A 288358-nucleotide genomic window follows, 5' to 3' on the forward strand; every position below is an offset into this window, starting at 1 on the left:
AGGTAGGGAGGGTTTTCCAGGCCAAGAACATACGTTAGGTGCCAAAAAATGTGACTTTCTTTTCAGTCCTTTGTAAACCCTGCAAATGAATGGCTCAAATCAACGTTTATTTGTCACGTGCGCTGAATACAACAGGTGTAGACCTTACAGTGAAATGCTTATTTACAGGCCCTAACCAACAGTGCAATTGTTAAGTACAAAATAGGTATTAGGTAAACAATAGATAAGTAAAGAAATAAAAAAAATGGTAAAATGACAGTGAAAAGAACAGTAGCGAGGCTATATCCAGGTGGTACTGGTACAGAGTTTATCTGCGGGGGCACCGGTTAGTCGGGCTAATTGAGGTAATATGTACATGTAGGTAGAGTTAAAGTGACTATGCATAGATGGCAAACAGAGAGTAGCAGCAGCGTAAAAGAGGGATTGGTTGGTTGGGGGTGGCGGGACACAATGCAAATAGTCCGGGTAGCCATTTCATTAACTGTTCATGAGTCTTATGGCTTGGGGGTAAAAGCTGTTGAGAAGCCTTTTGGTCCTTATGAGAATTTCGTTATCAATGTTCAAAAACCTCAATTAATCTACTCAGCCTGCAACCCAGAGTTTGTAAGATTCTAGTTGAATGAAACAGACATGTTCCAGTTTACAATAGTCCAAATGTTTCTTCACGAGAGTACTCTGAAGTCCATTATACAAACCCAGTCTTTATAACACACACAAACAAGTTCAAATCTTAAACTACGCCTTGTTTAGACAGTCGGTGTTTTTTCACTACACAGATACATTGTTTAATCTGCAACATGTTTCATAAATTTCTGCCTAACGGTTTCTCCCCTCCACGGGTAGAGACAGAATGTCCTGTAAGGACCACAGTATTACAACTTGTCTGTCGATAGCTCCTCTTATCTTTTGTTTCCCACTTGCACCCTGCTTCTGTAACAGTTGTAACATGTGAATTCCACCAGGTTCATATATTAATATGTCGTGTTGATTTGTTATTATGCATGCCTGCATCCTGGGAGTAGGGGAGTGTATACTTACGTTTTGCCCTGCGTGCTCGTGCTCAAATCATTTTGATGCACTACGAGAGGTAGGCAGCCTTTTTCTGTTGTCTTCAGAAAAGTTTGATTCTTTTAACCACTTGTTGAATTCAGAATGTTGATATCATCCTAAAAAGTACAATTACAAGTGCATCTTAAGAATACCATCCACTTATGACTTTGTAGCTAGCTAAGGTATTAGCATGTGTATGTGTGAACGATGGCTAGCTCCTAAAATGATCCCAGTCCCTCCTATTGTGCATCTGTAGAAAGAGGCGACGATTCGCGGAACATATGTGCTCTACAAATGTTTTATTTCCTTTTGGATGCAGTCCACATCTATAGTCTCAATCAACCACACACAACGCAGAGTTACAGCGGTGCAGCACAACACCGGTTGCACTTCCATATTAAAAAGGAACTAAAGGTCCTTGTTCTAAATCTGACTAAAACTACACACATCATCAGATTATAGTTTTATGACTAATACATTTCATACAATTATATGGTTTCAGAGTGGAATTATTTAATCATTATCTTTAAACATATCAATTATTTTATCAGTCCTAGACTTGGCGATCCGGTACCGCTTGCCATGCGGTAGCAGAGAAAACAGTCTATGACTGGGGTGTCTTGGGTTGTTGACAATTTTTGGGGCCTTCCTCTGACACCGCCTGGTGTAGAGGTCCTGGATGGCAGGCAGCTTAGCCCCAGTGATGTACTGGGCCGTAAGCACTACCCTCTGTAGTGCCTGTACCAGGCAGTGATGCAACCAGTCAGGATGCTCTCGATGGTGCAGCTGTAAAACCTTTCGATGATCTGAGGACCCATGCCAAATCTTTTCAGTCTCCTGAGGGGAAATACGTTTTGTCGTGCCCTTTTCACGACTGTCTTAGTGTGTTTGGACCGTTCTAGTTTGTTGATGTGGACACCAAGGAACTTGAAGCTCTCAACCTGCTCCACTACAGCCCCCTCGATGAGAATGGGGGAGTGCTCGGTCCAGAAAAAGTTGATTAATTTAGCCCTCATACTACCAACATGTTTTACATTCATGGATTTCCAACTGGGGTCATTTTGAAACTAATGAAAAAAGCAAAAATCATAAATATCAATGTAATAATTTTCAACATCATTAGACATGTAAATAATGTTAGCGGAAATACAAATAGCAAAAACAGACTGTTATATTAGCAAACTGACAGTTAAATTGCATTTTCTGAAAAACAAAAATATGAATTGTTCTCTTAAATAATGTACAGCTACTTTCTAAAGTACAATCCACATTAGTACTTAAAAGCTGATTTACCATTATTTGATTGTAGTATAATTAAATTTTTTGAATTTCGAAGTCAATTTGAATGTTTTCTTATTTATGTGGTACAACTGCCTTTTAAATGGCCAGTACACCAACATTTGAAATTTACTTTGTTTTATTGACGAAAAAGGAATTCACCTATTGATTCTGAGAGACAATGACCAATAATATGGTTTAGTTTTCTTTAGTTACTTACCCCACAGCCAGCATTAGCATCACTGCTAGGGGAACAATGGGAGGTAGGAATTCTGGTATTTATATAACATTTCCCGTAGAATAGCTTTTTTTTCTGAGAATACAGCACTATGTGTACATTTAGAGGTTATCTGGTTTCTGTAACTGTCACGTTCTGACCTTAGTTCCTTTGTTATGTCTTTGTTTTAGTATGGTCAGGGCGTGAGTTGGGTGGGTTGTCTATGTTCGTTTTTCTATAATTTGGGATTTCTGTGTTCGGCCTAGTATGGTTCTCAATCAGAGGCAGCTGTCAATCGTTGTCCCTGATTGAGAATCATACTTAGGTAGCCTGGTTTCACTTTTGAGTTGTGGGTGTTTGTCTTCTGTGTCAGTGTTTGTTACTACAAGGGACTGTTTCGTTTATTGGTTTGTTCCAGTGTTCTGTTTTGTTTGATTAAACATTATGAACACTTACCACGCTGCGCATTGATCCTCCGGTCCTTCTCGCTACTCCTCCTCAGAAGAGGAGGACGAGATCCCTTACAGCACATATGTCAGAGTCAAGGCCCGCGGGCCACATCCGGCCCGCAAGAAGGTTTTTTACGGCCCCTGGGATGATCTTGATTTATTATTAGAACCGGCCCGCAGCAAGCCGGCAGCCCGCAGATCTTTTACACGCACCAATACTACATTTCCCACAATGCAAAGGTGACGCACCGAGCAGTAGGCTGCTTCATTTCAATATTTATTGGCACAGCAGTCGTCAGCATCACAGTAAAATTAACTTTCAGATACCCATCAAAAATGGCAAAACGGAAGGTGGATACTGAGAACCGGGGGTTTCAAACAAGGTGGGAGTCGGAGTATATGTTCACGAAGGTAGCTGGAAAACCTGTGTGTCTTCTGTGTGGAGAAAGTGTGGCGGTACTGAAAGAGTATAATCTGAGACGACATTATGAAACGAAACACGCGGACAAAAACAAGAATATGGACATGGAACAAAGGCTACAAAAGGCAGAGGAATTAAAACGAGGCCTCAAATCTCGACAGGCTCTGTTCAAAAAAGCCAAATCACAAGGCCAGGCTGCTGTCAAGGCCAGTTTTATTTTGGCAGAAGAGATCGCTAAATCAGCCCGGCCATTTACGGAGGGGGATTTCATCAAAAACTGCATGATTAAAGTTTGTGACGAAGTTTGCCCAGAAAAAGGCAACTCTTTTTAAATGTGAGTCTGAGCAGAAACACCATTGCCGAGAGAGTAGACCAGTTGTCCATCAATCTAAAAGAGCAGCTTGTGAAAAAGGGAAAAGATTTTATTGCATATTCCTTGGCTGTGGATGAGAGCACCGACATTTCTGACATTGCCCAGTTGTCAATTTTCATCCGCGGAGTGGACTCCAACCTAAGCGTGACAGAGGAGTTTTTGGCTTTACGTCCTATGCATGGCACAACTACGGGGCATGATTTGTATGAAGAGGTGTCAAGATGTGTAAATGAGATGGAGCTGCCTTGGGAAAAACTCGTGGGTTTGACAACCGACGGAGCACCTGCGATGTGTGGACACAGGAGCGGACTGGTGGCGAAGATACGGGAAAAGATGCAAGAGGAAAACGCGACAGGTGAGCTGACAGCTTATCATTGTATCATACACCAGGAAGCGTTGTGCGGTAAAGCCTTGAAAATGGAGCATGTAATGAGCATCATCACGCACAGTTAACTTTATCAGAGCCAAAGGTTTGAATCACCGCCAGTTCAAGGCATTTCTGACGGAGTTAGAAACGGAGCATGGTGATTTGCCTTATCACACAGAGGTGCGATGGCTAAGCCAGGGAAAGGTGCTTCAAAGATGTTTCGAGCTTCGTGAGGAGATTTGTCTGTTCTTGGACAGCAAAGGGAAAGACACAACACAACTCCGAGACGAAATGTTTCTGTGTGAAATGGCTTTTCTGTGTGACATTACGAGTCATCTGAATGCAATAAACTTGCAGCTGCAGGGTCGGGATCGTGTCATCTCTGATATGTACAGTACAGTGAAGGCATTTAAAACCAAACTGACTCTGTGGGAGACGCAGATGCGGAAAGAAAATTTGAGCCACTTTCCCAGCTGCCAGACCATGAAAGAGAAGCTCTCTACCAGTGCGTTCCCGAGCACACAGTTGGCTGATAAAATAGGTATGCTTGCCGCTGACTTTCGACGCCGATTTGCTGACTTTGAAGCACAAAAAGCAGGTTGGAACTGCTCGGTAACCCATTTGCTGTTGACGTGGAAAGCTCACCACCAAACCTCCAAATGGAGTTGATTGACCTCCAATGCAATGATGCACTGAGGGCAAAATATGCGGCAGTGGGTGCTGCGGAGTTCGCCCGTTTCCTCCCGCCACAATGCCCCAGCTGCGCATCCAGGCTGCTCAAACGTTGTCTATGTTTGGCAGCACATACCTGTGTGAACAACTGTTTTCTTTGATGAACCTGAACAAAACATCACACAGAAGTCGACTTACTGCTGAACACCTCCACTCAATTCTGAGGATTTCTTCAGCTCAGAGCCTTACCCCGAACATTGATGAACTTGTGGAAAAGATGGGACACCACCAAGTATCACCCTCAACCTCAAACAAGTGAACATTACTGTGCAATCACATATTTAGAGTTTTTACTCAGTTCAAGTTTAAAAGTTAAAATTTAATATTTGTTTTCACTGCATGTTACTTCTCCTTAAACAAAGTGTTGTTTTTGATTAATAGATTTTAGCACTTTATTTTTTTGTATTTCAATCCAATTATATTTTAAAAATATTTCAGTTGAGTGGATGATAGAAAATTGCTATTATTGTTTTTTTCTTTGAAGTAAATTTAGCCCACTTTTGCTAAAATAGAAAATATAGTCTACTGATGGTGCCTTGAATACCGGTTTCTTTCATTTAATGTTCATGTTATGGGGATATTTATATAAAGGAAATTTGTCTTTTGTGTCTGTTGAAAATTAAAGATTACTGACAGAGCCATAAGAAAATATTGCTTTATTTATCTGATCATATTGTAATATATTTGTTAGGTTTTCAGTAGGTTCAATTAGGTTCACTAGACTATATGCGTCATTTAAAAATTTTTCAATGAACATTCGAACAGTCCGGCCCTCGTCTTGTAGCTGATTTTTTTATTTGGCCCTCCGTCCATTTGACTTTGACACCCCTGCCTTACAGTAACACAGTTCTACCAAGTATTCATACGACTGACAGACTTTTATGAGCTGTTGTTTTTATTTAATTTTTATTTCACCTTTATTTAACCAGGTAAGCTAGTTGAGAACAAGTTCTCATTTACAACTGCGACCTGGCCAAGATAAAGCATAGCAGTGTGAACAGACAACAACACAGAGTTACACATGGAGTAAACAATAAACAAGTCAATAACACAGTAGAACGAAAAAAAGAGTCTATATACATTGTGTGCAAAAGGCATGAGGAGGTAGGCGGATAATTACAATTTTTCAGATTAACACTGGAGTGATAAATGATCAGATGGTCATGTGCAGGTAGAGATACTGGTGTGCAAAAGAGCAGAAAAGTAAACCAATATAAACAGTATGGGGATGAGGTAGGTAAATTGGGTGGGCTATTTACCGATGGACTATGTACAGCTGCAGCGATCGGTTAGCTGCTCAGATAGCAGATGTTTAAAGTTGGTGAGGGAGATAAAAGTCTCCAACTTCAACGATTTTTGCAATTCGTTCCAGTCACAGGCAGCAGAGAACTGGAAGGAAAGGCGGCCAAATGAGGTGTTGGCTTTAGGGATGATCAGTGAGATACACCTGCTGGAGCGCGTGCTACGGGTGGGTGTTGCCATCGTGACCAGTGAACTGAGATAAGGCAGAGCTTTACCTAGCATGGACTTGTAGTTGCAGTTTTAACTACAACTAAGCATATATGTAAGGTAATTTACATTTTGTACACCTTCAATCCAAGTTCTAACCAGTTCTAACCATAGGTGAGTTCATAAGGTGCTCCATCTCTGCAAGTGATCTGTCTATCTGGTCAAAATCACTGGTACATGTCCCCCTACTCCCTCTGAGGATATGTGTAACTTAATATGATATCTTCAGAGAAACCTGGATTTAAATCAATATTTCTTGAGATTTGTGCTAGAATAACTACTTTTCAGAGAATACATACCAGTACAGTTCTCTGTGTAGATTCAGAGTGTATCTGAATTCTGTTTTGCAGTTAGTATGTCTACCAGTGGAAGACTTTGTGTACCACTGGCTGATTTTTATGGGCACAAAATAAGGTAATTTTTGTTTTGTACACAGTTATACGATGCATGGTATAGAAAAGGACAATCTTAGGCATGTACATAGACAGCTATTTCGTGTACTATCTGGTCAAAATCATTGATACAGGTTCCCCTCCACCCCTGGTGGTATGAATAACTTGTTATTATGTCTCCAGTTATTATGTCTCTAGATTAAAATGAAGGTCCTTTCTATCAAATTACTACAGATGGAAATGAGGTGTTTTGGAATTTGCATCAGTCCATCATGATACAGAATCACTAAACAATTATTTATATTTGTTAAGAACAAGTTGATTGACAAAGTCATGAAAAATGTGAAGAATTGAATAAACCATCTCGGGCTATGATCCAAAATATGCCTCCGGCGTCAAAATGACCCCAGTTGGTAGAATGAGGGTAGAGGAGAGTTATTTAGTAGGATAGGCTATATCAGGGTACTTGGCAATTTTCCTTGCTTGAGACCCCTGGCCCTGCAGTGGTCCCTGTTTTATTTGAACAAGGGCTTTTCACTAAGCTTACCCCCTCTCTCCTTACACTCTATCAGGGCCACTAGGCCACGTGTGCCTCCCTGTCTGTCTAGCTGCTACCTGCTGCCCAATCCCAGGCCCACACAGCTGGCCTCGGCAGATATCGGAAGAGTGGACCAGGGGGGTGTAACAGGGCCAGGGCAGGCAGAGAGACAGAGGGAGAGAAAAATAGTGACAGAAGGAGAGATCGAAACAGAGAGAAAGAGACAAAGACAGAAAAAAATATGAAAAAGAGATAAAAACAAGAGGGGAAAATGGGAAAGAGTGTGAGATTGTGTGTGTGCATGCTTAGTCTCACACAGGAAGATGCATCTAAATTCATCCTAGCATCTGTATGGACAAGTATCCTATGTAGATTGGATATTTACCCGTGGAGGCTGGTGGGAGGAGCTATAGGAAGATGGGCTTATTGTAATGGCTGGAATGTAATTAATGGAACAGAGTCAAACATAGTTTCCATATGTTTGATGTGTTTGATACCGTTCCATTTATTCCATTCCAGCATTTAGCCGTCCTCTTATAGCTCCTCCCACCAGCCTCCACTGATTCCACTATCTTACTTATTGACGTGGATGGAGCTGAGCCTGGAGTGGATAGCTGTGCCTTTGTTCATGTTATACCCTTCTTCTCATTCCAGATAATGGGGAATTCATATGCAGGGCAGCCGAAGTCTGCTCGCTTCGAAGAGGCCCTCCACAACTCTATCAAGGCCTCCCTATGCTCCAGCAGTGGAGACCCACAGCCCGTCTTCACTCAGCTGTACCTGGAGCCTGTCCATTATCATGGCAATATGGAGGGTATGTCTCCCTGTCTGCCTGTCTGTCTGTCTGTCTGTCCTCATCTAGATCGTTATATATAGAAACAGAACAAAACACTAGCTATAGCTAGCTGCCTCTTTCATTTAGTGGATCATAGTTAACAGAAACACATTGAAACTGATACTGCCATCTCTGATCATGTTTAATTATGCTGATGTTGATCAGCTGAATGGCACTTGAGAATGAGTCACTCAATTATACCCATACAGCAAGTCCATGTCATCTCAGTAATTTATACTTAACAAAAATATAAACGCAATATGTGGTGTTGGTCCAATGTTTCATGAGCTGAAATTAAAGATCCCAGAAATGTTCCATATGCACAAAAATCTTATTTCTCTCAAATGTTTTGGACAAATTTGTTTACATCGCTGTTAAAGAGCATTTATTCCTTGCCAAGATAATCCATCCACCTGATCATTTCACAAGTGCACATTGTGCTGGGAACAATAAAATGTCAATCTAAAATGTGCAGTTTTGACTGCAGGGATATCCAACAGAGCTGTTGCCTGAGAAATTCATGTTTATTTCTCTACCACCTCTAACATTGTTTTAGAAAATTTGGCAGTATGTCCAACCAACCTCACAACTGCAGACCACGTGTAACCATGCCAGCCCAGGACCTCCACATCCAGCTTCTTCACCTGCAGCATCGTCTGAGACCAGCCACCCGGACAGCTGATGAAACTGTGGGTTTGCACAACCGAAGAATTTCCACACAAACTGTCAGAAACCGGCTTAGGGAAGCTCATCTGCGTGCTTGTTATCCTCACCAGGGTCTTGACCTGGCTGCAGTTCGGCATCGTAACCGACTTCAGTGGGCAAATGCTCACTGGCACCCCGGAGAAGTGTGCGCTTTACGGATGAATCCTGTTTTCAACTGTACCGAGCAGATGACAGACAGCGTGTATGTCAGTGTTGTGTACATGGTGACGGAGGAGTTATGGTATGGGCAGGCATAAGCTATGGACAATGAACACAATTGCATTTTATCGATGGCAATTTCCATGAAGAGATCCTGAGGCATATTGTCATGCCATTCATCCGCCATCACCACGTTTCAGCATGATAATGCATGGCCCCATGTCGCAAGGATCTGTACACGATTCCTGGAACCTGAAAATGTCCCAGGTCTTCCATTGCCTGCATACTCACCAAACATGTCACCCATTGAGCATGTTTGGAATGCTCTGCATCGAGGTGTATGACAGCGTATTCCAGTTCCTGCCAATATCCAGCAACTTCGCACAGCCATTGAAGAGGAGGGAGACAACATTCCACAGGCCAAAACCAACAGCTTGATCAACTCTATGTGAAGATGTGTCACGCTGCATGAGGCAAATGGTGGTTATACCAGAGACTGACTGGTTTTCTGGCCACACCTCTACTTTGTTTTTAAGGTATCTGAAACCAAAAGATGCATATCTGTATTCCCAGTCATGTGAAATCCATAGATTAGGGCTAATGAATTTATTTCAACTGATTGATTTCCTTATATGAACTGTAACTCGGTAAAATCTTTGAAATTGTTGCATGTTTCGTTTATATTTTTGTTCAGTGTAGTTCTCTTGAAGAAAGGTAGACTTGAATGTGGCCATGTAATGTGTTATGGGTTCATCCTTCTCTTGAAAAATACCTTGCAGAGTGTCCAATCTCCAGCTCCTTGCTTTTGTATGGCATCTTCACTCCAAGATAATGTGTTGTGTGATGTGGTGTATTATGGCGACATTGTCATAGGTGGAAATGATGTCTTACAGAGTCCTGGTTTCTTACAGGGTCATTATGTCTTATGGGGTCATTGTGTTATGGGGACATTATGTCTTACGGGGTCATTGTGTGTTATGGGGACATTATGTCTTAAGGGTTCATTGTGTGTTATGGGGACATTATGTCTTACGGGGTCATTGTGTTATGGGGACATTATGTCTTAAGGGGTCATTGTGTTATAGGGACATTATGTCTTACAGGGTCATTGTGTTATGGGGACATTATGTCTTAAGGGTCATTGTGTTATGGGGACATTATGTCTTAAGGGGTCATTGTGTTATAGGGACATTATGTCTTACAGGGTCATTGTGTTATGGGGACATTATGTCTTAAGGGTCATTGTGTTATGGGGACATTATGTCTTAAGGGGTCATTGTGTTATAGGGACATTATGTCTTACAGGGTCATTGTGTTATGGGGACATTATGTCTTAAGGGTTCATTGTGTTATGGGTACAGATATAAAGCCCAAGGTGGACCTGTACCTGCCGTGCGGGAAGCCTCCGCGTCAGGATCAGCTGAACGGCCAGGCCTCTAATGGTCTGGAGGAGATGAAGGTGGACGGCAACTCTGACACCAGCAGCCCCCCACCGCCCAACTTACAAGGCCCCTCGCCCAACAGCTGCTGCACCATGGACGGTAAGCGTCAAACCATCTCAAACTCCTTTCGCCCTGGGACTTTCTCAGAAGTTGCGAAGCCCTCGGATTCAAATCCCTGCTGAAAAGCATATCTGAAGAACACATCTTGTTCATTCTCTCCCTAGGAACACCACGTTTGCAGCAATATTCACCTTAGTATGTTCCACTGTAATGTAGACATGTAGATTACATGCAGGGAGCCCTTGTCATGCAGGGCTTCTGGTAAAATAGTCTTTGGTCTCAACGGGACTCCACCCTGGCCTGCCTAAATAATGGGGGGGTATTATTGTTGTGGATGTTTACTCCTGAGTTGACTGGTGTTCCCTCTCTTCTCAGGTTTCTGTCAGGCCGGTAGGGACCTCCGTCTGGTCTCCATGTTGACAGAGCCAATCCAAGTCCCAGCTGGCTTTGAATTAGTCGGTGCCAAGTCCCCCAGCATCCCAGAGCACATCCTGGTGTGTGCTGTGGATCGACGCTTTCTGCCTGATGAGAACGGGAGAAATGCACTTTTAGGTCAGTCTGCCACGCCTCTTTGACTTGATACAATACGAAGGTCGTCCACAGCCTAGGTCAGAGTTACAGGAAATGCAGTGTACTTTAGGCCTCTGAAATGAATGTACTATTTTACCCACTCAGCATGGATGAGTCATCTGAAGTGATATTTTTTTCCCACCATCCATAATGAGGCTTGCTACAACTTTTGATTTCTGTTGCATTCAGCAGTTGATTAACCTGTGCTTTGCTGTCATTTAATGCAATAAAGTAAGTTAATTGAATGGCTTATTTTGGGCTGTTTTGAAAATGTTTTGGTTAGCAATATTAACATAAGACAATAATGTATCCATATAACCTGAAATAATGCATACTTATTCTGTAAATAACTACAGTTCCCAACTCATGTTCTCTCTCTCTGTGTTTGGTGTGTGCAGGGTTTTCAGGGAACTGTGTTGGCTGTGGAGAGAAGGGGTTCCGGTACTTTACTGAGTTCTCCAACCACATCAACCTGAAGCTGGCCACGCAGCCCAAGAAGCAGAAGCACTTAAAATACTACCTGGTGAAGAACTGTCTGGATGCTCTGTGCAAAGGACCCCTCATCTGCTGGAAAGGTGAGATTTGTATTTGTATTTATTAGGGATCCCCATTAGCTGTTGCCAAGGCAGCAGGTTCTCTTCCTGGGGTCGAAACATGCACTGGTATTACACATAAAACAAAAGATTAAACAGTACATTGTGTATCATTATTACACCACTACATATCTACATTACAAAATGTATAATACCACCATACAACCTGAGATGTCTCTCCGACTCTATCTGCATATTTCAGACACTTTCTGGAACACTTTACTTTGAATTGCTGTTATACCTGTGTAGTAACACTGTGGTTATACAACATTACATCATGTTTCATGCTACATGTCATTTAGTAAATGCATTATAAATGCATAGTAGTCTAATGTTTGTAGTTGAGCGGTTTTTAAATTGAATTTGTAATAACTAAAATGTGGTATTGGTCTGGGGCTGTAATATTTTTATGACCCATCAATATATGCACTACTGTTCAAAAGTTTGGGTTCACTTAGACATTTCCACATTTTCTTGTCAATTAAAATAACATCAAATTGATCAGAAATACAGTGTAGACATTGTTAATGTTGTAAATGACTATTGTAGCTGGAAACGGCTGATTTTTAATGGAATATCTACATAGGCGTACACAGGCCCATCCTCAGCAAACCTCACTCCTGTGTTCCAATGGCATGTTGTGTTAGCTAATCCAAGTTTATCATTTTAAAAGGCTATTTGATCATTAGAAAACCCTTTTGCAATTATGTTAGCACAGCTGAAAACTGTTGTTCTGATTAAAGAAGCAATAAAACTGGCCTTCTTTAGACTAGTTGTGTATCTGGAACATCAGCATTTGTGGGTTCGATTACAGGCTCGAAATGGCCAGAAACAAATAACTTTCTTCCGAAACTCGTCAGTCTATTTTTGTTCTGAGAAATGAAGGCTTTCCATGCGAAAAATTGCCAAGAAACTGAAGATCTCGTACAGCGCTGTATACTACTCCCTTCACAGAACAGCACAAACTAGCTCTAACCAGAATAGAAAGAGGAATGGGAGGCCCCGGTGCACAACAGAGAAAGAGGACAAGTACATTAGATTGTCTAGTTTGAGAAACCGATGCCTCACAAGTCCTCAACTGGCAGCTTCATTAAATAGTACCCGCAAACACCAGTCTCAATGTCAACAGTGAAGAGTCAACTCCAGGATGCTGGCCTTCTAGGCAGAGTTCCTCTGCCCAGTGTCTGTTCTTTTGGCCATCTTAATCTGTTCTTTTTTTGGCTAGTCTGAGATGTCTTTTTCTTTGCAACTCTGCCTAGAAGGCCAGTATCCCGGAGTCGCCTCTTCTGACGTTGAGACTGGTGTTTTGCAGGTACTATTTAATGAAGCTGCCAGTTGAGGACTTGTGAGGCATTATTGTATTATTTATTGATTCACTGATTGAATGGTTCCAGGTCTATTTTAAAAAGTGTATTTATTTCTCCCCTCCTTTTCCCCAGACTGTAAGACACGTCAGTTCTCCATTAGCAGTGCATCCACCTCCAAACCCAACTCCTCATCCTCCCTGAGCATCAAGGAGAATGGAGGCACCAACAGACACAGCTGTTCCCCCTTCTCCCTGTCAGGTAGGACACATACCCTCCTCTTACCCTTCTCCCTATCAGGTAGGACACACCCTCCTCTTACCCTTCTCCCTATCAGGTAGGACACATACCCTCCTCTTACCATTCTGCATGTCAGGTAGGACACACACCCTCCTCTTACCCTTCTCCCTGTCAGGTAGGACACAAACACCCTCCTCTTACCCTTCTCCCCTATCAGGTAGGACACATACCCTTCTCCCTATCCGGTAGGACACATACCCTACTCTTACCATTCTACATGTCAGGTAGGACACACACCCTCCTCTTACCCTTCTCCCTATCAGGTAGGACACACACCCTACTCTTACCATTCTACATGTCAGGTAGGACACACACCCTCCTCTTACCCTTCTCCCTGTCAGGTAGGACACATACCCTACTCTTACCATTCTACATGTCAGGTAGGACACATACCCTCCTCTTACCCTTCTCCCTATCAGGTAGGACACACACCCTACTCTTACCATTCTACATGTCAGGTAGGACACAAACACCCTCCTCTTACCCTTCTCCCTATCAGGTAGGACACACCCTACTCTTACCCTTCTCCCTGTCAGGTAGGACACAAACACCCTCATCTTACCCTTCTCCCTATCAGGTAGGACACATACCCTCCTCTTACCCTTCTCCCTATCAGGTAGGACACATACCCTACTCTTACCATTCTACATGTCAGGTAGGACACACCCTACTCTTACCCTTCTACATGTCAGGTAGGACACCCTACTCTTACCCTTCTACATGTCAGGTAGGACACATACCCTACTCTTACCATTCTACATGTCAGGTAGGACACATACCCTACTCTTACCATTCTACATGTCAGGTAGGACACACACCCTCCTCTTACCCTTCTCCCTATCAGGTAGGACACACACCCTACTCTTACCATTCTACATGTCAGGTAGGACACACACCCTCCTCTTACCCTTCTCCCTGTCAGGTAGGACACATACCCTACTCTTACCATTCTACATGTCAGGTAGGACACATACCCTACTCTTACCATTCTACATGTCAGGTAGGACACAAACACCCTCCTCTTACCCTTCTCCCTATCAGGTAGGACACACCCTACTCTTACCCTTCTCCCTGTCAGGTAGGACACAAACATCCTCCTCTTACCCTTCTCCCTATCAGGTAGGACACATACCCTACTCTTACCATTCTACATATCAGGTAGGACACACACCCTCCTCTTACCCTTCTCCCTATCAGGTAGGACACATACCCTACTCTTACCATTCTACATGTCAGGTAGGACACATACCCTACTCTTACCATTCTACATGTCAGGTAGGACACATACCCTACTCTTACCATTCTACATGTCAGGTAGGACACACCCTACTCTTACCCTTCTACATGTCAGGTAGGACACCCTACTCTTAACCTTCTACATGTCAGGTAGGACACATACCCTACTCTTACCATTCTACATGTCAGGTAGGACACATACCCTACTCTTACCCTTCTCCCTATCAGGTAGGACACATACCCTACTCTTACCATTCTACATGTCAGGTAGGACACATACCCTACTCTTACCATTCTACATGTCAGGTAGGACACATACCCTCCTCTTACCCTTCTCTCTATCAGGTAGGACACATACCCTACTCTTACCCTTCTCCCTATCAGGTAGGACACATACCCTACTCTTACCATTCTACATGTCAGGTAGGACACACACCCTCCTCTTACCCTTCTCCCTGTCAGGTAGGACACATACCCTACTCTTACCATTCTACATGTCAGGTAGGACACATACCCTACTCTTACCATTCTACATGTCAGGTAGGACACATACCCTACTCTTACCATTCTACATGTCAGGTAGGACACACACCCTCCTCTTACCCTTCACTCATGGCAGTGGAGCCTGGTCAGTTTGTAGGGTAGTTAGTGTTCAGTCAGTGTAAGATCTAACCTGATGTTAGACAGCTGTGCTCATATGCTCTATTGACTTTAGCCTCCTACTGAGCTACATCCTGCTCCTCTGTCAGGGAAGGGTAGAGGTGTGACACAACACCCCCTCTCCCCTCCCTACCCTCTTCTCCCATCCCTCCCTCCCTCTGACCAAGATCTGGCTGGAGTGAATAGTGTCTGTGTTTGTTTACAAAGCATTGTTTGGTTAAAGGGGACAGTTATGGTCTACTTGTTGTAATGGAAAAACTGGATTTAGTCATTATTGTTGATTTGTTAGTGTTGTTTGGAGACATTTTGGTTAACGTCACTTGACAGGACCCATTCTAACACCCACACGGTGTTCTTATTGCCCTCCAGACTCCCCATCTACCAGAATTCCCTCTGCATCCTCTGTGTTCCTCTCAGCCCAGGACCTGGCCCGAGAGTGCAGCTTCCTCAAGCCTTTGGCCTCTACCCCTGGGACAGAGACTCTACCAATAGGTTCAACTCTTCTTCTACTCTAGTTCTACCACCACTGTTTCTGGATGACATTGTGTTAATCTATGTGATCACATCTCCATCGCATAGTCATCTTTCTCCCACAACGTCAGCTTCAAAGTGTTTTACACCATGGTACATCATACAGCAATAATATCCAGTGATATTATGCAGACTGCCTCATGTGTAATAGGCTTTAGTCTGGGTATTTCAGAACATTCCTTGTGTGTGTGTGTGTGTGTGTGTGTCTCCAGTCAGTAGAAGAATCTACACTCCACAGCTCCATCTGGCCTATGCTTGGCCATGTAAACCAACATGTTTGTAGGCAACAGCTCATTCTCCTACTCAGACAAGGGCACATAGCAGAAATGATGCCGTACACACACAGGCCTCATCAATAATGAGCAGAAAATCCCTGTAATGACTTTTTAAGGGCGAGATTGACAGGCCTGGGCTACACATACTGTACTGATCAATGTGTTTGCGTATATGCACACACCGTGAATCTGAGATTAGTAAGTGCCCCATCAGTTCATTGGCAATAAGAAACTAATAGCTCAGTGTTAGGCGGGCATAAATCCTTCTTATAAAGTATATTGCTCAGTCTCTGTATTAGGAAGATATGTCAGGATGATTGGTTTTCTTTTGTGATTATCAAACACATGTATTTCTTGTATTTTTTACTATTTGTTTCCTATAACAGAGGAAGATAAATGTGCATTTCACGTATGGCATCTCTCAAAAAATTGTCTTACGAAAGTAAATGATTTAGCATCGAATCATCTGAAAATGAACTGTGGTGGAATGCATCATAACAATGTATGGTGTGTCTGTCTGTCTGTCTGCCCACAGTTCTGATAGTGAACAGTCCGGCTAGCGGACTGGGTGCAGAGGGCCGCCCCCCCTTACTGAGCCTCTCCCAGGTGTCTCTGGGAACCCAAGGACAGGGGTACAGAACCTCGGACCCAGGAGACAGCCCTGGTGAGCACCATGTTCTCCTCCCAAACCTTTGTGACGCTTGTCTGTGTTGCTGTTTTAAACCCAAATAAGGGTAACTCAACCGCCCTAGCTCCTCGTTTTAGATTCTATGGTCTGAAATAGTACATTTACTCATAGATTGCTATTGTAGAAGCCCAGTGAATGTTCTGGGGACCAGGATTGTAGGTATTCTGCAGTTTATTCATATGTTCCTCTTGTGTTGTTTTCTGTCCAGTTTCGTCTGCCATGACCCTTGGCCCGCCCAAGAAGCGCCACCGCGGTTGGCACCCCAACCCCCTGGTCCCAGTCCCCCCTACAGCCGTCCCTGTGCCCACCATCCAACCAATCATCTACTCCCCAGGTCTGGCATAGAGTTTTTGATCATTTTTATTGTTTATTTACATAGGGACAGATTAATTTAGCCTCTGTCTCTGTGTGCATGCGTGCGTGATGTTGACTAGTACATTGACCTCCCTTTTCGGGAGAAGGAAGGACACAAGGTCTGAGACATGCTCTGTTGTCAGTGTGATTCATTCAGCATCTCCATGGAGATCGTGTCAGACGGGTTAGTGCAGATACAGTATGAACAGAGAATCGCTAAAACTGAGAGGTCTGCGAAGCTAGGAGAGCCAGGACACTATGACTTAAAGGAGACATACAGTATATTCCCTGGTTTTATTCTGTATATATCCAGACGATAAAGGGCTGTATAGAGCCATGTGTATGACCACCCCACCTACAAACATTGGACATGGTTATCTTCAAATAATGGAAACAATCTGAAAAGTCTACAGTAGACGAGGCCAACTCTCCTCCTGGAGTGGGTTGGCCTCGTCATGGTCCTGGTGAGTAGTTCAGTAGAATTAGCTATGCTAGAAAAGGTTTTCAGTGAAAGTCTGCTGGAGGGTATCTCTGAAGGAGGAGAGTTGGTGCTGAGCTGATGTCTAGCTGTATTCTAATCCCAGTATTGACATGTAGCTCTCTGTCTTCTCCATCAGGCTCTGTACTGGCTATGCCTACTCCTCAGCCGCCTGTAGCAGGGGTCCTTCAGCCCAAACCTGTCACTGCCGGAGAGACTGTCATCGTCCCCAACAACCTGCTCAACACCTCAGGAGTCCGTCCCGTCATCCTCATCGGTACAAACCACCATTCTTTGACTGACTGCAATTGAATTGAATTTAAGTGAATTGAATTAACTCTGATGTTTGGTTTGGCAGGGCATGGTACGTTACCATACTTCTACGGGAACGTGGGGGACATTGTGGTGAGCCCCCTGCTAGTGAGCTGCTATAAAGGCAACCAGCTGACTGAGAAGACCCTGTCCAGTCTTGGACTGAACAGTAGCCAACTGCTCAGTGTGGAAACCATAATACTTCTCACCCTGCAGTACCTTGCAAGGCTAGGTAAAGGTCTCAAAACACTCATACACTTGCACTTAGATGCATGCATACACCCTGTTCGATATGGAAGACTTATATAACATTTTGAATCACACAGGCTAAGCTCAGCCAAGGCCTGGTTGTTTTAAGTTTGGTAACACAATAGAGAATGACAGAGGACTCTAGTGCCCAAAAGACAGGCTTAGCATGGGCAGCACCATTGAAGATTTTCAACGTTTTGAAGATATCAACTGGGTGGGTCTTCCTATTTGTTAAGGAAGGATCACATAATTCCATTCAGGTCATCAGGAGAGATCAGCTAATTAATTATACTCATGAGCAAATATTCCATAACTGCAGGTGGCAGTAAATGGCCAACCTTGGCTTCATACCTGTTCTAACAACACACTACAGGGGGCGGTGTGCACCCTTTCCGTTTGTTTACCAACTCATAGAAGTAGTAGAAGAAGAAAATGTACTACTTCAAAATGGTAATGGTCTCAAAAGCACCGCCCGTGCACTCACAAACGCAAAAATGGGACGATACAATGTTCCGTCTTCTAACTTTATATACAAAGGTATATGGACACCCCTTCAAATGAGTGGATTTGGCTATTTCAGCCACACCCGTTACAGACAGATTGATAAAGCCAGTGATTGATGTGGTGTATTCCTCAATGTCATCGGAAGAATCCCGGAGCATGTTCCAGTCTGTGATAACAAAACAGTCCTGTAGTTTAGTATCTGCTTCATCTGACCACTGGTGCTTCCAGCTTTAATTTTTGTTTGTAAGCAGGAATCAGAAGGATAGAGTTGTGGTCCGATTTACCAAATGGAGGGCGAGGGAGAGCTTTGTATGTGTCTCTGTGTGTGGAGTACAGGTAATCTAGTATTTTTTCCCTCTGGTTGCACATTTAACATGTTGATGAAAATTTGGTAGAGCTGTTTTTAAGTTTCTCTGCATTAAAGTCTCCGGCCACTAGGAGCGCCGCCTCTGGGTGAGTGGTTTCCTGTTTGCTTATTTCCTTACACAGCTGACCTAGTGTGGTCTAAGTATAATGCAATTCTGCATAATTTTACATAACTGGAACCTTTAATATTGCACAAGTTGACAAATTGACAGACTACTTTGACACTGACAAACTGAGAATGTGATAAAAATGACCTTGTCTTGAATCCATCAATATCCTAGGTGTATGGAGACACTTGTGGCTACAATATGAGGAAATTATAGTCCAGTTTCACTTGAAAGCATGTCTCTGTTATTTTACTTTGTAAAATGAAATATTTTGTTAGCCTACTGCAGACAGATTAGAGTCTTCTCTTTTCATCAGGAACCATTTGCATTCCAACCTGTGTTTTCCTGCGATTATATTGGAAAAAGGTTTATTTTTTATTTTTCATGCTGTTCATTCACAGATTTGCCGCGTGTTCCCATCTGTAGGCTATGCCTTGTTGTTGGAATATATACAATCCACAACTAGGCCATTTTTTAAAATAAGTTATTGATTCTCTGTGTCAAAATTATAGGCCTTTTCTTGGTGTAGTAGGCTACTCTGAATTATTTCATTTATTTCTGAACAGATAGCAGTAATTCTATAACTTTGGCTCATTTATTTCAATTCACCAGGGGTGCTGCAGCTCCAGAACCCTTTGTGCTGGAGAGACGAGAGTTGCAGGCTCTCAGCCTCCAGTATTTATGCTGCATTAGTTTATGTGTCGGGGGGCTAGGGTCAGTTTGTTATATCTGGAGTACTTCTCCTGTCCTATTCGGTGTCCTGTGTGAATCTAAGTGTGCGTTCTCTAATTCTCTCCTTCTCTCTTTCTTTCTCTCTCTCGGAGGACCTGAGCCCTAGGACCATGCCCCAGGACTACCTGACATGATGACTCCTTGCTGTCCCCAGTCCACCTGGCCATGCTGCTGCTCCAGTTTCAACTGGCCTGGGCCCTAGGACCATGTCCCAGGACTACCTGACATGATGACTCCTTGCTGTCCCCAGTCCACCTGGCCATGCTGCTGCTCCAGTTTCAACTGTTCTGCCTTACTATTATTCAACCATGCTGGTCATTTATGAACATTTGAACATCTTGGCCACGTTCTGTTATAATCTCCACCCGGCACAGCCAGAAGAGGACTGGCCACCCCACATATGCTCTCTCTAATTCTCTCTTTCTTTCTCTCTCTCTCTCGGAGGACCTGAGCCCTAGGACCGTGCCCCAGGACTACCTGACATGATGACTCCTTGCTGTCCCCAGTCCACCTGACTGTGCTGCTGCTCCAGTTTCAACTGTTCTGCCTTATTATTATTCGACCATGCTGGTCATTTATGAACATTTGAACATCTTGGTCATGTTCTGTTATAATCTCTACCCGGCACAGCCAGAAGAGGACTGGCCACCCCACATAGCCTGGTTCCTCTCTAGGTTTCTTCCTAGGTTTTGGCCTTTCTAGGGAGTTTTTCCTAGCCACCGTGCTTTTACACCTGCATTGTTTGCTGTTTGGGGTTTTAGGCTGGGTTTCTGTACAGCACTTTGAGATATCAGCTGATGTACGAAGGGCTATATAAATAAATTTGATTTGATTTGATGTCTATCAGAGCAGAGCGAGGGATCATGGAAAGTGAATGTAATTTTAGTTCTGTGAGAGATGCAGGCGTTCTTCTCACACAGCCATGGCCACGCGTTTGTCTCAAGCATAGGTTGGAATGTTGCCCAAACCATAAGCCGGCCCAACCCGAATCAACTCTTCGAATATCTACTTTTTCACATTACATTGGGGCAGAGGATTTAACAAAGAGGCAACTTTTTTCAAATTTTGACATTGCTAAAAGTGCAAATGATTTTTCAGGCCATGAGAGGTATAGGTTCCAGAAACAAAACAGTCCAAAACAGAGAGGTACCGGAGGATCCAGCTCAAATTAAGCACTGCATAAGAACACCGTCCCCTGCAAAACAAATAGCAAGTAGACATGGGAAACTGATATATTCATTTTTTATCTTCTGTTCTCTTTACTTCTCTTCTCTGCACTTGTCCTCTCCTCATCTCTCCTCCTCCCACCCCAGGTTCGGAGCAGATCCCTCTGAGGGAGTTGTTTGAGCAGATTGTGCTGAAGGCCATGTTGATTTGTCCTGGAGGTCTCTCCATCTCCCCGGCCCAGCTGCCCTGGCTAGCCCGCCTGGGGGCCAGCGTCTCTGGGGGCAGGGTTCAGGTCCTAGTCACCCAAAACTCCCTGGGGGAGGGCATCTCTGAGTCCCTGCGCTCACTCTGCAATGGGCCGCCTCACCAACAGTGCCTTCCCACCTACGTGGTTATTGTTTTTGCCTCCAAGATGAGCGGCAATGAGTTCTGTGTGCTCGTTCTGGGTGAGTGTTCTCATACTGTCTTTACACTACAATACCTAGATGTGTTGTGTCTGTATAGTTATAGCAGTGTTCCCCAACTGGTGGTCCACGGTCCGAATTTGGCCAACGGGTAATTTGACACCCCCCCCCCCCCAAGTTTCCTGAGATAACATTTTTTTTTTTTTTTGGACATAAAAGACACCAGCAAATCAGCTCCAAGTGATTTTAATTTTGCAAATCTGTTTCCATAATAAAGAGATATATGTGATCGTATATAAATGTAACAAGGTTTGAAATAGTTATGTTTTAGTTAAATATTACATCTGATCAAATTATTTGTAATTATGTTCCGGCCCCTTGACTATCCACTCTAGAAAGAATTGGCCCGCAACTGAATCTAGTTTATGATCCCTGATTAATAGCGTACCAAAGGAAGTAATTATAGTAGGTGAAACTTGCCTGAGACCCTAAGTCTTGCGTCAGCTCCCAGAGCTGCCTAGGCATTAGCTCTGTGGGCTGAAACAGTCTTACGGCGCAAAGGACACTCAGGCTCATTCACACTTGTCTACATGTGTCTTACAGGGAAGTACCAGGCGAGAGCACTAGCTGAGGGAATGCTCACCACCAATGAGTTCCTGAAGGAGATCAGCTACGAGCTCATAACAGGAAAAGTCAGTGTCCTGGAGTCTAACTTCAAAACCACATCACTAGGTGAGTGCCATGGGTGGGACAGGACATCAATGGAAAAAACTCAACGATCATTTCTACTCTATTTTCTCATTTTTTTGTTGGAGGAAAAGTAATTACAGTGGGGCGAAAAAGTATTTAGTCAGCCACCAATTGTGCAAGTTCTCCCACTTAAAAAGATGAGAGAGGCCTATAATTTTCATCATAGGTACACTTCAACTATCACAGACAATATTAGAAGAAAAAAAATCAGAAAATCATTGTAGGATTTTTAATGAATTTATTTGCAAATTATGGTGGAAAATAAGTATTTGGTCACCTACAAACAAGCAAGATTTCTGGCTCTCACAGACCTGTAACTTCTTCTTTAAGAGGCTCCTCTGTCCTCCACTCGTTACCTGTATTAATGGCACCTGTTTGAACTTGTTATCAGTATAAAGGACACCTGTCCACAACCTCAAACAGTCACACTCCAAACTCCACTATGGCCAAGACCAAAGAGCTGTCAAAGGACACCAGAAACAAAATTGTAGACCTGCACCAGGCTGGGAAGACTGAATCTGCAATAGGTAAGCAGCTTGGTTTGAAGAAATCAACTGTGGGAGCCATTATTAGGAAATGGAAGACATACAAGACTACTGATAATCTGCCTCGATCTGGGGCTCCACGCAAGATCTCACCCCGTGGGGTCAAAATGATCACAAGAACGGTGAGCAAAAATCCCAGAACCACACGGGGGGACCTAGTGAATGACCTGCAGAGAGCTGGGACCAAAGTAACATAGCCTACCATCAGTAACACACTATGCCGCCAGGGACTCAAATCCTGCAGTGCCAGACGTGTTCCCCTGCTTAAGCCAGTACATGTCCAGGCCCGTCTGAAGTTTGCTAGAGAGCATTTGGATGATCCAGAAGAAGATTGGGAGAATGTCATATGGTCAGATGAAACCAAAATATAACTTTTTGGTAAAAACTCAACTCGTCGTGTTTGGAGGACAAAGAATGCTGAGTTGCATCCAAAGAACACCATACCTACTGTGAAGCATGGGGGTGGAAACATCATGCTTTGGGGCTGTTTTTCTGCAAAGGGACCAGGACGAAAGATCCGTGTAAAGGAAAGAATGAATGGGGCCATGTATCGTGAGATTTTGAGTGAAATCCTCCTTCCACCATCAAGGGCATTGAAGATAAAACTTGGCTGGGTCTTTCAGCATGACAATGATCCCAAACACACCGCCCGTGCAATGAAGGAGTGGCTTTGTAAGAAGCATTTCAAGGTCCTGGAGTGGCCTAGCCAGTCTCCAGATCTCAACCCCATAGAAAATCATTGGAGGGAGTTGAAAGTCCGTGTTGCCCAGCAACAGCCCCAAAACATCACTGCTCTAGAGGAGATCTGCATGGAGGAATGGGACAAAATACCAGCAACAGTGTGTGAAAACCTTGTGAAGACTTACAGAAAACGTTTGACCTCTGTCTTTGCCACCAAAGGGTATATAACAAAGTATTGAGATTAACTTTTGTTATTGACCAAATACTTATTTTCCACCATAATTTGCAAATAAATTCATTAAAAATCCTACAATGTGATTTTCTGGATTTTCTTTCTCATTTTGTCTGTCATAGTTGAAGTGTACCTATGATGTAAATTACAGGCCTCTCTCATCTTTTTAAGTGGGAGAACTTGCACAATTGGTGGCTGACGAAGTACTTTTTCGCCCCACTGTATGTAGGTAGTCCATTTAATGAATCAATCAATTAATCAAACAAACATGAACTGTGTTTCAAGGACAATGTTTATTTTAGTGTCAATATGAAAACAGAACAACACCACAATCTAGGTCCCATATTGTTATGTTTATGTATATTTTCCCAATTATGCATATTCACCTTCCTTAATGCCCACTGGCCCATCCCTACTGCTTTGTTCAGCAATACCTTGAACTGGCAGTTTGGCAGTCACAGGATGGGAACGGGACACTGTGCCACAGACAGACACATCAATATTTGATGAGGTTTTGCTTATGTAGCTGCTGTGTGTGTGAGTGTCTTTGTCTCTGACGGGTGGTGGCCTGTTGTGTTGTTGTTTCCAGGGGACAACCTGGACAAGCAGCTGCTACACATCCAGCGGCAACGGAAGGGCCAGGTCATCCAGCCCTTCCAGGGCGATGTCACCGACCACATCCCGTCCCAGGAGGCAGCCACCATGGTACCTCCCTCCGAGTCAGGTGAGGCATGGCTACGGTCTGGTCCGTCTTCTCCTCCTCTTCCTGCTGGAGACTCACTATGAAGCTTCTGGATCAGAATATGGATGGATAGATATTAAAGTAATCTACTGTATATATTCAGCTCTAAGTTTCCAGTATTGTGACCTGCAGGTTCTTCCCCCCCCTCCTCCAACAGAGCTGCTGAGTGAGTTGTTTCAGATCCACTCTCCCCAGCTGAGTGAGTTGTTTCAGATCCACTCTCCCCAGCTGAGTGAGTTGTTTCAGATCCACTCTCCCCAGCTGAGTGTAGCCAGGAGCCTGCTCTCCCTGGTGTGTTCCATAGCAAACTCAGGCAGCCAGAGTCTGGACCTGGGCCGCTTCTGCAAGGTGGACTTCCTGGTTCTGGTTCCTCCGTCTCACGTCCTGGTGAACCAGACCGCTCATCGCATCCAACAATCAGGTATTCATGAGGGGCGAAGAGGGTCAAATTAGAATTTGAAGGCTGCACTGGCAATACAATGGATTGAAAAATCACATCTTTAGGTAGTCGTCTACAAGAGACTCATCTCAAGATTACAGTATATCTGCCTTTTATGACGTTTCTTAGTAATGATTGTGGAACTTTTAGTAATCTCTTTCTGCCGGTCTCTAACAGGAGTGCTAGTGGACCTGGGTATAGAGGATGCTTCCTCAGCTCACCAGAGGTCAGACCAGTATGTGGTTCGTCTAGATGGAGACTTCCACGCCAAGATGGAGGCCTTTATGCGGAAAGTCAAACAGAATCCCTACACCCTGTTCGTGCTCATCCACGACAACTCCCACGTGGACCTGACCAGGTAACACATACACATACACACACACACATGCACACACAGATTTGAGTAAACTGGAAGTTGTGCTGCTGATCCTGTTGGTTCTGACAGATGTTGTAATGAAAACTTTGCTATGGCTAGAGGGTCAGTCCTCGGCTACACAGCATACTGAATAAGAACAGAACAGCCCAAGCCAAGTCAGAACAAGACAGAAAAGAGCAGAGGTGTATTTTTCGTCATAAATATAGAACAGGACAGAACAACATACCTCAAGGTAACTTCATTTTTGTTTCCCCTCGCTGTGTAGTGCCCGGTCCGGCTCGGTGTGCCACGGGGAGCTTCAGGGTATAGCTGACAGGGTGGTAAACTGCCAGGAGGTCCTGGAGGCCTTGAACCTGCTGGTGCTGCAGGTCAGCTGCTTCCCCTTCGCCCTGCAGACAAGACAGTCCCGCATCAGCGTTCACAACGAGGTGCACTGGCCAGACAACACAGACAGCCTGGTGAGTGGCCCTGTGCAGTGGTTCATCTACATCTTCTGGTGGTACCTATTTGGAATTACATTCACATTTGGGTCATTTAGCAGACACTTCTATCAAAAGCGACTTAGTTAGTGCATTCAACTAAGGTAGGAAAACAAACCCATATCACAGTCAATGCAAGTAAAAACATCTAAATAGCCGCACAAATAATGGGGTCGAAAATTGTTCCACCACTGAGACAACAAGATTGGAAAGCTGCCACAGTCACCCCTCTCTTCAAATTGTATTAATTTATTTTTATTTCACCTTTATTTAACCAGGTAGGCCAGTTGAGAACAAGTTCTCATTTACAACTGCGACATGGCCAAGATAAAGCAAAGCAGTGTGACAAAAACAAAGGGGGAGACACTCTAGACCTAAACTGCTACAGATCTATATCCATCCTGCCCTGCCTTTCTAAAGTCTTCGAAAGCCAAGTTAACAAACAGATCACCGGACATTTAGAATCCCACCGTACCTTCTCCACTATGCAATCTGTTTTTCGAGCTGGTCACGGGTGCACCTCAGCCACGCTCAAGGTCCTAAACGATATCATAACCGCCATCGATAAAATAGAGTACAGTGCAGCCGTTTTCATCGACCTGGCCAAGGCTTTCGACTCTGGCAATCACCGCATTCTTATCTGACTCTCAGATAGAGTTCAATGTGTCAAATCGGAGGGCCTGTTGTCCGGATTTCTAGTGGTCTCTATGGTGGTGCCACAGGGTTCAATTCTCGAGCCGACTCTTTTCTCTGTATACATCAACAATGTGGCTCTTGCTGCTGGTGATTCTCTGATCCACCTCTACGCAGACAACACCATTCTGAATCATCTGGCTCTTCTTTTGACACTGTGTTAACAAACCTCCAAACAAGCTTCAATGCCATACAACACTCCTTCCGTGGCCTCCAACTTCTCTTAAATGCTAGTAAAACTAAATGCATGCTCTTCAATTGATCGCTGCCTGCACCTGTCTGCCTGACTAGCATCACTACTCTAGACAGTTCTGACTTAGAATATGTGGACAACTACAAATACTTAGGTGTCTGGTTAGACTGTAAACTCTCCTTCGAGACTCACATTAATTAAGTATCTCCAATACAAAATTAAATCTAGAATAGTCTTCCGATTTCGCAACAAAGCCTCCTTCATTCATGCTGCCAAACATACCCTCGTAAAGCTGACCATCCTACCGATCCTCGACTTCAGCGATGTCATTTACAAAATAGCCTCCGACACTCTACTCAGCAAATTGGATGTAGTCTATCACAGTGCCATCCGTTTTGTCACTAAAGCCCCATATACTACCCACCACTGTGACCTGTATACTCTCGTTGGCTGGCCCTCACTACATATCCATCGCCAAACCCACTGGCTCCAGGTCATCTATAAGTCTTTGCTAGGTAAAGCCCCGCTTTATCTCAGCTCGCTGGTCACCATAGCAACAGCAGCACGCGTTCCAGCAGGTACAGTGCCTTGTGAAAGTATTCGGCCCCCTTGAACTTTGCAACCTTTTGCCACATTTCAGGCTTCAAACATAAAGATATAAAACTGTATTTTTTTGTGAAGAATCAACAACAAGTGGGACATAATCATGAAGTGGAACGACATTTATTGTATATTTCAAACTCTTTTAACAAATCAAAAACTGAAAAATTGGGTGTGCAAAATTATTCAGCCCCCTTAAGTTAATACTTTGTAGCGCCACCTTTTGCTGCGATTACAGCTGTAAGTCGCTTGGGGTATGTCTCTATCAGTTTTGCACATCGAGAGACTGAAATTTTTTCCCATTCCTCCTTGCAAAACACCTCGAGCTCAGTGAGGTTGGATGGAGAGCATTTGTGAACAGCAGTTTTCAGTTCTTTCCACAGATTCTCGATTGGATTCAGGTCTGGACTTTGACTTGGCCATTCTAACACCTGGATATGTTTATTTTTGAACCATTCCATTGTAGATTTTGCTTTATGTTTTGGATCATTGTCTTGTTGGAAGACAAATCTCCGTCCAAGTCTCAGGTCTTTTGCAGACTCCATCAGGTTTTCTTCCAGAATGGTCCTGTATTTGGCTCCATCCATCTTCCCATCAATTTTAACCATTGTCCCTGCTGAAGAAAAGCAGGCCCAAACCATGATGCTGCCACCACCATGTTTGACAGTGGGGATGGTGTTTCGGGTGTTGCTTTTACGCCAAACATAACGTTTTGCATTGTTGCCAAAAAGTTCCATTTTGGTTTCATCTGACCAGAGCACCTTCTTCCACATGTTTGGTGTGTCTCCCAGGTGGCTTGTGGCAAACTTTAAACAACACTTTTTATGGATATCTTTAAGAAATGGCTTTCTTCTTGCCACTCTTCCATAAAGGCCAGATTTGTGCAATATACGACTGATTGTTGTCCTATGGACAGAGTCTCCCACCTCAGCTGTAGATCTCTCTCTCTGTGATCATGGGCCTCTTGGCTGCATCTCTGATCAGTCTTCTCCTTGTATGAGCTGAAAGTTTAGAAGGACGGCCAGTTCTTGGTAGATTTGCAGTGGTCTGATACTCCTTCCATTTCAATATTATCGCTTGCACAGTGCTCCTTGGGATGTTTAAAGCTTGGGAAATCTTTTTGTATCCAAATCCGGCTTTAAACTTCTTCACAACAGTATCTCGGACCTGCCTGGTGTGTTCCTTGTTCTTCATGATGCTCTCTGCGCTTTTAACGGACCTCTGAGACTATCACAGTGCAGGTGCATTTATATGGAGACTTGATTACACACAGGTGGATTGTATTTATCATCATTAGTCATTTAGGTCAACATTGGATCATTCAGAGATCCTCACTGAACTTCTGGAGAGAGTTTGCTGCACTGAAAGTAAAGGGGCTGAATAATTTTGCACGCCCAATTTTTCAGTTTTTGATTTGTTAAAAAAGTTTGAAATATCCAATAAATGTCGTTCCACTTCATGATTGTGTCCCACTTGTTGTTGATTCTTCACAAAAATATACAGTTTTATATCTTTATGTTTGAAGCCTGAAATGTGGCAAAAGGTCGCAAAGTTCAAGGGGGCCGAATACTTTCGCAAGGCACTGTATATTTCTCTGGTCATCCCCAAAGCCAACATCTCTTTTGGCCACCTTTCCTTCCAGTTCTCTGCTGCCAATGACTGGAACGGACTGCAACAGTCACTTAAGCTGGAGACTTAAATCTCCCTCATTAGCTATAAGCATCAGCAGTCAAAGCAGCTTACCGATCACTGCACCTGTACACAGCCCACCTGTAAATAGCCCACCCAACTACCTCATCCCCACATTTTTATATTTTTGCTCTTTTGCACCCCAGTATCTCTACTTGCACATCTATCACTCCAGTGTTAATTCTAAATTGTTTTTTTTCTCCTCTATGGCCTATTTATTGCCTTTCTACATTTGCACACACCGTATATAGATTTTTCTATTGTGTTATTGACTGTACGTCTGTTTATCCCATGTGTAACTCTGTATTGTTTGTGTCGCTTTGCTTTATCTTGGCCAGGTCACAGTTGTAAATGAGAACTTGTTCTCAACTGTCCTACCTGGTTAAATAAATACATTTAAAAACAAATGTAACTGACAGACACAGAGAACAGTCAGTTTGCATAGACAGCAGCTGATGTTCTTGTGTTTGACCCATAGGGGGAGGTCTCTCCTAAGGAGCTGGTGTACTTTGGCCTGAGGGACCACAGCAGCTCTCTGCGGTGGGGGGTGGCCAGCCCCATCCTGCGCTGTGATGACGCCTTCGAGAAGATGGTCAACATGCTGCTGGAGAGGTCAGTCAGTCACTCTGCGTCAGGGGTCAGGTCCCCAAAAAGCTGCTAAACCAGTTCACCTGGACACCAAACCTGCCTTAAAACGACTAACACCACCACCTCTACTTTCTCTTTTGCAGACATCCCCACCTACACAGCATGGTGATCAGGAGCTACCTGTTGATCCAGCAGTACACGGAAGCCATGATGGCTCTGATCTCCTCTCCTTCCCTACGGGACAACATCACCCCTGAGACCCTGGCCATGGTGGAGGATCTGATCAGTGCTCCGGGCCGGGAGGGGACCAGGGGCCGGGGCCACATGCTGCTGATCCGGGTGCCCTCTCTGCAGCTAGCCATGCTGGCCCAGGAGCGCCTGGAGGACGTCAGGGACAAGCTGGGTCTCCAGTTCTGCTTTGCCATACTGCTGGGGAACCCTGCCGCCGAGCTCAGCCTTCCACGACACTTCGCTAACCGACTCAGGGTGAGATTTGGGGTCACACTTTATTTGGATAGTTTGGATAGTCCATCTGTAGGTGCTCTACATATGGTAATACCATCAACAAAATATCTGTTGATAAGCAACTACTTGTTAACGTCACAGTTAGGGTTAGGTTTAGAATCAAATCAAATCTTATTAGTCACATGCGCCGAATACAACAGGTGTTGTGAAACAATGCAGTTAAAAACAAAAGAAATACAGATAAGAATAAGAAATAAAAATAACAAGTAATTAAAGATTAACAATAGCGAGACTATATACAGGGGGGTACTGGTACAGAGTCAATGTGCGGGGGCACCGGTTAGTTGAGGTAATATGTACATGTGGGTAGATTTGTTAAAGTGACTATGATGACTATGATGATAACAGAGAGTAGCAGCGGTGTAAAAGAGGGGGCGGCAATGCAAATAGTCTGAGTAGCCATTTGATTAGGTGTTCAGGAGTCTTATGGCTTCTCACATAGGTGTTCCCTTTTGTCCAGGTGAGAAAGGGCAGTGTGGAGTGCAATAGAGATTGCATCATCTGTGAATCTGTTGGTGTGGTATGCAAATTGGAGTGGGTCTGGGGTTTCTGGTATAATGGTGTTGTGAGCCATGACCAACCTTTTAAAGCACTTCATGGCTACAGATGTGAGTGCTATGGGTTGGTAGTCATTTAGGCAGGTTACCTTAGTGTTCTTGGGCACAGGCACTATGGTGGTCTGCGTAAAACATGTTGGTAGAGGCTGAAAATGTCAGTGAAGACACTTGTCAGTTGGTCAGCGCATGCTCACAGTACACGTCCTGGTAATCCGTCTGGCCCTGCTGCCTTGTGAATGTTGACCTGTTTAAAGGTCTTACTCACATTGTTTGTGGAGAGCGTGATCACATTGTCTTTCGGAACAGCTGGTGCTCTCATGCATGTTTCAGTGCCATTTGCCTCGAAGTGAGCATAGAAGTTATTTAGCACGTCTGTTAGGCTTGTGTCACTGGGTAGTTCTCGGCTGTGCTACCCTTTGTAGTCTGTAATGGTTTGCAAGCCCTGCCACATCCAACGAGCATCAGATCCGGTGTAGTACGATTTGATCTTAGTCCTGTATTGACGATTTGCCTGTTTGATGGTTCGTAGGAAGGCATGGCGGGATTTCTTATAAGCTTCTGGATTAACCTCATAGTCCGACCAAACCCGTATGCGGTAGCGTAACTACAGCCTCAAGCTCATTAGCATAACGCAACGTTAGCGATTTCTAAAAATCGCAAATGAAATGAAATAAATATGCCTGTTCTCAAGATTATCCTTTTCTTAACAATCCTGTCGTCTCAGATTTTCAAAATATGCTTTAGAACCAGAGAAAATCACTAATTTGTGTAAGAGTGGTGTTAGCTAGCTTAGCATTAGCGTTAGCATTTAGCACGCAACATATTCACAAAAACCAGCCAAGGAATCAAATAAAATAATTTACCTTTGAAGAACTTCAGATGTTTCAATGAGGAGACTCTCAGTTACATAGCAGATGTCCAGTTTTTCCTGAAAGATTCTTGTGTAGGACACATCGTTCCCTTTTGTTACTATGCATATGGCTACCGAAACTAACCGAAAATTTAGTCACCTACATGTCGAACTTTTTTCCGAATTAACTCCATAATATCGACTGAAACATGGAAAACGTTGTTTGAATCAATCCTGAAGGTGGTTTGTCATATTTCTCTCCATTGAAAGCACCGTCCTTGTAGCCTGGTTTGTTCTGAGATTTGAATGGAAAAATACCGGGACCTGACTTTTGCGCACCGATTGCCACGCAGACACCAAGCGGGACACCTGGTAAATGTAGTCCCTTATGGTCAATCTTCCAATGATATGCCTACAAATACGTCACAATGCTGCAAAGACCTTGGGGAAACAAGAGAAAGAGTCCGTTCATTCCTGTCGCATTCACAGCCATATAAGGCGATCATGGAAAACGTAGCCTCAGAAATCCTGTGCATTTCCTGGTCGGTCATACATCTTGGTTTTGCCCGAAGCATTTGTTCTAAGGGACTCACAGTGAAAATCTTTGCATTTCTGGAAACGTAAGACTGTCTTCTTTCCAAAACTATCAATTCCAAGCATATTCTAGCATCTTTTCGTGACAAAATATTGCGCTTAAAACGGGCACGTCTTTTTATCCAAAAATGAAATACTGCCCCTAGAGTCTTAACAGGTTAAAGTCCCGCTCCATGAAAGCGGCAGCTCTAGCCTTTAGCTCAGTGGCTTCTGTTTGGGGCTTCTGGTTGGTACGGTCACTGTGGGGACGTCGTCATCGATACACTTATTGATGAGTCCAATGACTGAAGTGGTGTACTCCTCAATGCCATCGGAGGAATCCCGGAACATATTCCAGTCTGTGATAGCACAAAACTCCTGGATCTTAGCATCTGCTTCATCTGACCACTATTTTATTGATCTAGTCACTGGTGCTTCCTGTTTTAATTGTTGCTTGTTAGCAGGAATCAGGAGGATAGAATTATGGTCAGATTTGCCAAATGGAGGGCGAGGGAGAGCTTTGTATGCGTCTCTGTGTGTGGAATAAAGGTGGTCCAGAGTTTTTTTTTTCTCCTCTGCTTGCACATTTAACATGCTTTAACAACGGATTTAAGTTTCCCTGCATTAAAGTCCCAGGCTACTTGGAGCGCCGGCTCTGGGTGACCGTTTTTTTGTTTGCTGGGCCAAAATTCACCCAACTTACTGTGGGAAGTTTGTGGATGGCTACCCGAAACGTTTGACCCAAGTTAAACAATTTAAAGGCAATGCTACCAAATACTAATTGAGAGTATGTAAACTTCTGACCCACTGGGAATGTGATGAAAGAAGTAAGAGCTGAATAAATCATCTCTCTACTATTATTCTGACATTTCACATTCTTAAATTAAAGTGGTGAACCAAACTAACCTAAGACAGCGAATTTTTACTAGGATTAAATGTCAGGAATTGTGAAAAACTGAGTTTAAATGTATTTGGCTAAGGTGTATGTAAACTTCCGACTTCAACTGTATGTCATCTATTTTATTCTCCAACGATTGCACGTTTGCTAGCAGAATGGAAGGAAGTGGGCGTTTATTCCGATCACCTATGAATTCTCAGAAGGCAGCCCAGCCCGCGCTTTGGTCCCTTTTTCTCCGCCTCCTCTTCCCGCAAATCATGGGTATCTGGGCCTGTTCCCGAGAAAGCAGTATATCGTTCGCGTCGGGCTCGTCAGACTCGTTAAAGGAAAAACAGGATTCTGCCAGTCTGTGGTGAGTAATCGCAGTCCTGATGTTGAGAAGTTATTTTCGGTCATACGAGACAGTAGCAACAACATTATGTACAAAATAAGTAAAAAATAAGCTGCAAATAAGGGTTAGTGTAAGAGATAGAGTTAGGGTAAGAGTTAACCTTTATAGCGTAGCGGAACCCCTCGACAACATTCCGCTGAAAAGGCAGCTCGCAAAAATCAAAAATATTTTTTTGAAATATTAACAAGTCCAATATAGCAAATGAAAGATCAACATCTTGTTAATCTACCCATCGTGTCTGATCTCAAAAATGCTTTACAGCTAAAGCACAACATATGATTATGTTAGGTCATAGCCAAGTCGAAAAAACACACAGCCATTTTTCCAGCCAAAGATAGGAGTCACAAAAAGCAGAAATATAGATAAAATTCATCACTAACATTTGATGATCTTCATTAGATGACACTCATAATAGGACATCATGTTACACAATACATGTATGTTTTGTTCGATAATGTGCATATTTATATCCAAAAATCTCAGTTTACATTGGCGCCTTACGTGCAGTAATGTTTTGATTCCAAAACATCCGGTGATTTTGCAGAAATACTCATAATAAACATTGATAAAAGATACAAAAGATACGACTTCTCCTTAATGCAACCGCTGTGTCAGATTTTTTTTAAACTTTACCAAAAAAAGCATAATCTGAAAACGGCGCTCAGAACCCAAAACAGCCAGAGGAATATCTGCCATTTTGGAATCAACAAAGTTAGAAACAACACCATAAATATTCACTTACCTTTGATGATCTTCATCAGAAGGCACTCCCAGGAATCCCAGTTCGACAATAAATTACTGATTTGTTCCATAATTTATGTCCAAATGTCCACTTGTTGTTATCGTGTTCAGCCCAGTAATCCATCTTCATGATGCGCAGGCACTTCATCCAGACAAAAACTCGAAAAGTTCCGTTACAGTCCTTTAAAACATGTCAAACGATGTATGGAATCAATCTTTAGGATGTTTTTAACATAAAACATCTATAATGTTCCAACCGGAGAATTCCTTTGTCTTCAGAAAAGCACTGGAACGAGAGGTAACTCTGTCGGGAGCGTGCATCATGAGACCAAGACTCTCTGCCAGACCACTGACTCAAAGAGGTCTCATGAGCCCCTCCTTTATAGTAGAATCCTCATTCAAATTTCTAAAGACGGTTGACATCTAGTGGAAGCCGTAAGACGTGCAACTTTATCCATATCTCAATGTGTATACGGTAGGCCAAGCTTTGGAAAACTACAAACCTCAGATGTCCCACTTCCTGGTTGGATTTTTCTCTAGTTTTTCCTGCCATATAAGTTCTGTTATACTCACAGACATCATTCAAACTGTTTTAGAAACTTCAGAGTGATTTTTATCCCATACTAATAATAATATGCATATATTAGCATCTGGGACAGAGTATGAGGCAGTTCACTCTGGGCACGCTATTCATCCAAAAGTGAAAATGCTGCCCCCTATCCCAAAAAGGTTAAGGTAAGGGTTAGGGTAAGAGTTACGTTTAGGGTTAGGATAAGGGTAACGGTTGGGGCTAGAGTTAGGATTAGTAGACAATTGAAATATTAGTGATAGTTTGTAGAGCGTCTACAGATGGACTTTCTAAATAAAGTGTTACCTAACTTGGTTTTAATTTGGTCCGTAAACATTTCTAATTGTGTGTTGTGTTGTTGCTGTAGGCCTGGCAGGGATGTGAAAATGAGGACTGGATCCCTCAAACCTATGAGGATCTGGAGGGTCTTCCCTGTGTCGTCATCCTCACTGGAAAAGACCCTCTGGGAGAGACCTTCCCAAGGTGATCAACTCAAACACATCACATTTGCCACAGTAGTATTAGCAAGTAGTATTGCAAATTTGTGTAGCACTTGAGGTTGCTCATAAACCTCTATAGTAATGTTGTAATACTGCTAGTAATGCAAAGTGTTTCCCAATTCGGATACCTAGTCCCAATGGTCATCACCATCCTGTAAAACAGGTTTACCGTCTATTGGATTGACTTGGTAAAACTGCAGAATCCCCTACCTCACCTTTCCTATTTTTTCCCCTTAAAGGTCTCTGAAGTACTGTGATCTGCGTCTGATCGACTCCAGCTACCTGACACGTACGGCCCTGGAGCAGGAGGTAGGTCTAGGCTGCTCCTATGTGTCCCTGGGGATGGTGCAGGAGCCGCGCAAGGCAATGGCCCACAGGGACCAAGAGACAGACAAAACCAGCGGCCCCCAGGACCCAGACCAAGAGCTTCATGTGGACCTGGAGAAGTCCCAGAGCAATGTCAGCACTGCTACTAAAGCCTCCGGTAGGTCCCTGGACAACAGACTCAACATGTTTAGGAAATGGGAATGAGCCGCTTGTTTTCAGGTTCCAGGATACTGTGTAGTGAGGGTGTTACAGTTGGAAAGGGTTTATGAAACAGTTGAAAGACTATTCTATGAGTCTGGACTTTCTCTCTACCCATCCTATTCCTCTCCCTTTCTCAGGCTCTCTGGCAGAGAACGGGGTCAGATATTCTGATGTCCCTGACTCCTCCCAGAAGCCCTCCACCTCCTCCTGCCCCCCCGGAGGCAAGGCAGGCAGCATCATGATGGACTACAGGACAGTTCCGGGCACGGCCTCATCCTCCCCCTGCTGGGTCAAACAGGAGTGTGACTCCCTGGGTAATGCCGCCCCCTGCCCCTCCAACACCCCTCCCTCCTGCTCTTCCTCCTCCTCTACCCAATGCCCCAGCCAGTCCACGGGGTGTGGCGGGGGCAGCAAGTCACCTCTAGTCTCTCCACGGACTGTCATCCTGTCCCACGCAGCCTACAACCTCCTGACTCCAGAATCAGGGAGCCAGCTGAGCTCCTTCTCCCTGCTGCCTCACGCTGATGTGGGCTGGAGCAGCCTGCTGAGGCCCCTCTTCAAACCTAACCTCCAGGGGGCAGAGCAGAGCATCTTCTACAGACAGTGGACCGTAGCCGGGCAGCACCATGCCGACCACGAGGCTCCCCCGGTGCCACACCCACGACGCCTGCTGCTCAGTGGACCCCCACAGGTTAGAGACCATACAGATATTAATATATCACCTCATATCTATATCAATGACAGCACCTCTCCTGTGCATGCCATCCGGCATAGTCTAGAGCTGCATGCTGATATGGATTGTCCTATCATATCCCTCCCATTCGGATACAGAGATAAGTATCAGTCTTCTACCACCATGTGCAAGAGAATATCGACCTAGTTGTATGGAGTCCTAAGAGGCAATTGTGTTTAATTATGGTATTTGAATGGATTGCTAAGATTAAGTGTTGATGGCTGCATGCAATGTCAGCATGTCAGTTGTAACAACCGGATAGGTAAGTCCTTTTAAATACTCTGTTCTCTGTAATAGGTGGGGAAGACCGGTGCCTACCTGCAGTTTCTACGCATCCTGTTCCGCATGTTGATTAGACTGCTGGAAGTAGATGTGTACGATGAAGAGGAGCTGGAGGAAAGTAAGGAGAGCTGGATCTTATGTTTTATCTATCTCTGTCTTTATTTCTCTCTCTCTCTCTCTCTCATGCTGTGTGACTCGAGGAACTGAAGCTGATGTAAATGTTTATTGATGTGTCATTCTCCTCCTCTTCTAGCGACCACGGACATGTCTGAGGCCACACCCCCAGCCAGGACCCAGTGGCCAGACATCGAGGAGATCCGCAAACTACCCTTTGACCTCTTCCCCAGAGACCCTAAGTTCAGAAGGGCCAGTTCCGTTTACACTGACAAGATGCCAAAGGGCTTGAAAGGTCAGCAGAAATAAACTCTTATTCACGGCCCATGTCATTGTAGAAGGAACCTGCCCTGATTCAGGGTCAGATATGAGTGGACCCCATTAATAGGTTGAGTTAATATTTGGTGTTAACATCTGATCTTACATCATCTGATCTTAGTTTAAGGGCAACTTCTACCTCAAGTGTATGTATATTGATTTGTTGTCTGTGTGTGTGTATCTTAAACTGCTTTGTCCCATAGCATGTGGATGTAACTGTAATATTTGTCCATGCAGATCCCAAACTGGAAGGAGAGAGCCAAATGCCTGTAAAGAGGGAGACTGTGTCGATTCGGCTGAGTATGTTCGCGGCCCACAATGCATTTCACCATTGTAAGCAGTGTCACCATTATTGTGAAGGAAGCCCTGCCACACAGGTCAGTGCATAGGGAGGGAACAGAGCCATCTATATATTTAGATCTAAAGATGGTTCTGGGAGGGAAAAAGTAGTTTGACATTGTGAAGAGATTGTTTGTCTCATGGGAGAACTTGATTTATTGGCTTAACTAACAGAACACCTGTGTCAACTATTGCTGTGTTGTGTGTTCTCAACAGCCCCACCCTTCTTCCACTTTTATAAACCTATAGAAAAACACCACCCAGCTTGTAGAAGGACTGTTGTGCTGGTGTGCTGGATGGTGTGGCGGGTGATGTGCCGAGTGGTGTGATGTGTGGTGTGATGGGTGGTGTGGTGTACTGAGTGGTGTGGTGTACTGAGTGGTGTACTGAGTGGTGTGGTGTACTGAGTGGTGTGGTGTACTGAGTGGTGTGGTGTACTGGGTGGTGTACTGGGTGGTGTACTGGGTGGTGTACTGAGTGGTGGAGCTCTGAGTGTACAGGATGTGTAACGATGTGTGTTGATGTGTTTTTGTTCAGCTGTCGGAGTGCACCTTCCACGCCTTCACATTCTGCTCGTCCATGCTGGGAGAGGAGGTGCAGCTCCACTTCATCATCCCCAAGGCCAAGGAGCAGCACTTTGTCTTCAGCCAGCAAGGCAGTCACCTGGAGAGCATGAGGCTGCCCCTCGTCTCTGCGCAGGTAAAGGGTGATATGGACAATCTTGAGTCTGCCCTCCAGTTCTAAGAATGTTGTTCCCAAGATGAGTATGAATAGTGGCAAGGAATGTTCTCCCTTCAGCTTCTGTAATCAGTAGTGCATTTTTAAAAATATTTTTATTTATTTCACCTTTATTTAACCAGGTAGGCTAGTTGAGAACAAGTTCTCATTTACAACTGCAACCTAGTCAAGATAAAGCAAAGCAGTTCGACACATACAACAACACAGAGTTACACATGGAATAAACAAACATATAGTCAATAATACAGTAGAAAAGGTCTATACAGTGTGTGCAAATTAGGTAAGATACGGGAGGTAAGGCAATAAATAGGGGTTCACCTAAGGGTCATGAAAAGGGTTGTACCAAAGTGTTTGATGTATTATAAAAATTGATTATGCTTATGTTTTATTAATAGAAGGAGAGGGGTTAAAAGACCCCTCCCTACTTACATTTATAGGGTTTTAGACTACTGATTAACAATATTGTAGAAGTTTAGTATTGTTCTACATTTGTATTTTAGTTTTCTCTCTCTTTTTCTGCCTCATTATAAAGAGGCCCTTCTTGGAAATGTGTGACTTAGACAGAACTCTGCAGGGGAGTGAAGGAGATAAGACTAGGTAAACATTCCACAATAAATCAACTTTGGGGGGAGGGGACATTTACAGCTAAGTGTTTAGCTAACAATAAAGGCCCTGTTTATACAGCTTTGTAGGCATGGTTTAGGTCCCAGGAGTAGAGGATGATGACATTGACATCATCAGGGTGCGACTTAGGGTTTAATAAAAATCTGGAGACCTTTTGTTGGATGCAGAACTTACTCAGAAACATTCATGATATGTTCCTGTTTGTCAACTTCTGTCTGCAATTGCATTAATAAAGGTTTTTAAATTATTTAATTAAAGTTATTGTCATAATGCTAATTTCACCAATGAGTAACTAATTGATAAGGAAACGAGGAAACGAACACTAACAATATACCAATTAAACACTGGAGTGATAGATGTGCAGAAGATGAATGTGCAAGTACAGATACTGGGGTGCTAAGGAGCAAGATAAATAAATAAATACAGTATGGGGATGAGTTAGTTGGATGGGCTATTTACAGATGGGCTATGTACAGGTGCAATGATCTGTGAGCTGCTCTGACAGCTGGTGCTTAAAGTTAGTGAGGGAGATGTGAGTCTCCAGCTTCAGTGATTTTTGCAGTTCGTTCCAGTCATTGGCAGCAGAGAACTGGAAGGAAAGGCAGCCAAAGGAGCAATTGGCTTTGGGGGTAACCAGTGAGATATACCTGCTGGAGCGCATGTTACGGGTGGGTGCTGCTATGGTGACCAGTGAGCTGAGATATTGCGGGGCTTTACCTAGCAAAGACTTGTAGATTACCTGGAGAAAGTGGGTTTGGCGACAAGTATGAAGCGAGGGCCAGCCAACGATAACGTACAGGTCGCAGTGGTGAGTAGTATATGGGGCTTTGGTGACAAAACGGATGGCACTGTGTTAGATTGCATCCAATTTGTTGAGTAGCGTGTTGGAGGCTATTTTGTATGACATCGCCGAAGTCGAGGATGGGTAGGAGCCAATTTTACGAGGGTATGTTTGGCAGCATGAGTGAAGGATGCTTTTTTGCGAAATAGGAAGCTGATTCTAGATTTAATTTTGAATTGAAGAGGCTTAATGTGAGTCTGGAAGGAGAGTTTACAGTCTAACCAGACACCTAGGTATTTGTAGTTGTCTACATATTCTAAGTCAGCACCGTCCAGAGTAGTGATGCTGGACGGGCGGGCAGGTGTGGGCAGCGATCAGTTTAAGAGCTTGCATTTAGTTTTACTTGCATTTAAGAGCAGTTGGAGGCCACGGAAGGAGAGTTGTATTGCATTGAAGCTCGTTTGGAGGTTAGTTAACTTCTTGCGTCGAGCCAACCCAGATCCGGGATCGTGACTACAGCCTCAAGCCCATTACCATAACGCAACGTTAACTATTCATGAAAATCGCAAATGAAATGAAATAAATATGCTTGCTCTCAGGCTTAGCCTTTTGTTAACAACACTGTCATCTCAGATTCTCAACCATAGCAAAACAAGCATTTGTGTAGCAGCATTTAGCGTTAGCATAGCATTTAGCGTTAGCATTCAGCAGGCAACATTTTCACAAAAACCAGAAAACCATTCAAATAAAATCATTTACCTTTGAAGAACTTCGGATGTTTTCAATGAGGAGACTCTCAGTTAGATAGCAAATGTTCCGTTTTTCCTGAAAGATTATTTGTTTAGGAGAAATCGCTCCATTTTGTGCGTCACGTTTAGCTACTAAAAAAACCTGGATCCAGGATTGTGTAAATCTATCCGCAAGTTCATTAGCATAACACAACGTTAACTATTCATGAAAATCGCAAATGAAATCAATATGCTAGCTCTCAAGCTTAGTCTTTTGTTAACACTGTCATCTCAGATTTTCAAAAATATGCTTCTCAACCATTACATTACATTTTTACATTTAAGTCATTTAGCAGACGCTCTTATCCAGAGCGACTTACAAATTACCATAGCAAAACTAGCATTTGTGTAACAGTATTGATAGCTATTGATAGCTAGCATTAGCATTTAGCGTTAGCATCAGCAGGCAACATTTTCACAAAAACCAGAAAAACATTCAAATAAATAATTTACCTTTGAAGAACTTCGGATGTTTTCAATGAGGAGACTCAGTTAGATAGCAAATGTTCCGTTTTTCCTGAAAGATTATTTGTGCAGGAGAAATCGGTCCGTTTTCTGCGTCATGTTTGGCTACCAAAAACAAACGAAAATTCAGTTATAAAAACGCCAAACTTTTTCCAAAATAACTCCATAATATCGACTGAAACACGGCAAACGTTGTTTAGAATCAATCCTCAAGGTGTTTTTCTACATATCTCTTCGATGATATATGGTTCGTAGAAGTGTGCTTTGCCCTCTGAATCGCATGGGAAAATGGGTGCAGCTGAAAATTACGCACCAATTTAGGCAAAGGACACCGGGCGGACCCCTGGCAAATGTAGTCTCTTATGGCCAATCTTCCAATGATATGCCTACAAATACGTCACAATGCTGCAGACATCTTGGACGAACGGCAGAGAGCATAAGCTCGTTCATGGCACATTCACAGCCATATAAGGAGACGATGGAAAAACAGAGCCTCAAAAATTCTGCTCATTTCCTGTTTGAGGTTTCATCTTGGTTTCGCCTGTAGCATGAGCTTTGTGGCACTCACAGATAATATCTTTGCAGTTTTGAAAACGTCAGAGTGTTTTCTTTCCAAAGCTGCCAATTATATGCATAGTCGAGCATCTTTTTGTGACAAAATATTGAGCTTAAAACGGGAACGTTTTTTTATCCAATAATGAAATAGCGCCCCCATAGCTTCAACAGGTTAACACAGTGTCCAAAGAAGGGCCAGAAGTATACAGAATGGTGTCGTCTGCGTAGAAGTGAATCAGAGAATCACCAGCAGCAAGAGCCACATCGTTGATGTATACAGAGAAGAGAGTCGGCCTGAGATATGAACCCTGTGGCACCCCCGTAAAGACTGCCAGAGGTCCGGACAACAGGCCCTCCGATTTGACACATTGAACTCTGTCTGAGAAGTAGTTAGTGAACCAGGCGAGGCAGTTCTTTGAGAAACCAAGATTACTGAGTCTGCCGATAAGAATGTGGTAATTGACAGAGTCGAAAGCCTTGGAAAGGTCGATGAATATGGCTGCACAGGAATGTCTCTTATCGATGGCGGTTATGATAGTGTTTAGGACCTTGAGCGTGGCTAAGGTGCACCCATGACCAGCTCTGAAACCAGATTGCATAGCGGAGAAGGTACAGTGGAATTCGAAATGGTCGGTGATCTGTTTGTTAACTTGGCTTTCGAAGACTTTAGAAAGGCAGGGTAGGATGGATATAGATCTGTAGCAGTTCGGGCCTAGAGTGTCTTCCCCTTTGAAGAGGGGGATGATCGCGGCAGCTTTCCAATCTTTGGGAATCCTAGACAATATGAAAGAGAGGTTGAACAGGCTAGTAATAGGGGTTGAAACAATTTTGGCAGATAATTTTAGAAAGAGAGGGTCCAGATTGTCTAGCCAGGCTGATTTGTAGGGGTCCAGATTTTGCAGCTCTTTCGGAACATCAGCTATCTGGATTTGGGTGAAGGAGAAATGGGGAGGCTTGGGTGAGTTGCTGTGGGGGGCTGTTGACCGGAGTAGGGGTAGCCAGGTGGAAAGCATGGCCAGCCGTAGAAAAATGCTTATTAAAATTCTCAATTATAGTGGATTTTTGCCTCAGTGCAGTGGGCAGCTGGGAGGAGGTGCTCTTATTCTCTATGGACTTCAGTGTCCCAGAACCTTTCTGAGTTTGTGCTACAGGATGCCAATATCTTTTTGAAAAAGCTTGCCTTATCTTTCCTAACTGCATGTTATATGTTTCAATGAAACAGTGCCATAAGCAACACCTACAGTAAACAACACCTACAGTAAGCAACACATTATCAACACAGACACACACATCATTATGTTACAAGAAGTTGCCACATGTCTCACACAGAGCGATCTATACACTGATGTACCTCTCCTTCTCTCACTTTAGTGGTTTGATGCTAATGAGCCCTGGTCCTAGTCTAATGGAAGCAGCCTGATCTCGTGATAGCTCAGCTCAACAGTCAGTCTGCTTGACCAGGCTACCTGGGCCCTAGCCGGCTGCACTATGCAACTTTAACTATATCTCTACTTTCTCTCCCCAGGACCCCAGTCTGTTGAAGAGCCCCATCTTCACCCCGACCACGGGGCGTCAGGAGCACGGCCTTTTCAACATTTTCCATGCCATGGAGGGCACCACCCACCTCCACATCCTGGTGGTCAAGGAATACGAGATGCAACACTACAGGAGAAAATGGCCCAACCACATCCTGCTGGTGCTGCCAGCCATGTTGAACAGCGCTGGAGTCGGTGAGTGTCTGGGCTCTGCGCTGAAGTTTCCCTGAGGTACAGTTCTAGGATCAGCTTTCCCTCCCACAATCCTAACCTTACCATTAGTGGGGAAAATACACAACTGACCCAAGATCAGCTTCTAGGGGCAACCTCAACCCTCATTTAGATAGTTCCTCTCATTTCATTGGTCTAGTTCTGTGATCCTTGATTGGAGAGTTGCAGTACTACAGGTTTTTCGTCCCATCATAGTGCTCAATAAGGTGTTTCACTGCTGAGTGGTAGCAATGTGTGATAGAACACTCAGCAAAGAGATCATAGAGCTGCCTTGTGTTTTATTAACTATATTTATGTATTTTACACTTTTAGTTTGTCTAGCAGCTTATCTCTCTCTGCTGATGAATTTATGGCAGTCAGTGTGAACTTCAAGAGACATACTGTATTTTGCCGTCTGTAGGTAAGAGTTAAATATTACATTAACCAATAGGGTAGGGCCTGGCCAGTAGTCTGATATATGGATCCACCAATCAGGTGTGTAGTCTTTATGGATGGACCAATAGTGTTGCAGCACTACAGGCACGTGGGGCATTAGGTAAAGGGCGATAAAAACAGGACAGTTCAGCAGGTGGACGGACCAATAAAGTAATAATTAGAATTCAGGTCAAAGCTACTGTGTTCAGACTGTCGTTTGAGTTGGAGCTCTGTGGTAGAGCTCTTTAGTTAGTGGTTGGCAAATATTTTTCTGCTGTGTTCATTGAATTTGACCCATGTTACGCACGCCTCTATGAAGGAGATTGACTTCCTCCCTGACAAGCTTCTCAGCACCCCTTCACTACAGTTACACAACACCCTGCTACAACTAAACTCTCCGTGAAGAGAAAAAGGTATGGACTGTAGGTGCAAGTAAGAATGACAACAGGCAGAATGTGGTACCGTTTACAAGGACTTTATTCCTTTACACGGTAATATGGGGAAAAGGGGCTGGACGGAACCAAAGCAAAGAAAGTAAATCTCAAAGCCCCCTCTCCTATCTTACCTGCCTAACCAATACTTACCTAATTTAGCACCACCTGGTGCCCTAACCAAAATACAGGGGGTGGTCCGCCCAGGTCTTACCTAGTGTGCCTAGACAGCGAATATGCTACGGGTATATGTATGCCCGCGGGCCTCTTGCCTAAGCACTCCCTAGGTGCCTTCCCCCCTGGGAATAAATGAAACAGAATATTAAACAATTTCACAAACAAACTAAGAAACAAAGGACATCAAAATAAGCTCTATCTGAGCAACAAACTCACAAAACATACCAACTCTCAGCAATGAACTCCCAGCAAAATGAACCTCTATCAAAATATCTCTGCAATGACCTCCCAGAAAAATCTCTTTCTCCTGAACAGAACACTGGCTTTTATATAGCTTCAGATTGAATGGGTAATTGGAGACAGCTGCGTCTTGACGAGGGGGCGGGGTCAGCTCTCCAATTAGCCATGGAGTCGACCAATAAGCTGCTTGAGGGATTTCAGGAAGCCATTTCCTGAAATAAACACATGCAAATACACAAACTACAACACATAAACTGGGGAACGTAACAACCCACAATAAATCTGTTGGATTTGACCTTGGGGATAACCACAGTCCAGACCTTTTTCTAGTCAGGTCATGTGACTAGACCAAAATAAATAAGGGATCAGTGGATCACCACCATCATCATATATGTCATTATGGTCAGAGCCCTGGTCAAAAGTAATGCACCATATTGGGAATAGAGTGCCATTTGGAACATACCCACTGTCAGTAACATAGCTGTAACATTACTGTTATCTCTGTCCCAGGGGCAGCTCGGTTCATGATCAAGGAGCTGTCATACCACAACCTGGAGCTGGAGAGGAACCGTCTGGGAGAGCAGGGGGTCAAGAGGCATGACATCTGGCCCTTCATAGTCATGATGAACGACTCCTGTGTGCTCTGGAACGCACACCAACCCCAGTACAGCAGCAGGTACAGTTTGAAACTCAAACTGGCATGCACACGCACGCATGCAAGCATATCCTCATGTGGGGCTCAGTTGGTAGAGCATGGTGCTTGCAATGCCAGGGTTGTGGGTTTGATTCCCACTGGGGACCAGTATGAAAAAGTACCAACATGTATGCATGTAAGTCACTCTGGATAAGAGTGTCTGCTAAATTACTAAAATGTAAAAAATATATATACAGTATATACTCAAACTCCCTGATTGTTGGTCCATGAATATTGATCTACAATGAATTCTCAGAAAGAACCATCATTTATCTGGACTACTCTATCAACACCCTTACTAATATCTGTCTCTTCCCTCTCTCCCTCAGTGATATGGCAGACACAGGGCCCAGTCTGACCAACGTGTCTTTGAAGACGGTGCTGCAACACATTGAGGCTACTCCTAAGATCTTTCTGTATACCATGTGTGGCACCCGCAAGTGGAGCAGTGCCCTGGCCCGCCGCCTGCCTGCCATGCCCTTCTCCCGATGCCACCTCCATGACTTTGTCATGCTCAATGTGGACCTGACACAGAACGTCCAGTACGACCTCAACAGGTACAGCTGTGAGGAGGTGGACTTCAACCTGAGAGCCAACAGCAGTGGTCTGCTGCTCTGTCGTTTCAACCACTTCAGCCTGATGAAGAAACACATTCCCTTTGGAGGACACAAGGACTTTCTGGTCAAACCCAAACTCACAGTGAGTTTTCTGCTCCTACTTTTTCTACCACATCCTTCTTTTTAACTTTTCCTTTTATATATATAGTACCAGTCAAAAGTAAGGACACACCTACTTATTCAAGGGTTTTTCTTTATTTTTATTATTTTCTACATTGTATAATAATAGTGAAGACATCACTACTATGAAATAACTTTGTGCTTTTGTCTGTGCCCAATAATGTTTGTACCATGTTTTGTGCTACTGCCATGTTGTGTTGCTACCGTGTTGCTACCATGTTGTTGTCATGTTGTGTTGCTACCTTGCTGTGTTACTGCCATGCTATGTTGTTGTCTTAGGTCTCTCTTTATGTAGTGTTGTATTGTCTCTCTTGTTGTGTTGTGTTTTTTTTTCCTATATTTTAATTTTATTTTCGGATTTTTAATCCCAGCCCCCTCGCCCCCGAGGATTCCTTTTGGCAGGCCGTCATTGTAAATAAGAATTTGTTCTAAACTGACTTGCCTAGCTAAATAAAGGTCAAATACAAAAATTAAATAACACAAGGAATCATGTAGTAACCAACAAAGTGTTAAACAAATCAAATATATTTTAGATTCTTCAAAGTAGCCACCCTTTGCCTTGAAGACAGCTTTTCACACTTTTGGCATTCTCTCAAGCAACTTCATGAGGAATGCTTTTCCAACAGTCTTGAATGAGTTCCCACATATGCTGAGCACTTATTGGCTGCTTCCACTAAGAGCAAACCAGATGGGATGGCGTATCGCTGCACAATGCTGGTTAAGTATGCCTTGAATTCTAAATAAATCACTGAAAATGTCACCAGCAAAGCACCCCCACACCATCACACCTCCTCCTCCATGCTTTACGATGGGAACCACACATGCAAAGTAGGTGAACAGATGATCTCCGCATCTCACAAAGACATGGTGGTTGGAACCAAAAATCTCTAACTTGGACTCATCAGACCAAAGGACAGATTTAATCCGGTCTAATGTCCATTGCTCGTGTTTCTTGGCCAAGCAAGTCTCTTCTTCTTATCAAGTTTAGTATTGTTTTCTTTTTCCAGCAATTTGATAATGATTATCTGATTGAACTCTGAAGCATTTATTTTGGCTGCAATCTGAGGTGCAGTCAACACTAATGAACTTATCCTCTGCAGCAGAAGTAACTGGGTCTTCCTTTCCTGTGGCGGTCCTCGTGAGAGCCAGTTTCATCGCTTGATGGTTTTTACGACTTCACTTTCAAAGTTCCTGACATTTTCCGTGTTTAAATTATTATTTTTTTAAAATTTGACCCCGTTTTCTCCCCAATTTCATGGTATCCAATTGTTTTTAGTAGCTACTATCTTGTCTCATCGCTACAACTCCCGTACGGGCTCGGGAGAGACGAAGGTTGAAAGTAATGCGTCCTCCGATACACAACCCAACCAAGCCGCACTGCTTCTTAACACAGCGCGCATCCAACCCGGAAGCCAGCCGCACCAATGTGTCGGAGGAAACACCGTGCACCTGGCAACCTTGGTTCGCGCGCACTGCGCCCGGCCTGCCACAGGAGTCGCTGGTGCGGTCGGTTACGACAGAGCCTGGGCGCGAACCCAGAGTCTCTGATGGCACAGCTGGCGCTGCAGTACAGCGCCCTTAACCACTGCGCCACCCGGGAGGCCCGACCTTCATGTCTTAAAGTAATGATGGACTGTCGTTTCTCTTTGCTTATTTGAGCTGTTCTTGTCATAATATGGACTTGGTCTTTTACCATATTGGGCTATCTTCTGTATACCAACTCTACCTTTTCACAACACAACTGATTGGCAGAAGGAAAGAAATTTCACAAATTAACTTTTAACAAGGCACACCTGTTAATTGAAATGCATTCCAGGTGACTACCTCATGAAGCTGGTTGAGAGAATGCCAAGTGTGTTCAAAGCTGTCATCAAGGTAAAGGGTTGCTACTTTGAAGAATCTCAAGTATAAAATATTTTGTTAATTTCTTTAACACTTTTTTGGTTACTACGTGATTCCATATGTTTTATTTCATAGCTTTGATGTATTCATTATTATTCTACAATGTAGAAAATAGTAAAAAATTAAGAAAAACCTTGGAAAGAGTAGGTGTGTCTAAACGTTTGACTGGTATTGTACATAATATAGTGTGTTTGTATGTGCCTAAAAATGTCTGAAACACAGTCAGTCACCCTAACCCCCAACCTGCTCCCCCTCTAGGTGATGGAGAATCCAGCCCCCATCAGCCCGTACCAGTATGTCTGTGCCCCAGACAGTGATCACACCCTCCTGGCTGCCCCGGCTCAGTTCCTCCTAGAGAAGTTCCTCCAAAGCTGCAGCCACAGACTGTTCCCCAAGGCAGTACAGAACAACAGCAACCCTGTGCTGTCCATAGACAGTTTCCTCAACATAGGCCCTGAGGTAAGATCCATAGACAGTTTCCTCAACATAGGCCCTGAGGTAAGATCCATAGACAGTTTCCTCAACATAGGCCCTGAGGTAAGATCCATAGACAGTTTCCTCAACATAGGCCCTGAGGTAAGATCCATAGACAGTTTCCTCAACATAGGCCCTGAGGTAAGATCCATAGACAGTTTCCTCAACATAGGCCCTGAGGTAAGATCCATAGACAGTTGCCTGATTTGTCTAAAATCCTTATTCATGTCCTCATTACATGTAGCGCTAAAAGACCACTCATAATCTGTTAAGTTCTCTAATTTTGATAGATTTAAACAGACAATATTGGAATCACCTTGGTCACAACCATGAACTGTCAACTCCGTCTGCTTGATAGATTAAGATAGAATATGCATTTTGGTTAAAATAGGTTGAATGTCATTAGATTTTGGAGTCATAAAGCTACTGAGGAAAAACAAAATTGCTGCTTTGAATACCACTTGAATGAAGAACATTTTTGTTTTTGTCAACTATGTAAAACATCAACTCCGTCAGATTTCTGTCTAATGTCAACTCCGTCAGAGTGATGCAAGATCTGATCGGATGGTTGTTTTTATTGGGGATTTTGAAATGAATCATTCTCCATATTTTACAATTGTTTGTATTGAACTTTTCTTTTTAGAGGGAATAATATGTCTGTTTTCAAGATCTATTGTCATCTCCGTCAGTGGCTTGTCAATTCCATCACTGATGGTGAGGTATCGTTTTTTTGTAAATATTCAGAACAAATATTAGAATCACTGTTCTGCAACATTTGCTGTTGAAGTATTTGCTGTTCTAGGTATAAGGGATCATATTTGCTTTATGTTTATGTTATGTTTTATGTTCTCAACCTAGAAAAACATGCCAAAATCCTAACAAAATCAGCCCTGGAGTCTTCAATAGAGCTATAAAACAAAACAAAAAGACGTTTGGAGATTTGTATTCCATATTTGAATAATCTACAATTAGAATTAAACAATCAAGGCCTTTAAACACTTGTTGGATAATAACTGTAAAAATGAAATGACTTTTATGGTGTCTGATGGAGTTGACATGAATCCAGTTAGTTAATTAAAAATAATAATAATAATAATTAGGTTGTTCCTTTACATGGTGTGATGGCTAATACTCTGATCAATCACAATATAGTTGATATTGTCCCATCTTTTAAGAAACCCTGAGTTCTAAAGCAGTTAAAAAAATTGGAGCCTCGTGTCAAAATGTGTAAAATAGCACGAGATTATCTGTAAAACTTCACGTTTTTTCTTTCTGGCCTATGGGGGGAGGGTGTTTAACATAGGCCCTGAGGTAAGATTTAGTCAGTTACCTCAACATAGGCCCTGAGTATTAGCTGAGCAATCTTTTGAAAAAGGGGTGGAGAGAATGTGAAAATTCTTAAGATTTCCACATTTTGTTGTTACAGCTTGAATTTAAAATGGATAAATATAAATGTTTGGTCACTGGCATATACACAATACCCTTACAATGTCAAAGTGGTGTGTGTGTGTCTTGGCCACCGTACTCCGGTGCTAACCTTGTCAAGATATTCTCCACTGCTGTGCTCGTTATCGAGGCCACTGGGCACTCGTTGTCCTTCGACTATTTAAAACTCGAACGGGTCACTTCCCTTGATAACCGCGTCTAGGAAGGTTGTTAGCCTACTCAGCTATAAGACGTGAGATTTGGATTGCCTCCCCTAGCCATCCCTCTCCCCTGGTATTACTGGCATGCTACAAGCTAGCGCCACTGTGTGTCATCAGCTAGTTTACTAACTCCACCTAGCTGCCACTGTGTGTTGTCAGCTTGGCTTACCAAACAACGGCCATTCGTGCGTGTTTCACATTAATAAGCCTATGTGATATCTCTCCTAAACATGATATCTCTCCTGCTCCAGCCCTGTGGTCATAGCTAGGCTCACCCTAAATTGTTTGGCAGGTGCTGTAGAATTCCTGCCAGATTATTGTAGCTCTCTACCTTTACTCTGTATTGTGATAGTTGTTGTAATACAGTCTCCAGTTACTATTATATTAGTTAACTTGATTAATCAGATTATTGCATAAGAAATATTTTATTTGTTTATTTTATATATTTTTTCTTCACATTCTGAGAGAACACTGGGCATGCATAGCTGCTCCTCTTGTGAAGCTAAACTACAAGTAGAAGATGGTCATGACCTGTGCCCTGCCTGCCTAAGCGTTGGCCACCTGTATGAGGCCCTTGCTGAACCCTGCATTAACTGCACCATTATGCCTGTGAAAGTAAGGGAAGCGAGGTTAGTCAGAATTGACAGCCTGGTTTTCACAGGTAATTTACCAGCGTTGATCACCTGGATCCACCCAGGGCGACCAAAATAGCTAAGGCCCACGAAACTGATGGCCTTCACGTTCCTGTTTTACCAGAACTGTCACGGTTGTCGTAAGAACGGGACTAAGGGATTTTGAGTTCCACATATTTATTTCAAAAGTGGAACTTAAAGCAAAAACAATAAATCAATAAACGAACAACAAAACGTGCCTACGTGGTGCACAAACACAAAAAAAAGAGGTAATTAAATATGATCCCGAATTAGAGACAACGATTACCAGCTGCCTGTAATTGGGAATCATACAAAAACACCAACATAGAAATTATAAACTAGAATGCCCCCTAGTCACGCCCTGACCTACTACACCATAGAGAAACAAGCGCTCTCTATGGTCAGGGCGTTACAAGAACACAGGCATTTTCTGCAGTTTCGCCATCCAAAGCCAGGCATATCAATTTGCGATATTACCCTTCGTCCTCTCCCTGGCTCCTTGCATCTCCACAAGATGTGTGAGTGCAGCCATGATCTCCCTCCACCTACAGGGGATCAGGATCCTTCCTTACTTTGACGACTGGCTCATCTTCTCCCCCTCTCGCGAGTTTGTGGCTGAGAACCAAGCGTTGACACTGACCCACCTTACCATGAACAACAAAAACAAAAAACTTCACACCAGGCCAAAAGGTCACCTTTATTGGTATGGCTCTGAACTCCTGTACTATGATGGCATGTAAAACTCTCAGTGTGTGGACAGCATTCTTCTTCTGCAATTTTCCAGTTTAATGAGTGGTGAAGGTACCAACGTTCCAACAACTGATGGGCACGCTCACGGCGGCCTCCAGTGTGACACCTTTAGGCCTCCTGTCTTTAAGACTACTACAAGTGTGGTTTAATGACCTCCGTCTGGACCCCAAGTGGGACAGAAACACTCAAATGCAGGTGACATGGGCATGCTACTCTACTCTGCGGCCATGGAGGAAGAGAACCTACCTGACTACAGATGTCCCTCTTGGATCAATTCCGGTAAGGCGGGAACTGACAACCGACGCTTCACTAACAGGCTGGGGAGCACTGTGGCAACACAGGTCTGTATGGGGAGAGTGGGTCCCCCGCTGGAGAAAAATGCACATCAACGTGCTAGAACTTCAGACAGTTTACCTAGCCCTGAATCACTTTCTGCCGGTTCCTGATACAATCAGACAATACATTGACAGTGTTCCACATCAACCATCAAGGGGGAATGAGGTGGCCCAACAACTTCTGACATGGGCCCTACGAGCCATTCATCTCCCAGGCAAGGTGAACGAGGTGGCGGACTTCTTGTCGTGACAGAAAACGGCCCCGGGAGAATGGAGACTTCACCCGCAAGTAGTGAAGATGATAAGGCAGCGGTTTGGAACTGAACATGTGGACCTGTCCGGGCGAGAACTTGGGATCTGCGAAAACCTCCCTTCGAACATACGGAGGAGTCAGACATAAAATGGTTACGTTCTGAAAATGGTTTTCCTCTTAGCTATTTCATCAGCGAAACGTGGGAGTGAGCTCCACGAACTCTCTATGAGTCCTGTCTGCATACCATGGAAGGCCTTATGGTCCTATCCAGCCTTTTGCCTAAATGTATCACCCCTTCACATCAAGCCATCGAGCTGGCGGCCTTCTTCCCTCACTCCTTTCCAGAATGCGGAGGAGGAGCGAGCAAATCTCCAGTGTCCAGCCTGTTCCCTCAAATGCTATGTGCATGTCTTGGAGCACTACAGGAAATCAGCCTAGCAGTTCCTGTGCTTCGTTGGGAAGTCAAAAGGTCTTGCATTGTCCAAGCAGAGGATTTCTCACTGGGTTGTGGATGTCATTACTCAGGCCTACAAGGGTATAGGGCTCCCTGTCCCAGAAAGTGTGATATATTACTGGACCAGAAGTGTTGTCACATATTGGGCTGCACTGAGAGGCGGCCCCCTGAATGAGATATGCACAGCTGCTGTCTGGTCGTCGCTCTGCACGTTCTCAAGATTTTACAAGGTCAACGTTGCATCTTGCCACAACATGGGGTCTGCCATTCTTCCAGTAGCACCGGCACATTAATCAAAGGTTAGTAGTGCTTGTTGGCATATCTGACAGTCTTCCAAGTATTTGTAGAACCATATTTACATTCTTAACTTCCGTTCTACTTCATACATATAAAACAGAAGTTACCAATGAAACTATGGTTCTACAAATACCTGGAAGATCGTCAGTACTTTCCTGTCACTCTGAATGTTTGGGTGAGAAGATTCTCTAAAACAGTGTGTGATCTGACGCACAGTTTAAATGAACAGTGGGGGCACGTCACCGTATTATTATCTTTATTAATATTATTACCGACCTACGCGGAGATTGAGAGATATAATCCATCTTCCAGGTGTTCGTTGAACCATAGATACTTCCGTTTTTCCGGATTAAAAGGAAATGGAGCTAAGCACAGGCAAAGTTCTAGAGGGAAACCTGGTTCAGTCTGCTTTCCAACAGACACTGGGAGAGGAATTCATGTTTCAGCAGGATAATAACCTAAACTACACAGGAGCTGCTTACCAAGGAGACAGTGAATGTTCCTGAGTGGCTGTGTTACAGTTTTGACTTAAATCTACTTCAAAATCTATGGCAAGACTTAAAAATGGTTGTCTAGCAATGATCAACAACCAATTATTTGCCAGAGCTTGAAGAATTTTGAAAAGAATAGTGGGCAAATGTTGCACAATCCAGGTGTGGAAAGCTCTTAGAGACTTACCCAGAATGACTCAAAGCTGTAATCGCTGCCAACGGTGCTTCTACAACGTATTGACTCAAGGGTGTGAATACTATGTAAAGTAGATATTTCTGTATTGTATTTTAAATATATTTGCAAAAATGTCAAACATGTTTTGAATTACTGTCATTATGGAGTATTGTGTGTAGATGGGTGAGACAAAAACTATATAATCCATTTTGAATTCTGTCTGTAACACAACAACATATGGAATAAGTCAAGGGGTATGAATATTTTCTGCAAATGTTCTGCAAATATTGCACAATCCAGGTGTGTAAGTCTTAGAGACTTACCTAGAAAGAGTCACAGCTGTAATTGCTGCCGAAGGTGATTCTAACATGTAAGGGGAATGAATACTTTCTGAAGGCCAACCTTGTGTCCAACTCATGTATTGATTTCTGCAAAATAAATGTATTGTAAAAATGTTAAGTCGAGCACAGGTTTTAAGAATTTTTCGTATAGGATTTGGACAATTGGAACGATTCCATGTTCCCATGATAAAACATCATGACTGAGATGGAGGAGATGTGACTGTGCTTTCTGCATCCCCAGGTGTCAGTATGTTACGTCAGCTCCAGGCCACACTCCTCAAACCTGGACCACCAGGGTCTGGTCTTCAGCGGCCTGCTGCTCTACCTGTGTGACTCCTTCGTTGTCTCTGGCCTCCTCAAGAAGTTTCACTTCCTCAAAGGTAACTAATGCTATTTTCTATGTTGTGTTTTGTTAGCCCTTATGTAAAGTTAAGTGTAACCTCATCCATAGTTTTGGAACCATTTAAGTCTGTGAGGCCTAGGGCTATTCATCTTCAATTCAATTCACTCGATCAATACCACCTTTCTGACTGGTTCTCTGACCTCTGATTATAATGTTTTCCAATATATACATCCAAAATGACATATACTGTATAATGAACCATACAACAATACACGTATATACCGTAGGAAAACAATGGCACCTTTCTGATTGGTTCCTTGACCTATGACCTCTGACCCTGTTCCAAGGTGCCACGTTGTGTGTGATCTGCAGGGATCGTAACTCTCTGCGTCAGACCATCATGCGGCTGGAGTTGGAGGACAAGTGGCAGTTCCGCCTGAGGGATGAGTTCCAGACGGCCAACTGCAGCGAGGACCGGCCCCTCTACTTTCTCACCGGACGCCATGTTTAACCCTAAGACTGATGCCAGACCTGCTCAGCTGCCCTCCTGTTCCATAGACCCTAACCAGGCAGAAGGATAACCACCAACCACTGATCTCAGACCAGTTAACAATCACAATTATTCTTGTCTGTCAGAGGATACAATCACTCTTAGAACTGTTCAGTCGACCTCCTGTCACACAGACCCTAATCAAACAGGAGGATAGCATCTGTTCTCAGACCACTTAACAAGCACAACAATTCTCTGTATGTCAGGAGATCAGAGAGATGTATTGGGGCACACCCAGGCCCCAAGTGCCCTGTATGGACACGTGGCCATCATTAATGTGGATGTAACTTCTCCTATTCGCTCCTCTCCCACGCTGCACTATGTTCGGAACAGAATTGTTTAGCCAGAGACTCTTAACTGAGGGTTGTGTTGGAGTCTGTCCCCGATCTGAGCCTGGCGAAAGCACACCATGCGATTATCTGAGGACAGCGCCCCACATACAAAACCATGAAAAACATATTTCAACCAGGCAGGTGCGACACGAAAGTCAGAAATAGCGATATAATAAATGCCTTACCTTTGATGATCTTCTTCTATTGGCACTCCAAAATGTCCCAGTTACATCACAAATGGTCCTTTTGTTTGATAATGTCCTTCTTTATATCCATAAAAACTCAGTTTAGCTGGCGCGCATCAGTCAATAATCCTCCCAGTTTCCCTCCATCAAAATGCATTCAAAATGAATCCCAAACATTACTAATAAACTTTTCCAAACAAGTCAAACAATGTTTATAATCAAACCTTAGGTTCCCTAATACGTAAATAAACAATAACGATTCTCCGTCTTAAATTGTATGGTTTTTACCGGAGAAAAATACCAAAGACCGTGCTCTCATTCACGTGCTTGGAAACACTACAGCCAACTTCAATTTCTGGGTCATTTAAAAAAAAAAAAACAGCCTGAAACTCTTTCTAAAGACTGTTGACATCTAGTGGAAGCCCTAGGAACTGCAGTCTGGGAGGATTTCACCTTATAATAAAAGTGACAGCCATTGAAAAGTGGTAGGCTGAAAAAATATGTTTTTGGTATGGTTTGTCCTCTGGGTTTCGCCTGCCATATCAGTTCTGTTATACTCACAGACATTATTTTAACAGTTTTAGAAACTTTAGAGTGTTTTCTATCCAAATCCAAATGCATATCTTAGCTTCTGGGCCTGAGTAACAGGCAGTTTACTTTGGGCACGCTTTTCATCCGGATCCCAAACAAGTTTCAACTCTTTCTTGAACTGCATTGTTGGTTAAGAAAATATTGACTAAATAAACTAAAGTGAAAAATTATAAAAAGTAACACGAACAATAACAAGGCTATATACAGGGGGTACTGGTACTGAGTCAATGTGCAGGTTAGTCGGGGTAATTTGTACATGTAGGTATGGGTAAAGTGACTATGCATAGATAATAGACAGTGACGTAGCAGCAATGAAAAAAACTAATGGGGGGGGTTGGCAATGTAAATAGTCCAGGTGGCCATTTGATTAATTGTTCAGCAGTCTTATGGCCTGGGGGTAGAAGCTGTTAAGGAACCTTTTGGTCCAAGACTCGGTGCTCCGGTTCCTTTCTCTGACACCGCCTAGTATATAGGTTTTGCATGGCAGGATGCTTGGCCCCAGTGATGCACTGGGCCGTACGCAATACCCTCTGTAGCGCCATACTGTCAGATGCCGAGCAGTTGCCATACCAGGCGGTGATGCAACCGGTCAGGATGCTCTCGATGGTGCAGGACCCATGCCAAATCTGTTCAGTCTCCTGAGGGGTACAATGTGTTGTCGTGCCCTCTTCATGACTGTGTTGGTGTGCTTGGAACATGATAGGTGGTTGGTGATAACACAGAGGAACTTGAATCTCTCGACCCGATCCGCTACAGCCCCGTCCATGTCAATGGGGGCCTGTTCGTCCCGCCTTTTTCTGTAGTCCATGATCAGCTCCTTTGTCTTGCTCACATTGAACGAGAGGTTGTTGTCCTGGCACCACACTGCCAGGTCTCTGACCTCCTCCCTTTAGGCTGTCTCATTGTTGTCGGTGATCAGGCCTACCACTGTTGTGTCATCAGCAAACTTAATGATGTTGTTGGAGTCGTGTTTGGCCACGCAGTTGTGGGTAAACATGGAGTACAGGAGATGACTAAGCACGCACCCCTGAGGGGCCCCAGTGTTGAGGATCAGCATGGCAGATGTGTTGTTGCCTACACTTACAATTTGGGGAAGGCACGTCAGGAAGCCCAGGATCCAGTTGCAGAGGGAGGTGTTTTGTCCCAGGGTCCTTAGCTTAGTGATGAGCTTTATCCAGGTGGGAAAGGGCAGTGTGGAGTGTGATTGAGATTGCGTAGTCTGTGGATCTGTTGGTATGCGAACTGGAAGTGGGTCTAGGGTTTCTGGGATGATGGTGTTGTGAGCCATGACTAGCCTTTCAAAGCAATTCATGGCTACCGACGTGAGTGTTACAGGGAGGCAATATTTGAGGCAAATGATCTTCTCTTCCTTGTGTACAGGGACCATGGGGGTTTGCTTGAAACATGTAGGTATTACAGATCAGTCCGGGAGAGGTTGAACATGTCAATGAAGACACTTGCCAGTTTGTTCTTATAAGCATCCGGATTAGTGTCCTGCTCCTTGAAAGCGGTAGCTCTAGCCTTTAGCTCGATGCGGATGTTGCCTGTAATCCATGGCTTCTGGTTGGGATATGTACGGTTGCTGTGGGGATGACGTCGTCGATGCAGTTATTGATGAAGCCGGTGACAGAGGTGGTATACTCCTCAATGCCATTGGATGAATCCCGGAATATATGCCAGTCTATGCTAGTAAAACAGTCCTGTAGCGTAGCATCTGCGTCATCTGACCACTTCCGTATTGAGCAAGTCACTGGTATTTCCTGCTTTAGTTTTCGCTTGTAAGCAGGAATCAGGAGGATATAAAGTCCCCAGCCACTAGGAGCGCCGCTTCTGCATGAGCATTTTCTTGTTTACTTATGGCCTTATACAGCTCGTTGAGTGCGGTCTTAGTGCCAGCATCAGTTTGTGGTGGTAAATAGATGGCTACGAATAATATAGATGAGAACTCTCTTGGTAGATAGTGTGGTCTACAGTTTATCATGAGGTACTCTACCTTAAGAGAGCAATACCTTGAGACTTCTTTAATATTAGACATCGTGCACCAGCTGTTATTGACAAATAGACACACATACACCGGCCTCTCGTCTTACCACACGTAGCTCCTCTGTCCTGCTGATGCACAGTTATCCCAGCCAGTTCTATATGATCTGTGTCGTCGTTCAGCCACGACTCGGTGAAATATAATATATTACAGTTTTTAATGTCCCGTTGGTAGGATAGTCTTAATCGTAGATCATCAATTATATTTTCCAATGATTGCACGTTGGCCAATAGAACGGATGGTAGTGGACGTTTACTCACTCGCCTATGAATTCTCAGAAGGCAACCCGACCTCGGCCCCCTTTTTCTCTGTCTTTTCTTCACGCAAATGACGGGGATTTGGGCCTGTTCTCGAGAAAGCAGTATATCCTTTGTTGTCTAGTTCGAGGTGAGTAATTGCTGTTCTGATTAAAGACAGAAGCAGCAACATTATGTACAGAATAAGTTGTAAAAAATGCATAAAAACTAACAAAATAGCACAGTTGGTTAGGGGCCCGTAAAACGGCAGCCATCCCCTCCGGTGCCACTATCCCCTTCTACTGTCTGCCTAATTCACAAGAACACTCAAGAATAAATCCCACTCCATTATTAGATTACTAGTGTAAAGATGATAGAGTCTGGAGTGTATTTGATTTCTATACATTTCGATGCTGGTTTGTCGGGGGAAACGCTTCTAGTTGATATCCGAGCCACTGTATATTGACTGGCAAGCCACTGCAAGGGATCCTGTTGCTTTTGTTCCTTCATAATGTAACATGTTGTCCCTCACAAAACTGTTCCCATGATACTATCTTTTTTAGTTTAACTGAGCCACTCAAAAGGTGTGAGGGAGAGCAGGATGAGACCTGTTGAACAATCAGCTAGCTCTAAAGGGCTGATACTTAGATAAATAGTATAATTATATTTCATGTTATGCAGTTGATTTTTATTTTATTTTATTTCACCTTTATTTAACCAGGTAAGCTAGTTGAGAACAAGTTATCATTTACAACTGCGACCTGAACAAGATAAAGCAAAGCAGTGCGACACAATCAACAACACAGAGTTACACATAGAATAAACAAGCGTACAGTCAATATCACAATAGAAAAAAAGAGAAAGTCTATATACAGTGTGTGCAAATGGTATGAGGAGGTAAGGAAATAAATAGGCCATAGTAGAAAAGTAATACAATTTTTGCAAATTAACACTGGAGTGATAGATGAGCAGATGGTGATGTGCAAGTAGAAATACTGGTGTTCAAAAGAGCAGAAAAGTAAATAAAAACAATATTGGGATGAGGTAGTTAGATTGGGTGGGCTATTTACAGATGGGCTGTAATGGTTTTCTTCATCTGAACGAGAGGCGGACCAAACATTGACAGAGTCGAAAGCCTTGGCAAGGTCGATGAAGACGGCTGCACAGTACTGTCTTTTATTGATGGTGGTTATGATATCGTTTAGTACCTTGAGCGTGGCTGAGGTGCACCCGTAACCAGCTCGAAAACCGGATTGCACAGAGGAGAAGGTACGGTGGGATTCGAAATGGTCAGTGATCTGATTATTAACTTGGCTTTCGAAGACTTTAAAAAGGCAGGGCAGGATGGATATAGGTCTATAACAGTTTGGGTCTAGAGTGTCACCTCCTTTGAACAGACTGGTAATAGGGGTTGCAACAATGGCGGCGGATAATTTTAGAAAGAGAGGGTCCAGATTGTCCAGCCCAGCTGATGCATATATCCCAGTAGCTCTCACTACTAGATGTTAGAGAAAGAACAAACTTTCCCTGCCACCTCTATCTTGCTATTGAATGTTCATGTGGTCTTGTTTCTGATTGTAATATTACTCAGTGTTATATTTCTGTGCTTCATTGTATAGATGGCTTAGGCCTCCACCCATATACCTAAATTAATTCAGTCAAATCACTTACAGTTGCAGGTTTTCTCATGAAACTATGGATAATCAGTGAATGGGTGTGTAGAGTCACTATCAGATGACTAGGTCAGTTGGACATAGGTAGGAATGTTTTTATATGTTACTGCACGGGGTCATCCAAAGAATATGCCTTATTAAATGATGTTGTTACATAGATCAATCACTCAATCCTCACTAATTTACAGTTAATATTATAGTAAGTCTTACAATGGCTATAGACCAAAGCTAGGGAGAGAATTTGTCTGGTTGGGGTTGAGTTTAGGAAATGGTTGAATTTTAGGACTACTGTGTTAAAAGCTTTGTTTACATTAATATATAAAATAAACCCTATTACAACTCACAGAGGGTTTTTGACCATTTTAGTATGTTCACTTTTATCAGTTATGTTTTGGTGTCATGATAATGTATTTGTCTGCATTCTGTGTTTGCCAGGCAAGGCACAACAAATCTATTTCAGATTTATTCTTACCATGTGTTTGTTCCCTCTCATTTCTCATGTTGGATATTCTTTATTTAAAATGAAAATCATGTCCTTTACATGAGAGGTTCTTATTTATTTTCTCAAGCATTTTGGACTGATAATCATATTGAAGTGTAGTAATTTTGATTGTATCCTCTTCTGAAAACCATCGATAAAGGCTTTGCACAAGACCAAGAGATCTTGAGTGTTATCTATTGAAATTCTATTGAAATTCGAGGGAGAAGGAAATGTGAACTTGCACTATACAACTTGCCAGCAGCAAAATAAAAAGTATTGACCATTGTCATCAAAACTGTAAAGGGTAAATGATGAACAAAGACACCAAAAAATATAGATTACATTGTCAGTAATGACAGTGTTGATTGATTAATCAGATGTATTGATTTATTATCAAGCCCCTTTGACCCATAAAATGTGTCTTGTTTGTAGATAATTAGATGAGCATGTAAGTTATGCAATTTGCTTCTCACAATCTTCATTGAAGCATCACCTGTTGTGTGCATGTATGTTTCTTTCTAGAGATTATGCGACCCACCCGATGGTAGCCTTGACCTCATATTGACTGTTGTGATTGTATAGTATGTGGACTGTGAACATTGGAATTTGGAAAACATGCTTTTGTCGTTGCAATTTATGAATGTAATAAAGTAACATTACAATAAACTAGGGAGTTGAGAATTTGTTTTGTTTATGTCATGCCCTGATCTGTTCACTTGTCCTTGTGCTTGTCTCCACCCCTCTCCAGGTGTCGCCCATCTTCCACACTTATCCCCTGGGTATTTATACCTGTGTTTTCTGTCTGGGCCAGTTCGTCTTGTTTGTTCAAGTCAACCAGCATTTTGTTTCAGCTCCTGCTTTTCCCCAGTATCTCTTTTTCTCGTCCTCCTGGTTTTGACCCTTGCCTGTCCTGACTCTGAGCCCGCCTGCCTGACCACTCTGCCTGCCTGCCGTCCTGTGCCTTTACCAATCCTAATACTCTGGATTATCGACCCCTATCTGCTTTGACCTGTCGTTAGCCTGTCCCTGTTGTTGCAATAAACATTGTTACTTCAACACAGTCTGCACCTGTGTCTTACCTGAAACCTGATCATTTATGTTGTACTGTGCTCACGTTGAACTCGTTCAATTAAACTATAATTGGTGGATAAAAAAATCTTTATAATGATGGACACAAACTGCTAACTTATTCCTTTCTTACATAATATTTTGATTGATAAATAATCCCCTGAGGCCATGTTTTAGAATAATCTGTTCCTTACTAAAGATTTTGGCTTGTAGTACGTAACATCTTTTTTTGTGTCAACCATTTTGACAGTGACCCGCTGCTCTTTCATCAACAGCATTAAAGGTGTTTTAATGGGGATGTTGGTGGGGGGAGTTAGCCCATGGTTGACTCATGTGCAGTACTTTTGGGACATGGGAGTTGTCACATGGGCTGGAGGTGGATGTGTAACATAAGGTTATTTTAAGACTCTAGCAGTGATAAGGAAGAGAAGAGTGGAAGGCTGGCACACTGATTCCTTTATAAACTCTGTCATAATTGCCCCGTTGGGAGGAACAGACACTTGCATTCTCTCTCTATCTCATCTCTCACGCTCTCTTTTTCTTTCTCTCTCCATCTCTCCTATCTCTATCTCTGTCTCTCTCTCAGAGGACTGCTGATGCCCTAGGTCAGGGATGATCACCTAGATTCAGCCTTGGAAAGTTTTTTTCTTGAGCGGATGGTCGGTGGGCCAGAACATGATTACAAATCATTTGTAGACTACAAATTGACAGGAAGAAGAACACCATTCAAGGGTTTTTCTTTATTTTTACTATTTTCTACATTGGTGAACAATAGTGAAGACATCAAAACTATGAAATAACACATGGAATCATGTAGTAACCAAAAAGTGTTAAATTAATCTAATTATATTTGAGATTCTTCAAAGTAGCCACCCTTTGCCTTGATGACAGCTTTGCACACTCTTCGCATTCTTTCATCCAGTTTCACCTGGAATGCTTTTCCAACAGTCTTGAAGGAGTTCACACATATGCTGTGCACTTATTGGCTGCTTTTCCTTCACTCTGCGGTCCAACTCATCCCAGACCATCTCAATTGGGTTGAGGTTGGGTGATTGTGGAGGCCAGGTCATCTGATGCAGCACTCTACCACTCTCCTTGGTCAAATAGCCCTTACACAGCCTGGATGTTTGTTGGGTCATTGTCCTGTTGAAAAACAAATTGGAGTATAACTAAGGGCAAACCAGATTGTAATTTTGCTGCAAACCAGATTGTCACATTGCTGTCATATTGCTGCAGAATGCTGTGGTAGCCATGCTGGTCAAGAGTGCCTTGAATTCTAAATAAATCACTGTGAAAGCACCCACCACACCATCACACCTCCTCCATGCTTCACGGTGGGAACCACACATGCGAAGATCATCCATTCACTTACTCTGCGTCTCACAAAGCCACTGCGGTTGGAACCAAAAATCCACCGGTCTAATGTCCATTGCTAGTGTTTCTTGACCCAAGCAAGTCTCTTCTTATTGGTGTCCTTTAGTAGTGGTTTCTTTGCAGCAATTTGACAATGAAGGCCTGATTCACGCAGTCTCCTCTGAACAGTTGATGTTGCGATGTGTCTGTTACTTGAACTCTATGAAGCATTTATTTCGGCTATAATTTCGGAGGCTGGTAACTCTAATGAAGTTATCTTCTGCAGCAGAGGTAACTCTTGCTCTTCCTTTCCTGTGGCGGTCCTCATCATAGCGCTTGATGGTTTTTGTGACTGCACTTGAAGAAACTTTCAAAGTTCTTGACATTTTCCAGATTGACTGACCTTCACGTCTTAAAGTAATGATGGACTGTCATTTCTCTTTGATTATTTGAGCTGTTCTTGCCATAGTATAGACTTTGTAATTTACCAAATAGGGATATCTTCTGAATACCACCCCTACCTTGTTAAAACACAACTGATTGGCTCAAACGCATTAAGAAGGAAAGAAATTCCACACATTTTTAACAAGGCACACCTGTTAATTGAAATGTATTCCAGGTGACTACCTCATGGAGCTGGTTGAGAGAATGCCAAGATTGTGCAAAGCTGTCATCAAGGCAAAGGGTGGCTACTTTGAAGAATCTCAAATATAAAATATATATATATATATATATTTTTTGGTTACTACATGATTCCATATGTGTTATTTCATAGTTTTGATGTCTTCACTATAATTCTACAAAAAAATTAAGAAAAACTCTTGAATGGGTAGGTGTGTCCAAACGTTTGACTGGTACTGTATATCATATTCGACTAAAACAGAATAATTTCAAATCTTGCTTACATTTGTATACGATCACGTGTCACTATTATGTGTGGGAATACTTGGGAACAGATTTCTTAAATGAAAATAACTTGGATTTCCTGGTGTTTTTACAGTCTTTTATGTCCAACAATGAAATATGTTTTTCTCTTTTTTTCCCCAGAAAATTTAGGGGCCAAATAAAACCACCTCCGACAGTTGGGAAACCCTGCCCCAGGTGTTTCATCTGTGGTAAACATGGGAGTTTATCAGCGCTGAGAGAATGGTTGAGACACAAAGTCTTTCATGGGCTACATATGCACCCCCCCCCTTCACCCTCCCTCCTCAACTGCATTGTTTCTACAGAGCTTTTTAAAATGCCATTGTTACAAAGCCTTTGACAAAGAAACCTAATGTCTCTCTCCTGAGGATTCCATCTCAAAAGTATGTTCAGCCCACAGGGCAGTCTCTCTGTAGCTGGCAATACTGTACTTAATCTAACCACTCACAATTTGCATGATTAAAATATTAAATATCTGACATAATGAATTATGAAACAGAAGTAATTGAACGTCATTGCTTAGTTAGATCAGTAAGGGTGTGCGTGTGTCTGTGTGTCTAGTCAATACATCATAGGTCACATAGATTCCTGATATTATGAGTTTTGCCCTTTGGGGTGGTGTTTCACAGTAACACAACAATAATAACCACTATGATGGCGACAAAAAGGAAATCACGTGACTTGTCAACACTGTCTACTCAAAAGTCTTCTAGAGCTTATTGCGTGTGTGTGTTTTGTGTGTGCATGCTTGCGTGCGTTCAAGTGGTGTAGTGGAGGCTATACACAGTGGGCATTGCGTATACTCACTTCTCAATCCCCACAGATTCATATCAAAGTAAAAATGTATGTAACATGTCAATCTCTCCTGGCTCAAAGTGGAGGAGACATTGAATTCATTGTTACTTATATTTGTGAGAAGTACTGACGTTAAATGCACCAAGCTGTCTGTTTGAACTGCTGGCACACAGATCGGACACCAATGCATACCCAACAAGCAGAGGTGGAAAAGTACCTAATTGTGAAAGTCACCCAGGAAAATACTACTTCAGTAAAAGTCTAAAAGTACTTGGTGTTAAATATACTTACAGTGACATTTTTTGGGGGGAATTTTACTCTTTTGTTGCCTTACAATCTGGATTTTAATTTATTTTGGGGGGGGTTTGTATTATTTGATTTACACAACATGCCTACCACTTTGAAGATGCAAAATATATTTGATTGTGAAACAAACAAGAAATAAGACAACAAAAAACAGAAAACTTGAGCATGCATAACTATTCACCCCCCAAAGTCAATACTTTGTAGAGCCACCTTTTGCAGTAATTACAGCTGCAAGCCTCTTGGGGTATGTCTCTATAAGCTTGGCACTAGCTACTGGGATTTTTGCCCATTCAAGGCAAAACTGCTTCAGCTCCTTCAAGTGGGATGGGTTCCATTGGTGTACAGCAGGCTTTAAGTCATACCACAGATTCTCAATTGGATTGAGGTCTGTGCTTTGACTAGGCCATTCCAAGACATTTACATGTTTCCCCTTAAACCACTCAAGTGTTGCTTTAGCAGTATGCTTAGGGTCCTTGTCCTGCTTGAAGGTGAACCTCCGTCCCAGTCTCAAATCTCTGGAAGACTGAAACAGGTTTCCCTCAAGATTTTCCCTGTATTTAGCACCGTCCATCATTCGTTCAATTCTGACCAGTTTCCCAGTCCCTACCAATGAAAAACATCCCCACAAGCATGATTCTGCCACCACCATGGTGTTCTCGGGGTGATGATAGGTGTTGAGTTTGGCCAGACAGAATTTTCCTTGATGGCCAAAAAGCTCAATTTAGTCTCCTCTGACCAGAGTACATTTTTCCTTATGTTTGGGGAGTCTCCCACATGTCTTTTGGCGAACACCAAATGTGTTGGCTTATTTTCTAATTTAAGCAATGGCTTTTTTCTGGCCATTCTCCGTAAAGCCTTGCTCTGTGGAGTGTTTGCTTGCTCTTAAAGTGGTTGTAATGAGGTCTGTGTGTAGCTAGTGTAGAGGAGTCAGGCGCAGGACAACAGATATCAGTAAATAAACGTACTTTACTCAACATATACAAATGCAATACAAAAAGAGAGCCCACATTAACAAACCGTGTTACATACAAATAATTACTCACAAACAGACATGGGGGAACAGAGGGTTAAATAATGAAGAAGTAATTGGGGAATTGAAACCAGGTGTGTAAGACAAAGACAAAACAAATGGAAAATTAAAAGTGAATCGGCGATGGCTAGAAGGCTGGTGACGTCGACCTCCGAATGCCGCCCGAATAAGGAGAAGGACCGACTTCGGCGGAAATCGTGACAGTGGTCCTATGGACAGATACTCCAATCTCCGCTGTGGAGCTTTGCTGCTCCTTCAGGGTTATCTTTGGTCTCTTTGTTGCCTCTCTGATTATAATGCCCTCCTTGCCTGGTCTATGAGTTTTGGTGGGTGGCCCTCTCTTGGCAGGTTTGTTGTGGTACCAAATTCTTTAGAAAAAAATCGAATGGATTTAATGGTGCTCCGTGGGATGTTTAAAGTTTCTGATATTTTTTTATAACCCAACCCTGATCTGTATTTCTCCACAAATTTGTCCTTGACCTGTTTGGAGAGAGAGCTCCTTGGTCTTCAGGGTTGCTGGCTTGGTGGTGACCCTTGCTTAGTGGTGTTGCAGACATTGGTGCCTTTCAGAACAGGTGTATATATACTGAGATCATGTGACAGATGATGTGACACTTTTATTGCACACGTGGACTTTATTTAACTAATTATGTGACTTCTGAAGGTAATTGGTTGCACCAGATCTTATTGAAGGGCGTCATAGCAAAGGGGGTGAATACATATGTACGCACCACTTCTCCGTTGTTTTTTTTATAACATTTTTTGAAACAAGTACATTTTTTCATTTCACTTCATCAATTTGGACTATTGTGTATGTCCATTACATGAAATCCAAATAAAATCAATTTAAATTACAGGTTGTAATGCAACAAAATAGGAAAAACACCAAGGGGCTGAATACTTTTGCAAGGCACTGTAAGTATCAAAATTCAATGGAATTGCTAAAAGGTATGAAAAGTAAAATATACAAATAATTTAAAATTCCTTATATTACGCAAACCAGATGGAACAATTGGCTTTCTTTTTTTAGTGACGGATGGTCAGGGGCACACTAACACTCAGACATAATTTACAAACAAAGCATTCGTGTTTAGTGAGTCTTCCAGATCAGATGCCGTAGGGATGACCTCTTGATAAGTGCGTGAATTGGACCATTTTCCTGTCAAAATGTAACGAGTACTTTTGGGTGTCATGGAAAATGTATGGAGTAAAAAGTATATTATTTTCTTTCGGACTGTAATTTAGTAAAAGTAAAAAGTTGGCAAAAATAAAAATAGTAAAGTAAAGTACAGACACCCCAAAAAACAACCTAAGTATTTTACTTAAGTACTTTACACCACTGCCCACAAGACATGCCACCAGAGGTGTCTTCACAGTCACCAAGTCCAGAACAGACTATGGGAGGCGCACAGTACTACATCGAGCCATGACTACATGGAACTCTATTCCACATCAAGTAACTCATGGCAGCAAGTAACTCATGGCAGCAGTAAACAGATAAAAATTAACCTTATGAACAGTGGTGACTGTGAAGAGACAAAAACACAGACACAGACACATGCATACACACACATAACATACACATTTTATTGTGTTACTTTTTATTATTTTTTACTTTTGTTTATTTGGTAAATATTTTCATAACTCTTCTTGAACTGCACTGTTGGTTAAGGGCTTGTAAAGTAAGCATTTCACAGTAAGGTCTAAACTTGTTGTATTAGGCGCATGTGACAAATAAAGTTTGATTTGATTTGACTATACACAGCCTCCTTAGGATGAAGAGGCGCTGTTGCACCTTCTTCACCATACTGTCTGGGTGGACCATCATTTCAGATTGTCAGTGACGTGTACACCGAGGAACTTGAAGCTTTCCACCTTCTCCACTGCGATCCCGTCAGTGTGGATAGAGGCGTGCTCCCCCTGCTTTTTCCTGAAGTCCAAGATCAGCTTTTTTGTTTTGTTGACGTTGAGGGAGAGGTTATTTTCCTGGCACCACTCCACCAGGGCCCTCACCTCCTCCCTGTAGGCTGTCTCATCATTGTTGTTAATCAGGCCTACTATGTTTGTGTCTTCTGCAAACATGATGCTTGAGTTGGAGACTTGTGGCCATGCAGTCTTGGGTGAACAGGGAGTACATGAGGGGGCTGAGTACGCACACTTGTGGGTCCCCTGTGTTGAGGATCAGTGAAGTAGAGGTGTTGTTTCCTACCTTCATCACCTGGGGGTGGCCCGTCAGGAAGTCCAGGACCCAGTTGCACAGGGTGGGGTTCAGACCCAAGGCCCCGAGCTTGATGATGAGCTTGGAGGGTACTATGGTGTTGAAGGCTGAGCTATAGTCAATGAACAGCATTCTTACATAGGTATTCCTCTTGTCCAGGTGGGATAGAGCAGTGTGCAGTGCAATGGCGATTGCATCGTTTGTGAATCTATTGGGGTGGTAAGCAAATTGAAGTGGGTCTAGTGTGTCAGGTAAGGTAGAGGTGATAGGATCCTTAACTAGCCTTTCAAAGCACTTCATTATGACATAAGTGAGTGCTACGGGGCGATAGTCATTTAGTTCAGTTATCTTTGCTCTCTTGAGTACAGGAACAATGGTGGACATATTGAAGCAAGTGGGGACAGCAGACTGGGATAGGGAGGGATTGAATATATCCGTAAACACTCCAACCAGCTGGTCTGCGCATGCTCAGAGGACGCGGCTAAGGATGGCGTCTGGGTCGACAGCCTTGCGAGGGTTAACACGCTTAAATGTCCTACTCACGTCGGCCACGAACGATGGCACTGTGTTATCCTCAAAGCAGGCAAAGAAGGTGTTTAGGTTGTCTGGGAGCAAGACATTGGTGTCCGCGACGTGGATGGTTTTCCCTTTGTAATTTCTGATTATCTGTAGACCCTGCCACATACGTCTCGTGTTTGAGCCATTTAATTGCGTCTCCACTTTGTCTCTATACTGACGTTTTGCCTGTTTGATTGCCTTATGGAGGGAATAACTACACTGTTTGTATTCATCCATATTCCCAGTCACTTTGACATGGTTAAATGTGGTGGTATCAATAATCATGATTATTATGATGATGACTATTAATTTTTTCCCCCAATTTCGTGATATCCAATTGGTAGTTACAGTATTGTCCCATCGCTGCAACCCCCGTACGGACTCGGGAGAGGCGAAGGTCGAGAGCCGTGCTTCCTTCGAAACATGACCCCACCAAGCCACACTGCTTCTTGACACAATGCCCGCTTAACCCGGAATCCAGCTGAACCAATGTGTTGGAGGAAACACCGTACACCTGGCGACCGTTTCAGCGTGCATTACGTCCGGCCCGCCACAGGAGTCGCTAGAGCGCAACAGGACAAGGACAAACCCTCCCCTAAACCGGACAACACTGGGCCAATTGCGCGCCGCCTCATGGGTCTCCAGGTCGTGGCCAGCTCGTCTACTTTATTGTCCAAAGACTGAACATTAGCGAGTAATACACTCAGAAGCAGTGGATGGTGTTGCCTACTCCTGAGTCGGACTAGAAGTCCACTCTGAATACCTCTTTTCCGCCGGCGGCGTCTTGGAGCAGACTCTGGGATAAGTTCATTTTCCCTGGGGGTTGCGAACAAAGGATCCAATTCGGGAAAGTTGTATTCCTGGTCGTAATTCTGATGAGTTACTGCCGCTCTGATATCCAAAAGTTATTTCCGGCTGTATATAATGACACAAAAACCGTTCTGGGCTAATAGTCTAAGAAATAACCCACCAAAAAACAAAATACTGCAAAGTTGCTTAGTAGCTAGAAGCAGAGCTGCCATGTCTGTCGGTGCCATCTTACCACATGTCACTGTTTCTCAAAGAATTGTTCATGCAGGGCGCCGTTTGTGAAACTGTTCGGAAAAAAATAGTATACCAACTTTACCACTCACCACTACAGCGTTCATATGTGAGTGTGTGCATAAAATGAAGAATTATAGCCCAGTAGCAGTAGTACCATTCAAACCCATGTCTGGTAAAAACACTACACCAGGACTGCCAATGACAGTGAGTCCACCAAATCCGGCCAACCATAAAACAGCAAGCCTGGTATAGCGTGACAGATGTGTCATAACCTAGTAACCTGGTTGTGTGGCACATTACGGGTTATATGATAAGCCATGAGGAGTCTGTTCTTTGACAAGCTGTAAAATTTTACTTTCATAGGACGTCTGAATATCCTTACACAGAACCCAAACCGGCTGCGCGCGTGCGCCATCGTGCATAAATGTATTTTGTCCCCTTACACCAAACGCGATCAAGACATGCAGGTTAAAATATCAAAACAAACTCTGAACCAATTACATTAATTTGGGAACAGGTCGAAAAGCATTAAACATTTATGGCAATTTAGCTAGTTAGCTTGCACTAATTTGTCCTATTTAGCTAGCTTGCTGTTGCTAGCTAACATGTCCTGGGATATAAACATTGAGTTGTTATTTTACCTGAAATGCACAAGGTCCTCTACTCCGACAATTAATCCACACATAAAACGGTCAACCGAATCGTTTCTAGTCATCTCTCCTCCTTCCAGGCTTTTTCATCTTTGAACATATATGGCGATTGGCATCTAAACTTTCGTAGTATTACTACACCGACCGGCAACACAGTTCGTTGTTCAATCACCCACGTGGGTATAACCAATGAGGAGATGGCACGTGGGTACCTGCTTCTATAAACCAATGAGGAGATGGGAGAGGCAGGACTTGCAGTGCGATCTGCGTCAGAAATAGAAAGGACTTCTATTTTAGCCCTTGGCAATGCAGACGTTCGTTGACGCGCGCGAGTGAGCAGTGTGGGTGCAATAATTGAATAACAGATTTATAAATGTATTTTGCACACGCAACGCGAGCGGTGTGGTCAGCCTATTATAGGTTGTGTGAGGTCCTCTGACCGTGGACCAGAACTTAGAGACCCATTACCATGTGACTCAGATCCAGATAATTTCCCTGCATACTGCAAATATGTTAGTGTAAAGAGGGAAAATACATTGGAATATGTTTTCACTAAGGAGGAGTGATTCATGGAAGCATACCTCACACAACCTCTAATAGGGTGACCACATCCTCATGTCATTCTAGTCATGGAAAGAGGGATGGATGACACCACATAACTTATTACACAATTGTTAGATGATACTGAAGCTGATGCCAACAGTGGGGTATTTTATCAAACCCTTAAAAGTCAATCAAATCAATTGAGGAAATGCATTTACAAGCAGAGCACTCGTAAAAGGAGAGACAGCAGACAAATGCACAATGTTCCATTTTAATAATTTATTAAATGCAGCATAACACACTTCATACTAATACGTGCATATCTTTTTGCTGCGAATGTAAATAGAATTGATTGTTTTGTATATAAAATTAAACCTAATATTGTATATATATATATATATATATATATATATACTGTATATATAATGACAGACAAAACATGTCCTTTGTGCTACTGATTACGATGTAGTGTTGGTATTAGTCATAAATTTCAGAACGGGTTGACGTCATAACGATGAGACACATGCATGCTACTTAATGGCCACGGGGCAAAATAGAGAAACATACAAATTCCACAGGAACAAAGTCATAGGTGCATATGAAATGAGACCCCATTCCCTACATTACTTTTGCCCAGGGTCCATGAGGTTCTGGCCAAAGGTAGTGCACTATATATTGAATAGGGTGCCATTTTGTACACAGGCAATGTCTGAAGCAGTGCATTGGTGACAGTCCGGTTGCCATATCTGGTGCTACTTTTGCTAACTCCTTTGATGTAAACAAGTGCTTTATCATTGTTTGCTGAAGTAGAACCAAACAGGCAACCCAGCTGCATTCATAATAGCCGGGTTGCCAGATCTGGTGTAACTTTTGCTACGTCTTTATAGTAAACAACTCCTTTGTCATTGTTTGCTGAAGTAGAACCAAACAGGCAACCCAGCTGCATTGATGATAGCCTAGTTGTCAGATTTGGTGCAACTTTGCTTACTCCTTTATGGTAACCAACTCCTTTACCATTGTTTAATGAAACAGAACCAGACTGGCAACCCATCTGCACTGATTTTTAATTTTACCTTTATTTAACCAGGCAAGTCAGTTAAGAACAAATTCTTATTTTCAATAACGGCCTAGGAACAGTGGGTTAACTGCCTGTTCAGGGGCAGAACGACAGATTTGTACCTTGTCGGCTCGGGGGTTTGAACTTGCAACCTTCCGGTTACTAGTCCAACGCTCTAACCACTAGGCTACCCTGCCACCCCAATGATGATGACCTAGTTGCCAAATTTGGTGCTACTTTTGCTAACTCCTTTATCATTGTTTTGATTAAGCAGAACCAAACTGGCAACCCAGCTGAATTGATGATATATGCATCAGGTTGATATGCTCAGCAAATACCCTACAAGTACGGTAAAATACTGTAATACTGGCCCACAAAGTAACTAATACTTAGCTGTGTCCTCAACATCAGGACAAACAATAACATCCATGTGGTATTTGCATATTAATTTATTAGGCCTTTTGGGTATACTTATTTACATAGGAAAACTATTGAAATCAAGTGCGTTTGCAGGAAGGAATTAGAGGCATGGCTTGTTCAAACTAAAATAGTGCAAATTCACATTCCTTATAACTAATAATGAGTTATCTCCATAACATTACATTGTTAGAGCTATTTTGTGTGTGTACGTAGAATGTGTGAATGAAAGTGCATGCAGAACAATTCAAGAGAACATAAATACTGTGATCTGTTGAGGTAAATTAAAAGGTATCACCTCGGAACCCAGAACTAAATCTCACGCTACTATAGCAGCTAGCTGTCACGAAAGATTAGGTTAGGTATTTTGTTGTTGTTGAATGGACTAAACATTTTTTTACATAAACTATTCACATTCATAACAGACAGACAGACAGACACTATGTAAAAAAGAAATAAAATCCCTGAGGACTAAAATCCTATTGATACAGAGTTTTTGTTGAGAACACTGACGGATGGAGAAAGACAGCTGAAATTATTCATATTTGAAGATACTAGTGTGAACATACTCATCTTTTTAAAATAAGCATGATATGAATTCATGGCTACATACATTGAATTAATGAATGTATGAAGGAATACATGAGTTGACGGACGACTGCTGTGTTGTGACAGGATGTGCCCTTCAAAATAAATAATGCTTTTTTTGCTTGTAGTGAGAGAGGGAGGGAGAAGGATTGGGGGGAGGAGGAAAGAAATTAAAGAAAGAGAGAGAGGGAGAAAAGGAATGTCGTACTAGCTGGAAAGGTCATTGAGGTCGCCACCCTGTTCTATGACGGCCTTGGCAAACTGCTTAAACACGCGGTCCATGTAGGTGCTCTGTCGGGGCCACAGGCCCTCCAGGAAACCAATATGGCCACCGTGGCAGGTGATGAGGAGGGCTAGGTTAGGGTTCTGCTTCACCGCCTCCACTGGAATGGCTGACGAGGAGAGAAGAAAAACATAGATTATTAACAATCAGTCAAGCAGTGGACATACACCGAGCACTTGATTGGAGATTTGACTTCCAAAACCCCACAGAAATACTGTATGCACGTACATATTCCGTGTGGTATAAATCTTATGTCTTACACACTGATTAGGGCATTACAAGAATGTGCCCTGCACAAATCACAACATTATACATATACGCTACATTTTAAAACTTTGGGATCAGATTAGAAATGTAATTGTTTTTGAAAGAAAAGCAAATGTATTTGTTAATTAAAATAACATAGAGTGGGGCAAAAATGTATTTAGTCAGCCACCAATTGTGCAAGTTCTCCCACTTAAAAAGATGAGAGAGGCCTGTAATTTCCATCATAGGTACACTTCAACTATGACGGACAAAATGAGAAAAGAAAATCCAGAATATCACATTGTAGGATTTTTTATGAATTTATTTGCAAATTATGGTGGAAAATAAGTATTTGGTCACCTACAAACAAGCAAGATTTCTGGCTCTCGCAGACCTGTAACTTCTTCGATATAGGGGGCGTTTTAAACAAGATATTTTGTCACGAAAAGATGCTCGACTATGCATATAATTGACAGCTTTGGAAAGAAAACACTCTGACGTTTCCAAAAGTGCAAAGAGATTATCTGTGAGTGTCACAGAACTGATGCTACAGGTGAAACCAAGATGAAATTTCAAACAGGAAATGCCCCAGATTTTGAAGGCGCTGTGTTCCAATGTCTCCTTATATGGCTGTGAATGCGCCAGGAATGAGCCTACACTTTCTGTTGTTTCCCCAAGGTGTCTGCAGCATTGTGACGTATTTGTAGGCATATCATTGGAAGATTGACCATAAGAGACTACATTTACCAGGTGCCCGCTTGGTGTCCTCCATCGAAATTATTGTGTAATCTCCAGCTGCGTGTATTTTTCCATTTGCTTCAGAGGAGAAACCCAACTGCCACAAATGATTTATCATCGAATAGATATGTGGAAAACACCTTGAGGATTGATTCTAAACAACGTTTGCCATGTTTCTGTCGATATTATGGAGGTAATTTGGAAAAAAGTTTGGCGTTCTAATGACTGAATTTTCGTTTTTTTTTTCTTAGCCAAACGTGATGAACAAAACGGAGCGATTTCTCCTACACAAATAATATTTTGGGAAAAACTGAACATTTGCTATCTAACTGAGAGTCTCCTCATTTAGAACATCCGAAGTTCTTCAAAGGTAAATGATTTTATTTGAATGCTTTTCTTGTTTTTGTGAAAATGTTGCCTGCTGAATGCTAGGCTTAATGCTATGCTAGCTATCAATACTCTTACACAAATGCTTGTGTAGCTATGGTTGAGAAGCATATTTTGAAAATCTGAGATGACAGTGTTGTTAACAAAAGGCTAAGCTTGTGAGTGAATATATTTCTTTCATTTCATTTGCAATTTTCATGAATAGTTAACGTTGCGTTATGGTAATGAGCTTGAGGCAATGATTACGCTCCCGGATACGGGATTGCTCAACGCAAGAAGTTAAGAGGCTCCTCTGTCCTCCACTCATTACCTATATTAATGGCACCTGTTTGAACTTGTTATCAGTATAAAAGACACTTGTCCACAACCTCAAACAGTCACACTCCAAACTCCACTATGGCCAAGACCAAAGAGCTGTCAAAGGACACCAGAAACAAAATTGTAGACCTGCACCAGGCTGGGAAGACTGAATCTGCAATAGGTAAGCAGCTTGGTTTGAAGAAATCAACTGTGGGAGCAATTATTATTAGACATACAAGACCACTGATAATCTCCCTCGATCTGGGGCTCCACGCAAGATCTCACTCCGTGGGGTCAAAATGATCACAAGAACGGTGAGCAAAAATCCCAGAACCACACGGGGGGGACCTAGTGAATGACCTGCAGAGAGCTGGGACAAAAGTAACAAAGCCTACCATCAGTAACACACTACGCCGCCAGGGACTCAAATCCTGCAGTGCCAGACGTGTCCCCCTGCTTAAGCCAGTGCATGTCCAGGCCCGTCTGAAGTTTGCTAGAGAGCATTTTGATGATCCAGTAGAAGATTGGGAGAATGTCATATGGTCAGATGAAACCAAAATATAACTTTTTGGTAAAAGCTCAACTCGTCGTGTTTGGAGGACAAAGAATGCTGAGTTGCATCCAAAGAACACCATACCTACTGTGAAGCATGGGGGTGGAAACATCATGCTTTGGGGCTGTTTTTCTGCAAAGGGACCAGGACGACTGATCCGTGTAAAGGAAAGACTGAATGGGGCCATGTATCGTGAGATTGAGCGAAAACCTCCTTCCATCAGCAAGGGCATTGAAGATGAAACGTGGCTGGGTCTTTCAGCATGACAATGATCCCAAACACACCGCCCGGGCAACGAAGGAGTGGTTTCCTAAGAAGCATTTCAAGGTCCTGGAGTGGCCTAGCCAGTCTCCAGATCTCAACCCCATAGAAAATCATTGGAGGGAGTTGAAAGTCCATGTTGCCCAGCAACAGCCCCAAAACATCACTGCTCTAGAGGAGATCTGCATGAAGGAATGGGCCAAAATACCAGCAACAGTGTGTTAAAACCTTGTGAAGACTTACAGAAAACGTTTGACCTCTGTCATTGCCAACTAAGGGTATATAACAAAGTATTGAGATCAACTTGTGTTGAAGTGTACCTATGATGACAATTACAGGCCTCTCTCATCTGTTTAAGTGGGAGAACTTGCACAATTGGTGGCTGACTAAATACTTTTTTGCCCCACTGTAAAATGCTGCCTAGAAAGCCAGCATCCCAGAATCGCCTCTTTACTGTTGACATTGAGACTGGTGTTTTGCAGGTACTATTTAATAAAGCTGCCAGTTGAGGACTTGTGAGGCGTCTGTTTCTCAAACTAGATACTCTAATGTACTCATCCTCTTGCTCAGTTGTGCACCGGGGCCTCCCACTCCTCTTTCTATTCTGATTAGAGACGGTTTGTGCTGTTCTATGAAGGGAGTAGTACACAGCATTGTATGAGATCTTCAGTTTCTTGGCAATTTCTCGCATCGAATAGCCTTCATTTCTCAGAACAAGAATAGACTGACGAGTTTCAGAAGAAAGTTATTTGTTTCTGCCCATTTTGAGCCTGTAATCGAACCCACAAATACCCACAAATCGAACCCACAAATGATGTTCGAGATACACAACTAGTCTAAAGAAGGCCAGTGTTATTGCTTCTTTAATCAGAACAACAGTTTTCAGCTGTACTAACATAATTTCAAAAGGGTTTTCTAATGATCAATTAGCATTTGAAAATGATAAACTTGGATTAGCTAACAACGTCCCATTGGAACACAGGAGTGATGGTTGCTGATAATGGGCCTCTGTACACCTATGTAGATATTCCATAAAAAATCTGCCGTTTCCATCTAAAATAGTCCTTTACAACATTAACAATGTCTACACTGTATTTCTGATAAATGTTGTTAATTTAATGGACAAAAAAATGTGCTTTTCTTTCAAAAACATGGACATTTCTAAGTGACCCCAAACTTTTGAACGGTAGTATATATACACATTAAAATACAAAAACACTGTCATGGGAAGCACAAGTAAAACATCACAAATCACCCAGAAAACAGTTAACATTCCTCCACAAATAGGTCCCCAATCAATACTCTAAATTGCCAGAACGGCACCAGGACAGTAATATTAAATGTATTTTATATTTTATTCCAGCAATACGGTGCTTTAAAACTAAAAGTAGATTTACCTAGCTCGGTGGAGACCCTAGGAACCTCAAGAGTTAACCAATCCTGTGAACAGGTTAGGCAACTCAGGTGTCTATACTTCAACAGCAAAGTTAGATACGATGGAAGTTTATTAAGTAGGGCCTTGTAAAAAAAGGGAGTAATGTAGATGTACATATTACCTCAATTACCTTGACTAACCTGTACCCCCGCACATTGACTTGGTATCGGTACTGCCTGTATATAGCCTTGTTAATGTTATTTTATTGTGTGACTTTTTAAAACTTTAGTTTATTTAGTAAAACATTTCTTATTTCATATTTTCTTAAAACTGCATTGTTGGTTAAGGGCTTGTAAGTAAGCATATCACGGTAAAGTCTAAACCTGTTGTATTCGGCGCATCTGACAAATAAAAACGTATTTGACTTTAATGAAGTTCAGCCAACCTTTTGTTACAGGATGCAGTTATGAGTATCAAAACGGTATCAAACTGTTACCTGTAACAAAATGAAGGCCACTATGGTAGATGGCATCCAAAGGTTTAAGAGTAGTAGCAGCTGCACTTTAATAAATAAAATCACTATAATCAAGAACAGATCAAATGTTGGACAGAATAATCTGCTTCCTACTTCTCAGACAAAGAAACAATCTGTTTGTGTAGAAAAAGCTAACTTTAAATCTTAGCTTGTTAACCAGCTCATCTATATGTTTTTTTAAACGTCAAATCCATATCAATCCAAATGCTTAAGAATTTATATGTGGGAACACGTTCAGTTGGAAAACCATATAATGAGTAAACATCTAAAACATTACTACTAGAGTTTAAGAACAACATGTATTTTGTTTTGCCAATATTAAGCACAAGTTTTAAATCAGCAAAGGATTTCTACATACAGTTGAAGTAGGAAGTTTACATACACTTAGGTTGGAATCATTAAAACTCATTTTTCAACCACTCCACAAATTTCTTGTTCACAAACTATAGTTTTGGCAAGTCGGTTAAGACATCTGTGTGCATGACACAAGTCATTTTTCCAACTATTGTTTACAGACAGATTATTTCACTGTATCACAATTCCAGTGGGTCAGAACTTTACATACACTAAGTTGACTGTGCCTTTAAACAGCTTGGAAAATTACAGAAAATGATGTCATGGCTTTAGAAGCTTCTAATAGGCTAATTTACATCATTTGAGTCAATTGGAGGTGTACCTGTGGGTGTACTTCAAGGCCTACCTTCAAACTCAGTGCCTCTTTGCTTGACATCATGGAAAATCAAAAGAAATCAGCCAAGACCTCAGGAAAACAATTTTAGACCTCCACAAGTCTGGTTTATCCTTGGGAGCAATTTAAAAAAACCTGAAGGTATCATGTTCATCTGAACAAACAATAGTACTCAAGTATAAACACCATGGCCGTCATACCGCTCAGGAAGGAGACGTGTTCTGTCTCCTAGAGATGAACGTACTGTCACGATCGTCATATGGAGTAGACCAAAGCGCAGCATGGTTAGAATACATTCTTCTTTATTGAAGGAAGAACACGAAGAACACTTAAACAAAACAACAAAATGATAAGACGAACGTGACCGCGACCACAAAACACAGCGCTAACGTGCAACATAACATAGACAATAACCCACGAAATACCCAAAGAAGATGGCTGCCTAAATATGGTTCCCAATGAGAGACAACGATAAACACCTGCCTCTAATTGAGAACCAATCTAGGCAACCATAGACCTACATAAACACCTAGATGGAAAACAACCCCATAAATCTACAAAACCCCTAGACGGTCCAAAAACCCTAGATGAGACAAAAACACACATACCACCCTCGTCACACCCTGACCTAACCAAAATATATAAAGAAAACCATAGGCAATTAACAAGACACCCCCAATAAAGGAGTGGTTCTGCAGGTGGTAACCACAGACCACTTCTCAGTTCCTATGCTTCCTGGCTGATGTTTTGGTCACTTTTGAATGCTAGCGGTGCTTTCACTCTAGTGGTAGAATGAGACGGAGTCTACAACCCACACAAGTGGCTCAGGTAGTGCAGCTCATCCAGGATGGCACATCAATGCGAGCTGTGGCAAGAAGGTTTGCTGTCTGTCAGCGTAGTGTCCAGAGCATGGAGGCGCTACCAGGAGACAGGCCAGTACATCAGGAGACGTGGAGGAGGCCGTAGGAGGGCAACAACCCAGCAGCAGGACCGCTACCTCCGCCTTTGTGCAAGGAGGAGCAGGCGGAGCACTGCCAGAGCCCTGCAAAATGACCTCCAGCAGGCCACAAATATGTGTGTGTTTGCTCAAACGGTCAGAAACAGACTCCATGAGGGTGGTATGAGGGCCCGACGTCCACAGGTGGGGGTTGTGCTTACAGCCCAACACCGTGCAGGACTTTTGGCATTTGCCAGAGAACACCAAGATTGGCATATTCGCCACTGGCGCCCTGTGCTCTTCACAGATGAAAGCAGGTTCACACTGAGCACATGACAGACGTGACAGTCTGGAGACGCCGTGGAGAACGTTCTGCTACCTGCAACATCCTCCAGCATGACCGGTTTGGCGGTGGGTCAGTCATGGTGTGGGGTGGCATTTCTTTGGGGGGCCGCACAGCCCTCCATGTGCTCGCCAGAGGTAACCTGACTGCCATTAGGTACCGAGAGGAGATCCTCAGACCCCTTGTGAGACCATATGCTGGTGCGGCTGGCCCTGGGTTCCTCCTAATGCAAGACAATGCTAGACCTCATGTGGCTGGAGTGTGTCAGCAGTTCCTGCAAGAGGAAGGCATTGATGCTATGGACTGGCCCGCCCGTTCCCCAGACCTGAATCCAATTGAGCACATCTGGGACATCATGTCTCGCTCCATCCACAGACTGTCCAGGAGTTGGCGGATGCTCTAGTCCAGGTCTGGGAGGAGATCCCTCAGGAGACCATCCGCCACCTCATCAGGATCATGCCCAGGCGTTGTAGGGAGGTCATACAGGCACGTGGAGGCCACACACACTACTGAGCCTCATTTTAACTTGTTTTAAGGACATTACATCAAAGTTGGATCAGCCTGTAGTGTGGTTTTCCACTTTAATTTTGAGTGTGACTCCAAATCCAGACCTCCATGGGTTGATAAATTTGATTTCCATTGATCATTTTTGTGTGATTTTGTTGTCAGCACATTCAACTATGTAAAGAAAATAAAAATAAAAAGTATTAAATAAGAATATTTCATTCATTCAGCTCTAGGATGTGTTATTTTAGTGTTCCCTTTATTTGTTTGAGCAGTGTATATAAAGAAAACAAAGGATACTCAGGTCAGGGCGTGACAGTACCCCCCCACAAAGGTGCAGACTCCGGCCGCAGAAACCTAATCTAAAGGGGAGGGTACGGGTGGGCCTCTTTCACGGCGGCGGCTCGGGTGCGGGACGTGGACCCCGTCTATCACAGTCTGGGGCCACTTAGGTGGCAGCTCAGTAGTGGGGATCCTCGCAGCGGGCCCCGGACTGAAGATCATCGTAGAGGGCGCCACTGGACTGAGGAGTGCCTCTGGACTGAGGGGCAATTCCGGACTGAGGGGTAGCTCCGGACTGGCTGACGGCTCTGGCGGCACCTGGCTGGATGACGGCTCCTGGCTGGCTGACGGCTCTGGCGGCTCCGGACAGGAGGGAGACTCTGGCGGCTCCGGACAGGAGGGAGACTCTGGCGGCTCCGGACAGGAGGGAGACTCTGGCGGCTCCGGACAGGAGGGAGACTCTGGCGGCTCCGGACAGGAGGGAGACTCTGGCGGCTCCGGACAGGAGGGAGACTCTGGCGGCTCCGGACAGGAGGGAGACTCTGGCGGCTCCGGACAGGAGGGAGACTCTGGCGGCTCCGGACAGGAGTACTCTGGACTGGGTACTGTTGCCGGACGCTCTGGACTGGGTACTGTTGCCGGACGCTCTGGGCTGGGTACTGTAGCCGGACGCTCTGGGCTGGGTACTGTTGCCGGACGCTCTGGGCTGGGTACTGTTGCCGGACGCTCTGACGAGGCGCACTGTAGGCCTGGTGCGTGGTGCCAGCACTGGAGGTACCGGGCTGGGGACACGCACCTCAGAGCGAGTGCGGGGAAGAGGAACAGGGCGTACAGGGCTCTGGAGACGCACAGGAAAACTGGCGCGTGGTGTTGGTGGTACTGGGCTGGGGACACGCACCTCAGGGCGAGTGCGGGGAGCAGGCACAGGACGTACTGGGCTGTGGAGGCGTACTGGAGGTCTGGAGTGTAAAGCTGAAACAACCCGTCCTGGCTGGATGCTCATTCTAGCCCGGCCAATGTGAGGAGCTGGAATATAGCGCACCGGTCTAGAAATGCGCACTGGAGACACCGTGCGCATCTCTGCATAACACGGTGCCTGACCAGTTACACGCTCCCCACGGTAAGCACGAGGAGTTGGCTCAGGTCTCCTACCTGACTTAGCCAATCTCCTCGTGTGCCTCCCCCCCAAAATTTATTCGGGCTGCCTCTCGGGCTTCCGTGCTAGCCGTGTACCCTTATATCTTCGCCGTTCCTCCATTCTCCTGTATCCCTCCTCGCACTGTTCCAAAGAATCCCATGCAGGCTCTGGCACTCTCCCTGGATCGATCGACCAACTCTCAATCTCCTCCCAGGTTGTTACCCATTCGTCCTTCTCCCGGGTCCATTTCTCCATTAAGCGCTGTTCCTCCCAATCACGCCGCTTGGTCCTTTTAAGGTGGGTTATTCTGTCACGATCGTCATATGGAGTAGACCAAAGCGCAGTGTGGTTAGAATACATTCTTCTTTATTGAAGGAAGAACACGAAGAACAAAACAACAAAATGATAAGACGAACGTGACCGCTAACGAAACACAGCGCTAACGTGCAACATAACATAGACAATAACCCACGAAATACCCAAAGAAGATGGCTGCCTAAATATGGTTCCCAATCAGAGACAACGATAAACACCTGCCTCTAATTGAGAACCAATCTAGGCAACCATAGACCTACATAAACACCTAGATGGAAAACAACCCCATAAATCTACAAAACCCCTAGAAAGTACAAAAACCCTAGATGAGACAAAAATACACATACCACCCTCATCACAACCTGACCTAACCAAAATATATAAAGAAAACAAAGAATACTCATGTCAGGGCGTGACACGTACTTTGGTGCGAAAAGTGCAAATCAATCTCAGAACAACAGCAAAGGACCTTGTGAAGATGCTGGAGGAAACAGGTACAAAAGTATCTATATCCACAGTAAAACGAGTCCTATATCGACATAACCTGAAAGGCCGCTCAGCAAGGAATAAGCCACTGCTCCAAAACCGTCATAAAAAAGCCAGACTATGGTTTGCAACTGCACATGGGGACAAAGATCGTACTTTTTGGAGAAATGTCCTCTGGTCTGATGAAAAAAAAAGTAGAACTGTTTGGCCATAATGACCATCGTTATGTTTGGAGGAAAAAGGGGGAGGCTTGCAAGCCGAAGAATACCATCCCAACCGTGAAGCACGGGGGTGGCAGCATCATGTTGTGGGGGTGCTTTTCTGCAGGAGTGACTGGTGCACTTCACAAAATAGATGGCATCATGAGGGAGAAAAATTATGTGGATATATTGAAGCAACATCTCAAGACATCAGTCAGGAAGTTAAAGCTTGGTCGCAAATGGGTCTTCCAAATAGACAATGGTCCCAAGCATACTTTCAAAGTTGTGGCAAAATGGCTTAAGGACAACAAAGTCAAGGTAATGGATTGGCCATCACAAAGCCCTGACCTGAATCCCATAGAAAATTTGTGGGCAGAACTGAAAGAATGCGTGCGAGCATGGAGGCCTACATACCTGACTCAGTTACACCAGCTCTGTAAGGAGGAATGGGCCAAAATTCACCAAACTTATTGTGGGAAGCTTGTAGAAGGCTACCTGAAACGTTTGACCCAAGTTAAACTATTTAAAGGCAATGCTACCAGATACTAATTGAGTGTATGTAAACTTCTGACCCACTGGGAATGTGATGAAATAAATAAAAGCTGAAATAAATCATTCTCTCTACTATTATTTGGACATTTCACATTTTTTAAATAAAGTGATGATTCTAACTGACCTAAGACAGGAAATGTTTACTAGGATTAAATGTCAGGAATTGTGAAAAACTGAGTTTAAATGTATTTGGTTAAGGTGTATGTAACATTCGTAGTTGGGAGAAAGAGAGGAGGACCAAGATGCAGCGTGGTAAGTATTTATTATGCCTTTTAATGAAAACGAATACTCGAAGAAAACAACAAAAACGATAAACGACACAGTTCTGGATGGTGAACATACACTACAGAAAATAATCACCCACAACTCAAAAGTGAAACCAGGCTACCTAAGTATGGTTCTCAATCAGGGACAACGATTGACAGCTGCTTCTGATTGAGAACCATACCAGGCCAAACACAGAATCCCAAATTATAGAAAAAGGAACATAGCCCACTCCAACTCACGCCCTGACCATACTAAAACAACTTCAACTGTAGCTATAAAATCTGAATGTAGTTTTGACACAGCCAGATCAACAGTTGGGGCAATAGCATACATAATAGTATTTTTACCTTTATTTTACTAGGCAAGTCAGTTAAGAACAAATTCTTATTTTCAATGACGGCCTAGGAACAGTGGGTTAACTGCCTGTTCAGGGGCAGAACGACAGATTTGTACCTTGTCAGCTCGGGTGTTTGAACTTGCAACCTTCCGGTTACTAGTCCAACGCTCTAACCACTAGGCTACCCTGCCGCCCCTATCATCCGCATATAGATTAGGTTTTTAAACAGATTGACCAATGGTGTTTATATAAATATTGAAGAGAATAGGTCCCAAAATCGACCACTTTTATGCACTTCAAGAAATTCCGACTTAACCCCATCAATCACGATGGCCTGAGTTCTGTCACTAAGATAATCATGAAACCGTGAAAAGGCGTCAGAGCTCAGGCCTATCGAGGACAACTTATTCAATAAAATAGCATGATCAACAGTATCAAAAGCTTTTGACAGGTCCACAACGAAGCAGCATTTCATTTTAGTGTCTAAACCGTTGACATCATTAACAATTGAAGTGATTGTTGTAATAGTGCTTTGCCTATGCCTAAACCCTGATTGGTTAACATTTCTCAGATAAAAAAGAGCAAAGTTGTACAATTGGCTCCAATTGGTTCGCCCCTGTGGATTTCTTGTTGTCTATTGCTACAAAGCATCCAGGACTTATTTTTCTTTAATTAGCCTAAAAGAAAAGAAAAGCTTTGACTATCATTTCTCTCATCATACAGCAAGTTTCCCCTATCAGCATCCAGCCCAGTATCATTGTGAATAGGCTTAGAAGTTATTTCAAAGAGAGAGCCTGCTGAAATAAAATGGTGATTAAATGCATCAATGATGGCATTTTTACCATAATGAGGCCAGTATCTGAATGAATTTGTTGTGACAGAGAAGAGGAAGTACAACCCTTCAGGGATTTGACAGTTTTCCAGAATTTAGCCGGGTTCCCATGACAATCCGAACAAGCGGTTACATAATCAGATTTAGCCTTTCTGATTTGTCTTACACAATGATTCCTCAGCTGCTTAAAAGCTTGCCAGTCCGAGCCTAAGCCTGTGTTCCTGGCCTTGACCCAAGCATTATATATTTTATGAATATATACTTCTGATACATCTTCTGATTCTGATTCCAGGGCCGTGTAGGCTTGGTCACCAGCTGGGTTAGGTTTAGATCATTACACATGTCTTTTAGATTTCATTTTAGATTGCTTTTCCCAATCATAATTTAGGTCACCCAGGATAATAACTTCTGATTTAGTAAAATAAGACAACAAACTAGTTAACTCCTTGACCATTATAACAGTTATGGATATATTTTTCCCCAGACAAGATGTCTTCTACATTGTGTCTTTGGCTGCATTGTCTTTCGGTATCGGCCTTGTTTATCAGCTATGTAATCAACATGGAGGGCCTTGCTTATCAGCTATGTAACCAACATGGAGGGCCTTGCTTATCAGCTATGTAATCAACATGGAGGGCCTTGCTTATCAGCTATGTAACCAACATGGAGGGCCTTGCTTATCAGCTATGTAATCAACATGGAGGGCCTTGCTTATCAGCTATGTAACCAACATGGAGGGCCTTGCTTATCAGCTATGTAATCAACATGGAGGGCCTTGCTTATCAGCTATGTAATCAACATGGAGGGCCTTGCTTATCAGCTATGTAATCAACATGGAGGGCCTTGCTTATCAGCTATGTAACCAACATGGAGGGCCTTGCTTATCAGCTATGTAATCAACATGGAGGGCCTTGCTTATCAGCTATGTAATCAACATGGAGGGCCTTGCTTATCAGCTATGTAATCAACATGGAGGGCCTTGCTTATCAGCTATGTAATCAACATGGAGGGCCTTGCTTATCAGCTATGTAATCAACATGGAGGGCCTTGCTTATCAGCTATGTAATCAACATGGAGGGCCTTGCTTATCAGCTATGTAATCAACATGGAGGGCCTTGCTTATCAGCTATGTAACCAACATGGAGGGCCTTGCTTATCAGCTATGTAATCAACATGGAGGGCCTTGCTTATCAGCTATGTAACCAACATGGAGGCCTTGCTTATCAGCTATGTAATCAACATGGAGGGCCTTGCTTATCAGCTATGTAATCAACATGGAGGGCCTTGCTTATCAGCTATGTAATCAACACGGAGGGCCTTGCTTATCAGCTATGTAACCAACATGGAGGGCCTTGCTTATCAGCTATGTAACCAACATGGAGGGCCTTGCTTATCAGCTATGTAACCAACATGGAGGGCCTTGCTTATCAGCTATGTAATCAACATGGAGGGCCTTGCTTATCAGCTATGTAATCAACATGGAGGGCCTTGCTTATCAGCTATGTAATCAACATGGAGGGCCTTGCTTATCAGCTATGTAATCAACATGGAGGGCCTTGCTTATCAGCTATGTAACCAACATGGAGGGCCTTGCTTATCAGCTATGTAATCAACATGGAGGGCCAGTGGGAGGCTATGTAACCAACATGGAGGGCCTTGCTTATCAGCTATGTAACCAACATGGAGGGCCTTGCTTATCAGCTATGTAACCAACATGGAGGGCCTTGCTTATCAGCTATGTAACCAACATGGAGGGCCTTGCTTATCAGCTATGTAACCAACATGGAGGGCCTTGCTTATCAGCTATGTAACCAACATGGAGGGCCTTGCTTATCAGCTATGTAACCAACATGGAGGGCCTTGCTTATCAGCTATGTAACCAACATGGAGGGCCTTGCTTATCAGCTATGTAATCAACATGGAGGGCCTTGCTTATCAGCTATGTAACCAACATGGAGGGCCTTGCTTATCAGCTATGTAATCAACATGGAGGGCCTTGCTTATCAGCTATGTAACCAACATGGAGGGCCTTGCTTATCAGCTATGTAACCAACATGGAGGGCCAGTGGGAGGCTATGTAATCAACATGGAGGGCCTTGCTTATCAGCTATGTAACCAACATGTAGGGCCAGTGGGAGGCTATGTAATCAACATGGAGGACCAGTGGGAGGCTTTGTAACGAACATGTAGGGCCGGTGTTGTGCTATGTAACCAACATGGAGGGCCAGTGGGAGGCTATGAAACGAACATGTAGGGCTGGTGTTGTGCTATGTAACCAACATGGAGGGCCTTGCTTATCAGCTATGTAACCAACATGGAGGGCCTTGCTTATCAGCTATGTAATCAACATGGAGGGCCTTGCTTATCAGCTATGTAACCAACATGGAGGGCCTTGCTTATCAGCTATGTAACCAACATGGAGGGCCTTGCTTATCAGCTATGTAACCAACATGGAGGGCCTTGCTTATCAGCTATGTAATCAACATGGAGGGCCTTGCTTATCAGCTATGTAACCAACATGGAGGGCCTTGCTTATCAGCTATGTAATCAACATGGAGGGCCTTGCTTATCAGCTATGTAATCAACATGGAGGGCCTTGCTTATCAGCTATGTAATCAACATGGAGGGCCTTGCTTATCAGCTATGTAACCAACATGGAGGGCCTTGCTTATCAGCTATGTAATCAACATGGAGGGCCTTGCTTATCAGCTATGTAATCAACATGGAGGGCATTGCTTATCAGCTATGTAATCAACATGGAGGGCCTTGCTTATCAGCTATGTAATCAACATGGAGGGCCTTGCTTATCAGCTATGTAACCAACATGGAGGGCCTTGCTTATCAGCTATGTAATCAACATGGAGGGCCTTGCTTATCAGCTATGTAACCAACATGGAGGGCCTTGCTTATCAGCTATGTAATCAACATGGAGGGCCAGTGGGAGGCTATGTAACCAACATGGAGGGCCTTGCTTATCAGCTATGTAACCAACATGGAGGGCCTTGCTTATCAGCTATGTAACCAACATGGAGGGCCTTGCTTATCAGCTATGTAACCAACATGGAGGGCCAGTGGGAGGCTATGTAATCAACATGGAGGGCCTTGCTTATCAGCTATGTAACCAACATGTAGGGCCAGTGGGAGGCTATGTAATCAACATGGAGGGCCAGTGGTAGGCTTTGTAACGAACATGTAGGGCCGGTGTTGTGCTATGTAACCAACATGGAGGGCCAGTGGGAGGCTTTGTAACGAACATGTAGGGCCGGTGTTGTGCTATGTAACCAACATGGAGGGCCAGTGGGAGGCTATGAAACGAACATGTAGGGCCGGTGTTGTGCTATGTAACCAACATGGAGGGCCTTGCTTATCAGCTATGTAACCAACATGGAGGGCCTTGCTTATCAGCTATGTAACCAACATGGAGGGCCTTGCTTATCAGCTATGTAACCAACATGGAGGGCCTTGCTTATCAGCTATGTAATCAACATGGAGGGCCTTGCTTATCAGCTATGTAACCAACATGGAGGGCCTTGCTTATCAGCTATGTAACCAACATGGAGGGCCTTGCTTATCAGCTATGTAATCAACATGGAGGGCCTTGCTTATCAGCTATGTAACCAACATGGAGGGCCTTGCTTATCAGCTATGTAATCAACATGGAGGGCCTTGCTTATCAGCTATGTAACCAACATGGAGGGCCTTGCTTATCAGCTATGTAACCAACATGGAGGGCCAGTGGGAGGCTATGTAATCAACATGGAGGGCCTTGCTTATCAGCTATGTAACCAACATGGAGGGCCTTGCTTATCAGCTATGTAACCAACATGGAGGGCCTTGCTTATCAGCTATGTAACCAACATGGAGGGCCTTGCTTATCAGCTATGTAACCAACATGGAGGGCCTTGCTTATCAGCTATGTAATCAACATGGAGGGCCTTGCTTATCAGCTATGTAACCAACATGGAGGGCCTTGCTTATCAGCTATGTAATCAACATGGAGGGCCTTGCTTATCAGCTATGTAACCAACATGGAGGGCCTTGCTTATCAGCTATGTAACCAACATGGAGGGCCAGTGGGAGGCTATGTAATCAACATGGAGGGCCTTGCTTATCAGCTATGTAACCAACATGTAGGGCCAGTGGGAGGCTATGTAATCAACATGGAGGGCCAGTGGTAGGCTTTGTAACGAACATGTAGGGCCGGTGTTGTGCTATGTAACCAACATGGAGGGCCAGTGGGAGGCTTTGTAACGAACATGTAGGGCCGGTGTTGTGCTATGTAACCAACATGGAGGGCCAGTGGGAGGCTATGAAACGAACATGTAGGGCCGGTGTTGTGCTATGTAACCAACATGGAGGGCCTTGCTTATCAGCTATGTAACCAACATGGAGGGCCTTGCTTATCAGCTATGTAACCAACATGGAGGGCCTTGCTTATCAGCTATGTAACCAACATGGAGGGCCTTGCTTATCAGCTATGTAATCAACATGGAGGGCCTTGCTTATCAGCTATGTAACCAACATGGAGGGCCTTGCTTATCAGCTATGTAACCAACATGGAGGGCCTTGCTTATCAGCTATGTAACCAACATGGAGGGCCAGTGGGAGGCTATGTAATCAACATGGAGGGCCTTGCTTATCAGCTATGTAACCAACATGTAGGGCCGGTGTTGTGCTATGTAATCAACATGGAGGGCCAGTGGGAGGCTATGTAACGAACATGTAGGGCCGGTGTTGTGCTATGTAACCAACATGTAGGGCCGGTGTTGTGCTATGTAACCAACATGTAGGGCCGGTGTTGTGCTATGTAACCAACATGTAGGGCCGGTGTTGTGCTATGTAACCAACATGTAGGGCCGGTGTTGTGCTATGTAACCAACATGGAGGGCCAGTGGGAGGCTATGTAACGAACATGTAGGGCCGGTGTTGTGCTATGTAACCAACATGGAGGGCCAGTGGGAGGCTATGTAACGAACATGTAGGGCCGGTGTTGTGCTATGTAACCAACATGGAGGGCCAGTGGGAGGCTATGTAACGAACATGTAGGGCCGGTGTTGTGCTATGTAACCAACATGGAGGGCCAGTGGGAGGCTATGTAACGAACATGTAGGGCCGGTGTTGTGCTATGTAACCAACATGGAGGGCCAGTGGGAGGCTATGTAACGAACATGTAGGGCCGGTGTTGTGCTATGTAACCAACATGGAGGGCCAGTGGGAGGCTATGTAACGAACATGTAGGGCCGGTGTTGTGCTATGTAACCAACATGGAGGGCCAGTGGGAGGCTATGTAACGAACATGTAGGGCCGGTGTTGTGCTATGTAACGAACATGTAGGGCCGGTGTTGTGCTATGTAACGAACATGTAGGGCCGGTGTTGTGCTATGTAACCAACATGGAGGGCCAGTGGGAGGCTATGTAACAAACATGTAGGGCCGGTGTTGTGCTATGTAACCAACATGGAGGGCCAGTGGGAGGCTTTGTAACGAACATGTAGGGCCGGTGTTGTGCTATGTAACCAACATGGAGGGCCAGTGGGAGGCTATGTAACGAACATGTAGGGCCGGTGTTGTGCTATGTAACCAACATGGAGGGCCAGTGGGAGGCTTTGTAACCAACATGGAGGGCCAGTGGTAGGCTTTGTAACGAACATGTAGGGCCGGTGTTGTGCTATGTAACCAACATGGAGGGCCAGTAGGAGGCTTTGTAACGAACATGGAGGGCCAGTGGGAGGCTTTGTAACCAACATGGAGGGCCAGTGGGAGGCTTTGTAACGAACATGTAGGGCCGGTGTTGTGCTATGTAACCAACATGGAGGGCCAGTGGGAGGCTATGTAACGAACATGTAGGGCCGGTGTTGTGCTATGTAACCAACATGGAGGGCCAGTGGGAGGCTATGTAACGAACATGTAGGGCCGGTGTTGTGCTATGTAACCAACATGGAGGGCCAGTGGGAGGCTATGTAACGAACATGTAGGGCCGGTGTTGTGCTATGTAACCAACATGGAGGGCCAGTGGGAGGCTATGTAACGAACATGTAGGGCCGGTGTTGTGCTATGTAACCAACATGGAGGGCCAGTGGGAGGCTATGTAACGAACATGTAGGGCCGGTGTTGTGCTATGTAACCAACATGGAGGGCCAGTGGGAGGCTATGTAACGAACATGTAGGGCCGGTGTTGTGCTATGTAACGAACATGTAGGGCCGGTGTTGTGCTATGTAACCAACATGGAGGGCCAGTGGGAGGCTTTGTAACGAACATGTAGGGCCGGTGTTGTGCTATGTAACCAACATGGAGGGCCAGTGGGAGGCTTTGTAACGAACATGTAGGGCCGGTGTTGTGCTATGTAACCAACATGGAGGGCCAGTGGGAGGCTATGTAACGAACATGTAGGGCCGGTGTTGTGCTATGTAACCAACATGGAGGGCCAGTGGGAGGCTATGTAACGAACATGTAGGGCCGGTGTTGTGCTATGTAACCAACATGGAGGGCCAGTGGGAGGCTTTGTAACCAACATGGAGGGCCAGTGGTAGGCTTTGTAACGAACATGTAGGGCCGGTGTTGTGCTATGTAACCAACATGGAGGGCCAGTGGGAGGCTTTGTAACCAACATGGAGGGCCAGTGGGAGGCTTTGTAACCAACATGGAGGGCCAGTGGGAGGCTTTGTAACGAACATGTAGGGCCGGTGCTGTGCTATGTAACCAACATGGAGGGCCAGTGGGAGGCTATGTAACGAACATGTAGGGCCGGTGTTGTGCTATGTAACCAACATGGAGGGCCAGTGGGAGGCTATGTAACGAACATGTAGGGCCGGTGTTGTGCTATGTAACCAACATGGAGGGCCAGTGGGAGGCTATGTAACGAACATGTAGGGCCGGTGTTGTGCTATGTAACCAACATGGAGGGCCAGTGGGAGGCTATGTAACGAACATGTAGGGCCGGTGTTGTGCTATGTAACCAACATGGAGGGCCAGTGGGAGGCTTTGTAACGAACATGTAGGGCCGGTGCTGTGCTATGTAACCAACATGGAGGGCCAGTGGGAGGCTATGTAACGAACATGTAGGGCCGGTGTTGTGCTATGTAACCAACATGGAGGGCCAGTGGGAGGCTATGTAACGAACATGTAGGGCCGGTGTTGTGCTATACTATGTAACCAACATGGAGGGCCAGTGGGAGGCTATGTAACGAACATGTAGGGCCGGTGTTGTGCTATGTAACCAACATGGAGGGCCAGTGGGAGGCTATGTAACGAACATGTAGGGCCGGTGTTGTGCTATGTAACCAACATGGAGGGCCAGTGGGAGGCTTTGTAACGAACATGTAGGGCCGGTGTTGTGCTATGTAACCAACATGGAGGGCCAGTGGGAGGCTTTGTAACGAACATGGAGGGCCAGTGGGAGGCTTTGTAACCAACATGGAGGGCCAGTGGGAGGCTTTGTAATGAACATGTAGGGCCGGTGTTGTGCTATGTAACCAACATGGAGGGCCAGTGGGAGGCTATGTAACGAACATGTAGGGCCGGTGTTGTGCTATGTAATCAACATGGAGGGCCAGTGGGAGGCTATGGAACGAACATGGAGGGCCGGTGTTGTGCTATGTAACCAACATGTAGGGCCAGTGGTAGGCTTTGTAACCAAAATGGAGGGCTGGTGTTGTGCTATGTAACCAACATGGAGGGCCAGTGGGAGGCTATGTAACCAACATGGAGGGCCAGTGGTAGGCTTTGTAACCAACATGGAGGGCCGGTGTTGTGCTATGTAACCAACATGGAGGGCCAGTGTTGTGCTATGTAACCAACATGGAGGGCCAGTGGGAGGCTTTGTAACCAACATGGAGGGCCAGTGGTAGGCTTTGTAACCAAAATGGAGGGCCAGAGGTGGGGTGTGATTGTGGACCCACCATGACTGGGAGAGAAGACGTCGTCTGCAGCGTTTAGACACAACATGGGCACCTGCACAGACTTGAGCCTGTGGATGGGACTGGCATCATGGTAGTAGTCATCATTGGTGGGGTAGCCAAACATTATAGACGTGAACCTCTCATCAAACTCACGGAGGGTCTTGGCCTGCAGGGGGGTTGGGATAAAGTCAAATTAAAAGGTGACATCCGGCAACAAAACAGTGGCTTGAGAAAGTATTCACCCCCTTGGCATTTTTACTATTTTGTTGCCTTACAACCTGGAATTAAAATAGATTTTTGGGCGGTTTGTATAATTTGATTTACACAACATGCCTACCACTTTGAAGATGCAAAATATATTTTATTGTGAAACAAACAAGAAATAAGAAACCAAAAAAACTGAAAACTTGAGCATGCATAACTATTCACCCCCCAAAGTCAATACTTTGTAGAGCCACTTTTTGCAGCAATTACAGCTGCAAGCCTCTTGGGGTATGTTTCTATAAGCTTGGCACATCTAGCCACTGGGATTTTTGCCCATTCTTCAAGGCAAAACTGCTCCAGCTCCTTCAAGTGGGATGGGTTCCATTGGTGTACAGCAGGCTTTAAGTCATACCACAGATTCTCAATTGGATTGAGGTCTGTGTTTTGACTAGGCCATTCCAAGACATTTAAATGTTTCCCCTTAAACCACTCAAGTGTTGCTTTAGCAGTATGCTTAGGGTCCTTGTCCTGCTTGAAGGTGAACCTCCGTCCCAGTCTCAAATCTCTGGAAGACTGAAACAGGTTTCCCTCAAGAATTTCCCTGTATTTAGCACCATCCATCATTCGTTCAATTCTGACCAGTTTCCCAGTCCCTGCCGATAAAAAACATCGATGGGATGGTGTTCTCAGGGTGATGATAGGTGTTGGGTTTGCGCCAGACATAGCATTTTCCTTGATGGCCAAAAAGCTACATTTAGTCTCATCTGATCAGAGTACCTTCTTCCATATGTTTGGGGAGTCTCCCACATGCCTTTTGGCGAACACAAAATGTGTTGGCTTATTTTTTTCTTTAAGCAATGGCTTTTTTCTGGCCACTCTTCTGTAAAGCCCAGCTCTGTGGAGTGTACGGCTTAAAGTGGTCCTATGGACAGATACTCCAATCTCCTCTGTGGAGCGTTGCAGCTCCTTCAGGGTTATCTTTGGTCTCTTTGTTGCCTCTCTGATTAATGCCCTCCTTGACTTGTCCGTGATTTTTGGTGGGCGGCCCTCTCTTGGCAGGTTTGTTGTGGTGCTATATTCTTTAGATTTTTTTAAATAATGGATTTAATGGTGCTCCGTGGGATGTTCAAAGTTTCTGATATTATTTTATAACCCAACCCTGATCTGTACTTCTCCACAACTTTGCCCCTGACCTGTTTAGAGAGTTCCTTGTTCTTCAACACTGCTTGCTTGGTGGTGCCCCTTGCTTAGTGGTGTTGCAGACTCTGGGGCCTTTCAGAACAGGTGTATATATACTGAGATCATGTGACAGATCATGTGACACTTAGATTGCACACAGGTGGACTTTATTTAACTAATTATGTGACTTATGAAGGTAATTGGTTGCACCAGCTCTTATTTAGGGGCTTCATAGCAAACGGGGTGAATACATATGCACGTACCACTTTTCCGTTTTTTATTTTATTAAAAAATAATAATAATAATTGTAATTATTGTTTTCATTTCACTTCACCAATTTGGACTATTTTGTGTATGTCCATTACATGAAATCCAAATAAAAATCCATTTAAATTACAGGTTGTAATGCAACAACATAGGAAAAACACCAAGGGGGTGAATACTTTTGCAAGGCACTGTATGCTTTCAACAACATTGGCAGCAGCCTAACATGGCGATTAGGAGCGGACTTGAAATTCCACAAAATTAGTTCCTTTCGCATTCCTTTGATATTTTAATTATAAATTGTGCACCAATATGGAATTTTAAAAGCCTATTATATTAAATTAAGTGGTCTTTAATATAGATCACATGGAGAATTCCATAAATCTTGATTTTTAAAGATAAATAAAGGCTTGCCAAAGTGCTAAAATGCAGCATTTCACCATCATTGTAAAGCCTTTGTTATTTTGATGCTTTGACAAAGTCATTTCTGAAGATTAAAATGAATAATGTGTGTGATTAGTGATTAATTCATGTCTGTCCCTCATTTTAAGGTCAACTCTGTTACATGAACTGAACTCTCGTCTTAATATGGTGAAACTATTTATTTGTAAATATTTTTTTCAAAAGTAACATTGAATTTTTAATAGTCATCGTAAAAGCAGGTGAGCTGGCTCTACTCTTTTTGGCCATTTTCCGGTGTTTTGTGGTGGAAATTGAGCGGGTCGAGCATAACATCAACCCTGTTCTTTTTTTACATTTGAGTAATTTATCAGGCGCTCTTATCTAGTGCAATTTACAGTTGGTTCATTCATCTTAAGATAGCTAGGTGGGACAACCACATATCACAGTCATAGTAAGTCTATTTTCCTCAATAAAGTAGCTATCAGAAAAGTTAGTAAGGAAAAAAACAAACAAACCCATAGATATACAGGCTTGAAATGTTTTAGAAATTTCATTTTTTTGTGAAGCTTATTTTCAATTGCCACTCCCTGTTGCATACAACAAGCTTCCATTCCCCTTGTCACGAGGGGATTTATGGCTGATTTAAGATTAAATTGTCAACCCTGTTATGGTCAACCCTATTACTTTATTTGGCTATTATTAGGAACTTACTATAGTCATTTTTAAAATTGTACCTCTTGAGATGGGAAATGTGTTTTTTTATGAAGCTGAACATGTGCTCTTTATGACAGAGTGTAAACATTTTGTGAAATCAAACTTTTTTTGGACCAAGTTACACTTCTCAAAGGCACCAAATTGGTGGAACATTCCAGATGGGTTGCTTTTACTTTGATTGTATTAGAAGAGGTCATTAAAAAGGTTGTGCATTTTACCTTCATCACATGATCAATGTCGTAACTCTTCTCAAGCACAGATTTGTGTCTAGAGGAGAGAAAAACACAAGGAAGCAGGAAGTAGGTTTGCTTCAATGGGGAACATAGGGAAGCATGTGGGTTTGCTTCAATATCCATTGGCAATGTCCATTAAATGGTTTGGGCCTGACAGTGGAGTACCGAGTGCTTAGCACTGTGACAACTGCTGCTGTAAAAATGGATTTATAAAATACATTTGATTGATTGAGATAGGAAAATATTCCAAGAGAGAGAGAGAGAGAAAGAGAAAGAGCTTTTAGCTGTTAGCTTTTAGAGCCCAACCTCAGGGGTCGCTCAAAGCTAACATCTAAAAGCTAAACAATGTAGCTCAGTGCAACTAAGAGCTAAGAGCTAATCTAGGCAAATCCTCCAGCCTGCTACGGCGAACACCCACCTGTCCACGCCCGCCTGCAGGCAGCTGGTGAGATAGGAGTTGAAGAGAAAGCGATCCAGAGGCTTCTCCAATGACGCTGTGCACTCAAACACATCCCAGCCTGCCGAGAACACAACCACACCTTTCAGACACGTCTCTCTGCCCTTCCTCCCCAGGTAGTTCGCCAGCATCATCCTGGGATTAGAAAGACAGGGAGAGGGTAGGGGGAGAGGGGGGAGGATGGTGGAGGGGAGAAGGGAGAGAGGGTGAGGGAGAAGGGAGAGGGGAAACCCTCACTTAGGTAGGGGATTATAGCTGTAATACCTCTTTTGACATCGTGTAAGTACTACTGAGAGGCTGAGCTCTCTGAATCAAATGAAAAGTGGTGTTGCTGACAGAGGAAAGGAGGAGGCTGCAAAATAAAATACAATACATAACCAACCCATGACAACATTTCTGCTGGTGAGCGTTTACCTCAGTTTTTGAGAAATCAATATAAACATATAAATGGGACAACCAAGTACTTTCCAGGCTCTACATAAAAGCTGGTATCTTTAGACTGACTCCCACAGTTCAGTGAAGTGATACTGTAGTATAGTATTGCTCCATACATACATGTATGTCCCGTTGACATCAATACGGTAGCCTACATCAACACATGATTTATATAGTCTGAGTAATGCATGGAGCTCTCAGGATTTGGGCCATAGTGTCACTTCCATTGAAGTGAGAAAACATGAAGAGGCACCTACTAACCCGCCCATGGAGACCCCAGCAGCCATGAGAGGGGCGTCCTTATTTGTCCTCTGGATGTGTTCGATGACCGCCTCCAGGTCCTCTGTGTTGGCAGCACAATATGTTCTGGGAGTCTGGTAGCACACAAAGTTAAGAAGAGTTAACTCTGAGTGTGTGTGTGTGTGTGTGTGTGTGTGTGTGTGTGTGTGTGTGTGTGTGTGTGTGTGTGTGTGTGTGTGTGTGTGTGTGTGTGTGTGTGTGTGTGTGTGTGTGTGTGTGTGTGTGTGTCTGTCCATGTCCCTTTTAGTGTTACAGCACAGTTTTTCTGTTAGATTGACTTTCAACCGTAAGGAGGAAAGTACTGCGAAGTAACACACACACACACACACACACACACACACACACACACGCAAATATCACTGCGACCTCTGCATGTGCACACACTGTTCCGGCGATCTATATTCAGATGTGCAGAGAAATCATACTGTAAATGAATTACACGCAAGCCTTCACACCCTCCCTCACACATGTGCACAAACTCTGCTTGTGACTTGAAGGTCAAACACTCTCCATGATGCTATACAGCATATTCATCATGCTGGATTGGAATGAGTGGTAGAAAAATAAGCTCTGGCATTACAAATGGCTGACTCAGGGACAGGGGCTATTTAGAGTTAAAGCAGTAGCAAACAAAGGAGGAGATATACTCTAATAACATTTAAGCCTGCTGCTGGACAGCCTTTTTCAGATACTGGCCCGTAGTATCTGTCCATCACAAGCACTATCAATTAATGCAAGCGTTCTTCTATCACATTGAGCAAGCGATCCACTGACAGTGAAATAACACCACAGACATGGAGAACAATAATGGACCAATAAGGTTAGAGAAAATAAAATGTGTAAAACACTAACTGAATTCAAACACTTGTTCAATCTAATCCTAGAACAGATTGTCACACCCTGACCATAGTTTGCTTTGTATGTTCTATGTTTTCTTTGGTCAGGATGTGATCTGAGTGGGCATTCTATGTTGGATGTCTTGTTTGTCTGTTTCTGTTTTGGGCCTGATATGGTTCTCAATCAGAGGCAGGTGTTAGTCATTGTCTCTGATTGGGAACCATATTTAGGTAGCCTGTTTGGTGTTGGGTTTTGTGGGTGATTGTTTCCTGTCTTTGTGTTTGTTGCACCAGATAGGGCTGTTTCGGTTTGTCCACGTATATTGTTTTGTATTATGTTCATGTTCTTATAAAAAAACATGAACTTCAACCACGTTGCATTTTGGTCCGCCTCTCCTTCCCAGGAGGAAAGCCGTTACACAGATAGGGAATAAAAGGAAGAGTCATCTCAATTTCTCTGGATAGGCAGGGTTGGGTTGGTTACTTTCTAAAAGGTAATCAAATCATATTTAATTTGTCACACGTGGCGAATGCCTTACAGGGAAATGTTTACTTACAAGCCCTTAACCAACAATGCAGTTTTCCAACAAAAAAAAAGTGTTGAGTAAAAAATAGATAACAGTAGCGAGGCTATACACAGAGGGTGCCGGTACAGAGTCAATGTGGAGGCTATACACAGAGTGTACCGGTACAGAGTCAATGTGGAGGCTATACACAGAGGGTACCGGTACAGAGTCAATGTGGAGGCTATACACAGAGGGTACCGGTACAGAGTCAATGTGCGGGGGTACAGGTTAGTCCAGGTAATTGAGGTAATATGTACAGTGGGGCACAAAAGTATTGTCAGCCACCAATTGTGCATGTTCTCCCACTTAAAAAGATGAGAGGCCTGTAATTGTCATCATAGGTACACTTAAAAATATCCAGAAACTCACATTGTAGGATTTTTAATGAATTTATTTGCAAATTATGGTGGAAAATAAGTAGTTGGTCACCTACAAACAAGCAAGATTTCTGGCTCTCACAGACCTGCCTCTTTAAGAGGCTCCTCTGTCCTCCACTCGTTACCTGTATTAATGGCACCTGTTTGAACTTGTTATCAGTACAAAAGACACCTGTCCACAACCTCAAACAGTCACACTACAAACTCCACTATGGCCAAGACCAAAGAGCTGTCAAAGGACACCAGAAACAAAATTGTAGACCTGCACCAGGCTGGAAAGACTGAATCTGCAATAGGTAAGCAGCTTGGTTTGAAGAAATCAACTGTGGGAGCAATTATTAGGGAATGGAAGACATACAAGACCACTGATAATCTCCCTCGATCTGGGGCTCCATGCAAGATCTCACCCCTTGGGGTCAAAATAATCACAAGAACGGTGAGCAAAAATCCCAGAACCACACGGGGGGACCTAGTGAATGACCTGCAGAGAGCTGGGACCAAAGTAACAAAGCCTACCATCAGTAACACACTACGCCGCCAGGGACTCAAATCCTGCAGTGCCAGACGTGTCCCCCTGCTTAAGCCAGTACATGTCCAGGCCCGTCTGAAGTTTGCTAGAGAGCATTTCGATGATCCAGAATAAGATTGGGAGAATGTCATATGGTCAGATGAAACCAAAATATAACTTTTTGGTAAAAACTCAACTCGTCGTGTTTGGAGGACAAAGAATTCTGAGTTGCATCCAAAGAACACCATATCTACTGTGAAGCATGGGGGTGGAAACATCATGCTTTGGGGCTGTTTTTCTGCAAAGGGACCAGGACGACTGATCCGTGTAAAGGAAATAATGAATGGGGCCATGTATCGTGAGGTTTTGAGTGAAAACCTCCTTCCATCAGCAAGGGCATTGAAGATGAAACATAGCTGGGTCTTTCAGCATGACAATGATCCCAAATACACCGCCCGGGCAATGAAGGAGTGGCTTCGTAAGAAGCATTTCAAGGTCCTGGAGTGGCCTAGCCAGTCTCCAGATCTCAACCCCATAGAAAATCTTTGGAGGGAGTTGAAAGTCTGTGTTGCCCAGCAACAGCCCCAAAACATCACTGCTCTAGAGGAGATCTGCATGGAGGAATGGGCCAAAATACCAGCAACAGTGTGTGAAAACCTTGTGAAGACTTACAGAAAATGACCTCTGTCATTGTCAACAAAGGGTATATAACAAAGTATTGAGATAAACTTTTGTTATTGACCAAATACTTATTTTCCACCGTAATTTGCAAATGAATTCATAAAAAAATCCTACAATGTGATTTTTTCCCCCTAATTTTGTCTGTCATAGTTTAAGTGTACCTATGATGAAAATTACAGGCCTCTCTCATATTTTTAAGTGGGAGAACTTGCACAATTGGTGGCTGACTAAATACTTTTTTGCCCCACTGTACATGTAGGTAGAGTTAAAGTGACTATGCATAGATAATAAACAGAGAGTAGCAGCAGCGTAAAAGAGGGGGGACATTGCAAATAGTCTGGGTAGCCATTTGATTAGCTGTTCAGGAGTATTATTTTGGGAGGAATATGTTAAGAAGCCTTTTGGACCTAGACTTTGCGCTCCGGTACCGCTTGTTGTGAGGTAGCAGAGAGAGCAGTTTATGACTGGGGTGGCTGGAGTCTTTGAACATTTTTATGGCCTTCCTCTGACACCGCCTGGTATAGAAGTCCTGGACGGGAGGAAGCTTGGCCCCAGTGATGTACTGGGCCATATGCACTACCCGCCTCTGTTGTGCCTTGAGGTCGGAGGCCGAGCAGTTGCCATTCCAGGTAGTGAGACAACCAATGCTCTTGATGGTGCAGCTGTAGAACATTTCGTGGATCTAAGGACCCATGCCAAATCTTTTCAGTCTCCTGAGGGGAATAAGCTTTATCGTAACCTCTTCACGACTGTCATGGTGTGTTTGGACTAGAGATCGACCGATTATAATTTTCCAACGCCGATGACGATTATTGGAGGACCAAAAAAAGTCGCTACCGATTAATCGGACAATTTTTAAAAATGTATTTATAATAATGACAATTACAACAATACTGAATGAACACTTATTTTAACTTAATATAATACATAAATAAAATCAATTTAGCCTCAAATAAATAATGAAACGTAATCTGATTACTTTCAGTTACTTTTAGATTACTTTCCCCTTAAGAGTAATTTGACGAAGACAATAATGTGCGTTACTAATTGAACAAAATCTATAGAAGATAAATCAATGTTTAAGTTTACAAAGCTGACCATATGTGCTATGTTGTACCTACAACCCACTGAAATAACAGTAACTTACATTACATTGACTTAAAATAACCTTGAGGATGATGCAGGTTTTATAACCCCCCTGACATCACGATTTAACATGGCCTATTTCTCAGTCAGACATATCCTCTTTCTCTCTGGCTGCAAACTGGGACTACCAGTATCTTTCTTCATCAATATTCTTGCACAAAGTTCAGCCTGAATGTTTTTTCACAGCAGCCATATCCAGTTGCTGTGTCTTCATAGCCTACATTCAAGTAAATTACTTGTGTGGAGTAGGAACTGTACTGGTGCTTTTCCAATGAGACTTACCCCCACACCAATGAGACTTACCCCCACACCAATGAGACTTACCCCCACACCAATGGGCCGCCAGTGTTTTATGTTATTGTAAGCTCTAGTGTTATCGTGTTTCCATCAGGAGTGTGACACTAAAGACTAATCAACAACCTTTGCATCATTCAAGACTTGCTTTGTGAGAAGATGTTAAAGTTCACAGTTAGCCATGGTTATGTAAATTCCAGCTGAAAAGTATCCAGGGCCTTGCCTTGGCCCCAAGAACAGGTCTGACGGAGCCATGGCCCAATGAGACACGGATACTGGCCCACGTAGATAGAAACAGAAAGGTCTGAGCCTTTTAGGTAAAAGACTGAGGTAAATCCTGTATGGAAATATGCCATACTGGTAATGTTGCAACAATAATAAAAACAGATTGAAACTATTTCCTTTTTAATGATACAGTAATAAAGTTGTCTACTACAATACAGATACAATATAAAGTTCAAAGTCCAATAACCATCCATTGAAACATGATGTGAATTAAATGGACCAACTAAAGCATTTATTGTATGTTAAATGCTAAGACTAACGGAGGCGGTTCGAGACCTGAAGAATTGCATTAGCTCTGAAAGGTAATGCTTAGTCTTTAACTGAGCAGGCTACCACACTATTGTGGTGTGTGAGTGGGGGGGTCAGTGTGGAGTTAGGGCAGTAGCCCTAGTTGTGGCCAAGCAAAGGGCACTTCTCACAGAGCAGGACATTCATTCTAACACTGTGCCCTATTTAAACAATGGACACCATTCACACTCAACTGGCTGCAGAGAAAACAGTCACAAAGGCGTATGGAAGTGTAGTCATTTACATAAAACTTCAGCACAATTCCTCAAAGTTAATGGAAGGATGATAATTCCTTTCTTACAACCGCGTTATGTAGTGCAATAGTTGTAATCATTCTTCACATATGCACTCATAGAGATCCTACTAAATTAGTAGTATTGTAATTCCTAATTCTGTGTGTGCACTAAAGTACTGGCCCAGTTTGGCAACTGAGAATAGCCCTTTCAGATGAAGCCCTGGCCTGGGGTCGCCGTTGTAATATTAGAACTCGTGTGTGTGTTTGTGTGTGTGTTCTTGCTTGCGTGCATGTGTTTGTGTCTATGTGACTGCACATGTGAATACAACAAGGACAAGACACAAAACAACCCATTCATTCATTCTGAGAGCACAGATTGAGGTTAAAAGTTGGGTGGAAAAAAAATACAAAATGCCCTCGACTTTTTGCAAATCCAATCAGTTTTCCCATGTTGATTCAACGTCCTCACATAGATTTGTTGGGGTTGAAATGACGTAGAAACAATGTTGATTCAGCCAGTATTTGTCCAGGGCAAGCATCTTTTGAATAGCATTATAGTCCTTCCTCACTTCAATGAAGATTGACAGTAGAGTAAAGAGCTAATTGTTGGCTAAATAAATATACGTTTATATATTTAACCAGGTAGGCTAGTTGAGAACAAGTTCTCATTTACAACTACGACCTGGCCAAGATAAAGTAAAGCAGTTCGACACAAACAACAACACAGAGTTACACATGGAAAAAACAAACATATAGTCAATAATACAGTTGAAAATGTCTATATACAGTGTGTTCAAATGAGGTAAGATAAGGGAGGTAAGGCAATAAATAGGCCATTGTGACATATTACAATATACCAATTAAACACTGGAGTGATAGATGTGCAGAAGATGAATGTGCAAGTAGACATACTGGGGTGCAAAGGAGCAAGATAAATAAATAAATACAGTATGGGGATGAGGTAGTTGGATGGGCTATTTACAGATGGGCTATGTACAGTGATCTGTGAGCTGCTCTGACAGCTGGTGCTTAAAGCTAGTTAGGGAGATAGGAGTCTCCAGCTTCAGTGATAATATATGAACGGAAATAGATTCAAAGATACACCTTGTGGGTCTTCGTAAAGACAGGACAGGGAAAGCTCATTCTGCTCTATGGACCAGTGCTAGAATACACTATCTGTCCACTTAATAATTCCTGCTATGTGATAACATCGTCTGTCTGCACACTGTCTGGACTAGGCTCCTTGTGGGTTACCCAATATACTATGGGTTACACATGCCACGTGTGACACAGACACAGACATGCTATGGGGTGCTGAAGAACAGCTCCAATCACAATGCAAGGGAAAGCATGCACTCTGCCAGTGACAACTGCACAGGCATGTGGAGTAGAGTGCCAAAAGGATGTAGTTCCTATGTCGTTGTGTCTTGTTGTGAGTGTTTGCATATCTGTGTAGATTAAGATGCCTTTTGATTGGACATGAAGATGCATTTTGATTGTACAGAGTAATATAATCATTGAAAAATGTTATGTTTTTGAATGCATGTCTGAATTGAAAACATAAAAGTCATACACGCAAAAATCCTTTTAAACTGTACTTTGTATGAATATTAGATTCTTACCAAGAGAGTTTCACCAGACACCCCTCTGTTGTTGAATACCGCACACCTGAAACACAACAAAAACATGCTCTAAATAAACCTTTAAAATCCTTTCATTGAAGTGCATTCCTTGCATTAGTTTCACCAATTTACATTTTGTGTCATAATAATGTTCTAACTTCCAGGTGCATTGTCTTCCAGGTGCATTCTCTTATAGGTACACTGTCTTCCAGGTGCATTCTCTTACAGGTGCACTGTCTTCCAGGTGCATTCTCTTATAGGTGCACTGTCTTCCAGGTGCATTCTCTTATAGGTGCACTGTCTTCCTGGTGCATTCTCTTATAGATGCACTGTCTTCCAGGTGCATTCTCTTACTGGTGCACTGTCTTCCAGGTGCATTCTCTTATAGGTGCACTGTCTTCCAGGTGCATTCTCTTATAGGTGCACTGTCTTCCAGGTGCATTCTCTTATAGGTGCACTGTCTTCCAGGTGAACTGCCACCAAACAATGTTTAAACAAATGTACTTCACAGCAGTGAAAAGGGAATACGGTGAATATATAAAGAAACCAGTGGAGGCTGCTGAAGGGAGGACTGCTCATAATAATGTCTAGAACGGAGCAAATGGAATGGCATCAAACACATAGAAACCATGTGTTTAATACTATTCCACAGGGCCACAGTGACTCCCAACCCCTCCTGTCTCAGCCTCCAGTAATTATGCTGCAATAGTTTATGTGTCGGGGGGCTAGGGTCAGTCTAGGCTAAGGTCAGTTATATCTGGAGTATTTCTCCTGTCTTATCCGGTGTCCTGTTTGAATTTAAGAATGCTCCCTCTAATTCTCTCTCTCTTGCTCTCTTTCTCTTCTCTCGGAGGACCTGAGCCCTAGGACCATGCCTGATGACTACCTGGCCTGATGACTCCTTGCTGTCCCATGTCCACATGGTCGTGCTGTTGCTCCAGTTACAACTGATCTGCCTGCGGCTATGGAACCCTGACCTGTTCACTGGACGTGCTACCTTGTCCTGGACCTGCTGTTTTTTACTCTCTCTACCGCACCTGCTGTCTCTAACTCTGAATGATCGGCTATGAAAAGCCAACTAACATTTACTCCTGAGGCGCTGACTTGTTGCACCCTCTACAACCACTGTTATTATTATTTTTATTTGACCCTGCTAGTCATCTATGAACGTTTAAACATCTTGGCCATGTACTGTTATAATCTCCACCCGGCACAGCCAGAAGAGGACTGGCCACCCCTCAGAGCCTGGTTCCTCTCTATGTTTCTTCCTATGTTCCTGCATTTCTAGGGAGTTTTTCCTAGCCACCGTGCTTCGACATCTGCATTGCCTGCTGTTTGGGGTTTTAGGCTGGTTTCTGTACAGCACTTTGTGACATCGGCTGATGTAAAAAAGGGCTTTATAAATACATTTGATTATAAATAGATGTGATTCATTTGCGCCAGCCATTACCACAAGCCCGTCCTCCCCAATTAAGGTGCTACCAACCACCTGTGAAAGAGACATATCTGTTGTTGTATTAGTCCTGAAGACCTGAACAGCAGTAGCATAAATCTCTCTCTAGTCATCTGTTATCTAAGAGACTTGCTGTGAAAATTCAGCAGCAGGGTAGGGGCATGCTGTAGGTTGGGGTGTGGACAGGACAGAGGATGGTGTGACGCACATTCACTTCCTCCTGCATAGCCGAAGCTGGTTGGGCTAAGCTAAGCTGCAAAGCTTGTACCAGTAAGCTGTAATTCATTAAGCTTGCAGGACAGGGCCGGGGTGAGTGCAGGGGTGGAAAGATGCTGAGTTTGCCTGCTTGTCCCCCCTCGCTGCCCTGCTCCGTTTGCCTGCCCCCTCCCTCTCTTCTCTGCCCCCTTCTCTTCTCTGCCCCCCTCCTCTCTTCTCTGCCCCCTCCCTCTCTTCTCTGTCCCCTTCCCTCTCTTCTCTGCCCCCTTCCCTCTCTTCTCTGCCCCCTTCCCTCTCTTCTCTGCCCCCTCCCTCTCTTCTCTGCCCCCCCTCCCTCTCTTCTCTGCCCCCTCCCTCTCTTCTCTGCCCCCTCCCTCTCTTCTCTGCCCCCTCCCTCTCTTCTCTGCCCCCTCACTCTCTTCTCTGTCCCACCTTCTCTTCTCTGCCCCCTTCCCTGCCCCCTCCCTCTCTTCTCTGCCCCCTCTCTCTGCTCTGCTCTGCCCCCTCCCTCTCTTCTCTGCCCCCTCACTCTCTTCTCTGTCCCACCTTCTCTTCTCTGTCCCACCTTCTCTTCTCTGCCCCCTTCCCTGCCCCTCCCTCTCTTCTCTGCCCCCTTCCCTGCCCCCTCCCTCTCTTCTCTGCCCTCCCTCTGTTTGAAAGAATGAGTGCAGGGAACACAGAGGGGCCTTTCAGAGGATAACAAACTGCCACTCTCAGCATCTCTTAGTGCTTGTGCAATATTCAGCTCTTTCTTTCCAAAGCAAGTCTGCACTGCTCTGCCTACTGAGAGCTTGGCTAGCCTCTCTTTCAGCAGCTGCTTACCTCAAGTAACCTTAATCCATTCATACACAGTTTTCAACTCCTAACACATTATGCATTTCATTGCAAAGATAATGTATTTGAATTTGGACTATTGAACTACAATGCACTAAAACAGATGAGCAAGAGTTGACTGTGCTTACAATATTCCTACAGGTTAAGGCTTAGGATCAATCCACATTATTGAATTGAACAACCGTCTGAATGAATAAAAACTGCAGTATTTGGAATCAGGACCACCCACCTATAACCCAGATCCCTGCTCTGCTGCACCATGTGGAGGATGTAGGACTCTCTGCTGGTACCGGTCAGGCCTGGAAGCAGCAGGACGGTGGGCCGTGTGGCCGCGTTGGGGTGGGAGGCGCTGTCATCGTTGTCGAACCAATCCAGAGAGATCTGTCCTCCATCTTCTGCTCTAATGAGCTCACTGCAAAGAGTGGGTCAGATATAACAGTCAGGGCAGAAAAAGACACCACTAAGTTACACACACACACTCTGCAAGTAGGCCTAGGTTCTAGGTTCTACACTGCAGCTTCCTTACAATACCCACACACTCTGCAAGTAGGCCTAGGTTCTAGGTTCTACACTGCAGCTTCCTTACAATACCCACACACTCTGCAAGTAGGCCTAGGTTCTAGGTTCTACACTGCAGCTTCCTTACAATACCCACACACTCTGCAAGTAGGCCTAGGTTCTAGGTTCTACACTGCAGCTTCCTTACAATACCCACACACTCTGCAAGTAGGCCTAGGTTCTAGGTTCTACATTGCAGCTTCCTTACAATATGTTCAGTAAAGCAGAAGCTCATTGCACAGAATGCAGAGGAAATACTCAACCTCCAATGTTCTTACATATTATGCTTTGTGATTTAAAAAAACATAACTACAGAATCCATATAGGGACCAACAAGACAATACATGACTTCTGTTAATAATTCTATACAGTAAAGTATTAGATTTCATATATATCCTGTATAGATTGCATTAGATAGGGTATAGTATGTACACTGTACTGCACATGATATTGCTTTCTAACCAAACCTCAAATCAGGACACAGCAAAAAGGCATTGTTCTTTACTCAAATGTCCCTCTTCAGTTACAGGTACAACGATTACTACAGTGTGAACCCATCACCAACGTTACCTTTGCCAAAGGGAACGCAGTCTGGCACTAGTTGAAAACCACTTAATTTCCCTAGCGATCAGCCTCTCAGGCTTCATTTACACAGGGTGCCCAATTCAGATCTTTTTCCAATTATTTGTCATATCTGATACAAAAAAAATGGAAGCTGATTTTTTTACTTCAAATTTATACTGCATCCATATGTGGATCTCAATCCTGATATAATTTGGATGATCCCTACGCAACCTGTCTGGACACTCAAAATCTAATTTTTTGTCCTGAATGGATTTTTTTGCACATGGCCTGCCCGTTCCCATGACAACCACCCCCCAAACGCAAAGGAACAGTGACATGAAATTAGCTTTGTATCTGTGTGCTACTTCAGATGCTACATCAGTGTGAATGTGCAAATCTGATATGGGTCACATGTAAAACTGAGGATGGACAGTGAGAAAAAAAGACCAGGCTACTCAGAAGCAGGGAAGGGCACGGATGGCGAAGAGGGAAGGGTGGTGGGGGCGGAGAGCTCGCTGCAGCAGCAGTGGATTCTTATGGAGAATCAATTTCTAGTTTCCACAAGTCTAGGCCGTCAGCTGAGGTCAACAAATCCCAGTGCAATCCATCTCACGCCACCAACCCACCAAACGAGCGACCAGGCGACAACACCAACATGGCTGGCCCTGCGGCCCATGTACAGTATGTCTGTCTAATTGGAAGTGGAATGAAATTATAGAACCACACCAGCATTAAATATGTACTTAAAGGCCAGACTGGGGCAGCCACTGGGGTTGTAGGCCATGCACCAATCTGGAGCTAGCTGGTCAGAGCATGCACCAATCGGAAGTGAGCCTGACCCACCGAATAGTAGGAGGAGGACAACTCTTTCAAATCCAATCAAAAAATTGCAAGATGTTATTTCAGGTGCAGCAAAATGCTTGTTTCTTTTTTTAATGTCACTTTTATTTAACCAGGTAGGCTAGTTGAGAACAAGTTCTAATTTACAACTGCGACCTGGCCAAGATGAAGCAAAGCAGTGTGACACAAATAACAGCACAGAGTTACACATGGAATAAACAAGCGTACAATCAATAACACAATAGAAAAAAAGAAAGTCTATATACAGTGTGTGCACATGGCGTGAGGAGGTAAGGAAATAAATAGGCCATTATAGCCAAGTAATTACAATTTAGCAAATTAACACTGGAATGATAGATGTGCAGATGATGATGTGCAAGTAGAAATACTGGTGTTCAAAAGAGAAGAAAAGTAAATAAAAACAATATGGGGATGAGGTAGGTAGATTGAGTGGGCTATTTACAGATGGGATATGTACAGCTGCAGCGATCGGTTAGTTGCTCAGATAGCTGATTTTTAAAGTTAGTGGGGGAAATATAAGTCTCCAGCTTCAGCGCTTTTTGCAAATCGTTCCAGTCATTGGCATCAGAGAACTGGAAGGAAAGGCGGCCAAAGGAGGTGGCTTTGGGGATGACCAGTGAAATATACCTGCTGGAGCGCGTGCTAGGGGTGGGTGTTGCTATCGTAACCAGTGAGCTGAGATAAGGCAGAGGTTTACCTAGCATAGACTTATAGATGACCTGGAGCCAGTGGGTCTGATGACAAATATGTAGCAAGGGCCAGCTGATTAGAGCATACAAGTCGCAGTGGTGGGTGGTATATGGGGCTTTGGTGACAAAACAGACGGCACTGTGATAGACCGCATCCAGTTTTCTGAGTAGAGTGTTGGAGGCTATTTTGTAAATGACATCGCCGAAGTCGAGGATCGGTAGAATAGTCCGTTTTACGAGGGTATGTTTGGCGGCGTGAGTGAAGGAGGCTTTGTTGCAAAATATGAAGCCGATTCTAGATTTTATTTTCGATTGGAGATGTTTAATATCAGTCTGGAAGGAGAGTTTATAGTCTAGCCAGACACCTATGTATTTGTAGTTGTCCACATATTCTAAGTCAGAACCGTCCAGAGTAGTGATGATAGTCAGGCGGGCGGGTGCGGGCAGCGAATGGTTGAAAAGCATGCATTTGGTTTTACTGGTGTTTAAGAGCAGTTGGAGGCCACGGATAGAGTGTTGTAAGGCATTGAAGCTCGTTTGGAGGTTTGTTAACACAGTGTCCAAAGAAGGGCCAGATGTATACAGAATGGTGTCGTGGAGGTGGATCAGGGAATCACCCGCAGCAAGAGTGACATCGTTGATATATACAGAAAAAAGAGTCGGCCCAAGAATTGAACCCTGTGGTACCCCCTTAGAGACTGCCAGAGGTCTGGACAACAGGCCCTTCGATTTGACACACTGAACTCTATCTGAGAAGTAGTTGGTGAACCAGGCGAGGCAGTCATTTGAGAAACCAAGGCTGTTGAGTCTGCCAATAAGAATACGGTGATTGACAGAATCGGAAGCCTTGGCCAGGTCGATGAAGACAGCTGCACAGTCCTTTCTTTTATCGATGGCGGTTATGATATCGTTTAGGACCTTGAGCGTGGTTGAGGTGCACCTGTAACCAGCTCGGAAACCAGATTGCATAGCAGAGAAGGTACGGTGGGATTCGAAATGGTCAGTGATCTGTTTATTAACTTGGCTTTCGAAGACTTTAGAAAGGCAGGGCAGGATGGATATAGGTCTATAACAGTTTGGGTCTAGAGTATCACCCCCTTTGAAGAGGGGGATGACTGCGGCAGCTTTCCAATCTTTAGGGCTCTCGGACGATACGAAAGAGAGGTTGAACAGACTGGTAATAGGGCTTGCAACAATGGCAGAGGATAATTTTAGAAAGAGAGGGTCCAGATTGTCCAGCCCTGCTGATTTGTACGGGTCCAGGTTTTGCAGCTCTTTCAGAACTTCTGCTATCTGGATTTGAGTGAAGGAGAAGCTGGGGAGGCTTGGGCAAGTAGCTGTGGGGGGTGTGGAGCTGTTGGCCGGGGTTGGGGTAGCCAGGATTAAAGCATTGCCAGTCGTAGAGAAATGCTTATTGCAATTCTCGATTATCGTGGATTTATCGGTGGTGACAATATTACCTAGCGTCAGTGCAGTGGGCAGCTGGGAGGAGGTGCTCTTATTCTCCATGGACTTTACAGTGTCCCAGAACGTTTTGGAGTTAGAGCTACAGGATGCACATTTCTGTTTGAAAAGGCTAGCCTTTGCTTTCCTGACTGACTGTGTGTATTGGTTCCTGACTTCCCTGAAAAGTTGCATATCATGGGGACTATTCAATGCTAGCGCAGTCGGCCACAGGATGTTTTTGTGCTGGTCGAGGGCAGTCAGGTCTGGAGTGAACCAAGGGCTATATCTTTTCTGAGTTCAACAGTTTTTGAAAGGGGCATGCTTATTTAAGATGGTGATTTTTCTAGCTCCAACAGTGCAGGGAACTCTTTTATAGACATGATAATCCCTGGATAGTGGAGGTCTTTTCTTCCCTTAGGACTAATAATCTCCTACAAATGTCATCATGTAAACACACATTGTCACGCTGGTATAAAGGATTTGAAGACAGGTGCAGGAATACACAATAGGGGTTTTAATACACCCAAAACAAACACAAATACAAAAACACTGGGCTGTACCCAAACAAAAGAGGGAGGGTAAACCTCATTGAACGACACAGGACGATACCCGTAATACACAATATATAAAGCATGCAGCATAACAGCTGCACCAATGCATAGGTACTCACACGACCAACGGGCATGGAAACAATAACCGACAAAGACAGAGGGAACACATATAACATAATAATCAGGGGAAATGGGAACCAGGTGTGTGTAATCAGACAAGACAGTCCAGGATTGATGATAATGAATCCCTTTCAGTGAAGCCTAGAAAGCCGGTGACGTAGACCTCCGGGACTGGTGAACAGAATGGGTATCAGTACCGGGGGGATTCCTTACGCGCACACACACACACACACTCACACAAACACACACTGGCTTTGATCTGAGACAGGTGGTGGGTAAGACCCGCTTGCTGCAAAGGTGCATTGTGGGATTTGGGAAACATGTAGCTGCTTTATTGGACAACGGTCAGACAAAGGCTAAGGGAAGTGGAATGCCCATGGCACTAAATAAAATCACATTTTATCTGTCACATGCTTCGTAAACAACAGGTGTAGACTAACAGTGAAATGCTTACTGACGGCTCCTTTTCCAACAATGCAGAGTTAAAGATAAAGACAATAATAATACAAATTTAAAAAATAGAAATAGTGACACAGGAAACAAGGACATTCTTTTAATACACTGTCATTTAATACACTGACATACTGTACGTACAGTTGGGAGAACAAGTATTTGATACACTGCCGATTTTGCAGGTTTTCCGACTTACAAAGCATGTAGAGGTCTGTAATTTTGTCATAAAAAAATCAAAAATCAAAATCAAATTTTATTTGTCACATACACATGGTTAGCAGATGTTAATGCGAGTGTAGCGAAATGCTTGTGCTTCTAGTTCCGACAATGCAGTGATAACCAACAAGTAATCTAACTAACAATTCCAAAACTACTCTCTTATACACAGTGTAAGGGGATAAAGAATATGTACATAAGGATATATGAATGAGTGATGGTACAGAGCAGCATACAGTAGATGGTATCGAGTACAGTATATACATATGAGATGAGTATGTAGACAAAGTAAACAAAGTGGCATAGTTAAAGTGGCTAGTGATACATGTATTACATAAGGATGCAGTCGATGATGTAGAGTACAGTATATACGTATGCATATGAGATGAATAATGTAGGGTAAGTAACATTATATAAGGTAGCATTGTTTAAAGTGGCTAGTGATATATTTACATAATTTCCCATCAATTCCCATTATTAAGTGGCTGGAGTTGGGTCAGTGTCAATGACAGTGTGTTGGCAACAGCCACTCAATGTTAGTGGTGGCTGTTTAACAGTCTGATGGCCTTGAGATAGAAGCTGTTTTTCAGTCTCTCGGTCCCAGCTTTGATGCACCTGTACTGACCTCGCCTTCTGGATGATAGCGGGGTGAACAGGCAGTGGCTCGGGTGGTTGATGTCTTTGATGATCTTTATGGCCTTCCTGTAACATCGGGTGGTGTAGGTGTCCTGGAGGGCAGGTAGTTTGCCCCCCGGTGATGCGTTGTGCAGACCTCACTACCCTCTGGAGAGCCTTACGGTTGAGGGCGGAGCAGTTGCCGTACCAGGCGGTGATACAGCCCGCCAGGATGCTCTCGATTGTGCATCTGTAGAAGTTTGTGAGTGCTTTTGGTGACAAGCCGAATTTCTTCAGCCTCCTGAGGTTGAGGCGCTGCTGCGCCCTTCTTCACGACGCTGTCAGTGTGAGTGGACCAATTCAGTTTGTCTGTGATGTGTATGCCGAGGAACTTAAAACTTGCTACCCTCTCCACTACTGTTCCATCGATGTGGATAGGGGGGTGTTCCCTCTGCTGTTTCCTGAAGTCCACAATCATCTCCTTAGTTTTGTTGACGTTGAGTGTGAGGTTATTTTCCTGACACCACACTCCGAGGGCCCTCACCTCCTCCCTGTAGGCCGTCTCGTCGTTGTTGGTAATCAAGCCTACCACTGTTGTGTCGTCCGCAAACTTGATGATTGAGTTGGAGGCGTGCGTGGCCACGCAGTCGTGGGTGAACAGGGAGTACAGGAGAGGGCTCAGAACGCACCCTTGTGGGGCCCCCGTGTTGAGGATCAGCGGGGAGGAGATGTTGTTGCCTACCCTCACCACCTGGGGGCGGCCCGTCAGGAAGTCCAGTACCCAGTTGCACAGGGTGGGGTCGAGACCCAGGGTCTCTTGATGATGAGTTTGGAGGGTACTATGGTGTTAAATGCTGAGCTGTAGTCGATGAACAGCATTCTCACATAGGTATTCCTCTTGTCCAGGTGGGTTAGGGCAGTGTGCAGTGTGGTTGAGATTGCATCGTCTGTGGACCTATTTGGGCGGTAAGCAAATTGGAGTGGGTCTAGGGTGTCAGGTAGGGTGGAGGTGATATGGTCCTTGACTAGTCTCTCAAAGCACTTCATGATGACGGAAGTGAGTGCTACGGGGCGGTAGTCGTTTAGCTCAGTTACCTTAGCTTTCTTGGGAACAGGAACAATGGTGGCCCTCTTGAAGCATGTGGGAACAGCAGACTGGTATAGGGATTGATTGAATATGTCCGTAAACACACCGGCCAGCTGGTCTGCGCATGCTCTGAGGGCGCGGCTGGGGATGCCGTCTGGGCCTGCAGCCTTGCGAGGGTTAACACGTTTAAATGTCTTACTCACCTCGGCTGCAGTGAAGGAGAGACCGCATGTTTTCGTTGCAGGCCGTGTCAGTGGCACTGTATTGTCCTCAAAGCGGGCAAAAGTTATTTAGTCTGCCTGGGAGCAAGACATCCTGGTCCGTGACTGGGCTGGGTTTCTTCTTGTAGTCCGTGATTGACTGTAGACCCTGCCACATGCCTCTTGTGTCTGAGCCGTTGAATTGAGATTCTACTTTGTCTCTGTACTGACGCTTAGCTTGTTTAATAGCCTTGCGGAGGGAATAGCTGCACTGTTTGTATTCGGTCATGTTGCCAGACACCTTGCCCTGATTAAAAGCAGTGGTTCGCGCTTTCAGTTTCACGCGAATGCTGCCATCAATCCACGGTTTCTGGTTAGGGAATGTTTTTATCATTGCTATGGGAACGACATCTTCAACGCACGTTCTAATGAACTCGCACACCGAATCAGCGTATTCGTCAATATTTTTATCTGACGCAATACGAAACATGTCCCAGTCCACGTGATGGAAGCAGTCTTGGAGTGTGGAGTCAGCTTGGTCTGACCAGCGTTGGACAGACCTCAGCGTGGGAGCCTCTTGTTTCAGTTTCTGCCTGTAGGCAGGGATCAACAAAATGGAGTCGTGGTCAGCTTTTCCGAGAGGGGGGCGGGGCAGGGCCTTATATGCGTCGCGGAAGTTAGAGTAACAGTGATCCACAAGGTTTTACCACCCATGGTTGCGCAATCGATATGCTGATAAAATTTAGGGAGTCTTGTTTTCAGATTAGCTTTGTTAAAATCCCCAGCTACAATGAATGCAGCCTCCGGATAAATGGTTTCCAGTTTGCAAAGAGTTAAATAAAGTTCGTTCAGAGCCATCGACGTGTCTGCTTGGGGGGGGGATATATACGGCTGTGATTATAATCGAAGAGAATTCTCTTGGAAGATAATGCGGTCTACATTTGATTGTGAGGAATTCTAAATCAGGTGAACAGAAGGATTTGAGTTCCTGTATGTTTCCTTCATCACACCATGTCTCGTTAGTCATGAGGCATAGGTACACTTCAACTGTGAGAGACGGAATCTAAAGCAAAAATCCAGAAAATCACATTGCATGATTTTTAAGTAATTAATTTGCATTTTATTGCATGACATAATTATTTGATCACCTACCAACCAGTAAGAATTCCGGCTCTCACAGACCTGTTAGTTTTTCTTTGAGAAGCCCTCCTGTTCTCCACTCATTACCTGTATTAACTGCACCTGTTTGAACTCGTTATCTGTATAAAAGACACCTGTCCACACACTCAATCAAACAGACTCCAACCTCTCCACAATGGCCAAGACCAGAGAGCTGTGTAAGGACACCAGGGATAAAATTGTAGACCTGCACAAGGCTGGGATGGGCTACAGGACAATAGGCAAGCAGCTTGGTGAGAAGGCAACAACTGTTGGCGCAATTATTAGAAAATGGAAGAAGGTCAAGATGATGGTCAACCACCCTCATTCTGGGGCTCCATGCAAGATCTCACCTCGTGGGGCATCAATGATCATGAGGAAGGTGAGGGATCAGCCCAGAACTACACAGCAGGACCTGGTCAATGACCTGAAGAGAGCTGGGACCACAGTCTCAAAGAATTAGTAACACACTACGTTAGTAACACACTACGCCGTCATGGATTAAAATCCTGCAGCGCACGCAAGGTCCCCCTGCTCAAGCCAGTGCATGTCCAGGCCCGTCTGAAGTTTGCCAATGACCATCTGGATGATCCAGAGGAGGAATGGGAGAAGGTCATGTGGTCTAATGAGACAAAAATAGAGCATTTTGGTCTAAACTCCACTCGCCGTGTTTGGAGGAAAAAGAAGGATGAGTACAACCCCAAGAACACCATCCCAACCGTGAAGCATGGAGGTGGAAACATCATTCTTTGGGGATGCTTTTCTGCAAAGGGGGCAGGACGACTGCACCATATTGAGGGGAGGATGGATGGGGCCATGTATCGCGAGATCTTGGCCAACAACCTCCTTCCCTCAGTAAGAGGATTGAAGATGGGTCATGGCTGGGTCTTCCAGCATGACAACGACCCAAAACACACAGCCAGGGCAACTGAGGAGTGGCTCCTTGCTGCAGTGTGTGCAAACCTGGTCAAGAACTACAGGAAACATATGATCTCTGTAATTGCAAACAAACGTTTCTGTACCAAATATTAAGTTCTGCTTTTCTGATGTATCAAATACTTATGTCATGCAATAAAATGCAAATAAATTGGCCTCCCGGGTGGCGCAATGGTTAAGGGCGCTATACTGCAGCGCCAGCTGTGCCATCAGAGACTTTGGGTTCGCTCTCAGGCTCTGTCGTAACCGGCTGCGACCGGGAGGTCCGCGGGGCGACGCACAATTGGCCTAGCGTCGTCCGGGTTAGGGAGTGCTTGGCCGGTAGGGATGTCCTTGTCTCATCGCGCACCAGTGACTCATGTGGCGGGCCGGGCATAGTGCGTGCTAACCAAGGTTGCCAGGTGCACGGTGTTTCCTCCGACACATTGGTGCGGCTGGCTTCCGGGTTGGATGCGCGCTGTGTTATGAAGCAGTGTGGCTTGGTTGGGTTGTGTATCAGAGGACGCATGACTTTCTACCTTCGTCTCTCCCGAGCCCGTACGGGAGTTGTAGCGATGAGACAAGATAGTAGCTACTAAAAAAACAATTGGATACCACGAAATTGGGGAGAAAAGGGTGTAAAAAAAAAAAAAAACTTAAAAATCATACAATGTGATTTTCTGGATTTTTGTTTTAGATTCCGTCTCTCACAGTTGAAGTGTACCTATGATAAAAATTACAGACCTCTACATGTTTTGTAAGTAGGAAAACCTGCAAAATTGGCAGTGTATCAAATACTTGTTCTCCCCACTGTATATGTCTGACTGACTGCATGGGTAGACTGGCTGTCATGGCCAGCACAATAATGATAGACGGCCTATAGTCAGGCTAACATCCCCTTCTGTGGTTAGTTACCTATAGTGCCACTTTCAGCAACGGTAGTAAAGACTATTGTTTTGTTGTCATCATTTGTTCGGTGTTATCAGTTACTGTATTTATGTAGGTTGTCCACTAAGGAGCAAAGTCATCATCATCAATGGCCAACCAAGATGGAGAGTAGGCCTGCTTCTGAAATAAATTAAGTATTTATTATGGATCTCCATTACTTCCTGCCAAGGCGGAAGCTACTCTTCCTGGGGTCCTGGAAGATTAAGGCAGTTATACAGTTTTAAAAACATTACAACACATTCATTACATTCATCTCTATTAATCTTTATACCAAGCGGTGTCAGAGGAAGGCCCTAAAAATGGTCAAAGACCACCCCAGCCATAGACTGTTCTCTCTGCTACCGCACGGCAAGCGGTACCGGATTGCCAAGTATAGGTCCAAAAGGCTTCTTAACAGCTTCTACCCCCAAGCCATAAGACTCCTGAACAGCTAATCAAATGGCTACCCAGACTATTTGCATTGTCCCCCCCTCTTTTACACTGCTGCTACTCTCTGTTTATTATCTATGCATAGTCACTTTAACTCTACCTATATTTCCTCAATTTCCTCGACTAATCTGTGCCCCCGCACATTGACTCTGTACCGGTACCCCCTGTATATAGTCTCGCAACTGTTATTTTACTGCTGCTCTTTAATTATTTTTTACTAATCTATTTTTCTTAAAACTGCATTGTTGGTTCAGGGCTTGTAAGTAAGAATTTTACTGTAAGGTAAACGACACAGGACGATACACGTAATACACAACATAGGCATTATCAATAATATGTGGCGTTCGTTCCAAAGGCGCCTCATCCGTTCCCAGCTTTCTCTTAATGTTGCGCAGAATAAAATCCACTAAACTGCTCATCTGCTCCGGCCCTACAGAACCATATCTCAAGGCCTACTGGTGGTATTCGGCGCGTGTGACAAATAACTTTTGATTTGATGTGATTACAGAATTCACAACACACTAAGTGTCTGTTCTGGACTTGGGGACTGTGAAGAGACCTCTGGTGGTATGTCTTGTAGGATATGCATGGGTGTCTGAGCTGTGTGCTAGTCGTTTAAACAGACAGCTCGGTGCATTCAACATGTCAATACCTCTCATAAATACAAGTAGCGATGAAGTCAATCTCTCCTCTACTTTGAGCCAGGAGAGACTGACATGCATATAGATAATTGTTACGTTCCCCAGTTTATATATTGTAGTTTGTATATTTGCATGTGTTTATTTCAGGAAATGGCTTCCTGAAATCCCTCAAGCAGCTGATTGGTCGACTCCATGGCTAATTGGAGAGCTGACCCCGCCCCCTCGTCAAGACTCAGCTGTCTCCAATTACCCATTCAATCTGAAGCTATATAAAAGCCAGTGTTCTGTTCAGGAGAGAGATTTTCTGGGAGGTCATTGCAGAGAGATTTTGATAGAGGTTGATTTTGCTGGGAGTTCATTGCTGAGAGTTGGTCAGATAGACCTTATTTGATGTCCTTTGTTTCTTAGTTTGTTTGTGAAATTGTTTAATATTCTGTTTCATTTGTTCCCAGGGGGGAAGGGGAAGGCACCTAGGGAGTGCTTAGGCAAGAGGCCCGCGGGCATACATATACCCGTAGCATATTCGCTGTCTAGGCACACTAGGTAAGACCTGGGCGGACCACCCCCTGTATTTTGGTTAGGGCACCAGGTGGTGCTAAATTAGGTAAGTAGTGGGTAGGCAGGTAAGATAGGAGAGGGGGCTTTGAGATTTACTTTCTTTGCTTTGGTTCCGTCCAGCCCCTTTTCCACATATTACCGTGTAAAGGAATAAAGTTCTTGTAAACGGTACCACATTCTGCCTGTTGTCATTCTTACTTGCACCTACAGTCCATACCTTTTTCACTTCACGGAGAGTTTAGTTGTAACAGGGTGTTGCGTTCCCTCTTCATAGAGGCGTGCGTAACAATAATGTATTTGGACAGTAAATCTGATCGAACCACTAGGCTATTTCCTACTCATTTCAGTTCTGTGGCATATACTGTACACTAACTACCCCCAACCCCTTTTAATTAATTTCAATCCACCTAATGCATGCAGGAGGCCTGGGACACCCTGGTCATTAATCTCTAACAGAATGCACTAAAGAAGCCCGGGTGGCTTGAGCCAATAACATCAAACAAAAGACTCTTTTCTCCTTTCTGCTGCTAAGTCTTGGCTAAGAACAAGACGCAGGACATTTGTTTCACGTTGTTAAACCTGAATGAAAGGAATCAAAGAACGGGCACATTTCAGTACTTAGATGATCAAACCAACTGCCTTAATGCCTTAAAGCCTAATAATAAAACAACCAAAAGTAAGGTAAAGCCTGTTCCCAATACAGCAGGGAATGTTCTATTACTTTACTGAATGTCGCCATGGCTGCTGTCTATGTTGAAAACTGACCAATTGCGTTTGATGGTGAACCATTTTTTTTTTTTTACCTTGATCAACCATGTGACCTGACCAGGAAAAATATAGGGCCTTAGTTCCCATACCCTTTAACCAGGGCCGGACTAAGCACCTACCTCCCGGAAGTCCCCCAGCTAACTTCCTGCATTTCAACAGATTTTACCATGGGACAGTGAGAAAAAAGTTTTATAATACTATTCTACACATATTGTCATGAGGCTGAGAGAAAATGTTGCAGTTTAAAGATTTTGCCACTGCTTATGACATCTTCATATGGTATTTGGGTTCTGGGGACCTGGGGCATGTGCCCTGCGTGCCCGTTTGGTAATCCGGCCCTGCCTTTAACTAGGGCCCAGAGTTTTTCTTTGACAGGTCACCTGCCCAGAAAGAACTCAGGGCACTAACTAACCATGCGACATTACCTAACCTAAGGATAGCAAGTGTGTTGGCTACTAGTGGTAACTGGTGATGAGTGGATAACGTCCGCTGCAGGAAGTGGATTAACTAGTCACAAGGCCAAGTGACCCTTGAACTTTGCCACACATTGAGCGAACATGAAGAACAGGTCTGAGCAGAGCCCAACAAGGCATAAAATACTTGAAATACATACAGTGTTCTTTTTGGTAAACAGGACATGTATAATGTGCAGGTGTATTTTGAAACCAACACCATGCAACAGGCTTATCTCTTATGAGACATAAACACCATGATTTTATACCCATTTCTCCAGTTTATTTTCCAGTTCACCCAGTTTCATTTCACCATCACACCAGGGAAACCCTCCCCCTTAACATGCTGAAGATCTTCTCAGTAATATCTATTCATTTTTAGATAGTTGTTTCAACACTGGACAGAGATACGACTTATTATAGTGTTTATACAATAATACTGTTACCATCACGTCGGATGCTATAAAAGTCTTACTTTCTGTAGCTGACCCCCGGTTTAGCCGTGACGAAGGGCCTAAGCACCGTCTGGATCCGGCTCTCCCAGCACCAGAAGGTGGGGTAGTAGATCTCTGACACCACGGGACATTGGTCCCGCAGGAACTGGTAGAACTTCTTTCCACCAGAAATCAGTTGGGGCTTCTGCAATACAATACATGAACAGTGTGAGTCAGTGATGTGGCTTTCCAATAATGACGTTGGCTCATAGCTTGTGTAGAGAAAGAGATATGGACCATGAGGATTGAAAAGATACATCACATACGTTTCAAGATTCAAAGATGTTTTAATTTGTGATTTAAACTATTTTGGGTTAAACTATTTCAAACATCAAATGGTTTTAATCAGATCTGTGCCAAGTGAAAGAGAAATGCTTGTGCTCTTTCTCTTATACCAATTTAAATGGCAAAATGTATACTACTGATGACAATCTCTTGAAAACAGTTCTTATACTTCATCATCATTCACCATCTACATAACCCCTCTCTTACAGCACCCATATAGTGCAGCCTCTTCACTGAAATCATGTGATATATATAATTCTCTGTCTTGCACTTTCATAAATGACATGTCAACAGAAGTCATATTTCCATATGGTTTATTTGCTGATGGTGCAACCTTTCTGTAACATTCCAAACAAACTATTTCCACAACTACAGTGTAATTATAATGCACTATCAAGACTGGAATCTCAATATGATATTGCTCTTTCTTGTAGTCTAGCGGACTGTGTAGTGTCAGAAAAGATTCAATGTTTTGATGAGTTATAGAGACATTCTGCAATCACTAGTGATGGAAAGGAAGGAGACTGGTAATGAGGATACAGTGACAGACACAGTGATAGGCTGTGTTGTAACTGGGATTATATGAGGTCACCACCATATCAAATCAAACATATCTGTCATGTCAGAGCATAGAGACCTTGCATCTCTGAATTTAAGTATAACGAATAATAGAATGCATGACCCCTTCTAATATGTTTTTATATAATCTAACATTAGCCTAATGGTATGTAGCCTAGGCCTATGTGTTTAATTATTGGGGGAAATTGAATATCGGGGGAAAAAACATTCATTTGTGACTATGCAGTAGGCTACACTGCATACAGATGTTTGACAGCTTGTGTAACAATAGTCTATACCCAGCCTTCTAAGATTACAAAAAGGACTCACGATTAAAAAATAGATCCAGCCTAAATGGCAATTTAACATTTGTACAAATCTTGAAATGTCACATTTAGTCTAAAGAAAATACGACACCATTTTATTGAAAGATGTCATATCACATGTGCAGTACCGTTGACGCTCGTAGGCTACTGAAATAATCAGCCTCCTCAGCAAACCATCCAGCTGCTGAGCCGGTTTGATGCGCAAAAGCGCCAGCGATTCCTCCATCATAATAACCTTTATGGCACCTTTTAATAAGACAATTGCCCGTTACAATGTATCCCTTTCTATTAAATAATGATTATTCAAAGCAGCCTCTGTGACCCCTACCTTCGCGACAGAGATCAAGTAGTAGTAGGCATAAGCTGCGCTGAAGCCGAGCACCAGTGACAGTATTCCAGATCCAAAAAGGCCAACTTTCACTTGATTTTCCAGATAAAGTGACAGGTCCCTTGTCAAAACATGAAAATTGAAGTCCAGTGAGATCATTGCCAGGTCCCTCTTATGTCGCGCTCTTCAGGTATAGCGGCCAGGATCGAATGAAAACCTCTGCTGCTCAGGAATGAATGCATGCACTAACGTTCAGCAATGTGCAGAGAAGGGGGTAGTCAAGGGAAGGGGAGCGATATATTTAGAGGCAGACGATGGCGCTCTTTAACCGGCCTGCGCTGAGCTGTAGCAGGCGTAATTGTAGGCTTTCATAACGCTTGCAGTGGATGCAGCCTAAATTGCATTGGGGATAGTCAAGGCTGTGTCACATCACTGCGACTGGAATTATGCAGGGTCATGAGCCATATGGAAATCTTGGCCTGAGCAAAAATGTGTCTAGCACACAGCTCAGAAACCCGTGAATACCCTACAAGACATGCCACCAGAGGTCTCTTCACAATCCCCATGTCCATTACATACTATGGGAGGTAACTGATGCAAGCAGTAGAATCAGATTTAAAACCAGATAAAAATACACCTTATGGAACAGCGGGACTATGAAGAGACACACACAGGTACAGACACACAAATACACAAACAAACTCTAGCACACTCTCTCTACATACACTTACGTTGTAATATTGTTGTATGGTGGTATTATCAGTGACTTATCATTCAAGGAAGGTGAGGCAAAGGCCCACCTGTTTTTATCCCCACCTGGTTAGCCCCCCCAAAATGTTATAGATCAAAAAGGTATATACATATTTTTTTGTGTGTGCCTGTTTTGCATGTTATTTTGGCATTCATTTATGTCACATATCAGTTTGCAAACAATGTAAAAACAGAGAGAATAAATCTGCAAAAAACATGGTCTCTTTCTTTCTTTCTTTCTCCACAATGAAGGTGTTTCAGCCTAGGAAGGTGTTTCAGCCTAGCTCAGTGCTTTCTGTGGTGGAGGGGCAGCCAGCGGAAAATACAGAGCACAGGCATTGGTAATGTTCTCTAGTTGTGCAGTGATTGTCTTAGTGTTCTGTCACTCATGGGGACACTATGTCACCGCAGAATCTACAGGGGGAGATAGGCAGTTCAAGGCCCCTTGGGTGCTGCCATAGATTTACATTAGAAGAAGGCTCAATGTCATTGGCCACAGAAAAAATGATGTCAAATCACGTTATATCTACTGTAGCTGTGATTGGACTGATCATGTCAACATCATACTTTCAAAATCTTAGCTAGACAAGCAGTCATCATCATAAATCATGTCGACAATATACTGGCAAATCCTTTTCAATTCTTGTCATATGAAGATACATTATAGATAAAATTATTGATGCTCATCGGCCATTGGACATAAACATTACACAACAAGTCAGAAGTTGCAAATTCAACAATAAGTGGTTTGGAAGGAATCAGTGGACAACTGTAAGCGTTGCAAAGCAATCACTATTTCACTTCCCTTGTCTGCTCTCCGGTGGAGATGGTGTGTGGTCCAAGTCTGGGATTAAGGATTTAAAACATCTATCTGAATGGGTCCCTTTCCCAAGCTTGAAAGGATAAACATTCACACACCAACACCATGGGCCAGAAAAGTTTGAATAAATTGGCCATGCTGTCAATCCAGCGTGACTTCTGCCGCATTCAAAACAAATGGAAACTCGGAACTGGGAAATCTCAGATTTCAGTGAGTTCAAGACAACCAGGAACTCTGAAAAAAACAAGCTCCGAACAGGAATGTACGTTTTGAACGGTCCTCCAATTCGGAATTCCATGTCGGGACCTCGGGCCTCTTTCTTGAGCTCCAACCTGAAGATCACTGACATCATGATTCAACCTTGTTTTTTTCAGAGTTCCCAGTTGTCTTTAAAGCACCATAAATTCAGAGAATGCCAGACTTTGATAACAAAGTTTGATGACAAAATATTCTTGATGAGCAGAAGATACACTATCTAATGTTGTTGGGACTGTAACCTTGTTTTCCAGTGACAGTCTCTTCCCATACAAATATTTGTTTTAAACAAAAAGTTCAGAAATAGACCCATGTAATTCCAGTTGATATTGCAAGGGTGGTTTTGTTTGTGCAATGTGCTGTCCGTCTGTGAATCGATATATTGTATATAAAAGTGGATCTCCATGATTGTATTTTCCTTCCTTTTAGAACACATAATAGGTCTAATAAAATACTTCAAATGGTAGGCAAAACGAGTCTCTCTCTCGCTTGGTGGTAACTTACAATTCTAAAGTTAAGGCCTCAACATCTTGCTGAATTTATCTGAACTAACATCTGAATTTCTGTCGGTGTCCATTTTGAAAGTACTGAAAGACTAGGCCTACCTCGACACAGCACGTTTGCTTATACTTAGAGCTAAGTGTTAATGATATAAGAATAAGCATTGTGAATTTACTGAACATAACTGTAATAATGTTTGTGTATGGTTCAAATGTCAAAACTCATTTTGGCGTTTGTTATTATTGAAAGAGAATGCGGTTCTTATCGACTTACACAGATCCACAAGGACTCAGTCGTAACGGAATTTGTTTAAGCAAGTCAGCCATATCAGCTATGGTTTTTAAAAAAAGTAGTAAATGAGACTGAATGAACAGTTTTGCTGCCAGACAAGGCTCCGTTGATAGCCAGGTGTAGCAGTGGTAAGGATTCACTCCATGGTGCTGAAAGTTTGTGGGAACCGTTTGTCACCGTTATAGTGCAATTAATGCATTGTTTAGTGTTGTGTTGTGTAGTGGCTTTGCTGGCATACATCAACAACAACAAAATGAGTTTGCCCCAACAAGATTTACATGCTAAAATCGCCACTGGGTATTATACATTTTGTATTGTTATCAGGTTTCAGGACAAGACCCAGATGCAGACAGTGTCGAAGTAACAAAAGTTTATTACTAGAACAGGGGGCAGGCAAAACAACAGGTCAAGGGCAGGCAGAGGTCAGTAATCCAGATCAGAGTCCATAAGATACAAAACGGCAGGCAGTCTCGGGGTCAGGGCAGGCAGAGGTCAATAATCCAGGGTGGTGTGACAAGGTACAGAACGGCAGGCAGGCTCAGGGCAGGCAGAATGGTCAAAACCGGGAAAACTAGAAAATAGGAACTAGAAAAAGACAGGCGCAAGGGGAAAACCGGTAGTTTTGACGAACAAAACGAACTGGTAACAGATAAACAGAGAACACAGGTATAAATACACTGGGGATAATGGGGAAGATGGGCGACACCTGGAGGGGGGTGAAGACAAACACAAAGACAGATGAAACAGATCAGCGTGTGACAATTGTAGGTATGTAGTGGTGTAATAATGTTGTATGATGTACTGTTTTATCTTTTGTCTTATGTGTAATGTAATTGCCTTAATGTGTTTAGACCCCAGGAAGAGTAGCTGCCTTGGCAGAAGCTAATGGAAATCCTTAATAAATATATCTGGATAATCCATTAACATTTAGGAGATCCTTTAGTCCAGTAAGTCTTTACAGTCAATGAATTAGATCTAATCAGTGTGCACATAGTCTGCCTAATGCACCTTCACATTCAGTCTAAATCCCTGATCTTATCACAATCATTCAGATCAGAGATATCTTAGAGAGAAAGAAAGGAAGGATACTTTAAATAAGGGCCACAGGATCCTCAATGAAAACCAGTGACTATAAGTTGTTTTCCTAAATAGGTTGTGAGTATATTATCCCAGGGAAGCAAATATATTGAGATGTATCATAGGCTACAGGTCACTGGAATATAATAGAATATAACACAATAGAATACAATAGAAAAGATGCTGCTCAAAACACCAAAAAACAACCAAACAATAGGCCTATGATCAATGTTTTACAATAGGATATGTGTTTCTGCACACATAGCAGTGTCACGCCCTGACCATAGAGAGCCCTTGTTTCTCTACGGTGTAGTAGGTCAGGGCGTGACTAGGGGGTATTCTAGTTTAAAATGTCTATGTTGTGTTCTAGTTTATATTTTCTATGTTGGTGTTTTCTATGATTCCCAATTAGAGGCAGCTGGTAATCGTTGTCTCTAATTGGTGATCATATTTAAGTAGATATTTCTCCCACCTGTGTTTGTGGGATATTGTTTTGTGTATTTGCACCACACAGTCACATTTAGTTGTTTTATTGTTTTTGTTTTAAGTTTCACTTTACAATAAATATGTGGGACTCAACATCTGCTGTGCCTTAGTCCCGTTCTTTCGACAAGCAGCCTAAAGTAGCTTGTGGGCTTACATTTCTTTGCTTGTTCCCTATGCACCTGCTTCCGCTTCCACTTCACACACACACACAATATATAGGCCTAAATGAATGCAAACCCCAAATCATCAAGGGCTAGCCTATTTGCATGTGCATATCATAGGTCCATGGAATGTAGACTATAGTCCATATGTCTAGGATGTGTACTCTCAAATAGCCCTTGATGATTTGGGTAGGGTGACCACAAGTCCCACATTTTGGCCCTTTGCCCCACGTCCTACAACCAAAACAATTAACTTATGCATTTTATCAATAAATTCAAACACCACCCCTAAAACCCTAATGCAGCCACGTTGCATTAATGAATATATATACAGTACCGGTCAAAAGTTTTGACACACTTACTCATTCATTGTAGAACAATAGTGAAGTCATCAAAACTATGAAATAACACTATGATATGGAATCATGTAGTAACCAAAAAACTGTTAAACAAATCATAGCATATTTTGTATTTGAGGATCTTGACGACAGCTTTGCACACTCTTGGCAAAGAGTGGCTACTTTGAAGAATCTAAAATCTAAAATATATTTTCATTTGTTTAACACTTTTTAAGTTACTAAATGAGTCCATATTTGTTCTTTCATAGTTGTGATGTCTTCATTATTATTCTACAATGTAGAACATGCCCAAACGGTCAACTTTTGACTGGTACTGTATATCATAAGGATGTGGTAGCCTAGGTCTAATGGTGATGTTGAACACTTCTCCAAGCTCTGTTGAGATCTGATATTCTGCGCAGCGTGAGTCGATGTCAGAGGCCTATCATCAACTGAACAAAAATATAAACACAACATGTAAAGTGTTGGTCCCATGTATCATGAGCTGAAATAAAAGATATCCGAAATTAAATTAAAAAGCTTCTTTTTCTCAAATGTCGTGTGTGATATGTGTGGCATAACATGTGTTATGTTCTGTTAATTACTGATGTCCCCTTTAAGGATGGAGCACCCTTGGTCATGTGCAGTGTTGTTCTGTGTTATTCTGGTACTAACTCGTTTGAGTAAATGTCGCCCCATGTCGCAAGGATCTGTACACAATTCCTGGAAGATAAAAATGTCTTAGTTCTTCCATGGCCTGCATACTCACCAGACATGTCACCCATTGACAATGTTTGGGATGCTCTGGATCGACGTGTACAACAGCGTGTTCCAGTTCCCGCCAATATCCAGCAATTTCGCACAGCCAATGAAGAGGAGTGGGACAACGTTCCACAGGCCACAATCAACAGACTGATCAACTCTATGCGAAGGAAATGTGTGGCTCTGCATGAGGCAAATGGTGGTCACACCAGATACTGACTGGTTTTCTGATCCACAGAAGGTATCTGTGACCAACAGATGCATATCTGTATTCCCAGTTATGTGAAATTCATAGATTAGAGCCTATTAAATTAATTTCAATTGACTGATTTCCTTATATGAATTGTAACTCAGTAAACGCTTTGAAATTGCATGTTCAGTATATTTACAAAAGCGTGCATCTGTCGAAGAGGTCCAAAAGTAAGTAAATATCCATATTATATTAGACTGAAAGATATTACATAATTTCGTCAAATTTGTGAGGCTCTCCATGTTCATTAGTTGCTCATTCAACGTGTTTGCTGTTACTTCACTCAATCCCGTTTTAAAAGTATCCCATCCTAACTGGTGTACACTCATTCATTCCCTGAGACCAACCAGAAATGTTTCCTTGGCCAAATATTCCCAGATTTTCATAAAACAGCTACATATGTGATATCTGAATACTTTCCGACTGCACTGTAACAGTATGCCACTGGAAGGGAGGCAAGTAGTTGGTGACCAAACTGTGGTTTATGACTTAGTATTTCCCATTGTAGCCAATTCATTTGCATTAATTCCATTACTTATTTGTTTGGTAATTGGTAACGGAATTGCACATTTATCACTTGTTTATGTATTATTATCAGTAAAATCACCATTTGGTAGCTCTACCGTTACTTGTTACTTCTGTGAACTTTCATTATTCTCCCTCATGAGGGAGATAAATTAGAAATATCTTGTGGGTTTTGGTAATTGAATTACAATGAAATATTTCTTAAACTTACTGAAGGTAAACAATGTATCCAAAACGAAATATTAGTGTTATTAGCTGGCAGGGTTCATTCTGTCAACATTGTGTTTTGGTGTATTTCTGATAGCTTTTTAAAACTTCATAGGGATCAAATCCCGTTAGCGGGATCGATTTGACAACATCTGGAATTCAAATATTATAAATATTTAACTTTCATAAAGTCACAAGTGCAATACACCAAAATAAAGCCTAACTTCTTGTTAATCCAGCCACCGTGTCAGATTTCAAACAGGCTTTACGGCGAAAGCAAACAATGAGATTATCTGAGGACAGCACCCCATCATACAAACACATTAAATCATATTTCAACCAAGCAGGTGCGACACGAAAGTCAGAAATAACGATATAATTCATGCCTTACCTTTGAAGATCTTCTGTTGGCACTCCAATATGTCCCAGAAACATCACAAATGGTCCTTTTTGTTTGATAAACTCCTTTTTTTATATCCCCAAAATGTCAATTTATTTGGTGTGTTTGATTCAGAAAAACACCGGTTCCAACTCGCCCAACATGACTACAAAATATCTAATAAGTTACCTGTAAACTTTGTCCAAACATTTCAAACAACTTTCCTAATCCGTCTTTAGGTATCCTAAAACGTAAATAATCTATTACATTTAAGATGGAAAAAAGTGTTAAATAGAGGATAAAATCAACGTGGCGCGCGTGAGACCTGGCGCGCTCACCAAACAAAAGAGTACACTTGGCTCTACACTCATTCTGCTTCTTCATTTCTCAAAGGAAAAACGGGGTGTTATACCCCCACGGTGTCTGTTATAATGGTGTTATATCACTGTGTCTGTTATAATGGTGTTATACCACGGTGTCTGTTATAATGGTGTTATATCACTGTGTCTGTTATAATGGTGTTATACCACTGTGTCTGTTATAATGGTGTTATACCACTGTGTCTGTTATAATGGTGTTATATCACTGTGTCTGTTATAATGGTGTTATATCACTGTGTCTGTTATAATGGTGTTATACCACTGTGTCTGTTATAATGGTGTTATACCACTGTGTCTGTTATAATGGTGTTATATCACTGTGTCTGTTATAATGGTGTTATACCACGGTGTCTGTTATAATGGTGTTATACCACTGTGTCTGTTATAATGGTGTCTGTTATAATGGTGTTATATCACTGTGTCTGTTATAATGGTGTTATATCACTGTGTCTGTTATAATGGTGTTATATCACTGTGTCTGTTATAATGGTGTTATACCACGGTGTCTGTTATAATGGTGTTATATCACTGTGTCTGTTATAATGGTGTCTGTTATAATGGTGTTATATCACTGTGTCTGTTATAATGGTGTTATATCACTGTGTCTGTTATAATGGTGTTATATCACTGTGTCTGTTATAATGGTGTTATATCACTGTGTCTGTTATAATGGTGTTATATCACTGTGTCTGTTATAATGGTGTTATATCACTGTGTCTGTTATAATGGTGTTATACCACTGTGTCTGTTATAACAGTGTTATACCACTGTGTCTGTTATAATGGTGTTATACCACTGTGTCTGTTATAACAGTGTTATATCACTGTGTCTGTTATAATGGTGTTATATCACTGTGTCTGTTATAATGGTGTTATATCACTGTGTCTGTTATAATGGTGTTATACCACTGTGTCTGTTATAATGGTGTTATACCACTGTGTCTGTTATAACAGTGTTATACCACTGTGTCTGTTATAATGGTGTTATACCACTGTGTCTGTTATAACAGTGTTATACCACTGTGTCTGTTATAATGGTGTTATATCACGGTGTCTGTTATAATGGTGTTATATCACGGTGTCTGTTATAATGGTGTTATATCACTGTGTCTGTTATAATGGTGTTATATCACTGTGTCTGTTATAATGGTGTTATATCACTGTGTCTGTTATAATGGTGTTATATCACTGTGTCTGTTATAATGGTGTTATATCACTGTGTCTGTTATAATGGTGTCTGTTATAATGGTGTTATACCACTGTGTCTGTTGTAATGGTGTTATATCACTGTGTCTGTTATAATGGTGTTATACCACGGTGTCTGTTATAATGGTGTTATACCACTGTGTCTGTTATAATGGTGTTATACCACTGTGTCTGTTATAATGATGTTATATCACTGTGTCTGTTATAATGGTGTTATATCACTGTGTCTGTTATAATGGTGTTATACCACTGTGTCTGTTATAATGGTGTTATACCACTGTGTCTGTTATAATGGTGTTATACCACCGTGTCTGTTATAATGGTGTTATACCACCGTGTCTGTTATAATGGTGTTATATCACTGTGTCTGTTATAATGGTGTTATACCACTGTGTCTGTTATAATGGTGTTATATCACTGTGTCTGTTATAATGGTGTTATACCACGGTGTCTGTTATAATGGTGTTATATCACTGTCTGTTATAATGGTGTTATATCACTGTGTCTGTTATAATGGTGTTATATCACTGTGTCTGTTATAATGGTGTTATATCACTGTGTCTGTTATAATGGTGTTATACCACGGTGTCTGTTATAATGGTGTTATATCACTGTGTCTGTTATAATGGTGTTATACCACGGTGTCTGTTATAATGGTGTTATATCACTGTGTCTGTTATAATGGTGTCTGTTATAATGGTGTTATATCACTGTGTCTGTTATAATGGTGTTATATCACTGTGTCTGTTATAATGGTGTTATATCACTGTGTCTGTTTGTAAGTCGCTCTGGATAAGAGCGTCTGCTAAATGACTTAAATGTTAAATGTAATCTCGTTTCTGCATCGCCAAATGTTGCGCAATACAAAATAGTCGTGTACGCTGTAATTGCTCGTTCAGTGCAACGTCGCTCCGACTCTTCTCACAATGGTGATTGTCTTGTCAAGTTAGATAAAAGCTGAATCGATGTCCTGGAAGATCACATAATGATTCATTAGTATTCTTCATAAAATAACCAATTATAATATCATAATAAAACGTTACTGTTGCACCAAAAAGAACAACCTAATTTCTTATGAGATGGCTATCTGAATAGTTTTAAAAAACTCACCGCGCACGCCGTTAGGCAGAATATACTTTGATTGAAACAAAAATACAGGAAGGCTATATAGATTGTTGACACTATCTGCTCTAACTGGCTCACGAAACAGTAATTCAATAAGATCTAAATGCATATTCACATGAATCTGATGGAGATCAAATGATTGGCATGCAGACAGACGAGGTTCGGACATTTCACTGGCTAAATCTTTAAAGAATTATCATTCGCGATTGACAGTAACGATGCCATGGCCTATTTCTAAATGAGGTATGCCTCACTTGGTATTTGAGGGTATTAAACATTTGAAATGTTATTGAGACTACTGCAGACGCTCCAATTTTATGCATATTCTATAATTAAATTATGTTTCTGTCGGTACAAACCTTGTTTGCTCTCCGGCCCTTAAAATGTTTGCACTTTACTATGAACAGGAGGGGGATTTGTGTGTGTGTGTAGCTATTTTAAATGTTTTAAAACCGCATTTGGGTATCTATTTTAAATGTGGTCCCCTAGATTTGGTGTTTGCATATGGGAGCAGGTTGGGAAGACATTATATTTGAATTATCATAGTAAACTGTTGAACCAAAACCCTGTGAAAATCGGTGCTTGAAACCAACATCACCTGTGCAGTCTTTTGGCCAGGCCTAAATGCTGCTTCAAAAAGTGCAACAAAATTTGGCAAAAAAGTTAATTTCGCAAGGAATTATAGGTATTCAATTCAAGAAACAAATTACTTATAAAACCAGTCATTTTGCATTTAAAACCTTTTGTTTAGCCTCCCCTTAGTGCTTTATTTGTCAAATGACGCTACGAGCTAGCCAAACCCTCATTTTCCAAATATCTTCATTGACCGCTGGTCCACCTCCGTCTGCTTGATGATTTACAATAATGGCGACGCTTTTATTCTGAGTGTACTTCTGCAAGCCATTTGACAAAATAAATACATTTGAGGAGAACAATCAAATACATATGATAATAAACGTAGCAGGAAACAATTATTCCAACAAAAAAAGGACTAAGCTACACTACCTGGCTAATGTGTTACTTAAGTTGTAGAGGTGGCATTCTTGCGGAGGCACAAGAGCTAACGTTAGCTAGCAGCTAACAAAGGTCTACAATTTCGTGACGATGTGGCTACTTTACAAGCTCTTGGGGTGACACTTTCTTGTGGTCTTGGGACGAAAAACAACTTAAAGGGGATACTGAGACGTATCAGTTATTTCCACAACGTTACAGAACAGCTTGTGGAGTGAAAAGTGCGTTTCATTCAACAGCTTACTTTGTCAGTTAACGTTAGCCTAAATGCTAGCTAGCGAGTTATCTTGGCTTTGCTTCCCAGTTCACTGCGTTGTTTTTAGTTGGTTAACTTAACGTATAACATTCACATAACGATACATTTGACTAACACCTTTGTCGCTAGGGTGTTTCTGCTATCTTGTTTTTGAACGTTACAGTAAGCAGGCTAGCCACACAGTTCGTCGTGCTACTTGCAAACTAACAAGATATTGCTGAATTGTGTTCTTCTGGACAACAGACCGATTTTGCATCGCAAAATTATCCTGCCGAACACAGTTAACGTTAGTTAGCAAATTAACATATTCTGCTAGCTGGCAATTTGCGAGACCTTTTCGTAAATGACTACCGGCAGGAATAACCGTGTGATGATGGAAGGAGTTGGTGCAAGAGTGATCCGCGGACCCGATTGGAAATGGGGAAAACAGGATGGTGGAGAGGGACATGTAGGCACCGTCAGGAGTTTTGAAAGTCCGGAAGAAGTGGTTGTTGTCTGGGATAACGGGACTGCAGCCAACTACCGGTGCTCTGGTGCATACGACGTGAGGATATTTGATAGTGCTCCCACAGGTAATGTGTGCCTTCTGGTACTGCGATCCAAAACATATTGTTTCCTGTTTTCGTGTTACATTTAGCTTATGCATTTGAGTGTTGATGTGATGTGTACGCTACACAGTTATTTCGCAACCGCATTTCAAGCATTGCAATGCACCAAGCGTTAGCGACATGGAAGAGCCTAACATGGTAAACTGAACTCCATACAGATCATGTGGCATGTTCACTTTTTTACTGAACAAAAATATAAATGCAATATCCAACAATTTCAAAGATTTTTCTGAATTACAGACTGTTAGTTAATACAGTTCATATAAGGAAATCAGTCAATTGAAATACATTATTAGGCCCTAAACTGTGGATCTTATATAATCACTTTGTGTCCCCAGCACAAGATGCACCTGTGTAATGATCATCCTGTTTAATCAGTTTCTTGATATGCCAAACCTGTCAGGTGGATGGATTGTCTTGGCAAAGGAGAAATGCCCACTAACAGGGATGTTAACAAATTTGTGCCCAATATTTGGGAGAAGGAACATTCTGTGAATCTTTTATTTCAGCTCATGAAACATGAGACCAACACTTTACACGTTTATATTTTTGTTCTGTGTATTACCTATTGTTCACCTAACACCTTTTTTGCACTATTGGTTAGAGCCTGTAAGTAAACATTTCACTAAGGTGAATTTGGCGCACGTGACAAACTTTTATTTGATTTAGAGTTTGTGAATGATGGTATGAAGATGGCAAGTTGAGCAACCCCAGAGCCTCGGGTCCTCTTACCATTTCCTAACTGCCTTATTAACACTCCCTCTCAGGTATCAAGCATGACGGCACCATGTGCGACACCTGTCGTCAGCAGCCTATCATCGGGATCCGCTGGAAGTGTGCTGAATGCAACAACTATGACCTCTGCACCACCTGTTACCATGGAGACAAGCACCACCTGCGACATCGCTTCTACAGGATCACTACCCCTGGTAGCGAGAGGTGAGTACTATCCACTGCCCTGTGAAGCCAATGGTTGCATTCCAGGACCTCTTTAATGCAGTCACATTACGCGTTGTGAGATCTGGGGTGTATTCCTTATACAGATTCAGTTGTAAAATGTTTTGCAACCAAGAGTTTACTCCAAACAGAAAACATTTTGCAACAAAAATGTGAGTCCCTCGATGTTTCATTCCATTTGCTGTTTGCTTCCGTTTGGTTTTTAAACGGTAAACGGCTTCCATTGCAATATGTAATGAATGCACCTCTGATTATCTTCACAGTATGACGGCAACAAAGGTAACATGGAACACAAGCCCTATGCGTAGGGGTGCTTCGTCAACTAAGCCCCACCTCTATGACAAAATCTATGGTTTAGTGATGCGTTTAATGATAGCAGTTCCTATCTACATCCTTTGGTTGGTTATGTTGTGGAACCACCAATTTGACTCTCCCTTCTGTTTTCTGTTGCTACCTGGCTGTCTCTGTGATATTTGAGTTGTAATTCCTGAGCCCAGCCTGATAGGCAGACTCAACATGTAGCAACCGATCCTGGCTCTTTGTTGCCAGGCGACCTCTCAGCCTCTCTTTCAGAAGCAGTGATGTTGTTGGGGCCTCAGCCAATCCCATGTTACTGGCCATGTCTGTTTTTTTCTGCTTCCGTTGAAGATTTACAAGTAAAAGCACAATTGAAAAATCAACACAACCAACCTATCTTGAGAATGTTATGATGGGAAAGGAATGTAATAGTTTGAAATAATAATAAAAGTTGCTGAGAATAAGTTACATTTAAGAGGTTTTCAAAATGAACCAACTGACTGAAACAACCTGCAGAGAGTGGCAACCAAGACATCTTATTGCGTTAGGGCTGACCCCAATTAGTCGACTGGTCGATTGTTTGGTCATAGGCGGTTGGTTGACCAAGATTTTGTTTTAGTCGAGCATTAACAACACATGTATACGCGGCCATCTCGGTGAACTGATCCATTGCAGAGGCCTAGACTAAAAGCCAATTTATGCTTGATCCGTGAAATGTGGTCAGAGGCTCCATATGGAGGGTGTGATGCAATTGCGGAGCCTCCAGAGGCCAAATCGAGCTCCGCACTGTATCGCCATGCACCTCCCAAATGTTTTAACAATGTGGAGGGCTCTGTATAACTCCTCATTGACATGATTTATTGAAGGTAGGAGGTGGTTCCTTGACAACTTCCTTCACAACAGCACTGCTCAGCAAAGCGCAAGAAGTATGAATCCCTTGATTTCTGCTGAGGCTGAATCAATGTAAATGCTGCATGGCAAATGCAGACATAAGATTGACCATGCGCCCACATACATAATGCACTTCTATCTCCAGAATACTCTCCCTCGTGCCAATGTGTGCACATTCATTGTTTCATCATTTAATTGTGTAAATTGTTAGTGTATATCAATTCCCCATTACATATATCACAAGTACTACATTTACTGTTAATGCCTATAATTTCTAATCTATGTTTGTTACTTTGGTTACGGTAATTTCTGTTAATGCATTCAATATTATTTTTCCAGTCTTACCGTTCTCATTGTCAGAGTGGACAGATTGTTTGCAGTGCGCAAAACCTATGCTACACTTGTGAATAACACAATTTGGTTTCTTTCATTCCATTTACAAGTTGACTGTTTAGACATTATCTTTTATTTGGAGTGCCCCTGTCAATGTTGAGTAAGTATTTTACTTGTTTGTTTGCTTTCTGTAGGCTATTTTTACATAGTTGGCGATATACCTTTTTAGGTTTGTCTCATTTCAGATTTGGATAGAATTTGGATTACCCACATGACAATGAATTTGAGATATGAAAACGTTATTCTAAATTAAATGAAACCGTTCCACAAAAATTTGCATATGAAAACCCTAACTGACACGCAAATCGGTAGAAATGGTAAGATAAATTGGCATTCCACATGAGAAAGGTTGCCGAGGCAGAATCTGCAAAAGCCAGCAGGAGAGAGGGGGAAATGGTTGTCAGGTTTTCTTCTTCTGGTTATCGAGATCTCTGGCTCCCTTGAGGCATTTGTGTCTTTCATCAAACAGTAAGCTTAAAGTGTCAGAAGCTCAATGCATATAGTTGATTTTATTAAAACATGGAAAGAAATGGAATAATACACGTTTAAAAACGTTGACCAATTGATTGGTCGAAAGAACAAACAACTTTCGCTCTACAAAGATTTTTTTTTGTGTCGGGGACAGCCCTATATTGCAAACAATATGTTTGCTTGCTAAAGCAGTCACTCCATCCGCTTCAAGCCCTTTGAGATTCAAAGGGACAAACAAAACGCATGGCGCAACAGCTGGCACCTTTTCAAGTACATATGACCTCAGTTCCCCTGAGACAGTTATTTTATGACTGCAAACAAAGGCAGCAGGGGGGTCCCTGTCCTCCCTCAGACACTGCTCTGAACTGAAGGCATGGTGGACTGTTTTGTTATGCCACATTAGATTATTTCACTGACTGTGGGAGGGGATGGGGGGGGGGGTCCCCAAGACAGCAGTCTGTTTACATTGGTTAGGCCTACAGTGTCCAGCTGCTCTGTCTAGTTGTCTAGCCTCTAGGGCTCTACTGTGGTTAGGTAGACCACTGCCATGAGGCTTTGGCCTCTCTCTTGACCAATTACCAGTAAAGGAGCATGGATGCATGCGTCGTCGGTCAAGTAATGGCAGTGCTATGGAACAAACAATAGGATAGGATGCCATCTTTCCAAGTCAGTTCCACTCATTTCTGCCCTGCTAGAGCTGCCCCGGTCATCTGTGCGTGCTGTTGTTGTGAAGTGGAAATGTCTAGGAGCAACAACGGCTCAGCCGCCAAGTGGTAGGCCACACAAGCTAACAGAACGGGACCGCCGAGTGCTGAAGCATTTAAAGATCGCCTGTCCTCGGTTGCAACACACACGATAGAGTTCCAAATTGTCTCTGGAAGCAACAAACTGTTCATCGGGAGCTTCATGAAATGGGTTTCCACGGCTGAGCAGCGGCACACAAGCCTAAGATCATCATGTGCAATGTCTAGCGTCGGCTGGAGTGGTGTAAAGCTCGCCGCCATTGGACTCTGGAGTAGTGGAAATGCGTTCTCTGGAGTGATGAATCACGCTTCACCATCTGGCAGTTTGATGGACAAATCTGGGTTTGGCGGATGCCAGGAGAACGCTGCCTGCCGACTGCATAGTGCCAAATGTAAAGTTTGGTGGAAGAGGAATAATGGTCTGGGGCTGTTTTTCATGGTTCGGTATAGGCCACTTAGTTTCAGTGAAGGGAATTCTTAATGCTACAGCATACAATAACATTCTAGACGATTCTGTGCTTCCAACTTTGTGGCAACAGTTTGGGGAAGGCTCTTTCCTGTTCCAGCATGACAATACCACAGTGCACAAAGCGAGGTCCATACAGAAATGGTTTGTCGAGATCGGTGTGGAAGAACTTGACTGGCCTGCACAGAGCCCTGACCTCAACCCCATCGAACACCTTTTGGGATTAATTGGAACGCCAACTGCGAGCCAGGCCTAATCCCTCAACATCAGTGCCCAACCTCACTAATGCTCTTGGGGCTGAATGGAAGCAAGTCCCTGCAGTAAGGTTCCAACTTCTAGTGGAGATCCTTCCTAGAAGAGTGGAGACTTTTATAGCAGCAAAGGGGGGACCATATAGAGTTGGATGTTAGACGAGCAGGTGTCGACATACTTTTGGTTATGTAATGTATGAGGACACCTGCTTGTGTAACGGATGTGAAACGGCTAGCTTAGTTAGCGGTGGTGCGAGCTAAATAGCTTTTCAATCGGTGACGTCACCTGCTCTGAGACCTTGAAGTAGTAATTCCCCTTGCTCTGCGAGGGCCGCGGCTGTTGTGGAGCGATGGGTAACGATGCTTCGTGGGTGTCAGAAGAACCTTGTCGATGTCTGGTGAATAATTAATGAGGTCAGACATATCCAACCTGTTTTAAAATAATTTATTTACGAGCAAGCAATGAAAACGTGCATAGCCTATAGACGAGTGCTTCTACACCCCCTGCACCTGTACCGGATTAGCTGCTCCAACGTCAAAAGACCGTTGGAAAGAAGAGATGTAGACAGAAGTCAGCAAAACAAGGCCCATTTAATCAGGGTTTTTTACGATTATTTTATTTTCAATGCGGTCTTAATCCATAGATGTCAGTTACAGGGTTATTCACTACCGTCACAGCCCTATTTCAGAGTACCCAATTGTTGTGCTGGCAATGGCCTGTAGAGTTAGTTTAAAAAACGAGATCTGTTTCAGTAGCTATAGTTAGCAATCTAACTATATAGCTAAGTGTCATCTAAAATAATGCTAATTTAGAAGAACGTTCTTATTTGATTAATGGTGGTCGGACCCATCTATGTGAAACTAGTCACTAAGGATTAGCCACAATAGTGGACTTTGCTGTTAGCCTTCAAAATAAAAGTATGGCATAATTCTACTATTTGTATTCATTTGCATCACTGTCAATAACACACTTATTTTGAAGGCAAACCTCAAATTCCACTATTGTGCCTAATCCTTATTGTGGCTAGCTTCACAACACACAACCCGGTGTGGTCAAACCTCACTAGCCAGATGAAGCTAGCTGCCTGCTGGTATCACGTTAGCTCTGGGCAACAGGGTTAAGTAGCTGGCTAGCTATTTATTTTCATGAACTGAAGTTCAATTTCAATAGGTGAACAACAAGTGGCAACCTGGCGGTGCTCGACTAGTCGGCGAAAGCCAACATCACCCATGACAGAAAACGGTTGATTGTCAAGGGTCATGAAATTCCATTATCCTGGCTTTAGGTTGTCTTGCTGAAATGTTGTTACTCTTTCAAATGACTGCTCGATCCACACAGCAGACATTGTGGGCTAGTTTAGGAATGCTGTGTTGGACGTATAGCGCAACATTTTACGTGGCGTCATTACGTCATGTACCTACGTGATATAGATTTTGCATATTGGCATTAAACTAGGACAATTCTGATATGTTTACCGATGTATCGTGTATCCCTAGTCCAGTTCTTGAAAATTTCTAAAATGGCATGTCAACATTTATTTTTGGCTAATAACAGTGAATGAACAATTCAATGACTGATATAGATTGACTAACACATCAACTGCATGATTTGCTCGTAGGTCTTTCAATACCACAAAAAATAAATGGCCAACTTTATCCAGTATTGGTTATATATTTCCAAACTTCACATCCATAAAATGACAACTACTATTATACACCCACTAAGTCAGTAAAATAAACGTAGATGTGCATGTGTCTTTTTTGACAGAGTCCTGTTGGAGTCTCGCCGTAAGTCGAAGAAGATCACAGCCCGAGGTATCTTCACCGGTGGCCGGGTGGTGAGAGGAGTGGACTGGCAGTGGGAGGATCAGGATGGAGGCAACGGAAGGAGAGGAAAGGTACTCGTTCTGTTGCAACACAAAGATTTATATATAATTTGCTACGGTGTGACCATTTAATCATGACCTTGTTCAGTATGGCATGCTGAAGGGAAATGTTTTGCAATTTAAGATGGAAATCTGTGTTCTTATTGGACCGCCAATAAGATTTTTGCTAAATTTAGCTGCCTGTTGTAGATGACACAGGCTTCTCATCAAATATGAAATGTATTACTATGTCTATTTGGGATTTAATTAGGTTCCCCATTAGCTGTTGGGTAAGTCACAGATACTCTTCCTGTGGTGCACACAGAACATGAAACATGACATAATACAGAACATTAATGAACAGTAATAGACAAGAACAGCTCAAGGACAGAACTACATATATTTAAAAATGGCACAGAGCCTAAATATCAATACATACTGTATGTATTGCTGTATCTGATGTTAGAAACCAAGGACAGAACTACATATATTTAAAAATGGCACAGAGCCTAAATATCAATACATACTGTATGTATTGCTGTATCTGATGTTAGAAACCAGGTTTCCTGATCATTTGAGCAATGTGAGATGGGAGTTCCAAGCAATTATGGCTCTATTTAATAATGTACCCTTGCGTGAATTTGTTCTGGATTTATGGACTGTGACAAGACTCCTGGTGGGGTAAGTGTGTGTCAGCTGTGCGTAAGTTGACTTTTTGGAATTTAACACATTGACTGCATCACTTCTTTTTTATAAGAAACAGTCTCTCCAACTCTTAGCCAAGATAGACTTGCATGCATGGGTATTTATATTAGCCCTCTGATTACAATGTAGAGCAAGACGTGCAGCTCTGTTCTGGGCCAGCTGCAGCTTAACTGTCTTTATTAGCAGCACTTGACCACATGGCAGGACAATTATCAAGATAAGACAGGACTTGCTTTGTGGAGTGGGGTGTCAAAAAAGCACATTTCTTTATTACGGACAGACCTCTGCCCAACTTTACAACCATTGAATCTATATGGTTTGACTATGACAGTTTGCAATCTAAGGTAACACAAAGTAATTTAATCTCAACTTGTTCAACAGCCACACCATTCATTACAAGAGTCAGCTGAGGTCTAGAGCTTAGAATATGGGAATGATGATTTTCTGATTTCATCATTGGATCCAAGAAGGTGATAAACATTTGTGTGCATGCCTGCATTTATGGGTGAGAATTAAGTGTGGAGAATGTGGGGACCAGCCTATAAGTTGGAAAAGTTCCTTTGTTCTAAAGAGAAATGGCATCACTGTTCTCTTGGTTCCATCCCAGTCTGTCCCCAACCTCTGCGTTAGTATATTTGGGAACAGACATGCAGATTTCCTCACCACAGAATACATCTCAAGAGGTTGAATTTGTTTGGCATGTTTAGAATCCCTTTATAAAAGGAACAGCTCTATAAAGCTCTAGTAGCTTTACTCTGTTCTAGACCCCAGTATTCAATTTAAGATTCCCCATACAACATTTTAAAGAAGTGATGCACCGATATGAAATTTTTGGGCGATGCCGATATCCGATATTTTCCTTGCCGACAAAAACCTGATTTAGTGACCTTTTTAAGCATTCTAGTACAGTTAAATAGTTAACACACATATGGATGCTCCGGTCTAAGGCACTGCATCTCAGTGCAAGAGGCGTCGCTACACTCCCTAATTCGAATCCAGGCGGTATCACATCCGGTCGTGATTGGGAGTCCCATAGTGCGACGCACAACTGGCCCAGCGCCGTCCGGGCCGTCATTGTAAATAAGATTTTGTTCTTAAAACTTGTTGAGGATAGGGGGCAGTATTTTCACTTTGGATGAATTGCGTGCCCATAGTGAACTGCATCTTACTCTGTCCTAGATTGCTAATATATGCATATTATTATTACTATTGGATAAAAAACACTCTGAAGTTTCTAAAACAGTTTGAATTATGTCTGTGAGCATAACATAACTCATAGGGCAGGCAATCTTCCAAACAAGAAGTGAAATTCTGAATGTGGGTCAACTTTGACGTCATCGCCCCTTTTTCCAACAAGATATGGATCTGGTAGCACTTCCTACGCCTTCCACTAGATGTCCTCATTCAGTAGAACGTGGAATGGAGCTTTTGGCGTGAACTTTGACCGAATGGGAGGGGAAATAGTCACGGTCTTGGCAGAATGCAATTTCCCTGTGGTGCATTTCTCTGTGGGTGCCACCGTCGTTCCATTTGGCTGCAGCTGAAAACGTATGATCTGGTTGGAACGTTATTGGATATATATGAAAATAACATCCTGAAGATTGATTCTCTACTTAGTTTGACCAGTTTGTTTATTCGACCTGGAATATAACTTTTTGAAGTTTTTGTGCGAGTTGTCCTGGACCAGCGTCAGCTTTTGGGCACGTGAGCTGAAAGTGCTAGCAAATGCAGCTAATTGGACACTAGTATTGGACATTATGGAACAAAACAATGATTTATTGTGGAACTAGGACTCCTTGCACTGCATTCTGATGAAAGATCATCAAAGGTAAGGGAATATTTATGATGTAATTTCTTATTTCTGTTGACTCCAACATATACAGAGAAATACCTTTACGTCTGAGCGCTGTCTCAGATTATTGCATGGTAGGCTTTTTTCGTAACGTTTAAAAAAAATCTGACACAGCGGTTGCATTGAGAACCAGTGTATCTTTAATTATATGTAGAACATTTTATCTTTAGTCAAAGTTTATGAGTATTTCTGTTATCTGGCGTAGCTTTCTATAATTCCTCCGGATATTTTGGAGGCATTTCTGAACATGGCGTCAATGTAAACCGAGATTTGTGGATATAAATATGCATATTATGGAACAAAACATAAATGTATTGTGTAACATGTCATATGAGTGTCATCTGATGAAGATTTTCAAAAGGTTAGTGATTCATTTTTATCTCTAATCCTGCTTTTGTGACTATCTTTGGCTGGAAAAAATGGCTGCGTTTTCCCTTTGATTTGGTGGTGGTCTAACATAAATATATGTTGTGTTTTCGCTGTAAAACATTTAAAAAATTGGGCATGATGGGTAGATGAACAAGATGTTTATCTTTCATTTGCTGTATTGGACTTGTTAATGTGTGAAAGTTAAATATTTCTAAAGAATATTTTTTAATTTCCTGCGCCACCTTTTCAGCTGAATGGGGGGTGGAGTTCCCCTCTGGGATTGCTTTGCCATAACAGGTTTTAACTGACTTGGTTACACACACACACCACACTGATCAAAAAGTTATTTTGTTGGCATTTACGTATGTCCTCATTACCAGTAAAACATAATTAAAACCTTTTTTTTTTCACTCGTTTGCTGTGCTGTTTCGTTGTTCATTTGTTCAGTTTCATTCTCAACCAGGATTTCTATGGAACGCCGTTCACTAGCCATATGAAGCTACCTGGCTGCTTATAATGTTAGCTTTGGGCAACAGGTTTAAGTAGCTGGCTAGCTATTTATTTTCATGAACTGAAGTTCAATTTCAATAGGCGAACAACAAGTGGCAACTTAACTAATACTTACTCAAAAGGATTCCTAAATCATTGCTAAGAATAATAACAATTACTTCAGGTTGTTCTGGTCATTGTTTTCAGGCTGGTTGTATTGGTGCTAGCTAGGTACCATGCTAAAGCTAGCCACCCTAGAAGTTGCGGTCGATCAAATTATGCTTTATTACCAATACGGTGTTGTAAACACATCGTTCGTGGCAGGTGTTTGCTTGTTTTCAGACTTTTTTTGTACAGCTTTGACAGTGCTACTGTATCTTTCTTGACACACAAAGTCCCAAACGGAGTTCTGTAGTATGTATGTCATGAAGCTAATAGCAGTGACGCCATTACTGTGTAACTCCGGTAGGGCAACATCTGAAAAATAGCACACTTGGTAGTGTGTACCAGTGCTCGACCAGTCGGCGAAAGCAACATCACCCACGACAGAGAACGGTTGATTGTCATGAATTCCATTATCTTGGCTTTAATGGACTTCACCTTTAAGTTGTCTTGCTGAAATGTTCTTACTCTTTCAAATTACTGCTCAATCCACACAGCAGACATTGTGGGCTAGTTTAGGAATGCTGTGTTGGATGTATAGTGCAACATTTTACGTGGCGTCAGGTACTTACGTTATACAGGTTTTGCACGTCAGCTTTGACTCTATTTTGTACATTGGCGTTAAACTAGACATCGGCCGATATTCCGTTGTTGGCGATTTTAGCTTATATCGTCTGATTCCAATATGTTCTCCCATACATTGTGCATCCCTATTCTGGTGCTAGGGGGCAGTATTTTCATTTTTGGGAGAAAAAAAACGTTCCCGTTTTAAACGGGATATTTTGTCAGGAAAAGATGCTAGAATATGCATATAATTGACAGCTTTGGATAGAAAACACTCTAACGTTTCCAAAACTGTAAAGATATTGTCTGTGAGTATAACAGAATTGATGTTGCAGGCGAAAGCCTGAGAGAAATCCAGTCCGGAAGTGCCCCAGATTTTGAAAGCGCTGCGTTCCAATGACTCCCTATTCAGCTGTGAATGTACCATCAACGAGCTTACGCTTTCCCCAAGGTGTCTACAGCATTGTGGCGTAGTTTTACGCATTTCTGTTGAAGAATAGCCGTAGGCGGTCACATTGCGTAAGTGGTCACATGGTCGCTCCGAGAGAGATTCTCACGTAAAATACAGAGGTAGCCATTACTCCAATCGGTCCTAGTGAAAAACGAATTGTCCCGACGGATATATTATCGAATAGATATTAGAAAAACACCTTGAGGATGGATTCTAAACAATGTTTGCCATGTTTCTGTCAATATTATGGAGCTAATTTGGAATATTTTTCGACGTTGTGGTGACCGCAATTTCCAGGCGATTTCTCAGCCAAACGTGAAGAACAAACGGAGCTATTTCGCCTACAAAAATAATATTTTGGGAAAAAAATGAACTTTGGCTGTCTATCTGGGAGTCTCGTGAGTGAAAACATCCGAAGTTAATCAAAGGTAAACAATTTAATGTGATTGCTTTTCTGATTTCCGTGACAAGGTTGCCTGCTGCTAGCAAGGCATAATGCTATGCTAGGCTATGATAAACTTACACAAATGCTTGTCTAGCGTTGGCTGTAAAGCATATTTTGAAAATCTGAGATGACAGGGTGATTAACAAAAGGCTAAGCTGTGTTCCAATATATTTCACTTGTGATTTTCATGAATAGGAATATTTTCTAGGAAGATTTATGTCCGTTGCGTTATGCTAATTCGTGTCAGGCGACGATTACGCTCCCGGATCCGGGTTTGAGAGTCACAAGAAGTAAAGGGTTCATTTGCTGTGTTATTTAAATGTCCAGTGCACTAAAATAGTTTTTTCTGTGTTTTGTAATATTGTAAAAGCTGATGAAATGAACACTGTAAAAATGTGGAATACATTTGATCAGTGTTATTTCCTGATAGTTGCTGGTTGAAAATACTATCTATAAATTGATGAAAATTACAGGCCTCATCTTTTTAAGTGGGAGAACTTGCACAATTGGTGGCTGACTAAATACTTTTTTGCCCCACTGTAAGTGCAGAGAGGATATGTATTTTTCCTCCTGCCTCTGTTTCGAGACCGGGACATGATAATGGTCCATTCTAAATCAAAATTAATTTCACACTCAGATTTAGTATATTTTAAAACCGATTAAATCAAGAATAGTCTGGGTGACAATATTGGCCTTTGACTTGTGAATTATACAGTATATTATCACTTAAGCTTAAGGCAAACAATGGCATTTTTGTGACTTTTTTAAATCAGTCACACGCCTCATGAGGCCTAGGCCATAGGCCTATATGTTTTCATAAAGTTAATCTTAACTAAAGTGGCCAAATAACTTCTTAAAGTAAAGCACATTAATCCGCTTTACAACAGGTGTAGAGCCTAACTGGCATGCAAAACTGTATGCAACGCCTTAGTTTCACGCTTGGGAAGAATTTTCCCTGTAAAAATGTGTTTTTAAAAATAATAAAAGCGTTACATGCATAGTCATATTTGTGGTCACTTTTGATAATGGTGTTTTCCGCTAATGGAACATTCGCGCTTAAAGCCTATACTGCCCGTGTGCGCATTGCTGTGGTTATAATGTGAAGACATAGCCTAATTGTTAAACAAAATGTTAAGCTCAATGTTCTGACCTGTTGCGTCAGCCTCATTGCGTAACATTTGAACTTTTTATGCTAGTGTTTGTATAATTTGTTGTTGTATAACAACTGGCCCAGACTATGTTTGGAATATTTATTTCGCTAATAGAATAGGTCAACTTTTGTGCTATGGGGGATAGCAGATTGACATAGGCTAGTGCTTTTGCTGTTCGTTAGGCCTACTCATCTTGTTGGCTGACAAAGTAAATGTGGACAGTTCCTATATCTTCAATATGCACCTCGGAATTGGATAAGGACACTCGCAGTTGCATCCCCGATGTGTCTGTCTTCACTTGTTGACTGTGAGAAAGACCCGATCGATCATGTGATGGAGAGCCATGTGAGTGAAAGGTGCTTCGGAGCAGGCAGCACTCAGGGAGAAGGGCTGCACAAGGCATGGAGTTTTTTAGGGTGCACTATGGCCACCAAAGGGGGTGCCACTGGGAAATTCAAGGCATTTATCAAGTGCTTTTCAAATTGTGAAATTGTGAAGTGTTTACAGCCTGCGCAAGAAAACTAAGCAGAGTTCATGCCTTTTCAAGCAACCCTTTTCAAGTAATCATTAGTTGCATCATGCAGCCTTACAATATATTAAAAATCTAAACATGTAGCCCAACGTTTGTAGAACAACTAAAGTTACATTAATAACTCTAAGCATATAGGAGTACCTATTTCTTTGTTAACCGCTCAACACAGAATAGCCGCATGTGCGCACTACCTCACAGTTTGGAGAAAATATCCTTGCTTTTTTTTCCCAGCTTTGTTTAATTGTATTCTTCATACTATAAAATAATGCCACGGAATTCTAAGTCTGCTTAAGGAACTAGTGTAGCCCACAGCCCTATGGCAGTCTGATCAGGACCTAACATAAGGACAACTCAAGAGTATGCTTTTCTTTTCTTCTGAAATAGATGAAATTTTCTTCATATCATGCTTCTTTAGACCTGTCTAAAATAATGGATTTATTGTGAATTTGTAGGCTATATTACATGGACTTATTAGTCATTTTAAAATGTAGATGTTCCAAAGGTTTGCATCAGTGGCTTGTAGGCCATTTGTGGAAGCCAGGAAGTGCTAAATGTGTTTGTTAATAAATGGTCAATTACCGTGAGACCGACTGTTATTTGCTTGACAATCACGGCTGTCAAAATTTCCTGGCCGCCACAGCCCTAACTATAGCCTGTATTAGAGATACTAGACAGCATAATTCGAATCCCTGTATTATTAGGAAGATACAGGATGACTTGTACTTTTCTGAACTTTCCTCCATCAAGTGTATATCTGACCCTGAATTAGCTCTTGAGCATTTCTCATCTTTTTATATCACAGATAAACACGCTCCTTTTAAGTGCTATAGAGACTTTAAAATAGATACAATTCTTGATTTTCTTCAGAACTTCAGCACATATTTGGAATCATTGATTATACTCAGCAAAAAATACTCAGCTTAGATCACTTTCAACTGCTACATATTTTCTGAATATATATAACTTTCAGGGTTCAGACCAGGTCATAGTACCATCTCTGCTACTTCTATGGTTTTAAATGTCATTAATTGTTTAGATACAAAGAAACGGTGCTGCCCTCATTTCTTTTATTTCTTCACTTACCTATTGTTCACCTAATACCTTTTATTTTTTAGAAATTGCACTGTTGGTCAGAGCCTGTAAGTAAGCATTTCACTGTAAGGTCTGTAATACCTGTTGTATTCGGCGCACGTGACAAATAAACTTTGATTTGAATTCCTTGACCTGTCCAAGGTATTCAACACTGCATCACACCGTACTTATTCAGAAACTCTCTATGATTGCCTTAGATCAGGCTGCTTGTACCTTGTTTGAGAATTATTTAAAACAGAACAGTGTGTACTTACTGATGGTGTTAAATCAGGATTTCTAGAAATAACGAAAGGTGTCCCACAGGGTTCGGTTCTTGGTCCAGTTCTTTTCACTATTTATATTAATAGCGTTGGTCTATCTGTTCAAAACTGTAACTGTCATCTGCGTACAGTTGAAGTTCCTTACTCAATATGCTACTGCCCCTACGGCAGCTCAGGCTCTGACTCTTCAATCTGCTTTTACTACCTTGCAGGAAGCCTTGGATGACCTGAAATTGTTAGTAAATGCTGGTAAAACCAAGTACATGTTTTTTACCAAATAATGTAACTGATGATTTGTGCATAAGTACGTTAGATGGTCCATCCATTGATTATGTCCCGCCTCTAAATATCTGGGCATCTGGATTGACGAAAAGCTATCTTTTTAAAAGCATGTTGACGAGTTCGTCAAGAAATTAAGAATTAAGTTGGGCTTCTTCTATATATATATTTTACCACCCCTGTGACCTAGTGTTGTAATCAGAGTTTCTATATTTCAACAATAATGTTAAGTAAATTGGTAGTTTATTGAGTAAGGCTTTAGAAACAAAAACAGAATAATGAAGTGACCTGTGTGTTTTTAGCGAGGTCCAACCAACTTTATGATAAAGGATGCAGTGGTGAATGTCAAAACTGTCAGGTTATATAAAACAAAGTGTGCTATGATAAATTGCATCCAAGGGTTTCAAAACACTGGTAGCTGCATTCATGTATATAATATCACCATAATCTATAACAGGAATAAATGTAGACTGAATTATCTGTAATCTACTATTTATTTAAAGGCAAGACCTATTCCTATATATATATTTTTTTAAATGTATAAATAATTTAAAAAATAAATATTAAAATATCATTGAAGCTTTATACAGAGGGTACCTCTACCGAGTCAGTGTGCAGGGTTACAGGTTAATCAAGGTCATTTACATGTAGGTAGGGGTAAAGTGACTTTGCTTAGATAATAAACCGCAAGTAGCAGCAGTGTAAAAACTAATGTGATGTCAATGTAAATAGTCCCATGGCCATATTATTAAATGACATATCATGATATTTGTGACATTATTTGTTGATGTGCCAGAAACACACAGAATACATTTCACATTATAGCCAACAGATTGTTAACCAAGAGGCATGCCTTTAGAATTATTCTTAGATGGGAATGCCTTGGCTAAGTCCTCGACTCTTCATCTCTCCTCTTCTCTACTTCTTCCTCCCCAGGTGACAGAGATCCAGGACTGGAGTGCAGCCAGCCCCCACAGTGCAGCCTACGTCCTCTGGGATAATGGGGCCAAGAACCTCTACAGAGTGGGCTTCGAGGGGATGGTGAGTAAAGCAACACACACACAAAATATCAGGTGTTCTTTGTTTGACCACTGAGCTGGGGGTCTTTCTTGTGCTGCCAGGCCTTTGTAGTGGAGAGCCGCGCAGCCAGCCAGTAGCCAGAGCCCCATTGTGGCAGGCAGCTGGAAGGAGGGAGGGAATCTACATGAGAAAAGCAATCTGGTCCCTTCTTTCTTTATGTGGAAGAGGGTGAACACGGAGGTCAGCTTCAGGGGGAGGAGGAGGAGTCTTAAGGTCCCAAAGAGCTACAAATGACAGGCAGTGTGCTGATTGGTGGAGAAGACTTCTGCTTTTTTATGAACGCTGACAATCAGAGAGCTGGTTTATGTAACAGATTTGTCCTTTGTTATTTTAATATGTCTGGTAGGATTGAGGGGTTGAGGTAGACGACATCTGCTTCTGGATTAAGTAAAGCATGGATTATATATGCTGCTCCCCCAAAAATAATGAAAAACCACAGCCTCTGTGGCAAACGGACCAAATCCATCTGTTATACGGTATATATTGATGTCCTGGTCATTGGCCAACCTGGGTGTTATGTAATCTGTTACTTTATATGCTTTGTAAAAAAAAAATCAAACACATTTAATATTATTATTGAAAATCAAAGACTACAAACAAGTACTGTGGTCATGGTGAAAGACACTGCATTTTTGTGCACAGTATCAATGTATTTTCACTTTTTTTTACTGGGTAGTTTGGTTCAAATACAGTTGAAGTCGGAAGTTTATGTACACTTAGTTTGGAGTCATAAACTCGTTTTTCAACCACTCCACAAATTTCTTGTTAACAAATTATAGTTTTGGCAAGTCGGTTAGGACATCTACTTTGTGCATGACTAGTCATTTTCCAACAATTGTTTACAGACAGATTATTTCACTTATAATTCACTATCACAATTCCAGTGGGTCACTAAGTTGACTGTGCCTTTAACCTCTCTGGGGTAGGGGGCATTATTTTGACACCCGGATGAAAAGCGCGCCCAAAGTAAACTGCCTGTTACTCAGGCCCAGAAGCTAGGATATGCATATAATTGGTCGATTTAGATAGAAAACACACTAAAGTTTCTAAAACTGTTAAAACTATGTCTGTGAGTATAACAAAACTGATATGGCAGGCGAAACCCCGAGGACAAACCCCCCCCCCCCCCCCCCGCTTACCACTATTTTCAAGGGCTAGTACTATAATTATAAGCCCAAGTCCTCCCAAATTGCAGTTCCTAGGGCTTCCACTGTAAACAGACTTTAGAAAGAGTTTCAGGCTGGTTTTTGGAAAAATGACCCAGAAATTGTACTTTTTCTAGGTGGCTCTCATTTTGGCTGTAGTGTTTCCAAGCGCGTGGAGGAAAGCACGTTCTTTCTTATTTATCTCCGGTAATGAACATACTATTCTCCGTCTTAAATTTGATAGTTTATTTGCGTATTAGGATACCTAAGGTTTGATTATAATCGTTTGACTTGTTTAGAAAAGTTTATTAATAACGTTTGAGATTCATTTTGTATGCATTTTGCTGGAGGGAAACTGGGTGCATTATTGGCTGAAGCGCGCCAGCTAAATTGAGTTTTTATGGATGTAAAGGACATTATCAAACAAAAGGACCATTTATGATGTAATTGGGACGTTTTGGATTGCCAACAGAAGATCATTAACCTCTCTAGGGTAGATGGCAGCATTCTGAATTTTGGATGAAAAGCATGCCCAAATTAAACGGTCTGCTACTCAGGCCCAGAAGATATGATATGCATATAACTGGTAGATTTGGATGGAAAACTCAAGTTTCCAAAACTGTTAAAATAGTGTCTGTGAGTATAACAGAACTGATTTGGCAGGTGAAAACCTGAGAAAAATCCATTCAGGAAGTATTTTTTTTGTGGGTTTTGTAGTTTTCTATTCAATGCCATTTCAGTATCCATTGACTTAGGACTCAATTTGCAGTTCCTATGCCTTCCACTAGACGTCAACAGTATTTAGAAATTGTTTCAGGCTTGTCTTCTTATAAATGAGGGAGTAAGGCCAGTCTGAACGAGTGGACCCTGACATGTCACAGGGCTTTTTTATGCGCAATCCAGAGAGAGTGCATTTCTTGTTTACCTTTTATATTGACGACGTTATTGTCCGGTTGAAATACTATTGATCATTTAGGCTAAAAACAACCTGAGGATTGAATATAAACATCGTTTGACATGTTTCTATGAACTTTACGGATACAATTTGGAATTTGTCTGTTTTGTCTGTTTTTTCTGTTTTGACTGCGTTTGAGCCCGTGGATTACTGAAGAAAACACGCAAACAAAAGAGGTTTTTGGATATAAAGAGACTTTATCGAACAAAAAGAACATTTATTGCGTAAATTAATGTCTTCTGAGTGCCACCATATGAAGATCATCAAAGGTAAGGGATTAATTTTATCTCTATTTCTGAGTTTTGTAATTCTTCTACTTGGCTGGTTACTGTTTGTAATAATTTGTCAACTGGGCTATGTTCTGGGCTAGGTATGCTTTCGCCGAAAAGCATTTTATAAATCTGACACCGTGGTTGGATTAACAAGAATTTAATCTTTAAACCTATGTAAAATAAGTTTTGTTTTCTGTATTTTTATAATGAGCATTTCTGTATTTGAATTTGGCGCTCTGCAATCTCACTGGATGTTGGCCAGATGGGATGCTAGCATCCCACGTACCCTAGAGAGGTTAAATATTTGAATTTAGTATTTTTGAATTTCGTGCTCTGCAATTTCACTGGATGTTGGCCAGGTGGGACACTACTGTCCCACGTACCCGTAAGAAGTTAAACAGCTTGGAAATTCCAGAAAATTATGTCATGGCTTTAGAAGCTTCTGATAGGCTAATTGACATCATTTGAGTCAATTGGAGGTGTACCTGTAGATGTATTTCAAGGCCTACCTTCAAACTATGCCTCTTTGCTTGACATCATGGGACTGGTGCACTTCACAAAATAGATGGCATCATGAGTGAGGAGAATGATAAATATATATAGATATATATTGAAGCAACATCTCAAGACATCAGTCAGGAAGTTAAAGCTTGGTCCAAATGGACAATGACCCCAAGCATACTTCCAAAGTTGTGGCAAAATGGCTTAAGGACAACAAAGTCAAGGTATTGGAGTGGCCATCACAAAGCCCTGACCTGAATCCTATGGAAAATGTGTGGGCAGAACTGAAAAAGCATGAGCGCACGAGGAGGCCTACAAACCTGACAGTTACACCAGCTCTCTCAGGAGGGATGGGCCAAAATTCACCCAACTTATTGTGGGGAGCTTGTGGAAGGCTAACTGAAATGTTTGACCCAAGTTAAACAATTTAATGGCAATGCTACCAAATACTAATTGAGTGTATGTACTCTGACCCACTGGGAATGCGATGAAATAAATCAAATCTGAAATAAATCATTCTCTCTACTATTATTCTTACATTTCACAGTTTTGTGGTGATCCTGTGGTGATCCTAACTGACCTAAAACAGGGAATTTTTTCAAGGATTAAATGTCAGGAATTGAGAAAAACTGAGTTTAAATGTAGTTTGTTAACCTTCCGACTTTGACTGTAGCACCAAAAGGCCACCATCTGGTCTCTTGACTTTCCTTTCCTCAATGTGTTTTCTTTTTTCCTTTGCTTTTTACACATCTGTTTTGTACAAAATGACATCAAAAAGCCAATATTCCAAATTGCACCCTATTCCCTTTATGATGCACTTATGGTGCGCTACGTTGAACAAAAGTAGGGCATTATGTAGGGAATTAGGGTCCAATTTGGGGGCGCAACCACTGTTAGTGAACCCTGCTCTGTCAGAGGAGCAGTATGCCTTTTAGTCAACATGGCAGCCCTCTGTCTGACAGTGGATGCCCATCTGCATCTGTCATTTCAAATGATATGATGCTGTTCCTTCCTTGCTGAGTCAGAGTCCTTAAGGTAATGCCATTGTTGCCACCCCGCCCTAACTTTAATACAATGTCACACGGCATGTCACTGCAGTGTGAATTTACTCTTACGTCGTTGTTAATCTACTGTACTTCTAATAGATTGAATTAAGTAGATCATTAGCTGATGCTTTTTTCCCTGTCTCTCCCTTTCAGTCGGATTTGAAATGTGTCCAGGATGCCAAAGGAGGCTCTTTCTACAGAGACCACTGCCCTGTTCTCGGTGAGTACAGTACTCGTGATCCATTGCACTACGCCGTAATTATTGCACCAATACTTCCCCAGCACAGTTTTCTGCAGTTGAGTCCAAGGGCATCAGGAGCACGTCTCTGCCTGCCTGCTGCTACTGGTAGTGTCCACTAGGTGGCACCACCACACCAATACAGGCAATATCAGGCTGCATGGAGACAGCCCGGGTGCAGTCACAGGCCACACTGGCACAGCATTTCCGCAATCTCAAGGATCGTGTCTTCTCTCAGATATTCCTGGCCAGTGATACCTGGGTTTTGTTTAGCAGCACTGCAGCAACCAAATGAACTCGTCAAGTTTAATACAAGTAATCAAAAAAGACTATCCGTGATCTGATTTGTCCACCCTATTTTATCTTAGTGAGACTAACCTACATAAATAAAGGTGAACTAAAGTAAATAAATAAGAATGTGTAACCAGTATGTATTCCACCTGCCCTCTCCCCGCAGGTGAGCAGAATGGCAACAGAAACCCAGGCGGTTTGCAGATCGGAGACCTGGTCAACATCGACTTGGACCTGGAAATAGTCCAGTCCCTGCAGCACGGCCACGGAGGCTGGACAGACGGTATGTTCGAGACTCTCACCACCACCGGTACCGTGTGTGGCATCGACGAGGACCACGACATTGTGGTGCAGTACCCCAGTGGGAACAGGTAAGCTCTATCAGGTCTTAATTCAGGCCTAGTTAAATTAAGGTTCAATAAAAAAATAAAGACCAGTACACAAGCACAGTCCTTTCACAACACCACAACTTCTGTCATAACAAGAATAGGACATGGACTTAACCTATTTGTCCTAATGAAAGATATTTATGACACTGTAATTTCGATGATGTAGGTGCCACCTCAAAGTGTGTGTGTGTGTGTCCAGGTGGACATTCAACCCTGCAGTGCTGACCAAGGCCAACGTGGTGCGTAGTGGGGAAGGTGTTGCGGCGGGGGCAGAGGGAGGCAGCTCCCAGTTCCTGGTGGGAGACTTGGTCCAGATCTGCTACGACATCGACCGCATCAAGCTGCTGCAGAGAGGCCATGGGGAGTGGGCTGAGGCCATGCTGCCTGTAAGACACACATGGGGAGTGGGCTGAGGCCATGCTGCCTGTAAGACACACATGGGGAGTGGGCTGAGGCCATGCTGCCTGTAAGACACGCATGGGGAGTGGGCTGAGGCCATGCTCCCTGTAAGACACGCATGGGGAGTGGGCTGAGGCCATGCTGCCTGTAAGACACGCATGGGGAGTGGGCTGAGGCCATGCTGCCTGTAAGACACACATGGGGAGTGGGCTGAGGCCATGCTGCCTGTAAGACACACATGGGGAGTGGGCTGAGGCCATGCTGCCTGTAAGACACACATGGGGAGTGGGCTGAGGCCATGCTGCCTGTAAGACACGCATGGGGAGTGAGCTGAGGCCATGCTGCCTGTAAGACACGCATGGGGAGTGAGCTGAGGCCATGCTGCCTGTAAGACACACATGGGGAGTGGGCTGAGGCCATGCTGCCCGTAAGACACGCATGGGGAGTGGGCTGAGGCCATGCTGCCCGTAAGACACACATGGGGAGTGGGCTGAGGCCATGCTGCCCGTAAGACACACATGGGGAGTGGGCTGAGGCCATGCTGCCTGTAAGACACACATGGGGAGTGGGCTGAGGCCATGCTGCCTGTAAGACACGCATGGGGAGTGAGCTGAGGCCATGCTGCCTGTAAGACACGCATGGGGAGTGGGCTGAGGCCATGCTGCCTGTAAGACACGCATGGGGAGTGGGCTGAGGCCATGCTGCCTGTAAGACACGCATGGGGAGTGGGCTGAGGCCATGCTGCCTGTAAGACACGCATGGGGAGTGGGCTGAGGCCATGCTCCCTGTAAGACACGCATGGGGAGTGGGCTGAGGCCATGCTGCCTGTAAGACACGCATGGGGAGTGGGCTGAGGCCATGCTGCCTGTAAGACACGCATGGGGAGTGGGCTGAGGCCATGCTGCCTGTAAGACACGCATGGGGAGTGGGCTGAGGCCATGCTGCCTGTAAGACACATGGGGAGTGAGCTGAGGCCATGCTGCCTGTAAGACACGCATGGGGAGTGGGCTGAGGCCATGCTGCCTGTAAGACACACATGCGTTTCCTTTGTCAACAAAACATCCTTTTTCTTCCACATCTCATCTCCCACGTAACAAGGACCGTATCACCTGGGTGTATGTCATGACTACTAAGCCCTAAAACCCGTTCATCGGTACCTACTGTTGTTGCTGCTGCTCCCCTCCTCCCGTTGCCCTTAGCCCGCCCCCTCAGTTTTGAGTGTTCACGAAAGGCTCCTTGAGTCAAACTGATGTCCCAATTCAACTTTAAGCTAGGTGTAGTGTCTTTTCAGCTCTTTAGTTGACTCTCCAAACAGAGTGAATCAAGTTGCAGACTTGCTAGTGAATGGTATTCAAATTACACATGACGCTCTGCGACACTAGGCTGGAAAAGTTTGTGTAGGAAAGATGGCTGCCAATGAAGCAATGTATTGGTCATGCATTCTAATTGGTATACTAGTGTTTACATATTGTAACGACGTGTTAGTCTGTTTCAATATCCACGTTGGCATAGTACTCAGAATGCATTCCTGATTAGAGTAAATGTATGTATCTAGTATGCTGGAGACCGTGGATATTGCAACGTAGCCTCAGTCTTATCAAAGAACAGGGAGACAGCCACAAAACGCCTTTCCTTTCCTCGCTCAAAAACTTGACGGACATCAACAAGGCCCCAGATAATTGGCTGTGTAGATGAGAAATGTCTGGCTCTCACTCAGCCCTTCAACTGCCCTTTGAATGAATAATCAGAACAGTGCTATAGACTCATCTGTGATTACGCTTTCCTGTCATGTTTTTGGAAAGGAAGGGCCGTGTCTGTTTCTGAAATGGGAACGAATGGCTTTGTAGAAATTAAATACACAGATGCGCATCTCTTTTTGGTTTGTTCCCCCTCAAATTGTATTTGTTTTTTATACCTTGGTTATATCTCAGATCATTTAACTTCCCTGTGTAAGAGACACTAGAATTCTGAAAGGAGGTTCAGAATTCCCTTCAATAATATTTGGTACTTAACAGATTGTAACAGAATCTCTTAACAGTATGGTATGTTTATGCTCTTTTGAGGTTGTAATAAAAAATACTATAGTAAAGAATGTATTGTTTTCCTCAGACCCTGGGCAAGGTGGGCCGCGTGCAGCAGATCTACTCTGACAGCGACCTGAAGGTGGAGGTGTGTGGAACGTCATGGACCTATAACCCTGCTGCCGTCACCAAGGTGGCCCCCACTGGCTCTGCTGTCACCAACGCCTCCGGAGGTAGTCAGAACACACACATTTACAGCGTGTACACACCGATACACAAACCATAAACCAATATTTTTTTCCATATCTACTACTAGCCTGTTTATAAGTGGGCATACACATACACTGACCCCTCTTACACACCACACACAATCTTCACTCCTTGGACCTAGAAGATGACCCCCATGTAACGTTGTGTGTAGAGCGTCTGTCTCAGCTGCTGAAGAAGCTGTTTGAGACCCAGGAGTCGGGTGATGTCAATGAGGAACTGGTCAAAGCAGCAGCCAATGGAGACCTGGCCAAGGTGGAGGACATCCTCAAGAGACCTGACGTGGACGTAAGTGATCTCTTCATTCAACACAGCTTCAAGCTTGGTGGGTGTCTATCATAGTTTAGTTCCATGGCGCATTCCCCCCCTCGAGGATATATTTACTGGTAATTGAGATGGCAAAATGATGATATGACGACGGGCTCAGTTAATCCTTAAGTGTCCATTGACGCAGCGGTGCTGCCATCTATACTGAACAAAAATATAAATGCAACAATTTCAACTATTTTATTGGAGACATCTTCTCATTCAAAGGTTTTTCTTAATTTTTTATATTTTCTACATTGTAGAATAATAGTGAAGACATCAACACTTTGAAATAACACAGGATCATGTGTTATGTGCCTATCGATGACAGCTTTGCACACTCTTGGCATTCTTTCAACCAGCTTCATGAGGTAGTCACCTGGAATGCATTTCAATTAACAGGTGTGCCTTGTTTAAAGTTAAATAGTGGAATGTCTTCCCTTAATGCGTTTGAGCAAATTAGTTGTGTTGTGACAAGGTAGGGGTGGTATACAGAAGATAGCCCTATTTGGTAGAAGACCAAGTCCATAATATGGCAAGAACAGCTCAAATAAGCAAAGAGAAACGACATTCCATCCTTACTTTAAGACACGAAGGTCAGTAAATCTGGAACATTTCAAGAACTTTGAAAGTTTCAAGTGCAGTCGCAAAAACCATCAAGTGCTGTGATGAAACTGGGTCTCATGCCACAGGAAAGGAAGACCCGGAGTTACCTCTGCTGCAGAAGATAAGTTCATTAGAGTTGACTGCATCTCAGATTGTTCCCACCGTGAAGCATGGAGGAGGATGGGGGTGCTTTGCTGGTGACACTGTCAGTGATTTATTTAGTATTCAAGGCACACTTAACCAGCATGGCTACCACGGCATTCTGCAGCGATACACCATTCCATCTTGTTTGCACTTAGTTGGACTATCAATTGTTTTTCAACAGGACAATAGCCCAACACACCTCCAGGCTGTTTAAGGGCTATTTGACCAAGGAGAGTGATGGAGTGCTGTGTCAGATGACCTGGCCTCCACAATCATCCGACCTCAACCCAATTGATATGGTTTGGGATGAGATGTACCGCAGAGTGAAAAGCAGCCAACAAGTGCTCAACATATGTGGGAACTTCAGGTGAAGCTGGTTGAGAGAATGCCAATAGTTTGTAAAGCTGTCATCAAGGCAAAGGGTGGCTACTTTGAAGAATCTAAAATATATTTGGATTTGTTTAACTATTTTTTGGTTACTACGTGTTATTTCGTACTTTTGATGTCTTCACTATTATGTAGAAAATAGTAGGAAATAAAGAACAACCCTTGAATGAGTAGGTGTCCAAATTTTGACTGGTACTGTACATTCATTAAGCCCTAATCTATGGATTTCACATGACTGGGCAGGGGCGCAGACATGGGTGGGCCTGGGAGGGCATAGGCCCTCCCAAATCAGAATTATTTTTTTTCCCCCACAAAGGGGCTTTATTAGAGAAAGAAATGCTCCTCAGTTTCATCAGCTGTCTGGGTGGATGGTCTCAGATGATCCCGCAGGTAACGAGGTGGTGTTCCTGGGTTGCCGTGGTTACATGTGATTTGCGGTTGGGAGGACAGTTGGACGTACAGCCAAATTCTCTAAAACGACTTTGTAGGCAGTAGAGAAATGAACAATACATTCTCTGGCGGACAGTCTTGCAGTCAGCATGCCAATTGCGCTCTCCCTCAAAATTGAGACATCTGTGACATTTGTTGTGACAAAATTGCAAATTTTAGTAGCCTTTTATTGTCCCCAGCACAATGTGCACCTGTGTAATGATCGTGCTATTTAATCAGCTTCTTGATAAACCATCCACCTGTCAGGTGTGGCATATCTTGGCAGAGAATCTAGCAGGGATATAAACAAATTTGTGCACAACATTTTAGAGAAGTAAGCTTTTTGTGCATGTTTAACATTTTTGGGATCTTTTATTTCAGCTCATTAAATGTGGGACCAACACTTTACATGTTGCATTTATATTTGTGTTCAGTATATTTAATAATAAACACAAAATCCCAATCAATTTCCATCAATTTAAGCTCAAATCAGGTTGTTTTACATGGGTTGCGTCAAAAAAAACATCCCGCAGCATGATGCTGCTACCACCATGCTTCACCGTAGGGATGGTGCCAGCTTTCCTCCAGACCCGATACTTGGCATTCAGGCCAAAGAGTTCATTCTTTGTTTCATCAGACCAGAGAATATTGTTTAAGTACCTTTTGGGAAACTCCAAGCGGGCTGTTGTGCCTTTTACTGAGGAGTGGCTTTCGTCTGGCCACTCTACCATAAAGGCTTTATTTGGTGGAGTGTTGCAGAGATGGTTGTCCTTCTGGAAAGTTCTCCAGAGCTCTGTCAGAGTGACCATTTGGGTTCTTGGTCACCTTCTTGAACAAGGCCCTTCTCCCACGATTGCTCAGTTTGGCCAGGTGGCCAGATCTAGGAAGATTTTGGTGGTTCCAAACTTTTTCCATTTAATAATGATGTAGGCCGCTGTGTTCTTGGAGACCTTCAAATCAAATTTATTTATATAGCCCTTCGTACATCAGCTGATATCTCAAAGTGCTGTACAGAAACCCAGCCTAAAACCCCAAACAGCAAACAATGCAGGTGTAAAAGCACGGTGGCTAGGAAAAACTCCCTAGAAAGGCCAAAACCTAGGAAGAAACCTAGAGAGGAACCAGGCTATGTGGGGTGGCCAGTCCTCTTCTGGCTGTGCCGGGTAGAGATTATAACAGAACATGACCAAGATGTTCAAATGTTCATAAATGACCAGCATGGTCGAATAATAATAAGGCAGAACAGTTGAAACTGGAGCAGCAGCACAGTCAGGTGGACTGGGGACAGCAAGGAGTCATCATGTCAGGTAGTCCTGGGGCACGGTCCTAGGGCTCAGGTCCTCCGAGAGAGAGAGAAAGAAAGAGAGAATTAGAGAGAGCATATGTGGGGTGGCCAGTCCTCTTCTGGCTGTGCCGGGTGGAGATTATAACAGAACGTGGCCAAGATGTTCAAATGTTCATAAATGACCAGCATGGTTGAATAATAGTAAGGCAGAACAGTTGAAACTGGAGCAGCAGCATGGCCAGGTGGACTGGGGACAGCAAGGAGTCATCATGTCAGGTAGTCCTGGGACATGGTCCTAGGGCCCAGGCCAGTTGAAACTGGAGCAGCAGCATGGCCAGGTGGACTGGGGACAGCAAGGAGTCATCATGTCAGGTAGTCCTGGGGCATGGTCCTAGGGCTCAGGTCCTCCGAGAGAGAGAAAGAAAGAGAGAAGGAGAGAATTAGAGAACGCACACTTAGATTCACACAGGACACCGAATAGGACAGGAGAAGTACTCCAGATATAACAAACTGACCCTAGCCCCCCGACACATAAACTAATGCAGCATAAATACTGGAGGCTGAGACAGGAGGGGTCAGGAGACACTGTGGCCCCATCCAAGGACACCCCCGGACAGGGCCAAACAGGAAGGATATAACCCCACCCACTTTGCCAAAGCACAGCCCCCACACCACTAGAGGGATATCTTCAACCACCAACTTACCATCCTGAGACAAGGCCGAGTATAGCCCACAAAGATCTCCGCCACGGCACAACCCAAGGGGGGCGCCAACCCAGACAGGCCGACCACAACAGTGAATCAACCCACCCAGGTGACGCACCCCCAGGGACGGCATGAGAGAGCCCCAGTAAGCCAGTGACTCAGCCCCCGTAACAGGGTAGAGGCAGAGAATCCCAGTGGAAAGAGGGGAATCGGCCAGGCAGAGACAGCAAGGGCGGTTCGTTGCTCCAGAGCCTTTCCGTTCACCTTCCCACTCCTGGGCCAGACTACACTCAATCATATGACCCACTGAAGAGATGAGTCTTCAGTAAAGACTTAAAGGTTGAGACCGAGTTTGCGTCTCTGACATGGGTAGGCAGACCGTTCCATAAAAATGGAGCTCTATAGGAGAAAGCCCTGCCTCCAGCTGTTTGCTTAGAAATTCTAGGGACAATTAGGAGGCCTGCGTCTTGTGACCGTAGCGTACGTGTAGGTATGTACGGCAGGACCAAATCAGAGAGATAGGTAGGAGCAAGCCCATGTAATGCTTTGTAGGTTAGCAGTAAAACCTTGAAATCAGCCCTTGCTTTGACAGGAAGCCAGTGTAGAGAGGCTAGCACTGGAGTAATATGATCAAATTTTTTGGTTCTAGTCAGGATTCTAGCAGCCGTATTCAGCACTAACTGAAGTTTATTTAGTGCTTTATCCGGGTAGCCGGAAAATAGAGCATTGCAGTAGTCTAACCTAGAAGTGACAAAAGCATGGATTAATTTTTCTGCATCATTTTTGGACAGAAAGTTTCTGATTTTTGCAATGTTACGTAGATGGAAAAAAGCTGTCCTCGAAATGGTCTTGATATGTTCTTCAAAAGAGAGATCAGGGTCCAGAGTAACGCCGAGGTCCTTCACAGTTTTATTTGAGACGACTGTACAACCATTAAGATTAATTGTCAGATTCAACAGAAGATCTCTTTGTTTCTTGGGACCTAGAACAAGCATCTCTGTTTTGTCCGAGTTTAATAGTAGAAAGTTTGCAGCCATCCACTTCCTTATGTCTGAAACACATGCTTCTAGCGAGGGCAATTTTGGGGCTTCACCATGTTTCATTGAAATGTACAGCTGTGTGTCATCCGCATAGCAGTGAAAGTTTACATTATGTTTTCGAATAACATCCCCAAGAGGTAAAATATATAGTGAAAACAATAGTGGTCCTAAAACAGAACCTTGAGGAACACCGAAATTTACAGTTGATTTGTCAGAGGACAAACCATTCACAGAGACAAACTGATATCTTTCCGACAGATAAGATCTAAACCAGGCCAGAACATGTCCGTGTAGACCATTTTGGGTTTCCAATCTCTCCAAAAGAATGTGGTGATCGATGGTATCAAAAGCAGCACTAAGGTCTAGGAGCACGAGGACAGATGCAGAGCCTCGGTCCGTTGCCATTAAAATGTCATTTACCACCTTCACAAGTGCCGTCTCAGTGCTATGATGGGGTCTAAAACCAGACTGAAGCATTTCGTATACATTGTTTGTCTTCAGGAAGGCAGTGAGTTGCTGCGCAACAGCCTTCTCTAAAATTTTTGAGAGGAATGGAAGATTCGATATAGGCCGATAGTTTTTTATATTTTCTGGGTCAAGGTTTGGCTTTTTCAAGAGAGGCTTTATTACTGCCACCTTTAGTGAGTTTGGTACACATCCGGTGGATAGAGAGCCGTTTATTATGTTCAACATAGGAGGGCCAAGCACAGGAAGCAGCTCTTTCAGTAGTTTAGTTGGAATAGGGTCCAGTATGCAGCTTGAAGGTTTAGAGGCCATGATTATTTTCATCATTGTGTCAAGAGATATAGTACTAAAAGACTTGAGCGTCTCTCTTGATCCTAGGTCCTGGCAGAGTTGTGCAGACTCAGGACAACTGAGGTTTGGAGGAATACGCAGGTTTAAAGAGGAGTCCGTAATTTGCTTTCTAATAATCATAATCTTTTCCTCAAAGAAGTTCATGAATTTATCACTGCTAAAGTGAAAGTCATCCTCTCTTGGGGAATGCTGCTTTTTAGTTAGCTTTGCGACAGTATCAAAAGGAATTTCGGATTGTTCTTATTTTCCTCAATTAAGTTAGAAAAATAGGATGATCGAGCAGCAGTAAGGGCTCTTCGGTACTGCACGGTACCGTCCTTCCAAGCTAGTCGGAAGACTTCCAGTTTGGTGTGGCGCCATTTCCGTTCCAATTTTCTGGAAGCTTGCTTCAGAGCTCGGGTATTTTCTGTGTACCAGGGAGCTAGTTTCTTATGAGACATTTTTTTAGTTTTTAGGGGTGCAACTGCATCTAGGGTATTGCGCAAGGTTAAATTGAGATACTCAGTTAGGTGGTTAACGGATTTTTGTCCTCTGGCGTCCTTGGGTAGGCAGAGGGAGTCTGAAGGGCATCAAGGAATCTTTGTGTTGTCTGTGAATTTATAGCACGACTTTTGATGTTCCTTGGTTGGGGTCTGAGCAGATTATTTGTTGCAATTGCAAACGTAATAAAATGGTGGTCCGATAGTCCAGGATTATGAGGAAAAACATTAAGATCCACAACATTTATTCCATGGGACAAAACTAGGTCCAGCGTATGACTGTGACAGTGAGTGGGTCCAGAGACATGTTGGACAAAACCCACTGAGTCGATGATGGCTCCGAAAGCCTTTTGGAGTGGGTCTGTGGACTTTTCCATGTGAATATTAAAGTCACCAAAGATTAGAATATTATCTGCAATGACTACAAGGTCCGATAGGAATTCAGGGAACTCAGTGAGAAACGCTGTATATGGCCCAGGAGGCCTGTAAACAGTAGCTATAAAAAGTGATTGAGTAGGCTGCATAGATTTCATGACTAGAAGCTCAAAAGACGAAAACGTCATTTTTTTTTTGTAAATTGAAATTTGCTATCGTAAATGTTAGCAACACCTCCGCCTTTGCGGGATGCACGGGGATATGGTCACTAGTGTAGCCAGGAGGTGAGGCCTCATTTAACACAGTAAATTCATCAGGCTTAAGCCATGTTTCAGTCAGGCCAATCACATCAAGATTATGATCAGTGATTAGTTCATTGACTATAATTGCCTTTGAAGTAAGGGATCTAACATTAAGTAGCCCTATTTTGAGAAGTGAGGTATCATGATCTCTTTCAGTAATGACAGGAATGGAGGTGGTCTTTATCCTAGTGAGATTGCTAAGGCGAACACCGCCATGTTTAGTTTTGCCCAACCTAGGTCGAGGCACAGACACGGTCTCAATGGTGATAGCTGAGCTGACTACACTGACTATGCTAGTGGCAGACTCCACTATGCTGGCAGGCTGGCTAATAGCCTGCTGCCTGGCCTGCACCCTATTTCATTGTGGAGCTAGAGGAGTTAGAGCCCTGTCTATGTTGGTAGATAAGATGAGAGCACCCCTCCAGCTAGGATGGAGTCCGTCACTCCTCAGCAGGTCAGGCTTGGTCCTGTTTGTGGGTGAGTCCCAGAAAGAGGGCCAATTATCTACAAATTCTATCTTTTGGGAGGGGCAGAAAACAGTTTTCAACCAGCGATTGAGTTGTGAGACTCTGCTGTAGAGCTCATCACTCCCCTAACTGGGAGGGGGCCAGAGACAATTACTCGATGCCGACACATCTTTCTAGCTGATATGCACGCAGAAGCTATGTTGCGCTTGGTGATCTCTGACTGTTTCATCCTAACATCGTTGGTGCCGACGTGGATAACAATATCTCTATACTCTCTACACTCGCCAGTTTTAGCTTTAGCCAGCACCATCTTCAGATTAGCCTTAACGTCGGTAGCCCTGCCCCCGGGTAAACAGTGTATGATCGCTGGATGATTCGCTTTAAGTCTAATACTGCGGGTAATGGAGTCGCCAATGACTAGAGTTTTCAATTTGTCAGAGCTAATGGTGGGAAGCTTCGGCGTCTCAGACCCCGTAACGGGAGGAGTAGAGACCAGAGAAGACTCGGCCTCTGACACCGACCCGCTGCTTAATGGGGAAAACCGGTTGAAAGTTTCTGTCGGCTGAATGAGCGACACCGGTTGAGCGTTCCTACAGCATTTCCTTCCAGAAACCGTGAGAAAATTGTCCGGCTGCGGGGACTGTGCCAGGGGATTTATACTACTATCTGTACTTACTTGTGGCACAGACGCTGTTTCATCCTTTCCTACACTAAAATTACCCTTGCCTAACGATTGCGTCTGAAGCTGGGCTTGCAGCACAGCTATCCTCACCGTAAGGCGAGCACAGCGGCTGCAATTAGAAGGCATCATGTTAATGTTACTACTTAGCTTCGGCTGTTGGAGGTCCTGACGAATCGTGTCCAGATAAAGCGTCCGGAGTGAAAAAGTTGAGGAAAAAATAAATAAATATATGAACGGTAATTAAAAAGTGAAAACCGTAAAGTTGTCAGGTAGCAAAATAGGTTGGCAACAAAACGCACAGCAACTCGAAAACAAGCCTGCAAGTTGTGACCGGAAATGACGTAGTAGCACTGATCAATCAATCAATCACATACACATACAATAAAACTCCACTGCTGCGGAAGTTTTCTGGTAAACTTCCCCAGATCTGTGCCTCGACATAATCGTGTCTCGGAGCTCTACGGACAATTCCTTCGATCTCATGGCTTGGTTTTTGCTCTGACATGCACTGTCAACTGTGGGAACCTTGAGTGGCCCGATCTAATATCCCTGGAGATACCTGAAAATAGCTGTGCAGCAAAGCTCCCCATCCAACCTGACAGAGCCTGAGAGGATCTACAGATAAGAATAGGAGAAACTCTCCAAATACAGGTGTGCCAAGCTTATAGCGTCATACCCAAGAAGACTCAAGGCTGTAATCGCTGCCAAAGGTGCTTCAACAAAGTACTGAGAAAAAAGGTCTGAATACTTATGTAAATGTTATATTTCAGTATTTTTGCAAAAAATTATAAAAAGCCGTTTTTGCTTTGTCATTATGGGCTATTGTGTGTAGATTGATGAGGGGGGGGGGAAACGATTTAATTAATTTTAGAATAAGGCTGTAACGTAACAATGTGGAGAAAGTCAAGGGGTCTGAATACTTTCTGAATGCGCTGTAGATAGCAAGTTAAACTTGGGTCTTGTTAACGCAGAGTTTTTCACCCAGGAAAAATAGATAAACTGCATAGTCCTAAACATTAGAAATATGATGGCCATGTGTCGTTTTTGAAAAAAATACCTTTCTTCTTTTTCATTGTAAGCTCATTTACTTTTCTCATCTGATGAAAATTAAGCAAATTTCTGCCGACTGTGTTGAACTAATGTATTTTCATGCTTAGGAAAACTATAATTGCTTGTCCCTGATCATTCTATTGAAGCAAAAAAACACTGACATTCAATACAAAACGAGACCCCTGTCAATACACACAGCTGGACTCCCCTGATCCCCATTTTTCCCATTGTGCTATTTACAAACAATCACGTGGCTGGCTCAACTGTTCAGGGGAACTACTTAAGCTTCCTAATGTAAAATAATTTGACAGGTGAAATGAAGTTGCACAAGTCGACTGCAGGTATTTGCTTAAATAATAGCTACAAATAAGGTTGCAAGTTTTGGGGAATATTCAGAGGTGGTAAATTTCTGTGGGAATTAACGGGAATATATGGGAATTAACGGAAATATATGCAAATTATTAATACCATTTTAAATGTAGATGTTTTTTTGCATTGGATATAATTACCATATCATATGGAGACAGAAACATAAACCTTTTACCTTATCATAAGTAGACATAATTGTAAATGATTAAATCCATCCAAAAGAAATAAAATAAACATTTAGTTACGAATTGAACTTTAATTAAATGAGTTGACTCATTGATTTCACTGAACAACAAAAGAAAGGGAATATTTAATGATTCCCGATGATCCATCGTATTTCCCAAAAACGTTTTCAACGTACATCTGTAAAATGATAGTCTAGAAACTATAGCTTTGGTTGTCTTCCTCTCAGGCTTCCATGTTTTCTCCCTGGACCTCCTCAATGTCCACCTCTTGAATATCAGACTCTGAGGCCTCATCTTCATTGTCACTTTACAACCTTCAAATTCTATTAGTCACATGCGCCCAATACAACAGGTGTCTACCTTAGTGAAACGCTTACTTACGAGCCCCTCACCAACATTGCAGTTTAAAAAAATATGGGTAAGAATAAGAAATAAAAGTAACAAGTAATTAAAGAGCAGCAGTAAAATAACAATAGCGAGACTATATACAGGGGGGAACCGGTACAGAGTCAATGTGCGGGAGCACCGGTTAGTTGAGGTAATATGTACATGTAGGTAGAGTTATTAAAGTGACTATGCATAGATGATAACAGAGAGAAGCAGTGATATAAAAGAGGTGGGGGTGGGCAATGCAATTAGTGTGGGTAGCCATTTGATTAGGTGTTCAGGAGTCTTATGGCTTGCGGGTAGAAGCTGTTTAGAAGCATCTTGGACCTAGACACCGCGCTCCGGGTACCACTTGCCGTGTGGTAGCAGAGTGAACAGTCTATGACTAGGGTGGCTGGAGTCTTTGACAATTTTTATGGCCTTCCTCTGACACCATAACCCTGTTGAGGTTGGCTCGTTGTCAGCCTCAAAAAGCCTCAAATTTGCCCGGATGGTCACCAATTCTTCAGCCCTTGTATTGGTCAGCCTGTTGCGTGCTTTGGTGTGTGTGTTCCTCAACAAGGACCAGTTGCGCTCTGAGGCGGCTGATGTTGGTGGGATTTGGAGAAGGCAACAGCGGAAACAGCCTCGGGTCCACAAAGTCCCTTAGTCCAGTTGGCTGATGAGATATGTTGGCACGACTGCCATATTGCATCTCCATCCCAAAGCCCTTGCTTGGAAGTGTACTTCGCCAGACTGCCAAGAACCTTGCCCTCATCCAGGCCAAGTTTGCGAGACACGGTAGTGATGACACCATAGGCCTGGTTGATCTTTGCACTAGACACGATGCTCTTGCCAGCATACTTGGGGTCTAACATGTACGCTGCGGCATGTGTGGGCTTCAGGCAGAAGTCTTCCAGAACTGCAGAACTGCTTGGAGCAACAGTGAAGTGGGCAGGGCAGTATGGATTTCTTCTCTTACATCTGCAAGCTGAGTCTGAACATCAGACAGGATGGCATTGTTTCCATCAATATGTGCAATTGCTACTGCTATAGGTTTCACGAGTTTCAATTGCTTACCACTCTCTCCCAAAATGCATCATCTAGGAGGATCCTCTTGATAGGGCAGTCCATATGGGCAGACTGATATGGCCATTTCTTGGAGAGACTCCTTCCCCTCCAGGAGACTGTCAAACATGACAGCACCATCCCAACAGGTGTTGTTGGGCGGCTTCAATGTGGTGCTCTTATTCTTCTCACTTTGCTTGGTGAGGTAGATTGCCGCTATAACTTGATGACCCGTCACATACCTAACCATTTCCTTGGCTCTCTTGCAGAGTGTATCCATTGTTTTTAGTGCCATGATGTCCTTGAGGAGCAGATTCAATGCATGAGCAGCACAGCGAATGTGTGTGATGTGAGGGTAGGATTCCTCCACTTTGAACCAAGCCCCGTTCATGTTCGCAGTATTGTCTGTCACCAGTGGAAATACCTTCTGTGGTCCAAGGTCATTGATGACTGCCTTCAGCTCATCTGCAATGTAGAGACCAGTGTGTGTCTGTTGTCCCTTGTGTCTGTGCTCTGATAGAATACTGGTTGAGGGGTGGAGATGATTTAGTTAATTATTCCTTGCCCATGAGCATTCGACCATCCATCAGAGATGATTGCAATGCAGTCTGCTTTCTCTATGATTTGCTTGACCTTCACTTGAGCTCTGTTGAACTCTGCATCCCCAGCAAATTAGTAGATAAAGCATGTCTGGCTGGAGGGGTGTATGGTGGGCAAAGAAAATTCAGAGATCTCTTCCAATACACATTGCCTGTGAGCTTCAGAGGTGAACCAGTTGCACACACAGCTCGAACAAGACATTCATCAGCATTTCTCTGACATATGTTACTCCATTGAGTCAAAAAAACTTTTGATTCCAGGAGGACCGTGAGCTGCTGCTATCGATAAGGTGTCTGATTCATCATTTTCACCTCAGAATAGAGACTTTTGTCAGAGGTTGTTTGTTGTGAGCACTGAGGGAACTTTATTCACTTCACCAGATGATTCTGCATCTTTGTTGCCTTCTTCACATTTGATTTTGCACATTATTTGCAAATGTACACAGCTTTTCCTTCTACATTAGCTGCAGTGAAATGTCTCCACACATCAGATAGTGACCATGGCATTTTCCTGTAAAGATTATGAAAAATGAGTTTTAAAAAAACAAATACATTTCCATGTACAGATAAATAGTTAAGCAGTTAGATTAAACAACTCCTTTGTAAAATAAATGTTTTAAAATGAAACATGTATGGAAACAGGTGAATTAACACCTTAGTTAGCAGGCTCAAGCAAGTTAAAACCCACCTGGTAGCAAAAACTAACTAGCAGAAATTGTTTACAAGTAAGAAATGATTTAAACACACTTTGCTGTAGGCTACTATTTACTAGTTAACAAAAAATCACGTGTCATATAAAATATATTCACCCCAACCAGTATTGTAATCAAAGCTTACCAGAAAGCATATTGTCCTTGGCTCAGACAGTGTAGTAGTGTGGGCTTCTCATTAGTGTGCAAGATCTTGAGAATCAGCTGAATATGTGAAGGAAGAGTGCACTGCACATGTGATGGAAAAATGCACTGTGCATGCAGAGTAGAGGTCGACCGATCAATCGGAATGGCCGATTAATTGGGGCCGATTTCAAGTTTTCATAACAATCGGAAATCGGTATTTTTGGGCACCGATTAAATTAAAAAAATTATACCTTTTTATTTAACTAGGCAAGTCAGTTAAGAACACATTCTTATTTTCAATGACGGCCTAGGAACGGGGGGTTAACTGCCTCGTTCAGGGGAAGAACGACAGATTTTCACCTTGTCAGCTCAGGGGATCCAATCTTGCAACCTTACAGTTAACTAGTCCAACGCAATAACGACCTGCCTCTCTCTCGTTGCACTCCACAAGGAGACTGCCTTTTACGCGAATGCAGTAAGCCAAGATAAGTTGCTAGCTAGCATTAAACTTATCTTATAAAAAAAACAATCATAATCACTAGTTAACTACACATGGTTGATGATATTACTAGATATTATCTAGCGTGTCCTGCGTTGGGTATAATCTGACTGAGCATACAAGAAGTGTCTTAAGTATCTGACTGAGCGGTGGTAGGCAGAAGCAGGCGCGTAAACATTCATTCAAACAGCACTTTCGTGCATTTTGCCAGCAGCTCTTCGTTGTGCGTCAAGCATTGCGCTGTTTATGACTTCAAGCCTATCAACTCCCGAGATGAGGCTGGCGTAACCGAAGTGAAATGGCTAGCTAGTTAGCGCGCGCTAATACCGTTTCAAACGTCATTCGCTCTGAGCCTTCTAGGAGTTGTTCCCCTTGCTCTGCATGGGTAAGGCTGCTTCAATGGTGGCTGTTGTCATTGTGTTGCTGGTTCGAGCCCAGGGAGGAGCGAGGAGAGGGACGGAAGCTGTACTGTTACACTGGCAATACTAAAGTGCCTATAAGAACATCTAATAGTCAAAGGTTAATGAAATACAAATGGTATAGAGATAAATAGTCCTACAACTACAACCTAAAACTTCTTATCTGGGAATATTGAAGACTCATGTTAAAAGGAACCACCAGCTTTCATATGTTCTCATGTTCTGAGCAAGGAACTGAAACGTTAGCTTTCTTACATACCACATAATGCACTTTTACTTTCTTCTCCAACACTTTGTTTTTGCATTATTTAAACCAAATTGAAAATGTTTCATTATTTGCTTGAGACTAAATTGATTTTTATTGATGCATTATATTAAATTAAAATAACTGTTAATTCAGTATTGTTGTAATTGTCATTATTACAAATACATTACAAAAAAATCGGCCGACTAATCGGTATCGGCTTTTTTGGTCCTCCAATAAACGGTATCGGTGTAAAAAAAAAATCATAATCGGTCAACCTTTAATGCAGAGGTTTGCTATTCCATTGAATTGGGGATAGTTAACCAAAATATCCCACAAGACCTAGAATTACCTTGTGTCTATCTCACAAAAAAGGTTCACTGTTAATAGCTAACTTTTTAAAATGAATTTAAGCAAATTCCAGGACTTAACTCCCCATGGGAAATTTTCCCGTAATGTTTCCGACACTTTACAACCCTTGCTACAAATATTACAATGTTTGGAAAAATGTGAAATAAATAGTTTTGATGGTATTGAAAAAAACATACTGTGGCTATTTCCAAATATTCTGGTATGCGGTATATACGGTATACTGCCCAAGCCGAGTGAATATACCCCATTTTATGGCCTAGAGCCAATTTTCCACATGACTAGGAAAACTCTGCGGCCTAGTTATAGGTGGGGCACAGAGTTTTTCCTTGTCAGGTTGTTAGTCAGGAATAACTCCTGTCCCTAGTGATGCTTGTCCTTCCATCAACCAGGCCAACAACCTGCCCCTAAAGGGAGCTGTCTGCTGTCTGCGCTCTCCTATTTCCTTAGAGAGCTGCTTAGAATAGAGAGTAGAGCGTCTTAGCCTCCCTCCCTCATTGTAAGCGTTCTGCAGCATTGTCTCTGCGACCGTGTGTGTGAGCACGCGTGTCTCAGTGCGGTGAGGGTTGGCCAGGTTCCTCGGTGTCTTTCAGTGGAATTATTACTTAAAGGCCCAGTGCAGTCAAACTTGATTTTCCTGTGTTACTGTGAAATTGTGACGATGATGATGATGATAATTCCCTTTCAGTGTAAGAGCTGTTTGAAAAAGAAATGCCTGACATTTCAGCTGGTTTTGCATGAGTGGAATTTTTGCCTGCCTGGCAGTATAAGTTAATAGACCAATAACAGAGAGTGTCAAACTTCTCTGCCAATAATAGCTACTTTTCAGTTTGCATGTCCCTCCCATTAGGCTCCTCCAGTTAGGCCACCCACTCCGACTGCTCCCAGACAGTTCTGGCATAATTCTTCCTTGAGAAATCACTTTGCCAAGAAGCATTTTTTGTTTCTTTTTGACCATTTGTAATTTAAACAATCACATTAAGGTACATAATTGTTACCCAGAATTGATTTGATATTGTAATAAAAATGGCTGCATTGGACCTTTTTAAAGCACAGTGAGCTGGGCAACGTGATCCTCCCGCCAGGGCAAGATATGTTCTGTGACTCCCAAAGTACCACACATGAATATTTATGCCCCAAGTATTCCAGTACCTCAGTTGGCGATGAAACACACACACAACCCCCTCTTGTGTATGCGGGTGACGAGGCAGTGCACTGGATGAACTCAAAATACAAGAATACACCTAACAGTGCTACATTGTGTGTTTGTAGGTGAACGGGCAGTGTGCTGGACACACAGCCATGCAGGCGGCCAGTCAGAACGGACACGTGGACGTCCTCAAGCTGCTGTTGAAACACAACGTGGACCTGGAGGCTGAGGTTTGTACAGGCAACAGTTCTTCCTCAATAATAACGTCTATCCTATAGCCCCTTCTCAATACTTATATATTTAAATCCTCCCCAATACCAAGACCAACAGTGCCACAAATGATATCCCTAGACACTATATCAGGGCTGTTTAAATTCCAGTCCTGGAGGGCCAAAACACTTCTGTTTTTCTTCTACCTGGTAGTTAATTGCACTCACCTGGTGTCCCAGGTCTGAATTAGTTCCTTATTAGGAGAGGATGAAAACCTGGAGTGTTTCTTTCCAGGATTGACATTGAACAGCTGTGCTCTAGTGAAACTAATCCCTTTTTTTTCTTCCTATACTGGTTTCAATTCATACTCTTAAAAAGCTGACTGTATCAGTCATAGTTGGATGCTCGCTGAGGTGTAAACAGTGGAGACATTGGGTCAGTCTGTGTATAATATCCCTCCCAGGACAAGGATGGAGACCGGGCGGTGCACCACGCGTCCTTCGGAGACGAGGGCTCTGTGATCGAGGTGCTGCAGAGGGGCGGTGCCGACCTGAACGCCAGGAACAAGCGAAGACAGACCCCACTGCACATTGCTGTCAACAAAGGCCATCTGCAGGTGGTCAAGACCCTGCTGGACTTTGGCTGCCACCCCAGCCTCCAGGTAACCACACACACCACACACACTTCCATTTCACACATGCAAATAATACACACTTGTACATTTGTGAAACAGGACAGATACAATATAAGCATCCACTCTAACCAAAATATTTGGGTGGCTCTCTTTGCACTCAAGTGTTTGTGAAATGTAAACATCTCCTTCACATAACCAGTATAGGCCTTTATTATTAGTAATAGGATTTTGATTTGATAATGATGGTTCCTGCTAGATATTGTGGTAACGGTATGTATGTCGCCCCCGTACAGGACTCCGAGGGAGACACGCCCCTGCATGACGCCATTAGTAAGAAGAGGGACGACATGCTCTCTGTGCTGCTGGAGGCGGGAGCTGACGTCACCATCACCAACAACAACGGATTCAACGCCCTGCACCACGCCGCCCTGCGAGGGAACCCCAGGTACGACCCTGACCCTAACTGCCAAGCCAGGGCTAGTGATGAAAAAGAGGATTACTTCATTGTTCACACAATGTTGAAATCTGCCTTTGGCTTCACAGGAAACTGGCCTCCATACAGTTAGACTTGTGGCTTGCAAAGTTGTAGATGTGTTTCAAACTGGTTTTATTCTCATTGAGTACAAGTTAACTAATTGAAGGGTACTGTTGGTAAATGGTTCATGACAACACTGAACCCTATTGCTTTTGAGGTTGATGGGTTTGGTCCTTTCTATCCAAGGCTAGCCTACATCCTAGCCTACATTTACATTTAAGTCATTTAGCAGACGCTCTTATCCAGAGCGACTTACAAATTGGTGCTTTCACCTTATGACATCCAGTGGAACAGCCACTTTACAATAGTGCATCTAGGTCTTTTAAGGGGGGGGGGGGGTGAGAAGGATCACTTTATCCTATCCTAGGTATTCCTTAAAGAGGTGGGGTTTCAGGTGTCTCCGGAAGGTGGTGATTGACTCCGCTGTCCTGGCGTCGTGAGGGAGTTTGTTCCACCATTGGGGGCCAGAGCAGCGAACAGTTTTGACTGGGCTGAGCGGGAACTGTACTTCCTCAGTGGTAGGGAGGCGAGCAGGCCAGAGGTGGATGAACGCAGTGCCTACATCCTAGCCTACAGCCTACATCAGTTCTGTCGGCGTCCTCATCCTTGGCCACAGCTATTTCTAGCTCCACCTGGTTGCTACTGCTCCACTCTTGCGATGGGCTATTCTAGTCTCTCATACATACATGAGGCACACAGTAAGGCTAGTAGCTTAGAGAGACTATACTATACCCATCAGCATGAAAATCCTGGGGTTATAGAGGCCACAGTCTCTCTGGAGTGTACGCCACACACATTAGCAGCTGCCTTTTGGCTGGATTGTAGGTCTGGCTTGTGGTGTTGTCTGGTCAGAGCCGGCTAGGGGACATTAGTATCATTTCACCTTAGCTGACACACATTCCATTGGCATGAGGACAGAGAGAATTGGGGTCAGAGGGCTCTGGAGCACCTGCTATTTCAGCTACCCTGTCCCGGCCTGGTCCACTGGCAGTGGCACGCACTGACGGCAGCAGCACAGTGGAATAACACTGGAACACCCCTCAGTCTTCATCGCTACTCTATGGCACTGCCTGCCACTGATAGATAGCCAGTTTGAACAATAATCTGGATTGCAATCTGCTTGCCTCGCTGTGCCGGCCTGACAGTCTATTACTGAACAAGCCCTATGGCCTCAGTCAGAGATGCATTGAAGTCATCTGTCATCATAATGCAGTGATTTCACCAGGTAATGGCATCAAAAGATGGGGGACGAATGTTTCTGCTTTTGTTATTAATATTAATATTTTTAAATATTGTCAGTCTATTTACTGTATAGGAAATTTGCTTTAAAACTGAAACATTTTCTCTCTGAGATTGTCAGTGTAGAATGTGTGGAATTATAGGAAATTAGCTTTAAAACATCAACATTTTGTCGCTGAGGTCAAATGTTAAGTCTGCAACCGCACTATTTGCCACGCCCATGGCAACGTCCCCACCACGCCCACCACCTAAGCCTCATTTTGATATCAGAAAAACCCTTGTACTGTACATTGCATTCCCTCCATTTCGCTACACCTGCAATAACATCTGCTAAATATGTGTATGCCACCAATAAAATGTGATTTGATCACCAGTGTGCAACAGTGGGAACTGTTAGTTTCATATTGACTGTACAGTAAAGGTGAAAAGTGCTGGAGTCTGCCTTGCTTTCCGCCATCACTCTGTTGTCCCACTCTTCAATCTAGCCATTTACTGTTATTTCACACTCAAGCTCATCCACAATACTGCAGAGAAAGAGAGCGGGAGATGGACATCTGTACTCGACCAAGTCTTAAACCCCTTGAAAACGACGTTTCCCTGGTTTGACGGGAAAGTACTTATTTTAGTAGTGTAGCAATGCAAATCGTCTGGGTGGCCATTTAACTAGATGTTCAGGAGTCTTATTGCTTGGGGGTAGAAGCTGTTTAGAAGTCTCTTGGACCAAGACTTGGCGCTCCAGTACCGCTTGCCATTTGGCAGCAGAGAGAACAGTCTTGACCAGGGTTGCTGGAGTCTTTGAGAATTTTTAGGACCTTCCTCTGACACCACATGGTATAGAGGTCCTGGATGGCAGGAAGCTTGGCCCAGTGATGTACTGGGCCATACGCACTACCCTCTGTAGTGCCTTGCGGTCGGAGGCCGAGCAGTTGCCATACCAGGCAGTGATGCAACCAGTCAGGATGATCTCGATCTCCTTTTGAGGATCTGAGGACCCATGCCAAGTCTTTTCAGTCTCCTGAGGGGGAATAGGTTTTGTCGTGCCTGCTTAATGACTGTCATGGTGTGCTTGGACCATGTTAGTTTGTTGATGTGGACACCAAGGAAATTGGTGTGGACACCAAAGAACTTGAATCTCTCAACCTACTCTTGGTCCAAGAGACTTCTAAACAGCTTCTACCCCAAGCCCCGTCCATGAGAATGGGGGCGTGCTCAGTCCTCTTTTTCCTGCAGTCCACAATCATCTCCTTTGTCTTGATCAAGTTGAGGGAGAGGTTGTTATCCTGGCACCACACATCCAGGTCTCTGATCTCCTCCCTATAGGCGGTCTCGTTGTTGTCGGTGATCAAGCCTACCACTGTTGTGTCATCGGCAAATGTAATTATGGTGTTGGAGTTGTGCCTAGCTGTGCTATCAGGCATGAACAGTGAGTATAGGAGGGGGCTGAGCATGCACCCCTGAGGGGCCCCTGTGTTGAGGATCAGCGTGGCAGATGTGTTGTTACCTACCATTACCACCTGGGGGCGGCCCTTCAGGATGTCCAGGATCCAGTTGCAGAGGGAGGTGTTTAGTCCCAGGTTCCTTAGTTTATTGATGAGCTTGGAGGGCACTATGGTGTTGAACACTGAGCTGTAGTAAAAGAATAGAATTCTCACATAGGTGTTCCTTTTGTCCAGGTGGGAAAGGGCAGTGTGGAGTGCAATAGAGATTGTATCATCTGTGGCTCTGTTGGGGCGGTATGCAAATTGGAGTGGGTCTAGGGTTTCCGGGATGGTGGTGTTAATGTGATCCATGACCAGCCTTTCAAAGCACTTCGTGGCTACAGACGTGAGTGCTACAGGTCGGTAGTCATTTAGGCAGGTTACTTTAGTGTTCTTGGGAACTGGAACTATGGTGGTCTGCTTTTAACATGTTGGCATTACAGACTCGGACAGGGAAAGGTTGAACATGTCAGTGTAGACACTTGCTAGTTGGTCAGTGCATGCTCGCAGTACACATACTGGTAATCCATCTGGCCTTGTGAATGTTGACCTGTTTAAAGGTCTTACTCACATTTGCTGCGGAGAGCGTGATCACACAGTCTTCTGGTACAGCTGGTGCTCTCATACATGTTTGTGTTATTTGCCTCGAAGCGAGCATAGAAGTAGTTTAGCTCGTTTGGTAGGCTTGTGTTGCTGGGCAGCTCTTGGCTGTGCTTCCCTTTGTAGTCTGTAATGGTTTGCAGTCCCTGCCACATCCTACGAGCTTTAGCCGGTGTAGTACGACTCAGTCTTAGTCCTGTATTGACGCTTTGCCTGTTTGATGGTTCGTTGGAGGGCATAGCAAGTTTTCTTATAAGCTTCTTGGTTAGAGTCCCGCTCCTTGAAAGCAGCAGCTCTAGCCTTTAGCTCAGTGCGGATGTTGCCTGTATTCTTTGGCTTCTGGTTGGGGTATGTACGTACTGTCACTGTGGGGACGACGTCCTCGATGCACTTACTGATGAAGCCAGTGACTGATGTGGTGTCCTCAATGCCATTGGAGGAATCCCAGAACATATTCCAGTCTGTGCTAGCAAAACAGTCCTGTAGCTTAGCATCTGCTTCATCTGACCACTTTTTTTATTGATCTAGACACAGGTGCTTCCTGCTTTAATTTTTGCTTGTAAGCAGGAATCAGGAGGATGGAATTATGGTCAGATTTGCCAAGTGGAGGGCGAGGGAGAGCTTTGTATGCATCTCTGTGTGTGGAGTACAGGCGCTATAGAGTTATTTTCCCTTTGGTTGCACATTTAACATGCTGATACAATTTTTTTTTTAACTGATTTAAGTTTCCCTGCATTAAATTCCCCGGCTACTAGGAGCGTTGCCTCTGGATGAGTATTTTCTTTTTTGCTTATGGCGGAATACAGCTCATTCAATGCTGTCTTAGTGCCAGCCTCAGTCTGTGGTGGTATGTAAACAGCTACAAAGAATATAGATTAAAATTATCTCGGTAGTTAGTGTGGTCTGCAACTTATCATGAGAAACTCTATCTCAGGCGAGCAATAGCTCAAGACTTCCTTAGATATCGTGCACCAGCTGTTGTTTACAAAAATATGTGGACCTCCGCCCCTCTATCCTGCCGCTGTTCTATTCTGCCGGTACATCATATAACCAGCCAGCTGTATGTTGATATTGTCGTCGTTCAGCCACGACTTCGTGAAGCATAAGATGTTACAGTTTTTAATGTCCCATTGGTAGTTTAATATTCCCAGTAACTTGTCCATTTTATTGTCCAAAGATTGCATGTTTGAGAGAAGGACCTGCTGTGTCAGACTGCACCGCCACCTTTTAACATGCCTCTCACCCCTTTTAATACAGTTTTCAATATCCGCTTTAACTTCTTGGTGACGGGGAAGTATTTTCACTTCCGGATGAAATGCATGCCCAAATTCAACTGCCTGCTACTCATCCCCAGAAGATATGATATGCATATTATTAGTAGATTCTGACTAATGTTGACTCCACAACATGGTGGATATCTCTTTGGCTGTTTTGGTCTCTGAGCGCCATACTCAGATTATTGCATGGTATGCTTTTTCCATAAAGTTTTTTTGAAATCTGACACAGCAGCTGCATTAAGGAGAAGTTTATCTAAAGTTCCATGTATAATAGTGTTATCTTTTATCAATGTTTATTACGAGTATTTCTGTAAATTGATGTGGCTCTCTGCAAAATCACCGGATGTTTTGGAACTACTGAACATAACACGCCAATGTAAAATTAGATTTTTGGATATAAATATGCACTTTTTCGAACAAAACATACATGTATTGTGTAACATGAAGTCCTATGAGTGTCATCTGATGAAGATCATCAAAGGTTAGTGATTCATTTTTATCTCTATTTGTGCTTTTTGTGACTCCTCTCTTTGGTTGGAAAAATAGCAGATTTTTCTGTGAGTTGGTGGTGACCTAACATAATCGTTTGTGGTGCTTTCGCTGTAAAGTCTATTTGAAATCGGACACTGTGGTGGGATTAACAACAAGATTACCTTTAAAATGGTATAAAATACATGTATGTTTGAGGAATTTTAATTATGAGATTTCTGTTGTTTTGAATTTGGCGCCCTGCACTTTCACTGGCTGTTGTCATATCGATCCCGTTAACGGGATTGCAGCCCTAAGAAGCCAACTTTCACATGACTGCGCGTCACGAGCTCGTGGCAATCTGCCAGACACCTGGCTCAATCCCCTCTCATTCGGCCCCTCTTCACAGTAGAAGCATCAAACAAGGTTCTAAAGACTGTTAACATCTAGTGGAAGCCTTAGGAAGTGCAAAATGACCCCACAGACACTGTATATTGGAATGACAATGAGTTTTCCCACTTCCTGGTTGGATTTTTCTCAGGTTTTCGCCTGTCATATGAGTTCTGTTATACTCAGACATCATTCAAACCGTTTTAGAAACTTGTGTTTTCTATCCAAATATACTAATTATATGCATATTCTAGCTTTTCTGGCTGAGTAGCAGGCAGTCTACTCTGGGCACCTTTTCATCCAAGCTACTCAATACTGCCCCCGTCACCAAGACGTTAACACACCAACAAACAGTTAGGACACCCTATATAGTAGTAATTACTTCACCTGCTGGGTTACAAGGCGTGCACACACCATTGTGAAAAACAGCCTTCAAGGAATCCTCTCCGTCTAATGTATGGTTCACTCTGCCAGAACTAATAGAGACTAGAGGGAGGAGAAGTGGCTTTATTGTTGGTCGTCGTAACGGGGGTTGTAATTACTGACAACCTAATGTTACGGGGGACTGTATAGAAGACTACTGTGAAATGGTTGTGTTGGATGTTTTTGGGGTTTCTGGGATGCCTGCTGCAGGGCAGACATTGCTGCAGTTAGTGAGGGTTTTACCACCCTGCCCTGACTGAAGTAGTACTACTACTAAAAAGTGACCGTATACTTTTGAAATATCTGTTTTATAGAACATTCTTCTATGAGTCTTGATGATCGTCGCTGTGCTTTTTGGCTAACTTTTTGATTATGCCTGGTGAAAACCAAACACTGCATTCCACAGTAAGAACCTCATACCAACGGTCAGCATGGTGGACTTGTCTTAATTAGAAGGAACCATGAATTCTGCTCTGTATCAGAGAATTCTACAGGAGAATGTCAGGCCATCTGTCTGTTTGCTGAAGCACAGCTTGGTCATGCAGCAAGACAATGATCCCAAACACACAGTCAAGTCTACATGAAAATGTCTAAAAAAACAACACATTTAAAGTTTTGAAATGTCCTAGTCAAAGTCCAAACCTAATCCCAATTGCGATGTTGTGGCAGGACTTGAAAAGAGCAGTTCTTGCTTTAAAACCCACAAATGTCACTGAGTTAAAGCAGTTCTGCATGCAAGAGTGGACCAAAATTCCTCCACATCGATGTGAGACTAATCAACAACTACAGGAAGCATTTGGTTCCTGTCATTACAGCTGAAGGTGGCACAACCAGTTGAGTGTAAAGGGGCAATTACTTTTTCACACAGGGGAATTGGATGTTGCATAACTTTGTTAATTAAATAAATAAAATAAGTGAATCAGAAACTGTATACCGTCCAAGCCTAGTGCCTTACTTCCAGACTAGGTTACTAGTGGGCCTTGTTCAAGGAAAACGGATAACTTTCAATTAATTAAATCTGTATAGTCCTTGGAAGAAGAATTGACAGACTGTTGCAGCTGAAAACTTGACCATAGGTTTTAAATTTATTTTTATTTTTATACAAGCTAATGAAACACTTGACCTTGTGGTTATAATAGTATTCTACATTAGCACAGTTGTTATAACCCCTCAATTACACCTGCAACCCTTCAGGTTCTTGATAAGCTTGTATTTTTAACCTCATGTCCCTTTTTAGATCTCTGTTTCAACCAGAATTTGGCTCATTTGAGTCATTTATATCCATGTTTTTAGTAGTGATGCACCGATATTACAATTTTGGCCGATGCCGATAACCGATATGAAACATTTTAGCTGCCTTTTAAGCATTATAGTACAGTTAAATACATACACATATGGACACAGCATCTCAGTGCAAGAGGCACTACAGTCCCTGGTTCGAATCCAGGCTGTATCACATCCGGCCGTGATTGGTAGTCCCATGGTGCAGCGCACAACTGGCCTAGCGTCGCCCGGGATTGGCCGTAGTAGGCAGTCATTGTAAATAAAAAAGTGTTTTCTTAACTGACTTGCCTAGTTAAATAAAGGTAACACACACACACCACACTGACCAAAAAGTTATTTTGTTGGCATTTACATACGTCCCCATTACCAGTAAAACATAATCAAAACCTATTTCTTTCACTTACTTGCTGTGCTGTTTCATTGTTCATTTGTTCAGTCGTTTCATTCTCAACCAGGATTTCATCATACATGTCAAGCAGTGAAGTTTCAGCTGTCTGTCCATGGCTTCTTTTCCTCTGTGTGCACTGTCACTGTGTCTGTTTCCATCTGGTCCAGCTGTGTATGTAACATTTCACATAAACCCTGTTTCTTGTTTGCATCTAAGTAGAGGTCCTTGTACGTAGCATCGAGCATGGTGGTGACACAGTAGAGAGGCTCAGATAGAGTGCCACCGAATCATTCGCTTGTTCACAAGCCTCAAGTACTTTTGTAAGTTTTAACCTCACGGTCTGTGTCTGCAGTTTTGTTGACAGGCGTTTCAATGCCATGACAGAGGGAATCACGTCTGCTGCAGGTGCAGTTGATGAGCTTATTTCTCCAGTCAGTTGTTTGAATGGAGCTAGCTAGTGTGTTCATGTTTCAAACATGTTGTCAAATGCCATTGAAATGGCAGCAGCTGTATGATCACCAGCACATTCATGAGCATGCAATACAGCTTTCCTCAGTAGGAAGTCCTCGTCAACCCACTGCTGTCAGACTCAGCATACTTATGGGGCTGACATCGCTGGTCCAAATGTCAGTCATGAAGCTAATAGCAGTGACACTCATGGATGTGAAAAATAGTGTGTACCGGGGCTCAACCAGTCGGTTAAAGCCAACATCATCCACGACAGAGGACAGTTGATTGTCAAGGGCAATGAATACCATTATCTTGGCGTTAATTGATTTCGCCTTTGAGTTGTCTCGCTGAAATGTTCTTACTCTTTCAAATGACTGCTCGACTTGAACCCGTTTAGTTGTTGGAAGTGTGTGCTTAGTATTTTTCTGCTTTTGTTCTGTGTAGCGCTGTATTTTTCATGGTGTCATTACGCCATCTACCTACGTTTATATAGGTATGCACATCAGCTTTGACATCGGTTTTGCACATCGGTGTTAACTGGCCGATGCTGCCATTTTTAGCTAATATCGGACGTTTCCTGTATACTCACCAATATATCGTGCATCCCTAGTATTTAGGGTGTGTTTAGTCTCAGCTAGAGTACAGGGCAGATTGGCATTAAGCATGAGACAAATTGGGAAGGCGAAGTGTGATGCATGTGAGAGACTGGAGAAAGAGGGAGGGAAAGATGCAGCGAGAAAGGGGTTTGGTTTGATCTGCCTGCATGTACTGCGGCAGCGTATGTGTGGTGTGTGTCAGTCTGCGAGGGCTCTGCGCCTTGTGATTTGTGTGTTCAGCTCCCATCCTCTGGAGCATTTGGCCTCTCACCGCCTCACGCACACAAGGCTACTTGACACTATCACACTGTGTGTAGTAGTTATTCTACTCCTCCCCTCTCCTTAAAACCTTCCCTTAGATCTGAACTTTCAAACCTTTTTATGTGGCCCCACTGTGCTGCGTTGGCTTGCCTCCCCACATCTCAACCCCTCCACACTGTAATTGTCTGTTGTTATATCACCCTGTGCTAGTCAGTTGGAGTTAGTTGTCGTGTGGCCCCTGGTCTTCTGCTGCATTCTTTTCACAGCCATTGAGATAAAGATGGTGCTGGAGGGGGAGGGCTGCCATCTTATCGGCTCTTTGCCAACCATGCTTTTTTTTTGTTCTTTTAAAAAAAAAAATATTCGTAACTTGTTTTGTACATAATGTTGCTGCTACTGTCTCTTATTACCGAAAATAGCTTCTGGACATCAGAACTGGGATTACTCACCTCAAATTGGACGAGGAGTTCTTCTTCACGGAGTCGGACACGAGGGATATACTACAGACACTCGACCAGGCCCAGATCCCCGTAATTCGCTGGAAAAGGAAACACAGGTTTCGCGGAAAGAGATCAGGATGCCTTGTGAGGATCAGACGACGAGTGCCTAACCTGCCCTTGCCTTCCGTTCTGCTAGCTAACGTTCAATCGCTGGAAAATAAATGGGACGAACTGAAAGCACGTATATCCTAAAACCGTAATATATTATGTTTCACAGTCGTGGCTGAACTACACATTTAACCTCTTACCTCTACCTGGGACGCTTGCGTCCCAACTAGAGCTCTGGAAATGCAAATGCGCTACGCTAAATGCTAATAGTATTAGTTAAAACTCAAAAGTTCATTAAAATACACATGCAGGGTATCAAATTAAAGCTACACTCGTTGTGAATCCAGGCAACAAGTCAGATTTTTAAAATGCTTTTCGGCGACAGCATGAGAAGCTATTATCTGATAGCATGCACCAATACACTACAACAGAAAAGCACAGCAGGGGACGTAAACAAAATAATTAGCATTTCGGCGTTACACAAACCGCACAATAAAATAGAAAACAGTCATTACCTTTCACCATCTTCTTTGTTGGCACTCCTAGATGTCCCATAAACACTATTGGGTCTTTATTTCGATTAAATCGGGCCATATAAAGCCAAGATATCGTTATATGTAGACTGTGTGATAAACGAAAAAAACAGCGATTTCACAACGTAACGTCATTTTTTAAAATTCAAAAAGTAGACGATAAACTTTCACAAAACACTTCGAAATACGTTTGTAATGCTACTTTAGGTATTAGTAAACGTTAATAAGCGATAAAAATCATCCGTAGGCGATGTACATATCATTAGCTGTCGTCTTGGAAAAAATTTCAGGAGAGAGCTCTTCCGGAATGATCTGGGCGGAGACCGGAGGTACGTCGTGCCCCTCTTTCGGGTCAACCAAGAATCAAAGAGGATTAAATTCACAAGATACTCGACAACATGGGGATGCTGTGGGAGTTGAATGCTCGGTCTTATCTAATTCGGCTCACTGTTAACAATTGCGGTAGTGGCGCAAGGATATTTATTTCCATTTTCTGTGATCAGGTTTTCCTGCGCTTTCCGATGTAACGCACGTTATGTAATAGCCACAGTCGTGATTTAACCAGTTTTAAAAACGTCCGAGGGTTTCCTATACACACATTCTAACCATATGAACGTACTATATTCCTGGCATGAGTAGCAGGGCGCTGAAATGTTGCGCGATTTTTAACAAAATGTTCAAAAAAGTAGAGGGTCGACTGAAGAGGTTAAGAACATACAGCTGGCGTGTTATACACTCTATAGGCAGGACAGAATAGCAGCCTCTGGTAAGACACGGGGCGGGGGCCTATGCATATTTGTAAACAATTGCTGGCACACGATATTTAAGGAAGTCTCGCCTGATGTAGTGTGGTCTACAGCTTATCATGAGATACTCTATCTACCTAGAGTTTTCATCTGTATTTGTCTTAGCTGTCTACATACCAACACAGACTGAGGCTGGCACTAAAACCACACTCGATGAGCTGTATTGCGCCGTAAGTAAACAGGAAAATGCTCACCCAGAGGCGGCGCTCCTAGTGGCCGCGGAATTTAATGCAGGGAAACTTAAATCCGTTTTACCTCATTTCTATCGGCATGTTAAGTGCAACAAGAGGGGGATTAATTCTAGACCACCTTTACTCTACACACAGAGCCGCGTACAAAGGTCTTCCTCGCCCTCTATTTGTTAAATCTGACCATAACTCTATCCTCCTGATTCCTGCTTACAAGCTCAAATTAATGCAGGAAGCACCAGTGACTTGGTCTATAAACAAGTGGTCAGATGAAGCAGATGCTAACATCCATAACTGTTTTGCTAGCACAGACTGGAATATGTTCCAGGATTCATCCTATGGCATTGAGGAGTACACCACATCAGTCACTGGCTTCATCAATAAGTGCATCGAGGACGTCGTCCCCAACCAGAAGCCAGGGATTATAGTAAACATTCACAATGAGCTAAAGTGTAGAGCTGCCGCTTTCAAGGAGCGGGACTCTAACCCGGAAGCTTATAAGAAATCCCGCTTTGCCCTCTGACAAACCATCAAACAGGCAAAGAGTCAATACAGGACTAAGATCGAATCGTACTACACTGACTCCCGATGCTCGTCAGATGTGGCAGGGCTTGCAAACTATTACAGACTACAAAGGGAAGCACAGCCGAGAGCTGCCCAGTGATACAAGCCGACCAGACGAGCTAAATAACTTCTATGCTTGCTTTGTGGCAAGTAACACTGAAACATGCATGAGAGCATCAGCTGTTCCAGATGACTGGGATCATGCTCTCCGCAGCCAATGTAAGACCTTTAAACAGGTCAACATTCACAAGGCCACTGGGCCAGAATGATTACCAGGACCTGTACTGCGAGCATGCGCAGTCCAACTGGCAAGTGTTTTCACTGACATTTTCAACCTCTCCCTGTCCGAGTCTGTAATACCGACATGTTTCAAGCAGACCACCATAGTACCTGTGTCCATGAACACTAAGGTAACCTGCCTAAATGACTACCAACCCGTAGCACTCACGTCTGTAGCCATGAAAGGTTGGTCATGGCTCACATGAACACCATTATCCCAGAAACACTAGACCCACTCTAATTTGCATACCACACCAACAGATCCACAGATGATGCATTCTCTATTGCACTCAACACTGCCCTTTCCCACCTGGACAAAGGGAACACCTATGTGAGAATGCTATTCTTTGACTACAGCTCAGCATTCAACACCACAGTGCCCGCAAAGCTCATCACAAAGCTAAGGACCCTGGGACTAAACACTTCCCCCTGCAACTGGATCCTGGACTTCCTGAAGGGCCGCCCCCAGGTGGTAAGGTTAGGTATCATCACATATGCAACGCTGATCCTCAAAATGGGGGGCCTCTCGGGTGCGTGCTCAGTCCCGTGCTGTACTCCCTGTTCACTGATGACTGCACGACTCCAACACCATCATTAAGTTCGCTGATGACACAACAGTGGTAGGCCTGATCACCAACAGCGATGAGACAGCCTATAGAGAGGTCAGTGACCTGACCGTGTGGTGCAAGGACAACAACCTCTCCCTCAACGTGATCAAGACAAAGGAGATGATTGTGGACTGCAGGAAAAAGAGGACCGATCACTCCCCCATTCTCATCGATTGGGCTGTAGTGGAGCAGGTTGAGAGCTTCAAGTTCCTTTGCGTCCACCAACAGACTAACATGGTCCAAACACACCATGACAGTCAAGAAGCAGGCACGACAAAACCTATTCCCCCTCAGGAAACTGAAAAGATTTGGCATGGGTCCTCAGATCCTCAAAAAGTTCCACAGCTGCACCATCGAGAGCATCCTGAGTGGTTGCATCACTGCCTGGTATGGCAACTGCTTGTCCTCCGCCCGCAGGGCACTACAGAGGGTAGTGCGTATGGCCCAGTACATCACCGGAGCCAAGCTTCCTGCCATCCAGGACCTCTATACCAGGTGGTGTCAGAGGAAGGCCTTAAAAATTGTCAGACTCCAGTCACTCTAGTCATAGACTGTTCTCTCTGCTACCTGTGCTAGGTCCAAGAGGCTTCTAAACAGCTTCTACCCCCAAGCCGTAAGACTCCTGAACATCTAATCAAATGGCTACCCAGACTATTTGCATTATCCCCCCCCCCCCAAACTGCTGCTACTCTCTACCTATGCATATAGATTTTCTTAATACTGCATTGTTGGTTAAGGACTTGTAAGTAACCATTTCACTGTAAAGTCTACCTATACCTGTTGTATTTGGTGCATGTGAAAAATACAATTTGATTTGAGTGAGCTCAGCCCCGCATGGTGTGTGTGTGTCTGAAGTGCCCTGCATATGTCTCCTGCTATTTTTAAAACAGCCGTTGAGTATCTGGTTGGAATATCAATCTTGTATATATATGCATTCAATGGTAACGGAACGGTTGAGTCAGAGTCCGGGAGAAAGGGACGCTACGCCGTTTTGTTGTAAACTATGTTGGGATCCTTTTTATTAGTCATGATGGAAGAGCAACAATTTTAGCAGCAATGAAACATGACACTCAATCAATAATCACTTACTGGAGATGTAGAGAGCAGATGTGAATGATATGTCTTAAGTCACCAAGGTACGGCGCTACAGCTGATCATTGACACTGAGGTCATCCAGTCAGTCAGAACACTTTGGAAGAGAGAGAAGCTCCAGTAGGACAGTATGTAGTCATCAAAGCATAGCTACAGCTGGTTGAAGGGGACCAAATCCATTCAAGAGGTGATTTGGTTCCTTTTTACCAGCTTTAGCAAAGCATTGGGGGTTCACTGTGTCAGGGTCAAGGACTGGAGTGGAGCCGACCCAGATGGAACAAGCTGGAAACATGAACATATACAGTACAATCGTACAGGGAAGTGTGCAGTGTACACTCGCTCTCTCACCCAACACAGTCATTGTTGCCTAACCCCCCCCCCCCCCCCCATCTCCCCTATGCTCTGCTCTCCAGCCGGTCTATTTATCCTCATTGCCATTTTTTAAGTTGCGTTTCCAACCTCTGAGTGAAAAAAATGGTTCCCTAAGAAAAGGATAATAATCTGTGGAGGTGCACTTGAGTCAAATGTCCCAGAGTCATGTAGCAATTACAGCCTGTGCCAGATGGGACCGTGTGTGTGTGTGTGTGTGTGTGTGTGTGTACCAGCCAGGTACCAGAGAGGGAGATGTGGAGCGCAACAGGGAGCTGTACAGCGGGAGAGTTCAGAACAGGGGCAGGTCCATATGGCACAGGAGAGAGGCTATTTGCAATACACGCACACACTCGTCAATTTCGATGGTTGGGCGGGTGGCAGCCAGTTGCACCATCCTGTCCACTGTCTATAACAGAGCAAAAGCAGGGGGGCTGCGGGCAGACAGACAGGCACTGAGCATTTGATAATGTCAGCATCTGCTGTGTAGTGTCAGTCAAGCAGCAGGTCACGGCCAGAGGGAGGGAACTGTGGGAGGAGGAGAGAAAGCCATGCCCCCATAGACAGTTAGTGGAATAGCTGCTATAGGTCTTTACAGGGAGAGAAAGAGAGACATATGGAGATGTGAAAGACTGAGCAAGGTTAGAGACTGACTGTAAAAAGGGACTAGGACACAGCGAGGGGGTAATGAAAGCGCAAGACAGGCATGTTGTAGCCTAAATCTTCTGTCCAGATAATGTCTCTTGAAGTGACATTTGAGCTTGATATTTTTACCCTGCTCTCATTGACCTTTTCTTAGTCATAAACCCCCTCTAAGCACTAATAGCTTAGCTTACCCTAAAGCATAGCTGCACCCTGAGCTAGCGTGGACTTCATTGAAAAGCATTGCAGGTCTGTCTGTCTGCAAGCCTACTTGCGTCTAAGAGGAGTTTAGCAGCACAGAGAATCTGAGTGCCTCTACTACCAGTTTTATCTTCATGCATCAAATATGACTGCACTGAGGTAAAAAGATAAACCTGAATGTATTAAAAGGGGACAAGTAGGTTACAAATTCCATTTCTCTCTTTCTGAAGTCTAAAAACTCTGATTTTTTTTTTCTGTCTTGATGTCACTGGAATGACACTGGTGCAGATTGTCGAAGACCGCATTAAGAATTTTGCTTCTGCTCTACCTTCTTTCTCTCATGGATAGCAAATGGAATGTCTTCGCAGCACCATCCTCCTTAGCATATTAGTCCAACCATAATGTCTTTGTGTTGTATTTCATTAGAATAGTGCCATCATAGAGCTGTCCCATAGGGAGTACTAGACTTTTCCAATGCTTAACTGCTACTCTCTGCACTAGCATGGTGCTAGTGCTGAGAGCACCATGCTAGTGGTATGAGCTGTTCTGCTGTTAGCAGACTTAGTGTTAGCATACCACTCAGTTCAGCTCTTCTACAACAACTTCCACAAGCCTTTGTTTTCCACTGCAGAAAAACAAAACAATTAATGCTTTCTTAGTTTTGTTACACCTTTTTGGGCAGCCACCCCCATCTCTCTCCCTTTTATTTGTTGGAAGCAGTGATACAATTGGAATCAGCTGACCGGTCCGAAGCAGGCCCTGATCCTACATTGTCACTTTCCGATGGTCCTAAGCTGCACTGCCGACTGCCGTGCTGCGCAGCAAAGCATTTGGCGAGCATAGCAAACTGAACAATGAGGCTAGGAATCAGCGGGGGAGGCAGGCAGAGGGGTTTTCAGCGGGGTGGGGTTATGTTGGGAGAGACTTTGCTAGTGCTGTAGCTGGACAGGACACAAAGTAGGGTTAACACCACACCAGCCATATGATATAGCATTGGGGCAGAGCCAGCCAGCAGCCTTTTAAACAGCGATGTTGTTGCCTCCCTCAATCTCTCTGTGCACCTGCCTTTCTGATCTGCCTCCTTAGCAACTATTTTGCTGGCCTTCCATCCCATTGGCTGCTTTGATAAAGCAAAGATGGTAGCAGTTTGCCACAATTCACCTTCCTTATTTTCCTATCCCGAGCCGGGAGACCTTTAGAAAATATTATAGTATTAATTGTGGAGCTCTGGCCTGGCTCTCTCTGGCCTGGCTCTCTCTGGCATGCCGCTCACTCGCTGCCTCTCTCCCCTCTCTCGCTCGCTGCCCTTCTCTCCTGAACTGAAGTGGAGAGCTATGTTGCAGCTGACTGTGATTCAGAAGGCCATAATGCAGTAAATCCCAGTAATGATGTAAGGAGTCCCTGTCGTATGGCGATGTCCCAGGGTGATTATTCCTCCTGAGTTTGTTGAGGTGACGGAACGAACTCATGCCTTCCTGACTAGAACCAACTCATTCCTAACTCATACCTAATAAATAGAACTAACTCATGCCATCCTGACTAGAACCAACTCATTCCTAACTCATACCTAATAAATAGAACTAACTCATGCCTTCCTGACTAGAACCAACTCATTCCTAACTCATACCTAATAAATAGAACTAACTCATGCCTTCCTGACTAGAACCAACTCATTCCTAACTCATACCTAATAAATAGAACTAACTCATGCCTTTATGACTAGAACCAACTCATTCCTAACTCATACCTAATAAATAGAACTAACGCATTCCTTAACTGACTAAGAACTGACAGAACCAACTCATTCTGTTACACAGGAGAGTAATACAAGCCAAGCACACTAACCCTACATCTCACCTCTGGTAGACACCGGCTTAACCAACTGGCAATAATAATATTTGTTAAGTCAGCCAGTTGGGAGAAAGCAGCGTTAACGACGTCTTTGCAACGGTTATATTGCTGCAGTGAGACTGCCAAGAAACAGTATAGCTAATGTATTACCCCCTACACCACTCACTCGCTCTCCACTCCGCCCGCTATTCTCATTTACATCCTGGCATTGTTCACAATCATCTCCACACAGACACAGATCGTCAAAAAAACCTGACTCATCAATCAGAAAACATTCCCCGTCGCCCTGCACCTCACCAAGAATACATACTTCTTTACATTCCATAGCTATCATATGTTCATATGGGTACATAAAGAAGTATGTACACCAAGTCGGCAATCCCAGTGAATTCACAAGGTCGCACGTAGCCGTTAGTAGTAGTACTAGAAGCACAGAAAATTCACTTTTTTTCCTCACCGTTTTCCCCTTAAGAATGCAGTGTGAGTCTGCACCGTAAGGTGACTGAGTGTGATTTCAGTTCGGATCAACAGTCAAGGCCGCTTTCCTTTAGCTACCAGGTGACGTTAAACTGCCGCCCCCCCAGTAAGTGAAGGTTGTCCTTGTATTCTTCCAGAACAAGAAGGAAGGGGAGAGATGTAGAGGGGTTGGGTCAAAGTTCGAAAGCAGTAGTGGACTTGTTCCTGGTTGGTGAAGCGTCTTTGGTAGATGGTTACCCTCGGTGCATCTGGTCTTGAATAAGGCTTGATCCTACTCTCCTCGGAATAGGGGCGCATTTTGAAGCTACATACGGTACACAGTTACACATTCCTGATCCTCCCCCTTCTCTCTCTCTCTCACTCCCACCCTCTTTATCATATCCCTTACCCGTTTTGCACATTGCTCTTGTCCAATGCATGTCTCTGGTGTCACTGTCAGCCCCTGTCCCCCAGTGTCCACCCAGCCCTCTACTGCTCCGCTGCCGCCGCTGATGTTTGACAACGAGGGTGGTATCTATCCAAGTGGAACAGGAAGCTATTGTGAGCAGGATTTGGGTTTTAGGCTCATGCACAGGCAGGCAGACCAGAGGTCACATGCTAGCGCTAATACTGCTAGCCTGCCCACTCAGCACTTGTATGTGGATTGGCCCTGGGTGGTGCTCTTTTCTCCACCTCTCCGTCTCTCTGTTCCTGTGTTCTGTGGGGGGGTTCTCTTTGTCATTCTTTTTTCAAATCAAATCACTCTCATCCTCCTTGTCCCATGTTTAAGGCGGCAGCAGCTGTTCTGTTGGAGGGGATGAGGCAGCAGGAGGCGATAGATAGATGGCCATTAATGTGGCAGTGTGAAATGTTCAGTGAGTCTCTAATGAATCTTTACCCCAGCCCAACACATTCCACAAGTCAACACTGCCTGGTGGCAGCTTGTCCCCCCCCCCCCCCCCCCTAACCCGCTAGCTAGGTGCTGCCTGATTGACTTGACAGACAGACCAACCGAGGCTATGGCTAGGTAGGGGGACATTTGTCTTTGTGTTACCACTAGGACATTTTGGAATGTTTGTTAATATGTGTGTTAATGCCAAATATAGTGAAATGTATTTGGGGGTTATGGTTCTGGAAATATGAATTAATGAAGATTTGGACAGAGAGAGAATTGGAAGTGTCCTACCCAGTTGTTCTCGGCATAAAGATAGTGCTGGCTGGCTGGGTGGATGAGCCAGCGCTTCTGTGTTGGGGGTGTCACGTCCCATTTAGGAAATGTCACGGCCGCCCGAGAGGGGGTTGGAATTCCTTCTGGTGGACTAGCTAGCAACTGACTGACTGGCGTGAAGGGAGTGAATTAGCTGAGTGGGTCGCTGTCATCTGGCCCTGGTCTGGTCTGGGCTGAGAGATACAGTAGCACCGCAGTACTGTGTGCCCTGCTTGCCTGCCCCTAGCAAGCATTCAGAGAAAGGGAAATCGTGAGGGAGAGAAACTGGGTTACTACCACCAGTGCTATGGGTTCAGTGACACATATCCACTCAGTCAGCCATAACCCCCATCCTCCTCCCCCATCCTCACACCTCCACCTCCCCCTATCCTCACCCCTCCACCTCAGTGTTAAGCGATGTGCCGTCAATCTGCGCTCTTCCATACTCCCATGTTCTGTTTAAAACTCATGTCTCGTTCGTTCACCACACAAACTGACGCTGTTCTTTATTGCTGCTAAAGCCTCGTTATCATTCACCACCACAACCCTGACGACATCATCCACATTCCAACCGTCCATCCAGAAGTCATCCTCGGGACTTTGATGTTGACATGTCCTCAAAACGTACCCCTCGATTAAATAAATGATGACGTTGATGACCTCCATTTATAAAATGCAGTCTTCTCTCTTATCTTGAGCAGTGAATGAAAAGGCAAGAGGGTACACTCAAAAGTGGGCGGTAAAAACAGAGTTTCCAGTAAGGTAGGACAGTGTGAAAAAGAAAATGAAATGGTTGTCTTTGGCTCAGTCTCAGGCAGTCTCCAAGCCGATGCGGGTTTGAGTTAATAAGTCCGTCATTAGATAGCGACAGGGCTGCAACTGCGATGCCTAATGAGCCAGGCAGAGAGAGACCTCTGCTGCAGCATGTCCAGCCACAGCACAGCAGGGAGAGAGAGGAGAAGAGGGAGAAAGCAGAGAGATGAGAAGAGGGAGTTAAGAAGAGGAGGAGGAGAAGGAGAAAGCAGAGAGAGGATAGAATAAGGCAAAAACAAAAGATCCATGTGTACAACTGAACAGACAGCAACTTTCTCCCCTCGTTCATTCCACCTTCCCTTGCTTCACTCCTTTTTAGTTTTTGTTCCACACTCCTCCCCGGCCGATGTTCCCTTTCTCTTCCCTCCTGGTGGTCTATCCAGGCAACCAGGAAGAGCGACCCCAGCAGAGAGGGAGAGAGAAAGAGAGAAGCCCCAAGGTGTTGGTTAAGTTCTCTTCTGTCCTACTGGCTGGCTGCTACTGTGTGCTGCTTCTGCAGAATAGTAAATTCCACTCCCCCTCCCGACTGACGACGCTCTACTCACGGCCAAGCCATGCTCCTCTGCTAGAGGAGGAGCGAAAGAGGACGGAGGAGAGAGACGTCAGGGCCCATCGGGTGAACTCCTCATCCAAATGAAGAAGAGGGAGCATATATTACCTGTCAGATCAGTTTCTTATCTGAGGCTGCTACTGTTCTCCCCCTCTCCTTTCTTCCTCCTCCTCTTTCCTAGTGGGGAGAACCATAATGACCTAGAGCTTGTGCTGCTACTGCAGCCATCGTGTGCTGGGTGCACGCCTGACTCGCTGATTCAGCTCTCTGGTTGGGGGAGGGGGTGAGTGGGGATTGCCATAGTCACCGAGGGGGAGAGTCACACACGCTCACACACACATACTCACCCCATACCTTTAGGAGGGGAAAGACATTGCGCTGACATGAGGAGCTTGCTGCCGTTTGAAAAAGGCAGAGGAAGAGAAACTGCAGCACTCCTTTCCTTTACACCGTGTGCATTCTGAGGGAGAGAGATGGATGGGAGGATGGCCTGGTCTTTAGGAGACAGGCAGAAAGTGTAGCACCCATTCTCCCTCCCACACTCGCTCCCTCCCGCTCCTTCCCCTCTTGCTCCCTCCTTCCCCGCTCCCTCCCTCTCGCTCCCTCCTTCCCCGCTCGCTCGCTCCCTCGCCCTCCCTCTCTCTCTCTCTCTCCCTCCCCCTCCCTCCCCCTCCCTCCCTCTCCTACCCCTCTCGCTCCCTCTCGCTCCCTCTTGCTCCCTCCCTCTCCTACCCCTCTCGCTCCTTCCTCCCTCGCTCTCTCCCGCTCCTTCCTCCCTCCCTCGCCCTCTCGCTCGCCCTCTCGCGCTCGCCCTCTCGCGCTCCCCCTCTCGCGCTCCCCTCTCGCGCTCCCCTCTCGCGCTCCCCTCCCGCTCTCACGCTCCTTCCCCTTCCGCTCCTTCCCCTTCCGCTCCTTCCCCTTCCGCTCCTTCCCCTCCCGCTCCTTCCCCCCTCCCCTCCCCCCTCCCGCTCCTTCCCCTCCCGCTCCTTCCCCTCCCGCTCCCTCCCCTCCCGCTCCTTCCCCTCCCGCTCCCTCCCTCCCCTCCTTCCCCTCCCCTCCTTCCCCTCCCCTCCCGCTCCCTCCCCTTCCGCTCCTTCCCCTTCCGCTCCTTCCCCACCCGCTCCCTCCCCTTCCGCTCCCTCCCCTTCCGCTCCTCCCGCTCCTTCCCCTCCCGCTCCTTCCCCCTCCCGCTCCTTCCCCCCCCGCTCCTTCCCCTCCCGCTCCTTCCCCTCCCGCTCCTTCCCCTCCCGCTCCTTCCGCTCCTTGCCCGCTCCCGCTCCTTCCCCTTCCGCTCCTTCCCCGCCCGCTCCCTCCCCGCCCGCTCCCTCCCTCCCGCTCCCTCCCCTTCCGCTCCCTCCCCTTCCGCTCCTTCCCCTCCCTCTCCCTCCCCTCCCGCTCCTACCCCTCCCGCTCCTTCCCTCCCGCTCCCTCCCCTTCCGCTCCTCCAGCTCCTTCCCCTCCCCTCCCGCTCCTACCCCTCTCGCTCCTACCCCTCTCGCTCCCTCCCGATCCTACCCCTCTCGCTCCCTCCCGCTCCTACCCCTCTCGCTCATTCCCCGCTCGCTCCTTCCCCTCTCGCTCCCTCCCGCTTCTTCTCCTCCTTGTAAACTACTTCATAATGCAGCTCGAGAGAGGGAGTCCGCCAAATAATGGGGACGTCTTTGAGTTTTGCATGTTACATTTACTTCACACAGTCAAAGTTAAACTAAACTTTAACCAGGTAAAACTGTAAGGTTAAAAAAACTACTTTTGCTAGGGTGACCTGGAGCTATTGATGCCATTCATAGTTCATGGCTGGTCTTTACAGTAGAAGGCACCACACCTCTTTAGGCCAAACCAACCCAGCAGGGTTCCTCTCTTCAGAGGGTGAAGGTCACGGTCTAGAGAGGATGAGGGATGGTCGTCTCCCCACAGTTCAGAAAGTGAAGCTACCATTCGTTAGCTAGCTCTTTGTTTATGGCTAGCCAAGCATTTGAAACACGCATTCAGAATCAGTCCTGGGTTGTGGAGCTGCTCCGGTGTGTCTCACCCACCACCTCTCTGACCATATTTAGTCAAGTAGTGCAAAATCTAGTCCACCCCCCTCCTCTCCGCTTCACTCCCCTCTTCCCTTCATAACTATTCTCAGCAGCTATTGGCCACAGCCTCTGGTAAGCCTCCATCCAGTTCCCCTGCCTAGCGATTGCATCTCCTGTCCATCGGTCCGTCCTGCGAGGTGTGTCGTTTGGTTCGGCCCGGGAGGCGAGGCCCACACTGCCAGCTGCTGCCATTTTCTGCTCTCTTTTTAGTACCACCAAATAAACTGGTATCCCTTTTATGGTTCTTCATGTATATTCCTGATTATTTTCTTTCCCGTCCCGTTTTACAACTCAACTCCCCCCTTATTCTCTCTCCCTCTTTTTGAACTCCCTTCACTCTCCCTGGAGAACGCTGCTTAAGGTAGAGCTGATGTCTGCTCAAACTCTATACTTAGAAACACTGTGCGTTGGAGAAATGGAGTAGGAGTAGGAGGAGGAGTCGGGTAAAGAGTGATGGTGAGAAGTGGAAAGGGTACTGGAGAGCAACTGATATAATTACGCTTCCAAAGTGCTAGTGTGTCCTTTTTGGCAATGCCCACACATGCGCGTCAGACAGCCAGCCTCAAGGCACAGTGCAACGTTTTCCCCACAAGGGCTTTCTCTTCTCTCCTTTTGAGCTGTGGCTTTTTCTATCTTTCCCGAGGCATGGTGGCCACTGGGGAATATCTGTTTAATTAGTTGGTCTCATCACGGGGCACATCTACTGTACTGCCTGGAATGTCCTCTGCTCCTTCTACTCTCTCTTTCCTCTCTCTCTATCTCTCCCCTTGTCCCTCTCTCTTCCTATCTCTCTCTCAGTACCTGTCTTTGACTGTTTCTGCTACTGCCCGTTGTGACTGTGCAACCCCTCCTCTCACATTGTAACTTTATTGCCTGAGGATGTGTATTTCATTATTCCAAGTCCATGTTTTTTCACACTATTAACTGTCATGTCCCCTTTAAGTAATCATATATAAATGTCTCTGAGGTATTTGTCATCATAAAAGAGAATGGAACCTCTGAGACACAGTTGCTGAGATGGAGAGGGGCTCATGTGAGGAAAGTGTGTTGTCATCAAAAAGACTTGTCTAGCATCGTGCGTTAGCCTAATGTGCTTCGTTCCACATATCTGCTGCTGATTGATTTATATATCGTCACTAACAAGCTCACTTGCATCACTTCCTCAACTCCACAATAGCAAAATGATATCCCTTGCTTTTTATGTGGCGGTTGAGAGCAATCCTTGCGTAGATTTTAAGTATGCAATTCAATTTATGTATTGTCAGTGCAATTTATAGCCATTCAATTACATTATCTTTATGGCTGTTACAAGAATTGACCGTTTGCCAGGTTGGAATGGATTCATTCCAGGCTAATGTGTCTGCTCAAAGCTTGACCTTACCTGGCCAATGAAAGTGCAGAATTGCAACTGTATAAATGGCAGACCCGGAATGTCACATGTTATTGGGCTCTAAAAAGTAGTTCTGCTGCAGTCTGTCTCTCCACTTTCCTTTAGCACACAGGCAGGGCCCTCTTTAAATCAAACCAGCCATAACTCCACAGCTCACAGCCATAATTTCTTCCCAGTGGTGATCTCACTTAGTGTCATCAGATCCGAGAGAAGGAGGGCTATATGTGTGGGGGATAGTTTTGTTTTAGTTCTGTTCTGCTCTCGACTAGTTTTGTCTCCAATCACCTTCCCTTGAAGTCATATGTTTATTGTGTGTGTCCCAAATGGCACCCTATTCCCTGTGTATTGCACTACTTTTGACCAAGGCCCATTTATGTTGGGATTAGACTACATGACCTTCACTTCTTACTTAACTAACTCCACTCAACCTCTGTAGTTACATCCCTCCACAGTCAGTCTCAGCCACCCCTACACACTCAAACTCTATTCATTTCCTTCATTAAGGGTGGCAGGTAGCCTAGCGGTTAAGAGCGTTGGGCCAGTAACTGAAAGGTTGCTGGTTGAAATCCCCGAGCTGTTCAAGTCAGCTTATCATTCGGGGACAAGGTGGAAATTCTGTCGACGTGCCCTTGAACAAGGTAATTCACCCTAATTGCTCCAGGGTCTCTGTTGATAATGGCAGATCCTGGACTTGACCTCACAATCTGAGGGTTTCTCAGGGAGAGTTGGGATATTCAAAAAAACGCATTTCCAATTCACACATGCATATTAATACACACTTGTGAAATAGGACAAATACAGTGCATTCGAAAAGTATTCAGAATCCTTTGCCTTTTGGCAAACGCCCGGGCTGTCATGTGCCTTTTTACTGAGGAGTGGCTTCCGTTTGAACCCTCTACCATAAAGGCCTGATTGGTGGAGTGCTGCAGAATTGGTTGTCCTTCTGGAAAGTTCTCCCATCTCCACAGAGAAACTCCAGAGCTCTGTCAAAGTGACCATTGGGTTCTTGGTCACCTCCCCGACCAAGACCCTTCTCCATCGATTGCTCAGTTTGGCCGGGCGGCCACATCCAGGAAGAGTCTTGGCGGTTCCAAACTACTTCCATTTAAGAATGATGGAGGCCATTGTGTTCTTGGGGACCTTCAATGATGCATAAATGTTTCTTACTCTTCCCCAGATCTGTGCCTCGACACAATCCTGTCTCGTAGCTCTACGGACAATTCCTTAAACCTCATGGCTTGTTTTTTTGCTCTGACATGCACTCTCCACTGTGAGACCTTATATAGACAGGTGTGTGCCTTTCCAAATCATGTCCAATCAATTGAATTTACCACAGGTGGACTCAAATCAAGTTGTAGAAACATCTCAAGGATGGTCAATATAAACAATGATGCACCTGAGCTCAATTTGGAGTCTCATAGCAAAGGATCTGAATAGTGAATAAGGCATTTCTAAAAACCTGTATTTTCTTTGTCATTATGGGGTGTTGTGTGTGTAGATTGATTTTTTAAAAATGTAATCATTTTTGAATCAGGCTGTAACGTAACAAAATGTGGAAGAAGTCTAGGTCTAAAAACGTTCTGAATGCGCTGTGTAAGCACCCACCAGATAAATGATCATTTCCACAGTCCTCCAGTCAGGCACGTGGCATGGTACTGCATCCCCCAGTCACTACTGCGTGTGAGGTAGGTAGGTATACTCTGCAGTAAATATCAGGAGAGAGGAGGCTGCTGTCCCAGTACCCTGTAGGGAGGCTTCAAGCATGACCCCACTTCACCTGTTAAACTAAAGGTGCCCCTCTGAATTAACTCGAGAATCAGCACAGGCCAGCTCTTTCTTCTTAGCAAACGTTGTACATCAGCCTTATTCTTTCATTACTCTGTCTTTACCTTGATGTGATGCTAACTGTGTTTACTATGATGTGATGCTTGTTTAGCTCCTACTCCCACTTTAGGTCCCCTTGACGTTTGGCTTGACATCATCTGTGTGTTGAATGACTGAATTAAGATGGAGTGGCCTACACACTTTACCATGTGTGTGTGTGGGGGTGATGGGTCTTGAAGCTGCGGGGTTGTTAACTCCTTATTAACTCCAGGCCGTACTTATTAGCTATAGGGATTTTTATTTTTTTTGGTTAGGTCACATTGTCCGGAGGAAAAACTCGATGTCATGTGGTCAAGATAAACTCCTGTCCCTTAATGATAAGGGAAACACTTTTCACGCCACTTCGATACCGAAGTGACTTTTTTGTAGCATGTTAAGAGAATTAACGTAGCAGGTTAGGAGACTGAGGTTAGGGTTAGCGAAAACATTCTCCTAACCTGCTATGAAAATCACTTCCTGTCGAAGTGGCGTGAAAGTGTCCCCTAATGATCAACACTCTGTGTTGTCTGACTGGTCCCTCTCTAGCCTTCACCCTGCCCAGCCCAACCTGAACCAAGACCAGCAGTTTAATCAGCGGACAGGCATCCATCCGCCTCTGCAGCCCCACCACAGCATCACCCAGCAGCCTCACATGCATCCTGCCTGCCTGGGTGATGAATAGTATGGGCTGGATGTGTAGCTGAACAGATAATCAATAAGAGAAGGAAGGGGCTGGAGATGGATGAGTTTGGTTTCAGCTAGATAAAGGTTTCCCTCTACCGTCTTAATTAAAGGGGCAATCCACAGTTGAAACAATAACACATCTTTTTCCCGCCACTGTTTTGGTAACAAGGTTAGGGATGCGTCTGGAGAAATGTATCCACACTCAAATTCATACACAGGACTTTAGATGTTCTGTCCATATAGTGTTGTCTCGTTGTGATGTGTTTTGTCCTCTATTTATATTGTATTTTTTTATCCCTGTCCCCGCAGGAGACCTTATGGTAGGCTGTCATTGTACATAAGAATTTGTTCTTGCCTAGTTAAATAAAGGTAAAATAAAAATGAATAAAAATGCATGGACTGACCATGTTTTGAGGCAATACAGTGTTAGGTTACATTTATTTTGTTTCCGAACATTGGAGTAAAACAATCATATATTTTGGGTTCTGATGGGGTATGACAGTTGAACTAAGCTTATGAAGCATTTTCATGAAGCACACCCCTTCAAATTAGTGGATTCGGCTATTTCAGCCACACCTGTTGCTGACAGGTGTATAAAATTGAGCACATAGCCATGCAATCTCCATAGACAAATGTTGGAAGTAGAATACTAAAGAGCTCAGTGACTTTCAATGTGGCACCGTCACAGGACACCACCTTACCAACAAGTCAGTTTGTCAAATTTCTGCCCTGCTAGAGCTTCCCCGGTCAACTGTAAATGCTGTTATTTTGAAGTGGAAAAGTCTAGAAGCTACACCGGCTCAGCCGCTATGTGGGAGGCCACAAGCTTACAGAACAGGACTGCCGAGTGCTGAAGCGCGACAAATTTTGTCTGTCCTCAGTTGCAACACTCACCACCAAGTTCCAAACTGCCTCTGGAAGCAATGTCAACACAAGAACCTTTTTGTCTGGAGCTTCATGAAATGAGTTTCCATGGCCGAGCAGCCGCACACAAGCCAAAGATCACCATGTGCAATGCCAAGTGTCGGATGGACGGTGTAAAGCTTGCCGCCGTTGGACTCTGGAGCTGTGGAAACTCGTTCTCATCCTTCCCCCATCTGTAAGTCTGATGGACAAATCTGGGTTTATTCAAGAAAAACACTGCCCGCCCTAATGCATAGTGCAACAGTAAAGTTTGGTGGAGGAGGAATAATGGTCTGGGGCTGTTACTCATGGCTCGGACCAATCCCCTTTAGTTCCAGTGAAGGGATATCTTAATGCTACAGCATACAATAACATTCTAGACGATTCTGTGCTTCCAACTTTGTGGCAACAGTTTGGGGAATGCTGTTTCCGGTTTCAGCATGACGATGCCCACATGCACAAAGTGAGGTCCATACAGAAATGGTTTGTTGAGATCGGTGGGGAAGAACTTGACTGGCCTGCACAGAGCCCTGACCTCAACTCCATCAAACACCTTTGGGATGAATTGGAATGCTGACTGTGAGCCAGGCCTAATCACCCAACATCAGTGCCTGACCTCACTAATGCTCTTGTGGCTGAATGGAAGCAAGTCCCTGCAGCAACGTTCCAACATCTAGTGGAAAGTCTTCCCAGAAGAGTGGAGGCTGTTGTAGCAGCAAAGGGGGGGACCAACTCCATATTAATGCCCATGATTTTGGAATGAGATGTTTGACGAGCAGGTGTCCACATACCTTTGGTCATGTAGTGTATATCATTAATTTCAAGTCCAAAAATCAATGTAGCAACTACAGATTTCCCCTTTTAGAATCCCTCGACTACATTCAAACAAGAGCTCCAATTAGACGGGCGATTTTTATAAGAGATTAAGGCGGGTTTTGGTTTGTCTCTCAATGTGGTTCCTTTCTGGAACCAAACATTTCAAAGGGGCAGAAACATAACCTTTAACTCTCTAGTCATGATCTTGGGTTTAGACTTTGGATTTACCATTAGATATTTGTAGTTAGTGGATGACTTTCAGTGATGTGCTCATCATTCACGTATTTCAGTGTGTCAGGTTGGACTTATTTCTGCCCTACTTTTGACCACAGCTTCAGTCACACGTCTCTGGACTGAAAGAGATCCTCTCACACTTAAAGGACTGCATGAGCTTTCAGATCTTGATCTTGATGCTTTTTCAACGTCTGACTTCAGATCCTGGCTGTTGAAGTCTGACATGTGAGGCTTCTTTCAGCTGTCTAACTTTCCTCTGTATATCCCAACCTATCAGCTAACACCATAAAGGGCCAAGAGTCTCTTATTTCTAATGAGTCCAGTTTGGAGTGTGGTTCCAGATCTGTTTGTGCTATTTTACCAACTCTGTTGGTGACAACCACGTCACAAACATAACTGGCACCAGGCTATGCAGTTAATGCTTTTGAGGTAAATCTGAGAATGACGAGTGTGTAAAGCTGTCATCAAGGAAAAGGGTGGCTACTTTGAAAAATCTGAAATATAAAATATATTTTTATTTGTTGAACACTTTTTTTTGGTTACTTCATGATTTCATACGTGTTATTGAATTTTTTTAATGTCTTTGCTATTCTACAATGTAGAAAATAGTACAAATAAAGAAAAACCTTTGAATGAGAAGGTGTGTCCAAACTTTTGACTGGTACTGTAGTTACAAACAGGCATGGTTTGTGTTTTTTTATGATAGGTTTGTTGTTTATCTGCAGTGTGTATGATCGGTCCCTCTTTACCCAGTTGATGTGGTCTAATTCCAGGATACTGAGGATGATACGGTGGCTGGAGGAGGAACGGGATAAGTGCTCTGGTGTATTTCATTAAAAGAGAAGTGATCTCACAGAGATGCGTAACTCCAGTTAAGCTTTGGAATGCAGATGAGATGAGCTGTACTCAAGGAACACTTTTCAGTGTGTGTTCATGTCCAGATCCTAATCTGAAATATCAACCTATTCCCTTTATAACCGCGCCAGGTAGCCTTGCGCTTGAAAGCGTCGGGCCATTAACCGAAAGGTTGTTGGTTCGAATCCCCAGGCAGACTAGATGAAAAGGGCACTTAACACTAATTTGCTCCTAAGTCGCTCTGGGTAAGAGCGTCTGCTAAAAGACTAAAATGTAAAATAGTGTGCAGGCCAGAAGTAGTGCGTAAAATAGGGAATAGGCCAGGGTACTGTTTCGGCCAAGTACTAGTTTGAAACTTCTTTGCTGTATCATATTAGACATTTACCATAAAGCTAAATAACATCCACCTCCAACCTCTGAGGTAACCCATGTGGCGTGCAGAGAAGACTTAAATTCCAACATCTCTAACCAAACCCAGCCAACCACAGTGTCCAGACTCTCTGTCATCCTCGCTGTCGGTCTCAGCGCTGGGATCTTTCCAACAGATCAGTCAGAGGACAAGCCGATACAAGCCTGAATCCCCCTCTGTCAAATCAGAATGCCCACACCACCTCCGCGGGCCGGGCCAATTGTGGCTCTGGGCCAATAGATAAGCTTGGCCGTGCTGTACCTCTCTCTCTCTCTCTCTCTGTTTCTCTTTCCTTCTCTGTGGTATGCGGAAAACATCCGTTCCTAGCCGCCATGCTGCTCTAGCTGCTCTCCTCCTCAACGACTCCATGAGCTTTTGGGGAGGGGGAAAGTGAGAGACACACCTACAAGTACACACACACACACACACACACACACCTACATAAAGTACAGACACAGGTACTCCCACACACACACACTCGTAAACGTAACCGACAGAAGCCTTTGCATTATGTAGCACTACTGTACAGTATATATGAAACGGTGGTAGGGTCTGTGCTGATCTGACAAACCTAGAAGGAGCAGGATTTATTTGTGTTAGTTCCCTTTAAGTGCTTCAGCGATGCATGTGATAAATATGGGAGCTGAAAGTGATGTATTTCCACTACACGGCTGACAGGGGTCTATGAATATTTTCTCACTCCATTTAAAAACAAATGTTTATATATTCATTTGATGTATTGGAACGGCTGTCGGGATTTATTAGCATGCGCAACTTGATGGTGCTTTATCGTCAATGATGGTGTTTCAGCGCGTGGTGTTGTGGTGCGTGTCCTCTTGTCTGAGGTGGAAGGACACTGTTGAGTGTTATCATTGGTATTTTACATTTACATTTACATTTAAGTCATTTAGCAGACGCTCTTATCCAGAGCGACTTACAAATTGGTGCATTCACCTTATGACCTCCAGTGGAACAGTAGTGCATCTAAATCTTTTCAGGGGGAGGGGGGGTGAGAGGGATTACTTTATCCTATCCTAGGTATTCCTTAAAGAGGTGGGGTTTCAGGTGTCTCCGGAAGGTGGTGATTGACTCCGCTGTCCTGGCGTCGTGAGGGAGTTTGTTCCACCATTGGGGGGCCAGAGCAGCGAACAGTTTTGACTGGGCTGAGCGGGAACTGTACTTCCTCAGTGGTAGGGAGGCGAGCAGGCCAGAGGTGGATGAACGCAGTGCCCTTGTTTGGGTGTAGGGCCTGATCAGAGCCTGGAGGTACTGAGGTGCCGTTCCCCTCACAGCTCCGTAGGCAAGCACCATGGTCTTGTAGCGGATGCGAGCTTCAACTGGAAGCCAGTGGAGGGAGCGGAGGAGCGGGGTGACGTGAGAGAACTTGGGAAGGTTGAACACCAGACGGGCTGCGGCGTTCTGGATGAGTTGTAGGGGTTTAATGGCACAGGCAGGGAGCCCAGCCAACAGCGAGTTGCAGTAATCCAGACGGGAGATGACAAGTGCCTGGATTAGGACCTGCGCCGCTTCCTGTGTGAGGCAGGGTCGTACTCTGCGGATGTTGTAGAGCATGAACCTACAGGAACGGGCCACCGCCTTGATGTTAGTTGAGAACGACAGGGTGTTGTCCAGGATCACGCCAAGGTTCTTAGCGCTCTGGGAGGAGGACACAATGGAGTTGTCAACCGTGATGGCGAGATCATGGAACGGGCAGTCCTTCCCGGGAGGAAGAGCAGCTCCGTCTTGCCGAGGTTCAGCTTGAGGTGGTGATCCGTCATCCACACGGATATGTCTGCCAGACATGCAGAGATGCGATTCGCCACCTGGTCATCAGAAGGGGGAAAGGAGAAGATTAATTGTGTGTCGTCTGCATAGCAATGATAGGAGAGACCATGTGAGGTTATGACAGAGCCAAGTGACTTGGTGTATAGCGAGAATAGGAGAGGGCCTAGAACAGAGCCCTGGGGGACACCAGTGGTGAGAGCACGTGGTGTGGAGACGGATTCTCGCCACGCCACCTGGTAGGAGCGACCTGTCAGGTAGGACGCAATCCAAGCGTGGGCCGCGCCGGAGATGCCCAACTCGGAGAGGGTGGAGAGGAGGATCTGATGGTTCACAGTATCGAAGGCAGCCGATAGGTCTAGAAGGATGAGAGCAGAGGAGAGAGAGTTAGCTTTAGCAGTGCGGAGCGCCTCCGTGATACAGAGAAGAGCAGTCTCAGTTGAATGACTAGTCTTGAAACCTGACTGATTTGGATCAAGAAGGTCATTCTGAGAGAGATAGCGGGAGAGCTGGCCAAGGACGGCACGTTCAAGAGTTTTGGAGAGAAAAGAAAGAAGGGATACTGGTCTGTAGTTGTTGACATCGGAGGGATCGAGTGTAGGTTTTTTCAGAAGGGGTGCAACTCTCGCTCTCTTGAAGACGGAAGGGACGTAGCCAGCGGTCAGGGATGAGTTGATGAGCGAGGTGAGGTAAGGGAGGAGGTCTCCGGAAATGGTCTGGAGAAGAGAGGAGGGATAGGGTCAAGCGGGCAGGTTGTAGGGCGGCCGGCCGTCACAAGACGCGAGATTTCATCTGGAGAGAGAGGGGAGAAAGAGGTCAGAGCACAGGGTAGGGCAGTGTGAGCAGAACCAGCGGTGTCGTTTGACTTAGCAAACGAGGATCGGATGTCGTCGACCTTCTTTTCAAAATGGTTGACGAAGTCATCTGCAGAGAGGGAGGAGGGGGAGGGGGAGGAGGATTCAGGAGGGAGGAGAAGGTTGCAAAGAGCTTCCTAGGGTTAGAGGCAGATGCTTGGAATTTAGAGTGGTAGAAAGTGGCTTTAGCAGCAGAGAGAGAAGAGGAAAATGTAGAGAGGAGGGAGTGAAAGGATGTCAGGTCCGCAGGGAGGCGAGTTTTCCTCCATTTCCGCTCGGCTGCCCGGAGCCCTGTTCTGTGAGCTCGCAATGAGTCGTCGAGCCACGGAGCGGGAGGGGAGGACCGAGCCGGCCTGGAGGATAGGGGACATAGAGAGTCAAAGGATGCAGAAAGGGAGGAGAGGAGGGTTGAGGAGGCAGAATCAGGAGATAGGTTGGAGAAGGTTTGAGCAGAGGGAAGAGATGATAGGATGGAAGAGGAGAGAGTAGCGGGGAGAGAGAGCGAAGGTTGGGACGGCGCGATACCATCCGAGTAGGGGCAGTGTGGGAAGTGTTGGATGAGAGCGAGAGGGAAAAGGATACAAGGTAGTGGTCGGAGACTTGGAGGGGAGTTGCAACGAGGTTAGTGGAGGAACAGCATCTAGTAAAGATGAGGTCGAGCGTATTTCCTGCCTTGTGAGTAGGGGGGAAGGTGAGAGGGTGAGGTCAAAAGAGGAGAGGAGTGGAAAGAAGGAGGCAGAGAGGAATGAGTCAAAGGTAGGCGTGGGGAGGTTAAAGTCGCCCAGAACTGTGAGAGGTGAGCCGTCCTCAGGAAAGGAGCTTATCAAGGCATCAAGCTCATTGATGAACTCTCCGAGGAACCTGGAGGGCGATAAATGATAAGGATGTTAAGCTTGAAAGGGCTGGTAACTGTGACAGCATGGAATTCAAAGGAGGCGATAGACAGATGGGTAAGGGGAGAAAGAGAGAATGACCACTTGGGAGAGATGAGGATCCCGGTGCCACCACCCCGCTGACCAGAAGCTCTCGGGGTGTGCGAGAACACGTGGGCAGACGAAGAGAGAGCAGTAGGAGTAGCAGTGTTGTCTGTGGTGATCCATGTTTCCGTCAGTGCCAAGAAGTCGAGGGACTGGAGGGAGACATAGGCGGAGATGAACTCTGCCTTGTTGGCCGCAGATCGGCAGTTCCAGAGGCTACCGGAGACCTGGAACTCCACGTGGGTCGTGCGCGCTGGGACCACCAGATTAGGGTGGCCGCGGCCACGCGGTGTGGAGCGTTTGTATGGTCTGTGCAGAGAGGAGAGAACAGGGATAGACAGACACATAGTTGACAGGCTACACAAGAGGCTACGCTAATGCAAAGGAGATTGGAATGACAAGTGGACTACACGTCACGAGTGTTCAGAGAGTTAAGCTTACGTAGCAAGAATCTTATTGACTAAAATGATTAAAATGATACAGTACTGCTGAAGTAGGCTAGCTGGCAGAGGCTGCGTTGTTGACTAAGTAGGCTAGTTGGCATTGGCTGCGTTGTTGACACTACACTAATCAAGTCGTTCCGTTGAGTGTAATAGTTTCTACTGTGCTGCTATTCGGGGCTAGCTGGCTAGCTAGCAGTGTTGATTACGTTACGTTGCGTTAAAAGAACGACAATAGCTGGCTAACTAACCTAGGAAATCGCTCTAGACTACACAATTATCTTTGATACAAAGACGGCTATGTAGCTAGCTATGTAGCTAGCTACGATCAAACAAATCAAGCCGTTGTACTGTAATGAAATGAAATGAAAAATGTGATACTACCTGTGGAGCGAAGCGAAATGCGACCGGATTGTTGAGTGCAGAAGTTCTGTTCGGTAGACGTTGGCTAGCTGTTGGCTAGCTAGCAGAGTCTCCTATGTTAAGGACGACATAAAACTACACACTCTAAACTACACAATTATCTTGGGTACGAAGACAGCAAAGACAACTATGTAGCTAGCTAACACTACACTAATCAAGTCGTTCAGTTGAGTGTAATAGTTGTGCTGCTAATCGGTAGACGGTGGACTAGCTAACGGTGGACGTTAGCTAGCTGGCTAGCTGCAGGGCAGTGTAGACTGCGTTAGGACGACGAAATACGATAATTACGCAATTATCTATGATACAAAGACGGCTGTGTAGCTAGCTAAGAAGAAATTGCTAAGATTAGACAAATCAAACCGTTGTACTATAATGAAATGTAATGAAATGTAATACTACCTGCGGACCGAGTGCGGACCGAGTGCAGATGCGACCGCTCGCTCCAACCCGGAAGTTCATGATTATTGTAGGTAATACAATTCTGACTTAATCACTTTGTAGCTAGGTTAAGAAGTTTTGTGCTCAAAGCTTTATAATGGGGATCGAGCTTACATCATGTTGTGCACATGAACCCAAATTCACCACACTGTTTTAGTAGTCCATGTTACATGCATGCAGACACATAATGACTAAAAACATACTAGATCTGAATGGATGAATGTCACCCCCAGGGCTCTCATCCATCCCTGCAATACTGCAGCCTTTTACTGCACAGTGCACATTCAGATCTAATACAGAATGATCTCGTGTGTTTAGAATCTGACCGCCGCTGAATAATTCAGTGGGTTGCCATGGTAAGTGTAATTATTCTGTGGGTTACCATGGTAAGTTTAATTATTCATTGGGTTGCCATGTAAAGTGTAATTATTCAGTGGGTTACCATGGTAAGTGTAATTATTCAGTGGGTTGCCATGGTAAGTGTAATTATTCAGTGGGTTACAGCTAAGTATAAATGCAGTGTGACAGGTGAAGGAAGTAAAAGGTGTGTGTGTTGCATTGCGTATAAGTAGGGCACAGTCTCCCCATCTAAAGCCCATCTTATTATATTGGGACACATGTAGCCTCCACACCATTGAAAACTTTGCTGATACACTTTGAGGAAACGTGTACTTAATAGGATTGTGATATGTGGTTGTCTCCACTAGCTATCTTAATATGAATGCACTTAACTGTAAGTCGCTCTGGATAAGAGACTCTGCTAAATGACTCAAATATAAATAAGAAACATGAATAATTCCCCCAATGGTGGAACAAACTCCCTCACGACGCCAGGACAGCGGAGTCAATCACCACCTTCCGGAGACACCTGAAACCCCACCTCTTTCAGGAATACCTAGGATAGGATAAAGTAATCCTTCTCACCCCCCTTAAAAGATTTAGATGCACTATTGTAAAGTGGCTGTTCCACTGGATGTCTTAAGGTGAACGCACCAATTTGTAAGTCGCTCTGGATAAGAGCGTCTGCTAAATGACTTAAATGTAAATGTAATAAGGAAAACTTTTTATACAGAACTAATCTAACAACAAAAAGTCCATTATTTGGCCTGTGGTTTGGATACATTGGAAAACTAGAGAAACATGTTGTAGTCGTTCTTTATCTCCACACCACATGGATCTGGTGAGCTACAGTCATTCTTTATCTCCAAACCCCATCAATCTGGTGGGCTACAGTCGTTCTTTATCTCCACACCACATGGATCTGGTGGGCTACAGTCGTTCTTTATCTCCAAACCACATCAATCTGGTGGGCTACAGTCGTTCTTTATCTCCAAACCACATCAATCTGGTGGGCTACAGTCATTCTTTATCTCCACACCACATGGATCTGGTGGGCTACAGTCATTCTTTATCTCCACACCACATGGATCTGGTGGGCTACAGTCATTCTTTATCTCCACACCACATGGATCTGGTGGGCTACAGTCGTTCTTTATCTCCACACCACATGGATCTGGTGGGCTACAGTTGGAATTGTTTAATCTTGCTTATATGGGCACTCTTGTCTTTACAACAATGTACATTTAAACGATCCCGCTCCCTTGAGAGTCACAACTAAGCCATTATACTACACCCATATACATTCTACTGCTCTGGGCCATGTGGCCCCATTTTTTCAGAGCTTAAGGGGGAGACGATGGCTGATACACAGCCCTTTACTCCCCATCATTCCTCTGCAAACAATGGATTCATTTTACTATGCTAAATGGGCTGTCTTCCACCCGTGTATCTTCCTTCCCTGTGTATTTGTAGTAGGTAAGAGGGTGAGTAGACCTTATCCATCCCCACAATACTGCAGCAGCCTCTTTAATCTCTTGTTAGGAGCTTCTTCCTACAGTTACTGCACTTTACTTCAGTATGGACTCTGATGAAGGGTTGACCTATGTTATTGGTTTAAAGGTGTTGGATTATTATGGTGTAGTGTAACAGGTACCCCTACAGCTCATCTACTACAGACTAAACTCTGACATCTGTTGGAGTGTGAACGGTGTGTGTGTGGCCTGGGGCCGAGGCAGCCAGCGGTCGGTGATTTAGAGAGGTAGATTTACAAGCATGCTGTAGATCATTGGTGTCTCAGATGCTCTCCCCATATGGTGACAGTGTAGCAGGCAGGGAGGCGGGAGGCTGCCTGGTCTACCTGGCTGTCGATCGAAGGCCCTCGCTTCGAGCAGCTGAATTCTCAATCACCACTCTGTTCTGCTCTGCTAACCCCCAACAATCCCTCTCGAAGCCTGGCTTCTTTACCTCGGTGTGAGACAATAGCATGAAAAATCCCCACAGGCAAGAGTAGGTTCTTATCTTGTACTGTATATGTTGTTCATGCCATGTTTGATGCACAGAGTCATGGATATTGTGGTGAGAAAATGGTCAGGAAATCAATCAGTCATGATGGTAAGGCTTGTGGTGAAAGAAAGCGTAGTCATATCACTAGGCAGGGACAGAGTAGTGAATGCATGTTGCTGTTGACGTTGTGTTGTCATCGACATACACACGCCCTTGTATTTCCCCTCTTCATCTTTTCTGGATTCCTTCTTCAGCCAGAGCAGGGTTCCCAAACTCGGTCCTGGGGCCTCCCCTGGGTGTACGTTTTTTGTTTTTTTGCCCTAGCACTACACAGCTGATTCAAATAATCAAAGCTTGATGATCAGTTGGTTATTTTAATCAGCGTGTAGTGCCTGGGCAAAAACCTTAATGTGCACCCGGGGTTTGGGAGTGTGGGTATATTACGGCTATCGTGGCAGGGCGTGTATTACGGCTATCGTGGCAGGGCGTGTATTACGGCTATCGTGGCAGGGCGTGTATTACGGCTATCGTGGCAGGGCGTGTATTACGGCTATCGTGGCAGGGCGTGTATTACGGCTATCGTGGCAGGGCGTGTATTACGGCTATCGTGGCAGGGCGTGTATTACGGCTATCGTGGCAGGGCGTGTATTACGGCTATCGTGGCAGGGTGTGTATTATGGCTATCGTGGCTGGGTGTGTATTACGGCTATCGTGGCAGGGCGTGTATTACTGCTATCGTGGCAGGGCGTGTTACTGCTATCGTGGCAGGGCGTGTATTACTGCTATCGTGGCAGGGCGTGTATTACGGCTATCGTGGCTGGGTGTGTATTACGGCTATCGTGGCAGGGTGTGTATTATGGCTATCGTGGCTGGGTGTGTATTACGGCTATCGTGGCTGGGCGTGTATTACGGCTATCGTGGCAGGGCGTGTATTACGGCTATCGTGGCAGGGCGTGTATTACGGCTATCGTGGCTGGGCGTGTATTACGGCTATCGTGGCAGGGTGTGTATTACGGCTATCGTGGCTGGGCGTGTATTACGGCTATCGTGGCTGGGCGTGTATTACGGCTATCGTGGCTGGGTGTGTATTATGGCTATCGTGGCTGGGCGTGTATTACGGCTATCGTGGCAGGGCGTGTATTACGGCTATCGTGGCAGGGCGTGTATTACGGCTATTGTGGCTGGGCGTGTATTACGGCTATCGTGGCAGGGTGTGTATTACGGCTACCCGTGATATGCAGCTGTTCAGGGAAGCTAGAAACCGTTATACACAGGCAGTTAGAAAAGCCAAGGCTAGCTTTTTCAAGCAGAAATTTGCTTCCTGCAACACTAACTCTAAAAAGTTCTGGGACACTGTAAAGTCCATGGAGAATAAGAACACCTCCTCCCAGCTGCCCACTGCACTGAAGATAGGAAACACTGTCACCACTGATAAATCCACCATAATTGAGAATTTCAATAAGCATTTTTCTACGGCTGGCCATGCTTTCCACCTGGCAACTCCTACCCCGGTCAACAGCACTGCACCCCCAACAGCAACTCGCCCAAGCCTTCCCCATTTCTCCTTCTCCCAAATCCATTCAGCTGAAGTTCTGAAAGAGCTGAAAAATCTGGACCCCTACAAATCAGCCGGGCTAGACAATCTGGACCCTTTCTTTCTAAAATTATCTGCCGAAATTGTTGCCACCCCTATTACTAGCCTGTTCAACCTCTCTTTCGTGTCATCTGAGATTCCCAAAGATTGGAAAGCAGCTGCGGTCATCCCCCTCTTCAAAGGGGGACACTCTTGACCCAAACTGCTACAGACCTATATCTATCCTACCATGCCTTTCTAAGGTCTTCGAAAGCCAAGTCAACAAACAGATTACCGACCATTTCGAATCTCACCATACCTTCTCTGCTATGCAATCTGGTTTCAGAGCTGGTCATGGGTGCACCTCAGCCACGCTCAAGGTCCTAAACGATATCTTAACCGCCATCGATAAGAAACATTACTGTGCAGCCGTATTCATTGATCTGGCCAAGGCTTTCGACTCTGTCAACCACCACATCCTTATCGGCAGACTCGACAGCCTTGGTTTCTCAAATGATTGCCTCGCCTGGTTCACCAACTACTTCTCTGATAGAGTTCAGTGTGTCAAATCGGAGGGTCTGCTGTCCGGACCTCTGGCAGTCTCTATGGGGTGCCACAGGGTTCAATTCTTGGACCGACTCTCTTCTCTGTATACATCAATGATGTTGCTCTTGCTGCTGGTGAGTCTCTGATCCACCTCTACGCAGACGACACCATTCTGTATACTTCCGGCCCTTCTTTGGACACTGTGTTAACAACCCTCCAGGCAAGCTTCAATGCCATACAACTCTCCTTCCGTGGCCTCCAATTGCTCTTAAATACAAGTAAAACTAAATGCATGCTCTTCAACCGATCGCTACCTGCACCTACCCGCCTGTCCAACATCACTACTCTGGACGGCTCTGACTTAGAATACGTGGACAACTACAAATACTTAGGTGTCTGGTTAGACTGTAAACTCTCCTTCCAGACCCATATCAAACATCTCCAATCCAAAGTTAAATCTAGAATTGGCTTCCTATTTCGCAACAAAGCATCCTTCACTCATGCTGCCAAACATACCCTTGTAAAATTGACCATCCTACCAATCCTCGACTCTGGCGATGTCATTTACAAAATAGCCTCCAATACCCTACTCAACAAATTGGATGCAGTCTATCACAGTGCTATCCGTTTTGTCACCAAAGCCCCATATACTACCCACCATTGCGACCTGTACGCTCTCGTTGGCTGGCCCTCGCTTCATACTCGTCGCCAAACCCACTGGCTCCATGTCATCTACAAGACCCTGCTAGGTAAAGTCCCCCCTTATCTCAGCTCGCTGGTCACCATAGCATCTCCCACCTGTAGCACACGCTCCAGCAGGTATATCTCTCTAGTCACCCCCAAAACCAATTCTTTCTTTGGCCGCCTCTCCTTCCAGTTCTCTGCTGCCAATGACTGGAACGAACTACAAAAATTTCTTAAATTGGAAACACTTATCTCCCTCACTAGCTTTAAACACCAACTGTTAGAGCATCTTACAGATTACTGCACCTGTACATAGCCCACCTATAATTTAGCCCAAACAACTACCTCTTTCCTAACTGTATTTAATTTATTTATTTATTTTGCTCCTTTGCACCCCATTATTTTTATTTCTACTTTGCACATTCTTCCATTGCAATACTACCATTCCAGTGTTTTACTTGCTATATTGTATTTACTTTGCCACCATGGCCTTTTTTGCCTTTACCTCCCTTCTCACCTAATTTGCTCACATTGTATATAGACTTGTTTTTTTTTTTTTTTTTTTTTTTTTTACTGTATTATTGACTGTATGTTTGTTTTACTCCATGTGTAACTCTGTGTCGTTGTATGTGTCGAACTGCTTTGCTTTATCTTGGCCAGGTCGCAATTGTAAATGAGAACTTGTTCTCAACTTGCTTACCTGGTTAAATAAAGGTGAAATAAAAAAATAAAAAAATAAAAAATAAAAAATAAAAAAAATATCGTGGCAGGGTGTGTATTACGGCTATCGTGGCAGGGTGTGTATTACGGCTATCGTGGCAGGGTGTGTATTACGGCTATCGTGGCTGGGCGTGTATTACGGCTATCGTGGCTGGGTGTGTATTACGGCTATCGTGGCTGGGTGTGTATTACGGCTATCGTGGCTGGGCGTGTATTACGGCTATCGTGGCAGGGCGTGTATTACGGCTATCGTGGCAGGGCGTGTATTACGGCTATCGTGGCTGGGCGTGTATTACGGCTATCGTGGCTGGGCGTGTATTACGGCTATCGTGGCTGGGCGTGTATTACGGCTATCGTGGCTGGGCGTGTATTACGGCTATCGTGGCTGGACGTGTATTACGGCTATCGTGGCTGGGCGTGTATTACGGCTATTGTGGCAGGGCATGTATCGGCTATCGTGGCTAGTGAATGAGATGAGTTGGTAAGATGAGAATTCGTTTTTTTCAAGGCGCTGAAGAGAGTAATGTGCAAGGGGAAGAGGAGCATTGTGGGCAAATAATTGGGTCATCTAGAACCAATGGGACATTAATGTGCCATTCAGCACTATCACTGTCTGCCTGTGTCTTCATAAATCCCTATGTATCAGGACATTCCACAATGCAAGGTGATTTAAGGATAATTTAGGATAATTCAAAACCAGGCATTAGTATGCCTACTTCACAGATGAACAAAACCAGACATGGCCGGCTGGATTGCTTTAAAAATGCACCTGCTTTAAAAATGTCACCACAAACAACTGCACGCTATATGCATTGTGATTTATTACCTAACCAAAACATAATATAAATGCTTCTGTCAAGTCACTTTCTTCCCATCTTGGTTAATGAAAATGCGCACAAACAGCCTACTCTGTTAGACAAAGGCAGCGAAGGTCACATTTCAGGGAGAAATATTCTAGCCACGACAGCCTAATCAAAGGCTTTAATATGAAGCTGGAGCCTGGTTCATCTGATGTGCTTCTTTACCCTCCACTGGTTTATTTACCCTGTCAGTCCTCATTGGGATGTGCCCAACCTTCTAGTCCCCTAAAATTAAAATCTGGACCTCAAAGCCAGTTCAACTGCTTAAAAAAAAAGTACTTTCATTTTCCCCCTTTTTATTAGGCACTGCTTTAGACCTGGGAGACCAGGTGGGCACAATTAATGGTCAGGTAGAACAGAAAAGCAGCTGGCTCTGGACCTCGTAGGGTCAGAGTTCAATACCCCTTCTCTGGTCCATCTTAATGGTGGGACTCGGTCAGTGGGCGCATCCATCCCCCTTTTGATAGCCAAGACCAATATGTGGGGCTCTATTTACTTATTTAGGCTACATCATCATATATTTACATCCTCTGGCTTAGCTGTCACTGAACACTGTCAACCCCCAGTCCACATACCAGATAAAAGGACACTGAAGCCAAGGTATGGTAGTCTGAGTGCCATTCTATTTCAATTGACTTGGAATGCCAATTCCATGTTAAGGCTAAAACGGACTGGCCTTCCATGGTAGGGCTAAAACAGACTGGCCTTCCATGGTAGGGCTAAAACAGACTGGCCTTCCATGGTAGGGCTAAAACAGACTGGCCTTTCACGGTAGGGCTAAAACAGACTGGCCTTTCACGGTAGGGCTAAAACAGACTGGCCTTTCACGGTAGGGCTAAAACAGACTGGCCTTTCACGGTAGGGCTAAAACAGACTGGCCTTTCACGGTAGGGCTAAAACAGACTGGCCTTTCACGGTAGGGCTAAAACAGACTGGCCTTTCACGGTAGGGCTGGCCTTTCACGGTAGGGCTAAAACAGACTGGCCTTTCACGGTAGGGCTAAAACAGACTGGCCTTTCACGGTAGGGCTAAAACAGACTGGCCTTTCACGGTAGGGCTAAAACAGACTGGCCTTTCACGGTAGGGCTAAAACAGACTGGCCTTTCACGGTAGGGCTAAAACAGACTGGCCTTTCACGGTAGGGCTAAAACAGACTGGCCTTTCACGGTAGGGCTAAAACAGACTGGCCTTTCACGGTAGGGCTAAAACAGACTGGCCTTTCACGGTAGGGCTAAAACAGACTGGCCTTTCACGGTAGGGCTAAAACAGACTGGCCTTTCACGGTAGGGCTAAAACAGACTGGCCTTCCACGGTAGGGCTAAAACAGTCATCAGTAATCAGTGCATTAGGAGTCTGGCTTGGTGGCTTTTGGAATGATTGGTTGGGAACGGGTCATTATTTCAAAGAATGATCCTGTCGCCCTGTCCTGATGAGTTTGACTCAGCCATGTTTCTTCTGAGGAAGCCTCATCTGAGACAGGCGTTCTGATAGGGCTTGGCTACACCTCCATGCATCACAAATACTACATGACTAGTACAGTCCACATTGATGTAGTCAGTAGCCATGTTTCCTTCTAATCATTTTTATTCAGTGAAATGGCATGTCTGTCACAGAAAAAAACTCACGACAGACATGTTGGAAATGGCAAATTGTCTGTTTACTTTCCCAAATATCGACATCCCAAAATATGCTCAAACGTGGAAGAAATGTTGTCAGTGAAACATTATGGGACACTTCATATTTAGCTTTGTCCTAGTAAAGTTATTGTCCCCCCGCCCTCCCGTTGAATGGTTGGTACCAGGTACTGACCACCACACAGATGGCTGTCAGCTATGCCGGGGCAGCAGAAGGGCCCTGTCGACCCTTCCCCAAACACATAGTATACAGGTTCCTGGTCAAGGACAAACTGCAGCCCAAGACAACTGGCCCTGGTGGAGTGCTCCTGAGGGACTCCTGGCATCTCTCTCAGGGTGACCCAGTTCATCACGTCTCCGTCTTCACTTCCTCTCTTCCTCCCTCTTTCTCTCTCTCTCTCTCTCTCTCTCTCTCTCTCTCTCTCTCTGATCTATCTTTCTCTCTCCCACCTGTTCTCCTTCCTCCGCTATGTGCCCTTCCTTCTGCATTGAGGCACTCTCTCTAGCGACCTGCAAGCTTTAACACCAATCGTAACAAGAGGAGCTCCCATTTTATTTCTCCAGTTCCCTCATCGTTGTAACTTGCTCTCTCTCCCTCTTCCTCCACTTGCCCCAGAATCTCTCGCCAAGCCTCCCTGGTTTTAATGCCCATGTCAAGTTTATTACCTGTTACTACTTAAGGGCTGGAGCCTGACCTGCCCATCCCCACTCTCTCCCCCTATGCCTTCACCCCCTCCCCACTTTCCCACAGAGCCCCTTTCTTGCAGTAAAAATCCACTCGCACACGGAGAGGAAAAAGTATTTTCTTCTTTCGTTTTCCCCTTTTTTTCATTGTATATTTCTGTCAAATAGCTAACTGCATTGCAGCAGTGCCTGCCAGGCAGGCCGTGTGGCTGGGGCATTAATATTAATGTCCGCCCATTTCACCCAGCGTGGCATGGAGCATGTCAATTTAGTCAGAAAGAGAGAACACCTTTCTTTGCCTTGATGGCTTCCTTGAAAGCTCTCAATGGCGCTGCCCATGCAGTGTTCAAGTGCGTCCTCTATCCATCTCTATGGTCAGATTTCTTCTTACTGGAGAGGCTCTCCTCTCTCCATCCCAACCAGCACAGCGCCGGAGTATCGCCTAGGAAACAGCAGAGGGCGCCAGTCTATCAGTCCCGAGTCACTATAGGGGACTCAGGACTGGGGACACAAGCAGGGCTGTCATTGGCTAGGTTGTCTGTTGAGGGTGTTTCTCGATCCAGTGGGTCTGTGCGGTGAAAGAGACTGGGGTTCAGTGTATACTGCAGCACTGTAGTAGTAGTACTGCAGCCAGCCCCAGCTCTGTACATCTAGGAGGATATGTTATTACTCTGAAGACAGAGGGAGAGAGAGACTGGGTTTATCACAATCCACAATGCAGCTAGCCAGTACTCCAGAGAGCTGCAGCTAGCCAGTACTCCAGCGAGCTGCAGCTAGCTAGTACTCCAGCGAGCTGCAGCTATCCAATACTCCAGAGAGCTGCAGCTATCCAGTACTCCAGAGAGCTGCAGCTATCCAGTACTCCAGAGAGCTGCAGCTATCCAGTACTCCAGAGAGCTGCAGCTATCCAGTACTCCAGAGAGCTGCAGCTATCCAGTACTCCAGAGAGCTGCAGCTAGCCAGTACTCCAGAGAGCTGCAGCTAGCCAGTACTCCAGAGAGCTGCAGCTAGCCAGTACTTCAGAGAGCTGCAGCTAGCCAGTACTCCAGAGAGCTGCAGCTAGCCAGTACTCCAGAGTGTTTTTTTTCACTACTACATGTGTATAAGTGCCTAACATCTACCTAGCAACTACTGCACTCTTGTCCTGTGTGCTCGTGTGTGCTCGCTCCAGTGCCTTGCCAGAGCTCTTCAGCAGTGTCCAAACCCTTGTGAAATTGTCTGCTGCTTTTCTGTCGCAGTTCAAAGATGCACCCTACGGCTACGCCATTACATTGTGCTGGCTAAGTCTCCCCACAGAAAGTCAGAAGACATTAACCTACATATTGCCGTTTTTAGTCATTTTTTTACAAAAGTAACCTGGTTGACTGTAGTAGGTAGGTTACAGTGTTGCCTCACTACATGCAGTGTGTGTTGGGATGAGACCCACTGGTCTGCTCAGGGGCTGTTCATCTCTATCCCAGGCTGCTTACCCAGGGCTGGGCTGGGGGAGAGGAGACAGAGATAATGGATGAGTGTTGGCTAGCTGAGGAAGTTGCCATGATGGGACAGGATGGAAGACCAAGTCTGCTCAGCACGGAGATTGTTGTATGCATGTTTTCCTCCTCCTATCCCCCTCTCTCTCCTTCCACCGCTCTCTCTCCTTCTACCTCTCTTTCTTTCTCTTGCGCTCTCTTTCAGTCTCTCGCTCTTTCTCTTTTCTGCTCTCTTTCTCTTGCTCTTTCTCCTCGCTCTCCCGCCATTTACCTCTCTACCCCTCTTTCTCCTCCTCCCACGTTCAAATACGGTCTGCCCATGTACTATGGGGGTAGTTTACATGATAATTGTTCTCTCTCCCATGCTCTCCCTCCCATTTTGGTGTGGCATCATAGTCAGTCAGTTGTCCTTTGCAAGTGCTGTGCAGATTGTCAATTGGTTTTATTCTAGTCCAGAGTCAGACACTGTACTCCTTGCGTTCTTCTCATACCATGCAGTTTCCTATGCAGCAGCCATCTCTCTATAAGGCATGTAGCCTCCAAATGACCTTCAAACAGGAACACAACCAGTCGCTGCTGCCTCGCATCACAGCACTCTTAAACAACCCTGTTTAAACAATATCACACAGTTCATGAGAGCTGACTGAATGCAGCGATCTGTGGTGTTATTACCAGTTTGTCTCCATAACTGGGGCTTTTGTGCTGCTTCTTTTAACTGGGTTTCTAAAATTGCACAACGCTTGTATCATTAACCTACTACTCCGGGTTATGCTACCAGCCCATCCCTTGGTTTATTTAGTATGCGAGTCATTTACGTGTCAGAATAAATGTGCTGTTTCAGCACCATTCTGTATCTGTCCTCAGTGTAGTGATGCCTTGCAATTGGACTTTTAGATATAGAATCTAAAGATGCATTGAGATGGATGTTATATCATATAAAATAGATTCTGACCTTGACTATATTAGTCTAGTCAAACTTAGTGCACTAGATAGGGGCTCAGCTGCCGTGTGTGGTGCATCCCTCCTCAAATCCAACAATGATTAATTGATTGCGCCATGACCTTCCTTCCATCATAGGTTCCTGTTGTCATGCACCTGCAGTCACATTCCAGTCATCCCTCTGTCCCTCTCTTCCTCCCTCTCTGATCAGTGCCATGCGTGTGTTGCTGGCCAAGCTGCCGAGGCCCTGGATCGTAGATGAGAAGAAAGATGACGGTTACACCGCCCTGCACCTGGCGGCGCTCAACAACCACGTAGAGGTGGCCGAGCTGCTGGTTCACCAGGTAGGACACGCTAGCATTAACCTAACCACTGACACCCCTGGTTTCATACTGATGGTCCATAGCAGCCCTAGTGTCTCCATCTTGGCTCGCACGCACACAGTAAGTGCTGGCCTTATTCTTAATTGTATAATGCTGTATAGGTTTGGCCTGTATAGGGTAGCAATAACTGCTTTCATTGTTTATTGAATCCATATTATCCTTTGGGTTCCTAGTGGTGCACAAGCACTGTTAGCCTATAACCTGCTTCCTCAGGATCATGCTTGGCCTATCTGAGACAGTATTGGTGCAGACCTCTATCTAACAGGACCACAGTGTAGTAAGTAGCGTCCCACCAAGCAGAGCAGGAATTGGGCTAATGAGACTGCTGTATTTCAATGGCGTGAGAGAAGATGTTATTGTAATTCCAGAAATGTTGTCAAAATACACGAGGTGGTACATTGCAGAAGGAATGTGTTATAGCCTACTGCAGAGTTCAAACAGGTCTTTTTGAATGCCAACGCCGTCTTTCTTTTCTCGATCTGTTCCCTCGCTTTCCTCCTCTCAGGGCAGTGCCAGCCTGGACATCCAGAATGTAAACCAGCAGACAGCCCTGCACCTGGCTGTGGAGAGACAGCACACACAGATAGTCAGGGTCAGTCTCCTCTCCTCACTTCCTCTCTCCTACAGCTACATGAAGATGCTATCTGCAGTTATCTCCCCATCTGTCTGTCACTCCTGACGGTGCACTAAAGGCTGGTGAGAAGATGAAGACAACAAAGGTGTTACGTCGCCATCTTTTGGAGTGGTTTGGAAGTGCAGCTTCAGTGGTGCAGGAACACAGTCAATATGCAGGATCTCTAGCTGTGATGACATGCTAGACTTATTTGGATGATTATCTTTTTTTTTTTTAAATGTACTGGACTGTTATGCAAATAAATGCTCATTTTAAATGATTACCATGTTAATTTGGAATGCTCTGTGTGTGCCTCTCTGCCTGTCTGTCTCCAGCTGCTGGTGCGAGCAGAGGCAAAGCTGGACGTGCAGGACAAGGATGGGGACACTCCTCTCCACGAGGCGCTGCGTCACCACACGCTGTCCCAGCTCCGCCAGCTGCAGGACATGCAAGATGTCAGCAAGGTGGAGCCCTGGGAACCCTCCAAAAACACGGTACAGAATACACCTAACATATACCTGTAAAACCATCCTAAATCAACTAATATACCTCTAGAACCCTCCACAAACACCTAACACATACCTCTAGAACCCTCCACAAACACCTAACACATACCTCTAGAACCCTCCACAAACACCTAACATATACCTCTAGAACCCTCCACAAACACCTAACATATACCTCTAGAACCCTCCTCAAACACCTAACACATACCTCTAGAACCCTCCGAAAATACTGTAGGGGATTGAGCATTTGAGTGCCTCACTCGGCTGGCTGGGCCATTTTCAAAGCCCCTGTCTCCCCAGTCATTTATTCTGAAATGTCTTCTACTCTTTCTAACTTTCTAAAGTGATGCTATGGGAGAGCTCTACTCCAAGGCTGGGCGATAGGCTGGCGATATGGCCTGAAAATCATATCTAAATATTTTCAACCGTCATTCACAATATATCTGTTTTCTCTGAATAAACTTTGTTGCACAATTAAAGGAATAATCTGAATCCAGAGCTTGGATAAATAGAAGCCTTCCACAACCATAAGACCCACTAGTATATATTATTTATCAAAATAGTTGAACCTGCTTTTTGTTGTTGCAATAATCACTGATCTAGCTTTGGTCTATCTATGAAAATGCCCTTTTTAACCAGAACTATGCACATCCACCAGTAATGACTAACTTCTGGTAACAGTCATTATATAAATGTAACACAGGTCTCAGAAACAATCTCTCAAGCCAAGCCCACGTGCCAGTGAGTAGCCAACTTAACTTTATATTCCAAGTGTCGGGGCGGCAGGGTAGCCTAGTGGTTAGAGTGTTGGACTAGTAACCGGAAGGTTGCAAGTTCAAACCCCCGAGCTGACAAGGTACAAATCTGCCGTTCTGCCCCTGAACAGGCAGTTAACCCACCCCTAGGCCGTCATTGAAAATAAGAATTTGTTCTTAACTGATCTTGCCTAGTTAAATAAAGATCTATTTACTCTCCAACATTAGAACAGTTGAACTGTCTCCAACTGTTTGAACAGCAGCCGGTTCACCTTTACATATTGAAATCGCGTGGCCTACCTGGAGAAGATGCTTATTTCTCAGAATGAGAACAAGTTGCCAATTCCTTATTTAAGTGCCTTTTTTAATGCTCATTGCACATGTATCAGTCTGTGGCTACCGCAATGCCGTGCGTGACAAACTGAGCATCCATTTTCCACAATCATGTTAATTGATACGGGTTTTAGTAGGGTCTGCTCTGTTCTACATTTTGGGAAATGAGACAATAAAGGGGGGTCGTTAAAAGGTTAAGTTATTGTCAATTACAGTAAAATGTCTAAGCATTTCGGTGTCCATATGACCGATTCTGTTGGACCACACCTCCAATGCAAATGGTGAGTTTAAACTGCTTGTTGTCAGGGAGGAAGAAGTTATCTTTGGTCTTTTGTTGTAAGTGGAAGGGGGAGGGGCTTGGTGTCTCTGAGTGGGAAGGTGCACAGAAGGAGACGAGACCAAAAAGACACAGAACTCTCATAAAAACAGGAAAAAAATAACAACCTCGATTCTTGCGATACAGGAACATTGCGCTAATCAAATTAATTTGATATATAGCCCAGCCCTACCTAACACACTGAATATGTCCCAAATACACTGTATTCTGCTCTGTGCTCCTCTGTCTGGTGGAGCTGGGGGAGGGGGAAAGAGAAAGGGAGACAAAGTGTTATTGACTCCTGTGTGTGTTGGTCCTCCACAGCTGATCATGGGCCTGGGCACCCAGGGAGCAGAGAAGAAGAGTGCAGCGTCCATCGCCTGCTTCCTGGCAGCTAACGGTGCAGACCTGACCATGCGCAACAAGAAGGGCCAGTCCCCTCTGGACCTCTGCCCCGACCCCAGCCTCTGTAAGGCCCTGGCCAAGTGCCACAAGGAGAAGATCAGGTAAGAAACCCCAGGTCTAGGACATGGTTTACACTCTTTTCGATGAAACAGCTGGTGAGCTTACACTTGTTTTCTCCCCATCTTCCTTTAATATGTCGCCTTTTTTCTTTCTCACAAACTCCCTTTTCTCTCCGCATCCCTCTCTCTATCCCTTTCTCTCTTCCAGTGGCCAGGTGGGCTCTCGCAGCCCGTCTCTGAACAGTAACGGTGAGACCCTGGAGGAGTGTATGGTGTGTTCTGACATGAAGAGAGACACCCTGTTCGGACCGTGCGGACACATCGCCACCTGCTCTCTCTGCTCCCCCCGCGTCAAGAAGTGTCTCATCTGCAAGGACCAGGTCCAGTCCAGAACCAAGGTATTGTACCAAACCCGGCCTCGTTGGTTTAAATAATAACGTTACCGGACGGTTTCTCAAACAGATTAAGTCTGGTCTTGGACTGAAAACTTGTGAATCTCCATTGAAATAACGTTGTAGTACAGGACTAATCTGTGTCCGGTATTCTGATCTGAATGCTTTTCACTCACATTTTCGCGCAAGTCTCCCTTTGATGTCAATGAATGATTTAGGCCAACTGTTGGGCTGCCTCGACGTATCAAGTTGTGTAAGTTGACTTAGTACATTAATGGATGCTTTGCATTGGTTTTGGGTGTAACGACATCCTCCAATTAGAGGTATGACTTCCTCTTCTCTTTCCCTTCACTGACATCAGATGTTTGTCTCTCCGCACAGATCGAGGAGTGTGTCGTATGTTCTGACAAGAAGGCTGCCGTGCTTTTCGAGCCCTGCGGTCACATGTGCGCTTGTGAAAGTAAGTACACTAAACCAGCTACGGTTGCTTCCTCGTACGGGGAAACCGTTTTGAAGTGGGGAGGTAGCCTACTGAACACTTTTTCTCTCTGTTGCAAAATGTTTTGCTATGGTTATGGTGTGCCCTACCGAAGACCCTGCCTCGCTGCAAGAACGCAACAATTCTCCAGAACCTTTGATGCGTTCTAGTGGGCCATACTGACCTTCCATTCTGTCTTTGTGTTCCCTTCCTCTGTACAGACTGTGCCGGCCTCATGAAGAAGTGCGTACAGTGCCGGGCTGTTGTGGAACGCCGCACGCCCTTTGTCCTTTGTTGTGGAGGGAAAGGTATGGAGGGTGATGCCGCTGATGATGATGATGATGATGATGATGAGGACCTTAGTGAGTGAATCTTCCACACGTTCCCTTTTAATTCCCTTTTATCCCCCTTTCTCTCTCGTTGTCATGACTGTCCATCTTGTTGTTTCCCCCATGATGAACTTGTTGTGTTTTTGTTTGTTTGTGTTGGTTTGTTGATTCACAGCTGTCTTGCTCCTGCATTATTTTAATGTTAATGTTGTCGTTGTTTTGTGTGTTTTAGTTGAATGTGTCATTTTCCCAGACTGGAAAACAAACCTCCCTAGTTGAGGTCATTAATGCATAATGCATGATCTTTAACTTAATCAGACGAGAATGTATTGTAATCATAACATGCAATTCAATCACATGTTATAACATTTCAGCAGCATGCACTAGTTTTATTAAAAGAAATTGAACTCCATAACCGGCATTTAATTCTCCCTTAGCTGGCTCCTAAAAGTCTATTTGGCCAACTGATTTAATATCTCCGTCAGTCCATTGCTCGATCCAATTTCTCCATCCAATCTGTTAGCTAAGTAGTGACGGTACAGTGTTGGTTATTTCAATGTGCGAGTGTGTATTAAGGCTTACGTTTACCATCGCTAGTGTTGTCTTTAAGTTGCACACACTCTTATCACGTTATTATCTGACCTTTATGACCGCAGTTCCCTTTAGTTTGTTTTCCTTATTATTTTATGTTGTGTTAAAAGGGAAACTGTTGTAAGTTCACAGATTTGATAATGATTTGCCAAAGATTTGCTCGTCGAAAGATCTTTGTGTGTTGCCACACAAACTCACACACACACACACACACACACACACACACAGAGATCTCTTCAAATCCAAATACATTATTTCAATCTCACACACACACACACACACACAGATCTCTTCAAATACAAAGCACATTATTTCAATGTCACACACACACTCATTCCCTTATGTCCCTGGACATGTGGAGAGGGATGCCAGTGCCATCCTAGACCACTCTTCTAGCACACTGGTAGCACTACGAGTTGGCATGTTGAGCCAGCTGCCTGCTGAGTACTGATGACGAAACAGCTTTTGTCCTGGTACCTTTCCTTCTAGTAGTACTATTTAGTGTGTATGATTTTTAGACTTTGAAGGACGCGGTTGCAGCTCACTCTACCTAGAAGAGACTCCTCTCCCCCACCTCCCACCTGACGTGTTTTACATTTACATTTAAGTCATTTAGCAGACGCTCTTATCCAGAGCGACTTACAAATTGGTGCATTCACCTTATGACATCCAGTGGAGCAGCCACTTTACAATAATGCATCTAAATCTTTTAAGGGGGGGGGGGGTTTAAATCTAATAACCTCATTGTCCCTCTGTCTCCAGGCCTTTAGTAGTCCTCCTCAGGCCTTGTGGAGTTGTACCAGGGGCCCCTGTTATAACACTGTTATAACACTCTGACTGGTTATTCTCAGCAGGTAACTCTAACTCAGCTCTAATGGCAGGGGGCTCGCTGGATCTGCTCCAGCCCAACAATCTGGCACTAAGTTGGTGTAAGTATCTCATCCTCTTCCCTGGTTCAAAACTCCCCAAAGCAAAAATCCCCAGTGCTGTCTGCCCTGCTTGGCCTATGACCTGCCTGGCCTATGACCTGCTGCCGAAACCCCCTTTGCAATGATCCTTTGCCCACCCCTCAACACAAGACACAGAATCACACACATACAAATGTTTAATGATACTGATTTCCACCATTCAGAAAGGTTGTGCCCTCAAGCACAGGGCCTCAGACCTATTTCAGCCAAATACTGTCTGAGGACGTACATGTCTAACTCTGAAATTGCTGCTTGTTAAAAACGGACTGGGTTAAAGTGTAGAACTCTTTCCAGAATAGCCCACATAGACAAGGCTTTATGATTGCTTGATTAGTTTGGCCTTTAGAGCATCATGTCATTAGAATCTATTCCAATTTTATTGATCACATACACAGAATAGAACAGGTAGACTTTACAGTGAAGGCATCTCGCTCTCGCTCACATTAAATCGGCTCGGGGCCACTAGTTTGAGAACCTGCATATGTTTGTTAGTTTCTCAACGTTGTGTGTGTTTTCCCCTTCTACAGCCAGCGGTAACATCCCAGCCATGCAGAGAGACAAAGACAACACCAATGTCAACGCTGACGTTCAGAAACTGCAGCAGCAACTGCAGGACATCAAGGAGCAGGTAAGCGTGGTGGTATGTACTAAAGACGACATGGTGGTATGTACTAGAGACGACATGGTGGTATGTACTAGAGACGACATGGTGGTATGTACTAGAGACGACATGGTTGTATGTACTAAAGACGACATGGTGGGTGGGTGCTAAAGACGACATGGTGGTATGTACTAAAGACGACATGGTGGTATGTACTAGAGACGACATGGTGGTATGTACTAGAGACGACATGGTGGTATGTACTAGAGACGACATGGTGGTATGTACTAAAGACGACATGGTGGTATGTACTAAAGACGACATGGTGGTATGTACTAAAGACGACATGGTGGTATGTACTAAAGACGACATGGTGGTATGTACTAGAGACGACATGGTGGTGGGTGCTAAAGACGACATGGTGGTATGTACTAAAGACGACATGGTGGTATGTACTAGAGACGACATGGTGGTGGGTGCTAAAGACGACATGGTGGTATGTACTAAAGACGACATGGTGGTATGTACTAGAGACGACATGGTGGTATGTACTAGAGACGACATGGTGGTATGTACTAGAGACGACATGGTGGTATGTACTAGAGACGACATGGTGGTATGTACTAGAGACGACATGGTGGTATGTACTAGAGACGACATGGTGGTATGTACTAGAGACGACATGGTGGTATGTACTAGAGACGACATGGTGGGTGTGTGCTAAAGACGACATGGTGGTATGTACTAGAGACGACATGGTGGTATGTACTAGAGACGACATGGTGGTATGTACTAAAGACGACATGGTGGTATGTACTAGAGACGACATGGTGGTATGTACTAAAGACGACATGGTGGTATGTACTAGAGACGACATGGTGGTATGTACTAAAGACGACATGGTGGTATGTACTAGAGACGACATGGTGGTGGGTGCTAAAGACAACATGGTGGTATGTACTAGAGACGACATGGTGGGTGGGTGCTAAAGACGACATGGTGGTATGTACTAAAGACGACGTGGTGGTATGTACTAGAGACGACATGGTGGTATGTACTAGAGACGACATGGTGGTATGTACTAGAGACGACATGGTGGTATGTACTAGAGACGACATGGTGGTATGTACTAGAGACGACATGGTGGTATGTACTAGAGACGACATGGTGGTATGTACTAGAGACGACATGGTGGGTGTGTGCTAAAGACGACATGGTGGTATGTACTAGAGACGACATGGTGGTATGTACTAAAGACGACATGGTGGTATGTACTAGAGACGACATGGTGGTATGTACTAAAGACGACATGGTGGTATGTACTAGAGACGACATGGTGGTATGTACTAAAGACGACATGGTGGTATGTACTAGAGACGACATGGTGGGTGTGTGCTAAAGACGACATGGTGGTATGTACTAGAGACGACATGGTGGTATGTACTAGAGACGACATGGTGGTATGTACTAGAGACGACATGGTGGTATGTACTAAAGACGACATGGTGGTATGTACTAGAGACGACATGGTGGTATGTACTAAAGACGACATGGTGGTATGTACTAGAGACTATGTACTAGACGACATGGTGGTATGTACTAAAGACGACATGGTGGTATGTACTAGAGACGACATGGTGGTATGTACTAGAGACGACATGGTGGGTGTGTGCTAAAGACGACATGGTGGTATGTACTAAAGACGACATGGTGGTATGTACTAAAGACGACATGGTGGTATGTACTAAAGACGACATGGTGGTATGTACTAGAGACGACATGGTGGTATGTACTAAAGACGACATGGTGGTATGTACTAGAGACGACATGGTGGTATGTACTAAAGACGACATGGTGGTATGTACTAGAGACGACATGGTGGGTGTGTGCTAAAGACGACATGGTGGTATGTACTAGAGACGACGTGGTTGTATGTACTAAAGACGACATGGTGGTATGTACTAGAGACGACATGGTGGTATGTACTAGAGACGACATGGTGGGTGTGTGCTAAAGACGACATGGTGGTATGTACTAGAGACGACGTGGTTGTATGTACTAAAGACGACATGGTGGTATGTACTAGAGACGACATGGTGGTATGTACTAAAGACGACATGGTGGTATGTACTAGAGACGACATGGTGGGTGTGTGCTAAAGACGACATGGTGGTGTGTGCTAAAGACGACATGGTGGTATGTACTAAAGACGACATGGTGGTATGTACTAGAGACGACATGGTGGTATGTACTAAAGACGACATGGTGGTATGTACTAGAGACGACATGGTGGGTGTGTGCTAAAGACGACATGGTGGTATGTACTAAAGACGACATGGTGGTATGTACTAGAGACGACATGGTGGTATGTACTAGAGACGACATGGTGGGTGTGTGCTAAAGACGACATGGTGGTATGTACTAAAGACGACATGGTGGTATGTACTAGAGACGACATGGTGTTATGTACTAGAGACGACATGGTGGTATGTACTAGAGACGACGTGGTGGTATGTACTAGAGACGACGTGGTGGTATGTACTAGAGACGACGTGGTGGTGGGTGCTAAAGATGACATGGTGGTATGTACTAGAGACGACATGGTGGTATGTACTAAAGACGACATGGTGGTATGTACTAGAGACGACATGGTGGTGGGTGCTAAAGATGACATGGTGGTATGTACTAGAGACGACATGGTGGTATGTACTAGAGACGACATGGTGGTGGGTGCTAAAGACGACATGGTGGTATGTACTAGAGACGACATGGTGGTGGGTGCTAAAGACGACATGGTGGGTGTGTACTAAAGACAACATGGTGGTATGTACTAGAGACGACATGGTGGGTGTGTACTAAAGACAACATGGTGGGTGGGTGCTGAAGACGACATGGTGGGTGGGTGCTAAAGACGACATGGTGGTATGTACTAGAGACGACATGGTGGTATGTACTAGAGACGACATGGTGGTATGTACTAGAGACGACATGGTGGTGGGTGCTAAAGACGACATGGTGGTATGTACTAGAGACGACATGGTGGTATGTACTAAAGACGACATGGTGGGTGGGTGCTAAAGACAACATGGTGGTATGTACTAGAGACGACATGGTGGTATGTACTAAAGACGACATGGTGGTATGTACTAGAGACGACATGGTGGTGGGTGCTAAAGACAACATGGTGGTATGTACTAGAGACGACATGGTGGGTGGGTGCTAAAGACGACATGGTGGTATGTACTAAAGACGACGTGGTGGTATGTACTAGAGACGACATGGTGGTATGTACTAGAGACGACATGGTGGTATGTACTAGAGACGACATGGTGGTATGTACTAGAGACGACATGGTGGTATGTACTAGAGACGACATGGTGGTATGTACTAAAGACGACATGGTGGTATGTACTAGAGACGACATGGTGGGTGTGTGCTAAAGACGACATGGTGGTATGTACTAGAGACGACATGGTGGTATGTACTAGAGACGACATGGTGGTATGTACTAGAGACGACATGGTGGTATGTACTAGAGACGACATGGTGGTATGTACTAGAGACGACATGGTGGTATGTACTAAAGACGACATGGTGGTATGTACTAGAGACGACATGGTGGTATGTACTAAAGACGACATGGTGGTATGTACTAGAGACGACATGGTGGTATGTACTAAAGACGACATGGTGGTATGTACTAGAGACGACATGGTGGTATGTACTAAAGACGACATGGTGGTATGTACTAGAGACGACATGGTGGTATGTACTAGAGACGACATGGTGGGTGTGTGCTAAAGACGACATGGTGGTATGTACTAAAGACGACATGGTGGGTGTGTGCTAAAGACGACATGGTGGTATGTACTAGAGACGACGTGGTTGTATGTACTAAAGACGACATGGTGGTATGTACTAGAGACGACATGGTGGTATGTACTAAAGACGACATGGTGGTATGTACTAGAGACGACATGGTGGGTGTGTGCTAAAGACGACATGGTGGTATGTACTAAAGACGACATGGTGGTATGTACTAAAGACGACATGGTGGTATGTACTAGAGACGACATGGTGGTATGTACTAGAGACGACATGGTGGGTGTGTGCTAAAGACGACATGGTGGTATGTACTAAAGACGACGTGGTGGTATGTACTAGAGACGACGTGGTGGTATGTACTAGAGACGACGTGGTATGTACTAGAGACGACGTGGTGGTATGTACTAGAGACGACGTGGTGGTATGTACTAGAGACGACATGGTGGTATGTACTAGAGACGACATGGTGGTATGTACTAAAGACGACATGGTGGTATGTACTAGAGACGACATGGTGGTGGGTGCTAAAGATGACATGGTGGTATGTACTAGAGACGACATGGTGGTATGTACTAAAGACGACATGGTGGTATGTACTAGAGACGACATGGTGGTGGGTGCTAAAGATGACATGGTGGTATGTACTAGAGACGACATGGTGGTATGTACTAGAGACGACATGGTGGGTGTGTACTAAAGACAACATGGTGGGTGGGTGCTGAAGACGACATGGTGGGTGGGTGCTAAAGACGACATGGTGGTATGTACTAGAGACGACATGGTGGTATGTACTAGAGACGACATGGTGGTATGTACTAGAGACGACATGGTGGTATGTACTAGAGACGACATGGTGGTGGGTGCTAAAGACGACATGGTGGTATGTACTAGAGACGACATGGTGGTATGTACTAAAGACGACATGGTGGGTGGGTGCTAAAGACAACATGGTGGTATGTACTAGAGACGACATGGTGGGTGTGTACTAAAGACAACATGGTGGGTGGGTGCTAAAGACGACATGGTGGTATGTACTAGAGACGACATGGTGGTATGTACTAGAGACGACATGGTGGTATTTACTAGAGACGACATGGTGGTATGTACTAAAGACGACATGGTGGTGGGTGCTAAAGACGACATGGTGGTATGTACTAGAGACGACATGGTGGTATGTACTAGAGACGACATGGTGGTATGTACTAGAGACGACATGGTGGTATTTACTAGAGACGACATGGTGGTATTTACTAGAGACGACATGGTGGTATGTACTAGAGACGACATGGTGGGTGGGTGCTAAAGACGACATGGTGGGTGGGTGCTAAAGACGACATGGTGGGTGGGTGCTAAAGACGACATGGTGGGTGGGTGCTAAAGACAACATGGTGGGTGGGTGCTAAAGACGACATGGTGGTATGTACTAGAGACGACATGGTGGGTTGGTGCTGAAGACGGCATGGTGGATTTGTGCTGAAGACGGCATGGTGGGTGTGTGCTGAAGACGGCATGGTGGGTGTGTGATGAAGACGGTATGGTGGGTGTGTGCTGAAGACGGCATGGTGGGTGTGTGCTGAAGACGGCATGGTGGGTGGGTGCTAAAGACAACATGGTGGGTGGGTGCTGAAGACAACATGGTGGGTGCGTGATGAAGACTGCATGGTGGGTGCGTGATGAAGACGGCATGGTGGTATGTACTAAAGACGACATGGTGGTATGTACTAAAGACGACATGGTGGTATGTACTAAAGACGACATGGTGGTATGTACTAAAGACGACATGGTGGTATGTACTAGAGACGACATGTAGTTATGTACTAGAGACGACATGGTGGTATGTACTAGAGACGACGTGGTGGTATGTACTAGAGACGACGTGGTGGTATGTACTAGAGACGACGTGGTGGTATGTACTAGAGACGACATGGTGGTATGTACTAGAGACGACATGGTGGTATGTACTAAAGACGACATGGTGGTATGTACTAGAGACGACATGGTGGTATGTACTAGAGACGACATGGTGGTATTTACTAGAGACGACATGGTGGTATTTACTAGAGACGACATGGTGGTATGTACTAGAGACGACATGGTGGGTGGGTGCTAAAGACGACATGGTGGGTGGGTGCTAAAGACGACATGGTGGGTGGGTGCTAAAGACGACATGGTGGGTGGGTGCTAAAGACAACATGGTGGGTGGGTGCTAAAGACGACATGGTGGTATGTACTAGAGACGACATGGTGGGTTGGTGCTGAAGACGGCATGGTGGATTTGTGCTGAAGACGGCATGGTGGGTGTGTGCTGAAGACGGCATGGTGGGTGTGTGATGAAGACGGTATGGTGGGTGTGTGCTGAAGACGGCATGGTGGGTGTGTGCTGAAGACGGCATGGTGGGTGGGTGCTAAAGACAACATGGTGGGTGGGTGCTGAAGACAACATGGTGGGTGCGTGATGAAGACTGCATGGTGGGTGCGTGATGAAGACGGCATGGTGGTATGTACTAAAGACGACATGGTGGTATGTACTAAAGACGACATGGTGGTATGTACTAAAGACGACATGGTGGTATGTACTAAAGACGACATGGTGGTATGTACTAGAGACGACATGTAGTTATGTACTAGAGACGACATGGTGGTATGTACTAGAGACGACGTGGTGGTATGTACTAGAGACGACGTGGTGGTATGTACTAGAGACGACGTGGTGGTATGTACTAGAGACGACGTGGTGGTATGTACTAGAGACGACATGGTGGTATGTACTAGAGACGACATGGTGGTGGGTGCTAAAGATGACATGGTGGTATGTACTAGAGACGACATGGTGGTATGTACTAAAGACGACATGGTGGTATGTACTAGAGACGACATGGTGGTGGGTGCTAAAGATGACATGGTGGTATGTACTAGAGACGACATGGTGGTATGTACTAGAGACGACATGGTGGTGGGTGCTAAAGACGACATGGTGGTATGTACTAGAGACGACATGGTGGTGGGTGCTAAAGACGACATGGTGGGTGTGTACTAAAGACAACATGGTGGTATGTACTAGAGACGACATGGTGGGTGTGTACTAAAGACAACATGGTGGGTGGGTGCTGAAGACGACATGGTGGGTGGGTGCTAAAGACGACATGGTGGTATGTACTAGAGACGACATGGTGGTATGTACTAGAGACGACATGGTGGTATGTACTAGAGACGACATGGTGGTATGTACTAGAGACGACATGGTGGTGGGTGCTAAAGACGACATGGTGGTATGTACTAGAGACGACATGGTGGTATGTACTAAAGACGACATGGTGGGTGGGTGCTAAAGACAACATGGTGGTATGTACTAGAGACGACATGGTGGGTGTGTACTAAAGACAACATGGTGGGTGGGTGCTAAAGACGACATGGTGGTATGTACTAGAGACGACATGGTGGTATGTACTAAAGACGACATGGTGGTGGGTGCTAAAGACGACATGGTGGTATGTACTAGAGACGACATGGTGGTATGTACTAGAGACGACATGGTGGTATTTACTAGAGACGACATGGTGGTATGTACTAGAGACGACATGGTGGGTGGGTGCTAAAGATGACATGGTGGGTGGGTGCTAAAGATGACATGGTGGGTGGGTGCTAAAGACGACATGGTGGGTGGGTGCTAAAGACAACATGGTGGGTGGGTGCTAAAGACGACATGGTGGTATGTACTAGAGACGACATGGTGGTATGTACTAAAGACGACATGGTGGTGGGTGCTAAAGACGACATGGTGGTATGTACTAGAGACGACATGGTGGTATTTACTAGAGACGACATGGTGGTATTTACTAGAGACGACATGGTGGTATGTACTAGAGACGACATGGTGGGTGGGTGCTAAAGATGACATGGTGGGTGGGTGCTAAAGACGACATGGTGGGTGGGTGCTAAAGACAACATGGTGGGTGGGTGCTAAAGACGACATGGTGGTATGTACTAGAGACGACATGGTGGGTTGGTGCTGAAGACGGCATGGTGGATTTGTGCTGAAGACGGCATGGTGGGTGTGTGCTGAAGACTGCATGGTGGGTGTGTGCTGAAGACGGCATGGTGGGTGTGTGATGAAGACGGTATGGTGGGTGTGTGCTGAAGACGGCATGGTGGGTGTGTGCTAAAGACAACATGGTGGGTGGGTGCTAAAGACAACATGGTGGGTGGGTGCTGAAGACTGCATGGTGGGTGCGTGATGAAGACTGCATGGTGGGTGCGTGATGAAGACTGCATGGTGGGTGCGTGATGAAGACTGCATGGTGGGTGCGTGATGAAGACGGCATGGTGGGTGCGTGATGAAGACGGCATGGTGGGTGCGTGATGAAGGCGGCATGGTGGGTGCGTGATGAAGACGGCATGGTGGGTGCGTGCTGAAGACGGCATGGTGGGTGCGTGATGAAGACGGCATGGTGGGTGCGTGATGAAGACTGCATGGTGGGTGCGTGATGAAGACGGCATGGTGGGTGCGTGATGAAGACGGCATGGTGGGTGCGTGATGAAGACGGCATGGTGGGTGCGTGATGAAGACGGCATGGTGGGTGCGTGATGAAGACGGCATGGTGGGTGCGTGATGAAGACGGCATGGTGGGTGCGTGCTGAAGACGGCATGGTGGGTGCGTGCTGAAGACGGCATGGTGGGTGCGTGATGAAGACGGCATGGTGGGTGCGTGATGAAGACGGCATGGTGGGTGCGTGATGAAGACGGCATGGTGGGTGCGTGATGAAGACGGCATGGTGGGTGCGTGCTAAAGACGGCATGGTGGGTGTGTGATGAAGATGGTATGGTGGTATGTTCAGATTGAATTGTAATAACCAACGTTAACCGTGTGTGTGTGTGTGTGTGTGACACATCAATAAACATTAAAGTTCCAATGCAGCTGATTGTATCTCAATATCAAATCATTTCTGGTCAACAATTATGTACTGTGATTTTGACCATTTTTTAAATGAAAACAAAGAAACATATAGCTTGTTAGCAAAGAGCAATTTCTCAAGCAAGAATATAATTAGGACTGTCTGGGAGTGGTCTGAGTGGGGAGGGGAAAACTGAAAATCTGCTAGAGATTTGGAACTATCTCGCTTATTGCTCTATGAACTAATGTACTGCATGGTGATGTCACCAGGCAGGCCTGAACTCCATCCCACCAAAACAGGCAGAAATGTAATGCAGTATTTTCAAACAGCTCTTACACTTAAAGGGCATTATCATAATTTTAGCAATTTCACAGTATCATTCCAACCACTAGTGTAAAAATATGTATAAAATCTTTTATAAAGGCCTCCCGAATGCTACAGTGGTCTAAGGCACTGCATCGCAGTGCTAGCTGTGCCACTAGAGATTCTGAGTTCGAGTCCAGGCTCTGTCGCAGCCGGCCGCGACCGGGAGACCCATGGGGTGGCGCATAATTTGGCCCAGCATCGTCCAGGTTAGGGGAGGGTTTGGCTGACAGGGATGTCCTTTTCCCATCGCGCACTAATGACTCCTGTGGCGGGCTGGCACTGACACGGTCGCCAGGTGTACGGTGTTTCCTCCGACACATTGGTGCGGCTGGCTTCCGGGTTAAGTGGGTTGGTTTGTGTTTCGGAGGACACACGGCTCTCGACCTTCGCCTCTCCTGAGTTGTCTGTATGGGAGTTGCAGCGATGAGACAAGACTATAATTACCAATTGGATACCACGAAAACAGGTTTAAAAAAAATGAACATAATGTTTAATAACTGTGTGGATATGAGACACCTTTTCCTTGCCCCAAGACAGGCTGTAGACCATTTTGGAATCTATAGCCATGTCTCAAAGCAACCATTTCTCCAATACAATGTGTTTATATCAGAACTGGGATGACTCCACTAAGATGAGTACTGAGTGTTATTTTGTGTGTCTCTCCAGACCATGTGTCCGGTGTGCCTGGACCGGCTGAAGAACATGATCTTCATATGTGGCCACGGCACCTGCCAGCTGTGTGGCGACCGCATGAGCGAGTGCCCCATCTGCCGCAAGGCCATCGAGAGGCGTATCCTTCTGTACTAGAGTCCCAGGCTTCAGTCTGAGCCTTCTACACCCCCACCACCCCCCATGTCAAGGCCCTTCGAGAGGCGCATCCTTCTGTACTAGAGTCCCAGGCTTCAGTCTGAGCCTTCTACACCCCCACCACCCCCCATGTCAAGGCCCTTCGAGAGGCGCATCCTTCTGTACTAGAGTCCCAGGCTTCAGTCTGAGCCTTCTACACCCCCACCACCCCCCATGTCAAGGCCCTTCGAGAGGCGCATCCTTCTGTACTAGAGTCCCAGGCTTCAGTCTGAGCCTTCTACACCCCCACCACCCCCATGTCAAGGCCCTTCGAGAGGCGCATCCTCCTGTACTAGAGTCTCAGGCAGGTCTCGGCCTAATCCCCCCCCATCTACAACCAGCCACACCAGCTGCTGCTCTCCTATCTATCTCGGCGTCTTTACACCAGAAAAAGAAAAACATCAGAATTACCAATGTTGCTTCTTTTAAAAATTGAAACTTTGTTATAAAACAATCAAACATTGTACTGAAAGAGGTCTTTGGTGTTGTAGCTCAGCTGAAAGCCTGTAGCAGCCTGATTCTTTGCTTTTCTCCTCAGAATGCCCTTTCTCCTCTCTCTCTCACTCTTCTCCCCCTCTGTTGTTTTCCTGTTTATGTGTGAGAACACCTCTTCCTGTTATTATTGTAGTGGGGTTATTGGCACACATCCCAACACTGCCCTATGTTGGCCTTGGGATATGGACTGAGGGATATGGTCAGAGCCACTTAGTCCCATTTACAACGTCCTATTCATTAGGGCACACTCTGCCTCTCCTGTCGAAGGGCTGCCTCTCCTGTCGAAGGGCTGCCTCTCCTGTCGAAGGGCTGCCTCTCCTGTCGAAGGTCTGCCTCCTGTCGCTAAACTTAAAACCCATTTATCATTGATTCTATTTGTATTTCTTATGCAAGAGTATTGGTAATAGAAGCTACTGACATGGATATTCACTACTTTTGTAGTTTACTCAACATTTCATGATAGCTACAATATGATGACATATTTTTGTACATGCAAAAAAAATGCGATGTCCAGCACTTTTACAAGTTCAACCAGTCTTCTGCTACATGTGCATATTTGAGATTGTCGTGACATGTTGGCGATTTTGGCAATGAGGCCCTTTATTTCCCCAGTCAGATGAACTTGTGGATACCATTTTTATGTCTCTGTGGAGTTTGAAGGAAGTTGCTAACTAGCGCAATTGCTAACTAGCGTTAGCACAATGACCTGAAGTCTGCATACTATGCTAGCAGATACAATAGACTTCAGTCATTGTGCTAATGCTAGTTAGCAATGGATCGCTAAAACTACCTCTAACTTCCTTCATACTGGACACAGACATAAAAATGGTACCCACAAGTTCATTGGACTCTGGGGCAGTAGACAAAGGTCATTGCCAAAATCCCGAAGTATGCCTTTAAGACCTGCACAGGGCAGGTTAGCACAAAAACTGCTGATTGAACAAAAGCAAAATTGCTGTTCTGTTTGTCTAGACTTTGGAGGTCCAAATCCACCTTAACTCTGACTGACTGATAAGGTGGTGATACCGCTGCAGTCCAATCGTCTGCTAACACCTCATCACCTGTACCTTGTTTACCAACCTCTCTCTCTGGAGAAACACAGACCGGCCAGGCAGTACAACTTTAGCATTACAACACCCTTGGTCTGCAATTGTTAATACTTAAGTACAGTAGACCCAGGATAGATGCAAGTCAAGACAGTGTTTCATTCAGCCTACTTATAAGTGAATACTATCATGTACCTGCTGGACATTTCTGAGGATGAATTAACTTTATTGAGCATTTGTACAAACAGAGTATGTCATCATGAATGACACAAGTTGTTTTAGAGCTGTTCCAAGACTATAGATGGTATTACCTGTCTGGTATACAACCATCCTATGATTCTTATAAGCATCGCTAATAACCATTGATTATTCATGTGCCATTGCTTCCAAAAATGATTTACATGTTAAATGTTGTTTGGGGATAAGGTGCTCTTAATCTGGTATTGCTTTTATTTAAATGTATTTTGCAGAATGTTTTGTAATAAACACATTTATTGAGCTGGAGTATACAATCTAATAGAAAGCCAAGATGATAAAATGTAGAGTAAATGATTTTGTATTGCTGCCCACAAATAGGATTTAGAAGTGTGTCTCTATAGAGCCTTAGCTATAATGTAATGTAGCCGTCCACTCTCACCCACACATCCTGCTTCAATATCAATGTTGAAATGTGTCTTTTTAGTTTGATAGACTTCAAGCAAAAAAAACACTAAGCATTATTTGATCTTGTTTTGTCTGCAAGTCTAACATGTTCAGAGTCAATAATGAGACTGGTGATGAGGGAGACAATGTTGTCAGGTTTTACATGTATTCTTCTGCCAGTGTTTTGGGGGATAGAAAGAAAATGGTTCCACTGGTCCAGTTGACACTAATAAGGCAGATCCGTCTGTGTGGAGCTGTTCACCTCGGTATAAGCTGACCAGCTTGACCACGCAAATAAGCAATTTTATAGGAAAGAACGAAAAGTAGCTTCATACTTTTTTACTCCCCATTTTTATTTCACGGATGGCGTTAACATTCTAAAAGCACTAATGTTGCTTTATGGTAGTATTGTCTTGTTAGTTGTTATAAAGGCCTATTTTGTACCTTGTGTTCAAAACGTATTATACCCGTCAAGATTTAAAGGTTCTTTCCCTTTTTAGGCATGAATATTTTATTTATGCAGTATGACATGTATTATAGAAGCTGGTCACTCTGTATTGCTTAAGTGCTTTTCAAAGCACCATGTAACTGAAATAAAGTTCTGAATGAATCTTGAGACCTCTACTCACACTCTTGTTTTTATTCCTTTGTTTCTTGTGAATGTAAACAAACTGAAGAACGACATTGTCAACTTGTTTGTTTAACGTGTTGGGGCAATTAGCATGTTGTTGACTTGCCCCTGCAGTGTAGGCTGGCATCGTATTTACAAACATTTAAATGTATTTGGCTGACTGAGCATATGTAACCGATGTGAAATGGCTAGCTAGTTAGCGGGGTGCGCACCAATAGCATTTCAATCGGTGACGTCACTCGCTCTGAGACCTTGAAGTAATTGCGATGGGTCACGATGCTTCGAGGGTGGCTGTTGTCGATGTGTGCGGAGGGTCCCTGGTTCGAGCCAAGGTAGGGGCGAGGAGAGGTACGGAAGCTAAACTGTTACACATACCAATATTCAAAACATTCAGTCAGAAAAAAAACCTGAAGGGCTGCAAACCAAGGTACAGTGCCTTCAGAAAGTATTTGTAGTCCTGGACTTTTATTTCACATTTTGTGTTTCAGACTGAATTCAATATCATATACATAATGCCCCATAATGACAGTGAAAACATGTTTTTGGACATTTTTGCTCATTTATTGAACATGAAATATGGGACACTCCGGAGCATTCAATGTTGTCTTGGTATGCAACTCCAGTATATATTTGGCCTTGTGTTTTAGGCTATTGTCCTGCTGAAATATGAATTTGTCTCCCGATGTCTGTTGGAAAGCAGGTTTTCCTTTAGGATTTTGCCTGTGCTTAGTTCTATTGTTTCTTTTTATCCTAAAAAAAACTTGTCCTTGTCGATGACAAGCATTCCCATAACATGATGCAGCTATTGTGGTATGCATGAAAAAAAGAATGGTACTCTGTGATGTGTTGTGATGGATTTGCCCCAAAACAGCATTTTGTATTCAGGGCATAAAGTAAATTTCTTCACCATTTTTCCAGTTTTACTTTTGTACCTTATTGCAAACAGGATGCATGTTTTGTACCTTATTGCAAACAGGATGCATGTTTTGTACCTTATTGCAAACAGGATGCATGTTTTGTACCTTATTGCAAACAGGATGCATGTGTTGTACCTTATTGCAAACAGGATGCATGTTTTGTACCTTATTGCAAACAGGATGCATGTTTTGTACCTTATTGCAAACAGGATGCATGTTTTGTACCTTATTGCAAACAGGATGCATGTTTTGTACCTTATTGCAAACAGGATGCATGTTTTGTACCTTATTGCAAACAGGATGCATGTTTTGTACCTTATTGCAAACAGGATGCATGTTTTGCACCTTATTGCAAACAGGATGCATGTTTTGTACCTTATTGCAAACAGGATGCATGTTTTGTACCTTATTGCAAACAGGATGCATGTTTTGTACCTTATTGCAAACAGGATGCATGTTTTGTACCTTATTGCAAACAGGATGCATGTTTTGTAATATTTGTATTCTGTATAAAGCTTCCTTTTCACTCTGTCATTTAGGTTTGTATTGTGGAGGAACTACAATGTTGTTGATCCATCCTCAGTTTTCTATCACAGCCATTAAACGAACTGTTTTTAAGTCACCATTGGCCTCCTGGTGAAATCCCTAAGAGGTTTGTATCTTTGTAGTGACTGGGTGTTTTGATACACCATCCAAAGTGTAATTAATAACTTCACCATGCTCAAAGGGATATTCAATGTCTGCTTTTTTTATTTACCAATAGGTGCCCTTTGCGAGACGTATGAAAACCTCCCTGGTCTTTGTGGTTGAACTGCTTGACTGATCTGTATGTGTGGGGCACAGAGATGAGGTAGTCATTCAAAAACCTTGTTAAGCACTACTAGTGTGTGTGAGTCCATGCAACTTATGTTACCTTTTTAGCAAATGTTTACCCATTAACTTATTTAGGTTAGCCATAACAAAGGGGTTGAATAATTATTGAGAAGACATTTCAGCTTTTCATTTTAAATTAATTGAACACAATTCCTACTTTGACATAATGGGGTATTATTTGTAGGCCAGTGACACAAAATGTCTGGCTGAAAAACAACATGCATATTGTCCTGCCAGAACATTATGAAGGGAAATCAATTGCAACCATCTTTGAAAATAGTATTTCCCCTAGATATGTTCAGAATAAGTGCTATTTATGTGTTAGTTTCAATTCAAACCTGCCATGTTGGAAATCATTTGTAGGCCAGTGAGACAAAATCTCTGGCTGAAAAACAACAAAATGGGGAAAAAGTCAATGGGTGTGAATACCTTCTGAAGGCGCTGTAAATCATAAGACACTAGGGATGGTCACAGCACAGTCATGAGGGGTCAAAGTCAGTGTCCTGGGGTGACGCACGTCTCCATTCTTCTCTCCAGGCTGAACTGATGGGCTGCTGTCACTCACACCCAGCATGGGTTAACTGACAAATTGACCACCTGGTGGGGGAGTAACAGCCCCTAACCCCTCATGGCCCAGTCAGCAAACAGCCCTCCCTAGGCAGCTTAGCCAGCCTCCCCAGGCCAGAGGAGATAGTGCTGTCTCCAACACCCTGACGGGACAGCAGGGCTGCAGCCAATCAGTCAGGGTGATGGATGTTGGAATGGACTGGGTCTGAGCCATGGTAGGTGATCAGCAGACTGCCTGTTTGGGAGCCTATCTGCTGCTGATCATCCACCCATGGATCAGGGCAAGGACCAGGGGGGTATACTACAAAGCAACATGCCTAAATATTCTGAAATATATATTTTGCTTCTTCTGATGTGAATGAAATGGGCATGGTTTGATTGACAACAACCACATACACATATCTAGGTTTAGCTTTTTTTTTTATGAGCCAGAATATCAGTAGTTATTTCTGGTTGTTTATCACAGTTAGCTGGCTAACTCACTAACCCTGCTTGGTAGTATACCCCTCTGGTTGTTTATCACAGTTAGCTGGCTAACTCACTAACCCTGCTTGGTAGTATATGGTAGTAACATAGAACATAACCTACTGTATAACACAAAAGAAACACCAAAGCTATGTTTAAAAGGTAGTTCATCCAACTGCGAACTATCCCTTTAACCTCACGGTGGTCTGTTTTACCCGCCACACAGACGGTCTGTATATATAACTAACTGGTGTCCTTCCCTCCTATCGTCTGAGTACTGAGCTGTCTGCTCTGATCGAGAAGCTGCAGAAGAAGGCTGACACTGGTGGAAAATAACCTCAATAAGGTACAGAACCTCATAGAACATTACAGCGCCTCACCGTTTACCTTTAAGAAAATGTAGACGTTAGGGTGAACTTTATTTCTTGTAAATATAGATTTCCCTTCTAAGTTAGTGTAAGGAGCACGATGAAGGCTTACCTGTCTAAACTCATATCCTGAATAGAATGTGTTTTGGGGTTTTGTGTAGAAAATAAATCTGAAGTTTTCATTATCCCATCACTTTAAAATGTTGGATTCTATTTTTCTAAACTAAAGAAGGGTGAGAAGAACAATATACACAGTGTACAAAAGATTAGGAACACCTTCCTAATATTGAGTTGCAGGCCCCCTATTGCCCTCAGAACAGCCTCAATATGTGCGGCCACGGACTCTACAAGGTGTCAAGCGTTCCACAGGGAGGCCGGCACGTTGACTCCAATGCTTCCCACAGTTGTGTCAAGTTGGCTGGATGTCCTTTGGGTGGTGAACCATTCTTGATACACACGGAAAACTGTTGAGCCCAGCAGCGTTGCAGTTCTTGACACAAACCGGTGTGCCTGGTACCTACTACCATACTCCGTTCAAAGGCACTTAAATATTTTGTCTTGCCCATTCACCCTCTGAATGGCACATATACACAATCCACGACTCAATTGTCTCAAGGCTTAAAAATCCTTCTTTAACCTGTTTCTTCCCATTCATCTATACTGGATTAAATGGATTTAACAAGTGACATCAATGAGGGATAATAGCTTTTACCTGGATTCACCTGGTCAGTCTATGTCATGGAAAGAGCAGATGTTCCTAATGTTTTGTATCTTTACTGTAGTTGACGTGCATATTCATGAACAAACCACAAGGTGGCAGTATATCCAATGCCCAGTAAGCGTTTAGGCCTCTTGGACAGCTTTTTTGAGCTGCTTCTTGCATATTGTCCTGCCAGAACATTATGAAGGGAAATCAATTGCAACCATCTTTGAAAATAGTATTTCCCCTAGATATGTTCAGAATAAGTGCTATTTATGTGTTAGTTTCAATTCAAACCTGCCATGTTGGAAATCATTTATTCCTTCCTCTTTATTTGGGAGGTCGACCCATGTCATCCCAATTCCAGGTAAGAGTAATGTTTTTTCATAACTTTATGTGCGTGTTCAGCATTTGTCAGTGTATGTGCCTTTCTTGAATCTGAGTGCCGTGTTGGAGGCATTGATCTCTCTCGGTCTGAAGGTCCTCTCACGTCATCCAGTTCATAAGCAGAGCTGTATTTATGGTCGGGTTTATGGCTGGCCTGGGCAAAGTGCACTCTGTCTGGACAGGCACATCTTGGATCAGAGAGTGCCTTATACTGGGTTGAGGGGGGGGGGGGGGGGGCTGTGTGTGTTCATGGAGTTCAGCCTGGAACCACCGCCAGTCCCACCTCCAAAAAGTCAGTGTGTGTGTGTGTTCATGGAGTTTGGCCGCCCCACCTCCACAGTAAAGTCATAAAGAAGCTATATTCTCTTCCTCACCGACCCCACCTCTATACTAACTGACACACTGATTGCTTTAATGATCAGGGCAAAGAGTCCCGGCCCTCTCATGTGGGAAGCATATTACACATGTAACATGGAGGGGTAATAAAGGACTGAACAACTCAATGATGTGGTGACTCGTGTCCCCAAGTTGTTGTTTGAACGCTAAAGTAACATTTTATTAGTTTACACCTATGGTTGTATGTGCAAGGAGATCGTTCAATATTGACGTCGAAATTGGACATCTGTCCATGTCCTGAGGACATTGGAAAATGCCTTCAAAAACCGGCCACTAGGGGCAACAGTGAGTGCTATTACCATCATGATCCAATGACTCTTGATCAGAAAACTGCATGTTTGTTCCCAGTTGTGGAGACTGTTTTATTTTTAATTTTTAACCCTATCCCAAACCTTAACCCTTACCTTAACAATTCAGAATGAGAGCAACAAAAACACCTCTAAACTTGGCGTTTGCAGAACGTGAATGAACGTCTAATTCTGCAATGAGACTGTGAGAGCTTGTTGGCATGTGTCTCCATTGCAACACAATTTTAAAAGTTACTATACATTTACATAATTTAGCAGAAACTCTCTTCTCCAGAGAGAGCAAGTGCCTTGCTCAAGGGCACTGTCACGTTCTGACCTTAGTTCTTTTTGTTATGTCTTTGTTTTAGTATGGTCATGGCGTGAGTTGGGTGTGTTGTCTATGTTTGTTTTTCTGTGTTTGGCCTGGTATGGTTCTCAATCAGAGGCAGCTGTCAATCGTTGTCCCTGATTGAGAACCATACTTAGGCAGCCTGTTTTCACCCTTGATTTGTGGGTGATTATTTTCTGTGTCTGTGTGTTCCACACGGAACTGTTTTGTTTTTTGTTATTTCACGTTATTTTGTATTTTTCTGTGTTCTATTAAAAGTATTATGAACACGTACCACGCTGCGCATTGGTCCTCCGATCCTTCCTACTACTCCTCGTCAGAGGATGAAGAAGACCGTTACAGGCACAGACAGATTTTTCACCTAGTCGGCTCAGGGATTCGAACCAGCAACCTTTCAGTTACTGGCCCAACACTAACCGCGTTAGCGCTGTGCAATACTGCACAGTGTCTACAGTTTATATCATACTACAGTATTATTAATACTTATCTTTTTGGGGGACTGATATTGTTGCATGATGTATTTATTCATGATTCGTTATCGATGACAGATAGCCTGTATTGTTGTCAAAGGGTGTGTGTGAAAATTGGCCAATCAGAATCTTTCTATAGGTTTCTACATTTAATAATGAAATCCCAGTAACCCTCATTAAATGTTCATGATTCCCCATCTTTCAGCGAAGATGTCAACATAATTGGTAACTAGCTGGTACCAAATGGTACATAGTGACGCTTGTGTCAATGAATCTCAAAGAAAGCAAAGTGTAATTGCTATGCACTTATTAGGTAGCTACTGTTTTAACAAGTCATTTCTAAGTAACTGCCTTGTAAATACCAGGCTTTAAAATAAAGGGTTACCTTTCTCTCTTTTCTCTTCAACTTGTTGTAGCTTTATAATCATTTTAATGATTTTTACATATAATATTTCTCACCACATTATTTATATATTTGTTGCAGAACTCATGTTGTGAGACAAATAAATGATATACATTTTGCGATGAATTGACATAGAGAATCCACTTTGCATCACAAGCTCCCATGCAGCCTCCTCAGCTGTATATATAAATCCCCACAAAAGGTTGTGTAACTTTTGACCTTATTGATGTGTATGGCTGTGGCCCACTACACGCACCATACTTATCACCACCACAAACTGATTGGAGTACTGAGAGCCCAAGCCTGTAGGGTCACATTTACAGTGCAAATGTTATCGTTCAGATGACACTTTAAACAGTCTTTATCAATATATAGTCATTCAAGGTTTATGAGCTCTGATAAAATGCCACTAGCACTAGCTAAGCGGGGTCATTACAAAGTGTGGATGGCAGAGGTTTTTACCGTGCCTCTATCGGGGGACATTTCATACTCAACAGAAATCAAAACAAACACTCGACCTGAAAGAGGAGAGGACAGTATGGCCTCTGTAGAGGGAAAACAGTGTTATAGAGCAAACTACTCTACAGTGGGACTTTGGCAGAACCTTATCATTGTATTATCTTTGAAACAGTGGGTTATCATAATTGCTTACTTAATAATTCTATAAAGCTCTGGAAGTGCAACCTTTGGCTGGGCAGTAAACTAAAGAGCCTCAAGTGTTTTTGATGCAGAGAGAGATTGAAGAGAGACTTCTGAGCATACAGAGAGGCTATAAATGCTGTACCACCATGTTATAACCATATTTATACACTGTGTGTACAAAACGTTAGGAACACCTTGCTAATATTGAGTTGCACACACTTTTGCCCTCAGAACAGCCTCAATTCGTTGAAAGCTTTCCTCAGGGATGCTGGCCCATGTTGACTCCGATGCTTCCTCAGGGATGCTGGCCCATGTTGACTCCAATGCTTCCCACAGTTGTGTCAAGTTGGCTGGATGTCTTTTGGGTGGTGGACCATTCTTGAAAAACACAGGAAACTGTTGAGTGTGAAAAAGTTAGCAACGTTGCAGCTCTTGGCACGCTCAAACCGGTGCGCCTAGCACCTTCTACTATACCCCGTTTCCAAGGCATTTCAATCTTTTGTCTTGCCCATTCACTCTCTGCTCCAAGCTTTCACTTGGATTCACCTGGTCAGTCTGTCATGGAAAGCGCACATGTTCCAATGTTTTGTACCCATTTTTATGTAAATAATTATTTGAGAAAATATAGTTTATTAAGAAAGGGAATGTAGTTCAATAATAAAAGTTAGAGGTGTGTGAAGTAGAGGAATAGGTGTTTTAACACTGCATTTCTCCGGCAAGAGCAGTAACAGAGCAGGCGGAGGAGTACTGTTGGTAGTAAACACATCCCACGAGGGAAAACGACAAAGGAAACGTTTAAAAATAATCACATTATGTTGCAGAAAATTTCAGCACAATCAAATTTTTGTGTCGTAATGTAAATACAAGCCAGAACAAATAGCTGTGGTGTAATCGGGTGACACTGAGACAGAGAGAGTAGCCATCACACAAACTGTCGCTCTATCTTCTCCATCGTGGTGATTAGATCCACTCTGCAAGTAATGTAGAACAATGGAGGAGTTGTGATTCATCAACAGTCGGCTTGAACCAATCATGGTGTGCCTCTCAAACAACACATACAGGTTATTAGCACAGTGGTGGTACCGGTACATTGTGAATAAGAGCAGTTTCATCACACGCCACTTTTAACCCAGAGAAAAGCATTAGAAGGTTAGATAGAATGCACCACATTGTATGTAGCTATGGTCTGTTGTTGGATCCAAGATCCATACCTGCACTGTGTTACATCGCAACAAAAACAAAATACTTTTGAGTGAGCATCTTTGCATTTATGATGTGTTTATTTTGTGTATTCTTTCCCTGTTATAACATAGGATGTTTTTCATTTATTATGTTTTTTTTGTTGTTGTGAATTTTACCCCCAAAAGTAGAAATGATCATGATGTATATGGCTTCACATAATCTTGCTCAAAATATATTGGAAACAGTTCCTGCATTTAATGCTGTCAACTCTCTGTGGTGTGATAATGTAAAGTTTGTTTTGTTTTACTTTATTTTATAGAGTAAGACTATGAATATTTCAACATATCTGATTCCAATGTTCATTGCTTTAAGGTTACGTTTCACAGTGAATAGTGTCTGTTGCACTGACTTATTTTTCAGTCAAACCGTATAACAATGAAACGCAGCCTGCACATGGTGAAATCATGATTCTACTGCATGCTTGGCCTTTTAGGGACTTCTGCTTTCCTACTCTTTTTCAACTCTTTGAGTTAAACGGTCTGACCTTAATCTGCATTCACACTGTATCATAGGTCTGTTCTACATGAGCCTTTTTTCCAGGTGGTCTACGGATGGGGAAATCTCAGGCTCTCGTCATCACCTACCTCGCTATCTCTCTGTTCAGAACACTGAACTCTGAGATATTTGTGCATCGTGTATTGATTCGGGGTACAACCCTTGGCTGTAAAAGAGAGATAAAGAAGTTAGACATTAACTTTTTTTTTTTCAGGGGTCACAGTGTGGTTTCACATAGACCTACCGACACACACAAAAACCTGGTTCCTCTGATGGACTCTGGAATATTGACTAGTCCTCTCTCCTGTCTCGCTCTCTCTCTCTCTCTCTCTCTCTCTCTCTCTCTCTCTCTCTCTCTGTCCCCCCCCCCCTCTCTCACACCCACAGAAAAAAAGCCTTTGCTGTCAGTATTTCTCCCCTCAGATAGCGCGGCCAGCAGGCAGCATTCCTGTCTATTCCCTTCAAGGTTACAGCGTGGTGGAGGGGAGGACTCTGAGCACCTGCTGCTGCTGCAGCTGCCTGAGAGGAACTGTTGTTTGTTTCACACTCAAATGACTGAGTGTCTTTGTTGCATTTTCTTTCTCCATTGTTCCTTTCCCAGTTCTGAAACTGAACGGGGCTCCACTGTCTGTGTGACATGTCGAAAAGTGTATACAGTTCTATTTTCCAGCACTGAAGGCCAGATTGCCCCATACCCTGAGAATACACCACCTGGTTTGGACAGCAGCGCACGTCAGCAGCGCACATTTCCATTGGTGTAATTTTTCACCCTTGGTGCTGTATAGTTCACGGGTTATTTGTGGGGGAAATGACCCCAAACAATCAAGCTAGGTTGCCCTTACTTGCTCCCCTTTCTTTCAGTGTCGGAACTAGCTTCCCAAATTGTAGTTATCCCGAGATACGTCAGAATCTGTCTGGTAAACTGTGTGTCTGTATGTTTGTCAACCTAAAGAAAAATAGATATGTCATTTTCTCTTCCAGACAGATAACTGGTTGGCAACAACGCTTTAGCTGCTTTAAAACAACTCTGAGAGAGAGAGAGAGAGAGCATCCACTTAAAATAGGCATCCCCACTGATAGGGCCTGGCTGTTATCCGCCCAGGTTTCCCTGCCCATCGGGTCCAGGAGACGGATGACGTGAGCCCCTGATAGGCTGTCTCCATGGAGGAGACGGAGAGGCGACGAGACGCCAGGCTAGATTCAGACCAGGCCATGCTGGCTAGGACACAGAGCAGGCCAGGCTAGGGTCCTGAATGACTGGGGCTGGGTGACTGGTGGTGTGGGTCTCTGGCTAATGCTGGCTGACTGGCTGGAACTGACTGGTGGAGGGGGCCCCTTCCCGTTACTGAACCCTGTTTGGGTGGGGGGGACGAGACCCATGATGATCACAGACAGACAGCTCTCTCTCTGTTGGAGGTCACTATGACAGACAGTTTACTTTACACAAAGCCCCTGGATAGTACAGGTTAGGGGGCAGCCAGGGGGCAGGGGAGAGACCAGTCCACTGCTCTTCAGTCTACAGTAATGCTTAGCATTAGGTCACTGTTTACTGGCATAACTCTAAACCTGCAGACCCACAGACAAAACATTTGCCTTTGGTAATACTCTTCTAATCTCCTCTAATCTATGTAATAATATATATACTCCTGTAACTGTTATATACAGTGCCTTTAGAAACTATTCACACCCCTTTGCCTTTTCCACATTTTGTTGTGTTCCAAAGTAGGATTCAAATGGATTTAATTGTATTTTTTTCTACACAAAATACTCTGTGGAATAAAAATGTATTTTTGTAAAGGGAACGTTATGGAACATAAAATACTAATATACAGTGTAGGTTTTTCGTCATTTTAAGCAAATGTATTAAAAATAAAAAAGAGAAATAACTTATTTTCATAAATATTCAGACCCTTTGCTATGAGACTTGAAATTGAGCTCAGGTGCATCCTGTTTCCATTGATCTTCCTTGCAATGATTGGAGTCCACCTGTGGTAAATTCAATTGATTGGACATGATTTGGAAAGGCACACACCTGTCTATATGAGGTCCCACAGTTGACAGTGGACGTCAGACCAAAAACCAAGCCATGAGGTTGAAGGAATTGTCCGTAGAGCTCCGAGACAGGGTTGTGTCGAGGCACAGATCTGGGGAAGGTTACCAAAAAATGTCTGCAGCATTGAAGGTCCCTCAAGAACACAGTGGCCTCCATCATTATTAAATGGAAGACGTTTAGAACCACCAAGGCACCTACAGACTCTCAGACCATGAGGAACAAGATTCTCTGGTCTGATGAATGCAAGAATTGAACTCTTTGGCCTGAATGCCAAGCGTCACGTCTGGAAGAAACCTAGCACCATCCCTACGGTAAAGCATAGTGGTGACAGCATCATGCTGTGGGGATGTTTTTCAGCAGCAGGGACTGGGAGACTCGTCAGGATTGAGGGAAAGATGAATCCTTGATCCTTGATGGAAACCTGCTCCAGAGCACTCAGGATCTCAGACTGGGGCAAGGGTTCACCTTCCAACAAGACAACAACCATTAACACACAGCCAAGACAACTAAGGAGAGGTTTCGGGACAAGTCTCTGAATGTCCTTAAGTGTCCCAACCAGAGCCCGGACTTGAACCTGATCGAACATCTCTGGAGAGACCTGAAAATAGCTGTGCAGTGACGCTCCCCATCCAACCTGACAGAGCTTGATTGGATCTGCAGAGAAGAATGGGAGAAACTCCCCAAATGCCAAGCTTGTAGCGTCATACCCAAGAAGACTCGAGGCTGTAGTCAGTGCTTCAAGAAAGTACTGAGTAAATGGTCTGAATACTTATGTAAATGTGATATTTCAGTTTTTTATTTGTAATAAATTTGCCAACATTTCTAAAATCCTGTATTTGCTTTGTCATTACAGGGTATTGTGTGTAGATTGATGAAGAAAAAAAAACAATTTTGAGATAAGGCTGTAACGTAACAGAATGTGGGAAAAGTCGAGAGGTGTGAATACTTTCCAGGTGCACTGTATCTTGATTAGATAAGTATTCTACCCAGAGTCAATACATGTGAGGATCACCTTTGGCAGTGATTACAGCTGTGAGTATTTCTAGGTGATTCTCTAAGATCTTTACAAACCTGGATAGTACAATATTTGCCCATTATTCTTTAAACAATTCTTCAACCTCTATGAAGTTGGTTGTTGATCTTTTCTAGCAACCATTTTCATGTCTTGCCATATATTTTCATGCCGATTAAGTCAAAACTGTAACTAGGCCACTCAGGAATATTCAATGTCATCTTGGTTAGTAACTCCAGTGTATATTTGACCTTGTGTTTTAGATTATTGTCCTGATGAAAGGTGGATATGTCTCCCAGTGTCTGGTGGAAAGCAGACTGAACCAGGTTTTCCTCTAGGACTCTGCTTAGCTCTATTCCTTTTCTTTTTATCCTACAAAAACTCCCAAGTCCTTGCCGATGATAACAATACCCATAACATGATGCAGTCACCACCATGCTTGAACATTTGAAGAGTGGTACTCAGTGATGTGTTGTGTTGAATTTCTGTACAGGTTTCCTTCTTTTCACTCTGTCAATTAGGTTAGTAGTGTGGAGTAACTACAATGTTGTTGTTCCATCCTCAGTTCTCTCCTATCACAGCCATTTAATACTGTAACTGGTTTAAAATCACCATTGACCTAATGTTGAAATCACTTAGCATTTTCCTTCCTCTCCATCAACTGAGTTAGGAAGGATGCCTGTATCTTTGATTTGACTGGGTGTATTGATACGCCATCCAAAGTGTAATTAATAGTTATATTTAACTAGGCAAATCAGTTAAGAACAAATTCTTGTTTTACAATGATGGCCTACCCTGGCCAAACCCTGCCCTAACCCGGACAACGCTGGGCCAATTGTGCGCCGCCCTATGGGACACCTGATCACGGCCGGTTGTGATACAGCCCGGGATTGAACCAGGGTCTGTAGTGAAGCCTCTAGCACTGAAATGCAGTGCCTTAGACCGCTGCGCCCCTCGGGAGCATGCAACCTACTACTTGACTTGTTAAGCAAATTTGTACTCCTGACGTTATTTAGCCTTGCCATAACAACAGGATTGAATACTTATTGAATGAAGACATTTCAGATTTTCGTTTTTTTATTAATTAGTAAAAATGTGTAAAAAACATAATTCCACTTTGACATAATGGGTAATGTGTGTCACACAAAACTGACATTTCATCCATTTTAAATTCAGGTTGTAACGCAATAAAATGTGGAAAAAGTAATGGAGTGTGAATACTTTCTGAAGGCACTATAACTAAGGGCATGTTGTACATATTCAACCAGGTAAGGAGATCTGCTTGTATGTACAGTGAGGGAGAAAAATATTTGATCCCCTGCTGATTTTGTATGTTTGCTCACTGACAAAGAAATGATCAGTCTATCATTTTAATGGTAGGTTTATTTGAACAGTGAGAGACAGCATAAAAACTAAAAAATCCAGAAAAACGCATGTCAAAAATTTGCATTTTATTTGCATTTTAATGAAGGAAATAATTATTTGACCCCTTTGCAAAACATGACTTAGTACTTGGTGGCAAAACCCTTGTTGGCAATCAGAGGTTAGATGTTTCTTGTAGTTGGCCACCAGGTTGGCACACATCTCAGGGGAGATTTTGTCCCACTCCTCTTTGCAGATCTTCTCCAAGTCATTAAGGTTTCGAGGCTGACGTTTGGCAACTCGAACCTTCAGCTCCCTCCACAGATTTTCTATGGGATTAAGGTCTGGAGACTGGCTAGGCCACTCCACGACCTTAATGTGCTTCTTCTTGAGCCACTCCTTTGTTGCCTTGGCCCGTGTGTTTTGGGTCATTGTCATGCTGGAATACCCATCCACGGCCCATTTTCAATGCCCTGGCTGAGGGAAGGAGGTTCTCACCCAAGATTTGATGGTACATGGCCCCGTCCATCGTCCCTTTGAATGCGTTGAAGTTGTCCTGTTCCCTTAGCAGAAAAACACCCCCAAAGCATAATGTTTCCACCTCCATGTTTGAAGGTGGGGATGGTGTTCTTGGGGTCATAGGCAGCATTCCTCCTCCTCCAAACACGACGAGTTGAGTTGATGCCAAGGAGCTCCATTTTGGTCTCATCTGACCACAACACTTTCACCCAGTTGTCCTCTGAATCATTCAGATGTTCATTGGCAAACTTCAGACGGGCATGTATATGTGCTTTCTTGAGCAGGGGGACCTTGCGGGCGCTGCAGGATTTCAGTCCTTCACGGCGTAGTGTGTTACCAATTGTTTTCTTGGTGACTATGGTCCCAGCTGCCTTGAGATCATTGACAAGATCCTCCCGTGTAGTTCTGGGCTGATTCCTCACCGTCCTCATGATCATTGCAACTCCACGGGGTGAGATCTTGCATGGAGCCCAGGCCGAGGGAGATTGACCGTTCTTTTGTGTTTCTTCCATTTGCGAGTAATCTCACCAACTGTTGTCACCTTCTCACCAAGCTGCTTGGCGATGGTCTAATAGCCCATTCCAGCCTTGTGTAGGTCTACAATCTTGTCCCTGACATCTTTGGAGAGCTCTTTGGACTTGGCCATGGTGGAGAGTTTGGAATCTGATTGATGGATTGCTTCTGTGGACAGGTGTCTTTTATACAGGTAACAAACTGAGATTAGGAGCACTCCCTTTAAGAGTGTGCTCCTAATCTCAGCTCGTTACCTGTATAAAAGACAACTGGGAGACAGAAATCTTTCAGATTGAGAGGGGGTCAAATATTTATTTCCTTCACTGTACATGTATTATATCCATCTCATTGTGGCAGCACTGTAGAGAGCATTCTAGTCTAAATGCTGGTTTAGTGGGATCCATGCAGTCATTGGATCCATGGTCCACAGTCACCCGGGCTCTCTAATAGGTTTTTTCCACTTCAGCAGCAGTGTGTTTGTTGCCAGTGATTATTTGAATGTAAGCTCTGATGTTATTTTGTGGGAGCTGTGTTTCCATTGCTAGGGCTGACACAGAGGAAGAGCCCTGTCCCCATTCCATAGACTGTCTGTTTGGGTCTAAATGATGTGGTACATTCTGTAGACTGGGCCAGCAGCTCTATACCAGGTGGTCCTATCATGATGCCGCTCTCGCTGTTTCTGTCGCTCTCGCTCTCTATCTCTCACTGTCTGGTACAACGAGGCCTTGTCCTACATATCTATCCTTGAGATGGTCTCAATGATGCTGTTAGTCACTATACAGCCTCACCTTAGGGCCCGTGCATCTTCCCACCACGCTACTTTGTGTGAACTGTTTGGAGCTACACTTAGACACAATTTGGGGTTTTGTTTCACTTTTAGCCCAATGGCTCGACGCCACAACCTCGGGGCAATGAGCAAGTCAACAAACGTCAACAAACCCAGCGCTGACTGTAAAGTACAGATGATAGTCACTGCTGACATAGTGAAGGGTTGTGAAAGCGTCATACTACGAGCTCTAAAAGTGTCGGAAATAATACCCTGTCATTTTATTTGACCAAACTCTACTACATGTGTCCCAACAAGTCCAGCAGACTCCTAATATAGCCAGTATTGGATTACAGATTACAGAGTATTTATCGAGATAGCTTCCGCTTTGCAGATAGGATAGTGACAACACTTATCTCTAGATATTCCCTTATCAAAAAACAATTTAGCACGAGAAACCGACATTAACCCAGATTTTCGCTGTGCCGAGTGCTTTTTCTTTACCCTCCTGGGTACAAGGGTCTGTTTGCACTGTGCACACACCTCCATCTGCCTAGCTGGCTGCATGGAGACATTACCAATACTTCAATATTGCTTTAACATGTATTTTACATTGCTTTAACACTCTTTAAATGTTGTAATTATGTTCATATTAAGGCTTTAGGACTTTGAAATCTGAATCCATCTGTCTGGCTTCCAAAAGCTTGGATGAAATATATAAAGAAACATTTGTGAGGTGGACTTAATGTGCGAACGGTATTGGAGGGGGGGGCAAGCTTGTCGGGGGTTTGAGGCGGGGTGTGGGAGGTCACAACAGGAGATGGAGCTTACAGTTCACCATGAGGTTATCCTGACCTGAGTTTGGATTCTGACGGACATATGTATCAAGGTAAACAAGCTGGGATGGAGGTGTGTGTTTGTGTGTGAGAGCGTATGTGCATGCGAATGTGCAAGTGTGTTTGTTTCTGTATGTGTATGTGATGGTGTAGTAAGATGAGGGGGAGCAGCTCCAGTTCTATGCTGATCAGCATCTAGCAAAGGTGTCTGTCAAGGATTGAGCCTCTTTCTGTGTGGAGCCACAAGGCTGTCTTGGGGGAGCGGAGCCAGGGGGGGATAGATCGCCCATACTCCTGTTCCTCTGACCCTGGAAGTCTAATAGGCCTGCCTGGATGCCACAGACAGCACTTTATGTGTGGAGCCACAAGGCTGTCTTGGGGGAGCGGAGCCAGGGGGGGATAGATGGCCCATACTCCTGTTCCTCTGACCCTGGAAGTCTAATAGGCCTGCCTGGATGCCACAGACAGCACTTTATGTGTGAATACCACAATATAATAAGTCACTATTAGAGCTGTGTGAATGCCACAGTATAATAAGTCATTATTGGAGCTGTGTGAATACCAGAGTATAATAAGTCTCTATTGGAGCTGTGTGAATACTACAATATAATACGTCACTATTGGAGCTGTGTGAATACCACAATACAATAAGTCACTATTGGAGCTGTGAATACCACAATAATATAACACTATTGGAGCTGTGAATACCACAGTACAGTGAGTCACTATAGGAGCTGTGTGAATACCACAATATAATAAGTCACTATTGGAGCTGTGTGAATACCACAGTATAAAAGTCACTATTGGAGCTGTGTGAATACCACAGTGTGATAAGTCACTATTGGAGCTGTGTGAATATCACAGTATAGTAGGACTCCTAAAATTGTATTTCTCAAGGATATATTTTCTTGTCTCTTATAATATCTAATGCCTCAACCACCTGTTGAGAGGCCTGTGGAGTGTGGTAAAAAAAAAATGAAACAAGGTGATACATGCATTGTTAATGTGTCCAATAAGCATAGAGTATTTGTTTTTGCCCTGGATTATGCCTGTAAAAAGGGTCTGCAGGTGCTTGGACCAGGGACACATGTCTAGTGGCCTTGTTAACTATTAACACAGCCCTATAACCACGTTACTGATTGACGCCTCTTGTTCTTGGGACTCTTGCTCACCTGTGCGGCATGGCATCGGTGGGTCCTCCATACACAAGTCATGTTATCCAGTAGGAACATCTCCCTACAGGGAGCAGAAGTGTACATGCATAACCTTCCATTTGGGCCCGGCCTCTTTTATTCTCTCTGTCTCTCTGTCTTTCTCTCGTTCTCGCTCTTACTCTCTTCCTCACTTCCCTATACCCTCCTTCTCCCCTCCCCTCTAACCCGTCCTCTGACTCGCTCCATCTTTCCAGTCCTTCACTGACTGGAACCTATGAGCAACCTTCAAAGTGACTCTTATCCTGTGCACCATAAAACGCTAAAGCGTAAAAATGACTTGTGCAAAGTGTAGGAAGCCCTGGTTGACATTTAGTGCCTCTGGTGCTTTCCTCCGGGGCAAAAGTCTGTTCTCTGGGGAACCTATGATACACGACACTGTAGCACATGTATGGCGAGACATGTCAGATGATGAAAGGTTGAGGTAATCGACTGGAAGGCCTATGTTCATGTGTCACACAGATACAGTAGGATTTTAATTTAATCAGTATTTTGTTGCTAACACTTCCTGCACTGCAGGAAATGAAGATGAGCTTCGGGATTTACATAAATTAACTGAAAACCCGCACCAACACACAGTTATATTAACAGTATTGCGCTTTTCATGTTGCCAAATTTTGGCCAGCTAATAGCCTAATCACCGCTCAAGCAACATTATAGACTAAACGTTCAAATCCAGTTGTTGCAGCAATACTAGTCAAATTAAGATCCAACATCTGAACTGTATGTGTGTCATACAGTTGGACTCTATCAAATAATGCACACTTTCTTTTGTGAGCTAAATTAACCTGCCTCTCTCACTGTGTTGTAATGGACTTGCTACAACATCTAGTCACAAAATATGAGGAGGTTTGTTTGTATATTTGGTTGATTTACTTCAAGCCATAAGCCATATATTTGCTGGTAACCTATACGGAAACCATCTCTTTATTCTTGGAAAGCATGTCTCTCTTGAATACCAGTGTTGGTACGCTGTAGTGGGACAAACAGGCACTTTCTCAGAACTACCTACCGTCATTACATCTTTACCCATTATTCCTAGGTGATGCAGCTTTGAAGTGGGCCAGAGGAGAGAATGTGTTGTTATTCTAGTCAACATCTCCCAACAGTTGGCTGTGGAGAGAGGTGAGGTCAATGATTTATTAGCCTATAGCAACCCTGGGAGTTATCAGCCTCACACAGGTGCCGTAAATATAGAAACTTTTCTGCTTGTTGACGTTCTTAGACATTTCAACCAGTGAATTGGTTAGCATCCCTGTTAAACAATTCACTGGTTAACAGGGATGTGTTTGCTATAAACACCGCTCCTTTGTAAAAAAAAATATATATATATATATCTATCACTTTTAGAAAACATAATTTTAACACTTCAAGCAGATCTCAAGATTAGTGCCTCCAATTAATTGTTTTATTCCTGGTCTTTGTAACATGTTTTGCCAGTCATTCTTTGATACTAATTTTGAAATGAAGTGTGATTTTGACTCACCTTCTTATTATCTCAACATTGATAACATTTGATCCCACGTGTTGCGACGGATATGTCATTATCCTAAATATTATCCAACTTATGGACAGTCTAGGACACATCAGGATGTCAAAGAGCAGCATTTCAGATAAATGCTGTCATTTTCCTCTTTTCCCGTCAATTCCCATCATTATCAGGGCTTGGTAATCTAGTTCCATGCTGTGGTGTTGGAGCTTAGTAGACACACACACACTCCTCGTCCCCAGCGCCTGGATCATCTAGATGCTCTGTGAGTCTGAGCTGTGTGTTCTCTCTTGTTCTCTAAACATTTATCTACGTGAGTCAGCACCTCTAGGCTGTATACCTGGGTCTATCAAAACAAATCACACACAATGCCCAAGGTTTGTCTTTGTGAAGGGTGGTAAGGGGTTGGGGGGATAGGGGGGGAGTGGTAAGTGGTAGGGGAGGGGGTGTAGGGAGAGGTGGGGTGTCAAACAAGAGTCCTGGGTAGTGGATCAGTGGACGAGAGAATATTAATGTAAGTACTCAAAAATAGATGGTTTTAGAGACGTTGAAACTATAAGGTTCTATCTGCGCCAAGCATAGTTCTGAGATATTGAGCATCAAAGTTTTCACATCCCAGATCTCAGAAATGTTTTTGAAGTGAATCTTCTTTCTTAAAGTGATAGTTCCCTAAAATGAAGAATACACAATAACCTATGGAGAACTAGCAACATTGCTAAAGCTTAGCTCTGGGTGAGTAAACTGACATATTATTCTGACACACAAAGTCAGGAAACAACTTGCTAGATATCAATGAAATGTGGTACATTTGTAATTTTGGTGAAATACCCCTTCCATGGCGTTTTGTATTTATTTATATAGAAGAAGAGAAAAACAGCAATGCCTCTCCCAAGGGCCTTAAACATGCTCTACGGCACCTTTTATTTCTTTATGTTTACCATTTAAGAGCTTACTTTCTTCTGAAAAAGTGGTGAAACATTGAATGAATTGAAAAAGAGGACCATGATCTATGATATGAATAATCAAGGATTTAGGACTACAAAGCAAAATGGATAGTTTTGAGATAATTAGAATTTTCCATGATCCAGATCGTAGAACTGGTTTGTGATGTCTTCCTCTTTCCTGACTCAATAAGTATATAACCTTAGTATATAAGTGTATAACCTCACAAAATGTTAATTCAGTTGCTATTCTGTTCAATCCAGGAAATAAATGAAACTGTATTAAATATTGGCCATGAGGATCATTTTTTAAATCATTTATATATTTTTCTAGTAAGTCTGTCTTTACACATACAGTACCATGTTTTCCTGACACATTTACAGGCAGGTAGCCTAGTGGTTAAGAGCGTTGGGCCAGTGCTTCAAGTCAACTTTTAAAGTGTGGTATGGTATTTATGTTATGGCTATATACTATGAGACATGTTATACTGAGGCCCCAGTCCCAACCTTGTGAAATCAGAAAAGAACAGTTTTAAAGGGAAGGACTGTGAATTTAAAAACCAATCAGTTACGGTGAAGTGGAATGGAGGTGATATATTGTTTTTCAGTCAGACCTGGAGTCATTGCATGTCTTTTCTCCTGTAGTGTAGGTAGGGACCATAACCAGGCTGCAGGTATAATGCTCCCACCATGAGCAAACAGTTCCGGACAAACAGAGGGAGCTGTGGGCGCTATGGCTCTGCCTGGTACAGCACACTGAGGATGGAGACGTAGGCACAAAGGAAGGTGGATGATTGGTCTGTTTGATGGAGATCTGATAAAAATTATAATTGGAGCATGTAGAATGCATATGTTGACTCTTTTCAGTCAAACAAAGACTCTATCACGCCATAAACTGGACTGAATTAGCACCTCAATGTTTTTGTTGTCTTGGCGACTGGGGGTAAAGTAAAGAGGTGAGGAAGAACCCCCTGCAGTCATGTGGATAGTTGGAATGAATGTTTTATATTTTCATGTGTGTGGAAGGGTAGACGTCTGTGTGTGTGTGTGTGTGTGTGTGCATGCATAGTGCAGCCGTTTGAGGTGTCTGAGACGAGGCGAGGTCATACGGTCATGGAATGACGAGGGAAAACGTCGCCACGTGATGGCGGCCATGTTTGGCTGGGTGAACTCTGCTGTATTTTCAGTAGCCAGATGTTATCAGTTCTGCCGGGCCCTTGTTTGTTCTATACACTCAAACAGCTTCACACACATTTGAATACATTTTCTAGGGGAAACAAAGAAAGTCATTCTGTGAATGTCTGTGGAGAAGGTCAAGGCTCTTGGCTAGGGTTTTGCATTTCAACAGAATAGTGAAAGAGGGCAAGACCTTTGAGTTTTGCAATTTGTTACAATTGGATTGGTCATCAGTGTTTGTAAAATGTTATTGGCTTTACTCTAATACTAAGTATTGGCTTTACTCACAACACCAAATACCAATTTGGTGCTAATGTTGGCTATGGTACTACATACTTTTACTCTTTCAGGCTTTGAGATTCTGAGATTTTCCCCAGCTATTTCAATTGCAACACAAATCTCCGTAATCCACCTAATTTAGGTACATTACAGGTATGTACACTTTTTGCACTATAACCACAACAATTAACAATGGACAAGTGGATAGTTCATTAATCTCACTCCCCTCTCATACAGTATAATACAATACAATGCCCAGGTCTTGATACCAGCCGAGAGCACTGTGTATGGCAAGGTCTGAATCTGCAGCTGCTCATCTCCTCTGCACCTGTGTCGGTCTGCCTCTGTCTCTCGGCCTATCCACTCTCGACCCCCCCCCCCCCACACACACACACACACACACACAACTACCACCCAGACCATCACTATCTAATGACGTCACCTCTGTCAAGGCTGCTCTTTTTCTCTGGCGTGCTGAACCTCAAAACAGCTGATTCAGGGAAAGTCACAGTGTGCTCTGGAAACCTGACCTTCTGCTAAGACAAAACACAGAGGGGGACTGGCTCTGGCTGGCGGGCTAACAGGATGGTGATGACGGGGATGTTAAACGTGGAAATAATAACACCGTGTTGCTAGGGGTTGGAAAACCAAACCTCTATTAGCTGTGATTTCATAGACCCAATACAAAGTGTTCATTTAAAGTGTGTCCAGCTAAAAAATGATTAGTAAATCATGGGTTATTATTGGAAATGATCATTTTAATGTGATTTCTTAGTTCATTGGTGCTTGGCTACTATGGTACTTGCTGCCCTATCAGGTAAGTGCTGGACTGGATCAGCCAGTCTGCCATTGTAACCCCCGCCCTCAAAATTGTAAACCTTGAAAATGACAGTGCTTACATTCTTATTGCTTTCAATTTGTGTGAGTGTTGAATTATACACAGGCTTATTTGGTTAGGTTGTCCAATGGCTTTTTAAACACTCGAGTCACATGGATGTCGGATGGAGGGCTCATCTGGGGCCCATCCTTGGAGGAGTATCCCAGGAGGAGCTCTCTGGCTTGGGCTTGTGAGGAACTGGATGTCCACGGACCTCCACCACTGGAGCTAGCCCCCCATACTGACAAGGTTAGAGGGCAGGAACCAAGAGAGAGAGAGAGAAAGGTAGAGCTAGAAGAAACACCACCATATCTGGAGATGGTATGCCACCATTCAGACCACAATCCCAGAGAAATTCACTTTGCAACAAATATGTGCATCCAACTTGAAATGACTATCTACCATTATAAATCTACACCAATGCGTGTTATATGATTAGCTTTAGCCGTAAGTAACCTCTGTCACCATGTCAAGTTTTGTCCGTGACAAGACCAGTGATTAACATAGACATATCTAATTGTCTGTCAGACTAGATTTATTTGTGTGTCATACCCTGTCCCTCTAGCCTCGTAATTACCAGTCTGATTACAAGCTGCGACATCAGGCAGTTTGCGAGGCTACTGTCCCTCCTCCATCTACACCGGAACGATCAAGCCCTTGTTTGCTTTATGAGGACATGAGAGGAAATGCAAAGAAATGAGTTAAGATCTACATTTAACATTTAAGTCATTTAGCAGACGCTCTTATCCAGAGCGACTTACAAATTGGGGTGACCCAAGAAATGCTGGTTAAGAAAGAAGTCATGGAGAATAGTTTGGCCCCAGTTAAGCCCAATTTTGTGACCTCTTTTTGGCAGGTGTAAAATTGACAAAATCATAATTAAGTAAGCAAACTAAAATGCATCATCACTTTCTCCATTGAGTTAACCTACATTACATAATCAGATATACATTTGGAAGTTACACATTATTATAAGCATGCAGATGCAGCATCTTAATTTGAGCAATTTTGCTACAGCAGAAAAATGTGCCTGCATCAACAGGAAATGTGAATTATAATGTAGATTATAATTAATGGACATTTTTGTAGGGGTTGATACATTATTCAAGCCTGAAATTTTAAAGTGGAAATTACCAACTTCAGAAGCCTTTTAAAACCTCAAATACACTACACATTTTAAATGTCCTGCATTGCAGGAAAGTTCTCCTGCAACAGGGTGATCAAATTAAGATCTTACATCTGTAAGAGGTTGCATAAAAAGATACTGAACCTCCTAATATCTACACTGTATCTCATATAGTTGCTGGCTCGTCTGCAACTCCTATCTACCCTGTATGTCATCATTATGATTATATACAACCCAATTCATTAACAGGGCCAAGGTCAAGACATGAGAGGCAACTGGGTCAAACACACCCATGTCACCAACTTGTGACGCCATCGCTGCGATAGACTGATATGTATGGAGACACTACTACAGACTGTCTGATGCACTGTCTGATGCAAGACTGGTTTGTCTGAATTTGAATAGTTCTCCTCTTCCCCTATTGGGCCATACTGTTTAACTTGCTTCTTTTATATCCATGTTTTTTATGACTTTGCTATGTGACACCAATCCCCTAGAGTCATAAATACAGCACTAAGCTCAGCTAACACTCCCTTCTTTTTCAGTACAATTAGATGGAGAGGAGTGTAGTTGGTTATAGACAAGTGTTTCTCAAATTTGGTTCTGTGGACCCCAATGGTAGCCTAGTGGTTAGAGCGTTGGACTAGTAACCGGAAGGTTGCAAGTTCAAATCCCCGAGCTGACAAGGTACAAATCTGTCGTTCTGCCCCTGAACAGGCAGTTAACCCACGGTTCCTAGGCCGTCATTGGAAATAAGAATGTGTTCTTAACTGACTTGCCTAGTTAACTAAATGTGACTTGCCTAACACAGCTGATTCAAATTATCAACTCATCATTAAGCTTTGATTATTTGAATCAGCTGTATAGTGTTAGGGCAAAAAACAAACCGTGCACCCCTTGGGGTCCCGAGGACCGAGTTTGGGAAACGCTGTATAGAGTGGTTATCACATGACCCAGCTAGGGTGTAGCTGTGGCTGTGCAATAATTCCGCGGAAGTTGTTAGCCAGCGCAGCTAGCTTGCCACCAATCTCCTGGCCTCTTACTCTTACTCTGCCACACACACACACTCTTAGCCACATTCGCAATCGGACAGGTAAGGGCGTTCCGTTTCATGGGCGAGCCCTGAAAAGCAGCAAGGACAGTTCACACTGTCAAAATGACAAAGGTTGCTTTTACACACATACCTGCCTCGCTTAATCATCTACCACTCCAAACAGCCTCCCAGCCCTCAATCTGACGCTCACCCACCACATCCCAGCAGCCACTGGGGCAGCCCCCGTGGGAGTTGTCACTAACTAGCCAAGCTGCAAAGCCGGAAGTTCTACAATTTCTCTCTTAAAATGTTTATTATAAAACTATCCCTAACCTTAATCCACACTGCTAAATGTATGCCTTATCCTAACTTTAAATTAAGCCCTAAACGCTACTTTTCAATTCATTGTCACAATAAAGTCAATTTTGACTTAGGAGCTTGGCCATATAGTGACAACTCCACTCCATGGAGGCAGGCACTCTCAGGCATAAAACTTAATTGTGCTGTGCCTGCCTTCCATAAAGCATGTGTAAATAGGTAATTTCATTTTTTTAAATCCCCAAATCCTGCAGAGGCAGTGAAGAGATTAATCAAATACAGGAAATGACTTTCACAGCCTCCATAATGGGACACAGAGTTTTATTTGGCTCCCAGAACAAATCACAGCTCTTCCTCCCAATGTCCAAACTATTTACATAGAATCAGACCTATACACTGTAGTAACTGTGAATCTGAATAAGGAAAGGGGATACTATGCTCTGTGTATGTGACATGAGAGGTTAGATATCAGTTTTAGGCAATAAATTGTCAATGGCGTTATCACACTGCATAATATGTCATAAAGGTCATTGGTCAGTTCATTAACAATCATTTATCAGCCATATTAATCATCCCAAATGAAACTCCAGGGCTAAAATATAACGTGAATACTTGTCTTCCAAATGTGGAAGACCAGTATTTATTTGTCTTGAGTCTTAACATCATGTCACGGCCGTCGTTGAAGGAAGAACCGGACCAAAGTGCAGAGTGGTGAGCGTACATATTCCTTTTTATTAGGATGACGCTGACAAAAACAATACAAAAACAACCGTGAAGCTTAAGGGCTATGTGCCACAAACAAAGTCGACTTCCCACAAAGAAAGGAGGGGAAAAGGGCTACCTAAGTATGGTTCCCAATCAGAGACAACGATAGACGGCTGTCTCTGATTGAGAACCATACCCAGCCAAAACATAGAAACACAAAATCATAGAAACAAAACATAGAATGCCCACCCCACATCACACCCTGACCAAACCAAATAGAGACGTACAAAGGCTCTACAGTCAGGGCATGACACATCATGACACATGAGAAAAATGTACATGTAAAGATGGCAGCATAACTTGACTAGAAATATTGACAATAACTTGAATAGCTCCCGAGTGGCACAGTGGCCTAAGGCGCTGCATCTCAGTGCTAAAGGAATCACTACAGACACCCTGGTTCAAATCCAGGCTGTGTCACGACCTGCAGTGATTGGGAGTCCCACAGGGCGGTGCCCAGCGTAGTCCGAGTTCGGCAGGGGTAGGCAGTCATTGTTCTTAACTGACTTGCCTAGTTGAATAAAAGGTTACATTAAAAAAAGCTTAGAAGAACTCTGTGTATATCTGCCAGCCACAGTCAAGAGGAGGGGAGAACCTGCTGATCACGTGGCCGTCATTGAAAATAAGAATGGGTTCTTAACTGACCTGCCTAGTTAAATAAAGGTAAAATGTTGATTGAATTCATTTTCACTCTTCGTTTTTGCAATATTCAATAGGCTAGTTAGTATAATTGCAAACAACTAACCATAATAAGCGGGCATTAATTATGTCATTTGGATTTAATCAAACTATGGGGTTTTCTTCGAGAAAAAAATAACAATTAAATAGCATTTTATGTTCTACTCATATTCAGTCTGTGGATTATCTCGATTAATGCCATAAAGCATTTTCTTTACATTAGGCTATGAGTGTGTCATTCTTTTGATTGAATGAGCTCACTGCCAGCAGAATTCTCAAACCTCCCAAAATGCGAGAGAGAAATTGTCCAGTAATTTCAAGAAAGAGGAACTTACAACGAGAAATCCCATTGCTTCCGTTGCTTATCGTTATCTTGTATTTTTATCACCCTTTTGTGAGATTAAATGGACACTCAAAAGGTAATGATAAAATGCTGTATTACATTTGTTGCATTCCCTCAAGATACATGTATCGTATTGTTGTCATAATCATTGTTGTAATAGCATCATAATAATAATAATCAGAAATGTTATTCTAATTCTAATGTATATGTCTGGATTATCAAATTGAATATTGACATTATACGATACCTAAAAAGTCATAGCATAACAGTCTTGGCAAAGACTTGGGATTCAACAAGATTGCTACTAGCAATTAAAATACAATTCTACAAAACATCAATAACTAACTGCAACATTTTCTTTCAATTTGCTAGCACAGAAAAAACAACTCCACTTGATCTAATCAGTCTATTGAGAAGCAATTGAGACAGAGGTAAATAATTGAGTAGGCTAGACTAAATGTCTGAATGCTATTTTTATTTATTTAACCTTTATTTATCTAGGCAAGTCAATGCTACAAGGTAGACATGTTTTACAAATCGCTGATTGTTCCTCATTCATCATAAACTCGCACCTTTGTTGACATTATTACACCACCGACTCAACGCCATTCAATAATACCATAAATTATTAGTCGGCCTACCTTTGAAAGGCGTTGTGTATGAAACAACCTAAAACTAATGTTAAAGGGCAAGTGCAGTTTAAAAAGTGATTTACCTGTTGTTTTGATGATATTTCCACACTGTGTGGCACTCGGGAATTGTGAAAATGATGATAATGCCCTTTTTTTGTAAAAGCTGTTTGAAAAAAATGCCTGGAATTTCAGCCTGTTCAGGTGGGATGGAACTTTGACCCAAATCATAGCATCACCATGTGATCTGATTATAATAGACCAACGACTGTTCATCTGGGTAAAGGGATGGGCTCTAAACCATCCTGTCAGCCAATCAAGGATGTGTATGTAAATATCTTCACATTTGTTTCCTAACTCCTACATGATCAGACTGAGCATTCCAAGGGCCAAAGGTGGCTCAGGAATTAAATTATAAAAATATATTTCTGAGATATTTTCATTAAATAACCACACAGAGTGATGATTTAAAAATAAAATTACAAAGACTGTAAGGGGGCTTTAAGAACTTAGCTGATATTTTTATTGTGACAAATCAATTAAAGTATAACTTTTGCCATTACATGAATAGGCATATTATATACCCACTAAATAATAATAAATATAGAGCTAAAGCTGCATATCGAATTGCATTTCTCTGGGGAAGCTGGGGGCATTGAGCAAAACATTATACCACAACATTACTGGGCCTATGCACCATGACGCACAGTAAGAAAGAAAGAAGCGTAGGCTCTTTGGCCTGAGATATGCAGTAGATTTATGGATAATTGCCAGAAATAGTTCGCACAATTATGTATCTAAACCTTTCCATATTAACGTTAAGGAATATGGCTTTTGTTTTATATTATTATACATTGGTGTAATGAAATGCATATTCATTTTTATCGGAATAATTTCATGATTCTTCAAATAGGCGTACATAGTTGCTTTATAATAGGAAACTCGTCTTTCAGTATAACAGAACGCGAGTAGTAGGAGATAATCATTATCAAGTCAGTACATAAATGCCACCTAAAGAAGAGAGGGTGATTATGCAATGAAACAGACAAACATGATTGAGATACGACTGAAGATACGGCCATCTTGAAAATCAATAAAGAAATCCAAAAAAAAATTAAATTATATGAATTATCATAGCTAGTACTACCACTACTAATAATAATGGACATTATTTTCAAAAGTGATTATTATTATTAAATATTATAAGCTTGGCGAGGTAATCCCGAATATATCTAGTCCCAATGACGACGCCATTAAATGATAATAAACCTTAAATGATTCTACATGTGTAGGCTAATGAATGACAGATTAACAAGTAAAGTGACAAACTATTCGTTCTAAATTGCCATGTTAGCTATATAGACTATTTATTGTTGATTGTAAACGGTCTTCCCGGTCAGGCCCCGTCTGGACAGTGTGAAGATAGAAAGGCTGAGACTGAGCGGCGTCCTGCCACTTTCCCGGTGGTGATTCGTCACAGGTAACTGTCGGAGAGACACACTTCATGTCATGGCATCACAGCGAAAACACCTCATTCGTCAAGTCGGATTGGAACAGACAGTAAAATCAGGATTATGTATTCTCGCACCTCCCTGACAACTGTCTGCCTGCCTTGGTCTCCCAATGTCCAGCTGAGACAGTAGCGACTGTTTACTCGATGTTCCACTATCCATTTTGATATATTCTGTATTTTTTAAAAGTATAGCCTAGCCCCTTAGGTCTAGAACATAGATGTTCGTGCTATCCCTTTTACGCACGAGGAGCTTCCAATCAATCCATGGCGCATTAAACCAATAGGCATAGTTCTGATATATATTTTACAGGTATGCAGTTGCTTATACCTCTCTATAGTTAACGTTTCTAAAATACTACCTAGGTTTGCCCTTTGCAAAGCAACGAAAAGTGAAAGGAATGCAAATAACAAGTGAAGGAAAAATAGCTATGGGCTCTGATTTGATAAAATGCATATTATCCAACTGGGAGTTGTAACACTTATTAGTTGTTAAAAATCTAAAGTAAAAGAAGAATGGCCATTGTTTGAGCTCATTTTACAAGAGGAGTCAAACAGAGAATAGATAATATTGCAATGACACGTGGCTCTCCTTTCTCTCTGTGCAACGAAATGGTGACCTACAATTTACCCTGAAACGGGTATCGCCTATGAGTGTTATCCAGACAAAATGTAAATAGAAATAAATACCAGTTGAATTCTTCCCAGGTTGACGAACGACGGGCCTGTTTGTTAACCCCTGGAAGATAGAGAAGACTAGTAAATGAATGATTCAATTGACACCTCGTCACTTTTGATCATTTCAACGAGCCAATGTATATTCCAACTGAATGAATCATCACCAGTTCAAACTAAATCCTCTCTGCAACAACAGATGCGTGCTGAGAGTTTGTGCTTCTTTGAGGCTCAACCCATTTAATTCCAAATGATGGCGTCTCACTTAAATAAACTAATTAGTGAATGGTCTGCCCTAACATAACTCCGAAATGGAAAATAAATAAACAAAACAAGCCAACGTTAAAATATTGCTATATTTTCCTATAGGCTATTTCCCGGGGTTTGAATTTAAGGGCCATTTATTTTCTAATAATAATCATCTATATCAAACAATGTTAGTTATATGGTGCAGTTGATAAAGCTATTTAATATTTCACTTTTTTAATTGATTCAAGTTTTTACATATAATTATGCTTCTTTAAAACTCTGTATTCGATGCCAACAGTTTTTTTTAGATAGTTCTAACATCTTGCATTATTACAATTTATGCTGGAACAGATAACCTACTTGTAAACACATTCTGAATAATATATGTTAGGCTACTTAGATTTATGACGACTATCATGATTAAAATTAACCTAGCAGAGCCTCACTAATTATAGTAGGCCTATCATTCTACATTATAACAATTAACAATTTTTCCACAATATCCTTTGAAAACAGGCTTGACGTCAATGATGAAAAATCCAGATTTTTTTTTCTCTAAATTAAACGCATTTATTATAATAGTTATTTAAATATTTTGTGAGTAAACAAAAGTGCACTGCCAAAACTAGCTTTTCTCTGAATATTTCCCTGAATATACTGTTTGAATACGTCGGTTTTATTTAAACAGAAAATGTCCATATACTACTTTAAAACGTCGAATTGATTGCATTTACAGTTTTTGACATGATCAAATATTTCAAAGACTACAGCACCCCCATTGAGTTGATCTGTTTGCTCAACTGAAATCCAATCAGAGAACGCCCTCAGATTTCAACTACAGCCTCGAGAAGCGCCTCCTCTCTAAAAACCTCATCACAAGCGCAGTAACACTTTCATTCCTATCTTCCCCGAGACCAGCTACGAACCACACACTATTGGAAACTTCAACGAGCGACGGATGGCACAGAACTAGTAGGTATGTGGTGAATATTCGCTCCTGTTCTGTTTAATATTTTGCAGTCCAGTCTTGGTTAAACATCTGGTAAAACATCTGGTTTCAGTGCTCTTACTCCTGGTGCCAGCTGCGCAGAACCTAAATGGTTTTGTCTCGATTACCGTGCCTATTGGGTCTTATCTGTTATGCGTCTTATCAAGCGGTTATCTTTTTGCGCCAAAGACAAATTGCGTTTTGTTTCCTATCTGTAACGGTATGTTTTTTTTGTAATTATGAAGAGGCTATATCTCGAGAGGGGAGGACAGGGTTTTGACACGGAGAGGTTCAACTTCTCCAGGCAGAGCGCGCGCTGTGGTTACATGTCTAATGGATTCATGCCGTAGGCGCTATTACCAAAAATATATTGTCTAGAAGTCCATACCCATCATATGGTTTTCATAGAGAGGATCGAGTCTTGTGTGTTAAGTAGCCTTTAGCCCGGCTATAATTTTGTGTCGTGTTCTCAAAATTAAGCCAACACGTTTCAAAATGAAACCAAGCCCCACATCAAGGGCAATGTTAGGTTTGTGTTGCGTAGTTTCTCAGAGGGTAAGCCATGATATGATATTATTATCATGGGGAGGACATGTTTCTTGCAAATCAATAGTATCGCATGAAAGGTAACACCATGGTTTGTGTATATTATGTCATTAAAATGTTGGCTAACTCTTTGGCACAAATCTCTTGTAAAAGTAGTAGAGATTGTAATACAATTTGATTGCCTCGCCTTACAGATCCTTTATGATACCAGACGTAGTTACACTCTAATTGTATTTGCATGAAGCTCAAGAGCCTGTTTTAAGTTAACAATGTCCAGTAAGATATACCCTTTTAGCCTTGATATTGATGACAATGCCTTCTCTCTCATTCCCAGGGCAGACAACACCCTTACGATTTTCTAGTCCTACGGTGTATGGAAAGTGATCCTGGATGGACCTGGGCGAAAACATCTGGTCCATGGTCAAGCGAGAAGTGTCCAGCAGCCCCGGGTCACCGGCTGAACAGAGTTACTTACACGGCGGGCAGGGCAGGAGGGGCAGCCACGCGCACGACTCGGAGGGGCTCAGGTCACCGCTGCCAAGCGATCAAATTGACACAGTGGGACACCGGCGCGCGGAAGGGCCAGGCAGATCATCTCTACACTCCTACGTTCAGTTCGGACACGGGCACCATCACAACAACACTGAGGACATCACTCTGTTCACAGATTTAGACCAGGGCAATAAACTCATCATTTCCAGTGGAGCGCACCCGCACCACAAGGGGGGCCTTATCGTTGACCCCAGCGACATGTATCAAACACTAGCCATCGCGGCGGCCCACCAGAGCCAGGCGGGGTACGACTCGCCCTCTGGGGGCTATATGCACTCCAACCCCAATTCTCCAGTGTATGTACCGAGCTCGCGGGTGGGACCCATGATACCCAGCCTTCCTTATTTGCAAGCCAGTGGGTCGTCTCAGCCCAGCCATGCGGTCACCAGCCACTCAGTCTGGTCGCAGTCTACTCCGGAGAGTCCCTCCTACAGCACCGGGAGTCCTCATACCTCCAACCGTTTCCACTACCCTCCAAGTCCGCCCATTAACAACGGGGTTCCCAGGGATAACGGCTACAGTAATCCGCTGAATGTGGGCAGTCGAGACCAGTACGGTCTCTCACGCCCCCTCAGTGGATCCTACACCAACCCCTACTCCCAGTATGTTGGACCGCAGCTATCTCAGTTGTCCTCGCCTTGGCCCGGAGGACCGTTTGATAACACCATGCTGCACACTTTGCAAAGCAGAGGTGCGCCCTTGACGATTCGAGGACCTAACGGAGGTAGGCCTTCTATTCCAAATATTATCGATTAAAGATGATTAATGATATGGACTTCAATGTGACAACTTTATTTTATCTATTGAATAACTGTTGGTTACCAACGTTTTACGCATGCACAATAATTCAAATAACCATTTAAAAACATTGAAAAGCAACGAGAGCTTGGGTGTAGCAATATGATGATCATTTACGATGACAACAGTTTAGTAGACCGAATAAGTTCACATTCAAGTGAGTTAAAGAGATTGTTATCACAGATGAAATAAGTCTAAATTGTTATAGTAATGGTAAAGAACGTTAAATTGCTTCCTATTAAGAATAGAAAATTAAGTAGGTTAGTTGTTATAACTAAGCTATTATCAATTCATTTGTGGTATGAATTGAAGATTAAGCATATCCCTGATATCGAAACTTTTATAAATCGACTTCTAGGCATATCCTTTTTTGACATTTTCATTGGTGTAAATAAAATAAATACATTTTAGATTACATCCTCCGACTGCGCATAAAAAACTAGTAGGCTATCGAAACATTTAGAGTTTATAAAAGTAACCCAATACGTCAAACATAAATAGCTAAAATAGAGACAAAAGAGCAGTCTCCTTGTGTATTGAATGTATAGGCCTAATATCACATTCATAGGCCTAGACTAGACCTAATTTGGAAAATAATGCTGAACTATCATCAAAGGATCCAACAAATTTACAACAGACAATTACATATTTTAAGGTATAGACATGTGCTCAATTAAGCCTACGAAAAATCACGGCTCTTTTATGACCAAGCGCCTCTCTGAAGTGTCACGTAAGTGATTGGTGTTTTGACTGTCTGTTTTCCCGCAGATATTCTCGACGACCTGGGAGAGAGCAGGGAATGTGTCAACTGCGGCTCCATCTCCACGCCGCTCTGGAGACGCGATGGCACGGGCCACTTTCTCTGCAACGCCTGCGGCCTGTACAGCAAAATGAATGGACTCAGCCGGCCATTAATTAAACCACAGAAGCGGATGGTAAGCAACACATGCTCAGGGACTACTTAGTCACTACATTTCCTGTCTATTTATTTAAAACAACGGTTTAAGGTTATCGCCTAAGATCCCTATATCTCTCTAAATAATGGGGATTTTATTTGACCAACAATTCACTTCGGCCAGCATTTATATATTAACAAGATAATTCTGGCTGTCATATAGGTAATTTAATCAGGGTCAACAAATTAAATTACCTATATGACAGACATAATGATTTTGTTAATATATTAATGAAATATGAAAAAGAAAATGTTCTATCGCGCAGTTATTAGGCTACGCACACTAACGAACGAGTGATGCCTTGATTCCACAAACTCTCTGCCAATGAAATTCACGTAAATAAGTCTGTTACTGTAAATGGATGACATGAATACGACCAATAGTATTGTTATGAAATGAGTGCAGATAACATAAATATAGTCATAAGAGAGGGAATCCGTGCTCTGAAAATACAGTGATTCATTATAAGGGATTGGATCACAGTCAAATATTCCATTAGTCACGTAGCCTAGTCTCGACCTGAGACATCTCTGCATCTCACTTTTATAGCTCACCGTTGCTTAATCATAGCTTTTAATCTTTATGTACCAGTGTGTTTATTGTTGTTTATGTATTGCCTTTCCCCAGTCATCATCCCGGCGAATCGGCCTCTCCTGTGCCAACTGTCAGACGAGCACAACCACCTTATGGCGCAGAAACGCAGAGGGAGAACCGGTGTGCAACGCATGTGGGCTCTACACAAAATTACATGGAGTAAGACACAATCTTCACATTATGTCACAAGTTGGCACTGATTTTTAAATGTAATGTTCTACAACTAGCAGGCCGTATTGTAACTAGCACGTGCGCAATTGCCGTGTGTAATTGTTCACTGCATATCGAGAGCAATATTAAAGCACAATCCGTTTATTCAGTGTGTCCAATTAATTATAATAGTTGTTAATGAAGTATAGATTTAAAGGACAATTTACAAATTAGTTTTATTTTTGGTCGACATTGACAAAACGTTTAGAAAATTAACAAGACAGAGAACGCCGCCCAACAATTTCATGACTAAGATGAATGTATTCTTTATTTTTGCAGGTACCTCGGCCCCTCGCCATGAAGAAAGAGGGAATTCAGACGAGGAAAAGAAAACCTAAAACTTTGAACAAAACCAAGGGATCCTCAGGTAAGCAACCTCTATTTTAACCTCATGACACACAGTCTTTCTCTCATTGAAATGCTTCGCTGTTAAGGTCCTCTTTACAATGAATTATAATTTTACCACAGGGAATAGTAATTCAGTCGCCATGACTCCGACGTCCACGTCTTCTTCCAACTCTGAAGACTCGAAGAACAGCTCTCCGAACACGCAGGTGCCAGGGGTAAGAAGATGATTTCGCCTATTCGATTTGAAAAATAATATTCAGGTGTGGGATAGGCGGGCCCCGTATATTGTACAAACGGACTCGTTTTAAGGTAATGTTGTCCCATGCAGGCCAACTGTGTAATAAATTGTGTAAGGAAATTCTTCAGCCAATTCTCAGCGTCAAATATAGGTCCACGGTTTTGGTCGAATAGACCCGCGTTGCCTTTCAAACGAAAACATATCTTTAAACGTTGTTGTAGAGGCTTCATCGTTTTATTCATTGCACCAATTTATTATTTTGGATGGATATTGTTAACAATTATAAACTGGTTGGTTCAATTCCTGAATGCTGATTGGCTGACATTCGTGGTATAGCAGACCATATACGCGGGTATGACAAACATGTATTTTTACTGCTCTAATTACATTGGTAACCAGTTTATAATAGCAATAATGCACCTTGGGGTTTGTGGTATATGGCCAATATAACACAGCTAAGGGCTGTGTCCAGGCACTCTGCGTTGTGTAGTGCATAAGAACAGCCCTTAGCCGTGGTATATTCGCCATATACCACACTCCCTCGGGCCTTATTGCTTAAATATAGGACATACAGGCAGGCTAATAATAAACCTTTATCTGATATGTTCGTAATAGCAATAATATTGGACTCATAGTATTGGATTCATACGTATTGACTCATACAATATGTGGGGTGTAATCTACTGTCATCAGAGGTATTTAAAGGCCTCTACTAGGTTCTGGGAGGTGGTCTACATTTTTCAGAGATGATGCTCTTCGGAATTGTGTTGTAAAACATTGTAGTCTCTGATTTATTCCAAATAAGACACTATTATAGGCCTACTTCCAATAAGTACATTTAATTAATTATATGTGTCTGTTATATCACTTGACACATGCTATATAATAATGAGAACATCCACCGCATACAGTATATCCACTGTATATATATCCATCTTAGCAGTAACAGATGAAGCTTTATCGTTGATAAGCCCTGACTGTGACTATAGAAAACCTTTGGATAATAGTAATGTCTCCTGAATCTGACTAATATCTCTCTGTCCTATTCCAGGTTCAGTCCTCTGTACTGAGTGGCCCAGGGGAGGGCTCAGCTGGCTCTGGTGGCTCTGCCGTGGTCAAGTACCCAGGCCAGGACGGCCTCTACACCCGTGTGGGCCTCACCCAGTCTGCAGACGTAGCCGGCTCTGTCAGAGGGGAGCCCTGGTGCCCTATGGCCCTGGCATGAGTCACCGAGCTGGGGGACGGAACTCACCGCACTAGCCTCTCTCTCTCTGGATGTCCTGCTGCTGAGTGGTGGAAGTATTCAGTGCCTCGATGGCTCTGGGCCTGTTTCCTACTTCCCAGCTAACAACTGTTGGACAGAGACAGCCTTTTTGCCCCTTCACACCCCTGCAAGTTTGAAATGTCTGTGGAATATTTGGGATTGATTTCCAGAATGATATGGGAAAACCTTAGTGCCTTAACACAAAGGGAAATAAGTGAGAGGTGATGCCTTCTTGTTAATCTGCAGTTGATATGCTTTCTGGACCGACCTGCTGTGTGTGTACTCAATATCTCTCTCTCTCAGATATGGAGGTGGATCAAATGTTCTTTGTTGTTTGAAATGAAGAAACCTGTACATAATGCAATGGATTCCCCCACTCAAGACAAAAGCGGTTAATTGGATATTAGTGCTTGATAAAAGCACTATCCATACGAAGGACATTTTTATTATATATTTTTTTGCAACTGGAATCAAGCTATCAAGTTACCAAGACAACCTTCCTGAATCAAGATAAAGTATTTATTAATCTTCCATTGTTGAAAACATGAGTATGATTGTTAAATAAAGATATGGACATAGAGTAGAACTGAAAGAAAAACATTTCGTATGTCTTCATTTTAAATATGATTGTTCATTTCTTTCTCTCTTGTTGAGTTAGTAGTTGTTAGTTATTGCAAATATGCTTTTCCACTGATAGCTCTTACTGTAGGCCTATCTGACTGAAACTCTTATGGTTTTAAACAGGGTATCAAAGACTGTGACATCCTATGTCAGTCAATTTTTGTTTTTAATTATTTACTCAATTCTTAAATAATCAAATCCTACAGATGAAATTAAAATACTGTTAATTTATGGTACTATTTTGGAAGAAATTGGTAGAAGCTGTTTTTTCTAAGGTGAGGACAAAAAATGTTTAGGACATTTTCGCAAACTTTTTGACACATGTACAACAGCTAGCTAAGTACTGTTTGAACAAATGGCACCCACAATCATTTTATAGATGCATCTTTTTGTTACGATACTAAACTGTAAAAGAGGACTGCTGCAATATCTTCTGTCTGCAACAAAGACTACCTAACTGATATAAACTGTATACATTTACGGTTGCATACATGCATGTGATTTTCATGATAAAAGTTGACAGAAATAAAATGAAAAGGCTAAATGGCATTGAGGTCAACATAGATTAATTTAATGTCACTACATGGAGAAATAGAGGTGGAATTAATACATTGCCCCTGATAAGTTTTCAGTTGATAAAAGAGGAATGGCTGTTCTTACAGATGTAGGATCTTAATTTGAGCCAGTTTGCTACAACAGGAAAGTAATCTTGCAGCAACTGGAAATTTGAATTATGATGTGGATTATAATGAATGGACATTTTTGTAGCGGTTGATACATTTTTCGTTAGGGAAAATCATTTTTGAAATGTAAAAGTGGAAATTACAAACTTTAGAAGACTTTTTAAAACTCAAATACACTACAAATTTGCATTTCCTGCTTTGCAGAAAATTCTCAGCAACAAAAGAATGATCCAATGAAGATCCTACATCTGTACAACCTGTTGTAGACGATGTCATAAAACAACATTTGTCAATGAGAGGAATGTCACACATTGACTCCATGGTGAGGACACTGTAGATTGAGATGTATTGGAGCTGTATGGAGAATAATCTGAACAGAGTGAAGTATGCCATTTATGATTCAGTGATGTGAAAAAAACATGTCATATATGTAGCTTGAAAACTACCTTTCACAGCTTTCAAGACATAATGACCTTATATGACAAATCACTGTTGATTTTGGTCTGATACAATTTGCCCTTGTATTTTTACTCAAAAGGTCTACAGTACATTTTCCTGACTTTCAATGTTCTAAGTAGAATTATGACTTTCCCATTCATTACACAGAACATACTGTACGTGTCCCTCTCCTCCAGTAGGGGTGTGAACGGCGTCTCGTTTGCCAGCACTCTAAGTAGATCCATTTTGAGGCCAGAAAAATTCCTCTAGCTCCCTGGGAAATGTCCATTTCAGTGGAATGAATCTGATGAGTTAGTAGTTTATTGTGAAACTGCCGTTTAAACTGCATTTCAGTTTCACCATCAGGGTTCTTCAGCTGAATCAGGGCCTGGTAATTGTTTTCTTTTCTGAACTTATTTATTTTTTTGAAATATCAAGTTTATTAATAGCATTGTTTTCCCCTACTTTTTTGTTTGGATATTTGTATTTCTTTGGTTGGTTGTTTTATTCCTGATATAGTTTTTAAATGATCTTATTTAAATCTCTGAAACAAATTCTTCTCATGATATCAATGTGGATTTGGAATAATTGCTCCTGTCTTAGAATATCTGAAGGAAATCAACACACTGTGGTTGTCATTGTTGGTAGTGTATACTGTGCCAAGGTTTGCAGCAAATATAATTTTAAGGAGTTTGAGTGCCATCTTCATGTGCTGTAAAGGTACATATAACTATTTTGAAGTTGTAAAGAGAAATATGCAATGAGAAGCTGTTGGAAAGACAGTAGTAATGGATCCCTGAGTGATTTGTATCTCCAGACAGTTTTTCTCGTTGTTTTCTCATTCTGTATTAAAGTTAGCCATTCCTCTTACACAACAACAGTTTATTATGCCGTTTCCTTTATATACACCCACTACAATGGTTTCACCAGTGTCTTCAATGTGTGTTTAAACCAAGCGTATCCTTTCCACCTGCACAGAGTACCTGTCACCGTGTGAAGGATATTTAAGTGAATATAGCTTGGGAAAGATACCGTTGGTAGACAACAACATTTTAGAGATGGCTAGATTTATCCCTGAGCTTTAGGTTATCTGTCTGCACTTTGACATGTTGATGTTGGAGAGTTTATGAGTGTCAGTGTAGCTGTGTTCCTACTGCGCTGTACTGCACATCAACCAGGCACACCGTTGGGGATGAATGTTGTTGATTATCAACATTGTCATTTCAATTTTAGTACAAGAAAATATCAATTGGTTTGACCTACGTGTCCCTTTGCATGATACTCGTTTGAGCAGACCAGTGTAGATTTAAAACAATTCTAATCCATTATTTTGATTATGTCACCAACTTTACACCACTTGTATTTTATACCCAAGGAGTTGGCGTGTCTGCAGGCTTCATTTGCCCCCAGTCTTGGTTTAAAGTGTGGTTGTTCAGCATCATTCATGTTAACAGAGACGACCTCACACAAACATTATTAAGATAGGCTCTGCTGCAACCGAGACGAATTACAAACCTCCCTTCAGATATGAAAATCAAACCGAGAGTGAAACCTAAAATAAGAACCAAAATATATATATGTCTATCAATTTATGAAATGGTTCCAGGCTGGTAATGTCTTCAAGGTGTCCATGATACTTTGAGGGAGAATTCACAACACATTACATCACTGAGGTCCTCCTCCCATTCGTTACTCGTGCCTGAATTCATGTGCAAAATAATAATAAATAATGGGGGCTTATATTTGTCCTGTTTCACACATGTACAAGTGTGCATTATACACGTGTGAATTGGAAATGTGTTTTTTTTGCATATCACAACTCTCCCTGAGACACCCTCAGAGAGTGGGGTCACTGCTAGGGTCACCCATTATCAGCAGCGACCACGGAGCAATTATGGTTAAGTGCTTTGCTAAAGGACACAACAGATTTTTCACCTCATCCGGCTCTGAGAATCAAACTAGCGACCTTTCGGTTACTGGCCCACCACTCTTACCGCAAAGCTAAGGTTGGGTGGGTGTCATATGCATGACAACATTCACTCTACGTTATTTCAGCATAAATGATCTGTAGCTGAGAAGATCAGTAGTAAAAACTGACAAGTGATACAAAGCAAAGCCTCAAACTTATTTTAGGAGTTTGGTGAATGGTGCAATAGGCTGATGTATTTGTCACTTAGCATATACTATGGAGTAACATAGATAAGGTTATGTTGAATGTGCTATTCTAAATGGACAGAAAGAGAGAGAGATACAAAAAGGCAGAGAGAGGCAGAGAGAGGCAAGAGAGAGAGATACATAAAGGCAGAGAGAGGCAGAGAGAGGCAAGAGAGAGAGATACATAAAGGCAGAGAGAGGCAGAGAGAGGCAAGAGAGAGGCAGAGAGAGGCAAGAGAGAGGCAGAGAGAGGCAAGAGAGAGAGATACATAAAGGCAGAGAGAGGCAGAGAGAGGCGAGAGAGAGAGATACATAAAGGCAGAGAGAGGCAGAGAGAGGCAAGAGAGAGAGATACATAAAGGCAGAGAGAGGCAGAGAGAGGCAGAGAGAGGCGAGAGAGAGAGATACATAAAGGCAGAGAGAGGCAGAGAGAGGCAAGAGAGAGAGATACATAAAGGCAGAGAGAGGCAGAGAGAGGCGAGAGAGAGAGATACATAAAGGCAGAGAAAGGCAGAGAGAGGCAAGAGAGCGACACAGACAAACTGCGACTGACGCCTAAAACTGCTTTATTTAGACAGTGAGTAAGAGAGAGGGTGTCACTCTCGAGGGCAGCGCTGCTGAGTTGAAAGTCCTTTGGCGGGAGGGCTGGGGCCAAGGTAAACAGTCAGCAGCACAGCAGAGTAGAGCTACATTGGGACATAGAGGCTGCATGCCTGGGTAATCGTCATTAGGCCACACCGTAGCAAACTGTTTTCAATGGAACACTAAAACAAGCAGTAAATCCAGGCAATTCGTTCCTGTCTTAGTCCGTTTTCTTCCATTTGGTGCCTAATAAATATGACCCCAGCCAGGCCCCAGCCCATGGGGCTGTTTGGGCAGGACTAGGACAGCACAGTGACTCCCCCAGGAGTTGCTGGTTGATCTTTCCACAGGCAGGGTTTTCAAAGGGGAGCTCCCTCCGCTTGGCTCTGCCCTGCCCTGGCTTGGCCTGCATGGCCCTGTCTGACTCCGGAAGAGATGGGATCTCTGACTCAGCCCTTTTGGGTTTCCTCAACAGACCCCCCGAGAGAGAGAGAGAGATAGAGAGAGAATTGAATTGAGAGGACAGAGAATTGAATTTTGACAGAGAGAAAGACTGAGAGGAGAGAAATAGAGAGATTTGAATTGAGAGAGAGAGAGAGAGAGAGAGAGAGAGAATTGAATTGAGAGAGAGCGTAACAGAGAGAGAGAGAGAGAGAGAGAGAGAGAGAGAGAGAGAGAGAGAATTTAATTGAGAGCGAGAAAGACAGATTTGAATTGAGAGAGAGAAAGACAAAGAGAGACAGAGATAATTGAATTGAGAGAGATAAATAAAGACAGAGAGAATTGAGAGAGAGACAGAGAGAGAGAGAGAGAGAGATTTAATTGAGAGAGAGAAAGACAGAGATTTGAATTGAGAGAGAGAGAATTGAATTGAGAGAGAGGACAGATAATTGAGAACGAGAGAGAATTGAATTGAGAGAGAAAGACAAAGAGAGAGAGATAATTGAATTGAGAGAAAGAGAAAAGACAGAGAGAAAATAGACAAAGAGAGAGAGAGATAATTAAATAGAGAGAAAGAGAGAGAGAGAGAGAGAGAGAGAGAGAGAGAGAGAGAGAGAGAGAGAGAGAGAGAGCGATTTAATTGAGAGAGAGAAAGACAGAGATTTGAATTGAGAGAGAGATAATTGAATTGAGAGAGAGGACAGAGAATTTAATTGAGAGAGAGAGAAAGAGAGAGGAGAGAGATAGAGAGAGACATTTAATTGAGAGAGAGAAAGACAGAGATTTGAATTGAGAGAGAGAGAGAATTGAATTGAGAGAGAGAAATAAAGACAGAGAGAGAGAATTGAGAGAGAGAGAGAGATAATTTTATTAAATAGAGAGAGAGAAAGAGAGAGAGAGAGAGAGAGAGAGAGAGAGAGATAATTTAATTGAGAGAGAAAGACAGAGAATTGAATTGAGAGAGAGGACAGAGAATTGAGAACGAGAGAGAATTGAATTGAGAGAGAAAGACAAAGAGAGAGAGATAATTGAATTGAGAGAAAGAGAAAAGACAGAGAAAATAGACAAAGAGAGAGAGAGATAATTAAATAGAGAGAAAGAGAGAGAGAGAGAGAGAGAGAGATTTAATTGAGAGAGAGAAAGACAGAGATTTGAATTGAGAGAGAGAGAATTGAATTGAGAGAGAGGACAGAGAATTGAATTGAGAGAGAGAGAAAGAGAGAGGAGAGAGATAGAGAGAGACATTTAATTGAGAGAGAGAAAGACAGAGATTTGAATTGAGAGAGAGAGAGAGAATTGAATTGAGAGAGAGAAATAAAGACAGAGAGAGAGAATTGAGAGAGAGAGAGAGATAATTTAATTAAATAGAGAGAGAGAAAGAGAGAGAGAGAGAGAGAGAGATCATTTAATTGAGAGAGAAAGACAGAGAATTGAATTGAGAGAGAGGACAGAGAATTGAGAACGAGAGAGAATTGAATTGAGAGAGAAAGACAAAGAGAGAGAGATAATTGAATTGAGAGAAAGAGAAAAGACAGAGAGAAAATAGACAAAGAGAGAGAGAGATAATTAAATAGAGAGAAAGAGAGAGAGAGAGAGAGAGAGAGAGAGAGAGAGAGAGAGAGAGAGAGAGAGCGCAAGCGAGGGGCATAGTTTGAAATTATTAAAAACATATTCTGCCTAGTGGTGTTTTGCTGAGTGTTTGATACTTCTCATACTCAATGTCATAGCCTTCTTCACTCTCAATGTATTTGGATCTTTTCACAGCTGATTCAGTGGTGGGAATAACAGTAATAATACAAACAAAACACATAAAACAATCCATCAGCAGTCACCAGTCATACACTCTTACTGACTTACTCACAGGAAGCTGGGACTACACATCAAAGCCTACTAGATGGTCTGAAGTCCTTAGTATAACGTTCTTCATAAACAATGATTATTCATCATCAAATCATTTCACTTGATATTGGAGAAATGCTCCCATTGCATATGGATGATGATAAGTCACGAGATTCGCTCTAATTCAAATTCTCTTACCATAGGGATTCTTTATCATATAATTATTTGAGCGAGATAGCTATACACTATTACAGAGTGTGAGTTGAGTGAAGCTTTTTACTTGAATATAACAGTGTGTTGACAATGACAGGAGAAGCATGAATAACAGAGCGAGGAAAGACATCAGCCCGCCTTCCTCGCCAGCGACCCTAGCCCGCCTTCCTCGCCAGCGACCCTAGCCCTCCTTCCTCGCCAGCGACCCTAGCCCGCCTTCCTCGCCAGCGACCCTAGCCCGCCTTCCTCGCCAGCGACCCTAGCCCGCCTTCCTCGCCAGCGACCCTAGCCCGCCTTCCTCGCCAGCGACCCTAGCCCTCCTTCCTCGCCAGCGACCCTAGCCCGCCTTCCTCGCCAGCGACCCTAGCCCTCCTTCCTCGCCAGCGACCCTAGCCCACCTTCCTCGCCAGCGACCCTAGCCCACCTTCCTCGCCAGCGACCCTAGCCCGCCTTCCTCGCCAGCGACCCTAGCCCATCTTTCTCGCCAGCGACCCTAGCCCGCCTGATAGTGTTTTCTCTTTTCTGTCTTTCTGTTTTTTGTTTGTTCATTCTTTTACTGTGAGGAATGCGAGGAAGTAGTAGGAACCAGTCGTTATGGGAGGAGATGTACTCGGAGGCTGAGAATGGAGGAAGGGCAAGAGAACAAGCCCTTTCTGCCAGGAGAGAGGAAGAGTGAGAATCAGTCATAACTGACAACCGTGACCCCCCTGACCCTGCATGGAAGGATAGGTGGAAGTGACTCAGACTTCCATGAGTCTAACAACACTATAGTTCTAAAACAGTTGCTTACATATAACATGCTCAAATTTATGCAGTAATTACAAATACAGTGCATTCAGAAAATATTCAGACCCATTGACATTTTGTTACATTACAGCCTTATTCTTTTTATTTTTAATTTACCTTTATTTAACTGGGCAAGTCAGTTAAGAACAAATTCTTATTTTCAATGACGGCCTAGGAACAGTGGGTTAACTGCCTGTTCAGGGGCAGAACGACAGATTTGTACCTTGTCAGCTCAGGGGTTTGAACTTGCAACCTTCTGGTTACTAGTCCAACGCTCTAACCACTAGGCTACCCTGCCCCCCCATTTTACAATGGATTAAATCGTTTCCCGCCTCATCAATCATAATGACAAAGCAAAAACATTTTTTTTTAAATGTTTGCAAATGTAGAAAAAAAGAAAACGGAAATATCACATTGCATAAATATTCAGACCCTTTACTCAGTACTTTGAGCCTTCTTGGGTATGATAATACAAGCTTGGCACACCTGTATTTGGGGAGTTTCGACCATTCTTCTCTGCAGATCCTCTGTAACGGTTGTCTTTGTCGACTGACGACGAGTATGAAATATCGGACCAATGCGCAGCGTGGTATGTGTTCATGATGTTTTATTACTGAACACTGAAATACAAAAAGAACAACGTGAAAAAAACGAAACAGCTCCGTCAGGTGCAAAACACACTAAACAGAAAATAATAACCTACAAAACACACTAAACAGAAAATAATCACCTACAAAACACACTAAACAGAAAATAATCACCTACAAAACACACTAAACAGAAAATAATCACCTACAAAACACACTAAACAGAAAATAATCACCTACAAAACACACTAAACAGAAAATAATCACCTACAAAACACACTAAACAGAAAATAATCACCTACAAAACACACTAAACAGAAAATAATCACCTACAAAACACACTAAACAGAAAATAATCACCTACAAAACACAGGTGGGAAAAGGCTACCTAAGTATGATTCTCAATCAGAGACAACGAACGACACCTGCCTCTGATTGAGAACCATACTAGGCCAAACACATAGAAAAAAGAACATAGACTACCCACCCCAACTCACGCCCTGACCAACCTAAAACAAAGACATAACAAAGGAACTAAGGTCAGAACGTGACATCCTCTTGAGCTCTGTCAGGTTGAATGGGGAGCATCGCTGCAGAGCTATTTTCAGGTCTCTCCAGATATGTTCGATTGGGTTCAAGTCCAGGCTCTGGCTGGTCCGCTCAATGACATTCAGAGACTTGCCAAAACACTCCTGTTTTGTCTTGGCTGTTTGCTTAGGGTTATTGTCCTGTTGGAAGGTGAGCCTTCACCCCAGGTCCTGAGCGTTCTGGAGCAAGTTTTCATCAAGGATCTCTCTGTACTTTGCTAAGTTCATCTTTCCCTTGATCCTGACATGTCTCCCAGTCCCTGCCGCTGAAAAACATCCCCACAACATGATGCTGCCACCACCATGCTTCACTGTAGGGGTGGTGCCAGGTTTCCTCCAGACGTGACACTTGGCATTCAGGCCAAAGAGTTCAATCTTGGTTTCATCAGACCGGAGAATCTTGTTTCTCATGTTCTGAGAGAGTGACTATCGGGTTCTTGATCATCTCCCTGACCAAGGTACTTCTCCCCCGATTGCTCAGTTTGGCCGGGCGGCCATCTCTAAGAAACGTTTTGGTGGTTCCAAACTTCTTCCATTTAAGAATGATGGAGACCACAGTGTTCTTGGGGACCTTCAATTCTGCAGATATTTTTTGGTACCCTTCCCCAGATCTGTGCCTCGACACAATCCTGTCTCGGAGCTCTACGGACAATTCCTTCGTCCTCATGGCTTGGTTTTTGCTCTGACATGCACTGTCAACTGTGGGACTTTACATAGACAGGCGTGTGCCTTTCCAAATCACGTCCAATCAAAAATAAAATAAAATAGCACATACACATATTTAGCAGATGTTATTGCAGGTGTAGTGAAATGCTTGTGTTCCTAGCTCCAACAGTGCAGTAGTATCTAATAATTCACACAAATCTAAAAGTAAAATAATGGAACTAAGCAATATATAAATATTAGCAGGAGTAAGTTCTGAGTGGCGTTGACTAAAATACAGTAGAATACAGTATATACATATGAAATTAGTAAAACAGTATGTAAACATTATTAAAGTGACCAATGTTCCATGTCTATTTACATAGGGCAGCAGCCTCTAACGTGCAGTTGTGAGTCACCAGGTGGTACCCGGCTAGTGATGGCTATTTAACAGTCTGATGGCCTTGAGAAAGAAGCTGTTTTTCAGTCTCTCGGTCCCAGCTTTGATGAACCTGTACTGACCTCGCCTTCTGGGTGATAGCGGGGTGAACAGGCCGTGGCTTGTGTGGTTGTTGTCCTTGATGATATTTTGGCCTTCCTGTGACACCGGGTGCTGTAAGTGTCTTAGAGGGCAGGCAGTGTGCCCCCGGTGATGCGCTGGGCAGACAGCACCACCCTCTGGAGAGCCCTGCGGTTGTGGGCAGTGAAGTTGGCGTACCAGGCGGTGATACAGCCCGACAGGATGCTCTCAATTGTACATCTGTAAAAGTTTGTGAGGGTCTTCGGAGCCAAGACAAATTTCTTCAGCCTCCTGAGGTTGTGAAGAGGTGCTGTTGCGCCAACTTCACCACACGGTCTGTGTGGGTGGACCATTTCAGATTGTCAGTGATGTGTACGTCGAGGAACTTTAAGCTATTCACCTTCTCCACTGCAGCCCCATTGATGTGAATAGGGGAGTGCGCTCTCTGTTATCTCCTGAAGTCCACGATCAGCTACTGCATTTTGTTGACCTTGAGGGAGAGGTTATTTTCCTGGCACTGCTCCAACAAGGCCCTCACCTCCTCCCTGTAGGCTGTCTCGTCATTGTTGTAAACAGGCCTATTATTGTTTTGTCGTCGTGCGTGGCCATGCAGTCATGGGTGAGTGCAGGAGGGAGCTGAGCAGCCACCCTGTGTTGAGGATCAGCGTAGTGGAGGTGTTGTTTCCTACCTTCACCACCTGGGGCTGGCCTGTAAGGAAGTCCAGGACCCAGTTGCACAGGGCGGAGCTCAGACCCAGGGCCCCGAGCTTAATTGTTGTGACTTTACTTTCATTAATCTGACGACTGTTATTTATCTAATCAACTAACTATGTCTAATTGTTACCTGATTAAATTAATCATGTCACAATTAACTCATTAGGAATTCGGGGCACCGCGAGAGCGGTTGTTTAACGAGTTACCATCTCCCAAATTAAACTCTAAAGGTCTTTGACTATTTTATGGATGTGATCGGTAATGTATTAATCACTTATCATATCATCATTCTGAACAGTCGTAACCTTGGATCTGTGAAAACCCCAGCCTTACTTATGATTCAGTACTATACAAATTGGTTTAATTATTTATTTAGTAGCTAACTAAATTATATCACAGAATAAACATACACACGTAATACATTAGGAAAAGGTCCCTAGCGGACTGACAAAATATGGTGGCTTTTTACACAATGACATTGAGAGGTAGAGAGAGAGAAAGAGACACTCATCATTGATACATTTTAGAAACGATTCTCACAGTAATCATATACTTTACACACGAACAGCCGCCCGTTTGAAGTAAGAAATAATGAATGTATGTAAGTGTGAATGCCTTCGTTCGCCGTTTATCTCTGTCGGAACCAGCGGCACACTTGTAAAGCTCTGATTGTCCGAAAGGGTCCGAACCGTCTCTTCTACTGTTGTTTACTCTGGACGATGCTCCTTTGAAGATAGGCTAGCCAGCTGTGTCGATGGTTCCCATTGGGTGACGAGAGTAGCATACTACGGTGATTTGAGAAGAGTAGTACAGTGGTCCCACATACAATTGCTTTTCTAGATACTTTTCTGAAGACAGCTAATCAGCTATACCAGTGATTGTCTGAGAGGTGAGCTTCTTGCCTCTTCCTCGTGTTGATATTTAGAGCTCAAACCAATTTAGACATGGGCTGCAGCTACCTGTCTTTCCTGGTCTGGGAGGTGAGTTTATTTTATTCACCTCGTGTTGACGTTCAAAGTTCCAACCATTTCAAACGTGTAGCTACCGGGTCACGCTTTTCTGGTCTAAATGTTAATTTCTTTACCAATCCTTTTATGCACTCTGGTCGAAGGGGACAGTTCCGTCAGGCTGACACGCACTCTGACCTCACTCGGGGCATGGCTACTTACTATGCTAAGTTTATAGGAGACAATTATCTCTTATGGCTCCTAAAATCACATTCATATCTTAACAAAAATACTTTAATAATTGTTCATATTTCATATACAACATTAAGGTTGGAGACTTCGTACTTGTAGTGTATATTTTTCAAGTTACAGTTTTTCCTTTATAACCTTTTTAATGACATCACAAAATAACGACCATATGACACGATTATTCTTTAGATCCCCTCTGACCATTCCTCACATTTTTAGGTTAGAAATACTGTTCCAATATTCACTTTTTGAACGTGTTTCTGCGTAAAAGTCTGTTAACAAAGAACATTCCTTTGGTTAAACTGGAGGGGGAGAGAGAGTCTTCTCCTTTAATTTACAACAGGGCGTGAACTGTCAACCCGGCCTAGTTCCCTCCTCCCCCTCTCTGTGGGTGAAAGGGGATCGGGTTACTGAAATCCATTGCCAAGCTGATCTGACCCATTCAGATCCTCACAGGACATTCATGACATAATGATGAGCTTGGAGGATACTATGGTGTTGAAGGCTAATCTATAGTCAGTGAACAGCATTGTTGCATAGGTATTCCTCTTGTCCAGATGGGATAGGGCAGTGTGCAGTGCAATGGCGATTGTGTCATCTGTGGATCTATTGGGGCGGTATGCAAACTGAAGTGGGTCCAGGGTGTCAGGTAATGTGGAGGTGATATGATCCTTAACTAGCCTCTCAAAGCACTTCATGATGACAGAAGTGAGTGCTATGGGGCGATAGTCATTTAGTTCAGTTACCTTTGCTTTCTTGGGTACAGGAAAAATGGTGGACATTTCGAAGCAAGTGGGGACAGCAGACCGGGATAGGGAGAGATTGAATATGTCTGTAAACACTCCAGCCAGCTGATCTACGCATGCTCTGAGGACGTGGCTAGGGATATCGTCTGGACAGACAGCCTTATGAGGGTTAACACGCTAAATGTCTTACTCGCGTCGACCACAGAGAACGAGAGCCCACAGTCCTTGGGAGCGGACCATGTCGGTGGCACTGTTTTGTCCTCAATTGGGCGAAGAAGGTGCTTAGCTTGTCCGGGAGCAAGACGTTTTTTTTAACCTGTGGTAAATTGAATTTACCACAGGTGGACTCCAATCAAGTTATAGAATCTCTAGGATGATCAATAGAAACAGGATGCACTTGAGCTCAGTTTCGAGTCTCATAGGAAAAGGTCTGAATACTTAAGTAAATAAGGTATTTCTGTTTTTTTTTATTTCTAAGACATTTGATAAAATGTCTATTAACCTGTTTTTGTCACGTTCTTTCAAAATCGAACCCAGAAGCAGACCAGGACAAGGAGAGTAGGAAGAAGGTGAGTACCCCCCCTCCGACGAACGCCACCGGGCGGACTACCCGGAGCGCCAGGGTGGAGGCGGTAAAAGTCACGAAGCAGGTCATCGTCAAGGATCTGACGCCGAGGAATCCAACTCCTCTCCTCAGGACCATATCCTTCCCAATCCACTAAATACTGGAACCCTCGACCCCGCCGTCTGGAGTCCATGATGTGGCGCACCGTGTAGACAGGACCACCTCCGATCATCCGAGGAGGAGGAGGACGAGGAGGAGGGGGCAACAGAGGACTGAGGAGAACCGGCTTGAGGCAGGAGACATGAAAGGTGGGATGTACTCTTAGTGTAGCAGGCAAATTGAGTCGGACCACAACAGGATTAATGATCTTCTCCACTACAAACGGACCAATGAACTTCGGTGACAGTTTCCTCGACTCAGTCCGTAGAGGAAGATCCCGTGTAGCCAACCAAACCCTATCTCCGACGGTATAAGCGGGGGCAGGAATACGGCGACGATTCGCCTGGATCTGATACCGGTCAGAAACCTTAAGGAGGGCCTTCCTGGCCCGATGCCAGGTGCGGTGGCAACGACGAATGTGGGTCTGGACAGAAGGAACCGAGAGATCCCGCTCCTGAGAAGGAAACAAGGGAGGTTGGTAACCGTACAGGCACTGGAAGGGAGACATCCCAGTGGCAGATGAAGGGAGAGTATTATGAGCATACTCGACCCAGGGTAATTGAGAGGACCAAGAGGTGGGATCAGAGGAAACAAGACAGCACAGCGTGGACTCCATCTTCTGGTTGGCTCTCTCCGCCTGACCATTAGATTGGGGGTGAAATCCAGATGTGAGACTGACTGTAGCTCCAATGGCCAAACAGAAGGATTTCCAGACAGCAGAGGTAAACTGAGGACCACGGTCAGAAACAATGTCACAGGGCAACCCGTGGACCCTGAACACCTCCCTAACCAGGATCTCGGACGTCTCAGTGGCAGAAGGCAGCTTGGAGAGGGGAACAAAGTGGGCAAACTTGCTGAATCTATCCACAATGGTCAGAATAACCGTGTTACCAACACAAGAGGGCAACACCGTGACAAAATCCAGGGCCAGATGCGACCAAGGTCGCCGGGGAATAGGTAGGGGGTGAAGAAGCCCAGAGCTGGCCCGATTGGTACTCTTATTCTGCGCACAAACAGGACAAGCGGCAACAAACCTCCGGGTATCTTCTCCTATGGCAGGCCACCAAAATCGTCTGCGCAGTAGCGCCATAGTCCGAGCAACACCAGGGTGACAAGCTATCTTGCTGGCGTGGGACCACTGAAGGACAGCAGAACGAACCGACTCAGGCACGAACAAGAGGAGAGAGCCGCCATCACCTCCTCCTCAATCCTCCATGTAACGGCTCCCACGACAACGTTCTGGGGAAGAATCGTCTCAGTCTTGGCCCCACTCTCCTCCGTCTTGGAGAACATCCGGGACAGGGCGTCCGCCTTCCCGTTCTTCGACCCAGGTCGGAACGTCAGGGAAAAATTGAAGCGTCCAAAAAACAAAGCCCACCGGGCCTGACGGGAGTTGAGACGTTTAGCCGATTGCACGTAAGCCAGATTCATGTGGTCAGTCCAGACCACAAACGGTTGCTCCGCTTCCTCCAACCAGTGACGCCACTCCTCCAAGACAAGCTTCACAGTGAGAAGCTCCCGGTTACCCACATCGTAGTTTCTTTCAGCTGGAGAAAGACGACAAGAGTAGAAGGCGCAGGGATGGAGTTTACCGTCAGTGGAGCTACGCTGGGACAGGATGGCGCCCACCCCCACATCAGACGCATCTGTGACAGGTTAAAGGACATATTCATAGCCTGTTATACATTGAAAAGTATTAGTAAGTTCATAGTATGTGAGGATCTTAAAACATCTAAGGTTAAAATATGCATTCAGTATTAGTTGATAGAGATTGATAACATTCATATAATTGTGTTAAAGTTCAAATCTGTCAAAGGGTACGAATTGTGAGAGTAATGTGTAAACGTTATATTGATTACTTTATTTTGTGGAGCCTAAAAGTGTTAATCTGTGATCTACGAAATGCTTTTAATCTATGAGCCGGAGATCGATTGCTCTGGTCTCCACCCATATTCCTGGGGAAATTCGCGGTCTTTTTCTCATTGAACTAAATGTTGACTTGAGAATACAACACCGTATCACTCTCGTGATTATTTCTCCCCTGTTTTCAGGGGCGTAACATTTTTGGAGGCTCCGCTGAGATAGCTGCTCAGATGTCCAGTTTCCACATCCTGGTCGCTGAATTCCGAGCCAGCTAAATCTCCACATAACAACTCAGGCAGGCTGCAGTGAGGAAAGTGTTGCTGTTTGGAGGAAGTTGGAAGTTAGTGGTTAAGTACGTGTCAACTGAGGCCATTGATCGACCATCAGAGACAGTAAGGACCATCTAATTCAGAGTCAACTCCTGCACAGTAAAAGTTCCTCCTGTTCTGTCAACATGACAAGCGCCTTGGAAGAACTACAGGAAGAGGTAGTAGGAGAATTACACACCCTGACTAAAGACAAATTACTAGAGATATGTGATTTCCTTGAAATATCAGGCGAACAGAGAAGAGATGTTAAAGACAAATCCCGCATAGCATTAATGACTCGCATTATGATGTTCCTTGGAAGAGAGGAAGTCACAGAGTTAGAAGATGGCGGCATGTCGGAATTGTTGCTACTTAGAGACGAAATGACAGAGATGATCAGTGGCATAGATAACAAAACAGGGCAAATTGACCATGATATTAAACCAGCCGGAACACATCACAGAATAGAGGAACTGAGAACTGTAACCCCACAACAAGGGGCGGGAACTGAGCAGATTACTGCAGCCAAAGTCAGTGATTCTCTGCGTTAGCCACAACACCATGCCAATCTTCAGGGGAGCGTGCCGCTCTCACCCAATGCACAGCCCAGCTCATACTGGCGCAAAGAGTTTAAAATTTCTGGTCAGATAGGTGAACCAGGCCAAAAAGAAAAACTGATTTTTTCCAGCCTTGCCCATCAGATTGAAAATGGACTTAACAGAGGATATCCTGAGGTAGAAATAGTAGACGCAGTAGTCAGGGCTATTTCTCCAGGCTCACAG

The 288358-nt window shown here is 43.7% G+C and overlaps 4 protein-coding genes across 8 annotated transcripts; 3 read left to right on the forward strand and 1 right to left on the reverse strand.

Moving 5' to 3' along the window:
- Positions 1–7983: 7983 nt before the first annotated feature.
- On the forward strand, positions 7984–55788 carry LOC115114584 (GREB1-like protein). Its single transcript, XM_065013523.1, has 31 exons — positions 7984–8140; positions 10387–10569; positions 10891–11079; positions 11496–11672; positions 13130–13255; positions 15560–15682; positions 16523–16660; positions 16893–17018; positions 17656–17793; positions 17875–18060; positions 21100–21399; positions 21961–22089; positions 24155–24289; positions 24465–24728; positions 24924–25104; positions 25388–25580; positions 29255–29388; positions 29508–29850; positions 34835–34950; positions 35207–35451; positions 35633–36186; positions 36526–36628; positions 36764–36919; positions 37180–37319; positions 37819–37980; positions 42758–42962; positions 44771–44936; positions 45284–45653; positions 47852–48052; positions 53704–53842; positions 54153–55788. The coding sequence occupies exons 1-31, from the start codon at positions 7984–7986 to the stop codon at positions 54314–54316; spliced, it is 5943 nt and encodes a 1980-aa protein (XP_064869595.1). The 3' UTR covers positions 54317–55788.
- Positions 55789–70642: 14854 nt separating this feature from the next.
- Positions 70643–120920, reverse strand: LOC115114585 (phospholipase ABHD3-like). Its single transcript, XM_029642961.2, has 9 exons — positions 120652–120920; positions 119136–119299; positions 105661–105843; positions 102929–102974; positions 96052–96164; positions 95317–95490; positions 94884–94932; positions 91903–92068; positions 70643–72837 (listed from the first exon to the last, which is right to left on the reverse strand). The coding sequence occupies exons 1-9, from the start codon at positions 120808–120810 to the stop codon at positions 72653–72655; spliced, it is 1239 nt and encodes a 412-aa protein (XP_029498821.1). The 5' UTR covers positions 120811–120920; the 3' UTR covers positions 70643–72652.
- Positions 120921–130985: 10065 nt separating this feature from the next.
- LOC115114586 (E3 ubiquitin-protein ligase mib1) lies at positions 130986–236502 on the forward strand. 3 transcript variants are annotated; one of them, XM_029642962.2, is made up of 22 exons: positions 130986–132002; positions 132806–132977; positions 138276–138405; positions 147660–147764; positions 151876–151942; positions 152418–152622; positions 152840–153026; positions 155149–155293; positions 155482–155615; positions 170626–170733; positions 171177–171374; positions 171641–171792; positions 217256–217388; positions 217933–218019; positions 218376–218534; positions 220275–220456; positions 220623–220812; positions 221188–221266; positions 221506–221646; positions 223056–223133; positions 223700–223812; positions 233524–236502. In XM_029642962.2, exons 1-22 carry the CDS (start codon positions 131774–131776, stop codon positions 233662–233664), a joined length of 3135 nt encoding a protein of 1044 aa, XP_029498822.1. In that variant the 5' UTR covers positions 130986–131773; the 3' UTR covers positions 233665–236502. The 3 variants fall into 3 exon arrangements, with proteins under 3 accessions (XP_029498822.1, XP_029498824.1, XP_029498823.1); XM_029642964.2 differs by having other exon boundaries at positions 223700–223800; XM_029642963.2 differs by having other exon boundaries at positions 223059–223133.
- A 29805-nt stretch (positions 236503–266307) lies between these two features.
- Positions 266308–274552, forward strand: LOC115114588 (GATA-binding factor 6-B-like). 3 transcript variants are annotated; one of them, XM_029642965.2, is made up of 7 exons: positions 266308–266414; positions 267307–268248; positions 269091–269257; positions 269906–270031; positions 270362–270449; positions 270551–270645; positions 271720–274552. In XM_029642965.2, exons 2-7 carry the CDS (start codon positions 267363–267365, stop codon positions 271891–271893), a joined length of 1536 nt encoding a protein of 511 aa, XP_029498825.1. In that variant the 5' UTR covers positions 266308–266414; positions 267307–267362; the 3' UTR covers positions 271894–274552. The 3 variants fall into 3 exon arrangements, with proteins under 3 accessions (XP_029498825.1, XP_029498826.1, XP_029498827.1); XM_029642966.2 differs by having other exon boundaries at positions 266313–266410; XM_029642967.2 differs by lacking the exon at positions 266308–266414 and adding an exon at positions 266679–267052.
- Positions 274553–288358: the final 13806 nt, after the last annotated feature.

This window comes from Oncorhynchus nerka, linkage group LG9b, assembly GCF_034236695.1.
Source record: "Oncorhynchus nerka isolate Pitt River linkage group LG9b, Oner_Uvic_2.0, whole genome shotgun sequence".
Taxonomy (NCBI): Eukaryota; Metazoa; Chordata; class Actinopteri; order Salmoniformes; family Salmonidae; genus Oncorhynchus; species Oncorhynchus nerka.

What these genes read in the sequence shown, in the direction of transcription:
- LOC115114584 (XM_065013523.1), top strand. Translation starts at nt 7,984, where the DNA reads ATGGGGAATTCATATGCAGGGCAGCCGAAGTCTGCTCGCTTCGAAGAG. An exon ending in GGACCCAGGAGACAGCCCTG is followed by an intron (nt 16,661 to 16,892) that starts GTGAGCACCATG and finishes TTTTCTGTCCAG; the next exon opens with TTTCGTCTGCCATGACCCTT. An exon ending in CTGGGAGAGACCTTCCCAAG is followed by an intron (nt 34,951 to 35,206) that starts GTGATCAACTCA and finishes TTCCCCTTAAAG; the next exon opens with GTCTCTGAAGTACTGTGATC.
- LOC115114585 (XM_029642961.2), bottom strand. Translation starts at nt 120,810, where the DNA reads ATGATCTCACTGGACTTCAATTTTCATGTTTTGACAAGGGACCTGTCA. An exon ending in CTGCAGGCGGGCGTGGACAG is followed by an intron (nt 94,933 to 95,316) that starts GTGGGTGTTCGC and finishes TCTCTCCTCTAG; the next exon opens with ACACAAATCTGTGCTTGAGA. An exon ending in CGTCTTCTCTCCCAGTCATG is followed by an intron (nt 72,838 to 91,902) that starts GTGGGTCCACAA and finishes TCTCCTCGTCAG; the next exon opens with CCATTCCAGTGGAGGCGGTG.
- LOC115114586 (XM_029642962.2), top strand. Translation starts at nt 131,774, where the DNA reads ATGACTACCGGCAGGAATAACCGTGTGATGATGGAAGGAGTTGGTGCA. An exon ending in GCTGCCACCCCAGCCTCCAG is followed by an intron (nt 171,375 to 171,640) that starts GTAACCACACAC and finishes GCCCCCGTACAG; the next exon opens with GACTCCGAGGGAGACACGCC. An exon ending in AGGTCCAGTCCAGAACCAAG is followed by an intron (nt 220,813 to 221,187) that starts GTATTGTACCAA and finishes CTCTCCGCACAG; the next exon opens with ATCGAGGAGTGTGTCGTATG.
- LOC115114588 (XM_029642965.2), top strand. Translation starts at nt 267,363, where the DNA reads ATGGACCTGGGCGAAAACATCTGGTCCATGGTCAAGCGAGAAGTGTCC. An exon ending in GATTCGAGGACCTAACGGAG is followed by an intron (nt 268,249 to 269,090) that starts GTAGGCCTTCTA and finishes GTTTTCCCGCAG; the next exon opens with ATATTCTCGACGACCTGGGA. An exon ending in TTAAACCACAGAAGCGGATG is followed by an intron (nt 269,258 to 269,905) that starts GTAAGCAACACA and finishes GCCTTTCCCCAG; the next exon opens with TCATCATCCCGGCGAATCGG.